Source organism: Hakea prostrata, chromosome 3 (assembly GCF_041222555.1).
Source record: "Hakea prostrata isolate BN-2017 chromosome 3, UWA_Hpros_2, whole genome shotgun sequence".
Classification (NCBI taxonomy): Eukaryota; Viridiplantae; Streptophyta; class Magnoliopsida; order Proteales; family Proteaceae; genus Hakea; species Hakea prostrata.
This window is the reverse complement of record NC_142602.1, coordinates 4,788,158-5,070,088: the sequence shown is the minus strand read 5'-3', so window position 1 is coordinate 5,070,088 and position 281,931 is coordinate 4,788,158. Positions and strand designations below refer to the sequence as shown.

At 38.5% G+C, this 281,931-nt stretch overlaps 25 protein-coding genes, 1 non-coding gene and 3 pseudogenes across 48 annotated transcripts in view; 15 read left to right on the top strand and 14 right to left on the bottom strand.

Moving 5' to 3' along the window:
• Positions 1-148, bottom strand: part of LOC149020248 (galactoside 2-alpha-L-fucosyltransferase-like) — a 4,769-nt gene extending 4,621 nt beyond the window's left edge. Inside the window, exon 1 of the mRNA XM_089148358.1 lies at positions 1-148. This exon is cut by the window's left edge and continues 382 nt beyond it. The gene's annotated coding sequence lies outside the window, so the exon portion shown is untranslated.
• Positions 149-4,022: 3,874 nt separating this feature from the next.
• Positions 4,023-10,993, top strand: LOC149020247 (ribulose-phosphate 3-epimerase, chloroplastic). 4 transcript variants are annotated; one of them, XM_089148357.1, is made up of 10 exons: positions 4,023-4,293; positions 4,777-4,891; positions 5,611-5,751; positions 5,899-6,012; positions 6,759-6,837; positions 7,862-7,971; positions 8,090-8,146; positions 8,587-8,656; positions 8,837-8,934; positions 10,675-10,993. In XM_089148357.1, exons 1-9 carry the CDS (start codon positions 4,175-4,177, stop codon positions 8,884-8,886), a joined length of 855 nt encoding a protein of 284 aa, XP_089004483.1. In that variant the 5' UTR covers positions 4,023-4,174; the 3' UTR covers positions 8,887-8,934; positions 10,675-10,993. The 4 variants fall into 4 exon arrangements, 2 of the variants coding, with proteins under 2 accessions (XP_089004483.1, XP_089004482.1); XM_089148356.1 differs by having other exon boundaries at positions 10,614-10,993; XR_016172175.1 differs by having other exon boundaries at positions 4,024-4,293; positions 8,837-8,951.
• Positions 10,994-22,831: 11,838 nt separating this feature from the next.
• LOC149020246 (cystathionine gamma-synthase 1, chloroplastic-like) lies at positions 22,832-29,938 on the top strand. The gene is made up of 11 exons (XM_089148355.1): positions 22,832-23,441; positions 24,389-24,492; positions 24,761-24,834; positions 24,934-25,102; positions 25,317-25,376; positions 25,464-25,667; positions 25,876-25,962; positions 26,128-26,235; positions 28,952-29,047; positions 29,178-29,296; positions 29,513-29,938. The coding sequence occupies exons 1-11, from the start codon at positions 22,943-22,945 to the stop codon at positions 29,634-29,636; spliced, it is 1,644 nt and encodes a 547-aa protein (XP_089004481.1). The 5' UTR covers positions 22,832-22,942; the 3' UTR covers positions 29,637-29,938.
• Positions 29,939-30,850: 912 nt separating this feature from the next.
• Positions 30,851-37,855, bottom strand: LOC149020245 (phosphate transporter PHO1 homolog 3-like). The gene is given in 14 exon segments (XM_089148354.1): positions 30,851-31,662; positions 31,817-31,953; positions 32,034-32,312; positions 32,390-32,539; positions 32,636-32,680; positions 32,773-32,877; positions 32,967-33,225; positions 33,651-33,771; positions 33,916-34,057; positions 34,325-34,396; positions 34,579-34,627; positions 34,729-34,886; positions 34,888-35,120; positions 37,252-37,855. Coding segments are annotated over 14 exon segments (2,454 nt in total). The 3' UTR covers positions 30,851-31,562.
• A 1,051-nt stretch (positions 37,856-38,906) lies between these two features.
• Positions 38,907-45,619, bottom strand: LOC149020244 (phosphate transporter PHO1 homolog 3-like). The gene is made up of 13 exons (XM_089148352.1): positions 44,704-45,619; positions 42,334-42,724; positions 42,183-42,231; positions 41,966-42,037; positions 41,577-41,706; positions 41,302-41,422; positions 40,635-40,893; positions 40,441-40,545; positions 40,304-40,348; positions 40,058-40,207; positions 39,689-39,967; positions 39,473-39,609; positions 38,907-39,314 (listed from the first exon to the last, which is right to left on the bottom strand). Exons 1-13 carry the CDS (start codon positions 45,326-45,328, stop codon positions 39,215-39,217), a joined length of 2,463 nt encoding a protein of 820 aa, XP_089004478.1. The 5' UTR covers positions 45,329-45,619; the 3' UTR covers positions 38,907-39,214.
• Positions 45,620-48,758: 3,139 nt separating this feature from the next.
• On the top strand, positions 48,759-52,658 carry LSMT-L (Rubisco methyltransferase family protein). Its single transcript, XM_089148351.1, has 6 exons — positions 48,759-49,324; positions 49,467-49,495; positions 49,726-49,937; positions 50,201-50,323; positions 50,708-51,112; positions 52,023-52,658. The coding sequence occupies exons 1-6, from the start codon at positions 48,819-48,821 to the stop codon at positions 52,230-52,232; spliced, it is 1,485 nt and encodes a 494-aa protein (XP_089004477.1). The 5' UTR covers positions 48,759-48,818; the 3' UTR covers positions 52,233-52,658.
• Positions 52,659-52,858: 200 nt separating this feature from the next.
• Positions 52,859-60,777, bottom strand: LOC149020242 (rhamnogalacturonan I rhamnosyltransferase 1-like). The gene is made up of 9 exons (XM_089148350.1): positions 60,626-60,777; positions 59,759-60,512; positions 56,380-56,447; positions 56,197-56,285; positions 55,941-56,103; positions 55,135-55,424; positions 54,371-54,575; positions 53,835-53,992; positions 52,859-53,430 (listed from the first exon to the last, which is right to left on the bottom strand). Exons 2-9 carry the CDS (start codon positions 60,156-60,158, stop codon positions 53,157-53,159), a joined length of 1,647 nt encoding a protein of 548 aa, XP_089004476.1. The 5' UTR covers positions 60,159-60,512; positions 60,626-60,777; the 3' UTR covers positions 52,859-53,156.
• Positions 60,778-63,652: 2,875 nt separating this feature from the next.
• LOC149020241 (transmembrane emp24 domain-containing protein p24delta9-like) lies at positions 63,653-66,495 on the top strand. The gene is made up of 4 exons (XM_089148349.1): positions 63,653-63,872; positions 64,009-64,218; positions 65,922-65,998; positions 66,218-66,495. Exons 1-4 carry the CDS (start codon positions 63,672-63,674, stop codon positions 66,360-66,362), a joined length of 633 nt encoding a protein of 210 aa, XP_089004475.1. The 5' UTR covers positions 63,653-63,671; the 3' UTR covers positions 66,363-66,495.
• Positions 66,483-67,925, bottom strand: LOC149020240 (Tetratricopeptide repeat (TPR)-like superfamily protein). The gene is given in 1 exon segment (XM_089148347.1): positions 66,483-67,925. A coding segment is annotated over 1 exon segment (1,443 nt).
• Positions 67,926-67,996: 71 nt separating this feature from the next.
• LOC149020239 (pentatricopeptide repeat-containing protein At5g66520 pseudogene) lies at positions 67,997-70,071 on the top strand (annotated as a pseudogene).
• Positions 70,072-70,838: 767 nt separating this feature from the next.
• LOC149020238 (glycine-rich protein) lies at positions 70,839-73,520 on the bottom strand. The gene is made up of 2 exons (XM_089148348.1): positions 72,459-73,520; positions 70,839-71,120 (listed from the first exon to the last, which is right to left on the bottom strand). Exons 1-2 carry the CDS (start codon positions 73,422-73,424, stop codon positions 71,028-71,030), a joined length of 1,059 nt encoding a protein of 352 aa, XP_089004474.1. The 5' UTR covers positions 73,425-73,520; the 3' UTR covers positions 70,839-71,027.
• A 3,610-nt stretch (positions 73,521-77,130) lies between these two features.
• Positions 77,131-88,642, bottom strand: VIK (VH1-interacting kinase). Its single transcript, XM_089148346.1, has 12 exons — positions 88,543-88,642; positions 87,806-88,466; positions 86,140-86,214; positions 84,741-84,857; positions 83,613-83,707; positions 82,985-83,105; positions 82,769-82,848; positions 81,368-81,427; positions 78,913-79,034; positions 78,733-78,818; positions 78,513-78,628; positions 77,131-77,462 (listed from the first exon to the last, which is right to left on the bottom strand). The coding sequence occupies exons 2-12, from the start codon at positions 88,109-88,111 to the stop codon at positions 77,336-77,338; spliced, it is 1,305 nt and encodes a 434-aa protein (XP_089004472.1). The 5' UTR covers positions 88,112-88,466; positions 88,543-88,642; the 3' UTR covers positions 77,131-77,335.
• Positions 88,643-91,751: 3,109 nt separating this feature from the next.
• LOC149020236 (protein NEN1-like) lies at positions 91,752-94,924 on the top strand. The gene is made up of 7 exons (XM_089148345.1): positions 91,752-92,064; positions 92,198-92,355; positions 93,090-93,136; positions 93,245-93,308; positions 93,422-93,527; positions 93,905-94,340; positions 94,445-94,924. The coding sequence occupies exons 1-7, from the start codon at positions 91,779-91,781 to the stop codon at positions 94,677-94,679; spliced, it is 1,332 nt and encodes a 443-aa protein (XP_089004471.1). The 5' UTR covers positions 91,752-91,778; the 3' UTR covers positions 94,680-94,924.
• TRNAA-UGC (transfer RNA alanine (anticodon UGC)) lies at positions 94,924-94,996 on the bottom strand. Its single transcript has one exon. It is a non-coding gene; the product is annotated as a tRNA-Ala (tRNA).
• A 1,440-nt stretch (positions 94,997-96,436) lies between these two features.
• Positions 96,437-104,376, bottom strand: LOC149020234 (vesicle transport v-SNARE 13-like). 2 transcript variants are annotated; one of them, XM_089148344.1, is made up of 6 exons: positions 104,062-104,376; positions 103,582-103,735; positions 102,038-102,096; positions 101,765-101,953; positions 101,440-101,610; positions 96,437-97,123 (listed from the first exon to the last, which is right to left on the bottom strand). In XM_089148344.1, the coding sequence occupies exons 2-6, from the start codon at positions 103,673-103,675 to the stop codon at positions 96,971-96,973; spliced, it is 666 nt and encodes a 221-aa protein (XP_089004470.1). In that variant the 5' UTR covers positions 103,676-103,735; positions 104,062-104,376; the 3' UTR covers positions 96,437-96,970. The 2 variants fall into 2 exon arrangements, with proteins under 2 accessions (XP_089004470.1, XP_089004468.1); XM_089148342.1 differs by having other exon boundaries at positions 96,440-97,123; positions 103,582-103,740.
• Positions 104,377-104,422: 46 nt separating this feature from the next.
• LOC149020233 (Pentatricopeptide repeat (PPR) superfamily protein) lies at positions 104,423-106,895 on the top strand. The gene is given in 3 exon segments (XM_089148340.1): positions 104,423-104,987; positions 104,989-105,876; positions 105,878-106,895. Coding segments are annotated over 3 exon segments (1,476 nt in total). The 5' UTR covers positions 104,423-104,579; the 3' UTR covers positions 106,058-106,895.
• Positions 106,896-109,977: 3,082 nt separating this feature from the next.
• On the top strand, positions 109,978-112,924 carry LOC149020232 (putative xyloglucan 6-xylosyltransferase 5 pseudogene; annotated as a pseudogene). The gene is made up of 2 exons (XR_016172173.1): positions 109,978-111,630; positions 111,946-112,924. The product of XR_016172173.1 is annotated as a putative xyloglucan 6-xylosyltransferase 5 pseudogene (transcript).
• Positions 112,925-113,761: 837 nt separating this feature from the next.
• Positions 113,762-116,776, bottom strand: LOC149020231 (uncharacterized). The gene is made up of 2 exons (XM_089148341.1): positions 115,905-116,776; positions 113,762-114,009 (listed from the first exon to the last, which is right to left on the bottom strand). Exons 1-2 carry the CDS (start codon positions 116,541-116,543, stop codon positions 113,923-113,925), a joined length of 726 nt encoding a protein of 241 aa, XP_089004467.1. The 5' UTR covers positions 116,544-116,776; the 3' UTR covers positions 113,762-113,922.
• Positions 116,777-119,613: 2,837 nt separating this feature from the next.
• On the top strand, positions 119,614-122,493 carry LOC149020230 (putative receptor-like protein kinase At5g61350 pseudogene; annotated as a pseudogene).
• Positions 122,494-123,965: 1,472 nt separating this feature from the next.
• On the top strand, positions 123,966-161,942 carry LOC149020229 (hyperosmolality-gated Ca2+ permeable channel 2.3-like). Of its 4 annotated transcripts, none has more exons than XR_016172172.1 (13): positions 123,966-124,372; positions 126,131-126,246; positions 126,420-126,530; positions 128,143-128,289; positions 130,557-130,620; positions 131,299-131,508; positions 133,095-133,289; positions 135,730-136,028; positions 145,213-145,489; positions 154,233-154,508; positions 158,726-158,959; positions 159,467-160,597; positions 161,809-161,942. XR_016172172.1 is itself a non-coding variant. In XM_089148339.1 (11 exons), the coding sequence occupies exons 2-11, from the start codon at positions 126,250-126,252 to the stop codon at positions 159,632-159,634; spliced, it is 2,151 nt and encodes a 716-aa protein (XP_089004465.1). In that variant the 5' UTR covers positions 123,967-124,372; positions 126,131-126,249; the 3' UTR covers positions 159,635-161,710. The 4 variants fall into 4 exon arrangements, 1 of the variants encoding a protein (XP_089004465.1); XR_016172171.1 differs by having other exon boundaries at positions 126,416-126,530; XR_016172170.1 differs by having other exon boundaries at positions 123,967-124,372; positions 126,131-126,530.
• A 3,454-nt stretch (positions 161,943-165,396) lies between these two features.
• Positions 165,397-169,908, top strand: AGO7 (Argonaute family protein). Of its 3 annotated transcripts, XM_089148338.1 has the most exons (4): positions 166,411-166,494; positions 166,615-166,738; positions 166,863-168,093; positions 168,293-169,908. In XM_089148338.1, the coding sequence occupies exons 3-4, from the start codon at positions 166,892-166,894 to the stop codon at positions 169,749-169,751; spliced, it is 2,661 nt and encodes an 886-aa protein (XP_089004464.1). In that variant the 5' UTR covers positions 166,411-166,494; positions 166,615-166,738; positions 166,863-166,891; the 3' UTR covers positions 169,752-169,908. The 3 variants fall into 3 exon arrangements, with proteins under 3 accessions (XP_089004463.1, XP_089004462.1, XP_089004464.1); XM_089148337.1 differs by lacking the exon at positions 166,615-166,738 and having other exon boundaries at positions 165,397-166,494; positions 168,296-169,908; XM_089148336.1 differs by lacking the exon at positions 166,615-166,738 and having other exon boundaries at positions 165,398-166,494.
• A 1,649-nt stretch (positions 169,909-171,557) lies between these two features.
• LOC149020227 (Prefoldin chaperone subunit family protein) lies at positions 171,558-176,424 on the bottom strand. The gene is made up of 7 exons (XM_089148335.1): positions 176,326-176,424; positions 175,574-175,672; positions 174,887-174,916; positions 174,556-174,657; positions 173,782-173,889; positions 172,344-172,398; positions 171,558-171,877 (listed from the first exon to the last, which is right to left on the bottom strand). The coding sequence occupies exons 2-7, from the start codon at positions 175,663-175,665 to the stop codon at positions 171,824-171,826; spliced, it is 441 nt and encodes a 146-aa protein (XP_089004461.1). The 5' UTR covers positions 175,666-175,672; positions 176,326-176,424; the 3' UTR covers positions 171,558-171,823.
• A 1,865-nt stretch (positions 176,425-178,289) lies between these two features.
• LOC149020226 (uncharacterized) lies at positions 178,290-182,444 on the top strand. 4 transcript variants are annotated; one of them, XR_016172169.1, is made up of 3 exons: positions 178,290-178,712; positions 178,967-180,147; positions 180,485-182,444. XR_016172169.1 is itself a non-coding variant. In XM_089148331.1 (3 exons), the coding sequence occupies exon 3, from the start codon at positions 179,753-179,755 to the stop codon at positions 181,010-181,012; it is 1,260 nt and encodes a 419-aa protein (XP_089004457.1). In that variant the 5' UTR covers positions 178,290-178,712; positions 178,967-179,274; positions 179,530-179,752; the 3' UTR covers positions 181,013-182,444. The 4 variants fall into 4 exon arrangements, 3 of the variants coding, with proteins under 3 accessions (XP_089004457.1, XP_089004459.1, XP_089004458.1); XM_089148331.1 differs by having other exon boundaries at positions 178,967-179,274; positions 179,530-182,444; XM_089148333.1 differs by having other exon boundaries at positions 178,967-180,647; positions 180,737-182,444.
• Positions 182,445-187,474: 5,030 nt separating this feature from the next.
• On the top strand, positions 187,475-188,488 carry LOC149020225 (uncharacterized). Its single transcript, XM_089146823.1, has one exon. The coding sequence runs from the start codon at positions 187,475-187,477 to the stop codon at positions 188,486-188,488; it is 1,014 nt and encodes a 337-aa protein (XP_089002949.1).
• Positions 188,489-188,812: 324 nt separating this feature from the next.
• LOC149020224 (DHHC-type zinc finger family protein) lies at positions 188,813-197,050 on the bottom strand. Of its 4 annotated transcripts, none has more exons than XM_089148327.1 (11): positions 197,017-197,050; positions 196,404-196,486; positions 196,206-196,319; positions 192,764-193,171; positions 192,132-192,200; positions 191,980-192,051; positions 191,725-191,805; positions 191,506-191,634; positions 191,239-191,319; positions 190,861-191,043; positions 188,813-190,054 (listed from the first exon to the last, which is right to left on the bottom strand). In XM_089148327.1, the coding sequence occupies exons 1-11, from the start codon at positions 197,027-197,029 to the stop codon at positions 189,257-189,259; spliced, it is 2,031 nt and encodes a 676-aa protein (XP_089004453.1). In that variant the 5' UTR covers positions 197,030-197,050; the 3' UTR covers positions 188,813-189,256. The 4 variants fall into 4 exon arrangements, with proteins under 4 accessions (XP_089004453.1, XP_089004454.1, XP_089004455.1 ...); XM_089148328.1 differs by lacking the exon at positions 197,017-197,050 and adding an exon at positions 196,630-196,977; XM_089148329.1 differs by lacking the exon at positions 197,017-197,050 and adding an exon at positions 196,889-196,974.
• Positions 197,051-200,897: 3,847 nt separating this feature from the next.
• Positions 200,898-245,919, bottom strand: LOC149020223 (formin-like protein 20). Its single transcript, XM_089148326.1, is given in 20 exon segments — positions 200,898-202,179; positions 202,417-202,711; positions 213,305-213,371; positions 213,469-213,537; positions 219,499-219,615; positions 219,706-219,777; positions 224,486-224,580; positions 232,017-232,098; positions 232,231-232,281; positions 232,359-232,439; positions 233,968-234,009; positions 234,204-234,302; positions 238,877-238,948; positions 239,143-239,275; positions 239,578-240,158; positions 240,160-240,399; positions 240,402-242,381; positions 242,467-242,688; positions 242,771-243,474; positions 245,171-245,919. Coding segments are annotated over 19 exon segments (4,932 nt in total). The 5' UTR covers positions 245,244-245,919; the 3' UTR covers positions 200,898-202,179; positions 202,417-202,559.
• Positions 245,920-253,306: 7,387 nt separating this feature from the next.
• LOC149020222 (putative RNA-binding protein C1827.05c) lies at positions 253,307-260,812 on the top strand. Its single transcript, XM_089148325.1, has 9 exons — positions 253,307-253,468; positions 253,699-253,801; positions 253,906-254,023; positions 254,479-254,534; positions 256,208-256,255; positions 256,343-256,440; positions 257,521-257,590; positions 257,732-257,842; positions 259,905-260,812. Exons 2-9 carry the CDS (start codon positions 253,703-253,705, stop codon positions 259,971-259,973), a joined length of 669 nt encoding a protein of 222 aa, XP_089004451.1. The 5' UTR covers positions 253,307-253,468; positions 253,699-253,702; the 3' UTR covers positions 259,974-260,812.
• Positions 260,813-262,758: 1,946 nt separating this feature from the next.
• LOC149020221 (uncharacterized) lies at positions 262,759-269,818 on the top strand. Of its 4 annotated transcripts, none has more exons than XM_089148322.1 (11): positions 262,759-262,845; positions 263,350-263,517; positions 265,045-265,387; positions 265,774-265,857; positions 266,531-267,028; positions 267,284-267,419; positions 267,561-267,723; positions 267,928-268,056; positions 268,338-268,532; positions 268,794-268,916; positions 269,241-269,817. In XM_089148322.1, the coding sequence occupies exons 3-11, from the start codon at positions 265,111-265,113 to the stop codon at positions 269,352-269,354; spliced, it is 1,719 nt and encodes a 572-aa protein (XP_089004448.1). In that variant the 5' UTR covers positions 262,759-262,845; positions 263,350-263,517; positions 265,045-265,110; the 3' UTR covers positions 269,355-269,817. The 4 variants fall into 4 exon arrangements, with proteins under 4 accessions (XP_089004448.1, XP_089004446.1, XP_089004449.1 ...); XM_089148320.1 differs by lacking the exon at positions 262,759-262,845 and adding an exon at positions 262,852-263,046; XM_089148323.1 differs by lacking the exons at positions 262,759-262,845; positions 263,350-263,517 and adding an exon at positions 263,544-263,839.
• Positions 269,819-271,009: 1,191 nt separating this feature from the next.
• On the bottom strand, positions 271,010-280,549 carry LOC149020220 (protein IMPAIRED IN BABA-INDUCED STERILITY 1-like). Of its 4 annotated transcripts, XM_089148317.1 has the most exons (10): positions 279,390-280,549; positions 277,812-277,921; positions 277,637-277,718; positions 276,770-277,087; positions 275,689-275,916; positions 275,310-275,407; positions 274,039-274,144; positions 273,283-273,924; positions 272,896-273,028; positions 271,010-271,084 (listed from the first exon to the last, which is right to left on the bottom strand). In XM_089148317.1, the coding sequence occupies exons 1-10, from the start codon at positions 279,747-279,749 to the stop codon at positions 271,065-271,067; spliced, it is 2,097 nt and encodes a 698-aa protein (XP_089004443.1). In that variant the 5' UTR covers positions 279,750-280,549; the 3' UTR covers positions 271,010-271,064. The 4 variants fall into 4 exon arrangements, with proteins under 4 accessions (XP_089004443.1, XP_089004442.1, XP_089004444.1 ...); XM_089148316.1 differs by having other exon boundaries at positions 277,637-277,921; XM_089148318.1 differs by lacking the exon at positions 279,390-280,549 and adding an exon at positions 278,358-279,381 and having other exon boundaries at positions 277,637-277,921.
• Between the last annotated feature and the right edge of the window lie 1,382 nt (positions 280,550-281,931).

Below are 281,931 nucleotides of genomic sequence, written 5' to 3'. Positions count from 1 at the left end.
GTCATTTAAGTGAAGGCAAAAACTAAAATTGATTAGGTAATTCTTTAACCTATAAAAATGTAGTTTGTTGAGATTCAGAAAGAAATGCAAATCTTTTACTCAAAGAAATGCTAATTAAATCACGGAAATTCATCTTAACGGTTACTATTTTTTTGCAGGTAACCCTTAAATCGTTCGAGCGTATCCAGAACTATTAACTCTTGTCGGTGGCATGGAAAAGCGGTCAATTTCACCCAAGAAAAAAATTAAAAGAATTAGAGAAGGTTTTTTTTTTTTTGGTAAAGAATTAGAGAAGGTGGTGAACACGATTTATGTCAAGTAACCACTTTATCGAGTCTTTTATTTTTATTCCAAACCGTGCCAATATGATTGGTCAATGGTTTTGCCTCCAGTGCTTTGACTCTAGTTGTTCCACCATCGATGGACCCCTTCCCATCAAAATGTGTGGAGGGAACATTATGCACCGTTTCTTCGTAAAGGAGAGGTGGAAGAAATAAATATGTGAGACCCTAATGGGGTGGAAGATTAGGGTGTCAATTGCGTATCGAAACTGTTAATCGTGACAAACTGCACTATATAATACTGTTCAAAAATCGGTTCGATACGTACTAAAACAAATTTCTTTGCTATGATTCCGGTTTTAAGTACTCATACCATCAATATATATCGAAAATCATACCAAATTAAGGGATATAAATATAATTTTACAATTGATGAGGAGAAAATAGGATTGGACCAGGTTCAACCACGGTTGGGCCGATGACCCCAAGAAAGTAACTAACACCAATATGGAATGGCCAATCATGCTAAATAAAGTAACTACCATTATCACCACAAGAATGGTAAAACCCCAGGATCAAATGACCACTAAGAAGAATCACGAACTCCAACAGTCACGGAAGAGAGTTAAATCCTATATAAATTAAAGCCTTACACCTAATAGAGGTATCTTAATCGTTTACCTCCTTATCGTTATTCAATTTAGCTCAGCAACTAGCCAGAGCTTTGTGGTGATCCATTATTGATTTAACCTTCGGAGGTGGCCCCCCGATCGGGCAGTCGGGCCACGTCTAGCCTTGTTTTGCATGCAAGTTTCCAGGAATTCGAGGGTGAACAATTTTTGGACGCATTAACAATTAAAACACTTTACCTTTACCCTATCCTTAATTCCTTATTTCAGTTTTTCATTTTATCCTTCACTTCTATTCTTAGATTTACTTGTTTGGGTAATTTTCATCTGGACCCCCTGAGGTTTGGTCCAAGTCATTTTTAGTCCAGTTTAAGTTTCCTTTTGCATATGGCTCCCCTAGGGTTTCAAGAAATGATTAAATAAGGACAAACTTACAACGGTTTAATAAATTGTGTGACATAATACCCTTGTGTCTTTGGTTTATTTTTTATTTTAATTTTAATACCTAAAATAAATCCGTAAATACATAAATTCTCGTTCCCTTTCGGTTTCGTCGGTCGTCTTCCCGCGAGGTCCGGTGCCCTTTGGGTAACCATCTGCTCCTCTGGGCCCCGAAATAGCGCTTCTTTCTCGCCCGTCTTGCCGGGTTCGCTCTTCGTTTTCTTTCTCTGTTTCGCTTGGTCGTTGCTTTTTCTGGGTGGTTTTGCTTCTCGGTCGCTCGCATCCGTTCTTTGTTGTGGGGTTTTGTACATTAATATCCCATTTTATTTTCATTTTTTCGTTTCGCTTTGTTTGTGGTCTTTTTCTTTCTTTTTTTTTTCCTTCTATTTTAGATGGTTCGGTTGAGTTCCTCTCTCGGGGTTTTTTTTTTTTGGCTTTTGACTTTCCTTTCGTTTTTGGGTGCTCTTGTTTTGTTTTTCTTGGATTGTGGATCCATCGTTTTGATTTTTTCTCGGCCGGGTGAGTGGTTGGTTGTGCGATAATCTTTCATCTCGTCGATCGTTGATTTGTTCCTCTGCTTCCATTTTGTGTTTTTAGGGTTTGGAGGTTGTGATTGTGTATTGCTAAAACTTCATCACCGGTTATCCCTATCCGCTTTCGGATGTCGGTTGTTATTGCTGGGTTTCCATTCTGCTTGTTCGTGATGGGGCGTCGTGGGCAAAAATTCCAAACGGGTTTTTTGTCCATTTAATTAATTCGTTCTTTCTTGTCCTTATTTATCATTTTTGCTACGGAGGCCTGCACTGGCTGTGCTTGGCCGCCTCGGGGGGGGGTTCCTACTTGTTTTGTCTCTGTTAATATTCATATTATATCGATTGTTTGAGTGCAATTTCATTAGGATTTTAATGAACTAATATCAAAAGTGGCATAGTTCATTCGTACAAAAATTGTAGTGCACTAAATAATGTGTTTAAACGTTTTCTCGCACCAATTTAATATCGAAATCGTATTGAACCATTTTTACAAATACTGAAACTGATCGTAACCGTATCAATTAGGTACGGTATGGTTCTGTTTTTGTATTTACAATTGATAACTGTACCGATTTACCAAAACCATACTGATTGACACCCTTAGTGGAATAACAAGAAGAAAAAAAAATGAAAAGATTTTGTGGAAAAAAGTTTGAAATGTGGGTCTCATTTTGTTTTTATAAAATCTCACATATTTAATGGGATTTTGAAAAGGGATGGAGCGAAAAAATTAGTATGTCACGTCAGCAAATAATCTTCATTAAATTAAGAAAGTTTATTTGTCAACTTTCTCACTCCAAGGAAATCAAATAAACCACACTATGGGATTTAATGAAAATTTATACTTTTTCAAACTTTTTCTTACCCCACTTTAGATTTAGCAAACAAATGGTGCCTTAGGGAATGTTATTTTCGAGTTAGTTACCCTCAGAGTTGGGATTAAGGATAGAGGACTACGTTCCCTTCACACGTTTCCATTACATATTTAACAGGGTACCCGAGGTTCACCTCTAGTCTTACTTATTAGTATTCAAGTTGATCACTCTTTCCCACTCTCCTTTTTTTTTTTTGGGGGGGGGGGGTGTTAAGAAGTAATTTATTTAAGAAAAAATTACAATTCAAAATGGCAACCTAAATTGTCTAGTGACAAGGGCCAAGTTAGAACAGGAGGATGGGTAGAATCAATCAAGAAGAAATCAGAAGAGTCTGCAACATTATTCTCTTTTATGAGAGTATGAGAGAGTTCGATAACATCAAAACAAGTAGTTAAATCTCTGTTGTCAAGAATCAACATACGAATTCTCCAGGCCAATTCTGCCATTGCATCCTTTAAGTGGTGAATAATTTCAATGTTATCACCTTCTTTGCTGCGTGAGCTTCAACCTCAATGGCAAACTTGTTTATGCAACCTTCAAATAATCTAAATAGCATTTGATGAAGATGGTCTGAAGATGGTCTTAAGGGCAAGCTAGGTATAGTAATTTCCATCAAAGTCCAACTTATTATTGGTTGGCTATGCGCTCATCTAAGATATTTTTTTAGGGTTTAGATGGCAGAAGTCCTATCTCTAAATACTAAGAGAATGAATCAAAGATATAATTTTTGTAGTTTTCATGCGAGCTCTTCGCATGACATGTAATGGAAAGATGTGAGAGAAGTACAAACTTCTTCAATTCATTTTCTTATGTCACCAGACCATGCATTACATGAGGTCTTTGCAAGTAAAGTGGAAATAAACATGCAATTCTTGTTCATTGAAACTTAATAATTTCAAAATGAATTTTTAATAATAAAAAGTTATTAGAGTAAGTTGAAATATATCTTTTCGTTTTTTGGTCAAAGAGATGTATGCGAAATCTAAATCTAAGATTCTAATCTAAAGGTGGAATAAAAGTCTATAAACCATAATTAGTAAAAATGAGAAGGTCAAAAAGGGGAATTCATTCCGTACAACGTATAATTAGAAGAATAATTCGATTTCAAGAAAAATGGCTATGGAAGTATGGAACCCTTGGAGGTTTTGAATGACGAAAATCATATAATTCGAAATTTCCCAAAAAAATATTTGTCCCAACAGGCATGGCCCAGTACAGGGTGTTGGAAGGCCAAACGCTGAAGATAAAATAAGCCGAGAATCCAGAACAGAGGTTGATCGTTTTCTTCGGCTGGTGTTTGTTTAGTAGGTGAGAGAGAGAGAAAAAAAGAAGAAGAACAAAGTATTCATCTTCTCACACACCTAACCCGTGGGAAAACATTCCAAGACTTAGAATTCGAAAGGAGAAAAAGAGAAATGGCGACAGCAGTATCGTTCTGTTCGACTGCTATTCAATCCCAAATCAATGGGTTCGGTGGAGGTCTTAAGCTCAAAAAGTCATCTCTCTCATTTCCCAATTCAGTCACCTTGACAAGGTAATTTTCTTCATTTTGTTAGTCTCTTCTGTCTTCACGGCATTTGGTTTTGTGGGTATCGACTGTTAGATTGATTGTTTGGGTAGAAGCACTGGAAATTCATGTTTTTTGTTGTCCAAGTTAGGACATTTTGATATTTTAAGTTTTTAGATGGAAGACACTGTTAATTAAAACAAACAATGATGATAACTAATGGGTATCTTTACCGTTAAACATTTTATGTATAATTAAGACGTTAGTTGTTAATTTGCACAGAAGTGCTTTCAAGTGGGATCTGGTTTTGCAAATGAGGATTCATGTATATAAAGGATCAAGCTTTTAGACCCATATTTGGATTTGGAGTTTTATGATTACCTTCAATTCGTTTCTGTTGTATATTAGGTGGTCGTGGGATCTTTCGACTCACTGGTTCATGTCATCCATGGTCTGATATTATCGTGTTAATTTTTTTTTTATTTTTTTCTTCCTGTGTTCAAATTCCAGGAGAAAGCATCAGGTGACTGTGAAGGCATCTGCCCGCGTTGATAAGTACTCTAAGAGCGACATCATTGTTTCTCCATCTATTCTGTCTGCTAACTTTTCGAAGTTGGGAGAACAGGTTTAGTTTTTGAACTTTGATTTTTATTTTATTTTTCTAAGAATATCATTTTGATATATACACCTGAATGAACAAAATTTATACTTATCTGCTTTCCGGGGTTTCCTGCAGTTGATGTATGAAAAACCTAGCATCAGTTCTACACCTTTTTGTGTTTCTAAATATGTATAATTGTCTCAAAAGCAGCCATTTTATCTTTGACAAAAGATTGTAATGGATACCTATCTACTTTCATGGAGCCATTGAAGAATTTAAGCTTAAGCATGTCTTCTGTGCACTTCAAGAAATTTCACTATTCATCTGGCAATTTCTTTTCCTTGATTGACTAGATTTCACTTGTGGTCATGGTAGGTGCCTGTATTTCTTGGATCGACTCATTTTTCATCCATTTATGCTACTCACCGTGCTAGGTTTTTCATACCTAATGCTTAAGATACTGCACATGCCCAAAAAAAGGACTTGAAAACTTAAAAAAGGAAAGGTCACCAAAATGTAACATCAGTGACATCAGTGTTTAGGAAGGAAAAAATTATTATGAGCAGTTCCTTCTGGTAAACTTCCTCCCCCCCCCCCCCGACTTATGCTACTGAGATCATTGAAATATTGATATTGGCATCTCCTTGTCTTTCTATACGTTTATGTGCTCTTTATTTATCAAAAAAAGAGGATTAAATTAAAAAATCCCACTAGTAATCCACTTTTATACTCCTTTTAATTAGGTAAAAGCAGTGGAAGTGGCAGGATGTGATTGGATTCATGTTGATGTGATGGATGGCCGCTTTGTCCCAAACATAACAATTGGCCCCCTTGTGGTTGATGCTTTGCGTCCAGTGACTGATCTTCCTTTGGATGTACATCTGGTATTCTTCTTCATCTTCTTTATCCACCTGAACTACGTGGTGATCCACTGTTTCATATTGTCAATTTTGAAAAAAGTATTACTTGCTTGCCACCTCATATATTATTAGATAAGCTTTTCTGAAATGTGAAGGACAAACTTTTTTCAGATGATTGTAGAGCCTGAGCAAAGGGTACCAGATTTTATTAAGGCTGGGGCAGACATTGTCAGTGTTCATTGTGAGCAAGCTTCTACAATACATTTGCATCGTACAGTTAATCAAGTAAGATCTCACTGGATTTCATGGTTATCCTGATTTCAAGATAGTTTTAGTTGTTGGTCAGATTTAAGGTTCCCTTATTGAAGCTGTTTTTCTCCATTATACAGACCATTTTCTTTTTAATGCTAGTCCCATATGAGTTTCATCTCTGTTCATTGTCGAGGGGTACCCATTGAGGTGGCGCCAGTACTCTTTTGAGATTGGTGAATATCAGGATAGCCTGAATATTTTAGGCCTTCTGTAGTATGCCTGTGTCGATACACTCTTGAAACTGAAATGTCTTGAAGTTGCTTGATAGGGATTATATAGATACAAACCCATGTCAGAGTATTTATCAATAGTGATTAGGCAAGATCATGTAAGTCCAATATGGATACAAACCCATGTCAGAGTATTTATCATTAGTGATTAGGCTAGATCATGATGACTTACACAATAACCATTTTTGTGTCAAACCTGTTCTTGGGCAATGGATTTAATTATAAAAAGTTTCATGCAAGTTTGAACCCATGAACTGTCACCGAACTACATGGTTCCAAGCAACCAAAAAAACAGTTTATCTGTAAAACGGTGAGGGACGGTAAGAAGTGCTGAGCAGGGATATTGTAGCCATTTCATGGCTTTAGTTTCTTGTAGCCTTGATCATCTTATTATCTAAGTATGTTGTTATCTGCTGCCCCCATCCTTTTCTTTCCTGCAACTCAGTTTGAACATTCTTTACATGCATATACCTGTTTCTTATGATTCAGATTAAAAGTCTGGGAGCTAAAGCTGGAGTTGTTCTAAACCCTGCTACCCCTCTAACTGCGATAGAATATGTACTTGAAGGTAATATTAGAATATAAATTGATGCTAAGATTTATTTAGTTCCAGTCTGGAAGTGTCTTTAAAAATTTGTAGGTGAATGGACAGTTATCTTTTTGCACAGCTTCTTCTGAGAACATTGATGTGGTCTTCTGGTTACGATTCCATTGATTTTTTGGCTCCATATTTCTTTTTTGTGCTTAGCTTGTGATAATTGCCTTCAGCCTTTTTATGGAACCACAAGTGCCTGACAATCCAGCATGCATGTTCTACAGTTCTACTAATTTCATATTTTGCTCTCTACTAGATTTCTGATGTGAAAGCAAACTGTTTGGGCAAGTTAGTATCAAGAATGAAATACATTTGTGGTAAACTGATAAAAATGAATGAGATGATAGTCAGGGACAGAACAAACATGATCAGGAATTTGGAAGCCTGAGTGGGATGAGAATGTGGAAATGATTATTCTATTGTTAGATTAAAAAAGGTGAATGCCCCTTTTCCAGCATCATTCCTAGTGACACCAAAATAGTGTCATCAAGTTGAGGAAACTAAACTTTGAAGGTAGATTGTCAAACTAGCTATAGGGCGTACCTAGTGCACGAGGGTCCTGCCACTGAGATTTTATGGCGAGGCTTATAGTGTCAAACTGGCTATTTAGGTGAATTTCCCCTTTTTTTTGGTGGTCATCATCAACTAGGGGGCCCACAGGCCCGGGGGAGGGGGAAGGTATGGTGGGGGCGGAGGTTTGAGCCCATGACCTCCTTGGACTTATTGCCTGTACATAGGAGGCTGCCACCACTTTGGCTGAAGCACTTCCATAATTTCCATGTTTTGTTGCTAAGAGTCCCCCCCCCCTCTCTCTCTTTCCAAGACTCCTCCTTAACATTAACATTGGTTTAGGTTGCAACTATTATATGTAGCTTACTGGACAATTGCTTATTTTATTATTTATTGCCAGTATGATCTTTTAAATATTTGGCTTTGTTTGGGATTTATTTAGTGAATGTGTATGGTGTTGACCACATTGTCTACTCTGCATGTGCAGTGGTTGACCTGGTCTTGATCATGTCAGTCAACCCTGGATTTGGTGGACAGAGCTTTATCGAGAGCCAAGTAAAGAAAATCTCTGATTTGAGAAGAATGTGTGTTGAGAAGGTACTAAGAGATACTAAGAGATGAATTTGCCCCGTCATGATTTCAATTTTTGAATATGGAATTCCAACACATGAACAGAAATACATTTGTCATTTTTATTATTTGCTCACTTATGCAGGGTGTTAACCCATGGATTGAAGTCGATGGTGGAGTTGGTCCTGCAAATGCTTATAAGGTATGTCACTTGTTATTTTGTCATCTTTTCTGAGTGGCAATGCACGCCCCCAAAAAAAAAAAAAGACCACCACACACACAGAGACAGAAAGATGGGTGATTGATAAAGCTTTTTAGGGAGAGGGGGGGGGGGGGGACGACCAAAATTTGTGTCAGGATACAGTGACAAAGATTTAGTGGCTTATTCCACCATATGATACAGATTTGAGAAATGGATAGAAAGAAAAGAAGCTTATATATTATACATACAAGCTGTTTTTTACCTTGTTTTTGCTCTTTTCTGGGTTGGATGGCCAACTTTTCTCCATTTACAAATCTGTTATTCTTTGTGCACGGACACATTACAAAAGAAAATTGTAGCACCATATATTACTAATTATATCAGGGATTATGTGCTTTTTGATTATAAGTTGCATGTCTGCACTGACAATCTGCTGGCAGGTCATTGAAGCTGGAGCCAATGCTTTGGTTGCTGGTTCTGCTGTCTTTGGAGCTAAAAATTATGCCGAAGGTATGGGCTCTTTATTCTTGATGAAATGTTCTTTTGTTCTTTGATATAATTATTCCTACTCTGGCTTTACTTGGATGGACCTCTTGCTTATGTGACCATTTTCATTAATATCAAATTGAAGCTTCACATCAAACTATTCATATATGAAAGTGTTTTGACATCTAATTTGACCTATTGCAGCTATAAAAGGAATAAAGACCAGCAAAAAGCCTGAGGCAGTTGCAGTGTGAAGATTGAGTAACTACAAGTAAATCTGACTCAAGTCAGTATGTAATCTGGTATTCTTTGCTTCCATGTGAGTCTCCTTGCTCATATATTCAATAATTTCAATGAATTTTGTGAAGTATGCATTCAGTTTTGCAATAAACAAAATATCTTCTTGTTCATTCCATGTAGAATAAATAGTCAAGAGTAAAAGAATAATGCCTTTTCTAGATATGCGTGGAACTTTACATTTGATGGATGTGTCAATTGTCAAGTACTCTTCCCTAGAATGAAATAAGACGGAAATAAATCACTATATTTAATGCTCCAAATTGGCCATGAATAAAATTTCTTGACTTAAATTCAATCATGTATCTACCCATGTATGTCTATGCTCCCCTGACTTGCACCCTTTCATAGTCCTGGAATATTTGTAGTTCAGTTTTCCCATCTGGCAGTCTGGCACAACTCCATTCTTATTTAAACTTAACAAGTGAATATGGGACCTTGTGAAATTTTCAGTTACATCATCCTGCCACATGAGTAAGAAGTGCACAAAGCAGAAACAATGGCCCGTTTTCTTAAAATAAATTTTGGTTAATTCTCAAAATAATGCAAATTGAGTACCCCTATGCTGAATTCTTCCTTTCAAGGTCAAGAAAGGACTAAATTTTGAAAGAAATTACCTTTTAAAAGGAAGAAGAGTGTGGGGTTGGACAAGGTTTTGAATTTCAAAAGTTATTTGCTTTATAATAGCTATGGAAAATGTATAATTTTTTTTATGATTATTACAATGTGAAGATCTGATCAGCTTTCTACCCAAAAGAGAAAAAGGAAAACAGCCAATGTTTTTTAGATACTCACCTAACAAAGATATTAGGCTAACATTATGGTTGGGCTTTTATACAAACCTGAACATCATAAAACATCCTTTTTGTGAGAGCAGGGTAACACAACCTCTTTGTGTGAGCTAGGGGTAAGGCTACTTATATTATGAATTATGATCGTCCCCAGACCCTGCAATGGTGGGAGGTTCATCCACTGGATGGACCCTTTTCTAGTTGTGAGTAAACAGCGTGATCATCTCTAGCTAACATTTCTTGAATTATTGAGGGCAAAGCCTATTGTTAGCCCTTGTCAAATTGAGATACTGCTGCACCTATCTTCTGAAACCTTGTGCATTTTCACTGACCTGTGAATGAGCCTAGGTCGTTGCTTATTTGTTCAAGAGGATGGAAGGAAAGATGGGTGGGTCAAATATATTTTTCTAAGGTTCTTCATATTGTTGTTTTTGATGTACTGAGAAACTGCTGAAGTCTTGGCACCGTGATGAGCTGTTTGGCATTTGTAAACATGTTCCTGTTACCCAATGCTTCAGCTGTCCAGTTGAATGCTCTATTGACATGTTCAACAAGTTTGAATCCAAAAGCTGGAGAACAAGAAAATCTATAAGCAAACACTATCCATTAATTTATTTGGCAAGAAAACTAGGTTTTGAAAAGTACAAGATAGAAGGTCGACTTTAGCCGTTACAAGGAGACAACTTCTTTCATCCTTCTTACATCAGTTCTGCTAATGGAAATTGCACATTTATTTTTATAAGCTTCATAAGGCTGGCTACTGTTGCATAATGCATTTGTTATTTTGCTTTCGAATCATGTGTAGGGTTTTGCTCTCATGTAAATATAAATGTTGAAGTTGTTTCATCCTTTATATTTGCTAATGGGTTGGTAGTTTTTCTTCATCTCTGCAGATGAAGATTGCTCAAGACCAAATAAGTGCTTACTTTTAGCTAATTGGCACAATCTGTACAGGTACTTCTGGTAACAATCTGCGATGACCTGTAAAATAAATATGCGAAGAAGTCTCCGATAACCACGAGTCGAATTGATGCAAGTTACTGTAGTATATCCTGTAGAGGGGACTAAGTATTTAAAAAGAAATTTTCATTACTTACCTTCTTGGCTGGTTTTTTGACCATTTGATGTCTTGGGCAGTTCCTAAAACTACATCTTTGTGTATTTATATTTTCTGTCAAATTGTGTTTTTGCAAGGTTGGTAGAATGATATGGAGTTGGTATGGATATTTTGTGTTTTCATCTATTGAATCGAAGGAATTCTATTTTTGTGAGATATCCTATATATGAACACAGCATGTGTAGTAAGAGAATGTAGATCAACAGTGAGAAATTCTCTTGTTCTAATGGATCAAACTATCAACACAGTGACACACACGTAAGTGAAAACAGTGTCTATGGGTTGGTATCTGTGGTTCGGTGGTTTTTTACTGGTAAGCGTCAAATATTTTGATGCACCAGAATCTTTCTTTCTCAAGATAGATGCTTTGAAAGTCCGACCATAATTTTTTGTTTAATTTAACTAGCATTCTAAAATGGAGGCTTTAAAGCACTAACACCCCACTTTTTGTCTGAAAAATACATAGGTCTTTTTTTGTTAGAATGGTTAGTTATATTATCGCAAAGACTATCATACCTTTCTAATAAATCATAGAAGAGAAAAAAAAAAAAAGACATTCTTCTATCTAAGAAGGTTATTTGATGAAGTCATTGTTGTCGAATTTTATTTTTTGGTAAGGATATTTTTAGAATTAAAGAAAAATAACCAGTGGATTAACTGTTTTACTAACATAATGGATTTATGTATTTAATTTATTGGGGTGTTTGTGTTTTTCAAATAAAAAGGGGTGAATGCTTTAAAGCCTCAATTTTGAGGGATTTTTGTTGGCGCTGCAGGCGTGCGTTAAAATGTGACACGTGTTTTTATGAAAATAGATGGCTGAGATTTACTTGATCATTAATAAGTTTCAAATATTACAATCATACATCCTTAAAATATTTTAAATTTCTGAAATTAACTCACATCAAAGAAAAACCTAAACTTGCACAAAACAAGCCGGTTGGAAAATCTAACGATCCATCTGAATGCTAGGAATCGATGCCGAGTTCATTGAGAAATTGCTGACAATTGCTACCTCATCCTCTTCTTCCTCTTCTCCATCATCTTCTGTCTCTACCTTTCCAACGAACCAAAATTTGGGTCAACCATAAACGATTAAGATTGAGTTTAACGTTCTCTTTCATCTTCGATAACCAGTCCCATCTTCTTTGGGTTTAACTCTTGATCGACACCTCTCTTTTAATTTTGTGTCATCTTTTCCTTCGTTTCTCAAATTTGTGTTTGGATTCCTAAGCTTGAATTTTTAACCAAAATCAGAGCATTCCCCCTCTTTTTCTTTTTCATCAGCCATTAATCTTGATTTTCTTCAGTAGTTTCTATCTTAAGTGAAGAAACAGTCAAACAGAACAAATTTAGGTAGAGCTATAAATCTTGGATGGGTTTCTTGTTTATTCTTGTTGGGTATGTATAATGAAAACATATGGCCTGTTTGGTTATATGAATCCAGAGATTTCAAATCTCTAAATTCATGAACTTGAGAATTATACCCGTTTGGTTGTAAAAATCTCTAGATTCATGAAATTTAGAGATTCATTTTTTTACTCTAAAAATGTGAATCTGTAAATTTATGGGTAAATGGTGAAATCCAAAGATTTTAAAAAAGATATACATTTGCACATTCACAAAAATCACGTCGATCAAATAATTTTTTAGGATGAATCCATAGATTTCATTCCACAACCAAACATTTAATTTTATAAATTATGACTCCATAGATTTGAAATCTCTAGATATTTGAAATCTTCAGACTCACGTAACCAAACAAGCCTTAAAGAATCTACTTGCAACTTTTTTGAGTTAGATTTGGCTTTTCGAAATGTGTAGTTTCAGCTGAAAGCAAAAATGTCCGATTAATTTAAGTTATTTTCTGTTTTGTCCCAAAATTTGGCCCTTTCACGAATTTATTTTAACCAAAGGGTGGTTGATTGTAAATTAAAAAAGTTTTTAAAAACTAAAGACATTTGAAACCACTCGATTATTTTACAACAGGCCCCCCCCCCGCGCTTGCCGCGATTCTCTGGCGCCAACAAAAATTCCATTTTGAGGTACCAGTGCAATTTGTGCTTTTGGAACGGTAATGGTGCCTCGTGCCTCTCAATTAGAGACGGTAAAACCAAACTAGATCTTTTGTTTAAATTTTTATTTTTCCATACTTTACCCTTTGCCTCTCCTCCAATCTATTGGGTCTAATGTCTGGGTCATCTAATCACGTAAAAAAATTTCAACCGAAGAACAGGAAAACTTGTATTTGACTTCGACTACGGAGTCATAAGTAAAGAAAGCCGTTTACCAAAAAAAAAAAAAATAATAAGAAAGCCACTGCTGAGGGTTTACTGGTTTAGGGTTTAACGAACGGAAGCACAAGGCCAAGCTATTGGATGTCTAAATAAGTTTGGAGGGGCTCAGCGTGAGCGACAACGACAACATTGAAGAACAACAGGAGGCCTGCAATCTTCAAATGGGAATCATGTTGTCCTCTGGTAGCAAAAGTTCAGAGAACGAAATTCCTGCGACGTCTGAATCTCCTGAAACCTCGAAAAGTCCTTCTCGTTCGGAAACCCAAACACCTGTTTCGGACCCTTCTGTGGGTGATAAAGGCCAAGAATCTGGAGTTTCAGATAATTTGAATGTCTCTGGAAGCGCAGAAGGTGAAGAGGATGAGGAAGAGGGAGAATGTGGGTTTTGTTTGTTCATGAAGGGAGGTGGATGCAAAGAGAGTTTCGTCTCTTGGGAGAAATGCGTCGAAGAAGCAGAGATTAACAAGGAAGATGTGGTCGAAAAGTGTTCTTCGATTACGGCAACTTTGCATAAGTGTATGGAATCCCACGCGAGTTACTACGAACCGATACTTCGGGCGGAGAAGGCAGCAGAAGAAGAAGTTGCCAAAGAATTGGAGCGAGAAAATGCATCGACGAAATCAGAGGAGCAACCGGAGCCAAAGGATAAACGGGAAGCGTAATGATTTTCTTCATTTTTTCCCCATTTCAGAAGAAGTTATTTAAATATAATTACGGCTGAAAACCAATTGTTATTTGGATGGGCAGCTGGGAGATCTTGAGATTTTATTCCTCAATGTCTCTGATGTCAAAGAGGATAAATAAAAGGATGATATTTTTGTTGCTTAAAAATGAGTGAAACTATGAATGCTTAAATTTAACAAATCATTAACCTCTCTGCTTTGAGTTTACTATGCATGTTATAGTCCATGAAAGTAACTATTATCATCGATTCTAGCTTGCGAAGAGTTTCTGTCATCACTTGTCTTTTTTAGGGGAAAATCTGTTATCACTTGTCAATGCTATACTTTTTATGTGGCAATTATCAATTATTATTCTAGAGAATATGTTATGTCCAATCCAAGTGGAAATTGTTACCTCCAGGACCTCAACCCTCTCTATATCTTTCTCCTCCAGTCACCTTTAAAAGGGAAAGGTAATTGCAAAACGAAGTTTGAAAATGTGTATTAATGACCTATGTCACCTTCGATATGATAAAGGGCCAATACTACAGAATCTGTTTAGGAACCAATTTGAATAGGACAGAACTAGGATTAGGGTTTCTGATTTGGGTGAAATTGGGAAATAAAGGTTTCTAATAAGAATTGGGGCTTGAGGCTTCATTCAATGTCTAGGGACTGGAGACATGTTCAACCAGAATTTTTGCTAGAAGTTGATGGTTAAAAACAAAGGCCTAAAATCTAGGGTTTAGGGAAATTTTCGGCTTGCTGAATTATAGGGTCTCAAAGAGGGATGGGGCCTATAAGGGACTGTGAGTGATTACTGTAGTAGGGGTCTTGGTCTCAAAGTATAGATGAATTTAATGATTTGAATGTCTGGAACTCTGCAGGTTTTATTGTCTTGGAGAGAATCCTGGGTTTAATGAAGGTTAGGGTTCCAGTGGTAGGTTAGGGCTGTAACTAGGATCGAGTTAGCAAACTGTGGGGTTATGCTATGGTAGGACTTATGGAGCAGCTGCTGATTAATGAATCTGGAATATCGGTTTTGAATTCCAGATGGGGGGGAATTCAAACTTAATAGGAAGGGGGAATTTCGAGGGTATACTGAAGGCATGATGGGGCTCTTCTGGTTAGAGAGTGCATCAGGGTAAGGGTTGTTGGTGATTTGGGACTGTTTCCAATGGAGGGATAGGGATCAAGGGCTTTGGGATTGGTTAGGGTTATCAGTGAGTTACAGTTCCCAATTGCAGCAGCTTGAATAAGGTTGGAACTTGGAGAAACCTCTATGGAGATGTGGATGTTCAACTTGTTAAGGGGAGCTTGGAAGAACTTCCTGGGCTTCTCACCAACTAGGAGTCAATTGGTCTGACCAATCCCAACAGCAGTTTGGAGTTAAAAACCAAGCAACGATCAGCTTAGACATGAAACACTGAGCTAGACGACACTCTCCCACTGGAGGAGGAGGTAGCAGCCAGCAGGGTTGCAAAGCAAAATTTTGATTATCAATATCAACTTTACTCTTCCCACAACATCGCCATTAAAAGGGCTTTAGTCAGCCTTAAGGTCCTAACTGAAAAAGATAAGTCAAAATATAACACAGCTTTCCAAGCAATTCACGGGAGTCTTAATTAAATGCTAATTGATTCTTCTGACCTTTTTGATGTAAAGTGAGTCCACATTGACATCAGAAACAAAGGAATATGATTTTTTTCTGTCCAATTCTGATTAAGGTAATTGCTTTGTTGTTTCCGGGTATTTTGGCGATCACTAGGGAAGGAAATGTAAACAGTCTCAGTTAGGCGTTTTACCAAGTATCTGGTAACAATCAGAATTTTTTTCTGTCCAATCCTGGTTAAGTTAATTGCTTTGTTGTTTCCGGGTATTTTGGCGATCACTAGGGAAGGAAATGTAAACAGTGTCAGGCGTTTTACCAAGTATCTGGTAACAATCAAAACCCTTTCATAATTTTAATGGGTAAAAGAACTGCTTTAGAACTTCCTTGTTTAAAGTTGTTACGAGCAGGTAAGAAGGGGCAGAAAGGGTTTGGTTTTTCACCTCTTTATGGTTTATTCTCTTTTCATCCCTTTGTAGTCTTTTCTTTAGTGAAGACCAATTTTCAAGAGGTATATCTGAGAATGTTTTCTTATACGGTTGTGCCATAATACCTTGATGGTTGAGGGTGGAATTGCCGACAAAGTGATTATTATATAAAAGGTGTGGTTATGCTTGAAATGTAAAAGGAAAGAATATGTCTATGGTGAAAATCACTTAAATTTGAGGTTTTAGTTGGTATGGTAAGTTGCTCTGCGGATCCTTGGTTTTTAAATGTTGCCTTGGATCTTGTTTGATGTAAATAAATGCTGTAAAATTCTTTTATAAACTGATGAGTTGGTCTGTGGATCCTTTGCTTTTGAATGTTTATGTGTACAGTTTCTTGTTTTCACCAGTTTATGAAGGGTTGAAATGTTCTTTCGTTGAGGGTTTATTTGTCGAGTATATTATTCTCTGTATTGATGTTCTGTTATTTTTGTAGTTAACTACTCAAGATTATAAGTTATTCTCAACTGTAAAATGTATGAAACATTGAGGAATTACTTCCATGTTTGTTACTTATCTTCTGCAAAATTATTTTGGTTGCATATCCATGGCATAATGGAGCTTACTACCGTTGCTGTTGAATGTGTGATATTGAAGAGTGAAAAATTCATTTATTATGGTTGTTACCTGGTTGCTTCCTTCTTCTCTGGGAGAGAGTGTTGCGCTTGGTGTTGGACATTCAACCATGGTTTCCCTGGTGGTTCAAAGTTGAGGAGGATTGTTGGTGCTAGATGTTTGAATACTTGTTATGATTTGATTGTGAGATAATCCTCTGAGAAGATCTGCCATACAAGTTGCTGTTTGGGAGGCTGATGCTCGGTGAGAGGAGATCTGACCTAATCCATCCCTCAGTTTCTCCTCTTTACATTTTAGTTTTTGAAAAATCCTCCTTCATAGGTATCCACCTCCGGACCTATTACACCATTGGAATTCATCCAAAATCTATCCAAAGCCTCCATTCTTCATCCCCTTCATTCGATCCTCATTGCTGCCCAAGAGTTTCATGGTCTAACATCCACACATTCTGTTTTATTCAAGTTCAAAAAAAGCTGCTGTTTTGATAACATAAAACTACATTTAGAATAACATGCACAAGGTGTTTCTTCTTAGGAATTCCACCCAACCAATTCTAACCTTCAAAAACCACTAAATTTTATTGGATGTTTTTTGCTAAACCTGTGACAGACTCAATCCAATTTTACACCCATCCTGCTAGCCCATTTTTTGAAATTTCCCCGATACCCTTCCATTTCTATTTCTACTAGGAAGTGAAACATTCAGCCATGTTCTACCATACATCAACTTGACATAATCCCCATTATTGCCCCTAACTTAACCATTAATTGAGCCCCTTTTTGGCCTATTTAATTGGCTGGGTCATACAAGATCCTGGAAGAACTGGCTCCTTATTGGTCTCCTGTCAGTCTAGTACTAAATGAGTCTAGGTTAGACAATATGTATATCATCTTAGCTGATATATCCGCATCATATTTACTATTTGTAGACCATTTTTTTATGAATTACAAGTAAGGACATGACTTAAGTAAACATATCACGATGGTATCCTAACTTAGTGCATACCAATTATACCTTTAAAAGATGGTAATACCTAGCTCATTAACTCTTTTGAGTTTGTAAAAATTCAGAATTGAGTTCCTATTGACCCTTAACATGTATATCTCATAGTATTTTTCTGAGCAAGGTTCAAGATCTCGCTCTTGAGGGCAATCTCACCCTTGAGAATTTTCCCCCAGTCCTACTTGAGTGAACTTGAGGCCCATCTCGGGGGGTTTTAAGGCTCAGGTTGTGTTAAATTTGGTATTTGGCCTATTTTAGGCCTTCTAAATATACAAGTGGCCTTAGATTTGTGAGAAAACAACCCTAAGTGTGAGTTCTAACTCGCCTAAGTTTGAAACTGAAATGCTGCTGGAATGAACATTCAAGATTATAGAACATGAAATATAGAACCATTATGACTTATAAATGAAAACAAGTGATAAGATACATCAAGTAATTTAAATACCAATAGAATTCCATCCATACAAGTACAATAGAATATCACATTTTCGACTCTTGAGAATAAAATAATAGAACCATCATCAGTTCAATATAAATCATAAGTTCATAACAGAAGTGTTGAATATGCTGAGGCATATTAATATCCCACCCCTGGCTTAATAAAGCCCCTTTGAACAAAAAAAAGAGAAAAGTGTTGAATATGGCTCATGCTTCACATTCTGTTGCCAAAAACCTTCCCCCAAAGCACACGAGGTTTGTAGAGGTGTTATATCACTTTGGGCCTTGGGATTTTCTTTGCAGTTTTGGCTTGGGCCCATGAATAGCTATTGTGGCCTAGGAAAGCTGTCAGCAACAGAAGGTGACAATCTGGCAAAAAATGAACTTGGGAAGCTGTTGGTGAGATGGGAAGCACTTGTGTTGTGGGACTTAAAAGCGTGGTTGGACCGAGATCCCAGTCGAGATTAGGTATTTCGTAAGACTCGACTAGAGTCTTGTCTTGAGCCTTCAAAGAGGCGAGATCTCACCAAGTTCTCATACCCTGGTTCTGAGTTTGTTAAATCATGAGAATTGAAGTTCTGTTACTCTCTTAGTCCATTTTCTGAAGTTCTATTCTTAATTCTGCAAAATTTAGATCATTGATATCTGAAATCCTGTTGCAGTAGGACTCCTTTGTTGAACTACCTAATCTGTTATCAATGTCAATTCAGGCTCTTGATTCTGTCCCACCAGGCCACCAGTAGAATAAACCACTTGACTGCAATACTGGGTGCTCTTATATATCTCTGAATTCTGGCTTTTTTCCCTGTCTGCGATCGTTCCTTACCATTCTCTTACTAGAGTTTTCTGGTTGGAGATTATTTTACAAAATGGTAGTTTAAACGTCAATTAAGTGGGGGAGGGGTTTAAACCTTATTCTCTAGAGACATGTTTGAGTGCCCAATTGCACTGCATGTCTGTGTTTCATCAGACCCATGTATTACCATGTCAACACGGGTAGTCCAGGGTACAAGAAGTGTTCGCAAAGCATAGTCACGGCCTTATCTAATCTCTGAACTACTTCAAAGGTCTTTGTTTCCCCTAAGAATAACCTTTGGAGCTTGCTCTCCTTAGGTCTGATCACTTGATTTTGTCTACAAAAAGGCTTATTTAGATCATTCATTTCTTTTCTGTATGCTGGCCCTGCCCGTGATCCTCATGTCTTAATCGTAGCGTCTCTGTTCAGATAATTTTTTTGTTTTGATAAATTTAATCTAGCTCTGTTGCTGTGTGCTCAAACATGCAAACCATCTTAATGGGTGAGATCCCCTGAACTGCTCAAACTGTGACTTTGACAGAATTATTGCTGAAAATGTGAAATTTATAGATTTAAACAACAATATATAATAGCTAGAATATTTTCCTGGTAGTACAGCAGGCATCTGGTTTGGTATTGGAATCTCAATTTAATGGGTTTCCTTATGCATTGCCAACATAATCAAAGGGGAAAAAAGCTTGGGTACTTGCATGAATTTAAAAAGAAAGTGATAGGATAGCTGCCATATTTTGAACATCCAACTTCAGTGATTTATTTGTTCTTCAGAGACATCAGATGTGATTCAGTGTTATCTGTCTGCATCCTCAACTGATTTCCAGGACAGGTTGTGACTTGTAACTAAAAGGACAAAAGTTTAAATAGTTTCGGTTTTAAACCGAAAAGTAGGAAGTAGTCAACGGAGCGAACGGAGCGGACAGGAAAAAGTAAAAAACCCTCATTCAATGTATACAAAGTTAGTCTATGGACTACAAGAAAGGTTTGGCACTTCAATGTCTCTGTCAAAACAGGGAATAAAAGTTTGGTAAGAATTTTTTCGCGAATGAATCCGTGAAGATTAGCTGGGGACGTCATGGGGGAATCGAATTAGTCTAGCAAGCACATGAGCACATTGAAATCTGGTATGAAAATTCATGATATAAGTCTATTTTGTCAATGTTTAAAGGTAGAGCTTTAACCAACGGGTTGGTTCAAGTGGTAAGCAATTTGGTTCGCTTAAGCAAGGTTCCGGTATTGAATCCTTGTGGATGCAAAAAATTATCGCTGGAAAACTCACCCACCACAGGTTCATAAACCGGGTTTGGCAAACCAAAAAAAAAAAAGGTAGATGGAATGTTTGGGGAGTTTATTTGGAGCCACAATTGGATAGTGTTGCCTTTTTCGAAATTATGGATTACCACATAAAATCTCTGGTCGTATTTAGATCAAGTTTATGTGATGTGAAATTGTTCGCTATGTAATGAAACGTATAAAAATGGTTTCATACCCTAAGTAGGTAGCCCAGACCTAACATACATTGCTTGTATATTTATATAACTCTAAAAGATGTTTTATGTTTAATTATTAGTATGTGATTTATTATTATGATATACAAAAATAAATGAATATAACTACAACTATGTACTTGAGTTTCCCAAATTTGTTGAGTGAAAAATCATTTTATTTTTTTGAAATAGGAAATTTTAAACAAAATCCAATGATACTCTAATAGTTTGATCAAAATATTGGTTAAGGTGAGTTCCCAAATTTGTTGCGTGGAAAATCATTTTATTTTTTTGAAATAGGAAATTTTTAACAAAATCATTTTATTTCTCATCTACCAAATAAGAAAAATACAAGTCATTAACTATTCTTTTTTGGTATAAGAAATCATTAACCATTTGAAATGAAGATTTTTTAAAGGTCCCATCGATTGTGGTATGAATTGAAATTGTTGTCTCCCTTGCCTCAAATAATGGTGAGTGAGGCTCACCTCCATTATGAACATGTCCAGATCTGGTAATGACTTTTTTTCTTCTCTTTTTTGGGTGGGGTGCTATAGATTCATTCATTCATTCCCCTTTTTCCGATATGCTAGTGGATGATCGAGGAAGCTCCATTATTGAGTCTGTTGAGAAACTGCAATGACAAGAAAACTTAGTCTGTCTTCAATTAATAATTAGTCTGGCGATGATGTGATCTGAGAATTTTTAACCGTTCATGATAAGATGAATGAGTGGTGGAAAAGCTTCAAGAGATGATAGATAGGGTTTCTTTTATTTTGAAACAGAAGATATATATTATATTATATTAAGGTAATTGAAAAAAATTATATCAAAAGTTACAATCGTTAGAAGGTCCTCCCCTAAGCCTCCTGGTTGATCAAGGCGAGGAGGGTCTCAGCGTACTGTATGTCCCCCTCTGTGGATGTTGTTTGTTTGTCCCCCTCTGTGGGTGTTGTATATTTGTTTCCTTATGTGGGTGTGGTGTGTTTGTTCTAAGGATTTTGTGAACGTGATCTATTTTGGGCTTGACCCAATCCTTATCCTGGCTGACCCTGTCTATTGCATGTATGACAGTTTGGTCTTTTTTCACTCCTTGGTTTGTTTCGAACTTTGTGTACTCATGCAGTTGTGTTTGTATTTTTTTTTATTTCCGAATGAAGTACTGTTTAAAAAAAAAAAAAAAAAAAAATGAGAGTTCTGCAACAAGAAGGCTTTGGCCATGTCACCGTCTTTCACTTTAATGCTCAAAATGCAGCATCATGTGCCATGTGGCCCATGATTCGACAAAACGTCTCTTCTCTTTCCAATTTCATATATGGAGGGAGGACCCCTCAAGAATATCATCATTCAGGAAATAATATCAATAATGGAGACAAAGAGTTCCATTGATCTCGGACTCTTGCGTGCCCTAACAGACAATCTAAGTGAAGTAGTAGAGTGAGAGGTACAGTTTTCTTACTTTTAACTTTTGATGCATTGATCATGTTGGGATCATCGACTTAGGCATGGTGGAGGCCAGTAAATAACATGAACTGTACTTAAAAAATTGAAACAGAAACAAATGCATTTATTTGCCATCTTCGTTTTGTCCTCTATGCTCCATTCCATTAACATAAGCTTTTTGAAACATTCATCAGAACAATTTTCTTTTTCATTTAAAAATAAATAAATAAATCTGGCCCTCATGAAAAATGGTGCCACGAGTTTACTTTTGAAACCAACACGGCAACACCCACTCCCAAGAAAAATAAAAATAATAAAATTGATTGCCACGCGTTACGCGTTTGCACTTGCCAGGCCACACTTGGAGATAATTTAATATAAACTTATGTCAAATTGACAATATTTCTTTTAATTCGGTTAATTAGTTAGAGAAAATAATACATATATTCTTAAGTGTGTTATTTTATATTTGATACGAAGGAAAAAATTATCAACGGCAACATTTACAAACTCACAAGAGATTAAAGGCAAAATAAGAATTATGGAATCTTCTAAGTACCATTGTGTGACTTTAAGAAATATTTTACAATGGCTCTACTAATTTGATATATTATTGGAGTGTGGAGTGTTTTGAAAAGATTTCTTCATTTTATTTTATTTTTATCTTGACTACATATTAGTGATTTTAGATTTTTAAAATAATATTTATATTTATATTATTTTTATTTACAAGAAGAGGAAAACAAATACCTTACTCACCTACCCTTGATTCGGGATGGACGAAGAGCACAAACGTCTTCCTAATTACAAAAACACAGTGAGGCTCACAAATGAAATTTTGAATTTTATTTTTTGCTTAACAAGTGTTTTTTACCACCTGTAGACCCCACTATTTTTGTAGTCGGAAAGCTGTCGGGGAATGGGAAGAGATGATCACGACACGAGGGTTGGTGAGTAAAATATTTGTTTTCCTTTTTTTTGTCCCTCCCTCCTAACCGCAGGATCTTCTCCCCGTCGGATCTTCTCCTCGGCCCCTTCCCCTCCCCACCCACGCGGCCACGAGTGTGGATGATGCTAACTGTGGTTAGGTTAATAAAACTGATCGAGTCAAATCTCCAGGTCCAAATTACCAACCCACCTTCATAAATAAATAAAAAATGTAAAAAACTATTGAACCAACAAACCCCGCGCTTTTTCGGCGTTTCTCCGAGATCCGAGTTGGACAAAAACCATTTAAAAGCGCTGATCATCCGTATTCCTTCTGCTGTTAGGGTGTGGATTTGATTAGTATAATCATGGCCGTCTCCAGTTGCGCTAGGGTTCTTCCTTCTTGTTCTTTTGATTGCCGCCCAGATCCCCATTTCTCCGGCAATCTTCGCCCTGAGATACCTTCTTTCTCTTCCGGCAAGGCTCGCTCTCTTCCTTTTCACCGTGGAACATCGCCTTCCTCTCCCTTTTATGGCTCTGGTTTGCCTTCGCTTATCCTGAGGTTTCCTCCCAACTTTGTTCGCCAGCTCAGCAATAAAGCACGGAGGAATTGCAGCAACATTGGCGTGGCCCAAGTCGTTGCGGCTTCTTGGTCGAACAACCCATCTTCTGCTGTACCTGCTTCCGCAACCGCCGTCAATCCCACTACTGCTGCTCCTCTTGACGATTTCAACGTCGTCAATGGTGCTCCGGTTGTGGTCGATGGTGAATGTTCTGATAGCACTAACACTAATGTACAGTTTAAGGGTTCGGCCGCTTTAAGGGCCTCATTTTTGCGCTCCGATGGGAGCCTTGCCATTCATGCCGGTACGCCTTTTATTCTCTTTCCAAATCTCTCACCCACAAGTGACAGAGTGACAAACTCGTCTATTTAATTGGTAGCTTTTGTTCCATTTCTGGATTTTGTATTTCGTTGTTTTCTATCTACTAGGAATATATCCATTTGAAGGTGCTACTGTGTCTTCTTCGGCAGATCAAGACTTTCGCAGTCTCTAACCATTTATTTTTCAGTACTTTTCGCGCATACATTAGAAACAAACACCGTCATTTCTTGAGTTGAGTGGCAAGAGGAGAGGTTGTGTGTTAAAGGAAGGGTCTTCCTGCCATGGTGATCCACTCGCTTAATCAGGTTCAATCGGGATTCGAGAAAGGATGGTTTCAGATATCTGTGTTGGATGCCCAATACGATGTTTGTAAACCTGGCCAATCTTCAATGGGTGGAATGGTTCCTAGTAATGGTGGATTTGTCAGAAAGTTGAAATCTTTATAAATTAAGAGTGAGAGCAAATCCAACTGTACCAGTTTCTGTACTTTTGCTCACAGCTTGGAAGATCCACTCTGGACTTCAATCCTTGCCTTCTTCGTTAATGGATGTCCCATAATTCAGCTGCTTGGGGTTTCATTTGTTATCTGATGGGTCTCCATCAGCTTCTGGACCGCGCACTCTAGAAGATGGTGTATCACTATTGTGATCTTTAATGGCATCTTTAAATGGTCTGTTTTCAATTGTTTTATGAACAACTAATACATGTTCAGGGAGTGAAATTTTACTAACGGAGGAGAATCAAAGAACCTGCCAAAATAACACATACTGTGCTTACACCCAAAAAGAGACATCTGCTATGGGATTTCTCCAGAATAAATTCTGAAACCAAATTCTGCTGAGTGTTTTATTTTATGGACTATCGCTTTATGTTCTAAAGGCATAATATATATGGTTTAGCCATAATATTTTTCCCCATTGATTTGTTCAGGTGAAAGATTAGGGCGCGGTATAGCTACTGATGCAATCACCACCCCTGTTGTCAATACTTCTGCTTACTTCTTTCAGAACTCTGATCAGCTTATTGATTTCAAGGTGTGTAAGACAAGTGCATTCTAGAGAAACTGGGCATGATCCAACTGTCATAAATGTTCTTGTGCTCCCTCTTATACTATTATTATTTAGTTTTCTGCACTGGTTTATATTTTTGAGGAAGTGACCACCTGTAGTATAGTAAGTATTTTATCACTTATGAGCGGATACTAGGGGTGATAACTACCGTGGCCATCCTTCTAAGGCACTATTTCTAGTGACTACTCTGTCAACAATTCTTTGAGCCTTATGCATTCTGATCTTCTGACAGGAGGGACGTCATAAGAGTTTTGAGTATGGGCGCTATGGAAATCCAACTACAGTGGTCGCTGAGGAAAAGCTCAGGTTTGTGCTGCCTCTTAGTATGTATTTGTACTGTCATTTGTGATATTGGATGTTAGTATTTGCATGAGTAATGAGGTTTTCGTGTTTTCAATGGAACAGTGCTCTTGAGGGGGCTGAATCAACTCAACTGATGGCATCAGGAATGTGTGCGAGTATAATTATGCTGTTCGCATTGGTTCCAGCTGGTGGTCACATCATAACAACCACAGATTGTTACAGGAAGACAAGAATATTCATTGAAACCATGCTCCCCAAAATGGGAATCACGGTATATATATCTCATATGACCTTTGTTTGCTTAGTTTTGTTCAATCTTTTACTGATATGATTCTGTGTATGCATATTTAAGTATTTTATTCTAAACTGTTTGCTGGTTTTAGTAGATATCGTCCACAATTTGTCACATTATAAACTAAAATCAGTTCTTTTATTATTTCTGAACAGAGTCTCTTAGTTTTTATTTCTCGTTCTTAATTTTGCAGGTTACCGTTATTGACCCTGCTGATATGGAGTCCCTGAAAACTACACTTGAAAAGCATGATGTCAGTGGTGAATAATGGTGTTTTGTCTGCTTTATTTAAAAGATAAGATACCCGTATGACTTCATCAAACTTTTCTCCATTTTGCAGGTTACTCTTTTCTTCACAGAATCTCCAACCAATCCATTCCTGCGATGTGTTGACATTGAGTTTGTTTCAAAGCTCTGCCATAGCCACGGTGCACTGGTCTGTGTGGATGGAACTTTTGCCACACCTATTAACCAGAAGGCTCTTGCTCTTGGTGCAGACATTGTTCTGCACTCTGCAACAAAGTACATTGGAGGTCATAATGATGTGAGTTTTGCTCGTAACTTTTTCTAGATTTACCTATTTAAAAAATAATTGCCATTGAGGTCTGGTAAAATGCAGTAAAAATATCTTGAACAGTTTTCTTGCAATGTCTGATGCATGGGAAAACAACAGTACTATAACTTGATATACAATTGTGAGGTGGATGTCCATTTAATCAATTTGCTGATTTGCTGATATGATTTCTATACAGGTTCTTGCAGGTTATGTTAGTGGTTCTGAAAAAATAATTTCTGAGATTCGTAAGATTCATCATATTTTTGGTGGTGCTCTAAACCCGGTAAGTTATTCACATTGGTAGCCCTCTTGTGGTTTGTGAGTGGTATAGTTTTTAAATTCATCTTATTAATATCTTCAAATACATGTGATCAATTTGGAAATTATGGTTTGGTTGTCATGCAAAGTAATATGACTTCTTTTTTTCTTTTTCCATCCCTTCTTTTAGAATGCCGCATATCTCCTTATCCGAGGCATGAAGACATTGCATCTTCGTGTACAGCAACACAATTCGACAGCGTTGAGGATGGCCGAGATTTTAGAGGCGCATCCTAAGGTATTTAAGAAATTCTGTAAATCTTTTTACCTTTTTCTCGTTTGATTGACTAGTTTCTCTGTGGGTCAATAACAGCGATAATTTTATCAATTTATACAATGGAGTGCATGAAGGAGTTGGGGTGGTTGATAGATATAGTGAAAGACCATATAGAAGGATAACTTGTGCTACATATAATGGATATCTGGGAGCTCTAGGCATGGAAAGGCTGTTTCTGTTTCATTGTAGAGCTTGGGTTTCCGGAGGTCAAAGTTGAAAACATAAATGAGATGGCTCATGGCTCTGAAAATCTTTGAGCTTAGGCCAATGTAAGTTGAAACATATTGGAGATGGTCCCAAGACTCCCAACAACCTTTGAATAGTCTTCTGCGTATAGGGACCTTGTTACCCAAACTGAGAAGCATTGAAAGGCTTGATATGAAATTTGTTTTCGCCTGTTTTAATCTTTTTAATCTTTGATTTGATGATGGAATTTTGAAGTCTCAGTAATGTAGCCTAAATGTAAGTAACTAGAAATTATAATGTAAACACAAATCATGGCATATACTCGTTGAGAAGAAGGGGGGAGGGGGGAAGAAAACCATGACAACATGTTAGTCTCGTTTGGGCCTGGAATATTTAACAAATATTGCTCTTCCCCTTTCCATTTTGGTAACTAACTTGTGCGACATCAGTCAGGATTATTATTTCCTCTGCCCTTAATGTTCTTCTGGTACTGGTATATCATTTATTATGTAGATTTAGATATGATCTGCCCCTACTTGGATGTCTAGGGTAGCGGGTTGGACCCCAAGTTTGAGTTCTTGAACCATGCCTATAGTATGGGTAGAGGTTAGGCATACATGATCAATTAATTATTGTCTTTATTTATTTCTTTTTCTAATTGGTGTTAGTGTTTTTTGTCAGGCTGATCTAGAAGTCCACCTGTTTTCAGTTATTTTCCTTAATTAAATCAGTTTTCTAGTCTCTTTAGGCTACATTATCCGGCAATAATTGGGGTTGGGCCTCTCCTTTTTAGTGTAGGTGTCTACTTTCGTGTATTCTATTTAAGTTTGTACTGGAGGCCAGCTTGTACACAAATTATAATTGATGAAATGCCATCTATTTTCTTTTATCTATTAATCTTTTGTGTTTGATCAAGAAACCCCTTGTGTGGGATGTGATCAATGTTTAAATTGGCGTTCAATCGAACTGAACCACCTTGTGGTGTGAGGGTCAGGTGTCTATTTCTAGTTGTTCCTCTTCCATCATCATTCATCATTAACAAGTCCACTATCTCAAATAACTGAATTCCTGTTCTAGTTGAAATTTCATATGCAAGGCTGTTCTTACATGAAGTCTGTTTACAGCATTCCAACTGTTGGATTCATTCCATGTCTTGACCTAATTTTCCGCAGTCCTAACCATAAAGTTGATTGTTTTGGTATGGTTATGATATGAAGATCTGAAATTATTTTACATTTCCTGTTTTGGCCTTTATTGCTTAAACTTGGATTCTGTTTTCAGTTTTAAGAATTCTCTTCTTTTTTTTTTTTTTTTTGGGGGGGTTGGTAAAGGTTTTCTGAATCAATTTACTGGTTTTATTGATCTGTTTTAACTAAGCTTCATACTATGTAATTAGAATTGGATACTCAACATATTTCTGTTCTTTGATTTTTTTTTGCTTTATGAAATTACAGTTATGTGCCTCTCCTCTTGTAATTAGGACTGACACCCACCCCCTCCCCTTTTTTTTGGGTTCTATTCAAACATGCTATGGCTCAGTAATTGCAATCTGAGAATCTGGGGTGTTACCTTATTTATATGCCTTCTTCTTTTCTTCATCTCACTCTTCTATCAGTTATCTGAGCACAGGTCAGATCTCATCTTTTTTTTTTTTTTTTTGGGTGGTGGGTGGTGGGGTTGGACATTTGGTTCTTTATGAATTACGTCTTCTTTTATCACTTTCAGGCATTGTTCCTTCTTTGAAGACGGCTTCTGTTATATTTCTTAGAACCAGATCAACTGTAGTATCATACCATCTTACTTCTGATCTGCTTCTCTGTTTTTATTGACTTTTATATTTGATTTTTCAGATACTTGATCAGCTAGTATCTTTGTTAACTGACTTCTACTCTAGATTCTTGTGACGTTCTGCTATAGATTTTTGCATCTTATATGAGGTTGATCCACGTTTGGGTGGGTAAACTTCTCTGTGAAGTGGGGCCAAGGTTGCCCATTAGAATGTCTTGCATGTGAGGTTGCAGTCCCGCAACTTTCCACATATCTATATTTACATTATCAGGAATAGATCATGCAATAGCAATTCATAGTTGAAAATCAAAATTTATTTTATGTTTGATTTTAGCAGAGTGTCATCTTTAATAAGATAAAATTATCAGTGATCTAGTATATTTATTTGCTGGGACTCTTTAACTCTTTTTGTGAGATCTGTATACATTCCTTTTTTCTGGTTGATGAAACTTGTATGCACGAAACAACATTGTAATAGGTAATAGTTAAAACCCCACATAAAATTAAAAGAGCTTTCTATAGCGTAATCTTCATTCCATTACATTATGGGGTTGCAACTGCAAAATGCTGAGATGTAGAGGTCTGCATCCTCGTGCTAATTTCTGTTGTTTTTGGTTTTTATTTTTATTTTTATTTTTTTATATTATTAGTATAACATGTTGGTTTCATTTTGTACTAGAATGCTGACCTGGCATAATCGCAGGTGGCACGTGTCCATTACCCTGGCTTGTCAAGTCATCCAGAACATCACATTGCCAAGCGACAAATGACTGGTTTTGGTGGTGTCGTCAGTTTTGAGGTGAGCATGTTAGGTGTATTCCTGTTGTGTGGAAGGTTTGTTCTTGTTATCTTTCCACTTGTAATTTGGTGGATACTGATTGGGCCTTCTGGTGATCGTTTGGGGAAACCTTTGTTATTTGTTGATGCAGGTTGACGGAGACTTGATGACCACTAAGAAATTCATTGACAGTTTAAATATACCTTATAACGCCCCATCCTTCGGTGGCTGTGAGAGCATTGTAGATATGCCTGCAATCATGTCCTACTGGTATTAACTTTTACTATATTTCATATAAAGTCTTGCATTATATACAATTTTTTTTTTGAATAGTTTGCTCTCACTGGACATCTGGTTGAAATATTGGCTATGTTATTTGCCCTTACAATTTCCTAAAGTTTCTACTGGGTACCTTCCATCTTACAGAAATAATAGTTTCACTTTATATGCTTAGCCATTGAACTATTATAATGTACTTTGAAACAGGGATCTGAAAGAGTCTGGTAGAGCTAAGGTTGGAATCAAGGAGAATCTGATAAGATTCAGCTTTGGAATTGAGGATTTTGAAGACTTGAAGGATGATATACTCCATGCTCTGGAGGCCATATAGGTTGTGTGTTAAACTTTCGTTATTTGTTCTGGTGGACTACATCTAAATTTTATTGTGGTTTTGTAACGTTGGTTCAAGTCATCAAGTCAAAACTGAGAATAAGAATTCTTCCATGTAATTGCCTGCCAGGGTTATGATATTTTCTTCTAGCTAAAACTGAAGCATGTGTTTTCAGATAGTGATTCTGAAACATCAATTGTTCATTTCAGAAGTTTCACATGTCATTTGGTTCATGCTCGTTTTTGTCTATGTAAAAAAGGAAGAAAGAAGAAAGGTTTGTTAGGTCTATTAGTTTATGTTTTGGAATCTGATGCATGCTTTTGAAATTTATTTCTTTCCTTCAGTTAGGTCAAAATGCTTTTTTTTTTTCAAAAATTTTGGATTAAAAAAATCACTCTTTTATCATTTAAAACGTATGTTTAAACGTTGTGTGCTTTTCATTTTTGGCTACAGAATCTCCCTAGGCAAAATTGATAAGAACTTGACTTTTGAACCAGGCGGCTGGAGACTAACCCAACCTACCGCTTGCTGCCATTTTTGAAGCTTTAGGCAGGAAAATATTTCACTACGGAATTTTAAGGAAGTCCTAAGATTGAAAAACATACTAAAGAATTCCCTATAGGTGGCGGGCTACCTAAGGAAAAATAGAATCCTAGTTCTTCTAGGCTGCGTTTGTTTGTGGGTCCCATATGTAGTGGGAGGAGGGAGAAATAAAGCGATTTTGTGAAAAAGTGATAGTAGTGGGTCTTACTTTTACTTTTTCCAACTTTCCCACAAAGTCTTCCAAAATATGTAAGGTTTAAAAATGGCTTGAGGTGTGAAAGTTGAGTTGTCACATCACCAAACAAGTTTCTTTGATTCAAAAGAAAACTTGTCTCTCACTTTGCCACCCAAACAACCAAATAATCTATCATTTTAGAATTTAAGGGAAAAGTAAAAAATCTATACTTTTTTCTAGAATTTTTCCACCCATTTTTTTTCCACCCCACCTCTATTCCAACAAACAAACATAGCCCTAGTGAATGGCTGTCGTCAGAAAAATAAAATTGAAAGTACATCGGAAATTGCTTAGGTGTCATGCAATTAATGTCATGTGCGGCACCTGCACCGAACGGTTCGATGTAGACTTTTGAATTTCTTTTTAAATTTCTTTTTAGCACCGTACTGTAGATTTAAACATTTTATGTCCATAGCCACAAAGCTATGGAAATATCCAAGATTATATTCATCGCTTATGGGAGATGTTAGGGAGTTGAGGAATTCAATAGCCTCCCAGAAGACGTTTGTTTATTGAGGACTTCCTTTCCCCTATTCTTATCCGGGTGAAAAATGTTCCCAGTTCCAATAACTTGAAGGGGAAGGTGAAGTGTGTAGAGAATAAATTATTGTTTAGAAAAATACATATCAATCCTTTTTTTCTTTTGTGTTTGAGATTCATCCGGGCCAGCTTGCGTGTGTCGATTACATCTTCAGAGGGATGTCCGCAAGGGTGGAAGCTTTCTCGGGGACTATAAAGAGAACCATTGGAAGCTTCTGTGACGAATCAGGTAAGGGTAAATTCGTCACAGAAGCTTCCAAAAGCAAAGGATTATCCACAACACCAATGGCTACTTGCATTTCATTACCGGCGGACCAGTTGGGTTGTGAAAGGCACAGAAGGATGCAAGGGAGAAATAACTGAAAGACTCTGAAAGAAATCAAGGTCATGGCCTCTCTGAGGAGAAAGACGAGGATGGGAGGGGGAGAGGGAGAGGGAGAGAAGAGTGAAAAATGCAAAAGAATATCCACAATAGTTACAAAAGAATGTTAATCAGGCAAACCTTTGTCAGATCTTTGGCTGCCTAGTTCGGTGGGTTCTTCTCAGTTCCATATCTGCTTTTACATGACTATGCATGTTCTTCTTTTATGGTGGATTGTGGTAAATCCTTATTCATCTTCTTCTTCATTCTCATCAAAATTGAAGGGGAGAGGTACTGACTTGAAGGCACGATATTTCCCAACATTGTTCAGGTGTTCATTCTCTATCCTGAAAATCAGGATTTCAGTTCCAATTCTTGTCAGTGAAGCAAATCATGATGAATTACACTTGTCTGCAGTTCAACCTCATTCTTTTCTGTTGAGTTTATATCACTTCAAAGTCAGAGCTATAATAATAAATAACAAAAAGACCTTGTGCGTACCTGAAGAAATTCCAAATGCCACGACGAATAATCTCTAGGCTTGCAACTATCGTAATCAAGGCATTTTTATGTATGGAAGATATTTGAAAGTTCAGAACAGTTTGGAGCCAGGCAAATCTCAGTAGAACATTCAAGATCTGCAAATGCATGAAGAAGTATTAGTTGCTGAATGTTAATGCAATTACAAATTCAATAATTTTTTTTCCTTCTTACTGACCATGGCTCCAAAATACACACTTTTGCGAGAGATAAGAAGCTTGTCTCTCAACCACCGGTTTTTTGAGTTACGTTGTAGAAGACCCCAGTCAAACACAACGTCCCAGTAAGTGCTAAAAATTGCTGCAATGGCTGATGTGATCGCAGCTAGCACCCGCCAAACTGGGCCGTTACTCATACTATAAGCTGTCCTCATAACAACGGCCAAAATGGTTGACAAGTATTTCAGGCCATTGTATCCTTGCATTGGATCTTTCTCTTCGAACAACCGTCGGAGGCACTGTAACATACATAACAAACTGTATTGAGAATTCACACATCCAACATGGACTTCCTAAGGATGGGGTGCAAGACTACCTGAAGTAAGCGGCACCAATAAGGAATTACAGCAATTATATAAAAGAAAATTTTGTAGACATCAGAACCATTGCAGGTGTCTCTTCTGCGTTTGTAGTCACCCCAACCATAATAGCAGATGTAGAACTCCAAGCTTCTAATGGCTTGGACCTGGGATTGAACAGTAATAACTTCCAATTAGTTCATCAAATAAAGCAAAAGGTATCTGGCATGGTGGGTAACATAACATGAGCAACAACACCAAACCTGGCTAGTTAGTTGGTCAGCAAGGAAAAAATCTGGGAGTGTAACCTGCGAGGAAAGGCAATAAATACAAATAAACAAATGTAGCCTAATATAATTTATTTATGCTTTCCAAGTGATGAGTCTGCTTCATCTTGTACCTTGTAAAGAGGGGCACTGATGCAGTGGAAAGCACATTGGAGTAGGAAGAAACGACTTGATCGGTATAAGATGTCAAATGGGCAAAATGTTATGGCAAGTACGAGCTGCAGAAGGAGAAAGTTCATTAGTCAAACAAATGCTAGTCTTTGCTCATTAGAGGAATGAAAAAGGTTGGCATGTCTAGAAATCATACACAAACTATTCCAAGAGGGACTAGTTCAGTGAACGCCTTGTAATCTTTTGTTATCGGATCCATCTCCATGTCTAGGTTTGACAGCACACTGGCAAGCGCAAGTGCTGCAAGTCCTGAGCTCAGGAGGAATATTTCTCGGTATCCCAATTCAGTTCCTTGTTTGAACCCAAAAATGAAGGGATAATTGACTCGGTAGCGCCTCCAAAAGTATATATTCATACCATACATGATCATGTGTAGGACAATGAATCCAAACAAGCTGCAAGGAAGATCAAATTGACTTGTTACTTCATACATGACTTAGTTTAAAAAGTGAAAATGTCCTGTTATTGGGAACAAAGTGAAGCCAGAACTGGGTCCTGGTACCATGCTATATCATGGCCAATACTGAGATCAGTAAAACAAAGTCCGGGTCTAGTTTCCAGTGCCATTTCCATCTGACAATTGTGTTAAGTTTTCAACAACTGCAAATGTAATGAAACTGGGGATGGACTTAATTAGACTGGTAGCTTACTTGTCCTTCCTTTTAACATAAACAGAAATGACTTGGCCAATGTTTACCTCACTGGACCAGAAGTTTAATCCCTAAGTGGGAGCAACTGCTGATAAAAAAAAGAGGCCAGCCAACCTAATATGATTCTATTGCCTGAAGATTGAGGAGCTGAAAATGCATCCATGGCTCACCTGTAGAGGGGAAACATGGTATTCATGTACGTGGTACTGCCAGCTTTGTTCAAGATATTTCTTGCACGTATAATCAAAATAAGGGCTACAAGTAAAGCTGCAGCGCAACCAGCGAAGAAGCCTGAGAAATTACCATTTACAGAATGAATTATTTCCCTTGATCTGAGGATCCAAAGGGATAACTTGTATGAATAAACATAATGTAATTAGAGAATAAAAGAAGTTGTAAAAGTTGGATTCAACTTAGTAGAGTAATATTGAAGACTCAAAACTTACCCATGGAGAAATGTTATTCTGTGCCTTTCTCTCTTTGCCTTCGGTCTCAAGTATTTAATGCCTTTACTCCGGTTTGAGTTTGAGAAGTGCTTGATGAAGGTTGCTTCCACTCTGTCCATGAGACTAGTAATCTGTGAGAACAAAACCGAAACAGATTAGTTGATGCTAAGAGAAATGATGTGTTAGGCAAGGGCACACTCAATGAGCTGATATACCCGCTTTCAATGATGGCACGGTACTAATTCATTAACCAAAGAAAGCATATAGAATCGAATAAATACTATCTTCATCAAATTGAACCAGAAGCATTAGCCAGAGATTTTGTTTTGTTTTCGCTCATTCTTTTTTGCTGGATAAAAGCATTACCCGAAGTTGCTAATTCCATAATTTGTACTAACCTCATCCGAGCTTCCAAGATAGGAATTGTCAACCATATTAAGGTAAGCCCTCGCTGCACTTCTTGAGGTGATCTGGAAAAAAATTTTTGAAGAAAAGAAGAAGAAAATGAAACATTTTCTGATTTCTACATACCTCGAAAAACAGAATCTTGATTTCAATTTCCGTAAGCAAACATGAAATTTTGTATATGTTAACCCCAAATTAAAAATGAAATTTTGTAGATTAGAGCACAATTAGAGAACTAATTACTAACCTTATCATATTTCTTCATTATCTTTGAGAACGCCAAGAGATTCAAAAAGCTGGTTCATGCAGTTTTTTAAAATGTGGATAAGACAACTTAATAATTCTCAAATTAACTCTGAAGAGAAAAAAAACCGTATAGCGTGTAGGGTTTTGTTACCTGTAGCTCTTAAGTAGTCGAAGCTTCTGATAAAATTCGATGAATGCCCGCTTGAGTTGAGCCTCAACTATCTTGAGGTCATTAAGATTGAGGTCTCTGTTCTTGGGGACCTTGAGAATGCCTTTAATGGTGGAGCGAGGAGTCTCCAATGTGTTGTTGAAGCTTTGCACGGTTGCGAATCTGTAAAGGGGCTGGTTTAAAGCCCTTGATGTAGTTTGGCTTCTCTTCGCGAACGCCATTGGGCTCATTGGCTTCTTTCTCTCCACCTGAATCGTCCGAAGAATCTCCTCTGTTACTCACCTCAAGTACTTCTTCTATTACGTCCAGGTGCCCTTCTTCTCTATTCCCTCTGTTGCTCGGTTCTACTTCTTCTATAACGCTCATGAACCCTTCTGCATTTACGTTTTCACTTTGTTTACTTTCAAACAATCATAAATGTTCTTCCCTAAGAATCAAATAGCCAATAGTGTCGTTGGTTGAGTGGTAAACATTCATCCTTTGTTTTTTGGCAATGGGCTTTCTAATAGGGACAGGGATATTAAATAAATTTATTAATATCATACCAAAATCAGATCAAATAGCAAATTCAGTGTTGTTGGTTGAATGGTAAACATTCATCTTTCTCAGCAGAGAGAGGTTGTGGATTCAACTGGTTCTCTTAATGTAAGTCTCATTTTTCTCTCAATTTCAAATTATTATTATTAATTTTTTTTTGGGTCTCTTTCCTATAACCTCTCAAAAGTTTCATTTATGATTCCTAAGAAAAGTGAATTTTTACATCCATTTCTTCCAAATTATCCCTATTTTTGTCTCTTTAATTAATTAAAATAATTTTGTTAATCAATCTTCTCTATAAGAATTCATTATTTTTATTTTCTTTTCCCTTTCATCTTTCTAGAATTTTTTTTATATTTTCATTTTTCTTTTTGATAGATTCTTTTAAAAGTGGGAGAAATTAAAACACACATCTAATCATGTTTAATGAACTCTGATAAAAGTTGAAGAAAGTTAGAAAATAAATAAATGTAATAACATTTTAATGGATTCTTAAAAAGAGAGAAAAGAAAAAATAAAAATGGTTAAAAAAATCAATATAACCAATTATCACACATAAAAATAAAGAATAATTGGGTCATTTTAAAATATCATGATAATGGTGAGTATTCTTAACCATCATGACAAAGTTTGATCCACATCAACAAGAAATTTTTTATTTTACAAACAAAATATAAAAGAAGGTAAAAGTTCATTTCTTTAGGTGACATTTGGTTACATGAGTCCGGAGTATTTCAAATTTATGAAGTCATAATTTATAAAATTAATTGTTTGGTTAACTTGAATTTGTGAAAATTTCATTAAGAAAAACTGTTTGGTTGATATGAATTTTGTGAATGTGCAAATGTTTAGTGCTTCTATAGTAGAGGGTGAAGATTTCACCCCATATGCATAAATCTAAAGATTCATGTTTTTACATTAAAAATATGAATCTAAGAATTTTCATAATCAAATAGGTATAAATCTTGCATTCATGAATTCAAAGATTTAAAATCAAGAATTCATGTAACAGTCCCTTAGTGCGTTGACCCAAAAAAAAGAAAACAGTCCCTTAGTGCTTGTTTGGTTAATTGAGTTTGAAGATTTCAAAATTTAAAGATTTCAAATCTATGGAGTCATGATTCATAAAATTAATTGTTTGATTAACTTGAATTGTTAGAATGAAATCCTATAGAGATGAAAAAGGTGAATCTCTAGATTTCACCTTATACTCATAAATCTACAAATTCACGTTTTTAGTGTAAAAAGGTGAATCTTTAGATTTCATGAATCCATAAATTCAAACAACCAAACGGGTATAAATCTCCCATTTGTGAATCCATAGATTTGAAATCTCTAGATTTATGTAACCAAACAAGCTATTAGAGAATCAGAGGTGAATACAATTAGCAATCGTGCAATTCCTTGCAATTAACCATTAGGATTATGACAGCAAAGATTTCTAAAGTTACTCTTTTTTTCCATTTTCTCTTTCTTATTTTTTCTCTAATTCAGCCATTATATTGTTATAAAAGTTTCTTGCTATGAAAAAGCAAAAAAAAAAAAAAAAAGCAAATTTAGAATTTAGGAGAGAGGAGAGATTCTCTGGATTTACTGGAGATAGTTCCTAAATATATATTTTAATTATGATTGTTAAATAAATAATTACCATCTATTACAACCTGAGTAGTTAATTACAAGGAATTTCACGATCTACAGTAGAGGATCGACGACGACCGATCTAAGTCAATGCCAACAATTTCTAAGATCCCTGATAAATAATATTATAATATATTCAATATTCGCCAATTTTCTTGAATCTTTGAGCTAATTGTTCAGATCAGAATTATTGACATGTAGTGTTGTTAATTGCTCGATGAAATGCTTCTTAGACTGATCTGAATTCTAAAGGTGGTGGTTTCACGATCAAAATTTAATTTACATGAACAAACTGGGGAATTAATTGAAGAGAGAGACTAAAATACTCACTGGTGGTTTTAGCATGGGAAGGAGTAGAAGCATTCAGTGCAGCAGTAGATGCACGAACATCCGAAGCAAGACGAATCATCTCCGCGTTACGATCGAAGTTTTCCAAGACACCCACCGCGTTGGGATTCTCGATCTTCATCCGAAACGCAATCAAAGCATTCATTTGTACGTTCAACTCTCCAGCTTCCTTCAGAACCTCATCCACCTTGTCCCCGTAAAACTTGTTTACCTTATTGAGCTCATCGTCGAGTCTCCTGAAGTATAACTGCTCAAGATCTCCTCCTTCCTCGGCCGTCATGAGAAAGCATGTCTGGTATTTGCTAAAATGATTGAAAAACGGGTCCTGATCAGTAGTATTCACCAGGATCACTTGATCTTCAATGTCTCCAGCAGTAGCTTTGGTCATGTGCCTCTGGGTTAGGCCACTGAAGGCTCTATACATTGTCAGCTTTCGCTTCAGGCCGGTTGGAGTGGTGAGCTGAGGCTGAGTTCTTCGCCTGAAGCGCATTATCTCTTTGAGAAGAGCCTTGAGATAGTTGTAATCCATGTAGGCTTCTTGCCATTCTGGCACCATTTGCGAAGCAAATTCCTTCCCGAACTTCATTTCTATGTGCGAAAGATGATTTTTTTTGTAATGGTTAATTGCAGAAGAAAGGTAGGCATGTATATATGCTTGAAAGTTGAAAGATCTTTAAGGTGACATTGATATATATAAAAAACTCAAAGAAAGCAGGCTGACAAAGGAACACGTAAAACAAGAAAGAAGCTAGGGTTGAACAAGGAGTATATGGATGAGGGGTGCTGCTTCATTCTTCCCCTTCATGGGTTAGGAAGAACGTGAAGATGGAAAGCTGGAATTTTATTTTGAGCAGCCATTGACAAGTCTGTTTTTATGGTTGGCGTTTGATTTGAAAGCAAGAACCAGTCAATTCACATTAATGGCAAAAGCTTCCATAGCATTTACATGTACTATAGTACATCAGAAACTGAATCAGGGTGCTTTATATTCTTATAATCTGGAGTTGAAGGTGGGAATCTCTCTCTTTAAAAATACCTTTCTATTTTATTACATATAATTTTTGAAACTATGAAAAAAATAAAAGAATACCTGTTTGTGAATTCTAATGAATCTGGATCCTCTCCGTCTTGTCTTGCATTTCTTCCTCTCCGTTCGAACTTTAGATGGGCATCGTGTGGATCGACTAGAAAGATTACAACCGAATCGAAGAGAAATACTAAAATGAAATCAGTTTGTTTTCAAAAGAAGTAATTATCCTTCATCCAACATATATTGCTTTTTAACAGAGTGGACTCGTTTCACTTCACTTGGTTGCAAATTTGCAATATCATAGGTGTTGTTTTTCAAGCTATATTTTAATTGATTCACTTCTATGAAAAAAGAAAGGTTAGAGAATAGTCATGGAAAAGGGTAGGAGAAGACTTGGCTTGAAAGGGACAAATCTTCTTCAGCGCAGAACATGCAAGACTTGGCTTGACAGGGACAAATCTTCTTCAGCGCAGAAAATGCAAAGATTTCTGCAAAGATTACTAACTTGTAGGAGCTTCAACCTTCACTTATTGATTAAAAACTCACGAACATTGACCGGATCAAATTAATATACAAAGTTCCAAATTCCATTAATTTGAAGGTGAAAATGAAGTTTGTAAGGAATAAATTATTCTCTAGGAAAAAAATAAAAAATCAGTCCTTCGTTATTACAAAATTGTTTAACAACGCTGAACAGATGAGAAACCAATTCTATAAAATGAAAAATGAAAAACAATTTCTACAATAGCTACGAAAAAAATAGCAAATCTCCCCTGTTGATACCCGATTAATCCCCTGCATTTTAATGTTAATCAGGCAACCGTTTGTCAGACCTTGGTCTGATTGGTTCTTCTCAGTTCCATATCTGCTCTTACATTAGCATGCTCTTTTATCAAGGTGGATTTTGATAGACCTTTATTCATCTTCTTCTTCATCCTCATCAAAATTGAAGGGGAGAGGTACTGACTTGAAGGCACGATATTTCCCAGCATTGTTCAGGTGTTCATTCTCTATCCTGAAAATCAGGATTTCAGTTCCAGTTCTTGTCAGTGAAGCAAATCATGATAAAATATACTTACTTGCAGGTTGCAGTTCAACCTGATTTTTTCTATTGAATTTATATCACTTCAAAACCAGAGCTAATAAATAAATAAACAAAAACCCTGAGCATACCTGAAGAAATTCCAAATGCCACGGCGAATAATCTCTAGGATTGCAACTATCATAATCAAGCCATTTTTATGTATGGAAGATATTTGGAAGTTCAGAACAGTTTGGAGCCAGGCAAATCTCAGTAGAACATTCAAGATCTACAAATGCATGAAGAAGTATTAGCTGCTGAATGTTAATGCAATTACAAATTATATAATTTTTTTCCTTCTTACTAACCATGGCTCCAAAATACACACTTTTGTGAGAGATAAGAAGCTTGTCTCTCAACCATCGGTTTTTTGAGTTGCGTTGTAGAAGACCCCAGTCAAATACAAGGTCCCAGTAAGTGCTAACAACTGCTGCAATGACTGATGTAATTGCAGCTAGCACTTGCCAAACTGGCCCCTTACTCATACTATAAGCTGTCCTAAAAACAACAGCCAAAATGGTTGAGAAGTATTTCAGGCCATTGTATCCTTGCATCGGATCTTTCTCTTCGAACAACCGTCGGAGGCACTGTAACATACATAACAAACTGTATTGAGAAATCACACATCAACATGGTGTTTTGAGGAAAGGGGAGGACGTGGTGCAAGATCTCACTACCTGAAGTAGGCGGCACCAGTAAGGAATTACAGCAATTATATAAAAGAAAGTTTTGTAGACATGAGAATCAATGCAGGTGTCTCTTCTATGTTTGTAGTCTCCCCAACCATAATAGCAGATGTAGAACTCCAGGCTTCTAATGGCTTGTACCTGGAATTGAACAATAATAACTTCTATGTTAGTTCATCAAACAAAGCAAAAGGTATTTGGCACAGTGGGTACACAACATGAGCAACAACACCAGACCTGGCTAGTTAGCTGGTCAGCAAGTAAAAAATCCGGGAGAACAACCTGTGAGGAAAGGCAATAAATACAAATAAATAAACGTGGCCTGATATAATTTCTTTATGCTTTCCAATTGATGAGTCTGCTTCATCTTGTACCTTGTAAAGAGGGGCACAGATGCAGCGGAAAGCACATTGGAGTAGGAAGAAACGACTTGATCGGTATAAGATGTCAAATGGGCAAAATGTTATGGCAAGTACGAGCTGCAGAAGGAGAAAGTTCATTAGTCAAACAAATGCTAGTCTTTGCTCATTAGAGGAATGAAAAAGGTTGGCATGTCTAGAAATCATACACAAACTATTCCAAGAGGGACTAGTTCAGTGAACGCCTTGTAATCTTTTGTTATGGGATCCATCTCCATGTCTAAGTTTGACAGCACACTGGCAAGTGCAAGTGTTGCAAGTCCTGAGCTCATGAGGAATATTTCTCGATATCCCAATTCAGTTCCTTGTTTGAACCCAAATATGAAGGGATAATTGACTCGGTAACGCCTCCAAAAGTATATATTCATACCATACGTCATCATGTGTAGGACAATGAATGTAAACAAGCTGCAAGGAAAATTAAATTGACTTGTTACTTCATACATAACTTAGTTTAAAAAGTGAAAATGTCCTGAAGCCAGAACTGGGTCCTGGTACTATGCCATATCATGGCCAATAGTGATGAGATCAGTAAAACAGAGCCTGGTCTAATTTCCAGTGTCATTTCCCTCTGACAATTGCATTAAGGTTTCAACAACTGCAAATATAATGAAACTGGGGATGGACTTAATTAGACTGGTAGCTACTTGTCCTATCTTTTCATATAAACAGAAATGACTTGGCCAAGGTTTACCTCATTGGGCCAGAAGTTTAACCCCCAAACAGGAGCAACTGCTGATAAAAAAAGAGGCCAGCCAACCTAATATTTTTCTATTGCCTGAAGATTGAGGAGCTGAGAGTTAATCCGTGGCTCACCTGTAGAGGGGAAACATGGTATTCATATATGCTGTACCCCCAGCTTTGTTCAAGATTTTTCTTGCGCGTATAATCAAAATAAGGGCTACAAGTAAGGCTCCAGCGCAACCAGCAAAGAAGCCTGAGGAATTACCATTTACAGAATGAATTAGTTCCCTGGATCTGAAGATCCAAATGGATAACTTGTATAATAAACATAATGTAATTAGAGAATAAAAGAAAGTTGGTAAAAGTTGGATTCAACTTAGTAGAGTAATATTGAGACCAAAACTTACCCATGGAAAATGTTATTCTGTGCCTTTCTCTCTTTGCCTTCGGTCTCAAGTATTTAATGCCTTTACTCCGATTTGAATTTGAGAAGTGCTTGATGAAGGTTGCTTCCACTCTGTCCATGAGCCTAGTGATCTGTGAGAACAAAACCAAAACAGATTAGTTGATTAGTGATCTCTGATATACCGCTTTCAATGATCGCACTGTATTCATTCAAGTACAATTACTTAACATTAGCCTTTTTATTCTTAACCAAAGAAAGCATATAGAATCGAATAAATAGTAGTTTCATCCAATTGAACCAGAAGCATTACCCAGAGACTTTGTTTTGTATTTTACATTTTTCAGGATAAAAGCATTACCCGAAGTTGCTAAGTGCATAGTTCATACTAACCTCATCCGAGCTTCCAAGATAGGAATTGTCAACCATATTTAGGTAAGCCCTCGATGCACTTCTTGAAGTGACCTGGGGGGAAAAATTGAGGAAATGAATAAGAAAAGGAAACATTTCCTGATTTTACTTGCATCAAAAAAAGAATCTTGATTTCAACTTCCGCAAGCAACCATGACATTTGGTATATGAAGTCATTATTAGAGAACTAATTACTAACCTTATCATATTTTTTCATGATCTTTGAGAACGCCAAGAGATTCAAAAAGCTGTTTCATGCAGTTTTTTAAAATGTAGGTAAATCAACTTAATAATTCTCAAATCACCTCGAAGAGAAAAATCTGTACGTATAGCATGTAGGGTTTAGTTACCTGTAGCTCTTAAGAAGTCGAAGCTTCTGATAAAATTCGATGAATGCCCGCTTGAGTTGTGCCTCAACTTTCTTGAGGTCGTTAAGATTGAGGTCTCTGTTCTTGGGGACCTTGAGAATGCCTTTAATGGTGGAGCGGGGAGTCTCCAATGTGTTGTTGAGCTTCGCACGGTTGCGAATCTGTAAAGGGGCTGGTTTAAAGCCCTTGACGTGGTTTGGCTTCTCTTCACGAACGCCATTGGATTCAATGGCTTCTTTCTCTCCACCTGAATTGTCCGAAGAATCTCCTCTGTTACTCTCCTCAAGTACTTCTTCTATTTCATCCAGGTGCCCTTTTTCTTCATTCCCTCTGTTGCTCAATTCTACTTCTTCGATAAGGCTCATGAATCCTTCTGCATTTACATTTTGACTTTGTTTAACTTCCAAGTTCCAACAATATGAAATGTTTTTCTCTTGATTGTACTAAGGGTCTTTTTGTATCAATTATCATTCTCTATTATGCCTATTTAAAATAAATAAGTACAAAAATTCTTTATGGGTCAAAAATAAAAAATGGTTTGATGAATTTTATCGAAAATAAATTATAAAATGAAAAATAAGTTTGATGTCAAAATAAAAAATTATTAGTAAATAATATTGAGCAAGTGATAAAAGAGGAAAAAAAATATGGTTTTCATAAAAAAATGTGTATTGATTATTTTACCCTCATCTTATCATAAAATTTTAAGTGAACTTGTGCATAAATGAAGAAAATGAAATTTCACCATAATTCATAATAGACAAAAAATTAATTATGAATTTTAGAAAATTTTCTATTATTTTAAATAAAAATAGAACTGATAGTAAATGTCAAACAACTTAAAATAATGAAAAAAATCTCATAATAGAAAATGAGAATTGATACCAAAAAGAGCCTAAATCGTATTATATGAAAACAAAGCAAGGGTGTTAGATTTATCCACACGGAATTGTTGTCGTTGTATCCTAACCCGTGAAGGATCTAATATGACTTGGAGCTATATTAAGCATAATCTTTCTGTTCCATCCAACCGGTAGATGGGTGATGCATGGATTGAAATAATGGCAGTCATCGGATGGGGAAGAATTGTACTTTCTGAAAATATACTGATTATGTTTGAGAAAATTACATGATTAGCTGCTTTTAGGTATCCCCTTACAAAAATAGTTACTCAATGTTTCACTTTACAAAATTAGCCAAAACTGAATTTGCATTTATAAAACCAGTCAAAATATTGATTTTTCACATTTTTGGACATTTTTTACGCTTAAAACTGATCACATCAGGTGGAAAAATCACTATTTTGTCCAAAAGGGTAAAGTCATTATTTTTTCATACTCTTTGGACATTTTCACCCCTATGCCGGTATAGTCAATTTTAGGAGTAAATGTCCAAAGAATGTGAAAAAAGCACTATTTTTGCTAATTTTATAAATGCAAGCTCAGTTTTAGCTAGATTTGTAAAGTAAAACATTGAGTGGCTATTTTTATAAAAAAAAACCTAAAAGTAGCTAATCACGTAATTTTCTCATTATGTTTCAACAATTTTCTAAGGGTCTGTTTGGTTACATGATGTGTTATTTCCATGGAGAAACACAAGCCCACCATTATCATGTATTGAGAATGTTGCATATGTTGAGTGCTAAGGCTCATAGACGTCCAACACGATGAATCAATGGATTCATGAATGCAAAATTTATACCCGTTTGATTGTGAAAATCTTTGAATATATGAAATCTAGAGATTTCACTTTTACTATAAAAGTCTAAACAGTTGCACATTCACAAAAATCAACAGTTAATTTTATGAATTATGACTCTATAGATTTGAAATCTCTAAATATTTGAAATCTTCAGACTCATGTAACCAAACAGGCCCTTAATTCACAGAGGTTCCGTTTCAACCTTGGCATCCAACGGTTGCCATTTTCCTGTTCATGGGTTGTCCATCCAATGGTTAGATGGATTGGACGGCTTGGTCAGAGAGGATCTGGTTCTAGATGATTAGACCGGACAAGAGTACCTGAACGAAGGGTCCAAAACCATCTGCCGAGCCGACGTATTAACTGGGTTAACTCGGTCGACTACGACCCCTTCGATCCAAGCCGGATCCATACCCTAAATCTCTGATGGATAATTTAATTTAATAATTGCAGTATCCGCCAAGTTGGTTGGATATCATATCTAACGCAAGTTGTTGAAATCTTAATGATCATCAACTTGGAAATTTCTGGATGAAATGCTTCTCAGGTTGAAACAAACTTCACCGATCTGAAGACTGAAGGTGGTTTCACTTTCACGATCAAAAAATTAGGAAAAACCGAAAAAGAGACTGAAACAGCTGAAATACTCACTGATAGTTCGAGCACGGGAGGGAGTAGAAGCATTCAGTGCAGCAGTAGAAGCACGGACATTCGAAGCAAGACGCATCATCTCTGCATTACGATCGAAATTCTCCAAGACGCCTTGGGCGTTGGGATTCTCGATTCTCATCCGAAAATCAATCAAAGCATCCATTTGTTTATTCAACTCTGCAGCTTCCTTAAGAACCTCATCCACCTTGTCTCCGTAAAACTTGTTTACCTTGTTGAGCTCATCGTCTAGCCTCCTGAAGTACACCAGCTCAAGCTCTCCTCCTTCCTCTTCCGTCATGAGAAAGCTCGACTGGTATTTGCTAGAATGATCGAGTGAGTCAGTACTACGAGTAGTTGTATTAACATTAATAAGTATCACTTGATCTTCAATGTCTCCTGCACCGTCGGCGTGAGGAGAACTCTTGGAGTGCCTCTGGGTTAGGCCACTGAAAGCTCTATACATTGTCATCTTTCGCTTCAGGCCTGTTGGAGTGGTGACTTGAGGCTTAGTTCTTTGCTTGAAACGCATTATCTCTTTGAGAAGAGTCTTGAGATGGTTGTAATCCATGTAGGCTTCTTGCCATTCTGGCACCATTTGAGAAGCAAACTCCTTCCCAAACTTCATTATTTCTGGCTAACAGTTATATAGCTTCCTTCAAAATCGATCTGCAATGGTTATCAGATCTTATAACAAGCACAGTGAGACTAGAAGAGGCAGCTGGATTGAACTACAAAGCAGAGATCAACTGAGATATTGTGTTAAGGCAGATTAGGTTCATATTTATAGAGGCATTCATTACATGATTGTGAAAAGAAAGGAAGAAAGATAGAGAAAATGCAGGCAGGCTGCTTTATTGACCATGGATGTTTGAAAGTTAAAAAGGAAATTTAAGGTGACATTCCTATAAAGCCCGAAAGGATCGAGTGGTAGTGCTGCTTTGCTAGCTTCTTCTTCCTGTTTTGGAATAGGAAGATAGGTTAGATAAAACCTAGACATGGTGGGCTGGAATTTTGAGCAGCCACTGACAAGTCTTGGTGGTGGGCTGACGTGGCTTCATCTCTACCGTTCGCAGCTTAGTACTGCGCATTTACTGAAGCAAAATCGCATTTAATCACCATCTACATGTATTATACATGTACTTATATCTTATTCTGATGAAGTGGATGGGAGAATCTAGCTCTAGTATAAAAATACATACCTTCCTATTTGATTCCATAACTTTGAACTTGTGAAAATTATCAAAAAAAGGCTTTGAACTTATGAAGAAGTAAAGGATATGAGATTCACATCCTAATATTTTATTTTCTTGCAAGTTGCTGCAATGCACTACTAGGATTGTATCATTTGGCATTTTCTTATCCAATGGTTGCAATTAAAACCACTTTGAGAGAAATTTTAAGAACTAGTATAGGCCTTATGGATCTTATGTTCTTTTACCTAATTTTTTGACTTGGAAATCCAGCATGGAATGATGTACCCAACCGTGTTTCTTTTTAATAGAGTGGGCCCAATTCACCTCACTAGGGTGCCAAATTATAAGTCTTGTTTGTAGAGCTATATTATAATTAATTTCTTTCTATAAAAGAGAAATATTAGAGAATAGACATGGAAAATGATAGTAGAAGACTTCTCCTATAAGGTAAAGCCGTAAAAGTACATCAAGAACATCTCTTCTGGTTAGATAATCACTGTTAAGTGACGATGTAAGCAAATTAAGTAATTCAAAAGGACAAGAACGATCTTGAATGGAAAACCCAATCTTGACTTGTTTTTTGCCGTCATTTACTGTTTGTGACTACTTTCTCTCCCAATTATAAATACTTACAAAATTTAGATGATATGTGTCGTGAATAGTGTACTTTTAAACATACATATTAGAAATTTAATTTTATGGAGCTGACTGATGAGAGAGTACTATAAAAGCACCTTATTTCCTATTTGATTACATATTTTAAAATTACAGGAAGAAAAAAAAGGTGATACAACCGTGTTTGACTCGATTCACTTCACTGGTTGCTGTATCATGGGTCTTATTTGTAGAGCTATATTTTAATTAACTCCTTTATCCCAAAGGAAATATTTCAATAATTTCCCCTTTACCAAACAAAGACAAATTGAAGATATTTCAATAACTTCCCCTTTACAAAAAAAGACAAATTGAAGAATATGCATGCATGCAAAATGGATGGAAGATGACTGGACTTGAATGTGCATGGAAAATGGGTGGAAGATGACTGGCCTTAACCTGGAAGGGGCAAATCTTACTCAGCACACAAGATTCAAAGATTACTGCCTTTTTCATTGTTCTTTCTTTTTTTTTTTTAAAGTAAATTTTTTCATTAAGATTTGAGGAAAGGGGGAAAAATAATCCAAAGATGCAAACAGAACCTACAAGCTCAGGTGGTTCAACCAATTGACTCATTGCTTAATGAACCACGAGCAATGACTGTATCAAATTAATTTACCTAAAGTAAATCAAATTTAGGCGTGTGATTTTGAATGACTTAAGCACAAATAGAAATAGTTGTCGCCTTATTTTTCAGGATATTCTTCATTTACTTTTGTCTTTCTTGTACATGCGTTATCTTTTAAAATCCTTGTAATTGTGTAAAATATATATATATATATATATATATATATATATATATATATATATAAATATAATTGGTTGGACAGGTATCATTCAATTAATCCTTTAAACACATTTAATTAAAAAGAGACCAGAATGAGGAATATAAGTAAGAATATGAAAAATAAATAGGTGGATTAGATATTTTTTCCATCATTTCGGGGTAGTGTTCAGATGCAATATTGGGGGGCCATAATGACCTTTTTATTCGTTATCTTTATACTTGAAAATTTTCTTCAGTAAGAGGGAGCCAAGTGCTGATATTTCACATATGAAAAGAAAGCCAAATGATCAAAGAACAAAAGAAAGAGGGTCAAAAAAAAGTAAAAAGAAATGGGGGGACCTTTAAGGTACCTCCTCCCTTGTTGTCATTTTTTTTTTGTGAGAAACACAAATTTATTGAGGGGCTAAACCAAGGCCGATGAGCAAAGCTCAATTGCCGTCATTTATAATGAATTTAAAAGGAAGGTTGGGCACACTGATAGGGTTACACCACGCATTTGGAGTCATTAGACTCGACGACTCTCAATCTAAGTATTTATTTATAGTGGTATTAATTATAGTATCGAATGTTAAATACTTCGCTGATATCTCAAAAACTCAAAAACTTATCAAAGGAATCGAGTTTAACTCATAATCTATTTCGTACTTTCATGGGAATTTCTTGGCAGAAAAAGCCTCTTTCGGTTTAGGTACTTCAACAGCAGCAATTAGAGAATCCGTTTTGTGAGCACATCCACTTTGTGGGACTAAGCTTGTTGCAAATTCGGACTGTAAATATGTTATTGATGCTTTTAAATGGCATTAAACATTCGCTGGCTGGACTGGATAGGATTTAGGATCTTAGATGAGCTTCTATCATTCAAGAGAGCCTTTAATTTTGTTTATTTTATTTTATTATAACTTTATTAGTAGGCCTGAAAACTGTTTTCCAAACTTAATGCTCGTGGGGCTAACTGTTTTGATTTTTCTAGGTATTGATAGAATTGTCATTACATGTATGATAGTTTGGTCACTTTTCGCTCTTTGGTTTAGTTTGAATCTTTTGTTTTCATGCAGCTGTGTATCTGTACTTTTCTTTCTTTAATGAATGAAATATTGTTTATTAAAATTAAAAAAATAAAAAAAATAACAGAATTGTCGAAATTGCTTCAGATTAGCGGGAAGGAATGGTCAAGATTTGGGTTTGAAATTTTGATCTCAACCATTGAAAAATACAACCTGAGGGAAACGGAAGCTGAGCTGGGTTTACGGATGGCAGGGTTTTGATATTTTTTTCCAGGTCTCTGAAGCCCCCAAGAAAGGTTAGAATCCATAGACTCGTCCAGTTAAGGCTAGCAATAAGGTAAGGGTAAATTCGTCATAGAAACTTCCAAAGGCAAACGCTTATCCAAAAGAATCCACAAACTCCAGAATCAACGGCTACAGGTCCTTACCTATCGATCCGTTGGGTTGTGAAATAACTGAGAGACTCTGAAAGAAATCATGGTCATGGCCTGTCTGCTCTCTCTCCCTACCTCGTCTTTCTCCTCATCTTGTTCTTCTTCATCTTTCCTTTACTCTGCTAAAGCTCAATCTTTCCCAAGAAAGAGACCGGTTTTTCATCTTACAAGGTCTCTCATTGTCAATTCACTTAGCTCGCCGGTTACTGAGACAATTCCACCAGTAGTGCAGAGCTTCTGGAAGTGGGTTCGTGACAGAGGAGTGATTTCAGGTAAATCTCCTTATGTAATGCCTGAAATTGTCCCGGAAGGGTTGGGTTTGGTTGCTCTAAAGGATCTATCCCGCAACGAAGTGGTTCTTGAAGTACCCCAAAAGTTTTGGATAAATTCTGACACTGTAGCTGCTTCTGAGATCGGGAAGGTCTGTGGTGGATTGAAACCATGGATTTCTGTAGCTTTGTTTCTTATAAGAGAGAAGGCGAGGGAGGATTCACCATGGCGTTGTTACCTCGACATCCTTCCACAGAACACTGATTCCACCATATATTGGTCAGTGTGGCTCATTTCTTGGGGTTTTCAGTGTATTTTTTCACTCCTGAAAACAAAAGTTTATTGGCTTCTCTGTAGAAAGCTTCTATTAAGACATCTTAATACTGCTGTTAATAAGTGTTGTTTGATGTCTCCAGTGCAGGTCAGAAGAGGAGCTTTCTGAAATTCAGGGTTAGTAGGCTTTCTGGTTACTACTTTCTATTTTCTCAAATGACATTTATTTGTAGTAACATATTCAACATCGTTTATTTAAAGATTTCCGTGTATGGTGAAACAACCAGCAATGGAAGTTTGCTTCCTTTAGTTTGTTGCATTGTCAAATTAAACTCTGCAATTGTTTAGATGAATCAAGTTGAATAATGGGCTCTAAATTGATGAATTCTTAACTCCTTGTTGTGCAGGGACACAACTATTGAGCACAACATCGGGTGTGAAAGAATATGTGCAAAGTGAATTTGTTAAAGTTGAGCAAGAAGTCATTCTACCTCATATGCATCTCTTCCCTACTCGTATTACAGTGGATGACTTCCTTTGGGCATTTGGGACTCTCAGATCAAGGGCATTTTCACGGCTTAGAGGCCAAAATCTTGTTCTAATTCCTGTTGCTGACTTGGTAACATCTCTGTCTCTTCTTCAAGTTGTCCTAGGGCAGAGTTCTAAATAAAGAACCAAACAGGTATTCAAGAATAAAAACATGGCTCTGTAGATTAATTTACTCAAATTTGAAAAATATGGATTAAAACTGATTTTTAATCAAAGCAACAAGAGAAATAGAATGATTTCGGAAAAACAATTTCATTAGTTTCCCCTGAGACATTTTTGTTGAATCATCTATCTTTGTTCTCTATATACTCATGCATCTGATTTCTTTCTCAGATCAACCACAGTCCAAGCATAACTACAGAAGAATATGCGTGGGAGACCAAACAAGCAGGTCTCTTCTCCAAGGATCTCCTGTTTTCTTTGCGGACACCAGTTTCTGTTAAAGCCGGTGAGCAGGTGAAATTTTTATAAAGTTGAGTAACTATAGGTGGAAAAACATTCTGATTTCATTTTACACATAATGGAATAATAGGTACAACAATATTGAGACAAGTTTATGTCTATATAACATAACAAATCAACAGAGAAATCTTAACCCTGAAGCATGCAAAGTACTTCGAAGCAGCTTGCAGATTTTCAAATGCGCCAGAAAATAAATTGAAATTCTGAAAGTTTATGATATCAATGTTAAAGTGTAACTGGATCTAAATCTATGGTGATAAACATCATGTTGGCTTCTGTTAAAGAGATGCTATTGAATAGTGAACATAATGGCTCTAAAAGTGCCATGAATAATGCCAATTACAAGTCTTGATGACAATTAGGATCGTTTTTTGACAGGTCTTGATCCAATATGATATTGGCAAAAGCAATGCTGAGTTGGCATTAGATTATGGCTTTATTGAATCAAGAGCAGAACGCAATGCATTCACCCTTACACTGGAGATTTCAGAGTCGGATCCTTTTTTTGGAGACAAACTTGACATTGCTGAGTCCAACGGTTTGGGTGAAACTGCTTACTTTGACATCCTTCTTGGCTGTTCACTCCCACCAGCAATGCTTCCATATCTACGGCTGGTGGCTCTTGGAGGAACCGATGCTTTCCTTCTTGAGTCTATATTCAGAAACAAAGTTTGGGGATTCCTCGAGTTGCCCGTTAGCCGTGCCAATGAGGAGCTTATATGTCGAGTAGTAAGAGACGCCTGCAAGTCCGCACTCTCTGGCTACCATACCTCCATCGAAGAGGTAAGAATATTTTTTTCTATCTAATTTATGATGTTCTTTGGTCATAGTACTATAGTCTCAGGGATGGGCCTTGGCACAATGTTTGGTGGATCACAGTTGTAGCCTGAGGTCAACGCACCGAAACAGTGTTCCAGCAAAAATTGTTGGGGTAAGACCATGTAGGAAAATTGCCCCCCTCCCCCCTCCCCGTGGGACTTTGCTTGTGCAAAAGCCTTTGGCACTGGGTTCACCCCCTTTTTTGTCATAGTACTATAGTCTTGAGTGAAAACCATTAGTTAGATTGAATTGTCAGGATCTACAATGACCCAGCTGGAAGGTCCAATTTCAATTGGTACAGAAGTACTACCAAGCATAGGCATTGACTCATCACTGAAAAGTAAAATTGGGTGTATATGCACAGTTATCTTGTGCGACATTATGGATAGACTCTGGAGCAGTTATTCTAGGAGATCCAAACAATTCAGAAAGTGCATGATGAACATACTTCAATTCTTTTGTACTTCTTTTAGTTGTAAACAAGACTTGAAATTCCCTTTTATCACTTACCTGAGCCAGACTCAGTGCACGAACCATTCAAACTCCTGACACCTGCATCGGTACCCCTTTTTGGAGGCAATTACCCATCAAAAGGGTGCTTATCTGACGTCTTCAATCTGTGAAATAGTCAAGAGCCTTATCAAATCAATTGAAATTTAGACATGCTTATTCATGATAAGCAAACCTGTGCTATTTTTTACTCCTTACTTGAGTTATAGGTTTTCCAAGGTCAGTTGGAAAATGTCTTTTAGAGATGGAAAGCATTTTTACATTCTTCTAGGGTTAAGATTTGTAACATAACCAACAGAAATTCAATAAAATTTTATCTCATATAAATGTTTAGTTTAATTGGATACACAAATGTGGTTTGCAGGATGAGAAGCTAAGGAACGGAGTGAAACTGGCCCCAAGGCTTGAAATAGCGGTTGGAATAAGAATGGGTGAGAAGAAAGTATTGGATCAGATTGATGGTATATTCAGGCAGAGGGAGCTAGAGTTGGATGAGTTGGAATACTACCAGGAAAGGAGGCTCAAGGATCTTGGGCTAGTTGGAGAACAGGGTGAAATCATCTTTTGGGAGTAGAGCAAGTAACTATCATAAGATCATAGTGAAAGCAAAACGAGAGGTAGGAGCAGCCTCATATGAAGTACCATTAAGATGTTAAAGAAAAGAGAGAATTGTGATGAGGCTTTTGTTTGTGTCATTTTAGTCTTGAGTGGCAAGGATTATTAGAAATTTCTTGAATCTTTAGTGTAATTATGCCTAGATCACGCATAACTGGAAATTTTATGGAAAATCCTCTCCCATTGTAGGTGTGAAAGTCAATTCACAGCTTGTGCTAGAACCTGTACAAATCTCTAGCATCAAAACTCTGGAAGTTCTGGGCAGTTTTCATCTCTCCTCAGAATGCCTACGGAAATTTATCTGTTAGAACATGCTTGGAAATGCACCCAGAAAGGAATGCAAATTGCAAGGGAAATAAGAGGGTATAGGGGGAAAATGGGATGTTCCTATGTTCTTAGTGTCTCATCGTCTGAGTGATGCTGGATTACTAGCGGACTTTAATCTGGTCAGTTCAAATGGAAAACAATTTCTCCAAATCTCCCAGTATAAGGGATTCAAAGCTCAGGTAAACAATGAAGCAACTCTGTTAGCTTAACAATTCCAAAACAGGGTGGGGCAAGAACGTTTGGAATGTGTTTCTTTGAATTTAGTTAGGATCATTAATTATGTCGAATAAAATACATTGAATTGCTTACATGAAAAATTAAATATAAAAAAAAAAAAGGAGTACTAGTGTACAACTGATATATTAACAAACAAACAGCAAGATTCTTCAGAACATCAGCTTTCCTTTCTTTCTTTCACCAACTTACATGGCTTATCGAGTAGGAAATACACATGCATTAGGGGACGGCATTTCATAAACAAGTTTATGTTACCGTCTTGTGATCTGCAGGAGAGGAGTTAAGAATTTACAACCCTCCGAGACATATTATTTGGACCTTATTGGATGACAGTTGAGTTCAGTGGATCCAATAATCCAATGCAATCTGCTTCTTCACAGAGACATTCTTGTGGGTTAGCATAGAAGTAATCTTCCTCCTTTGGCTTGTCCACAATAACTCTCCGGCGAGCAGACTGTCCTACTCTTTTCTCGTGTGCCAACCTAACTGCTATTACAAACTCATTCCATGAAAGTGTCCTATTCTGGTGCAAATCAAGCAGCTCAACAAGCCTTTTTCGATCCAACAGGATGGTCTTCTTAAACCCCAAATACCTGCACAAGAAAGAGAGTTCCAAATTTTATTCTTGCATGATCTACAGAAGAACAGACTATCGCATGTCCATGCATCCTAGAAACCAACAAATCCCCCCCCCACAAAAAATTCTTTAATTGTGCAAACTCTGCCAGGTAAGCAACATCAGATGTATATTGGTCATCTGGGTACAAGAAAACTACTATGGTGAAAAATCACTGTTGACTTTAGACTAAACTGCTATGGTCCCAGCAGCACCCATTCTCAACAGCACATCATTTGCTCTATAGTGCCATAACACTCAGGATTCAGGAACACTTTGTTCAACCCAGATATGAGGCATGGATAACTGTGGTATTTAAGTAAGCCACAAACATTATTATAACTAGTATAAGAATAAATATGAGCAAAAACATGTGAATACCTGCGGTGACCTTCAACAAGTTTTGCCATGTTTCCATCGTAAGTGGGGATAAAAATGTCACTAGCAACTGAAACCATGAAATCCAGTGCTGCCATTTGAGATGAGTGGTTCTGGAATTGTTGCAGATCCTTTGGATCCAACAGCATCTCCTTTTTCACCTGAAACCAGTAATCCAAATCAAATGCATATCAAATTTTTTTTTCTTCTTTTTTTCTGAATGAAAGCTGGAAATGCCCATTACTACACTGTATTGGTATGATTTCCTACGTACGTTTTGAAAAATGGAGCATTATATGGTCTGTAGGATCATCAGGTGGTTCACATAGTTAAGCTCCAAATATCGGAGGGTGGGGCAGCATTGGTATAAAATGGTGGTCTCAGAACATGCACGTTCCCTCACTGCCCAAGAATCATCAGCCTCATTTTACAGGCCAAAATAAAAATGAAACAAACCAGCAAATTCTACCCAAGTGAATGAGACGATAGTGTGTATACTGAAAAAATTTAAGAAATATGAAGGGTGGCAATAAACTCACAATCTGTGGAAAAGCATCTTTTAGTGCTGCAAGCCTTCGGTTACTGCCATATATCTCACCAGAAGCAATGTAAATATAAGTGTCCTTCTGGAAGCCTAATGCTTGCAAAACTAAGGCAGCTTCCTCTGGTGTAAGAGGGCACAAACCTAGGGATCTCTTCTCTGCAGATACTATCTCTTTCTCTTTCCACCAAGGATAAGCATACCTGAATGATTAACAACAACACAATACAGAATAAATGTGTGGCTTCCTTAAAATTAGTACTGGTATGATGAAAGGGCATTTCTATCCTTTGGTAATGTTGACAGGTCTCCAGGACCGCCATTGTGTACACCAGTAAGTTAAAATTTCCAGCCTAATTTAATGAACTGGAATGTCTTGTCAGGTATACTATAGGATGCATGCCTCCAAAAACTGTTACATTTCAAAACTCAAACATGTGCCATAAACCAAGAAAATGCCAGTGCCGTCATCTTATGATTTCACAAAAAATGCTCTCCAAAAGGCTTTCATGTCACTCAAATAATCAGACGGTATATTGAGTTGGACCTCAAATAACCAGGAGTTGAATTGGCATTTCCTTAGAATAAAGGTGTAGAAAGAGAACCTATACAGATGAAACTGAACATCTGTAATTCTTGCCACTGTGTCGTAGTACCAAGGACATGGACCATTTGATGGATTCCACACATATCCTCTCTTGATGGGAGAGGAGCACAATCAAAGCGAAAAATCTCTATAAAAGCATTGAGTCAGCAACAAACCTCATCCTCTTCAGCTCCTCCGCTTCTTCATTAGTGCAACCTTGAGTACAACCTGAGAAAGCTAACATGTCCATCTCATATCTCAGATGTAATGCTACAAATGGTCCTCTCTGTTGAAGAATTTGAACTAATTTGTGCCCCAAAGCCTCAATCTGAGGAGTGAATTTCAATGCCTTGAAATTAACACGGCATCTGAGCATCTGAAGGCTGATAGGAAGCCCATTATTTGCCAGACGTGAATCCGTTTTAACAAATTGAATCACTTTATACCTACTCAGAAGCGGCAAAATCTGCAAGATTGATAAGAAATCATCAGTCAAATGGAGTACTGTGAGGTTGTTTGTATTAATCATTAGGGGAATTATCAACTACAGGAACCATAGTCTGAAGCTTTAAATCGGTCAAACAATCAAACTAAAATATCAGGCTGATTCATCACTCAAACTGGATATGTCAAAAACTCAATCAAATTAAACAACATAAAACCAGTAATGCACAAGTCTAAACCAATCTTTCCATTGGATCAAAAGCCCAACATGTATGTAACTCAACCTGAGATTTATAATCTGTTAATATCAACCCCTTTCTGTGTTCTATCTGTATCACCTTTTTGAGAGTAAGAACATAGTTGAATTATCAGGGGGGACTATTTTCATTTTTCACTGAACAAGGTACAACCACAGAGATTGATGTAGATACTCAAGAGGGTGCAATCATTTCCAATAGATAAATTAAGGAGTAAAAGAAGTACAGAAAATTTTCAACTTGGAAATCTTTTTGAAGATAAAGTACAGAAAGTTGCAAACCTTCTCCAAGTAATATTTCTCACTAGACCAGCTTACAGGTGGCATCACTAAAGGTTTATATGCAGTTTTCCTACTAAGCCTCTTTGGTATTCTCCTGATGATTCGGACTTCATCTCTCAAGGAATTAATGAAGTGTTTCACATCAAATATGTCACCGAAATTGCTGCCAGTAAAAAACACAGAAGTTACAAGTTTAACAACCAAAAGCTGAAACACAACGACATTCAGTTACGGAGTTTCCAGACCAATTAAATACCTGGGGTCTGCCCAGAAAGAAGTCTTGTCAAGCTCTGGAACAACCAATGTGAGGTTCAAAAGCCGAGCAACAGTCACCATGTCACATATCTGAAATGATAGGTGGTGATTAATTAACTAATAACACTGCTTATTGCTGGAGATACCTAAACCACCAGAAGCAAAATTGATGGTGAATACAAACCCCAGCACGCATTTGATTCAAGCCTCCATTGCAAGAGACTTTAAGAAAACCATTGCTTTTATAGATTCCTGCAAAGGTGCATTGTGAAGGCATTAATTGCTGCCTAAGAAGCAAAGAAAATTTTTCCTTCTTTTCTTATCTTCTCTTTAATTTTGATTTTGTTTCATAAGCAAAGAATTATGCAATAGCTTCCAGGGCCCTGGGCATGCCAAATTGCCAATAGGATGTTTTCATGGTCGAAGTAAATAGAAATCCACATGTATACCCGCTGTATAAAATAGGTTAAGTGACTAAGATTCTTACTGCCTAAAGCTACGTGTTTTGACATTAATATACTCCACAAGAAAATATTGTAACCATCTGGTGCAGGGTTGTGAGTACAAAAGATTTGTGGTGATGAGAAAGAGAGGAAAAAAAGAGTTTTAAAGTTGCTCAAGTCTGAAAATACAGATATAGCCAGCTGACCTAGATGATCAATCAGTTAAGCATGGCCCAATATCTAAAAGAATGGTGCCAGGCCCACACACAAGGATGAACTATAGAAATGGAAACTCATACATGACGCAAAAAACAATACAAAAACAAACTACATACAAGATTCAACAAGGCCCCTACATCCACAAAGAGATGACCCAAGTTACATGAGCAATGGAGAAAGGGAAAGCTCTTTTCCTCACACCTCTCTGTGTGCACAAAGAATTACCTGAAGCCCTAACAACCTCTGTCACTAACAATTTAAAGGAAACACAAACTAATAAAGATTACAATTCTATATAACTATCCCCAAGTAAGCCCTAAAAATTTTCGAGGGGAAGAGTTCTCTGTCTGGGAGTCATCTCCCGTGTGCACATGGGGCCAATGTGAAAGTTCATGAGGCATAAAGTGAGAGTCATTTGTACCTTTCATGTGCTCCAGGTGCACAGCACATAATCTCAGACATAGTTTTTTTCCCCAGTTTTCAAACCCCATAGGTTTTAACAGCCCTTCTGTGGAAGCCCACAATACATACTCAAAATACAAGACATCAACCCTCAACATAAACCTCGACAAAAAATCGTAAGTTTTTGCCACTACCTCACAGGTAGCCGGTAGGTGACCACAGATTCAATCCATCCATCAGAAGAACACACCTCAATGCAACATGTAAGTCATTCACCCACCTTCGAAGCAGATTAAACCCTCCCACAGCAGCTAGTAAAAAATAACAAATTTTGAGGCTATGAGACACAATTTCCTCTGTGAACACCAGCAACATAATTCTCTCAACTCTGTTCACATATGAAAGGAGGTAAATTCTGTCTAATTTCCCACTAATCCATTCATTGTTACTCTGATGCATACAATTTTGAGATGAGATATGAATAACCATAATTTCATTATTTATTAGGATCTCAGGTCTCTCAAATCCCTAGGACTCTTTGGTATTAAATTTCATATGCAAAACTCTAAACTTTTCAGATTTAATGCTTCTTAGTCCTCTTGAATGAAATCCCTCCAACAAAGAGAGTTCTAACATTTAAACATCTTAAAAGGCTTATGGATAAGGCCATGTTCAATGGAGGCCTTTAAATGCCACTGTATGGAGAATTGATTTAATGCAGATAAAAGGAACTACAAGAGCTAGAGGCATACCTAAGATAGCCTTAGGAGAAGCGGTGAGAAAGAATATGCATGGCTTAGGCTTGTATGGCTTCAAATAGAGCTGATTGGAAGGCAAAGATCTATGCAGCCACCCCCATTTATTTGGGATAAGGCTTGTTGTCGTCCCTGTTGTTGTAAAAGGCTTATGGATAAGCATAACCATTTACAGGAGTACCTAGTAACTGTTTAAGAGGAAAATGAGAGATGAAGACTTGGGTGCAATTGATGATGGAAGGTCACTTGGCATTAGCTATAGATGGCTAACCAAGAAGGTATGATGATGACCTGAAAACTCATATCAGATTACACTAGCCAAGTTCCTTCTGATGGAGAGCAAAGCAAGCATCATACAACAAACTGGATGGGGACGATGATGTCAAGGAGCAATTTCACATAAGTGCATCACCAACGATGTAGTTTGTTCTATCAAGTAACTTGCACTATTGATATGGGGTTGTTGCAGTATATGTTGTAGTATGTACAATAGTTCAAAAACAAAACCTCCAACTCAGCCTTATCCCAACTAAATGTGATTAGCTACGCCCTACATGATTGTATGCCCTCCAATAGCCTATTTAGTATTCGAGGCCATATTGATACAAGCCCTAAGCTATGCATGTCTTTCCTCACCATTTCTCCTAGGGCCAATTTTGGTTTGCCCTATGCTATTTTATTTCTTTCTTTTCATCCAAATGAAATCACTTCATACTAGAGCATCCAAAAGACTCTAATGCCAACTTTCTCATAGTTTATCATGCATCATTTTCCTTAAATAGATTCACGGGGAAAAAAAACCTTGAAAGGCAATATAGCCCCAGATCCCAAACATAGAGACCAATTTAATGTTTCCATCATTTCCCCAAACACACGAAAGTTGGAAGTCCTAACTCCTCTTGGTGCTTGCATGCATGCTCTTATTCGCCCCTGCACCATGCTTCCTTTTAAGTAACCCTCTCCATATTTTTTTTCTTAGCATAGAAAATAATCCATTGCTAAAGCACTGATAGTCCAAGATAACTGTGGTGGTACTGAACACAGTAGGATTACACTGCCGCCCCCACACAAACGGAAAATCAGTCCAGCTCCGGAAATATCAGAAAGGCGTATTGAAGGCTGCAGTTATGAATAAGAATCATTTACCATTTTCTACAAGGTCTCATGTTTTGGAAGAAGTTTGAGGGGGGTGGGGGGTAGGTCAGGAAGCATTTTCATAGAAATACAGGAATGCAAGGTTTTGGAGTTTTATCCTTAGAATCCACATATAAACACCGAACTGAGCTAACAGCATTTGAACCATCAAGGCAAGAAACTCCCAAGTTGATGTCGCCCTGTAGTAGACCAATTTAGTATTTTGAGTTGGTTTCACTGGCATTAGCATCTGGTTCAACAATTCAACCAATATGTGATGTGAAGCAGTGAATGGGGTACCCATAGTTAGTAAGTTCACGTTTATACCATAAGCCACACTAATGAAAGAAGTAAATGCGCCCCCTTGTACCACTCTAAAAATATACATTTAAGAAATAACAAATAAGCATACATGCATTCAATCAAAATCACTCGCCATTCAGGGGAAAAATTCGAATGCGTTTCTTTACTTGGATTTGCATTATTTGCACGAACAGAGTTCATAACTTCATGCATTAAATTGAAGTAAATTTTAATTTTTTTAATTATATAAAAATAATATATTAAATAAAAGACGAAACTTCCCTAGGGAGTCGGAAAAAGGACTCACTTGGAGGTGGGAAATTCCGGGGAATTGCAGCGGACTCAGTTGAAGCAGGCAGCTGCCTGGGAATCGAAGCGATCTCACTTTGAGGCAGAAGCTGCAGGTGGAGAGGAGCGGTCTCACTTGGAGGCAAAAGCTGCCGCTGCATCATTGGAGTGTTAACTGGTTTAGACTCTTCCTTGTAGTGTGTGTAAGTGATCCTTGAGAGGGACAAGCCTGTGAATAACTGCGGCTGCCAAAATTCCCCAAAGACAACCAAGTGAACAAGGCAAGTCCATAGCAAAATGCTGGAACAAACCCGAATGAACCACAGTTGCAAACGAGTCTTTGGAAGCACGGAGGTTGGAAATTTATCACATAGACCTTCCGATCTAACCTCCATATCTATATTGCCCAATCCACTCATCCGACCTTTCCCCTAGCAATCGGAACACCAAGTCCACTGAACCAAACGAAACATAACGAAATGATCTCCAGAAAAACATCTAGCTAGCGACAAAAGCACGTCAATGTCGACCCATTCAGCACAAATTACCGCAGAACTCCACCAGAAAGAAACCCTACTAGTTATGTTCCACAATCCCAAGGCCAAAGCTGTGACGAAACGATCGAGGAAAAGAAGGCGTAGGAATCGAAGCAGAAAAGGAAAATATAATTGTAATCCAACAACAGTTCTGACGTATCTTCTCGAATCAATGAATGGAACCGAAAAGCAAAACTGTGAAGAGAGTCAGAGACCAACACAGTTCTAATTACATTCCTGTAAAGGCGAAAGAAAGTAGAAAGTTCAGAAATTAAGGTGGAGCAGTGGGTTGTGCGACTGAAACAAGGACCAAAAGAAGAAAGAGAAAAAAAGAGTAATTATAAACTTACCAATCTCTCTCTCTCTCTCAGAATCCTTCTCTGGTTCGCTTGCTTGCTTTGCTTCTTTCCAGGTAGTTAGTTGGTTTGTCGATGACTCAATGAGACTGAGAAGCCATTTTGAGTGTGTGTTGTTTGGAAAAGAGAGACAGACGACGCCACACCTGAACGCCAACGCTGTTGCTGACGGGAAAAATGAAATCCTCTTTAGAATCACGGATTCGATTTATCGGGCTGTATCGGATACGGTACGATACGTACAATAACCGCATCATTTTTACTAATTTACCCTTGTTTCGCCAACGGTCTACAATCAACGGTTAGGAAAGTGTGGACTGACTTAGGTAAGGGATGGATCACGCTTGACACTTGGCAGTCATTCATTCGTCAGAAAAGGTTGATAATGACATGAAGACTTGTATAACACGGTATACGGGCGAACCATTTTACTTTTCCCTTTCCTTATCTTTGAAACAAAGAAACTTAAATACTTTAATTTAGATTAATTACTGTAATCATTAATGTCGACAAGATTCTCATGGTTCCCTAGTCATTGGTCAATATTCCACCAAAAAAATAAAGTCATTGGTCAACAAAAAAGGAAAAGAAAAAAAAAAATTTCAGTTTATTTTTTAAGGAACATAACTTTGGTTGGTGACACATGAATAGAACTGGAGGGGGAAAGTAATAAAATAATTGACAAATAATTGTTATAATATTTGATTGTCAATGAAAAAATTAATAAAATCTTTTATGTTTGATTTATTATAAAAATCACCATTCTATTCAAATGATTAATTTTAGATTTCTAGAATGATAGATTTTTCATGTTATTCCTTATTTGTTGGGTTATTTACTTATAGCCTTATAGGGATGTCATCAAAGGCTCAAAGTAATGTATATTTTTGTTTTATATTTTAGTTGAGGGGTCTTTGTTAGTTTGATTGTATTTTTCATTGGTCGGTGGATGTTATTAATTGGAATTACTTTTTTTCATCATGCAAAAGGTTTTTTTTTTTAGCAAATGGCATATAAAAGACCATACTCTAATCAAATGACACGCTCTTGTATATATAAGAGAAAAGTATAATTTGGCTCATTTTATAGGCAATTTAGATTCAAACTATGCCAAGGTTTGACATTTCCTAATCCCTCTTTGTCGAGGTTTGAGTTTGTCGAGGTTTGAGAATCTTAGAGCAAGCGTAATTTATTAGGGTTCTTTTAAACTCGACCTCCCCTAATTTATCCTAACCTAGTATTGATTTGTAATCCTAAAACCAAAACAATATACATGTGTTACTAGCATTAAAGAGATTTGAACTTTCGAACCTGCGAACCTCTTAGTTATGAAAAGTTGTCGTATACCAGCTTGATCTAATCCCTTGAGAGAGTTAGTTGATTGACTAAATAATTATTTAAACTCTATTTATATAGTTCTAATTTAGCTAGGGTTGGCCTGACTAGTTATTTATAATTCAAACCCGCCTTTTAGGTTAAAAAGTTGTGTTGAACTCAGGCCATGCCTAGGGCGAACTTTGGCCACTTCAAGCTAACAAGATTTGATTGACACCCTTAGGGTTAACCTTTTCATTAATATATGAACCACATAATGGTTTTCCCACAATTTCCATCTCCTTCACTTTCATATTCCCATATGTATGACACAAAATCCTCTTAATATCCTTCCAAGGAAGTATGAACAGTTTTTTTTTTTTTTAATGATAAAAAGATTTATAATTTAAAGATTAAAATTGCAAGAGTATATATGGTAGTGGGAGAGATATTTTCCCACATGATAAATAGAAGGCTTATAATGCAAAGTTTGAAAACCATTTGAGTAAAATTTGGTTCCCCTTCTACTCCCATCATTTCAACTAAGCTAAGCAATTCTAATGCAAGATGTATAGGCCACAATCTCTTTTTGGGTGATGGTAGGAGGTTTAGGATTTGTTGTTCATTGCTCTAAAATTGGGCAATATGAACTTGGAATAGCTTAACCTTTTGTATCCCCACTTGAAAACCATGTAGGTAAGCCCTGAATAAGAATGCCCCAAGTCCATTCCATGTAATTTTTACAAGGAAATGGACTTGAGAGAATCTTGACCGATAATCTAGTTCTTTAGGTAAGCGCTGAAAAAGACCAACATCACCACATTTCCGAAGTGGACATTCTATGCAATTTATGGCATTAGATTGAAATATCGATCAAAATTTCGGATCTGACGATTCAAAATTCGGCTTGACATTGTCTTGCACATTCAATACGCAAGACTTAAGCAATTTCTAAAATGGTCCATCTTTTTTTTTTTTGGATTTGAGGTTCATCTGGGCCAACTTATGAGCACCTCCACTAATCCTCAGGGGAGCTTTATGTAATTAATATAGGCGGGGCTTGCCCCTATGCATTACGATCGACCTCCTCCGTGAAGTGTTGGTCTTGCCACCGAGCCACCCCTCGGGGTTAAAGTCAATTTGTTCGATTTTGGCGAAATGAAGCTAATATGAATCTAACCGTCAGACTTTTAGAGTCAAATATGTTTCATACCTAGTAGACTCCTGATTTTAGGAATCCGGATCTTCTCCTTGTTAGAAATATCCGGCCGTCAGACTGTCAGAGTCAAATATGTTTTTTTTTCCTTCCAAAAGTACTTTTCAGTAGACCCCTGATTATAGGACTCTGATTTTAGGCCCTCGGAGGTGTAGTTTTGCCCTCTACCCAGGAAGAGCGGCCCCGGCACAGATCGGATCTAAGTCGTACATCGTGCATGTCTTCTGCGTTTGAGATTAATAAACAACGGTCAGATCGTTGTTGGCATACGAAAGACGAGTATGAGTGACTTATACACAATAAATACTTCTGTTAACTTAGGATTGGAGATGGTCTTATCAGTCTCCGGAGTTCGGACGATCGGCGACTAAAACCAGATCTTGTAAAGGCGGAGTTGCAGAGGCGTTGAAGCTCGAAAGCTCGTAGAGAGTCTACTGGATATCGAATCCTATACTAAATCTAACCATCTTTCTGTAGAATCCAAACAATTGGTTTAGGGTTTTCGACATCATGAGCAGATTTGGGTTACTTGTTCTAGCTCTTGGGCTTCTCTCATCTGTCGTTCAATCCATCCGTTTTGAAATTCAGTCTGGTCACACCAAATGCATCTCAGAAGATATAAAGAGCAACTCTATGACAGTCGGAAAGTACAGTGTCGTTAATTTGAACGAGGGTTACCCGTTGCCCGATTCGCATAGGGTCACTGCGAGGGTAAGCATCTTAAGATGAATCACAGTAACCTGATTCTCTGACCTCATTTTCGTTCTGTATTCTTATGGTTTGTTTGCAATTCCAGAACTTAATTTCTTTTGTTATGTTTAAGAGTGATTGGTGATGGGATTATCAGGTTACCTCTCCTGCCGGCACTAGTTTCCACTCTGGAGAACACGTGGAGTCGGGACAGTTTGCTTTCACTGCCTCTGATTCTGGTGACTACATGGCTTGTTTCTGGGTTGATGACCAAAATCCACCAGTCAAGTTGACGATTGATTTCGATTGGAAGAGTGGTGTTGCCGCGAAGGACTGGTCGAACGTTGCTAAGAAAGGGCAAATCGATGTATGTAACTGGTTCTCCATTATATCCTAGACAGCTTTTATTCTTTTGGTTAGTAAATTTATTGAGATCAATGAATGGCGATACTTGTCGACTAGTTTGTGGGCAGACCTGGGTAAATACCACATTTTGATCTGAAGATTAGAAAGCAAGAAACAACTATATCAAGTCCTTGTCAAGGGAGATCAAATGTCGTTATAATGAAAGTGTCCCTTTTGGCCTCAATCATAGTTAGAACTAGTAAAAGGTTCCCCGCAATTCCTGTAGTCTTATTTTATTTAGTACCTGTTATTGGCTATAATTTTTTCCTGTACATAATTCATGTTCATACAAAAGAGAGAAGAATAAGGCACACCATGAAAGAAAGGGGGGTTGAAAAATAGGGAAGGAAGAGAAAGGGATGAGGCCGGATAGTTACTAAATGGTTGAAGAGTTCCCCCTCTCCATATTTAGCATTCTTATCTGTCATCTATTGAACCAAGCATTTCTCACTGGGACAAGACTTAATATTTCTAATTAAGGAGAAAACCATCGTAAGCATTTGCCATATGAACCTTTAAGGTTGACCAACTGATCAGTGACCACTAGGTGCTGTATACTCCTTATGTGTCAGTCATACAAAGCAGTATCCTCAATGTGTGGTAGCAAAATCTCAAGGTCCTCACTTCCTTAGGAACTACGATCTGCATAGCTGATCTCAACTAGTTGATCCAGAGATTATTCTCTGCTTTTATAGAGTGTATGTGTATTGATACTGTGGTTGTATAACGTAACTTGTCACAAAACAGGTGGAAGTTATCCTTTTTTGATTATTGAAGACCATTTATTGAATTAAGGTTGTGCTTTCTATTTTACATGTACAGTGGCATGAAATGTTCAAGAAGGATAGGTTATTTTTGGAAGTGTGTGTGCCCACTAATAACTTCGTCCCCTTGTTGCTGGCCTGATCTCCCCTTCGGATTATCTATTAGGTGCCTCTGGTTGTTGGTGTATCATATTGTCCCTGTATTCCACTTCTTCCTCAATAAATAAAAAGGAGATGTCAAAGGACTCATGATGTTACACCTCAAATAATATATTTTAATATTAGCACTTTCAGGTTCCATTGCCTATAGGTTTCTTACAGTTGATGCCTTCTGACATACATTATTGTGGCCTTTACTAATAGCTCAAGCTTTTGGGATAAATGGTTTTGACATGAGATTTAGAACGACATAGTCATGTATTAGATCCTGGTAATCGCTAGAGATTTTTGTTATGTATAGTTTTGCCTCTTCCTCTGTTGGGTGGTGTATGTGGTGATTGTTTACATGTTTTGATATATGTCGTTGTATAGTCTTAACAGTTTGAGTTTTTGGGATTACTTCTCCCAAAGGTATCTAATTTTTGACTAGCTGTTGATGATTGAATGCTATGTTTTGCGCATGTGACTGAATATGAGCTTATGAGAGAAAAAGATAGAATTGCGTTACGTTATAAGACATGATCTAGTAGCTGATATGTTTGGACGAAATGCTGAATCACTGATTAGGTTTTTAATGTTGGGAAGAATGCCTTCCCCCACTTTTTGTTTTTCAAACTAAGTGTGTTCTATATTTTGCTATAGAAGAGAGATATCTAGTTTTACTGAACATGCAGATCTTTTGAAGTAAATACTGAGAATTAAATTTGAGCATTTAATTTTTCTATTATTTGTGCTATTCCAGGTAATGGAACTGGAGCTGAAGAAGTTGTCTGACACTGTATCATCCATCCATGACGAAATGTTTTATCTCCGTGAAAGGTGAGTAAGTAGGTCAAGCTTCCATTTCATCCAAAAGCTTTTATGTGTGTGTATTTCTTTATGGGGGTGAACTTTGCTAGTGATATGGCACATGGCTGGTACCCCAAGCCATACACTGTTTGAACATGGTGTTAGCACTTCGCTGTATCATATGTTTTCATCTCTTTGGTTTCATAACAACCCAAGTCTTTTTTTCCCCTTTTCTTGTGACCATCTCAGGGAGGAAGAAATGCAAGAATTTAATAGGCAAACCAATTCTAGAATGGCCTGGTTGAGCTTTCTTTCACTGTTAATATGCTTGTCAGTGGCTGGCTTGCAGCTGTGGCATTTGAAGACATTCTTTGAGAGGAAGAAGCTTCTATAGATTTTTCTTAAGAATATTTCTTTTGCTTTTTGTAATTTTTCTTTTAGCAATGATGTATTTGAGAGAACTTACACGAACGGAACAGAGATAATAGACAGTAATCAATGTAACCAGAAGCTTTTAGTAATCTGATTTGCTGCTGTAATCTCACAATTTGGCATCTGGCATGTAGCCAGAAGCCCTTATGTTCTTGTTCATACCCTCAATAGTGGCATATATGTCCGTTCTTAAAGGATGACTTTTATCAGCGGCTACAAACTCATGAACTGTACTTCCCACTTCAATTGAGCTGCTACCAGGAGCTCGCCGTTGCATCATCTGGTCTCTTACCATCGACTTATCATTCCACATCCCTGCAGCAGCATAGATGTTAGACATAGTAACATCATCACCAGCATAGTTAGGCTCCAACTCACGCAGCCGGTGACGGATGTTTGCTGCAAGTTCAATGTTACCACGGAGGCTGCTAGCTGTTAGCAAGGTACGCCATACCACAGCACTTGCCTGGGTAGGCACGTTGGTGATAAAGCTATAAGCCTCTTCCAGAAGCCCTGCTCGGCACAAGAGATCAACCATGCAACCATAGTGAGAAATCTGAGGGGTCAAACCATAATTTTCCTGCATGGCTTTCAAATAGTGCTTCCCTTCTTCCACAAGCCCTGAGTGGCTACAAGCCATTAAGACTCCTAGGAATGTGATCTGGTTGGGGAGTACCCAAGAAGTTTTCTGATCACCATAGTTCTTGTTTTGCTTCCTGCACCTGTTAATTTCTTCCATTTTGGCGAAAAGTTGCAGAGCTTCTTCTGTTTGACCGTGCAAAGCGTGGCCAACAATCATTGATGTCCAAGTAGTGACATCCTTCTGCTTCATCTTATCAAACAATCTCCTGGCTTTTCTTATGTCTCCACATTTTGCATACATGTTTATGAGAGAATTATTAAGGCATAGGTCTGCTTCAACCCCTTGACGGCGACAAACATAGGTATGGATCCATTCACCCATGTCCAGCGCTCCAAGATCTGCACAAGCAGAGAGAGCAACAGTGACAGTCACCTGATCTGGTGCCACATTATCCACTTGCATTTGTCTGAAGACCTTGAGAGCTTTATTAGGCTTCCCGTTATTCACGTAAGCTGAAATCAAGGCAGTCCAGCAGACAACGTTTTTGGAGGGGATTTCATCAAACAGGCGGTGTGCATCATCAAGATTTCCCGTCGCCGAATACATATTCAACAGAGATGTTTGAAGGAAAATGACAGATTCAAACCCCAGGTTTATCATGATAGCATGAATCTGTTGGCCTTCTTTGACATGGGATTTCAGAGTGCATGCCTTAAGGATGAAGAGTAGGGAGAAGCTGTCAATGCAAGAAGTGCCTTTTCTCCGTAGGCTTCGAAAGAATAAGAGAGCCTTAATGGTGGAATTGGTCTTGACGTAGCCTTTAAGAATGGTATTTGCTTTTTGTGCTTTGACGTGGCTATGGAGTTGGGCTTCTCGTTGGATGGTAGAACACAACTTCGTCAAGGATGTTATGGGCGAAGGTTGCCTACTGAGGAATCTCATGATAGCGATAAGTCGTCACGAAATTGGTGGGATTGGGAATCTAAATCTTCATAGATCAAGGTGCCCTTTTTATGTGTAAAGTCAAAACAAACGGAGTTTATCACTTTTCTTATGTCTTTTGTAGACAGACTCCATTTGGTTCTGCTTTGGTACTCATGATCTTGGGTCAGATTAATCTGATCAATCTGAACCTTAGAGCAAAGCAGCAGTACCTGTTTTCCTTGTTGCAACGCTGCAAAAGAATCAAGGAGCTCACCCAGATTCATGCCCAGATAGTGGTATATGGCTTCTCGCAGAAGAATTACATTCTCGCCCAGTTGTTGTCCTTTTGCGTCACCTCTGGGAACCTCATACACGCCCAACTGGCTTTTGACCAAATCACGAATCCGAGCACCATTTTATGGAATCAGATGATAAGAGGATACGCTTTGAGCGAAACACCAAAGAGATCCTTCCAATTGTACAATGAAATGGGAGCCGCAAAAGCCAAAGCTGATAGTTTCACCTTCTTGTTCCTCCTTAATGCTTGTACAAGACCTTTCTACTTGAAGGAAGGGGAGCAACTACATGGGATAATTGTGTCCAACGGACTCAGCTCAAATGTTCATGTCCAGACAAATTTAGTTAATATGTATGTGACTGCAGGAGGGCGTACTGGCCCTCTGAAGGCACATAAGCTGTTCGACGAGATGGCCCAACGCAATTTGAGGACTTGGAATTCCTTGCTTTCTGGCTATTTTAGATGCAGAGACTTTGACACTGCTAGGGAAATATTTGATCGAATGCCAGAAAGGAATACGATATCATGGACAATCATGATTGCAGGCAATGCCAAAACCGGGAATTGCAAGCAAGCACTTGCAATTTTCTACGAGATGAGGAAAGCTCAAGTGGAAATGGACCAGGTAGTTTTGTTAGCAGCATTATCGGCTTGTGCTGAGCTAGGAGACTTAAGAACTGGAAGATGGATACACTTATACCTTGACAGTTGCACTAAAGAACCACATTCCGTCCCCTTGAAAAATGCTCTCATTCATATGTATGCAAGTTGTGGAGTTATTGAAGTAGCTTACAGAATTTTCAGAGAAATGTCGCAAAGAAGCACTATCACTTGGACGACCATGATCACAGGTTTTGCAAAGCAGGGATTTGGAGAGGAAGCTCTGGCTGTCTTCCAGTGGATGCAAAGCGTGGAAGCAGAAGGAATAAGACCTGATGAGATAACCTTCATCGGGGTGCTGTTTGCTTGCAGCCACAAGGGATGGGTTGAGAAGGGCACCACTTATCTCAAGTGCATGACTACTACTTACAACCTTGAGCCAAGGATTGAGCACTATGGGTGCATGGTTGATTTGTTTAGCCGTGCAGGGCAATTGTATGAAGCGCAGAAGCTTATTGAAACCATGCCAATGAAACCAAATACTGCTATATGGGCTGCTCTCCTCCGTGGTTGTAAGATTTATAAGAATGTGGAGCTTGCAGCCAAAATTGATAACCAGTTGGCTTTAGAGGCTAAGCCAGACCAAGCTGCTGGTTTCCTTGTGCTCTTGTCCGATGTCTATGCCGGAGCCAAAAAATGGGACAATGTTGCTATGGTTAGACGGAGGATGGTTGCAATGGGTCTGAGGAAGCCTTTAGGTTGCAGCTGGATCCAAGTGGACGGTTTCATCCATGAATTTGTTGCAGGTGACCGAAGCCACAGGCATGCAACAGCCATCTACGGGATGGTTGAAGAGATCGCAATGGTGACCAAATTGGAAGGCCAAGTGCCATGTACAGCAGAGGTCCAGCAAGTAGAATAGGAGAGGTTGGGCAGTTTCTTTACGACATTCACATTGAGAAATTGCCAATAACTTTTCCTTTGCTCTGGTTAGCATTCTAGACATGCTATACAGAACCACATGCAGGGAAGGAAAGAAGATCTGAAGTGTAGTGATTCTTGTCTCCGAGTTACCAGAATGTGCTATGACTTGGAAAATTTGTTGTAAAATTGCCAAAAAAGAATTCTATTGCCATGTACTCACAGTAGGGATGAACTACCCAAGTCCAAGCAATCCAATCAACCTAATTATGGCATTGAGATCAGACTTCTATACTGCAGCTACCTTTTTCTTGCCTTTTGAAGTCATTAGGGCAACTAACCTGATTTCTGATACATCTGCAATCCCCTCGGACAGGAAGGGAGAAGCTCATGGCATTCAGTTAGGGTATACAGAGAAGGCAGTGGTTTCTAGGTTGTGATGGAAAATGTGGATCCTCTTATTAACCGGGGGGGTGCGCCCTCCTTAGCATAGCTTCATCCACGTGAAACCACCTAGGTACCAGGATTTCCAACTCTCATAATGGGTGGGGTTGTTCTGCTCCCACCATGTTTAGGCATAGAACTTGTACCTTGCAAACAAAACAAGAACCTGTAATCTGCAGACAACAAATGAATGACTGCAATAGCTGCTGACTTAACAATCTAAACTCCCTTGGATAAGAGAGCCCCAAGAACCATTTAGATTGCACAAATTCATGTCCCAAAACCTGAGGATCTACTTGGCCTGCAATTCGTAGACTAAATTGGTTTCAATGTTTTTTGACAGAAAAATCATTTTAAGGGGCAATCGTTTCCATCATTAAAGGAAAGGAAAGTGCTTGTTTCTGCAAGAAAAATGATTAAATAAATGGTAGCTGTCCTGATTGGTCTAGCTTCCAACCCCATATGTTTTATCGGCAAGTGTCAAGTGTCAACTATTACAGTCCACTGGGTCCCTCTTTCCTTCACCAAGGGAGTCAGACCATTAGCAGTTGCTCGATCTGTAAACCTAAACTGCAATTGTGATGGGTAGTTTATATTTGTGTGTGCATGAGGAAGGGGGATTAATCATCCGACGAAACACAAGAAATCATTTGCAAGAATAAAGAAACTTTTGCAAGTAAAACCCAAAAACTTTGGGACTTTATTCAAATGGCACAACCAAGTCAAGCAAACAAGTCAAACAAAGTCTGAAGAATTCAGAAACACACAGGGCCCCAATCTTTATTCAGTAAACTGATAGAGTGGGCAAAATAAACCCTACTTTGAATGGGACCTATTCAGATACTTAAGATCCCAATTCATTCATCATCATAGTCCTTGCGGTAGTGGTGCTTGTGATGACGGTGCTTCTTCTTTTCATCATCATCATCATCATCAGATTCATCATCTCCCTGGAAATTGCAATAGTATATAATTAGAATGGAATACAACTAAACCAAACAATTAATCAGCTCTGTTGCTTCTCAGGAAAATAGATTACAACCTTATTTTATGCAAGGAGTTGCTGACAATTTACATTCATATCAAACATCTAGATGGGAATTTAACCCCAAAAAACATCCAAATGGTAATATTTGTCAGAATTTGCTTTTTAAAATGTTAATATACATGCAAAACCATTAACCCAGGATTGCATTTACTCAAAAATCAACTCAACCTGATTAGTCAAAACCCCTCGTTATCAATACTAGCAAACTCTGGGTCCTTGGATGTGTTCCAGTTAAGCTGGCATGCCTAGTATGGGGCACCCAACACTTACATGAAAGGAACAGAATAAATTATAACCCAACAAAAATTGAGTGAGGAGCGTATCAAAATTACTAAATTTAGTAAAGAGGGAAAGCAAAAATACTAAAATCTAGTAAAGAGTAATAGCTAAGATTCTCCAGTATCATCTGTATGAAAATTGACTTCTACCAGAAAATGATTAGCAAGGTTTAAACATGCCATGTATACAACTCAATTTTCGATAGTTTGAAGTGTTGTAAAATGATTAAAAACGCTCAAGTTTAAAGAATTATAAAACGATTCAAAATGATAGAGGCTTTTATCAGGGAAAATAAATTTCAATTTAAACTTTAAGACCACCTAAAATAGAAACAGCATTGTTCACAACACATGGTTAGAGAACCAAAAAAACTAAACAAGACAACATCGTACTTAGCCTCTTCTCACACTATATAGGCTTCCAGCTTTTAAAAAAGGAAATTTGATTCAAAACTAAAGGAGCAGAAACATCCTAGAATCTCAGATAAATAAGGTGAAAGGTAGCTAAACGGAAATCGATCCAAAATGACTAATAAGGCAGACACGAGTAAGAAAAAGGAGATTCGGTCCCAAAACAACTAAGGCAGCAGCAACGTGGTAGAATTTCAGACAAAGTAATAAGCAAGGTAAGTAGTTAACGTCGACAGGATTCAAAAGTGAAATATTCTTCCTTCATCCACGAGGTTTCAACCCAAACAAGAGTAAATTTCTTTTCAACAGAAAATAAAACTCGGGAGGCCAAGTCATTATGTCAGATTAAATGGATCAACGGATCAAATACCCAATTCAATACGGAAGAGAAAGAAGAAACCGAATCACCTAATCAAATAATCAAATGGAGACCAGAAGACAATCTCGCAATCTCATGACTGATGATAACCAAAACTAATAACAAGAACTGCTATCTCAGACAAACTAGTGATCAGCATAGATACTGCAAGAAGATCAAGAGATTAACTCACATGTTTCTTGCGGCCATAGGTTTCTTCTCCATAGCTGCTTTCCTGGTACCTCTTAGGCTTGTCTTCTTCATCGTAGCTGGACCTCCCATAAGCTGGCTTAGGATACTCCTCCTCTGGCTGCCCATAACTGGGTCTTCCATACGAGGGCTTGGGATATTCTTCCTCCGGCTGCCCATAACTGGGTTTCACATAGGAAGGCTTCGGATATTCTTCCTCCGACTGTTCATAGCTTGGCCTCCCATAGGAAGGCTTTGGGTAGCTCTCTTCTTCCCCATAGTTGGTCCTTCCATATGCCGGTGCCGGCTTCGTGTATTCCTCCTCCGGCTGACCATAGCTAGGCCTACCATAAGAAGGCTTGGGATACGACTCTTCTTCGTTCCTACCATAGCTTGGCCTTTCATATTCTGGTTTCTCATAAGAAGGCTTGGTATACGACTCTTCTTCGCTCCTACCATAGCTTGGCCTCTCATATTCCGGCTTCTCATAACTGGGTTTCTCAATCCTCCCACCGTAACCATACCCACCACCTTCCTGCTCCCCACCATAGCCAGGCCTGGCCGGAGGGCCACCATATCCAGATCCGTACTCCGATGCCGGCTCCTCCACTTCAGGCCTCCGACCATACCCAACCTCACTCTCACTACCACCATACCCATAACTTGGCTGTGGTTTTGGCCTTCCGCCGTATGGAACCTCGCCATGAGGTCTGGCCGTAGGGCGAGAGTAGCGGCTGTATTCGGCCTGCTTAGCCTCGTCGGAATAAGCAGAGGGTTCAGCGGAAGAGGTATACTGGGACCGATCGTAATCGAAATCGGAAGAAGATGAGGAAATTGGGTAGCAGGTTTCTTCGGAGGGTGGAAGAGGACGGCCGAAGGTGAGACCGAGATCATATCCTCCACCATAAGGAGTTGGATCGTACTCGTCGAAGTCATCCACATCATCGTCGCCTCCTCTCGCGTACGCCATTGTTTCTTCCTTTCTTTCTTTCTCAGATCTGATCTCCGAAAAATCTCTCTGCAAAAGGGAAAGAGGAGGAGAATGGATTTTATGGAGGAAGAGGAACCCCGTTTCCGAAATGGTGGAATTTGAGGAGACGAAGTAAAAGACCCTTAGATCGGCAAAGAATAACAAAACTACCCCTATGGTAGCCCTACCAGTCATGGCCACATTTTCAATAAAGATTACTCTGGATTTTCTGGATTTTGGATTGGCTGTTTTTCTTTTTCTTTTTCGTTCTTTTTTTTTTTTTGAATATTTTAGGTCGGCTAAGGACAGCGTTTGTCATTTCCACCATTATCTCCCCGTCTTCTTCGTCGCCATCATCGCCGACTAATTCGCTATCAATGGTTATTTAATTGAGAGGTAGTTTTTTCATCTATTTCTAGTTATCCTTGAAAATTAGGACAAATTGCAGATAAGACTTTCTATGTTTGTAATCAAATTACATCTTTTATTCTTGAAAAAAAATAATGATAGATTTCCATTACTGTTAACAATTTAAAACTCAGACAATTCTAGTGAAACACCAAGAGATATTTATAATTAATTATTTTCAAGGGTAATAAATAAATTGATTGCAAGCACAAGGGTCTCTACATAATTTGCCCGGAAATTTAATGTCAACCCTGAATTATTCAATTTATCAATCAGATTTTTTATGAGAAAAAATTGTGAAAAACACTTTTAAATTGGGGGAATACCTATTTAGTCATTTACGAATTGTTTATGTGTTAATATCAACTAGCTAACGGGGTTGGTCGAAGTAGTAAATGGCTTGGTCTGCTTAAGTAAGGTTCCGGTATCAAAACCTTTTGGATGCAAAAAATTCCTGTTGGGAGACTCACCCACCACAGCCAAGTGTGCGACCCGGGTCGAACACCGGATTAATCAAGGCAAAGCCTTGGAAACCGAAATTGGCAACCACAAAAGTGGGTAGAAAAAATTAAGTCTGAAAAATAATTTTTTTTCATAAAAATTTAGAATATGATTTATTTGGTTCACAAGATAGAAAAATTGATTGATAAATTTTCTTAAATTAAGAAAGTTTCTATGTATACTAATTTTCCTACCTCATGTCTTTTCTAACAAAATATATAAAAAGTATGAAAGACAACAAAGTGAAATTCACATCTAATATTTTTCTACAATCTTTTATTTTCCTTTATTTCTCCCCCATCACATTATATATAGGGTTTATATATTTATTTTTCTCCAGCACACCTTTGCAAACAAACGGTGCCAAGTTATTGCAAGAGAGGACTCTTGACGAGGTAGGTATTGATGTTTGTCTTATGAACATTGAAAATTTTTGATATATCCTGAAAAAGCACAGAAATAATATGACCCACAAGATTCGGGTATGAACGGTCGGGATTCTTACCTATTTCGATTTCAAAATTTCAAATTAAGGATCTCTATTAATAATGGGATGGTTATATAATCATATTTTCGTTCAATAGATCTATATTATAACTTTAAAAATAATCAAACATCAATTATTGAGTATAACTATTAAATGTTAGCTATTTTGATAATGATTAAATATTAAGTAATTGAAACCTGTAAATAACAATTACGAATTATACCACGAAATCAATTTTCTTTATCAACAAAACATTATTATAAACTAATTATTCATAAATAAATAAATAAATAACTTAGACCTAAAAGGGTTGTTTTTTTCTTTAATTTTTTAATTTTTACAAGTCATTTATAATATATATTTTTTTGATATAAGGTTTATTTAGGTCAGTTTATGTGCATTTCTCCTACCCTTGTAGCGTGTTTTCGCCCCTTCGAGAAGCTTGTAATGGTGGATGCGTTTTTCGCATAATTTGAGCTTATTTGTACAACTTTATTTCTAAGGTTCTATTTGGTTTTACCCAAACCTTAGCCTGGAAGATCCTGTCTATTGCATGTTTGATAGTTTAGTCACATTCCTCTCCTTGGTTCGATGTTTTTGTTTGAATTTTAGGTTTTATACATTTATATTTCTTTTTTGTTGTGTTTTTGTAAGTCTGTTAAGCTCAAAGAATGAAATTCTCTCTTCTTAATATAAAAAATTAAATTAAATAAAAAAGACTACATCCTTAAATATAATTTTTAGATCAAATTACATTAGTACCCCTAAATGAAGGCCTTAAAGCACAGATACTCCACTATATATTTGAAAAATATAGATATTTTAAAATTGAATTTTCATTGAACATACTATTATACTGTAAGCCTCTATTTTGAGGAGATTTAGATATATCAACTAAGGAAAATTCAACTTGACCTCTATGACTCAATCTTAGTATTTTAGGGTTTTAATTGTTCGTTTTCTTTTATTTTCTTCCCCTTGGCCTATCCTTTTAACATATTCGGTAAAACATTTATAGTCGGAAAGCCTCAAGATCCACCAAACTGACGTCTGCAAGTTGCGGATCACTTTAGTAGGTGGAATTCAGAGGAGAGAAACGAACGGAAGAAACAAGGTGAAGAAAATAAAATTACGAGGAATGTCAGTTGTTTGCATCTTTGCCTTTTCTTCCTCATAACTGGGTTGTTCTTCCCAAATTCACTTTAAAAATCAAGTCTGAAAATTCTGAAATTAGCAGCACATATAAGATTCTGATTGAGGAATTAGAACCCACCTCGCATTGTCTGGATGCAGGACCATCTGACATTCTCTTGCATATTTACTTCTTTTCATTTCAATCCATTTACTCGACGGAAAAATGATTTTGTTTTATGACAATTTTCCTATTGGTATGCCTTTAAGAAGAAATGTGCACTGGATTTTCTTGGATGGGCGTGAGGGAGGAGTTCCCAGAGAGTCTTCACAGCCAAGAACACACTGAAAATTTATTTTCACTGTTCGCATGGAAGCACATATTCAAGGCACATGATGTATGGCTATAAATTTGCCCATCCATCTAATCCACCCTGTGCCAAAATACGTTTCAACCAAAAATTTAAAGAAAACACCAACCAGAACTTATTTAAAGTTCATCTTTAAATTTAAACTGACAAAAAGCAGACGTAAGGAACAGATCTAATTTAAAAGTTTCTCTATGAAACAACCAAAAAATAAGCTTGATTGCTAAATAAAATCTACCGTTGAAGCCTTTGATGAAATTCCAGGAACCTCAGAAGTTCAAGGGCATGTAAAAAACACTAGAGTCTCCACGGAGACTACCAAAACCTATATAGTTTGATGGAAGGCTGCCTATTTTGGATGATCACAACATTTTTTCAGTGAACAAATTATAGTAAAAATAAAATTGACGAGTCAAAACGCATCTAAATTCATTGCAAATTTCCTATTATGATATCAGAGCCAGGTTGCTAGGACCACCTCTGGCCACGGTAGCATTTAGAGAGAAGAGAGAGCAGAGCAAAAGGCATTCTGCCCTGATGCCATAACAAGAACTTTGAAATGAATTGCACCAATTCATTGCAATGAGTACAGAGTGCCATATATGGGAAAGGATGGTAACATCTAGAAGGAAAACCAACTCATTCCCACAACGAACTATAGAATAGAAACTGCTATAGAGCAAGAAAGAATGAAAAACAGTAAACGACTAAAAAGCCCTCAGTCCTTGACTTGACTTGCTCTTGGAAGATCCACATGTTAAAAGGATGCTGAAATTTGGATTGAGATGGCGCTTACAGAAGAAAAGGGGGGGGGGGGGGGAAGGTTGAAGCAATGCAGCTATCCTTTATCAAACCATACTAGCATCCAGCAAATAAGCCATACTTTTTTTTTAAAAGACATTCAATTGGGCATCTTACATCTCAAAATCTGTACAACTAAAACAAGGAATAGAAGTGGAAAAGCTTGAACCTTGGAGAAAATTAACAAGGTTGGACCCATCTCATTGCATTAGCAGTCAAGGATTAAAGATGCTCCAGTGATGATCCGAAGAAAGAGTGTCCTTAATCTTTTCAAGTCTCTTGAGGATGTCCAAGAAAGAAGGTCTCTGGTTCATGTCAGCGGCCCAGCACTGGTCTATCAACCTAAAATATTCAATACGACTCAAATGAAAACATTGTTGAAGAAAAATATTCTGAACAGGAATTCAAAGCAATACAAAGTGCAACGATGTTAAATTTGCAGAGAACCCAAATGTGCAAGCAAAAGGCCAGTAGCTCTGGGTGGTGGCATGGTATCATGGCCTAACTCAAGATAACAAAGTTCCCATCCCCACCCATCTTTGTCACACTCAATCAGCCTACTAGGCTGAAAAATTTTACGTATGAAAATGTCCCTCCACCAGTCTGATATTTCTACCCCAAAATCATGTTCCTCACTTTTTCTTCAGTTACCCAGATACAAAAACGAAAACAGAGGTTGTAACAGACAATAATACACTGTTCCAACAATCCAAGCAACGAAGGCTCTTGAAGTAGAAGCTAATCTCAATCACAAGAATGATAATGTCAACCACAATAGATCAAGGAAATTTACTAGCCCATGTATGCATTTCTAGTTCTACATCTGTGTCTACACCTATAAAACACAAACCACTGTTTGGCCGTAACATTTTACAATCTGTTGGTCAAAGTGTGGTGTTTTTTTTAAAACTAACCTGCCGAAACCACAAGTTTGACACCCAGTTCAGTCAGTATTAAAATTTCATCGGCTTTGTTTGTGTTGGTAGTTGCCCAATCCAAACAGCAAACGAACCTAAGGCGATTATGAAGTGGATGGGAATGCCAAAGGGCGCCAGTACAACACAAAGTTTCAGTTCTCATTTGTGTAGATATCAAGGCAAATACTTTGTTGCATCCCAATACATTTCACAGAGTTCAATGTTATTAACTATCTCCCATAAAGTCTATGGCCAAATTGTGCATCAGCCAAAACTTAACAAAGCATTGACCACTGCATGGACAACCATGTGTCAAAAAGCCTTCATTGATACGAAGGGCTACAGAAATCTCAAATGCATTTTACTATTTGAGAAACCCAAGTCTCCTTCATTTGTCTTCATACAAGGGGGACCCTTAATCGAAGGTGGGACATGGTGCAGCCCATAGACAGAAATCACTAAGATGTTGACTTACTCTTTCAGTTCAGGAGTGTAACCTTTTGCACGAAAAAGGGGTCTGTGCCCTTCTGCTACATATTTAGCAGCATCATAGGGTTCATAGTGTGCCAAAGGTGGGTCTCCTTCAACCATCTGTGATAAAATTTGACCAAATCAATAAAGAAAATTCCAAAACCATATGGTAATTGCAATACCTGTAGTTCTAATGCAGAACTAAATACGAGAAGCAGAATTACCTCGTACAGTATCATTGCAAAGGAGAAAACATCAACCTTTTTATCATATCTGCGGTGCTTGAAGACTTCCGGAGCCATATAGCGGTCTTTTGTTCATTCCGTGGAAAACATTGATTGAAAGCAAGTAAGTTTATAAGCATACAATTCCATAAAAATTGAATGCAATTAAAGATAACTCACAGCTTCCTGTCTCTCCTGTCATTTTATAGACATCATGAGAATTTTGAACCTTGATGAGTTTACTCAATCCAAAGTCTCCAACCTTCAAATGGTCTGCACTTGAGTTGACCAAAAGAACATTCCTGAAACAAATAAAATTAACCAAATGCAAAATATGAAAAAAGAAAGTCAAGTTTTAACCACTTTTTTATTTTTTTGGGATGAATAATTAAATTACTGAGAGCAATAATAAGAGCACATGTACAAAGTGGGGAAAAAAAGAGGGGGACCCTATCAAGGAAGGGAGTGGAAAGAAGATGTGAGATTCCAAGAACTAACAATCAGCTTATTTCTTGGAGTGTCAGCAATAGGGGGATGGGGGAGAGAGAGAAGCCTTGAAGAAACATCAAAATAGATGGCATTCCAAATTATATCTCGAGATAGGGATTTGGAAGTCCATCTTCTCACGTGCGTCCCACCAAATATGATGGACAGTGGTGGCAAAGACAAGCTTACCCACATGGTTGCATATAGTGTCACTGGCATAGTTTCTCAGGATCCAATTCCAATCTTAGGCAAAGCCAAAAGAATGTCGCGATTGGGGCAAAATAGAAGTCAGGGCTAAGGTCCAAATAGAGCGGGGGAGCGAGCAACAAAAGAATAGATAATCAAGGTCCTCTGAACTATTCCAACAAGCTTACCACTTATTTTTGTTGATAGATAATAGAATGAACAACCTTCAAATGACATAGACCATTTTAATCGTATCAATTAACTGCATTAGGTTTGTTATGATACGAAGAACAAGGAAACCAGTTTTTGTGAAAGTGTAGAAGAAGATAAAATAAGAAAGAAAGAAAGCTTGCTTAAGGTTCCTCTAAATAACCCAACCGTGATGCTATTTGCTCAAGTCCCTAATTAGAAAAGATCATTATACGAACACCCCTACCATAAATCACAAGTAATAAACATTAGCAAAAAATCTCCTTCAAGGCGGAGTATAAGTACAACCAATGCCCAGCTTAAAACAACAATCAGAAAGGCAGAAACAATGCTGTGGTGAACATATCAGAAAATTTTCTACTGAAAAAAAAAAGAACATATCAGAAAACTGAATAAACTTATGAAAAGGAGAAGATCAATTATAGCAACAAAAAACAACAAAGTCAGCGTTATCCAAACTTAACAGAGTCAGCTACATGGATCTAGACAAAATGGGATGAGATGGGAAAACGAAGGAGAGAAACGAAAAATGAAAGTTGGGTTGGGTAAGCAAAAGAAAAATGAAAGTAGGAGGAAAGAGGTACAACCCAACACATCAAGAGAATCTCCGCTACATGGGCTCTGACACATAAATCCTTGCCCTCCAATAGGCTGTATCGAAGGTCATGCTTTTTAACCAAAAGACCTTAATTATGCAGGTCTGTCTTTACAACATCCACATTACAGCATCATGCACAAGAAGACAGTCAACTTCCATATGTTTGATGTGCCCATAAAAATGAGAGATTATCAACAAGATAGGTTTTGGCTTGTTCAACAAAACCGCATTACTTAACAAGAGATTCCAACCGCATAAATTTATCCGGAATGTGTACGACAACAACACAACAAGCCTTGTCCCAGCTAAATGGGGCCAGCTACATGGATTATTGCCTTCCAATTAGCTCTGTTTGAGGTCATGCAAGATACAAGGCCTAAGCTATGCATATCCTTTCTCACCACTTCTCTTAAGGTTATCTTAGGTCTGCCCTTAGTTCTTCTAATTCCTTCATTCTTGATTATGTCACTTCTCTATACATGGGCACTTACCGGCCTTCGTTGAACATGGCCATGCCACCTCAAATGACATTCTCATAGCTTATCACTAGCCTAGGTATGTCAAGGCCCCATATTCGGGGTCAACACTAGATCAATTGTTGTCTGTTTCTTTTGCACATTCCTAGGTAGTCCACAGTTGATCTTTGTTCATGATAAAAATCAACCAATCCAACATCAAAACAGATAAAACTATCAACGCACCAGTTACACTGATCTGTTCCTGAAAATGGACTGCTAGTAATATAGATTGTGGTTTGTTTAAGAAACCATGATACTTGAACAAGAGATTTCAACCAAATTAATTCAGCCGTAGTGTGTCATGGTCCTATATTCGGTCTCAACACTAGATCAAACTATTGTAGTTTGTTTCTTCTTCACATAACAACCTCCAACAGAAGAATACAGGTGGTTGGTGAATAGCAGCCATAAACATCAAACAAGTCAACATCAAAATAATTAAAAGTACCTAAAAACAGGATTTAAATATCAACCACATTATACTATAATGTGAAAAAACTTTACAATTTTATTTTGTGCCTTTGATTTACAAGACAATGCTGGAGATCAATGTAAATATTCTTATGAAGCGCATAAAAAGAAAAGCAAAGACATTCATAACAAGCTAAGCTTTCCAGTGGACACAAAACAAGCTCACCTTGGCTTTAGGTCTCTGTGAATTATGACATTTGGTTCATTATGGAGATAAGCCATACCCCTGCAACATATGTTCACAACAATCAGGCTGGGCATGGACAAAATATAAAGTTTAATCTGCAATGATATAATTCCAAGATAGGCAAAGGAACAGATAGAAGCCATGTGGAATAGCATAGTCCAAATTATCTGCCTTGCAGATTGTTTCAGTGCTCGTTCATCCTTATGGCTCTCCTATTTAGTCTGAACTGAATTTGAGAATCAACTCAATTGGCAAATAATTAGGCAACAAATACTAAAGTGGACACAATCTACGCCACCCCCTCTCAATCTGTTCACAGTTATAAACGCTTAGAATCTATCAAAACAACGGCATGGTATTACAGTAAATATGATACTTTAACAGGCAGTTGTGTGACAGAAGTGATACACCTGAATCAAGGTGCAAGAGAGGAATGACAAGATAGGAATGCTTCACTCCTGGATGTGTGTACATTTGCGGCATTTATAATCAAGAGTCCAATCAAAAGCAAGTTCTCAGTTCACAGAGTCTTTTATTAATTACAGACCAATAAGCAACCTTGCACAATCTTACCTTTGCTTTTTTCCTTCCCTCCTTTTACTTAATGACAAGAGGCGTGCGGGGAAAGAGGGGTGGTAGGGGAGGTTGGTTGGGTTTGGGTGTTTATTAAAAAGAAAAAGACAGCTCAAAATTTCCAGGAAAAGCCACAACTCCAAACAATGAAGGAATAATACAAGAGTGCAAATTTTAAGAAATTACTACCATCACAATTGAGGATATACATGGTTTTACTTTCCCCTCTTCCCAGTTATAATCTTCTTCGTATATCACAAGAAAACATTCAAAATTGAAAGCCTTAAACATCAAATAAGTACCATAGTTGTCATGTTGCTTAGGAAATTCAAAGCATTGGAGAGGGTAAAAAAAGCCAAGTTGACGCCAACAAGGTGGCCAAGTCAATAACTTGACAGCTATTAATGACTGAAAAGACTTTCATGGTGGCTGCAGAAAGGTTTTACTCATCAAGGATTTTGTTCCTATTAAAAATTTGAAGAGATCAAAGGAAAGGAATTGTTGGCCTTTGCAAGAAAAAGTCAAACCAGTGAACTGCTGATTGGAAAGCTGAAAATTCAACTTTTCTTTCTTAATCAAGGGGATCAATAATGACATTTTATGGATGAAATGGAGTCACATAAATGTAAAAAATTACCAGGATGAGAGTTTCAATTTTATGGCTCTGCTTCTACACATTAATATTGTCTGCCAAAGTGAATTTCATACATGCAGTGTGTAATTATCCATCCCTCAGTGAAAGGAGAATGATAATAGAAGATCCAACATTGCAAAGGTAAAAGACAGAAGGTCACAATTTCTATGTACCTAGCTATGTCTAATGCAAAGTTGACAGCTGTAGATGGACTTAGTGATCCCTTTTCCTTGAGGTACTGGTGAAGATCTCCCTGATACAGCGCATAAATGTTAAGTACAATTTAGAACACAGGTAGTTGAGCAAAAAACTTGGCTTGGTTACCTAAAAATAAGCTCAAAAGAAAACCAAAAACTGGAATATCAACTAGAATTTAGTGCTAATATTACCCCTCGTAGATACTCAGTTATCAACATCAGCGGCTTCTTATCAGTGACTGCTCCAAGGAACTGAACAATATTGGGATGACGCAGCTTCACTAGCAAATTCACCTCATGCCTGAAATCCTGGCTGAATCAACAGAGCACGGAACAAATAAGGAACTCGCACTTTAAAAGCAGAAATAGACAAACTAGGAAACATATGCCCACAACAACCATCATAACAATAGTCAATCCATTTTATCTAAAATGTGAAATATAAATTAGATTCAATTTCAATGGAAAATCATTATTCTTAGCTTTATAATAGATCCAGCATTGTTGAATTAAAACAACACATACTCTTCCGTGGTGGATAAAAAGGAGAAATTTAATAACCTCATAAATACCATTTAAAACCTGTGAATTTCATACTTTCTTGTTTAACTTAAGAGTCTATGGCAATAGCGTATGCCCAGCAAAGCCACCTCCAAGTGGCACAGCAAATTATTTCCTTCTCTTTACAAAGAAAATAATTACCAACACAAATGAAAAGAAATGACAGGCAAAACATAAACCATGGATCGACTAAGCCCTAGAGAACCAAAATACTTTTAACTTGCTCTAGGGAACGGCTGAGGTATACAGAGGATATTACATCACCAATCTATCATCTGAAAGAGAAGGAAGAATGCGTTTGACAGCTACAGGTGTTCCACGCCAAGAGGCCTTCACAATCTCACCAAAAGACCCCTAATAAAAAGAAAAAGGGGAAAATGTCAGACAAAAAAGCAAACCTCTTTTGGTACAATAATATAAGTATTTCATTCAAAAGCACACAAAGTCAATAGAGAAGCATTACTTATGGCATAAGGAAATCTATTTCTTCATCAATCTTAAGTGAGAAGAATCATTGTGCAACCATACAAGTCATGCAAGAGTCTGATTTCACAATTAAAAGTTTACCACAAAAGATCCTGCACTCCGCAACTTCATCAACAATACTAACAATCAAAGGTTACCACGCCCCTTCTTACGAAAAGAACATAATAAAATGTGGCAAAGGGCCTATGCCAAGCTCCCAATCTCTATCTCCCATCTCCTCTCTCCTCTTTTTTATTTGCATGGGGGTGGGAAAGTGTTTTGAATTCCCACAAGATGATAAACTTAAAACCCGGAGAGATTTTACCCAGGGCCTCCCCACAAGACCCAGCTGAACAAATTATTCAGGAAACATGCCAGATGATACATGATAATCTCCCATTACTTACCTCTTTTGTTAATGCACAAGTAGAACATCAGAAACTCTTGTTATAGCACTCATGAATACTAAAGCCATTAAGCATATCTAGCCTTTGTGGGATAGCCATAGACTGTAGCTCCATAATTCCATTACTCTTTAGGGCCCATGTAGTCATTCACGCCTCTCAAAAGGAGGTCTCCTCATCCTCCCATTTCTGATGGCAACAGATTCTCAAAGTAACATTCATTGATATTCAGCTTATGGTGATCAGGGAGGCCTCTCTAAACCACCCCATATTCAGAGCACAATTTTATCAGAACCATCACTACAAATACATTACTTGTTTTCAACAATGCAAGGGCCAACCAAGAAAAGCTTAAAATTTCATAAGCACCAACCACCATGTCTCAATTTTGAATTTTCCAAAAGCAATCTACATGGACCACAATCAGTAATTAATCTGCTCCATCAAAATGTAACTGATAACAGTTTTCCAGTTTCTGCTTCATGACATCAATCTCAAGCACAGAAGTAAAGAGTTACCTTTCCAATAATATTTGCACTGCTAAAGTCCAGCTCAGTAGGGTCAATTTCCCAGTCACACTTGTTTGGGAGAGGGGGTGGAACAGGCTTTTGCTCAAAATGGCTGCCAGTTTGCCCCTGCAGAAGTGATTCTCAAATATAAGGCATAGAAGTCATTCCATTCAATAAGTATTCAGTGCCACAATGCTAGCATCAAGTGCATCATACAGCAAAGGCAAATAAAAAACCAGGGGAAAAAAGGCATTGTATATGTACAAAGATACAGGAAAAAAGGCCCAATCCAGCACCAAATATTAATGTAGATATAATTTTACATTTAGTTTAAGAAAAACAAAGGTGAACATGGTGCTGAAGGCTTCTGCACAAGGAGAGTCCAGGGGTAGCTTTTGTATGCAGCCTTACCCCAGCTATTTTTGCTGACTGTCTCAATGGTGGATGGGTAAGAGGTGCATGCCCATTCTAGAATAAACAAAAATAAAGAAAAAATTAGGGGGACAATATAGTCCTTGAATATCTTAGACCAAATAATAACTAAAAAGTTAGTTCCCAATAATTTTAAAAAGCAGGAGATGTGAAGCCATTTTGAACTTTGAGGCAACTTTTAGGAGAAATCTATAAAGTTGGATGGATCCCAGAAATTTCCTACAGAAGTTTTCATGATCATAGGCAGCTCTCAAGAGGAATATCTCACAACACCAGGTTACTTCACAACATAAAAGAATGTCTACCTGATCCCGATTAGTCAGAGAAGCAGAGTTTGGGAAACCTGATTCTTCACCAAAAAAAAAATCAGTAAAGGTCACCCAACCCCCCCCCCAACTCCAACTAAAAAAGAAAAATTCCTCCGAGGTTAGTAGTGATCTCTTGGATTTCATCCTCACAGTTGTAGTTGCAGGTACAGCTATGAATATGATTGAATGTTACTCAACCTAATGCTGCTATACGCCTACACCTGCATCTCAAAACCAGTATAATGCAGTCAAACAGTACACTCAAAATTGAGGTAATTTGACAAAGATTTCAGCACATCAGGTTAAAACACTTAGTAAAATTAACAATTAGGGAAACCAGGCTGTATGGCATCTGCACCCAGACTCGGGTAGGGTAATATGACTCCCCCAAACAAAAATAAAAAATCCAGCCTTATTGAATGTCCCTGCACTGTTGCAGGACTAGCCAGTCTGGTAGCTATCCCCCTCCATTAAAAACTTTATTCTTCTGGTGACCTGAATTTCTCTAAAGTACAATCACACTAAAAAACAACTGAACCATTGATAGAGTCAGAGAACCCATCGGCAATTACAACTACAACAGTACAAAGGAAACTCAAAGACTGAAATACCAGAAACTAACAGGCTGAGTTTTATCAAAGAAGGATTGACAAAACTAATCAACTTACATAAGACAAGCCACCATATGCTTTCAGCAGCTCGATCATGCTATGCTTTTTAGCTCCCTCTGCATCTGCTAAGGGCTGTCAGGATAGGATTCTAATCAGTAAATAAATGAGCCAGATAAGATTGGAGATTATACAAGTATAGAATGGCTAAAAACTATTAAATTATATCTATTAAATTTAAAAGCTTTACAATATGAGAAGCTGAAGACAACAATCTTATCAGAATATATCAAATCTAGCAAACAAAGTTCCAGATGGTTGAAGCATTTTAGGTAAAGTGTATCACTTAATTGCTCTTGCAAAACTAGAGAAATCATGTAACTGGTAACTACAAGCTTATAAACAGAGCCTCTTTAGTGCTTACAAATAATCCAAATGAAAAATAATACATTAAGATGTTGTAGGTTTTACAATCTGGTGGATTTCTTTACTTGCAGAAGCCTGGTCAACCAAGAAGCAACTAACCAGCTGACATACTTGTTAGTTTTCTACCATCGAAACCCTTCTATTATGCTCCTAGTAGTTACCTTTAAATCAACAACCACATTTTAACAAGACCTTGCCTCTGGCTCTATATGAGATCAATGCACAGAAGAAGATAATGACCTTCTATCACAATATAGAGCTTGCGAGTGTAATCCAATCTCCTCCCTACTAATTTCGAACTAAATGAACCCAAATCAGACTGACTATTAATCTATTTATTATTAGTTTGATGCCTGTTGATTGGAATTTTGTTGGTTGAGTAGTTTATATCGATCCGCTGGTTGATAAACATACCAATTAAAACATTCCTATGCTAACCAAAAATCAAATCTGACCGATATTTCGAGCTGGGTTTTATCTGCCAATTCCACCTTGGCATTTGTTTCCGGTTCAAATTTGACACCCTTAATAGCACTTACATAACATCAGAGTAGCTTTACATTGGTCTTGCTATATTATATACTGAATTCTTTTTCTCTACCTAAAAATATGCATAAGTTCTTCATTCGTAAACTGACCTTAGTTGAAATGGGGTCCTTCAATAGAAAAGGAGGGGCTATTTCACCCATAACTATGTGGAAATGGGAGGATTCAACTATTCTACACAATTTTTGGCATTTAAAGTGGCAGAGCGATGACTGAGGACCCATGTCACTGTGCACAAATATGACATTTGATTCCTGGTAAAGAACGAGAACTACAGTTTCCCTAAAGATATTCCTAGAAAAGGAGGGGCTATTTCACCCAAAACTTTGTGGAAATGTGAGGATACAACTATTCTACCCAATTTTATAATCAATATACACCACTAAAATGGGTTCAAATTCGTCTATATCCTTCACGTTTTTGTCTCTGCATAATTCTCATTTATCAATCGTGTATAAGGATGAATCAATTATCGACTTCAGGTGGTAATAACACTAACCACTTGGTGAACACTTCCCCACATAAAACAACACATCAGAACACTGCACTAGTTGTAGGGGGTGAAGTTAACTCAACGTCTTAATTAAACCAAATAAATAACGGCAGAGAGCTCAAAATTCCGGTGACAAACACTGTAGCATTGGAATTATGTCCACTGAAGCTTCATATGGTTAAATGACTGCAACAAAATCGCATCCGATTGAAAGACAAATAGAATGGAAACAGCGAAAAGACCTTCAAGTGACAAATTTACCGTGTTCTTCCAGCGATCTTGGGCGTTGACATCGGCACCGTACTCAAGGAGGCATTTGGCAACGTCGATCCAACCATGAAGAGAAGCGACATGTAACGGAGTCCTGTTATCGTAATCCCTGGCCTGAACGAGAGAACGGTCTTCCTCAAGAAGCTTTCGTACAGCAGCAGTGTCGTTCTGGTGAGCGTGCCAGAGGATCAGAGACGTTCTACTCACCCTAGCTTTCTCCTTCTGCTTCTCCGCTGCCGCTGCAGAAGATCCCGTAGTCCCGGTTCCCTCTGAGTTTCCTTCTCCCTTTCCACTCATCTCACTCGAATCGAATTGAATTGAAAAACAAGATTCAAGATCGAGTATGATCACCTCCAGAGAGTTCAATTAAAACCGTGTTTCTGCTACAACCGCCTTATCTCTTTCCGAATTCAACCTTATAATGTTCTCACTGTGTGAATGCGTTGAGTGTGAGTTTATTTCCTGATCAATTTGAAGTGAAACAGTCGCGTGTTCGATTTGACATGAGCAATAACAGGGAAAAGGCGGCGATGTACAAACTACAAAGCGATTCCCTCCCAAAGTCAAACTGCGGTGGATATATTATTCACCTGCTACTGCTGCTTCTTCTTCTTCCACTTCTTCCACTGCTTTTCCTTGCGAAAATTCGATTCTGATTGCATTTCCAGCAGAGAGAATTCAGATTTGACAAAAATAGAATATAAAAAAGGTCGTGGAGATGCATTTACCTATTTAAGAGTAAGCGTTGTCTCTAGCCAATGAGAGGACAATTACGCCCCACGGAGCGGGAGTAGCAGCAGCAGCTTCACATTCACCTTCATCTCAAGAAGGTCTTCACGCCACGTAGTTTCAAAAGCCCGTGACCGCCTGACTGGACCCCATCGTTGCCTTTTGTCGGTGTCTCTTCATCTTCATGGAGACGCTTCATCTGAATGAGGGTATTTCAGTAAATAAACATGAAAGGATGAGTGTCGACCCTTAATTCTAGGAAGTCCCGGTCTTGGGCTCGGACATTTATGATGCTCTAACGGTAAAAGACGGCCCATTAAATGCCCAAACTCAGGGCCTGTTTTACATTTTATCCAGTTTTCCTATTTCTGTCGAGTATTTCATTCTCATCTGTCTAAGGATATGTTTGGTAGTCAAGAAAAAAACAAAAAATTTTGAGCAAAGGTATTTTATTTTACAAAATTGTTTTGAAAATTTTCCTACCTGTTCAACTCTTGAATTATTTAATTTATCAATTAGATTTTTTCTAAGAAAAAATATGTCAATGACACTTCCTATGGTAAGAAAATCAAAGATAAGTGCTTATATTATTTTAAAAAATTTAAAAGACAATAATACCCTTAACAAAAAACATTTTTCTTTATTGCCTACAATCACTTCGAACTCAAAATAGAGAGACAAGACTAGTAGTTCTAAATCAGAAGTGAATGGAAATACCCTCATTTGCACGGGCAGACATTTACCACTATATACAAGACCAAAACTCCAATGCCCATTCCGTAATCTTGCCTTAATGAGAGAGGGCTCAATTAGTGAGGACCACAATGGGGATAAATCAAGCTCTTTGGAACAGCTGTCAAACATTTCTTTATTATTTTTTTATCATCAACTAGCCATAACGATTGGGGGGCTATGGCGCAGGGGGAGTGGGGAAAGTGTGGTAGGGGTACTGGAGGTTCAAACTCATGACCCTGTTGATCTTATTGCCTCTACATAGGAGGCTGCCACAACCGCTTACTTACTGCCAGATATCTTAGTGCAAAATAGGGAAGGTGTTTGTTAGGGTTTTTTTTTATTAAAATCTATATTATTTATATATTAAGTTTCAAAATTAGTTTTTATATTTCTTTTATTTAATTATTTTGTTTGTGTGTGGGACCCATGAGGTAAGGGTGGTAATGAGACACTATGAGTAAATGAGGCCCTTCATGACCTTAGTTATGAGGCTGTTCATGACATTGGTCATGGGTCTTAAAGGTATTGATCATGGTGATGAGGTGGGCTTACTTGAATGGTTGGAATTACTCAAATTCTAACTCTTGACCTTCATTTCTCATTTCAACTTTATGACCATTCATGGCCATTACCATGAGTGGGGTTAAGGTCTTTGAATGGATTAAATCATATTCATTCCAAAAAAGTGAATATGAGAGTTACTTCCCCAAGTAGTGGGGAGGTTAGGTCAAGGGGGTTTATTCACATTAGTGGAGGAGGAACAAGCCATTGATTCTCCATTAATGGAAAATTGATTCTCCCCCTTGTGAGGAGGAGTGGTTTGGGCCTATATAAACCCAACCCTTCATTGCATATTGTGTGCAAATAGAGACACTCACTCATATTATTTGTTTTACAAAGTTCATTTATTTCTTGAGTTGTCTAAGTGTTGTGCTTTAGCTTTTGACTTCTTGAAGGGACTAGAAGAACTACCTCATCTTCTAGTTGGAGGTGGTGGTGCGAACAACCCTTGGTAGTAGGGTGCATCAATTATCTTAAAGACAACACTCAAGGTGTGACTCAACCTCATCGATCGGTGGTTCATTCGGTTGCAACTTCAAGCTTTCTGAATTTGCTAAAGACGTTCATCTCTCAATTGTATTGCAATTTCATTTTTTGTGTGTTTGAAGAATTTGTAATACAATTACCCAACAATATTGGAGGGTTGAGAGACTAATAAGACTCAAATTGAGCAAACAAAAATGCAGATTTAATGAAGGAGAGAGGCTGGCTGAGGGGTAGCATTTGCAAACACAACTAGACTGCTCATGCTCCACAAGAAATAACAACTATTAATAAATATGTCAAAGAACCAAGATACGAGATTATTGAATAGCCTTAGATATACAAAATTGCAGTGAAGACGTAATGGACCATTCAACCAGATATGCCTAACACTCAAAGAAGAGGTGAGTAATAAGCGACTCCACATGTTGCAAACAAAAATAACAAGTGGTATCATTATCACTTCAAGCCCTGAAAATGATTTTAACAAGTAAACCATTTGTTTAGCAGTCTCAAAAAAAAACATTTTAAATCGAGGAATTGAATTCAAAACTAATTCCACCATCAACGAACCAGAACTTATTTACCAAGAAATAATTTAGCAGTCGAGATCGAAATTTCAACTAAAATGCGCGACCCGATGGGATTAATATCGGCCTAAAATCTCACTAAGCCAAAGCAAAATCCTCAATATCAAAACCATCCTATCCGAATCAGAAGATGTGCCAGGACAAAGGCAAGCTGCCAGGAGATCCTTCAACCAAGGATCATAACAGAAAGAAAGAGTTGCTAAACCCAAACACCATAGAAACACAGAGTCTCAAGATCATAAGACTCAGAAACAAGACTATTCAAATTCAAGAATCTAGCTTTTCTCTAAGTTAATTATTGGGTGATAATTTATTTTATCTTTTGAGTGTTCTTTTGGATCAAAACTGTGAATGGTGTCCATGCAAATGTAATCAAGCCAACCTCTGGACGAAAAGGATCAACCATATGGCATATTCGCATCTCATTCCTACTGTAGGGATCCACGCTGTTAAAAGATTTAAACGATCGGACTAACTGTTGAGACTTTTTCCAAAGGTTATCAACATGAATGAAACTAAAGTTGAAATTTGTTTTCCCACTTTGAATCTTTAAGCACGTGAAAAAGCGAAGAAGGAATTAGTGTTCGATATTCCATGCTTCCACGTTAAAGGAATCGTAAGGTGTTGGTCACTTTGCTTGTGGGGCTTGTTGAAGCTTTGCAGGTTTCTTGCAGGATAAGGAAACATCCTTCGCCATGGATAACGTGAAGTTTATATAAATAGGAAGAAATTGAATGCAGATTGATCCTTTCATCAAAAAAAAAAAAATTCTCTCCTTTGTTGGCCTCAATTTTGATTTCTGATTCTCCCTTCTTCTTCTCGTCCTGAATTAGTTTGTATTTCAGACTCAAGAGTGGCTAATAGAGATGAGGTCGAGTAGTAGCGAAGAACGCTCAGAAATCGTGTTTTTCGATTTGGAAACCACAATTCCTTCCCAAAAGGGACAAGGTTACTCAATTTTAGAATTCGGAGCGATTCTGGTTTGCCCTCGAAAGCTGGTAGAGCTGGAAAATTATTCAACCCTGATTAAGCCGGCCAACCTTAATTCCGTCTCCGTTGCTTCCGTCCGTTGTAATGGAATTACCAGAGATGCCGTCGCCTCTGCTCCTACTTTCCTTGAAGTCTCCGATAAGATCTACGACATGCTTCATGGTCACTCCTTCTGTCCTTCTCTCCTTCTCTCCTCTCCTCTCCCTCTCCCTGTATTAATATACATGATTAATTTGGGTTGTGATCGAGATTAGTTTTGCTCAGGTTTTGATTTTGTAAGGATTTCATTTTACAGGTCGAGTTTGGGCGGGTCACAATATAGTGAAATTCGATTGCGTGAGAATTTATGAAGCATTTGCAGAGATAGGGAAGCCGGCTCCTCACCCTAAAGGAACCGTCGATTCATTGACCTTGTTGACACACACATTTGGAAGGAGAGCCGGAAACATGAAGGTGCGCTCTAATATTACAATTTCCTTATTTCCTTTCCTTTGGATTTTCGGACACGCGATGCTGATTGTGTGGGGCCCACATTTGAATATGTCAAAATAATTCAGAAATGGGACCCATACACAGATCCTCCGCGTCTGGGCAAGGCGTGCTTGCGGCCACTGACTGCCTAGCCCCGTGGTACCTGAGGAGGTGAGTCCTACACTCAGATCCTCTGCATATGGCAAGGCCTATGTCTGCGAGTCTGGCAGTTGGCTACCTTGCCCTTGGTATGGTTGGTCTTGGTACCAAGGGTAGGACATCCAATGGCCAAAGCATGGACGCACAAACATAGAAGATTTGGATCCATGGGACCCCAGTGGAAAGAATCTGGATCCGCTATCCAAATCGGTAGAGATTTATGTTTCTCTCACACTTAACATCTCTCAACAAGGGCAAAGTCCCACCTTTGGGTTCTAACAAAATGAATCAAAGATAGAATTTTATAATGAGTCTTACTCTTATTTTATAATGAAGAACGTGAGCGGAGACAAAGACCTCATGATGGATAAAGAATCTAGACTCATCGGGAAAGCATATCAGTCTGACTGCTTTTAGTTTTCAATGTGAATTTGAATTTGATTTTGGTTTGGTTTAAGATAAAACAAAATGAATCAGTTCGAAGTGAACCGGCATGGTTCAGTTTATGACTCTACGTATTTGAAAATTGAAATATTGGGCTTCTTCTATGCATGCAGATGGCAACTCTAGGAACCTATTTTGGACTAGGCCAGCAGTCTCACAGGTAATTTTTTTTGCTAGCTATAAAGAAAATTTCTGAAATTATGTCAAACTAATAGTTATTTACCAAAAAGCGAAAGAATTACTAATAGCTGAAATGATGATGTTTCAGGAGTTTGGGTGATGTCCGAATGAATCTTGAAGTTCTCAAGAACTGCGCAGCAATTCTATTCTTGGTAACAAGCCATTAAAGTTTTTTAGTTCAACTTCAACTACATTATATATTGTTCTTCCATTACTCCAGCTCAGAGACCCAGTGCAGCATAAATGAGTTCTACATTTTCTACAGGAAACAAATCTTCCAGATATATTTGCACCCTACGGTTGGATCCCTCCAAATAGTACAGTAAATCATAGCACTGGAAGAGCTTCACTACCTGAAGAAACAAACCAAAGTATGTCTTCACTCCCCACCTTCAAATCTCATCAAACTCACCTAATCCATTTTAACTGTTTAGATTTTGGTATGCCTTAGTATTTTGTGGGTTCATATATAATTAGAGTTTGATTGTAATTATAATTGAATTGTATTTTTCAGTCAATACCAATACAGAAGATAGATTTATAATTTCATATCGATTAGGGTTTTGAGTTTTTCTATAAATAACATGTGGGATACTTTTTGGGAAAAAATGTGTGAAAAAGGGTGAGGTTTTCAGAAAATAGGGAATTGACATAGGCAATTTTTTACAAACCATATTAAATTACTTGATTTTGTTTTTGCTTGCCTTCTTCTTCTTCTTCATGTTTGTTATTGATCAAATGAAAACAGGAAGTCCCCAGGAGGATGAAATAATGGAAGAGAGACTTATATTAGAGACTCCAGGGACATCTTCTGCTCCAGTATCATCTGGTTCCAGTGGAAATGCTGGGTTCTTAGCACCAGATGAAATCTCAATTCCTTTTATTAAGGCAGCTTATGTACCATTTTTCAGAGGCCAAAAGATACAACTGTTACACAAAGATGCCCCGTTTCAGCTATTTTCTTCTGGTTTGATAGTGCGTTATGGAGTAAGCTCAAAGTTTTTTGACAAAGCTGGTAGGCCAAGATTAAATATAGTGGTTGACATACCAGAAAGCTTATGTCAGGTTCTTGATGCTTGTGAGCATGTTTCACAAAAACTGATTCTGGAGTCTGGTAACAGCTCAAACTGGAGGCCTATTGTGAATAGGAAGAATACCTCATTTCCCCCAACAATCCGACTAAAGTGAGTTTTCATATCCTTAATTTGATTCTAGTTTGCTGCCTGCCCTTCTCATTCTGAAAGTCATTTTTTCTGAAAATGTTGTTGTGTTTGGAAAATTTTCACAGCATACCCATTGTGGACAATGGGGATGTGGACATCTATGAGACCGAGATATACCAGCAAGAAGCTTCAGGGAATGCCCAGAGGCTTGTGTTCAGTAAATTTGATCCAGGTGAACTAGATTCTTTATTTCTTGCAGGAACTTTGGTGGAAGCTTACTTCTCATTGGACTCATATGATTATCAACAAAATGTTGGTTTCCGATTAGTGGCTAAATCGTTGACCATCCACTCTGGATAGTAGGATTTGAAGGCACACATGATAGCTAGGAGGGGAATGCCACATGTGAAGTTGATTCTGAACACTGGGTTGAATATTTTATTTGTATTTTATTGTAAATTTCACTAACTAAATCAATGAATAAAAAGCAGTTAACTATTTCCATGAATAAAAAGCAGTTACAATTTGAAACTGATTCGGAGTCACTAATATTACCTACCATCTGCTACTAATGCAGTCTTTAAAAGAAGTACAAAAAAGTTGATGGAGATGCAGGGGATCGAACCCTGTACCTCTCGCATGCAAAGCGAGCGCTCTACCATTTGAGCTACATCCCCAAGTTGAAAGATTTCATACAAATAGATTTATAAATTAAAATTGAGAGCCTCTAACCCTCGTGCCATCATTACATAATCAAATCTACTAGTGATGGATGGTATTTATCGAGCGTTCCCCTCAAAATTCAAAATAGGGAGTAGAATTTGATTTTGGGAATGATTTTTAAGCCAACAATTGGGATTATTCATTATCAATATAGAAACTAACGACACCATCAAAAGTTAACTGATTTGGCAATGACTATTGACTAACACCTCTTGAAGAGTTAAAGCCTTAATGAAAAAGTTACTATTAAACTCTCCCTGGTGATATATATATATATATATATATATATATGATAATAGCTCACTCACATATGTAGAAGCTTTCAAGCTTTGTTACATTGATTCTAGCATTTTTCAGCTTTGTTTAGTCATTTTTACGAGTATTTGACATTTAAGATCTACAGATTTATCACATTGATATCAATTTCATTTCTAGCTTCAATTCAATCTCACGTTCATCAAATACCCATATATTAAAATGGAAATCTAAGCAAACCCGCTAGACTGCTTCAAGATTTAAATTAAAAAAACCAAAAATAGTAGTTATTAGGTTCACCTGAAAAGACCCGATCAGAAGAATCCACAGAGGATGGAGAAGGTGAGAGGAGGGTGTTTGTTTCTGCAAATTCATTTATTAAAAGAGATCTCTTCGTTGGAAGAGTAAAAAATGGGGTGGTGAGGGTTGGTGATCTTCAGTGCCAGTGATTTCTTGACTCGAGTTGCAGATGAGATAATGGTGACAAATTGCAGACTTGAGATTCTCTTGCAATGGTGGAGATGGGGTAGAGAAGAAGATTGGCAGTGGGAGGTGACATGATGGAGAAGAAAAGTTGAAGTGGGAGGAGACACGGTTGAGATGGGGTGGAGAAGATGAGTTGCAGGGGGAGGAAACATGGTAGAGATGGGTTGCAGAGGGACGAGTAACCGGTGGAGAGAGAAAGAGAGAGAGGGAGGGTGATTTGGTAATTTTACTTCTCAAGGGGCATTTGGATATTATCTCCTATTGAATGAGTTAAATGGGAGTAACAATGTCATTTCACTGCCGGAACATGGGTATTTTAAGTTTTAAATGACTTAAATAAAAGTAAGGACATTAAAGAAAGTTTACAAAGATTTAACTGTAGATAGCTTGTAATTTTTCAAACGGGTACCATGTAATTTACTATATTATTTAATAGTAGGTGATCGCTAGTTTCACCCGAATAATAATAAGTGCCATATAAAAACTCTCTTCGTTTTTTTTTGGAACAAGATTAACGCATCATCGTAAAGGTTGGTATAACTTCGGTAGGCTGTGTGCCAATCAAGTTGGGAAATTCAGGGTTATAAGGATTCGATCGGAAGCATGTTAGACTATGACAAACTTACCGAAAGAGAATCTTTGAACACATCCGAAATCATTTAGGGTGTCAATTTGGTACCAAAATCAAATAAACTGATTAGGTACAAGATGGAACGCTAAGTGCCGATTGCCTTTCAAGAGTGCATTTCATGTTACTGTGTTCAAGTTGTATGGTTATCGTGCGGGGTTTATAGATGGCAACCTAACTAGTAAAGATCTTACAAAGATTTTCCAGAATGGCAATTATAACTTATTAATTAATAAATCATGAACTGGCAAAGACCATTTTGTTCAGCTTCAAATTGTTTCATGGAACCAACTATGTTTGGGTAAAGACTAAAATCCTGATAAATATATGAAGCGTGTCAAGAAAAAAGGAATGGGATTGGTCTTGATTATTCCATTTCCAATGACAATGAATAGGCAGCGAGAGGATCTTATAAAGGTGGTAATACACCATCAAAGCATTTGTTGAGTACACACAACAGCCACACATAATAAGAAATGATCATTTTTTTTTAACATTCACACAATTAAGAAAATAGCAAGATGTCACAAATCAGCACAAAAGAACATAGCATGCCACGCTAATGAACTAGCTTGAAATACAGGATCAAGATGATTGCAACAACTAGAGATGCTATTACGGAGCCAACAATCCATTTGTTCCTGCTCATCCTTCTTGTCATGGCAGTCAAAATCTTCTTACTCTTGCCAATGTTATCATCCACCCCATGAAGCTGAAACAGGTACAGAATGTAAATGAAATTGTTTATTCATACCAACACAGACATTTGTGCATAACACTGCTCATCAAAAATACTCAGTGCAGGTGTGAACATTCAAACCCTCAAGTTGTTTGAGTCAGTCAAAGTTGCATTAAAAGAAAATGCCAACCTCACGAAACCTATCAGCATCACCGATGTTGTAAACAAAGTTTTCCTACTTCATATTCCCCCCCCCCCCCCCCCCTAAAAAAAAACAATTAACTTCTCAGATTATGCAGGGGGAATACACGAGATTCACATTGTGCAACCTCTGAAGTTATTTCAGTGGGTAGCAAAACCCATCATTAATCTTAAGTGCCTTGCCCTGTCAGTGAGATCACTGTGATTCCAATCAGGAGATGGAAGTACGAAGTTCACAATTATGTCAATCCTAACCACCTACTCTAGAGCTAAAACTCACAATGCAAATAAGATAGGGAGAATTACATCAATAACATAGCCATACTGATAAAGTAATCAACTCACAGCGCAAATAAGAGAGAGACAATCACATCAATAACATAGCCTTACTGCTAAAGTAATCATTGAACTTATCAAACTAACCACTCATTGATGTCTTCGTTTCATCAAGATCCAAGATAAATCACAATGTAATTTTCTTTTAGGATTATGCTTTACTTTGGGTAAAGATCTCCACGATTTCATTGCACATATAGGACAAATGATCCCTATACCACTGATTTTTGTTTTTCTTTTCAAATCATCTCATGTCTTCCATCAGATATTGGTGTAGTCACCATATTACCAACTAAATGGGGTTACCTATGAGGAAAGCAAAGATTTTAGTTCGAATAGAATATATAGCCCACTCAATCTTTATCTCAAGCAATGAACTCAGAAGAGAAATGGTTTTTTTTTTTTTTTTTTTTTTTTTGGGGGGGGGGGGGGGGTGCACCACTAACTGCGCCCCCTCTCTCACAGCCATTTCTTCTTACCCTCTGCCTGCCCCTTCTGCCGTAACCCCTCTCCCTCAGTCTGCTATAAGGGTTGTAAACACAGCCATTTCTTCTTAACTGCAAAGATCTGCCTGTCATTTTGTAATTTCAGAAGCTGCTTTTGATTTGTTATCCTATCCCAGTTCTCGTCACAGAATGTTGGCAATTCGGTTGTCTTTGGACTGCCTTAGTTTTCAAGTCTTCAATAGATCACGCAAATGCACGTTGTTCAATCTCCAAATCATAGCTCTTTGTAATCATTTTGATTGGGCTTCAGAACCAGAATCCCAGAGGGGAAGTCTAACTCATTTTCTCCAAGGCAGGGGATTTGAAGAGTGAAGAAGGATGCAATGACAACAGAATGTTTCAGGTTCAAATTCATGTCCCTCCCTTCTCTATTCGCCTTTTAGCATAGCAGTAATACAGACCCCTTAGATTTTTTAAAACTTGGAAATTGAAGATCTTACATCTTAATAGCAAAGCCAGTTGGGTTGTTGCAACTATTCTCTATATTGAATGCTGAAGTTGTCTCTGATGGTGACATTACACTCCAGTATCTTTTTCAGCCAGCAAGATCATGATTGTTGTCAATGCCATGATAGGTACGAGTTTTTTTGTCAGCCAGAGGTTTCGCATCAGAGTTCTGAAGATTGTAGAGAGGGTGAAGCTTTCTTTCCCTCTTTCTCATTCTTTCTGGGTTTTTTTTTTTTTTTTTTTTTGGGGGTTGTGGGGGGGGGGGGGGGGGGGGAGAGAGAGATCCCTCTTGTCATCATCATCCTGTTGGTGGCTTTAACAGCTGTGCTCATAGTATTGGTGTCATAAACATCACACACTGGTTACCCAATCTCTGCTTCCTGCATCAGAGTTACTCAAAATCGTGTGCCGACCTTTCCATGCTTGATGCTTTTCATTGTCAGCTCAATGCATGCCTCCTCATCAGAAGCTGTCGAGTTCTTACAGACAGTCTCAGTGAACTCATTAAGGCATAGGACTAGCAGATATGTAACAGCCACCACTTCTCTTGCTGCTCTCACAGCTTTCTTTCAACAACAGTTCCTAGTAAATGCACCATGGAGATAGTATTACCATCGCATCACTATCCAACAGAGTCCTCTATCTTCTGATCTCCAGTGATGCTTTCTCATCAACAATGGCCAGTAATGGGGCAGAGGCGATGATTGAACAAATGACGCAGAGGGTAAGATGAATAAAACTGTTGGAGAAAAGAGACACAGATGCAGAGGGAGAGGTACTGTTTTTAGAAGTTCTATAATCACCATTAAGTGGACAATTTTATCTTCTTCTTCTTTTTTTCCTTTTTTTTTTTTTTTTTTGGTGGGGGGGGGGGGGGGGGGGAGAACCTACTTTCAAGTAATCTTGTAATTTTATTTTATTTTTTTGGGGAAACCTACTTTCAAGTAACATATGTGTTGTGAAGACTCATTCCTGAAAGAAGCTGGAAACCTAATGTTAAAGTCAAACGCCAGTCTTGCATACATACTGGTCTACTATAGAATGGCAAATGTAAAAATGCCATGTTCTACCGAAAAAAGAACCAGAATACCATGGATAATGTCATCCAAAATGCAATTCAGTGAAAACACAAAGCTACTCCATGCCACTTCCATAAGCAGTGACAATCATATTCCATCACCAGCCCAAAGTCAAGCACATCCGACCTAGTCACTCATCAAACAATGTATTGAATTCTTTTGACATGCTGAAATTATCATGGCATGAACATTTAACCACAGAGTCAATCTTCAGATAAAGTACTTCAAATTTGATGGGATTTAGGATGCAATCTCACGATAAGGGCTAAAAGCTTCTCTAGGGATCATAACAGTTGGTCTACTCCATTTGAAGATCTTCAACAGCTCAGCAAAATAAATATCCATTGCCTGAAATTAGTGGGAAGACTATGTATACTGCTAGCCATGGCATGCATCTTTTTCCCCTCTTCCCATAAGATTTCAATTGAAAATAAAATGTACCAGACGCAATATAGGCTTTGCTGGTTGACTCAAACAAAGAATACTAGGTGTCACCGAATTCTCTATGCAGCAACTCAGTCAGCTAGCCCAAAAAATGGGACCATGTTTTTGGCTATGTCATGCTCTATTTGTTTCCAAAATTAAGCCTAAACCTAAACGTTTGGTAGGATTTACCAAATAAAAGCGCCATAACATAAAAAAATGAAGCCTTATTTCTAGGTTATATAATTGAACTGTCCCGCAGCAACTCAGCAAGCCCAAAAATTGGACCATGTTGTTGGCTATGTCATGCTCTATTTGTTTCCAAAATTAAGCCTAAACCTAAACGTTTGGTAGGATTTACCAAATCAAAGCGCTATAACATGAAAAAATGAAGCCCTATTTCTAGGTTATATAATTGAACTGTCCCGCAGCAACTCAGCAAAGCCCAAAAATTGGACCATGTTGTTGGCCATCCCATGCTCTATTTGTCTCCAAAATTAAGCTGAAACCTAAAAGTTTGGTAAGAATTACCAAATAAAAGTGCTATTACATGGGAAATGAAGCCTATTTCTAGGTTATATAATTCAACTGTCCCACAAAACTTCACAAGGGTCAAACCAGGGGGACTATGTCTAAGGGTCAAACCAGGGGGTCACCATCCATGACATTATGGAAGGAACCATAATAAGGATTGCTCAGCTGATGTCCCATGAAAAATCAAGCTCCAACGTTCAAATAAACAATGTTATCCTTTCCATTGTCCTTTCCTAGTGGATGAAAGACCATGGCCTTAAATCAACTTGGACGACTCATACATTGAAGATAGGAATAAAGAAATAACTAGACCCCATGTGAGTGTGTCTGGATCCTCCAGTCACATGGAGGGGGAAAATTTCAATCCCCATGGTTGGATCGTTGAAACGTCCAATCTGAAAACAAAATCTTCTCTTTAGGAAATTTCCAAAAATGTAGGAATCCAGATCTTCTATTTCATTTCCTAAAAAGGGGATTTTGTTGTGAGATTAAACACGCATAAGACATCCAACCATGTGGATTGGAATTTTTCCTCTCCATGTGGCTGGAGGATCCAGACACACTCACATGGGAGTAGCTCAGGTGGCAAAGATGAACCAAAACCTCCAATTCAAGAGGTCACTGGTTCAAATCTTCATGGGGCCTACCTATCAAAAAGGGAAAAAGTAATAACTAAAGCGTCAAAACTGCAAAAGCCAACCCCCACCAATGGAACAGAAGGCAGCTGGCAAAACATAGAACAAAGCAGAAAAAATGGACAGAACTCACAAAAGGACAGTAACAATGAACCACATACAGAGTCAAACATCAGGAAAGTACATACCGTGTTATGGGCATGCAGGAGAGACTGGCGTTGTTGATGCAAATCCTGAAGGATTGAGACACCAAGTTCTTCCGTCTCCATCACTGTTCTTCTACTCTCCTTAATGCGTTCACTGGAGTGATTTATTCTTTCTGTTGACATCAACAACCTGCTTCTCTGGTCAGCAGATGCCTGTAAAATCCATCCATCCATTGTTGATGCTAGTTTACCAAATAAATAGAAGGCAAAGATCCCAAAAATTAAGAGTGAAATTCTTCAATGTATGGGGCAGATATGCAGTACAGCAGGCCCAATAAGCCATTTTACTTCATATGTTCAAGCTTACCATCAGTGTATCAGCCATCCCTGACTCTAACAATTCATCTCGTGCAGCTTGATTAGCACTAGTGGATGTGATTCTCTTAACTTCGCTTTTCAGATTGTTCAGATCAGACTTGTACTCCCTTAACTTTGCGAGGAGCATAGCCTTCACACTTGGCTGCAAACTTCTTGCCTCAAGGTCCATTTTCCTGATCTGAAGAAATTCAAATCGACAAAGTTGTAGAGAACAGAAAAAACAGAAAGAAATTTACAGTTAGGAATATGATTTGAGTGGTACCAAAGCTTCAGCATCCTCTAATCCAGCTTTTATTTCTGAAACTTTTTGCTTCTTCTGCTCTGCAGCATCAAAGAGATGAAATATAAGGACCAATGACAAGAAAAATATAATAATAATAACAAACAAAAAGCTGTACAATAAAAGCGCAGCTATCCATGAAACACTGGTTAAAGGATTGAGGCCACTATGTTGAAATCCAACCTAGTCAGTCCATTTCTTATTACACAAATATTTTACTAAGAAATAATTTCTCACTATTAACCTTTACTCTAGTTGTAAAAATTATATTCAACTACAGTGTCCAATCTCCCATGCATGTAAGGTACAAAACCTTCCAATTTCTTATATGGTGTATGCTTCCTTTTGTATTATAAGTATGCAAGCAAGGTCAATATTTGGCCCCTAATGTTTGACCCCGTCCAGCACTAGACCAAACACTTGGCACCGGGTGAATGGTGATATATTCAATCCAAGAAGCTTGCAAGCCAAAGGATGAAGAATAAAGAATTCAGGTGACCTGATAGACCAAATCAGACTATATTATAAAGTAATCAGTAATTAGCCACATTACAAACTATGAATCTGGAAACATGCAAATTTAAAGTCCAAAGAGAGAATACTATGTCCATGGTTATATTTGGCCTTCCCAACAATCTGCTTTCATGTATCAAAAAGTATCTGCAGAACCAAGAGCCATATTCAAAACAAGACCACCTGACAAACAAACAAAAAACTTGAGTACAATGAACTGTTGTTTGTACTTCACATCCAAGGTATTGTAACAATAAATGTTTACGTCCGATGAGTACTCCCCCCCCCCCCCCAGAATGACTGGTCCTAAAATATCCACAAACCCAAGTCCCTATCTGTCACCAAAACAAATTATCTAAGAGACTAGCAAGTAAACTGATTTTGTCAATCGGCACCACAGCACTTGATAGAAACCAAATTCTTTCATTGTTTTCCACGACAGCTCCTTCTTAATGCCAAAAGAAAGACCTCAAGTTTATTCACTTTTCCTCAAAAAATAAATATCAAGTTTCTTGCCTAATCATACATGATCATAAGACGTACAAGAGCATAAACATAAAACAAAAACAATAATAATAATTCATGGACTCGGCAATCGGAACACTAAGAAGATGCAACATTCTAAGCATCCTCATATGTAAAAGTAACTGCAAATAAAACAGAAGAAAAATAATGGGAAACACCTAATGTTACAGATCATCCATTTTCAGTGAACAGGTTTGTGTGTGTGTGTGTGTGTTTTTTTTTTTTTTTTTTTTTTTGGGGGGGGGGGGGGGGGGGGGGTTGGGTTTGGAGGAGAGAATTCATCATTTGTCGCATATTACTATACTAGCCTTTTAGTAACGAATAATGCAATAGGAGCATCAAATGTTAAGAGCTTTTCAAAATCTAGAAAAAGAATAATGGCAACCAATGGAAACAGAATATAAGAAACTGAACTTCATACATCAAAACAAATCAAACAAAATACAAAAATTGCAGGCTTGCAGATGAATAAGGAGGCGACTTCTTACCTCCCTCGAGAACACCAGCCGAGGTACACTTTCTGGATAGATTTGCCGAAAGCTCGCAATATTGGCGCTCGTAGCCTTCAAATACCTCACTCATCTTGCCAAAAGCTCTAATTGACCCTTTTCACGAATGATTTGGGAGATCTTCAATTCCACGCTGATCTAAACATAAGGAACATAATAATCATGTTGCAATTCGCAGGTTTTGATCAACTGAATTGGTCTTCATTTGCCCTTATTTCCTAATCCGACAGTAGATTAAGTTCCTACGAATTCATCATTCAATTGCTACAATTAATTAAATCGCGGTAAACCTAGGCACGCCGATATAATCGATGTATGAAATCGAAGGGTCGCCAAATGATGCATCGATGAGAGATCGATGGAACGACTTTACTAGAAAGTTCTTCAATTTGTTGGGGGAAATTCATATAATTATTGGACAACCTAATCAACAAAAAGACAAGCTGCAAACCAACATACCTGAAGGAAATCTGAAGATCGGAACAATACTCGATAATATTGTCGGAAGTTACTCCAGATTCCGACCAACGTTCTCCTCGTGTTTCGTGGAGTAGGTTGTGCTCCGCCAACGATCTCCAAATAATAGCAGACGAGCCTGACTTTTCTAAATATTACGAAAATCCATCCACCGATACGAAATTACAATTATTACCCTCCCGGGATTACAATAGCAGGCGTGCCCCTCGTCGTCTCCTCCGCTTCTCCTCGCAGATTGTCCGATCAATCTTCTTCTTTCCGTGATCGTGATTTCTGACTCTAGCGCGTGAATTTCTTTCGCGTAAGAAAATACCTCGAGCTTTTCCGGTTCGACCGTCCCATTCCGGTCGGTTTGATTATTCTCTTAATAACAATGCCAGCAAAGCAAGGCTCGGAAGGGTTGCAACTTGCTTGCTTCACGCCATCAGATATCTTCGCATACGGTATGTGAACCGGTATCGTTTGTCACGCCATTTGTTCGACAAAATTACTCAACGAAGATGCTCTTGCAGTTGAAGCCAAAATTGTCTGGCTCTCTACACCTGATCATTCGCACATCACTATGCCAGCGTCTCGAATTATTGTTCTACTCCACTCTTCCTTCTGCTTCTCCTCTTTCACCCGATTTGCAAGAGATATGTCACATTGTGTCGAGCGGTGTTGGTGGTTTAGATGAGTTGGAGTCAAGTCTTGATCGACCGACGATTTCAATCACTCCAACCCTTGTAACCCAGGTTATAGATACCTGCAAAGCCGAAGCATCCAGCAGAAGGTTACTCAGATTCTTCACATGGTCCCGCAAAAACCTAAACTGCAAATTGGGGGACGAGGTGTTCAATCATGCAATTAGGGTGTTTGCTGAAAAGAAAGACGCCACTGCCATGGATATATTGCTTTCAGATCTAAGGAAAGGAGAAACGAATGATGGAGGCTGAAACTTTTAGTCTTGTTGCAGAGACGTTGGTGAAATTGGGGAGAGATGATGAAGCCGTAGGGCTTTTTAAGAACTTGGAGAGGTTCAAGTGCAGGAGAGATGGACTTACTGTTAATGCCATTGTCCATGCTCTTTGCGCAAAAGGGCACGCAAGGAAAGCTGAAGGTGTTGTTTGGCACCATAAGGGCAAGATATCTGGTGTAGAGCCTTGCATTTACAAGAATATTATTCATGGATGGTGTGTCCGTGAAAACGTCAAGGAAGCACGCAGGATTCTCAGTGAAATGAAATCTTTTGGAGTTAAGCCTGACTTGTTCTGCTATAACACTCTCCTCAGGTGCCTTTGCAATAGGAACCTTAAATTCAATCCATCAGCACTTGTTCCTGAAGCTAACACTTTGATGATGGAGATGAGAATTAATGGGGTGCCACCTAATGTAATCAGCTTCAACATCTTGCTCTCTTGTTTGGGTAGGACAAGAAGAGTAAAGGAAGCATGTCGAGCCCTGTACACCATGAAGAAGTCAGGTTGTCATCCTGATTGGTTTAGCTACTTTCTTGTCGTTAGGGTTCTGTATTTGACAGGAAGATTTGGAAAGGGGAATCAAATTGTGGATGAGTTGATTGAAGAAGGGTTAATCTCAGAACCAAGGTTTTTCTATGATTTGATTGGGGTTCTCTGTGGAGTTGAAAGGGTGAACCATGCTCTTGATCTTCTGAAGCGGATGAAGAAAAGCTTTGTTGGAGAATGTGGGCCAGTTTATGACCTCTTGATAACCAAACTTTGTAAGGGAGGAGAGTTTGAAAGGGCCAAGCAGCTCTGGGACGAAGCTGTGAACATGGGCATCGTTCTTCAGTGCTCGAAGTGACCTGTTGGATCCAGCTATCACTGAGGTATTTAAGAAGACAGAAAGAAGAGAGGTAGGAAACCTGAACAACAGGAAGGAACTGACAATGGATACAAAGACAAGGAGAAAATTGGGAAAGAAGAAAGACAATAGTAGTAAGAATAAGGATAAGAAGAAGAAAGCTTCTGTTACTTGATTCATACTTCATTTTGCCCACATTTGAGTTTTTCCACAGAACACTACATGGCCAGTCCCAGTGTACTATAAGAGCCATCGGCTTTAGGCTGTCTTTTTTGAACAACAGAAGATTTTGATGCCTTATTTTGCTCTGTTGCTTGGATTACAGCGTCAGGCAGACTCTGTTCTGGGCAACCGTTTGATTTCTCTTTTCTTCACAATGGGAAAAGAATAGAGCTTCTTCACTTGGTTCCATAGAAGCACCTTCAGGTGATCCATGAACCACCAAAGCTCTGGTTGCTATAAGTGATAAGATTCTCCAACTTTCTGTGAGAAGAATGCAGTTCATGCTAGAAATTATCTGCCACATACTTGCTGCCTTTCTCTAGTAAGATGTGCTTTGTAAAAACTGTCCATGTATGAAGGAAAACCAGGGAGTATATGCATAAAACTAGAAGATATGAATCCTACCAACATTTCAATTTCTGCTGTTCTTCTTGTTTACCTTGGGGGAGGTCCCAAGCCGAACAACACATTCATTTTGCCTGCCAGAATTCAACTAAATGTGTTTAGAATTTCAGGCCAGGTTCTTGAGGAGTGAAGAGGTTTCTTTGGGAAACTTTAATTACTTTTGGGTACTTGTAGGACTTACTGGCTCTCATGATTCCACTTGGCTGCATTTCTGTTGTGTTATGAACACCAGGGAAGTTAACCATGTAAATTGCTTTGGGTAATGTTAAGGACACTGTATCTGCTGATGTGTCTCCTGACTAGTACCATGAGCTGGCTGTATTTCCTTGTATTTCTTGATCATCTTGTATTTACCTATGGTTAGGTTACTTGCTGTCTTGTATAAAACTCTTATGTATAAATGAATGAATTGGTTCTCTCAGTGTTAACTGGAAGCATAAATCCTCTATTACATCTAAGTTGAGATTGTGCGAGTTGGATGAAAGCCAATGAATTTCACCTGACTAGGGTGTAAATCCTCTTTTTGGGTACAAAATGCAAGGCAGAATTTAATTTTGCTGAGATATGGTCAGATTATCTCGCCCATGGATTTGAATATCAATCCCCTGCCATCGGTTGCATTTCGGCACTCGCATCTTAAGGAAAAGGTCACGCTCCTGCATTTGGACTCTGTAATCTCTGCTTTGCCTGAATTTTTGCTCTAAGGCACTCATAAAAACACAAGCACTTACATGAAATAACATCAATGCTTCTGGTGTTCCAATTATTTTTTAAACTAGATGAATTATCACATTGACCTACAGGGTCTTTTAGATATGAAGGCATCTTCCACTTCCACAAGCGATCCAGCTTTGAAAATCCGAGTGTGGGTATTTTCATTACCTCCACCCCAAACCCAGAAAGTGTCAATGAGAATAGTTTGATGATTGCTAAGGTTAGAAATCAAAATTTCAGAAAGCACCAAGCCATTGGAGTTAGCATTGGTGTACTTTGTCTAGAGGTAGCTTGCCTGCTATGCATGTGTGTTAAAACTTGTTGAAGAATCTGTACGAACACTTGAACAGTTGTTGTAATCACAACTTGTCAGAGCTAAAACATACCAGAAGTACTTTCTTTAATAAGATATTTAAACACCCTGATTTGTGCATACGGGTTCCAAATGTGTCTTCAACCCAAGATCAGTCAGCCCAAACTGTTAAGGTTTACCTCAAAAAGGTTACTTAAGGTGTAATCAGGTTATGTTCAATGCTTAACAGAATAACGACAGTGAGAGAGAAAAAGAAAGAGAATGAAAAATTCAGTGTAAAAAATGAACTTGAAAATCAGTTTATATAGAGCCCCAAAGGCTGTGGGTGAAAGGGTAAGGTCATCTCTCTTTGTGATGGTACATATTCAGCTCAATTCCCTATAGGAAAGTACATATCCAATTGACCTCCCTAAAGGAAAGTGCCCATCTAATGGCGTCTTTCCGAACTAGGGCTCATGACAAAATGGGCTTTGAGGATCATGGCCTATGTCCCAAGTCTCAAGTCATATAAAATTATTAATATTAATTATTAATTAATAATATATATCTATATAACCATGGCTAGATCATGACAGGGTATAGGCTTAGTTTGCGTCGCACGGGGTTCGATCCTTGACCCCAAAATAATACTACATAAGTCATTACTATATATAAACGAGATAATCAACTCCTTTCAACGCGATGTGGAACTAAAGTTTCTAATTGATAGAAACCATAGGATAAACAACATGTGTATATATATAAAAATATAAAATAATATTAATTTAGTTTTAGACATATTTACAACAATGTGAGCTTGATTTGGTGTTAATTGTTAACTCTTCTCATTTATAACTGAACTTTTAGATAGTTGAAATTAGTGGATTGTTGCTCGCGGTGAGTTTTATTTCCTTTGAGGGTTTATCATATAAAAACTTGTGTCTTTGTGTTTACTATTTTTCGTTTAATTGTTGTGTGGTTGTTCTTAGGTTTTGATCCTGACACTCCCTTTTTAAATAAATGATATAAAGGTGTGAGAGAAACACAATCAAGTTTGAATTTGAGGGATCTAAAATTATGCTCTCTAAATAACAAGTAAATCCTTCTCCTACATATGTGTTGATGACGGGGAGCACAATCTTCTATCCCAATAGTTAGAAAGTCCATTCCAACTCAGCACAATCTCAGGTAGAAAATTCCAACTAACACAATCCCCTACTTCTAGGGGTAAAGGATCTAGACTCATTTTTTCTTGGAGGTAAAACTAATGACCACGTCTCCAAAATTACATGACACCACATACATAATTACTAGTTATCCATATTAAATTTTACTGTTAAATGACTAATAAAATTACTTAATTATCCTTACCCTTTTAAATGTCATTTAAGTCATTCAAAAAATAAAATTCAAATTAAGTAAATACCCTTTGGGCAAGAAAATTGCAAAAATATCCCAAGGGTCCCAAAACCACTGTCTCTCTGTAAGCTATCTTCTTCGACCAAGCCTATGTCATCAGCACCTCTATTACCTAGATCTGCAAAATCAAACAAAGTTCAGAAAATTTTATAATACCACAGGGATTAGGGAGTGGAAAATTTCGATGGTCTAAGTTCAAGAATAAAATATTGATTAAAATTATGATGTTCAGAATATTCTTGCGATTTGCTGTAGTTTTCTATGCCAACAACCAGCTGTTTGTAAAAAAAATATGTCCCAATTTTAGGGGTTGAGACAACTTCATGGATAGGAGAAGTTGGTAGCCAGTAGGGGGAAGGGTGGGGTGACTTCCGACGGCGAGGTACAGATAGAAGATGGGTCTCCTTTCACCTAGTTGGGTATGTAAGGGTATTAAATTGAGAGTATTATTATTATTTTCTTATCCCTGAGGCTACTAGGATAATTTGAAATTAAAATTTTAAATGACTTAAATAAAAATAAGGGTATTTAAGTAATTTGACTAGTTATTTAACAATATAATTTAATTGTCCTAACTTGTAAATTATGGATGTACGTGTCATGTAATTTTGGAGACAATAATAAATGATGAAGGGTTTAATCCTAAAAATAATGGATGCCGTGTAATTTTCTCTCATTATTAATTAATAAATAATGATTTTTCCACTTATATGACTTCACGCATCAACTAATCCACTAGTGTTTTGCTTATGCGTTTACCCAAAAAACAAAAAATGTTTTGCTTCTGCGGAATAATCTAAGTCTTATTTTTCCTTTATTAAATTTATTATTATTGTAAATTCCTTTTTACCACAAAAGAAAATAATAAATCACTTAACAGAAAAAATCTGAAAAGTCGCTAAGAATCCGGAGACATCAGCGAGGTGCGAACCGATCTTTGAACCGATCTTTGAATTCTTTATTGAAAACCCTAACTTTACTTTACTATATCAAATTCCCTCGTTTGTTGGGTTTAATTTAATAAAGCTGAAAATAAAAGAAAATCAAATATTATGGAATGGAAGAATCTTGGTTGGTATCGTCGGTGTTCACCGTTCAGTTGTACCGGTGTGGTTTCTTCTTCCCTGCCTCCTCATCTGTCTTCTTTCTGTTGTGTTCTCACACTCTTCAACTATGGAGCTATCAATCCATCGCTATTAGGGTTCTTCTTTGTATGTGACACTTCTAACATCTCTTCCTTTATGTGATTTGATTGGAAGAGAGAAGACGAAACAGGGTTACGTTGATAGAAAGAGATGGGTCAAGAGAGCCACACAGCTCAGAAGAGAAGTGGAGGAGCTGGTGGTTCGCTTCCCATCAGCAGCACCAGACTCAGCGGCCGGACTTCTTCAGGCTTACCTCGTGGTCGTCAGATCAAGAAGACCTTCAACAATCTCAAGGTCACCATTCTTTGTGGGTTCGTCACCATTGTTGTTCTTCGTGGCACCATTGGCGTCGGCAACCTTGCCGGAATACCAGATGCTGAGGCAGAGAATCAGAATGTCATCGAGGAAACTAATCGAATTATTGCTGAGATTCGTTCCGATAGCGATCCTATAGACCATTCTGAACCTGCTGAGCCTGATTTCAATCCCAACGTTACCTACACTCTTGGCCCCAAGATCTACGATTGGGACTTGCAGCGCAAGATCTGGCTTCAAAATAATCCCCAATTTCCCAACTATGTCAACGGCAAAGCTCGAATCTTGCTTGTTACTGGGTCTCCTCCCACCCCTTGTGACAACTCAATTGGTGATCATTACCTTCTCAAATCTATCAAGAACAAGATCGATTATTGTCGAGTTCATGGAATTGAGATCATTTACAATATGGCTCATCTTGATAAGGAGCTCGCTGGGTACTGGGCTAAGCTGCCCTTGATTCGACGGCTCATGTTGTCTCACCCTGAGGTGGAGTGGATCTGGTGGATGGATAGTGATGCTTTGTTCACGGATATGACGTTTCAGATTCCTGTCTCCAAGTACGATCAGTATAATATGGTAGTTCATGGTTACCCAGATTTGATGTTCGAGCAGAAGTCATGGATTGCCTTGAACACAGGCAGCTTTCTGTTCCGGAATTGTCAATGGTCTTTGGATTTGCTTGACGCTTGGGCTCCTATGGGTCCCAAGGGACCAGTTAGGGACGAAGCAGGGAAGATCTTGACTGCTAATTTGAAAGGGCGACCGGCCTTTGAAGCCGACGATCAGTCGGCGTTGATATACCTTCTGATCACCCAGAAGCAATGGATGGAGAAGGTTTTCCTCGAGAATTCTTATTACTTACATGGCTACTGGGCAGGTCTAGTGGACAGATATGAGGAGATGATGGACAAGTATCATCCAGGATTGGGTGATGAGAGATGGCCATTCATTACCCATTTTGTGGGATGCAAGCCCTGTGGGAGCTATGGAGATTATCCGGTGGAGAGGTGCTTGAAAAGCATGGAAAGGGCCTTCAATTTTGCAGATAATCAGGTTCTGAAATTGTATGGTTTTAGGCACAAGGGCTTGCTCAGCCCCAACATCAAGAGGATCAGGAATGAGACAGATACTCCTTTGGAGATTGCAGATCAATACGATATTCGACGACATCCTATTCATCAAGGCTCCGATCCAAAGAGTTCTTGAGTGACATTCTTCCCTGTTTCATTAATTGTAAGTTAAATGTATCTTCAGTTAATGCAGGTCTCAAACTTGACAATGTCTCTGGTTTTGTTTGTTTCTGTTTCTGGGCATAGTTGCATACGCTTTGCAAAGAAGAAAAGTAGATTCTTTTATTGTTATTCTTTTCTATTCATGATTTTTCTCCTAGACATTTCAGGAAGTAATACTTTATGGTTCATTAATTTCCCCAAAGGAACTTTGTGATTCATTTACGTTAATACTCCTTTTGGATAATCTTAACTTAATGTTATGGATGTTTCTCTGTCTGCTTCCCCCTCTCCTTAGCTTGATTTCATTCATTTGCAGAGACCAACCATTGTTTGAACAAAGAAGGAATGAGCTAAATATAGGAAAATGTCCCAATCCCCTTAAAGGGAGTATAGCACCAATGTTTCTGTTTTGAGTTTTCAGCACAATGAAACATCACACCTTTTGGGCAAAATGCTAGTTTGCCACCAGGGGAAAGATGGTGGTACATTTCTGGAGAACAGAACAGAGGATTTTCGTAACTTCTTTACATCAAATGAGCATAAGAGTTCAACATATGACTATCACTTTCACACAATTGAGGACCACAAATGCCTACATACTGGTAGCATGGAGGTTTACTAAAAAGCAACGTTAAGGAAGTTTATATGATATCATGCCCTTTATTTTATTGGATGGCATTCCAATAGAGTCACATTTGACAATTCCATGGTGTCAGCTGTGCAATCCTGCATCCATGTTTCGTCTTTGTTGTCCATAGAATGTGTCACCATTCTCTGCTAGAGTTTGATACCAGAGCTGGGTGCTCTTCTTCAGCTACTTGCTCAACTACATTTCCAAGGAAGACTAGTTCTTAGTTGCTCTGGTTGGGTTGAGCCTTATTTCTGGGGAGCTTTCAAATATGATTGTTATTGCCAATCTTCTGATACTTCTTCTTCATTTTTATTTCATAGGCCAGTCCTTGTAATCTTCTGTACTTCGATTCAATTGATAAAGAGCAGTGCCAAAGGTTCTTTTGTGTAGTCTTGTAGTTTTGGTGGTATAATTGTGAGATATGACTTTCTTTAAATTCTTGTCAATCAAGACTCCAGAAAAAGACAAAGCTGTAGTCACCATTAGCCTCAAGCCCAATTTTGGTTTCTTACTTGCGTACTTGCCATTAAACTCATTTCATTGAAACCCTATGATTGCTAAGAACTGGAGAACCAATATCTTATCCAAGATATGGCAACTCACAAAGTAGTGGGTGGGTCATGTCCTTGTTTCATTGTTTGATTAAGATCTGGGGTCTTTCAAATTTTATATTATTCTTTTTTGGATTGGGCTGGTTATAAATTATGACGGAGAAGGAAGACCAATTTCAATAACAGTAATTCTAATGCATTATTGAGGAATCTCCTGCAGGGCACCGTAAGAATATTGTATCAACCTGTCTTACTTCACAATGTTCATGAAATAAAAAGAAAAAAATATTGTATCAACCTGTCTTACTTCACAAGAAAGGATGTTCATGAAATAAAAAGAAAAAACGGCAGAATGTTTTTACTGGTTGTGACTGACTTTGTATCAATATCCTGAACATGACTCCAAGATTTAAGACTGAAACGTTTAAGACTTAAGATTTCAATCCAACGATAAGAAAAGGGTCATCCCACACTGTCATGCATGGGGCTTCAGGGGTTTTTGAGTTAGAGAAAAGGCCATGGCATATTGGCATGGCTCCTCTGCTTGTGGCATGGTTCCTCTGCTTGTAGTCCCAGTGGGGTACGCACAATGGTTAACTTGCTTGCGGAGGCAATTTTCCTGCTAACTAAGCTGGTTTTGTGGAGGCAAGTTTCCTGCTAACTAAGCTGACCAGCACTACGGCTTTCAGACTTAGAAGTGCATTGTGTGATAAAAAAAGAAAGAAATCCAGTTGAATAATTAAAAGTCAGCCTGCAATTCTTATTGAGCGAAGGAAGTAAGAAACAAAATGCAGAACTAAATAAGGATGAAGATCCACTACGACATGAGGAGCCCTAAAGAACTAGACATATGCAACCCCTTTTTTGGTGGGGATGGGGAGGTTTACATTGTAGAACTTTTTCTTAGCTCAGTTGAGCTTGAAAAATACTTAAAAAGAGAAAATTAATGCTTACATAATACCTCCCGAGAAAACTAATTTTCTTTCTCATTTTTCAACACTTACAATGAATAAGCTGATATTACCGTTGGAATTGTAGAGCTTCCAATTAAAGTGGAATGGATAATCAACACTAGAGACCCCAGTCTATTTGAGGAGTTCTGTATGACCAATCAGCCCTTCCTGTGTACAGGGACTTTATAATGTGCTATTAATAGTTGATTCATCTCGGCGATTTGTTGTGTGAGTCGAGTGATCTTCTGCAGAGTAGAACATAGATATCAATATCTGGATAACAGTAGAAAAGTAGAAACTAGCAAGACAAATTATAATTGAATGCAACATTAGTGGTAAGTTTTCCATAAAAAGACAGACAAGGAGATTGCCACCATGATTTCATAAACGTGTATCGAAGCGTTATAGATGAAAGAAAATTTTGACTTCTGTTACTCCTTTTCATTAATCTTTTAATAACATGGAAGTGTAGTTATCCTGTAGTTTTACTAATTGCAGCAGAAAATTATCAACCTATAGAGACTCATCACTTTAGAGATCACAGAGATACAAGACATCAAACGAAGTTCTTTTAATTCCATGACAAGTATCCCCTTATCTTTCTCTCAGTTGCAAGGCATAAAGCCTTACAGTTTTTATCCTTATCAAGGAATTTTATTCATGACATGTTACAGGGTATAAAAAAAAACAAAAAAAAAAAACAGGGACAGCAGAGGGGAAACAGTTTCTTGGAGTGTTTTTGCTTTAACCTGCGAGCAATGGGAACAATCAAACCATATAATCTATAGAGAGTTGATTGAGGTCTCTTTTGTTTCATTTTATGTCAACATAAAATGATCACAAGTTTCTTGGGGAAAAAGATGTAACCTATCTACTTTAAGGTTTTCATTTATGAAGTAAAAAAGGAAGATGAAAATTCTATGGCAAGACTCACTATTTATGTCCAAAACCTGTAAAATAATGTAAATATAATAAATTTCCAATATTTAATTTTACCTAGGGGCATTATGTATATAGAAACAAAAGAAACAGAAGAGGGAGAAAAATACCTTGCTCCACAAGTGAACTGCTCATTCGATGGAAGCCAACTCTGCTTAGCAATCTCGCTAAGATTTCATGAACAAGCAACCAATGGTGAGACCCAATTGTACTCAGGACCTTCACTACCTTGGGGAGGATTACACTGGTTATGTTAATGTTAAAGTCAGTTGTTCTTTAACTCTTGTTATGGTTTGGAAGCCTTTGATTTAAAATGTGAATTTGGGATGTACTCTCACTTGAGTCACTGAATTTAAGATGTTATTTATTTTAAGGGGCCGGTTTTCATACAGTAATGAATGTGAAACAAGGTTACACTTCATATCAAGTATTCACATTGGACGACTGAAGTGTCGACCCTGTTATATACATAACCATAATTTCCATATTTCACCTTCAGGACAAGACCTGGAAAAAGAAAAAATTAAAAATTTTCCCTGCTATGAAACAACAACTATGCCTTTATCCATTACTTGGCTTCAGGAGGCCTGTTCCTGTGAGGCCTTGTGCTCTTCCCTTCAATAAATGGTTTTCATACCAAAAAAATAATAATAATAAGGGTAATAATAATTATACCTTTATCCCAACTAAAAACTTCCCTGCTATAAAGTAAGAAAAGCTTTAGTTTTGATACTAAAATGCTGATGTAGAATTATCTACTCAAAGCCCCATAATAAGTACTTGCTCGCTGGAACTTATAACAGATGGGCAAAATGAAAAGGTAAAACTTACGGAGATAAATATCTTGGAACTTCCTCTATTAAATTTCAGAAAAAACCAGAACAAGTAAATTCAATTCAAGTATAAGCACAAATCAACTCAGCCTTGGGTTTGGGTGATAATATTTCGAATTGGGTTAGCTGATAACTCGTAGGAGCATTTCGACAAACATTTAACAGGCCAGAACTTAAAACAGAAAGGAACAAATTAATGAGATTGGAAATAAATTAGAAATCAACAAATTAATCATCTAAATGTCGGATTTTTAACGTGCAGAACCCAAATATATGAACAACCCACCACTAAGCGAGAATCAAAAGCAGAAGAAATTCAAGATAATTCGGACCGGCAGTATCAAATTAGTTAAGAACGTTTCACTAACCTCATCCTGCGATTGAATGAGAAGTATCACTCGGTCCAGTTTCTCCAGCTGAATTCTTCGACGCCATCGTCGCACCCCCATGTACAGCAACGACGACAAGAGCGCCGCCGCGACTCCGATGGCAGAAGAAGCAGACCAGATAGTCCCCCAACATCCCCTGTTGATCACACGAGAACGGACCGAAGAAGCAATGCAGAACAAATTAGATGACAAGAACTCTAACCAGAACCGTAATTGCTTCACGACGCCTCCCACGATTCGGAGACTGGAACCGTACAGCAGCGGTTTTGAGCCCTTCTCATCAGTATCAAATGATGATGATGATGATGTCGATGCTTCAACCTCTGATTCTGATTCTGATACCGATTCTTCTCGCCCTTGGAGATGATCAGTTTGGAAAGGAATGTGTAGTCCTTCGTGGTTGCTTGGTGGAAATATAGAGAAATCATCACTCAGTTGAGTCTCCCGCATCACCACTTCCCATCCCGTCGAAGGAGTCTCCTCTAGACCTTCCATTTCAGAGCAAGAATGGGTTTGGATTGAAGAAGGCAAAGAAAACGAAGATGATTCAAAAGGGAATGAGTGGACTTGTTCCCAATCCTTGTAAGGGAAAGAAATGGCATCTGTATCGTCTTGCATCTCTCAGTTCAGCGAATCAATTCATGACAATTAAGTGTGTTGCAGAGATCGGCGGAATAGTGGATCGATTCTCCTCTACCGAGTTACAGACTTAGTGACTTACAGTATTTTGCTTCCATTGTTTTCGGTTAACGAGACCGGTTCGATTGTCTGTAGGCTCAGCACCAGGGGTCTCTAGAAAAGCAACTACCCGTTTCATTTCAGTGCTACATTCTGGATAACGGACGCGAGATTTTTTAGCGCTCTAGATATTTTTCGTGTAATTAGACGAAACCACACAATAGAGAAAATGGGTGACCGATTTTCATATGGGAGAATATTTCAATAAATAGAAAACATGCGGTTCTATTTTTTTGGTTAATATAAAAAAAAAAATGCGGTACAAAATATGGGAATACTTTTTGGTTAATACAAAATATGAAAGTACGTGGGAGCACTTCTAGTGTATTGGGATGCAACTTTTTGTTAAACACCTAAAGTCTTGAGCACAAGGTCTTACAATCACAAATTATGTGGGGTCTACAAGTAAAAAAATAATAAAATATTAAAAAAAAAATTTCATCACCTTAATCACGTGGGGTCTCTTATAATTTGTGGTCAACACCGTCGAGGGAGACGATCCAGACTCTCACCTTTGTGAGACACGGCCTGTGGTACAAGACCATGGAGAGCATGGTGACTTGACAACTTTCCATGCTGGCTGATTTCCTTAATCGTTAGTCCCGTGTGAACCTTGGTAAGGTATAAGCAAGGTTGTGGAATTAATTTGATGGTTGTAGGGTTAGATTAGCGTTTAAGACAAACCTAGTCCATTGGCACGTCTAATTTTAAGCTTAATTGGTTAAGAGAGGGAAATTTTTAATGCCACCCCTTGAGTTACCCCTAAAGTTAATGTCATTCCATGAGTTATTCATTTTATTAGTCAAACCTCTTGACTTATAGGATGAAAATATATCAAAGTCATCTCCTGTTTCTAAGAAATCAAAGTTAAGTATTGATATAAGCAAGTTAAATATTTCAAAATAATAAGAACCTTGAATGCTTGGAACATTCTTGCTCTCCCTCCACTATTGTTGCTTGACACCCTTTGGTTTAGTTCCGAGGTCACATCCTCTGTGATGCTTTTTGTACTTGGAGAGCCATCAACCTTTGCCTCCCTAGCCTTGCTTTCCTTATCCACTGTCACTTTTTTGTTAACCCTAATTGCATCCTTCTTGGAATGACCCAAAAGATGTTGAGACCTTTCTTTCCTCTGTCATTTCTCTCGTGTTACCATCTGATCCAACACTAGACAATCCCTGGTTTCTCCTGTGATTGAGTTTGGTTATTGAGACACTTTGTTGGTTCCTCTATTTATAATAGGGTAAGGAAATTAGTGTTCAATGCCTTGATGTTGCACCTTTGGTGGGGGCAAAACTTGAAGAGATGGACTTCCAACTCTAGATATATTAACACAATTTGGAGAGCCATTTGCTTTGATGTCTTTTGTTTCCTACACCAAGTTTTGGATAACCTCAAGAGCAGGACCATTGTTAATTCTTAAGGTATTAGTTCCTTGCTGTCAATGAATTGCATATTGTAATCTCCCCCCCCCCCCAACCCCCTCCTCTCTCTATTTCTCCCCCCTTTCTCTTGTTCTCTTGTATATTATTTTCCCCTCCTCAATGGCTTTAGTTAATCAAATTGTTCATTCATCAATAGAATAATCTTGAATGGAAAACCTTACTTGAGTTGTCAGTACTTCTTCCTCTACCATCTGCAATTTCTTTATTTGCCAACAATATTTTCTCACAAAGTTTGGGAGACATGGTTTATGGATGGTAATTTAAAACTTAAGGTGTGGGATAATACTATAAATGGATAAATAAAATCTAGTTGAGACTAATGGCATTAGTATAATGTTTGACTAACAAATTGGATAACTATGGGGGTGACGTTATTATTAGGGGTATCTAAGGGGGTTGGAGTGAAAATTTCCCTAGAAATAAACTCAACATCTTTTAAAAGATTTTTCTTGGAGATGGGGGGAGAGATTGAGTTCACTCGGGCCATGTGCACCTTGTCTACATCTTGAAGAGGTACCTTTTAGGCCTGCCACAGGGAATGGAAAGAGTCTCATAGCCAAAAGTAAATAATTCTCGAATCCCCTTAGGGCCAGGGGTGAATCCCTGCCTATATTAATTGTAAAAAGTTCACCTGGGGATGTATTTGATGAGCGCATAAGTTAGTCTAGATGAACCTTAGATCCCATACACAAAAGAAAAAAAAAATGTAAATTATCCAATAGCATCCTCCTTATAGGATCTTGCTTGGGTAGTGTGTTTAACGTGGTGGTGCCCACTGTTGGATCCACAACACGTGAATTTTATTAAATCTTAGCCACTCAAAATTCGATTGAATTTAATTTTTTTTTTGTCACTTAAGTTGATTATATGTTTAAATGATATTTTGAGCTGTTAGGATTTGATAAAATCAACATGGCATGCATCCAATGATGGACATCAGATGCTACCCCACCCAGGATCCCTACTTTTTTTCTTTTTTTTGCCGTTAGGTCTGTGTATTTGACCAAATAAAAGGATACGTCAATGCAGTTTCATTGTTTGGTCAAACTAATTTACGCAGTTTCTCCCTTGGTTGCTACTAATCAAGTCATTAACGTTAAATTAAACTGATTTACCTGTCCTCACCAGCTTAATCCAGCTAATCCGTCTCACAGAAGCTGCGATCGAGAAAACCCACCAGCTCTCTCGTTTCGCGCTGGAACGAACACGTTTGAAAAAATCCCCGAAACTCGCGTAAACAAACTTCCATGCCCGATCACCCTCCCAACCCAACCCAATCCATCTCCATTACCATTCTTCATTCTTCTCTTTCCTCTCCGGGCTGAAATTTCCGCTTGCAGACATTCCTTATCGTCCAATTTCTCTGCTGCAACGGCCATGGTTCTTTTTCTTAGCCATCGCCATCGCCATCGCCACCGCTAGATCACAAGGAGAGAAAAGATATACACTACTGCTATAAACTACAACTACTCCTGCTACTGCTAAAACACTATATAAATTCGATTATGGGAGGAGAGAATTGTGTTCACATCATCTCCTCCCTTGCCCTGTTCTTGTTTCTTGTTTCCAGTCCTTACCCAAGAATTGCCAAAGGAGAATCTTCTTCTAATTCATCGCACGTAGCGAAATACACTCCCGTAGATAATTACCTGCTAGATTGTGGCTCAACCGAAGCCACCGACCTAAGCGACGGCCGAACATTCCGTTCCGACGCTCAAGCGAGTTCTTTGCTTTCCACCACAGAAGCTATACAGGTATCTGTTACATCCCTTTCTGTAACTTCCAATGATTCATCTCTGCTTTCCTTTTCATTGCCTCTATATCGAACGGCAACGGTCTTCCTTGAAGAATCGACCTTTAGCTTCTTCATTTCTCGCCCTGGCAGACATTGGGTTCGTCTCTATTTCTTCCCGATTCCTCACTCAACTTACAACCTCACGTCTGCAAAATTCTCTGTCGTCACCGATTCCGTTGTCCTCCTCCATGATTTCTCTGTCCAGGGTAACAATTCCTTAATTCTCAAAGAGTACATCGTCAATGTCACCTCCAATAGATTCTCTCTCAAATTCCAGCCCCAATCGGGTTCCCTGGCGTTCGTCAATGCCATTGAGGTTGTTTCGGCTCCTGACACGCTCCTCCTTGACACAGCCACCAGCGTCTCACCGGCGGCAAGCTTCAATGGTTTAAACAATTATGCCCTGGAGGTTTCATATCGTCTGAATGTAGGCGGCGCCGCTCTAACAGCCTATAACGACACCTTGGGAAGGACTTGGTGGTCTGATTCGTCTTTCTTGAGATCTCCTTTATTGGCAGATAACGTATCGATTAGAGCATCAAAAATCGAGTTCCCCTCGACCGGCGCTAGCGCTTTCATCGCCCCCAATCTGGTGTACGCGACGGCGAACGAGATGGCCAATGCGGGTGTCACAGATCCGAATTTTAACCTCACTTGGGAGATGAATGTCGATTCGAGCTACGATTATTTGATCAGACTTCACTTCTGCGACATTGTGAGCGAAACCCTAAACGAACTCTACTTCAATGTCTACATCAATGGGATAACGGGTGGGCCGACCATTGATCTATCTACCCTCACCGGAAGCCTCCGCACCGCTTATTTCATGGATTTTGTGCTCAACACCTCCGCCGTCGTTAATGGAAAAATAACGGTGCAAGTAGGTCCGGCTTCCAACGTTGACTCTGCAACCCCAAACGCTCTGCTAAACGGTCTCGAGGTGATGAAGATGAGCAATGAGGCCAACAGCTTGGATGGCTTGTACACCGTCAATGGGACGTATGTGGGTTCTACCATGTACGCCAGGCTTAAGATAGTTGCAGCGGTTGGACTTGCTTTGGGTTTGATTGCCATGTTGTTTGTAGCTTCGATGTTCGTTAAATGGCAAAAGAGACCTCCAGGTTGGGAGAAGCGGAACAGCTTCTCTTCATGGCTACTCCCAATTCACGCCACTGGACAAAGCTTCATGTGTAGCAAGAGCTGGTCCCGTGGCGGAGGATTAAGGTCAAAGAGTGCTAGGAGCAAACATGGCAACTCTGCAATTATCGGCCTTGGACGATTCTTCAGCCTTGCGGAATTAAAAGAAGCCACAAACAACTTCGACGAGAAGGCGATCCTCGGTGTTGGTGGGTTTGGTAAAGTGTACCTGGGTGAGACAGAAGATAAAACCAAGCTTGCCATCAAACGTGGAAACGCAAGTTCAGAACAGGGCATCAATGAATTCCAAACAGAGATTCAAATGCTCTCCAAACTTCGTCATCGTCATCTGGTTTCTTTAATTGGGTATTGCGATGAAAATGCAGAGATGATACTTGTGTATGAGTACATGGCGAATGGTCCTCTCCGTGACCATCTCTACGGCTCCAACCTCGCCCCATTATCATGGAAACAGAGACTTGAGATCTGCATCGGTGCTGCGCGAGGGCTTCATTATCTTCACACAGGCGCCGCACAAGGAATCATCCACCGTGATGTGAAGACCACCAACATTCTCCTTGACGACAATTTCGTCGCAAAGGTCTCTGATTTTGGGCTTTCCAAAACAGGACCATCGTTCAACCAAACCCATGTCAGTACTGCGGTGAAAGGTAGTTTTGGGTATCTCGATCCAGAGTACTTCAGGCGGCAACAGCTCACGGAGAAATCCGATATTTACTCTTTTGGTGTTGTGCTCTTTGAGGTACTCTGTGCGAGACCGGTCATCAATCCAGCACTGCCGAGAGAGCAGGTGAATTTAGCAGAATGGGCGATGCAGTGGCACAAGAAGGGTTTACTGGAGAAGATCATTGATTCTCATCTTCAGGGAACCATAAGCTCAGGATCGCTAAAGAAGTATGTGGAAGCTGCAGAGAAGTGTTTGGCTGAGTATGGTGTGGATAGGCCGTCGATGGGAGATGTGCTTTGGAACTTGGAGTATGCTCTGCAACTGCAAGAGGCCTCTTCGAAGATTGATCCTTCAGATGATATAAGTTCCGATCTAATTGGCTTGCAGCCGCTGGAAAAGAAAGACCAAGAAGAAGAAAATGCTTCCACACCGCCTGTTATAGCCATTGATGAAAATTCTGGAGTGATTAATGCTCCATTGTTTTCTCAGATTGGAGGGTTTCAAGGGAGGTAAGAGTTGATTCCAGATCTGGCGATTGATGGTTCGCTCCCATGATTTGGAAGATATTGGCTTCTTCCCTTGTAAGGTATTTGGAATAGAAGAGTGATAGGTGGTTCAGGATTGTTGGAGCAAGAAAAATGGCAATTGTTTTTGTTTCTTTTTTCATTTTGGAAAATTGATTTGGGCATTTTGTTTATAACAACAACACATAACATGAATAGGATTCTATGTAGGATTTCGGATTCACTTTTCAGTTTTTTATTTTATAACTTTGCCTTTCTACACACTAATTGAAGGCCTTGTGAAAGACGAAAAGATGAAAAAAGAAAAAAGGAATAGAGATATTCACTTTTGTCATCTTCCATTGTCATATAATTTTTCGGTGATAGTATCTTTGCAGCAATTTTCCAATCAATTGAAGGTTTTATTGTTTTCATGATTCATATATTGAATTAATAAGTTTTAACTCTTTTTCGAATGAGAACAGCAAAGTATTTTATAGTTTTTGGAGGTGGTGGTCTTTTTACCAATTGAGCCAACCTTTGAGGTAAGTTCCAAAGTTCTAGTTACCACCAATAAGAGTTGAATCATCACCTCTTCACTAAGAGAGGTTGATCATTACCAACTAAACCAACTCTTTGATTGTTATTATATCGTCAATTTTTTACCTATGTCGTGTGATTCATTTATTTTGTTTGTTTTTTGGACAAACATTCATTCCATGATTCATGAGGATGTAAGCTGATCATCCAACCACAGTGTGGTTTTGGCTAAGTGACACCTTTGCTAAGTGATTGACCACAACATTGACCTCCCCCATGATCTTTCTAATAGTATAAGTAAAACAATATTCTACAAAACAACCATTAGTACAAGTAAAGCAACATTCTACAAAACAACTCCTAAAGGAAATTAATGTTTAAGATCAAAGACTGGGCAACCAAAGGATCTACTCTACTTCTATTGTTGAACAATGTATCCATCTCCAAATTATTAGTCTCGACCAAAATATAATCAATACTTAGCTCATAACCTTCCTCATCCCTTCTGCGTCTGCCATGGTTTCTTCTTCAAGGTTATATATGACAAAAATGGGAATGAAATCTCATTCTTTTGTTGGTAAATATGTTCCCCCTCATAACATCAAAATCCGTTTTCTGCCTATGGCACATAATCCTTTTTATTACCCTCGTGTGGTATTAAGGTGAGGCGGCGATCATTAGGGCTAGCGGGCACAGGTAGAGGGAGGGTGCTATCCTTGTGGGTTTAGATTTTTTTTTAGAGAAATCTTCAAATGAGTGCCTAATAATTAATACGATTCAATTATATGAAATATACATATATGTTTTTTGAAGTTCGAAAGTTTTTATATGTGGGAATAGGGGGTACTGCATATGCCGTCAGCAACTATCGAACTCATTATCTCTTCACTAAGAAATTTGAGTTTTCACCATTTTTCCAATCTTTAATTGAGAATTATATGAAATATTTTAATTCATCCATTAAAATAAATCAAATGAGTGCTATTAAATTAAAATATTTACACGTGACTGAATCGCAACCGTCAGTTAGTCATTGAGAGAGACTTATGAGAGGAAGGCAAATCTCTGTCCATGTCACTTACGGCAACGGCTCAATTTTAAATGCACTTCGTTGTAAATTTGTAATATTAAAGGCGGTACTCGGACTCCTGAGTGTGCGGTGGTGAGTGTGGGACCCATGAAATCGACGTGGAAGTGTGGAACTTGGATTTTGCTCTTGTCTTGACTTTTTGGTTGTGAAAGAACCATTGGCTTGATTCTGCCTGAATCTCTGAGCCCAAGTTCTTTCCAGCAAGAAAAATCAAGTATTTCAATCGGTTTGGTTGAAAACCCAGACCGTCCCTGCTTATCAACCGAACTCGTCATTCCCCATGTCGCTTCCGTTCAAATCTCGATCTCAAGGTGACTAATTGCGGGAGTTTTCAGACTCTTCAAAGACGGGATACCAAGAAGCCTAAACTCATTTATCCCTCTCTCGTCTTCACACTTCAGACTCGTAGATAAGTTACTTCTCCAACTGTTCTGGTGTTGTCTGTCGTGAGATGTGAAATCGATGTTCCTCTTTTTGGGCATATTAGCTGCAAATCAACCGATTAATCGAGGTTTGACCTTCCCCTTCTTCTTGTTATTGGTTTTCTTCACAAGCTTTTGTAACTTTGGTATTTCATTTATTCTGATTTATCTTTTCTAATAAACACAATAACTGCTTCGGGAAATAAGAGTTAGGAATCGATTTTCCTTTGTCCAACTTGAACAAGTTAAAAGGAAGTTGTTCTTTTTTGGGTAAACGACTTTTTGCGATTAGAAACAATGGATTTTGGTGGATGAAAAGACTGCAAATTGACATGAATCGTTTGTATTGTCGTTCATTCTCAGTCAAGCTGGTGTAGAAGTCCCATCACAATCGATAGTGTTATTTTTTGCACAGATCTTAGCAACCTGTACTTAAAGTGATCTATCCAGCCTAACCTTGTATGTTGTACAGCCACTTGTACGTAATCGTACAAGTCTTGGTACGACACAGAGTTGCTAAAATTGAGTGAAGGTATCTCAGTCTTGTCTTTGTTTTTCAAATGAGGGATGCGAGTTCCTCTGCTTTGCTGTCCTCTACTCCCTGTATTTTCACCAGCCCAATCAACGTCAGGAGATAACATTCTTTTGTACTTCCTACACTCTGGGTAGTATTATAGAATTTGATGGATGATTTCATAAGATTTTAGTCTTGTATTTGATGTAGTGGGATTGATTGACTACTGTATCCTCTTTGATGGCCTTGATATGTTGGCATGGTTAGTTTGTAGCTCTTCCCACTCTTTCTTTAAGATTTCTCAAAGTTTGTTCAAGGTTGTCTCACAACTTGGTTTGGACAATGTCAATCAATCACTCAGCAATCTTGGTGGGTAGAATTTGAAACTCTGGTTGTTTGCTTTATTTATTCAAGAATTGTTGGTCAAGATTTCACATTGCTAGTGTAGCCCTGCTACTAGGAAAGTAACACACTAGATCTCTGATACCTACATTTCGTACTTGTTCTTAACATTTTCCCCTATGTAATCTGATGAAAATCTGATTGCTGTAACACTATTTTATTAATTCTGCTTGTAATCCATAAATCCGAGTTTCCTCCCTGCATGTCGGTCTTTGTTTATTAGGTAGATCCCATACTCGTGGTGCAACTCATAGATCCAAATTTAGAATGTAGAGTTCATTATTCTACATCTGGCGACAGCAAGGGCAAAAACCAAATAATAAATGAGGGAATTGTTGGAATAGACAAATTGTTATAACTTATAAGCAGTGATGTGATGGATACTGGGTCCAGCTCTGGATGTCCTCCAGGGCGGGGGGAGACTTTCGAGGTCAATTAACGCGGAACATATGTAGATGGATGCAATATGTACCAAGTATTGCATCGTGTTAATGTCTAATCAAGATTTTCATGAAGATCATGCTTTTACATGAATTTCTTGGCATTTGTTTCAGTGAATGGTTGTGGGCCATGGTAACTGGCTTATGAAGGAAGAACTATAACTCAAATGGAAGAAAAGATGGAAAAGTAACAGGATAGGAAGTTAAATAAATAAAGTTAACAAAGATTGATTTTGACAATAAAAAACATGATTTTGCTCTGCGCTAAATTAAATATTTGAACTGGAACACTTGAAGAGAAGTCCGGGGAAGCCTATGGGTAGAGACAAAGGTGGGTTTACTCTGTGATTTATGTCTTATATAAGCTCATGTCCTAAATTGTTGCTTTTTAATCACCTAGTCTATTATTGTTGAGTTATTTATTTATTTATATTTTTTATGCATTTTGGTGTTATATATAATATACATGATGGCCTGACAACTTTGTGCAGGTGTTTACATTATTGGCATTGGATTTTAGAAACTTGCAATGTTCTTCTTGTGAGATAACACCTGCCAAGGACTTTATAGGTTCTCCAATTGAAGATTCTGGGTCATCTTTGTAAAAGTAATGATTGTTTCCGCTCTTCTAACTTCTGTGGGAATAAATTTTGGCATTTGTATTTTATTTTTTACGTTATATTCTATACTGAGGAAGCAACCAGGGACCATCCATGTTTATTCCCCACGTTTGGTAGCTGAAGCAATATCTCAGCTTAGGGATCATTTCAACGTAGGTAGATTGTTGCCCTCTGCTAGTTGGTTGAGAAGGGCATGGCAGACTTCCGAAGAAGATCTCTTGTCAATGTCAGGACTGGATGCAGTGGTTCTGATGCGTGTCATAATTTTCAGGTAAATTATATCCTTCCAAAGATACTAGGTCTCGATTATCATTTATGCTGCCAAGAGTTCATAGATTATGTCCGGATTTGGTGTAATTTCTATTTCAGTGTTGAATTGATTGTATGATGTAGTCAACAAAGAGACTTTTTGTTAAAAACTTGAAGTTGTTTTGGTTGTATTAATATGAAATATTTCAAAAACAAAAAAATCCATGTGGTAATTCAATTCTGGAGAATAGACTCAGAAATTTGAACTTCAGCCCAACCAAGTGTATTTCCATCTAACAAGTAATTGGTAGCTACTGCTTTCTGCACACACCACTAGCTTAACCTTGTATGAGACCACACAGAATTTGCTTGATTAAAACCAATATTCTTTTCAACACCACCCCCCCCCCCCCAAAAAAAAAAAAAAAAAAAAAAAAAAAAAAAAAGGAAGAGAAAGAAAAGTTGTTCTGGATGAAGACATCAAAATTCCTGTCACATCACAATCACTAGACAAATGCAATGTAAGGGTGAATTTTTAACTGAGATTAGTAGTTTTAATTGGACATGATTCCTTGTTAGGCTGGAGGAAGTGTAAACTATATAGTCCATCGAATAGAATAAATAGACTTAATTAATTTCGTTTGTTATCCAATAGTGGGAATCTTCTTCTTTCTCAATCCAGATGTGCAGGACAAGAAGGTGGAGTTGGGTTTAACTGGTCATGCAGTCAATCCAAATCAATGATGCTATAAAACAGAAAATTTCTACATAAATGGGTAAAGTCTGGGAAAATGGTGCTTTACCCAGCCTGAGTCTATCTCTCCCAAGCCCAATGGATGAAGACATCAAAATTCCTGTCACATCACAATCACTAGACAAATGCAATGTAAGGGTGAATTTCTAACTGAGAACAGTAGTTTTAATTTGACATGATTCCTTGTTAGGCTGGAGGAAGTGTAAACTATATAGTCCATCGAATAGAATAAATAGACTTAATTAATTTCGTTTGTTATCCAATAGTGGGAATCTTCTTCTTTCTCTATCCAGATGTGCAGGACAAGAAGGTGGAGTTGGGTTTAACTGGTCATGCAGTCAATCCAAATCAATGATGCTATAAAACAGAAAATTGTAAAGTCTGGGAAAATGGTGCTTTACCCAGCCTGAGTCTATCTCTCCCAAGCCCAATGGATAACCCCCTGCTTTCCCCATCCCAACTCCTCCACTAGGTAGCTTCAGGGGAGCCAGTGGCATGCAAAATCCTCTGCCTGTACATACGTATGTATGATTGATACTTGGGGAGTTTGTAAAGTCTGGATGTATAGAAGATTGATGTGATTGTTCTTCAGTATAATTTGTTTATTTTGCATTTAATACTTAACTACTGGAGTTTTTCCACTCCCCTCTCTGTTCTCTTTTCCAATGCTTATCTGTTAGTCTGTATTTTCTCGATGCTTATTTTTATTCTCAATTTACCCATTGTTTTTGCAACATTAATATTTTTTTTTTTGCATACCATAATATTAACTGAGGATACCTGGTCTTTTCATATCCTTAGTTTTTTCTAGACTTGTTTCTTATGACAAGCTATCCTTTTTCTAGCCTTGTTTCTTATGACAAGCTCCTTTGTTGTGCAGTTTGAGAATATTTTCTTTTGCTGGGATTATTGGGATCTTCATTCTTCTTCCAGTGAATTATCTGGGTACTCAGCTTGATTTTTCTGATTTGCCAAGTAAATCTCTGGACATCTTCAGCATTTCAAATGTAGACAACGGATCAAAAAGGTGAGACTATATGCTGAACCCTTGATACTCTTTTTTTTTAAGGATATATTCTCTCTTTTCTCCCCCTTTTTTTTGGGTTGGGGGGTGGGTGGGGGTGGTAGGATAAATCATTGAGGACATTTTATTATTATTATTACTATTTTTTAATTTTTGGGTGAGATAATAAAATATCAATAAGCAAAACCCCAAGAAGGGGAAGAAAGAGAATGTACAAAGAGGAGGAGGGGGGGCGACAACCGGCCATCAAGAGGGAGGCTGGAGGGAGGAACCTAAACCCCAGGTAACAACAATGAGGCTGTTCCTTGGGATATCCATAATAGGGTGTGGGGGATATGCCGAAGTCTAGTAGATACATCAAAACAAATGGCTTTCCAAATCATGTCTAGGGGTCTAGATTTGGAAGTTTATCATCTAAGCACCACAAATGGTGGATAGTAGTACTGAAAACCAACTTATCAACCCACAAATAGAGGAACCTGAGAAGGCTATCAAGATCTAAGACGACTCTTGAGCAAAGCCGAAGGGGCGTTTGAAGCGGGGCCAAATGGAAGGAGTAGATTTTCCCCAAAGGGAGAGAGAGAAGGGGCAGAGAACAAGAAGTGGTCGAGGTCCTCTAAACCATTACAACAAAGGATGCAGTTAGGGTTACTAGGGATGTTATTTAGTGAGTCGTATGAAACTAAATCCACAATTGAAATTGCGGGAGATACATTATTGCATGTCATTGCTATTATCCCTTCATTAGTGTTTTTCAATAGTGAATTCAGTTATTTTCATTTGTCTCAAAAAAATGGTTCAAAAACTTGATGAAATTTGTGTGTCAGAAACAAAGTGCTAGTTTGAAAGAAAAAAAAATACTATATTCGTCAAAATTTTGATATTTCAATCCAAAATCTCAGAAATTTCATTATTTTAACTGAAATCTCAGAAAATTTATGTTGAAATCCTGGGAATAATGGTAATTGATTATGATTCCCTCTCAAAGGGACATAATGGATCCTCTTTTGTTGGTGACATCTTCTTGTACCTAACCTACCTGCCGTACGTGGTACCAACAGCATTATATGACTCGTATCATAGTGGATTTCTTCCTTGTTTGGTGAACCAAATCCTAGGATAGGTCACCTTTAGCATGTCATTGATGCAATGAACCTGTTAACAGTGGAGGGCTGACCTTGTTTCTTCTTGCAGACTATGCTGTGGTATTCGTATGTCCCAAGTTCAAAGAGTATTGCCCCTTCTCTCCATTGGACTTTTGATAGGATTGATCTTGAGCGTCGTAGTAGTTATTCTGAGTATATAATCATTACCATGAAATCATATTAGAACTTTAGGAGGGTATTGATGTGATGATGCCCTTGACAATTATGCCCTTAATCATTGTTTTCTTCATTACTTGTTTACGTTGCTTGTAATTTATGTCATTGAATACTAAAGTGATATTTAGTTGTGTGATTGTACATCAGTATTCAACTATATACTGCTACTCAAGTGCTCAAATCCAAAACAGTAATTTGGGTAATTTTTGCAATATGACCATTTATATGCATTTATATAGCTTAGAACAAGGTCTCCATGAAGCTGCAGGCTTTAGTTTGGTCTAACACCCACAGAAGCTTGGCAAAACATACCACATTTTGTAGAGGGGTCTGTGTTGTATGTTGTTGTGCACCTATGCATTGTACCCCCTATTCCCTTAGTGCCACATGACAGCTCTGCCACTACATGATGGTGTCACATGCAGAGCCATCTGTATGTGTGGGTTTGCATATACAAGGGTGATGATATAAATTTTTGTTGCCCTTAATAGCTCTAGCTTTTGGGATAAGCAGTTGTGACAGAGAAAATCCCTTAGGAGTGAGGACTAGGAATATATATTGCTCTGAATAGAGCTGATCAGAGAAAGATGATCTTTCTAGTGGACCCCGTTTAGCTGGGATAAAGCTGAATTGAATGTAACAGGGAACAATACCAGTTGGTTCTGAACTCTCCAATGGATAGGTTTCCCAAGCAACAGCTTATTTTGGATGGTTTGTACTCTAGTACTTTTTGGATGAATATTTCTACTCTAGTATTTTCCGTTCTGTAAAGATGTTTTGACATAGATTTATTTTGAAGCTTGGTTGGTTTCCTACTTTACCTGTTTTGTCCCCTTCTGCCCTTTTCTGATTATATTATTCTTCCTTTTAGGTAAGAAGACTTATCATTTTTGATGGTTAATAAATAAACCAGTGAACTGGCTCTCAGCATCAACTTTGGTTTGACAGGTTGTGGATACATTTTTGTGCTGTTTATGCATTCACTGGAGTTGTCTGCTACCTTCTTTATTATGTAAGTGAATTTTTATTTAAATTGTATAGACAGAAGTTTCCTAGCGTCCTTCTTGAAAAGAGTCTTCTTCATGGGAACACCTATTTCTACCACGTGGAGAGGATGACTTTGTAATTTTGGCTGTTGGACATCTAGGGAATGTCTAGATATACCATGTCTTTCGGATTTAAATTCAACCATGAATGGCATAGCCTCCCATATATGTCCATGCACCCTCTTAGTAGTGCAGGAATTTTCAGTGCCTATTTTCTCTGTGGTTAGGCTGAAGCTTGGAATGTGAGTAGTGGACTTTGGGATCTACTAGTCCATGTAATTTCAGTCCTATCTGTTCAGCCATGGGGCAGAGCTAGGTGCCCACCAAGAAGGTTCCTTTTTAGAGTACCACTTGAGAAATGTGGTTCTTTACTCTATGGGAGTACCTGGAGTTTCACTGTGAGATTTGACTTTTCCTGCCTGAGTGTTTAGATTCTTTGCTTCCTTTCTTTGGATCTATTTTTGTTGCTTGTAGCTTTCCATAGTCATTTGAATGTGACGGAAAAAAAGCATTTCCTGTCAATGTAATTGAAGAGTTCAGTAGGGTATAATAATTTCACAGGAATGTAAACATACCTTTTTAAGCATTTTCGTTGATGTAACTGAAAAGTTCTGTTGGGAACTGAATCAAATTTAATTTTGCAGGAATATAAGTATATCTCTTCAAAGAGGGTTTCTTATTTTTATTCCTCGAAACCTCAGCCACATCAGTTCACCCTTTTAGTTCGTGGTATCCGTTTATCTGCTGGGAATAGTTTCAGTGACAGCGTCGAGAGTTTCTTCTCCGAGTATCACTCTTCTACCTATCTGTCACATGTGATGGTTCACCGAACAAACAAGCTTCAAAAGCTTATTGTAAGCAAGTTCTTGGTTGTCAAATTTGATTTCTTCTTTAAAAAATGAATCATATTTTACTACAAATCATACCAGCTTTAGTGCAATGAAACTTGGCCACAATCTTTTGTATGATGTTTGTTAATAATGTCGATTTTTGTTAGTTATGGATGCAGTTCAGCATATTAAATTGTTGTGAACTATATGTTCCTCAAATCTAATTCCTAAGTTGTGTTTGGAAATTGGTTCAAGTAAAGTCAGTTATTGCATTAAAGAATATAATTATCTATTTAAACTCAGTGGAATTTATTTGATGTCATATTATACGCTTACAGGAAAATTGTTTAGAGAAAGCATTTTGTAATGTTTATAGAGGATTATAATTGCTAATTATTATGTACTGACTTCAGATTAAAAGACTTGTTCTAATCTTTGTTTTGATAGGATTATAATTGGTAATTACTATGTACCGACTCCATTGCATTATTCCGAATTTCCGGGAGAAGTGTTTTACAGTTTTGCTTTTCCTTGTGGCACTGGAGTCACCCCTCCTTTTTGCCTTCTCTGTGTTTTCCCATCCCCATTAATCATTCAAAGGAGCATTTGTTCTCGCATCTTCTGTGTTATCTTCTTACTTTTACATCTTAGTCTTTTGCAAATTGAGTATATGCTCTTATAACCTCTTACCATTAGAAAGCATATTTAATCTTTGGATAGAAACTAACCACCACACCTTTGTTGAAGTATTCACTAAGGTTTAACTTGCCATGATGCACTGACCAGAGGACACCTGGCATTTTAATGTAGCTGGAGACTGCAGCTAAGCTTTGAAGTGTATAAATATTCTTCAATTGATTCCTTTTGTTCATGATTTAGTCTCCTTTCTTTCAGAAGTTCTCAGCTTTCTCTGGGTTTTCTTCCTCAATTTGCCCTCTTTTTCCTGTATCTGAGGTTTCTTTCCATTTTCTTAGTTGCAATAGGCACAGGAAGTCCTAAGATTGAATAAATACTTTAGATCTAGTAAAATGATTTTGATGTACGGAGAATTATACTCAATCCATGTAGACTTTATGAGTAAAAATATGACCAACTAATCTACCAACTAAATTGCTTTTTTACAAATAATTTCTTGCTTTTTCTCTTAAACAGTACATGTTAATTAGATAATTTTGAAAGAAGTGTTTCATGGCCTGGTTCATTTGGAGTTATATCTACATAAATTAAAGCTTAGAAGGATTGATTTTGGTGAATCTGCATTGTCAGATGTCAACTTTCAGATTCTTGTCAATTGTCAGTTAGTTATGAACAACGAAAGCCCAACAAAGCAGCAATCCTTCTAGTAATTCATATTCCCTCAGGTTGCTTTTAAAATCAGTCTAAATTTAGAACCCATTCTTACAAGTTGGGTCTTCTTTTATCTTTTTTTCTTTCTTGATTTTGGGTGTTGCCTTATTTTTTTCAGGGGGGTTGGAGGAGGGGAGGCTTGTTAGTGTGGGGTTAAAGGTTGCATGTACAGTTATTTGGATGTGAATGTAGTCTTGTAGATTATTTTCTTAAATTGAATTGGAGACTTTGTTTGAGTTCTTACTAGTTCATTTCTTTTCTAGAGGGATGGGAAAATGTTGTACAAAAGGCTCATTAACCTGAAATCAAAGAATACTACTCAAAAGAAGTTTAAACGTGATGGCTTCTTGGGACTGTTTGGGAAGAATGTTGATCTTGTTGATCACTATGAGAGGAAGTTAGAAGATCTGGAAGAGAATGTCAGAAAGGAGCAGTTAGGTCTTTCATTGACTCATGAGGTACATTTCATGCTGTTCTCTGTCTTGATAAGCTGGAGTTGCTGCAAGTATCTCTCACTCTCCTTTTCTCTCTCTCTCTCTCTCTCTCCCCCCCCCCCCCCCCCATCTATCTATCAATATATAATCATATTTGATAATGTGCTTGTATGGTGAATTCTATAATAATCTCTTAATCTAGTTATTTATGGTATTTATCATTTTTTTTCCCGGATCCTGTCTCTTGTCTAAGTCATGGCACAAATGATTTTAAGTATTCTCCGCAATTTCACAGCTTGCTGTATTTGAGAATCATACTGATATCAATTCCGTCATACAGTGATACAACTAAAAGAATTATTGACTGAAAAGGTGGAAAGTTTCCTTTTACTGACAATTCTAAATTCACCTAACTCGTACATTAGTCAATGCATTGGTTCCTCTGAACTTCCTGTCAATTAGTGATGACTGATAGGATAAATTTCTGATTTTTCTTTCATGTTGGGATAAAGTGGGTTGAACTGGTTCATGTGTTAATTTTCTTTTTTCTTTGGGGGGGGGGGGGGGGAGGAAAATCTTCTCGAGTCCATCAGAATCTGACTAAACATGTGTTAGAGCATAAACGTACGCACTCATTTTGTCTTTTGGTAGTCAATTGCAGTGCTGATTTGCAGGAATTTTCCTTCTGTTTCGGTATTGCTTCCATATCTCCAAAGTTAGCCATCAGATCTGATTAATACTTTCAGCAGTGCCCCCCATCCCCAAGTGTAAATCCCTTAATCTCACTCATCTCACCTTTGCAGATGACCTTATGATCTTCTCCAAAGCCTCTTGTTCCTCCATCTCCTCCATCCTCTTGGCCCCCTCTCTCTTTGAATCCCTCTCTGGTCTTTGGGTGAACCTTGACAAATCCACCCTCTTTATCTCAGGTGTCTCTGACACTGATCAGGCTACTCTCCAGCTGCTCACCGGCTTTCAACTTGTATCCTTCCCCATCATCTATCTTGGCCTTCCTCTAAGCCTATTCCTCTAATCCCTGGTAGGCTCACCAATCATCATTTGTACTCCAATGCTTGATCATATCCGTAAGAAGCTCCCGCTTTGGAAAGGTAAATTCCTTTTCTTCGCCGGTGGAGTGGTGCTCGTCCGTTTGGTCCTCCACTCTTCCTATATTTATTGGTGTGGGATATTCTCCATTCCTAAGGCCACCATCCATGCCATGGAAGGTCTCTTTTATGCATTCCTCTGGAAAGGTCAGGAGACCTCTTGATTCCTCTACCCCATTAGTTGGTGGGATATTTGCCATCCCAAAGTGGAGGGTCACCTAGGAATCCGATGCATCTGTAATGTCAACATGGCTTGCCTTTTGAAGCTCATTTGTAAGATTGCTTCTAAGCATGACTCCATTTGGGTCAAGTGGGTCTACTTCTATTTTCTCAAATCTGATTCCATTTGGATTGCCCCCATCCCCTATAACCTTCTGTGGATTGGAAAAAATTCCTCCTCCTGAGGCTGCTAGCTATTATTGCCATGTCCACCCACATCTCTTCTGGATCTTCCACCTCTTTTTGGCTTGTTTGTGTCATTTGATGGGCATTCTCTTCACCCTTGTGGGCCCTCACATAGTGTACAAGTCCCGTATCCCTAAATCAATCCCTCTCTCTTCCTTTATCGACGATTCTTGGATCCCCTCTGTCACCCTTATCTTAAACAAGTTCTGTCCTCCCTCCCCCCCTCATGGATATCCCCAGTGATGTCACCATTTGGCTTCCTTCCTTGCCCAATACCTTTTCCACATCCTCAGCTTGGAGTTTCCTCTATCCCTCTCACCCCTTGTCCGTTGGGTCCCCTTGGTTTGGTTCGAAAGACATATCCCCATACACTCCCTTAACCTTTAGAGAGTCGTTACACTCGGCCTTCCCACCCAAAGCTCCCTCATTAGCCGTGATATCCTTGTCAACCTTAACTATATCCTTTGCTGGAATGGTTTAGAGAAAATTGACCACCTTTTCTTTGCTTGCCCTTTTGCTAGTACCTTTTGAAAGAAATCCCTTGCTTCCATCTGGGCCTGCTCTAAGTGTTCTCTTGGCTTTGCTCGAGAGTGGTCCTTGGATTTTGAGAACTTATTCCAGTTCTTCTATTCGTGATTGAGTTGGTAAGCTTGTCTTTGGCGCCACTATCCATCATCTGTGGTGGGAGCATAACCTTAGAAGATGGACTCTCAAATCTCGTTTCATGGACATGATTTGGAAGACCATCTACTTTGATGTCTCTTCTAGGCTATTAGTCTTTCCCCCAACCCCCTATTGATGACACCTCAAGGAACAAGCATTCTGTTTAATCCTTTCAATGGTGCTTAATGCTGAGATTAATTCTGTCTAATGTTTTGGCTTGATTACAATTCTAAGTTTCTAGGACTTGATATCTGATGCACCTCTTTTTTGTGTCTTATACAATATAACAGGAAATCCCTGCTGCCTTTGTGTCCTTCAAATCCCGGTATGGGGCTGCCATTGCTCTCCACATCCAACAATCAATCAATCCCACTGAATGGATCACAGAGCAAGCACCTGAGCCTCGTGATGTTTTCTGGCCTTTCTTTTCTGTTTCATTTATGCAAAGATGGGTTTCCAGGCTGGTGGTATTTGTCGCATGTTTCGTTCTTACAGTTGTATTCCTTATTCCTGTTGTATTTGTGCAAGGTCTTGCTAATCTGTCACAGTTGGAAGCCTTTTTGCCTTTCCTGAAAGGCATACTGTCTCTGTAAGATTCAACTTTCAGATAAAAAGTTTATTCATATTCAGATGTTGTGTTTCAATTCCAATTTCTCAAGTAAAAAAAATGTTACTACTTACACTCCTCTCCCCCCCGCAGGAAAAAAAAAACCAAAAAAAGAAAAAGAAAAAAGAAACACGGACACATATTGATCCTGTGGTTTCTATTCCTGAGTATTGCTTGCTCATTTTCTTTCTCCCCAAGTTGATGGAGTTGGTTGAGTAAATTATATATTATTTTGATGGAGTAGCTGTATACTTGTCTCTGACTACTCTAGTTAAGTGTTTTGACCACAGAATATTTGTTGGATGTGTATATTTTTATGATGGTAGAAAAATGCAGATCTTTGCTCCACAACCAAAATCCCAAAGTCCACTTACACATATCATTTGAGTTAGTGATAATAATCTGCAATCATTTTGTGCTGAGTCTGCCAATCACAAGCTAACAAGTGCTTGGGGCTTTAGGACCTTTGAGATGGTGAATTATTGAATAGACTTACTTTTCAGCTCTGAACTGTCACTAGCATTTGATTGATATCTGCACAGCTTTAGCATCAACAGTAAACATGTAAAGAATAAATCTAAAATCAGTTTAGTAGGTAACCCCTTTGTTCATTTTTTTCTCTATAACACGCTATATCCAGGGAAGGGAATTTGAAATGTGGAAACTGAAGCTTCTACTTTTGAAGTAATAGAAAGAAAAGCAACAATTGGACTGGGAGAGTCAGAGTTGAAAATAAGAGAATCAAATATTGGTCAGACTTAGTTTCACTTTCACCTGTAAACTGCCATCCATGCCTGCACACTCTTTAGCATCAACTGTTAACATGGAAAGAATAAACCTAAAATGTGTTAACCTTCTTCATTTCATTCTTCTTCTCTATTTCACATGATCAGGGAACTCTATTTCTGTAGCATTCTTGAAAACAGGGATCGTGGCATAAAATCTGAAAAACTCAAGAAAAGAAAGTTTTTAGTGTAGAAACGTTATTAGAATCAGATTGATAGATTTCTATTTTTCTGCCTCCATATCTGTGTACATAGATTTGAGGGTAGACCTTGGTGCAATGATAAGGTTGTTCCATTGTGACCTAGTGGCCACCCCAGTGGCCGGAGCCACGTGCACTGGTTATGCCCTTTAATCATGTACATTTATCTAAAGGTTTTTGTGAACTTTAGTTAGTGCACAACTTCTTTGTCATTGTAGAAGATTCTTTTGACTGGTGCATCAGCATGTGATTCTTACCAAATTTTCATTATACCAGCTTGAGTAAAGATGCATCCCTCTGTGTTGTTTTGGAAGAAGCATATGTGCACACCCCTCCTGGCTTCAGGTTTTCCTTAGACTAAGTGAATTGTGTCCCCTCAAGAAAGCTCTATATGGTGGTGAGCAACCTCCTACAACATGTTTTGAGAGGTTTAGGCAAATTATCTTGATTAACAGATACACCTAAAGTCAAGCTAACCATAATCAAATTTACTCGGCCAGACAATAGTAGTATCACAACCCTTATTATTCATGTGGATGATATTGTGGTGACGAGGAATGATAGGGCTGAGTTAAATTGGAGGAAGTCCTACTTGGCTAACAATTTGAAATCAAGGATCTTGGACCCCCCTTGAAATACTTCTTGGGGATTGAAGTGTCATGATTCTTGTTGAAATAAACGATTGTAGTAGAATGGCTTATTGATCCATGATCTCAAGCCCTCTATTTATAATTAAGTGGAAAGTAGACTATTACAAGGAATAGAATTTTACATGAATGCAAACTCTAATTTAACTCCTATACAAACTCTTATTAGACTCCTAATAGAATCCAACACTCCCCCTCAAGTTGAGGCATGGATATCACACATGCCCAACTTGACCAAAAGAGTATAAAACATCTGTCCTGGTAAACATCTGCAATTTGATCTTCAAACTTATAGATTACTTCTGCCTTATAGACTTCCATTTGCTTTGTCCTCATCTTTACTGCAACTTTATGTCTCCAAGGAAGAATGCCAAAAAAAAAAGGTAGAATCTTCAAATGTTGAGAAGACTAAATTTCTGCACAAATCTGAGGGAAAATATATTTTTGGGGTAACAATTGCTAGGGTAAAACAACCAAAGTGAAACTTTTGATTTGTAGCAATGTTAGATCTTTAAAGGGAAAGTTTGCCAAGGGACAATCTCCAAAGGTAGGGGAAAATTTGTCAAGATAAGTGACAATCTCCAAAGGTAATAGAGATCAAGTTCTGCAAAGGTCAAACGACAAATCTTTTGCAAGGTTAGATCTCCGAAGGAAAGATGTCAAGTTAAGGGGCAAATCGCCAGGGTTAACAGAGATCAAGTTCTGCACAGTCAAAAATATAGCTCTATAGCAATGTTAGATCTCCAAAGTAGAAGATTGTGAAGGTAAGGGACAAACTTTCAAAGGTAACAAAGATCAAATTCTACATAAGGAAGTCTACATGAAAGGCATTGAATTGTAGACATCTTCAATCTCCCCCTCACGTGTAGCTTTACACGTGGGAAAACAATAACAAAGGAAAGGAAGAAATTGTAATGGTAAGATGAAAGTATCAGGAAAACAAATCTAGAGAAAATGACAAAATTTGATAGGTGGATGATCGAGCCTACGGTGCCACTGATGAAGGTTTGATATTACCGAATGGACCGGATTAGAAGATGTAGTCAAAGCAGAAGTAGATCCTCCAATCGGCTCGAGCAAATAAAGTCCATTTACCACTACCAATCTCCTTCCCCGTGACCAGATCCGGAAGTAGCAAGGTAGGAGTTGGTAGGGGTAGTAGAGGAAGCAGTGGTCGAGGCTGTACCGGCAGTAGAAAACTGCAGAATACGTCGCAGAGTAACGAACTCCTCCTGTGAAAAACCAACATCTGAAGAGGGTGTGGTGGAAACTATCTCAGAAAGATTAGCCTGTGGTTTTCCCTTTCTTTGTGCTCGTTTTTGCTCAAAATCAGCAGGCTTCCCATGCAGTTTCCAACAATTTTCCTTGGTATGATATGGTTTGTGACAGTGCTCACACTTGACAATCTCCTTAGCCGGATCAGATTTAGTGTGAACAGACTGTAAAGCTGATTTCTCCATAATAGGAGTATGAAGCATGACTAATCGACAACTTTCCTCACACTAAACAAGAGCACTGTTCTAGTGTAGGAAAGGGAGAACGACTTAAGTCTTGCACTCTGATCTGATCGTACTCCACGTTCAAACCTGCCAAGAAGTCATATACTCGAATCTTATCAATGTACTTCTTATATGTCGCCACATCATCTGGATTAGTGGGGTGATAATCCCCATAATGATCCAACTCTTGCCAAAGAGATCGCAATTCAGCATAATAGTGGGCCACAGTTAGTTCCTTTTGGGTAGTCTCATGAAGCTTCTTTCGTAGCTCATAAACCTGTGCATCATTCCCCAACTGTCGATATGTTTCAGTAGTAGCCTTCCAGATTTGGGCTGTAGTATCAAGTAATAGGTAACCTCGGGCAATATTTGGATGCATGGAATTCAAAAGGAATGACATAATAAGAGAGTCATTTGATATCCATTTATCCTGTAAAACACCTACGGTAGTGGGTTTGATAGTGGTGCCCGTAATGTATCCAACTAGTCCTCTTCCAGCAATAGTCAGGTAAGCAGATCGAGACCAGATCAAGTAATTTTTGCCGTCAAATCTTACCGAAAGAGAATGAAGAGTGGGAAAATATTTGGATCTAGTGGGAGCAGTAGTATCATTTGTGGCTGCCATGTTGAAAGAATTGTCTGCAGTTCTTCAGTCTTCACCCCTTGAAAAAAAACTAAAACGTTGCAGAATGCAATAGCCAAACAATAATATGATCAAATCTCCTTTTTCCCTTCTTCTTCTTCTCCTTTTCTTAACAGAATCGTAGATTAGAAGAAAAAGAGAAAGAAAAAAAAAATAATATGGTTCGGTCAAAGAGAACCGAAATATGGTCTATATTTGGTTTGGGAATTTGAAAAAGAGAAAAATCTGGTTCGGCCAAAGGACTGGTTTGGTTTATTGAAGTGATGGGCTTAAAGGGATTTTATCATCGTCCCTGGCTTAAAACAGATCGCAAATCAAAGTGAGGGACTTAAAACAGATCGCAAATCAAAGAGAGGCAAAGGCGATGGTGAAAGCAAATTATGAAAAACAACTCACAGTCCCTGGAAGCTAGAAGCAGATCGATTCTTTCTCTTCCTTTCTTTTTCTCTTTTTCTTTTTCTTTGGTCGATGGCGTAAGCAACGATGAGAGCAGCACCAGTAGCAGCGATGGTGGCAGCAGGGTTCCTCTTCTCTTCTTCTTTCCTTTCCCTCCTTTTGGTTTTGGAGATCGATAAGTGCAGAAAATTTCTGAATTTGAGTTTCTGCGATAGTTGCAAAAAAAAAATCTGCGTTGGTTGTAGAAAAAATTCTGCAATTGTTGCAGAAGAAAGAATGGTTGTAGAAAAAATTCTGCAATTGTTGCAGAAGAAAGAACTCTACGACGGTATTACAGTTGCAGAAAATTCCTGCGATGGGTTTTGATCCTTTTCTATGACAGAGACAGCAAGAGAGGCGAGGAGGTAAGTTCGACACTCTTCTCTCTTTTTTTCTTCTTAATTCCCTAATCGAGATTAGGCTCTGATGCCATGTTGAAATAATCGATTGTAGTAGAATGGCTTATTGATCCATAATCTCAAGCCCTCTATTTATAATTAAGTGGAAAGTAGACTATTACAAGGAATAGAATTTTACATGAATGCAAACTCTAATTTAACTCCTATACAAACTCTTATTAGACTCCTAATAGAATCCAACAATTACAAAATGGAATAAGGAAAAAGAAAAAAAAAAATCTGTTAAAAGGAAGTGTTTTGTTAAATTGGTTAAAACAGATGGAAATGTTGGGTTGTAAACTAGTTAATTCCCCTGCTGAGCAAACTCGTAAGTTGAGAGAAGATTGTGGTCCTTCTCTTATTGATGCAGGGAAATAGCAAAGACTAGTGGGGAAGCTCATCGGGAAGCTTATCTATCTCTCTAACAGTACTCTTAATTCGACTAGGTATCACCTATGCAGTTGTGTGGTGACTAGTGAGTTAGTCATGTGGAGGAGTTAAAATAAAAACATGTTTTGACTTGGTGAAGTGCAAAATTTAGGGCTACAGCTTGTTGGGTATATGAAGTATGGTTGAGAAGGTGGTTCAAGAGTTGAGATTTGATATTGAGGCTCCTATGTGGCTTTATTAATTAGGATCATGCTACTCCTCCTTACTAGGGCATCCAGACCTTTGTAGCTCTCTTAGAGTTTGATATATATATATATATATTTGGATGAATAAATAATTAAATTGAACAAACAAGGGAAATACAAAGAGAAGGGAAAAGAGAAGGGGGGGGGGGCAGAAGCCAATTAGGAGGATGGCTTGGAGGGAAGAGGTGAGACTCTAGGAACTAACAATAAGCCTATTCTTAGGGGAGTCATCAACTGGGTGATGGGGAATAGTAAGAAATTTGGAAGAGACATCAAAACAGATGGCATTCCAAATCCTATCGAGAGGCCGAGATTTGGAAGTCCATCTCCTAAGATTGCACTCCCACCACAAATGATGGATGGTGGCTCTGAAGACTAGCTTACCAACTTGGTCGCATAAGGAGGATCCGGAAAAGTTTCTCAAACACCAGACCTAATCTCGAGCAAAGCCGTAGGAACGCCTCGGCCTAGGCCAAATGGAAGAAATGGCTTTCTCCCAAAGAGAACGGGAGAAAGGACATAAGAAGAAGAGGTGATCGAGGTCCTCTGAACCATTCCAACAAAGGGTACAATTAGGGATAACTAGGATTTGGCGACTAATGAGGAAGGATTGAGTGGGGAGTGCAAGGTTGATGGCTCTGCAAAGAGTGAGGGAATGGCGGGAGATGTGGGCTTTGAACCAAACCAAAGGGGCCCAAGGGATAAGGGGAGAGGGGGTCTGAAGCAGGTGGTAAAGGATTTGGAGGTAGAGGGGAGCTAGATGGTACTGTCACAAGCTAAGGCCTCAAGGGGGGGGGGGGGAGGGAGTTCCAGACTTGCGTGAGACTCGGGTGGGGGGGGGGACCAAGAACCATTGGTGATGGAGGAGGAAAGGGGGCCGGTTTTGGGGATGCGGGTTTCGTAGGCAAAGTAGGGACGAGGAGAGTGAGTAGGATATCCATCGGATGCCACAGATCAAGCCAGAAAGATGTGGAGGGACCAGAGTAGATTTGGACAAAGATAGCAAAAAGAGCTCGAGGATGAAGGAGTAAGAGCTTCCTCCAAACCCAGGAAGGGTTGGAGGGGATAGGAGTAATCAAGATAGAATCCGATTTGAGAATGTGAGAGTAAAACCCAAGAAACCCAAATGAAATTATGCTTGGAGGCAATCTTCTTGATAAGTTTCAGGAGGCAAGCCATATTGACATCAAGGATGCAACGAATTCCCAAACCCCTCCTCTGACTTAGGACAACAGATAGCAAACCAACTAATGGGGTGGAGGAAACAAGAGGATTCTTGACCTTTCCAGAGAAAGGCGCAAAAGAGGGATTCAATGGCACAGATAGAAGATTTGGGGATGGGAAAGATACCACACCAATAAAGATAGGAAGATTAAGGACATAATGGATGAGCACCACTCTGCCAGCAAAGGAACTAGGCCTTTTCTGAATGTGGTCAAGCATCGGGGAGCAATGGTGGCAAGTAAGTCTACTAGGAATAAGGGGGAGACCGAGATAGGTGATAGGAAAGGAACTAGGCTTAAACCTAGTGAGCTGCAGGAGAGAAGTTTGACAGAATTGGAGACACCTAAAAGGAAGAGGGAAGATTTATCTAGGTTAACCTGGAAGACCGAAAGGGACTCAAAATTGGAGAGAGCTGCAAGAATGGATGATATAGAAGAGTGATCGGCTTTGGAGAAAATTATGAGATCATCTGCGAAGGCAAGGTGAGTGAGCTTGAGGGATTTACATTTGGGGATGGGGGAGATAAGGCGTTGATCAATTTTGGCTTGGAGGAGACGAGAGAGAACGTCCAGAGCCAAGGAGAAGAGGTAGGGGAGAGAGGACAACCTTGACGGATACCAACCTGAGAAGTGAAGTAACCACCAGGGGAACCGTTAGTGATGAGGGAAAAGTGAGGGGTGGAGATGCAGATTTCGATGCAATGAACAAAGGAGGGAGGGAAGTCCATGGCAGAGAGAACCTCACTGATGAAATCCCAACAAATGGAATCAAAAATTTTGTGGAGTTCCACCTTCATAAGGGCAGCCAAAGTGTGGGCGGCTCTGTCAAACCCTTTAACAATCTCCACACAAAGGAGGATATTATATGAAATACTTCGGCTGGAGATGAACACAGATTGGTTTGCACTCACAAGTGAGGGAATGACTAGCTTAATCCGGTTCACAAGGACCTTAAAGATGAACTTTATAGATGAGGTTATAGAGGAAAATAGGAAGAAAATCGGAAAGAGAGGAGGCCCTAGGTCTTTTGGGGATGAGGGAGAGGAAGGTTTGGTTAATGGAGGAGAGCTGAGAAGGATTGAAGAAGAAACTACGAATAGCACGGACAAGGCCATCCTCAATGAAATCCCAGGCAGCCAAGAAGAAACCCATACTAAAGCCATCAGGGCCAGGGGCTCCCATGTTTTTATATTTAATGTGTTCATCCCTTACCATATCCTTCCTAGTTTTTCAAGGCATCCATCTTAACATCCTCATCTACACACAACTTCTTAGATTGACACTTCTTAATTGCCAATATTCTACCCTATTCATCAATAGCTGATTGTTTATAATGTCCTATAGAGCTTTCCTTTAAGCTTTAGAGGAATATGTTGATTACACAAGCCTCTAGATACACTTCTCCACTTTAATTCTCTGAACATCATTCTCTTTGTCCACTTCTTTATTTATGATTGACTCCAGAAATTTAAAATATTCACTTTGCTATAACTCTCTTTACTTAGTTCATACTATTTCAGTCATAGCAACAACAACAACAACAATAAGCCTTGTCCCAAGTAAATGGGGTCGGCTACATGCTAAAATAACACATACTCCATTTTCATTCTATTAATCCTAAAGCCTGTTGTTTCAAAGGTTGATCTCCATAATTCTAACTTGGAGTTGGTCCAATGCACCAAAACATCATTGGCAAAGAGCATACACCATAGGAATTTGTCTTCAGTGCTCATAAAGTTGTAGAAGGGAGAAACAAGATAAGAGAGAGACATTGAAGATTGTTGCCCAGAAATCCACCTATGAGTTGAAGGAATTTGCCTTGAGAAAAGGATGTGTTTTGTGACAGCTTTTATGGTGGCCGCTGCTATTCTACAGGTTTTTTTGTCAGGGTTTTCACTTTTGTAAAGTTGGTGTGGTTCAAAATTTAGACCGAAATGTTAACTTGAATGGCTGAAACTTTGTATTGCAGCTATTGTTGCAGACATTTGGCAAAACAAGAACCTTCCATATAGAACACAGATTTGACTCATTTCTTAAAATTTTGAGTCCTTGCTCATTTTGATTGAGAGAATCCTTCATTTAGCAGCTGCCGGATTAAAGGCTTGGTGGTTGACTGTGGAGTATCCACTTCAAGATTTGGGTGAATTTGAGCAATATTTAGGCAAATTCTGAATTTGAAAGTATGCTTCTTTTCTAGAATGATTCTTTACAAGAAAATAAGGTAAATATATATTGGTTGGTGTTCAAATTTTTGAATGTTACACATCATAAGCCAATCCACAACCTAAATGGTTGAAGACTTGAAGCCATATCACCACTTGAGTGGCAGAGCCTTTTTTTTGGGCCCCCCCTCAAGTTAAATGATTCAAACATGTACAATGGTGAAATAGGAAGTTCCTGAAGTTTCAGGGCATAATTCCACTAGTCAGCCTGTTAACTAGTAAGACAAAAGATTATTAAGGCCCAACCTCTGCCTATCTTATTTTAAAGGCCCAAATTTTATCTGTGTCTGTGTTATTCTGCTTGATCCTGTTCCTATGAATCTATGATACCCCTCCAAAGGGTAAGTGCTACTATTTTCTTTTCTACAATATGGTAATTTTTAGGAAAAATTGCATTCTTGCATGTATTAATTTATTGTGTTTTGCAGCAAGCAGATCAACTTTATTGTCAGATAACCATTTCATTCCCTAATGTGCAGAACATTTGTCAGTCAAGTTATCACAGGCTATCTTCCCAGCCTCATTCTTCAGTTGTTTCTGAAAACGGTGCCTCCCATCATGAAGATCCTTTCTTCTATTCAAGGGTCTGTCTCCAATAGTGAAATAGAAATAAGTGCATGTAAAAAAGTACTTTGGTTTACCATATGGAATATTTTCTTTGCAAATGTACTGTCTGGCTCAGCATTCTATCAGTTCTCTATTATTCTTGAGCCCAGAATGATCCCACAAAAGCTGGCTATAGCTGTTCCAGCACAGGTGAGGACATATTCCCTCTTTCTCCTCTCAACTTCCAAAGAAGTGGTTAGCAGACAACAATTTTTATTTAAGTCGACAACCATTTGAGATAAAATGCATTGCTTTAGTGTTCTTTTCTTTCATTCATGATTACTTCTTGCCATTGTGATCTGATCATATTTTAGGATTTCCTTGGTCAATTGCATATGTTGAAGTATACTTAAATTGGAGTTTTACTGTTCATGTTACTGTTCACGCGAACAGTGTTTTTACTGTTCACGTGAACAGTAAAAACCAACTTTCACTGTTCACGTGAACAGTATTTTGCTGTTGTTTTGATTATATTTTCTATTTCTAATGTGGGAATCTTGCTACATAAGTTTTGGGAGTGTTTTAGAAAGCATAGTTTCTATTTTGGTGGTAGTTTCTATTTTCAAAACTTTCTATTTTAGGAGTTAGGAAGTTACTAAAGCTGTAATATTTTGTTTCCTTCTTCTGAGGACAATTACTTGTCTCTCGTTGTATTAGATTCATTAGAAGCTATAATAAGTGCTCTGTGATTCTAGACTCTTTAGCTAAGAATCAGTCTTTTCTATTAGTTCCATCTCTCTTCTCTTCTTCTTCTTCTCTCTTTTCTTTGTTCAAGTTCAACTGCTATTTTGATTGTTTAAAGCTTGTTTTCTAACATGGCATCAGAGTTTTTTTGAATCAAAATAGTGTTGTTCTCAATATTCTCTTCTGAAATTTTTTTTCTTTTTCTGTTTCCTTGGTGTGCGCCACCTAATGCTGTATATTATGGACTGTTAGATCGATATTCATGTGACTGATCTTCTCTACCTATTACCTTACTCTTACCGTTCCGAACTTGGATACCTTTGTTACCTCTCTCTTTTTTTTTTCCTATTCTGTCCTAGGTTGCAGAATTTTTTTCCCGCTCATTCTACTTCAAGTTTTGGAAACCGATTTGGTGCTATCTACCTCGGTTTAATGTCTTCACTTATACGTGACTCAATCGTGAGTACGGCTGAATCAAAAGGATCTCAAGGAGATCATGTAACGTTCAAATTACATCTATCAAGCTCAAGGTAGTTCTAATTACTTCTTGTGGTCCAAGTGGTTCGGGTGTACATACTTGCAAAGGTAAGCTTAAGTTCATTGAGGATGAACCTCCGCCAGGCTCGACAAATCATATTTTAGTTGGATCCAAGATGATGCAATCATCAAAATTTGGATGTGGAATAGTATGGCACCTGATATTGCGCGAATGTTATGTTCCATAAGGCTGCAATGGAATATGGGATGATTTGCAAGAGACTTATTCCCAGCTAAAAATATGACTCGGATTTTTAGTATTTATGAAGCTATTTCAATTTCAGCAAGTTGACAAGTCTCTGCAGGATTATTACAACTCCTTTAAAGGCATGATGGAGGAATTGAATGTCTTTCAACCTCTCACCACCGATATGAGAGCTAAAGGCCCAACAAATGAATTTTTGTGTCTAAGTTTCTTGCGATTGAACCCCGACTGAAATCCAAGGACATCTTCTTGCTGGTGAGCATGTCCCTAATCTTAGTGAAGCATATTCTAGACTTCACGTATTGCCTTGCTCAAGGGAGTTCTCCAAACAAAAGTTCTAGGAAAATTCAGCCTTCACTACCTCTTTGGAAGGGGCGTGGTCGTGGTTCGGGGGAGTTAGTGGTCTTTTGGAGGTCGTGGTGTTCATGTCTGATAAGACATCTCGACTTTGTACTCATTGCGGTAACGACACTTGTGGAGCTTGTTGGGCCTCATGGAAACCGAGTGGGCGGACCTTGCCAATCATGTCGTTTCGATGGTGGTCTAATCCGTAGCAAACAACGATGTGGTTCGGATCTTCTTCGGGGACTTGTCTAAGACTCTAAGAGATGATGTGCCAAATCCTTCGCCGATTGCAAAATATTCCGGCGCTTCCACTCCACTAGTACTTCGCTGCCACACTTTCTCATACACTACACGCTTCTCACTTCTACTCCCACCCCTTGGATCATCGATTCAAGGGCCTCTTCCCATATGACTAGTAAGTCACCACTTTTTAGCTCTTTTTCTAAATCTACCACTAAAAATTCTGTTGTCATAGCTAATGGGACTTCCACACCTATTCTAGGCTTTGAAAGTGTTTCTCCTACACCTTCTCTTACTTTATCATCCGTACTTCATGTTGCTAACTTTCCTTTTAACTTATTATCTGTTAGTCAACTAACTAAAGCACTAAACTGCTCTGTAACTTTTACTCCCACTTATTGTGTTTTCCAGGACCTTCACACGAGGAAGACGATTGGTGGAGGGTGTGAAAGGAACGGACTCTACTATCTGGACTATGCTACCCCTATTGCGGCTCTTTCTGATGATTGTGTAGATGCTCTCCGGTGGGCACCGTCATTTAGGCCATCTGTCTTTACCTAGATTAAAAATTTTATTTCCTTCTTTTAAATCAGTGTCTAGATTAAATTGTGAAGCGTGTGAGTTAGGGAAGCATCATCGTGCCACCTATCCTCCACGCTCTATCTCTTGTAGTGAGTCCTTATTTTCTCTTGTTCATTCCAATATTTGGGGCCCTTGTAGAATTAGTAATAGGCATGGTTTTCGATATTTTGTTACTTTTATGGACGATTTCTCCCGTCTTACATGGTTGTTTCTTTTAAAGGATCGGACAGAGTTCTTAACTACATTTAAAAGTTTTATTCATGAAATTCGGACTCAATTTTCTCTTCCTATTAAAATTTTTCGGTCTGATAATGCTTTAGAATATGTGCAACATGATGATGATATATCTAACTTGTGTGATTCTCTTGGAATGATTCATCAAACCAGTTGTTCATTCACTCCCCAACAAAATGGAGTGGCTGAATGCAAAAATCGTCACCTCTTGGAGGTTGCACGCGCTATTTTGATTCAGATGAATGTTCCAAAGAGTTACTGGTGTGATCCAATTTTGACTGCTGGTCATTTAATTAACTGCATGCCTATGCCTTTGCTTTTTGAAAAATCTCCTTTTTCAATTGTTTTTCCCAATAGAGAACCGTTTTCGGCTCCACCCAAAATTTTTGGTTGTGTGTGTTTTGTGCACATACCACATCCTTTGGATAAACTTTCCCCCCGTTCTATTAAGTGTATTTTTCTTGGGTACTCACGCACTCAAAAAGGTTTTCGCTGTTATGATCCGGTTCTTCGCAAACAATTTACAAGTGCGGATGTGACCTTTTTGAAGACACTCCTTATTATCTAAGTCAATCCGTGTCTCCGTTGAAAATGTTTTGGATGATACTCCTCCTATTCCCTCTTTAGTTCCTTCCACCGGCAATGTTCCTCTACGGGTGTTTATCGGCGAAGACATAAGTTGCCAGAACATATTGTGGATAGTAGAGTTCCTCCTAACAATATTAGCGGCTCTCCTTTAGTGGAGCCTGAAGCTGGCCCTACGGATGTTCCTTCTTCATCCTCTCCACCGGCGGATTCTTCTAGTGGAGATCCCACTCTGCCTTCGATGACTTACCAATTGCTTTAAGGAAAGGTACTCGTACTTGCACTTTACACTCTAACATTGTTTATCCCGTTTCCAATTTTGTTTCTACCTATCATCTCCCTCCTAGCTTTCGTTGCCTTGCTTTGTCTGCATGTCGCCGTTCATATTCCAACCCATCATACCGAAGCTCTTAAAATTCCCCGGCTGGAAAGCCGCATGGATGTGGAAATGGATGCTTTACATTCTCGTCATACATGGTCTTTAGTCAACTTACCTCCTGGGAAAGATGTGGTCCGCTGTCGGTGGGTGTATACAATTAAGTACCATTCTGATGGTACGGTTGAAAGGCTTAAGGCCCGCTTGGTGGCTAAGGGCTATACACAAACATATGGTGTAGATTATTTTGAGACTTTTTCTCCTGTGGCAAGACTTAATTCTGTCCGTGTCTTGATATCTTTGGCTATGAATTATGATTGGACTTTTTTCAGTTTGACATAAAAATGCATTCTTATATGGTGATCTTCATGAAGAAGTTTACATGGAGCAACCTCCGGGGTATGTTGCTCGGGGGGAGGACGTGTTCGTGTTTCAGGCTTCATAAAGCGATTTATGGACTCAAACAGTCTCCACGGGCTTGGTTCGAGAAATTTAGCGAGCCGTGGAGTCTTTTGGTTTTGTCGGTGTTATTCGATCACTCTATGTTTGTTGCGGCGGGTGATTGTGTTGTCATTATGGCGGTTTATGTTGATGATATTGTCCTTCGGGCAATGATGATGCAATCCATACGTTAAGGCACACTTACAAAAATCTTTCCAAACCAAAGATTTAGGTGATCTACAATATTTCTTGGGGATTGAAATGATCCGCAGAAAAAAGGAGTAAGTTTGTCACAAAGAAAGTATGTGTTAGATCTTTTGCCGAGACCGCATGCTTGCTTCTAAACCTAGCGACATTCCCATGGATCCTCAATTGAAGTTAGGCGTGATGATGGTGACTTGTTAGATGATGTCCATCGTTACAAAGATTTAGGTGATCTACAATATTTCTTGGGGATTGAAGTGATCTCGAAGGGTAAGTTTGTCACAAAGAAAGTATGTGTTAGATCTTTGACCGAGCCGGCATGCTTGCTTCTAAACCTAGCGACATTCCCATGGATCCTCGCTGAGTTGGCGTGATGATGGTGACTTGTTAGATGATGTCCATCATTACAAGAGTCTTATTGGGAAACTTATTTATCTTCCTGTTACTCGTCCTAATATTTCTTATTCCGTTGGTGTGTTGAGTCGCTTTATGCGTCTCCTAGGAAGGCTCATTGGGATGCGCGATAAGGTGCTTCGGTACCTCAAGAGTGCGCCGAAAAGGGCTCATCTATCGACCAAATTGGAGTATGGACTTGGTTGCCTTTTCGTGCGATTGGCTGGATCCGCATTGATCGCCGGTCAACCACAGGTTATTGTACTTTTCTTGGTGGAAATCTTGTGACTTGGAAGAGTAAGAACAGTCCACCATTGCTCGATCTAGTGCTGAGCTAGTATAGGGCTATGGCCCACACCGCTGCTGAATTGATGTGGCTTCGTTCATTGTTAGAGGAAATAGGATTTCCGTTCGCCCCTATGAAAATGTTTTGTGATAATCAGGCAGCCACTTACATTGCTAGTAATCCGTGTTCCATTAGAGAACAAAGCATATAGAGGTAGTTGTCACTTTGTGCGTGATGCGTGAAGAAGAACCTTATAGCAACTCCTTTTGTGAGCTCTATGCCAACTAGCTGATTTGTTCACCAAAGCTCGTTCGACCAAGTTTTAGTCTATCCGTTGCAAGCTGGCTGGGAGATTTGTATGCTCCAGCTGAGGGGGAGTGTTGAAGTATACATAAATTGGAGTTTTATTGTTTCGTTCGTTCCGTGAACGTAAAACAGCTTTCGTTCCGTGAACAGTATTTTGCTGTTGTTTTGATTATATTTTCTATTTCTAATGTGGGAATCTTGCTACATAAGTTTTGGGAGTGTTTTAGAAAGCATAGTTTCTATTTTGGTGGTAGTTTCTATTTTCAAAATTTTCTATTTTAGGAGTTAGGAAGTTACTAAAGCTGTAATATTTTGTTTCCTTCTTCTAGAGGACAATTACTTGTCTCTCAAGTTGTATTAGATTCATTAGAAGCTATAAATAAAAGTGCTCTGTGATTCTAGACTCTTTAGCTAAGAATCACAGGTCTTTTCTACTAGTTCTTCATCTCTCTTCTCTTCTTCTTCTTCTCTCTTTTCTTTGTTCAAGTTCAACTGCTATTTTGATTGTTTAAAGCTTGTTTTCTAACAGCATATATTTCCAGTAAGTAGCATCAGCCATATATGTGTGGAGCTGAATCTCATCAAAGCATATGATGTCACATATAATACTATATCTCACCATTAACATATATTCTAGAAAAGCTATTGGGGGGGGGGGGCTCTATGGCCGTACACTCTTTCAATAGAAACATAAAAGTGTTCACATTAGGAAAGAAGTATACTAACTGTTGTAAATTTGGGAGGAAATCTCCCTTGAGATAGCTAAGTAGGCATTCTGAGACTTCCTTTCTTAAGAAACAGCATAATGTAGAAGACCCTATTCGAATAGTTATAGGTGTCCCACAAGACAGAAAACTCTAGTCTAGAAATCCCATTAGGAATAAGCTCCTCTGGGTACCCACCGAGAAAGGTCTCTTCACTAGTGCTTTGTCTTGGCACCAAATCTGCTCCTCTCCTAAGATTCCTTAGTTTATCCTTATTTGGTTCAAAAGCCATGTGCCTTGGCAAGCTTCTAACTGAAGATACCTTTCCTATTGCCCTCCACCCAATCCCTCTCATAAACTGTCCAATCCAAGTTTGCACCTTCTGCATCTACTGCTATGAAGACAAAAATATCACTCAAAACCTATTTGGCTGCTAGCTGTTACCTCCATTTGGTCCCAATCTAGACCTCCACAGCCCTTTGACCTTGAATGCCACTTTATGGATTATTCGATAGCTGATTCTGGAAGCTTATGTTTGGTGCCTGCATCTCCTAGATTTGGACTGAATGTTACTTGGAAAGCCATCTGCGAGGATGTTAGGTCTAAGCTTTCTCTTCTTCCCCTAAAACCACTTGTAGATTCCCTAGGAAACAGGCTTATTGTTGTTAGTTAAGGTGTTGATACTACTTTATTGTTTCCTCCTAGGCTAGCTTGTAAGATTTCTAATCAGACAAGACCTAATCCATCATCCCAATTAAGGGTGGTCATCATCCTACAGTCACTTGAAATGAACTACAGTGATCTTGTTTTGAATGTGGCAAAGTAGGCCATTGGAAAAATGCATGCATGGTCTCAGATGCTCTCCTGGAGAATGAATAAGTGCTTCCTTGGACCAAAGACCAACATACATAAAACTTATTAAGTAACAAACTAAAAATGGAGGAGTGAGAAGTGTTATGGATCAAGGTGCAAGTAGAAATAGGATGGTAGGGAGCAAGTCTAACCAAAAAGGAAGCTAAATTTCACAATATAACCCCAGCTTGTGCTCTCTCAGGTTTAGCTCTTTTTTTCCCTTGTCACCCTTTACAAACATAACCCAACCAAGGTTTGTTTTTCCACTACAATAAGCCCAATTCTGTATTTTACATTTTGCTGCATCCAGATTCCAATTTTCAGCATCTAAGCAGTCAACAAGTTACAGTAGATGGCCTATGATAGGTTACACCAAAGCTTTATGAGTCATATCTGGGAATTGTCCCACCAAGTAGTGATCAAAACATAACCCAACCATGGTTTGTTTTTCCATTAAAATAAGCCCAATTCTGTGTTTTACATTTTTCTGCATCCAGATTCCATATTCAGCATCCATGCAGCCAACAAGTAACAGTATATGGCCTATGATAGGTTACACCAAAGCCTCATGAATCATATTTGGGAATTGTCCCACCAAGTAGTGATCAAAACATATCACTGGAGCCCATTTATTGCTGGACCATTTGTATGCACCGGGCAATGGAAGGACCAAGTCCAATAGCTGACTCTTCTTTGTTGCTTTCATCCTTCTTTCTCCTCCATCTGTAGCACCCATCCTCCCACCAGGGGAAGATGACTATTAACTTACTGTTTTGGATTTTTCATGGCTCCATTAAAAATTGATAATGAAGTGGAACATTTTGTTGTATTTTATGTTGCATGGGCTTGTGTCATAGCAGTTATGACGTCTCATGAGAACTATGGATTTGGTACAAACACATGTTGAGTTGTCCTGATTCCAAATTCCAATTTGGGTAAATAAAGTATCATTACTGAAAATCCTAGCGACAAAGAAAGAATGTACATGGAGGAAGAGAGGTGAGGGGGGAGCAGCCTTTATCTAGTAGGCGAGGAGGAGGAAGTAGGACCCCAGCTAACAAAAATAAGGTTGTTCCTTGGGGTGTTTACAGCAGGGGGCAGGGGGGAGTAAGTGGAATCTAGAAGGCACATCAAAGTGAGAATGAGATGCGGTGACGAAACCTGATAAAGATTGCAGAGTCATCTGATTTTCTGTCATTATGTCATTATTCCTTTTTCTAACTCTTTCAGCTCTTAAGGTATACCTACTTAGAAGGCCAAGGTTTTCTTATGGTTTCTACATGTTTAAGGATTTTATAATTTTTGTTTTTTGTTAAATACTTTACTATTTTATTGATAAGAAAACAATACAAGCTAGTGATTCAGCAAGAACAAGAACAAATAGTCAATCTAGAATCCACACAGAGTTCATAGCATATAACAGATATGGAAGTATGTCTTCCACAGAACATAATCTTGGACAAATATGTAAAAGGGATAGCCTACCAATGCACTTTTAGATGACGTGCACAATATAATGCTGCAAGTAAACATTTGTTTTTTATGAGGATCAAGTGTTTCAACTCATTTCTCGTATAATGTACATATCTTACCTTTTCAAACTAAATATTTGTTAACAAACCACAAATTTGGAGATGGTACCTTAAAAAAAAAAAAATGAAAAGTTGGAGGAGATTATGTTTATGTTTCTGGGAGAGTTGAAAGGTTAAAAAATGAGCGGATTATTAATTTCCAGTGTTGGTTGCCATCATGACTGATAAATGGTGTATATGATTTGATTTCTAGATGTTGCATTTTTCTTGACCATATTCCAAAATCATGATTTTTAGATGGCATCTGTGACTTTAATTAGAATATGATAACTGATTTGCAGTATCTTAAGATTTGAGGCTAAACTATTGTTCCTTAATTTGGTGTAGGCATCCTTTTTCATTGCCTACGTGGTCACATCTGGATGGACCAGTGTATCGTCAGAACTTTTCCGTGTGATTCCTCTTCTTTGTTATAATTTACAGAGCTGTTGTTCGAGTAGTACTGATGATGACTTTGATGTTCCGGCTTTTCGCTTCCACAGTGAAATTCCAAAACTTCTTTTTTTTGGGCTTCTTGGAATTACGTACTTCTTTCTAGCTCCACTGATTCTGCCCTTCCTCTTGGCTTACTACTGTCTTGGATATATTATCTACCGTAACCAGGTTTGTCAAAGCATCTCTGCCTTGCTTGTGCATTTCATAGATAATTCATTCTTGTTTTATCATTCGAAGAAAATATCATTGGTGACCTTGACAACTCTTATGTTACTTTATCTAGAGCTATGGATAATGATGCTAAACTGTCAGGAAAAGGTCGGATGGATCGGTAATATACTGGTTTGTAGCACATGTATCATATGTTCAGCAGTCCCTATCATCCATCAATTGCTTGTGCTTTGGACTTAAATGTGGTGCAGTTTAACTCAGTGTATATTCCATGCATAGTTTTTCACTACATGGGATTTTTCGAAACCTCGTTTGGATGGTTAAGTTTGAGCAAATTTGAGGCTTATTTAGTGTCCAATCAAGTTGGTGGGCTGGCACTGTGATGATAGATTTGAGTGCCCATTTGAAGCATTTCCTGTCGGGATAATGCCCAGAATTTGGTTAGATTCTCAAACAAGGTATGCTTCTATTAGTTGTGAATCCAATTAACAGAGGCGAAACCAAGATTCAACATGGTTGGATAATGAGAATCCGGATCACCTACGCCTTTTCACCACACATTGTGTGGGCCCATATGGGGCCCTTTGAGAATCCCACCTCTGAATTAATTTATCACATTCGAACGTGGCTCACCCATTAAAAATATAGGTAGATTATTGATAATGACATTTTTACCTTACAAAATATAGGTAAATTAAAGCATGAGGATCACTAACAAGAGTTGCAATATAAAATCAAACGAATTATGATAGTTAGTTACCCTACAATTATAGATATTCCAATTCACAATATAGAATCAAATAAAAAGAATTAAAATATGAGAGAGAGAATAATTGTGGAGAAGATTTAGGAATGAACTCCTAAGATTGAGCTTTTCCAAGTTTACCCTAGGTGTGTGTGAAGAGAGAGGAGAGAATAAATAGGAAAGAAAGTGAGAGAATAAATAAAGAGGAATTTTAGGGATTGAGGAGTTAGTTTCTAATAGGAATTTAACTGCTTTTTCCTTAAATATATGGTTTTAATCGTAACCCTTGGATAATTATTGAGAATGACATACCCGTTTTCTTTACCTTAAAAAACCATTTCCACTTTTTATTGAGAATTTTTTTTGGGGGGGAGGGGGGGGGGGGGGAATTAACATCTTGGGTGACTTGAAGCAGTTTCTTAGTATGGTTGGACCAGATCAATCCACTTTGGAGATCCAAGCCAAGAAGCAACTGGCCCAACCTGATTTTCTGGCCTCTCAAGTGGGCTTGTAGAGTACATGAGAGTAATCTTTTATTTTATAGCATACCCAGTGCACAATGTACTCAGCCTTATTCTCACGTTATGGAGAGAGGCTGTTTCCTTATTTGAACCTGTGATCACTAGGTCCCAATGGAGCAAACTTACAATGGTGTTGAGGCCCGCTTTCCTAATGATCTTATATTTGGATAGATTACGTGATGCAGTAGGTAATATAACATAATTGGTGAGAATTAGATTGGGGCTGGTTTATGACTTATGATTAGAAGTTCTGTGGCCTGCCCCTCTTTTTTCCTGCAACTTGGGACCTCCCTCTCAGTGTTTGGATAACCCAAATAGGGTTTTCAACCAAGGGATGGCACCAGTTGGTGGTCTGATGTATAACGTGGTGGTGGTGATCATTCTTGGGCATGAAATGGATCCTTACACATGGAGTTTGTAGGCTTTCCTGACTGGATGGATCCCTTCCCTGAATCTGTCATTTTGTCACTAGAAGCCTAGAGTGACATACTCATGGTCTGAAGGGTGATGTTGGCTAGCATTTCTTCCTTCTGGGAGTTGAACTGTAAATAACTTCACTATTGGGCACCATAATGTAGGGTAGGGATGAGGAAATTTGACCCCATTGCCCAAATTACTGATGTAGTTGATTTGGCATGGTTGGACCGGAGGGTGCAACTGGAGACCTAGGTCAAGATGCATATGGCCCAACTTAGTTTTCTGGACTAAAGGTTCTGAGAAACTACATAGTGTGGAAAGCTAATGTAGGTATTATATTGTGGACCACTGTTGTATCCTGAGGTCAAAGCTTCGAAACAGCCTCTCAGCATAAGTTGCTGGTAAGGTTGAGTAGGAAATAGCACCTCAGACTCTACATCTGTGGAAGCTTTTGGCATGGGGTTCACCCATAGTTGTGGAGGAATTACCTTGATTTTGTCCTCTCTGCAACCACTTTTGTCCCTGGATCACCTTGTCAATGTGAACTAGGATACAATGTTCTGATTCAAGTTTATACTAATTTCGTAGTAGAATAGGTTTCTATTTTGAGATGTCTTGTTTTCATATTCTCATGTATACGATGTAGAATTCTTCAGGATTGAGTGAAATAAGAGCGAGCATGTTTATTGTTACCAGTATTGTGCCAGTGCTGGCCGAGTAGACAAAACTAAACCACTTATTAGTGTTTGGGTGGTTTAGTGAGTAGTGACCACATCCAATACCTTTGGAATCCTGAATCAACAATGGTCCTTATGTCCTGAACTAGAATTCTCAATCTCTTGCTGTTTAGGGGCTAGAAAATTAGACCAAAAGAGTTTGAAGTTACAGGTCATTCCTACTACTGGAAAGTTGTACCAGATAGATAATAAATAAATTAAAAAAAAGGGCAAACTGGTCCTGGAGGCTTCTGCACAAGCAGGGTTTTTTTATTTTTATTTTTATTTTTTATTATTTATTAAGTGAAAGAAAACATTCAGTAAAACTGTAAAGAGTTATTCTGTAAGATGTCTTTTTGTAAGCAATTCTCATGCTTTAATTTACCTATATTTTATAGGGGTAAAAATGTCATTATTAGTAATATACCTATATTTTAATATGTGTGGGCCCACATCTAAATAGTACAACAACAACAATAAGCCTTGTCCCAAGTAAATATGACAAAAAAAAAAAAAAAAAAAGAGGTGAGACCCCAGTGGGTCCCACATGGGTCATACAATATGTGTGGTGAAAAAATGTTAGTGTTCCCCCGATGGAAAGGTGATCTGGACTCTCATTATTTGTCCCCTCCCCCCCCCCCACAAATGTTGAATCTTGGCTCCACCCCTAGCTAGGAGGCTGTTTTGATGCCTTGACCTCAGCTTACAACCGTGATCCACTAACTAGTGAGCAAACAGCCACCCCTTACAAAAAGTCTAGCCAGATATTAGACATTAAATGTAGAGGGGATCTGATTTTTGATTCCTAGAAGAAAACTTCTTGTTTTGACAATCACAAACCTTACCGTTTCCAAACGATCCTTTTAGGAATCCACATAGTTAACAATGAAACTCAAATATGTTGTTGACCAAAAAAAAAAAAACTCAAATATGTTGATGTTTGATTCTTTTTTTTTTTTTTGGGATGAATGAATAATTAATATTAAAGCAGCAAAGAAAAAAACAAACAAAGGAGGGGAAGAGGGGGGGGGCAGCACAGGGCTTTAAGGGGGGGGGGAGGATACAGAGAAGAGCTGAGACCCCAAGAGCTAACAATTAACCTATTTCTAGGGTTGTCAGTAACTGAGGGATGGGGGAAAGAGAGCACTCTAGAAGAAACATCAAAATAGATGGCTTTCCAAATCAAGTCTAAGGATCGAGCTTTGGAGGTCCATCTTTTGAGGTTGCGCTCCTTCCAAATGTTTGATTCTTGTTTTGGCATTTCTAAAGCTTTTATAGTATGGATTATTGCTAATAGTCACACTGCATTTCAACTGTTGTTGTACTTGATTCTTGATTCATCTTAGTTGGGCTAGGAACTAAATGGGATGCTGGTTTTTAGGAATTTGGATCTAATTAAATGGAACATTTTTAGTTTCTCCAGATCTTGCAAATTCATTGTCTGAAAAGTACTTGCAAATTGCTGGGAACATAGCTTAGGTGACTACCTCAGCATCTTGGTGACTTGACAACTAGTGTCAACTTGGTCAACTAGGTAGGTGTTTGGTTGGCTCGGCCAACTTGTCTTCAGACCCTTTCCAATGCCTTGGGTTGCCTTGGTGCCATGACAACTATGTTTTGGAGCAACTTTCTTGTAATCTTCCTGTTTACTAGTGTATGCCTTTATTCTCCGTAGATGTGATTATTTTATTTTTTTAATTTTATTTTATGCACCTCATTGGATTCGTGTAATACATATTCTAATAAAAGTTTTCTGTATCATTTGGAAGCAGTTATATGTAGTTTGCACTAATGCTGAGGGAGTTGATTGTGCAGTTAATGAATGTGTATGAGCCCAAGTTCGATACCTGTGGGAAGTTCTGGCCTATTGTGCACGACTCAACTATATTTTCACTGATCCTGATGCACATCCTTGCTGTTGGCTTATTTGGGCTGAAGAAGCTTCCTTTAGCATCTAGCTTATGTATCCCTCTTCCAGTTCTTACTCTCCTTTTCAACGAGTACTGTCGTAAACGGTTCTTGCCCATCTTTGCAGCATATCCTGCTGAGGTAGGTTTAATTGTCTTGAGTCTAGTATAGTCATCTCATTTCACTCTCCTACGTTGGATTGACTAAAATTATTCTGAAACACAATAAGTGCTGCCTTTTATTATATTACTCTTTCTGGATCAGATTCTTTTTATAATTGCATTTCATTACTTCAGCATCCAAACGGACATGGTCCCCACTTCCCCCCCCAACCCCACCCAAAAAAGAAAAAAAAAGAGATAGAAGAAGATAAAAAGAAAAAAATGCAGCTGTGTTGAATTCTTGAAAGCAATCAACATTTAATTTTCCCTATTATATCTGATCAATGCAGACAGAAATGGGGCTGGTCTGTCTGGGCAATGTCCAGCTAATAGGAGTTCAAATATTTTCAACTGATCTTTTTTTTCTTTTAATTCTTATGCTGCCTTCCTTCAGTTCTATTTATGATTTCTTATGTTTCTCTTCTGGTTCTCTAGCCCTAAGGGTTTTGGGTCCTTCAAATGACCTGATTCATTTCTCTTGGTCCAGTGTTTGATAAAGAAGGACAGAGAAGACCATAATAATACTGCAATGACTGATTTTCTCGACAAACTGGTCACTGCTTATCGAGACCCATCTCTGATGCCAATGGAGCGTTCCAGTGATGTTGAGGATTACAACACTCCCCTCCTCCATTCTAGAGAAGTGTTAAGGTAGTGAAACGGGCCTTGCTACCTTATGGGAGATGGCAATGATGGTTTTGGTGCATGGTGATAAAAGAAGGGATGGCCTGAGGTTTGTGTCCGCTGCATGCATAATATCCTCATTTAGATTTTTTGGTTCCATATGCTCTATTGTTTTTTTATTCTTATTTTTTGTCATTTGTTGATGTGAAATTATTATTTGTAAAAAATATCATAAGATGAGTGTAAAGTAAGCAAGATGACTTCGTGTGCTGACTTGAAGATCTAAGTTTTGACTTGTATCCGTGATCTGAAAAACCACACTGGGGATTACTGAATTTAAATCTGAATATGAATCTTCAACTCTCTTTTTTTGGGTACAATGGAGGGTTTTTTTTTTTTTAATTAATTTTTAATTTATTATGTTTTTAATATACAGGGGATGGGATATTATATATACAGGAAGAGCCAGATCCATGACCTCTTCACTAAGTATTGGTCATTACCTAGCAAATCTTCAACTTTGATTCAAACAGAATCGTTGGTCTATCATGTTTGAAGATTTTGTTGATTATTTCATCGTTGAGAGCATCAGCCCAACTCCTGATTCTACTCTCCCTCGGATGCTTGTTCTCCAGATTGTTTTCTAGGGATTTGGTAGGTCTTATGGGAGTCCCGGAACCAGAGAATGGTTTTAACTTCCAAGAATGTCTAGAATTGAAGTTGGGCGACCACTGCATTCAACTCAAAAAATTTCATTTGCAGCAAAAACTGCGAAGGACATTGGAGAATTGATACATCCATTCGTGTGAGATGGGAGAAAGTGATCAGCCATGAGAGCTTGTTTGATGGTAACCGATCTAGATCCTTTCCAAACAATTGGATATGTGAACTAAAAACATATAGATAAGGTCAGGTTTCTGTTCAAGCTCCTTCTCACACACGTATGATGTGAAGTAACAAGGAAAGACAGAAGAAGAAGAAGGAAAAACAGCAGGTATAACGTGGTTCATCTCATCTAGTTGCTGCTGAGGGTTTTTGACTATTTTTAAATAACCTATACAGGTTTGGAGATAATTCATACTAGTCTAGGATTTGTTTGCTTGAACGACTATCTTTACAATAACTTCTCTGATCAGAATCACATACATTAACTGGGTTCTCCACTGAGGCATTAAACATCCTGCGATAAATCACAATGGCTAATGACAGAAAGAAAAAAAACCAGTCGTCTGTTTTCTTGTTTTTTAGGAGTGAAAGAATTAACATTTTTCTTATTTTTCAGAAGAACAATGGATGGAGAAACAAAAGCGTGAGATTTCAGGTAGAAAGTCTGACCCAAAAACGTTTTCTCTGGCTAGTCTTGGACTGACTCGGTAGGTTAAGCCAAATTTGCACTCGTGTAGCGTAGAAAAAGGCTAAGCAAAAGGTAAAGAGTGATAATGGTAGGGTTGCTTTGGACCCAGTTTCTGACATCTCCTCAACGATTGAATCAATCAAATGGGAGAGATGGGTTGTTTTAAGATATCTAAAACCTAAACCTAGAGACTCTATGCGATTGTTCTCTTCCAGCTTGGTTTCTCTCCTTTTGTCCTATGCGATGAAAAGGCTATACAGCTTTTTCTCCAAACCTTATCTTGTAATTTTTTTTCTGCTGATGTTTGATGTTTGATGTTTGTTGGTGATGACACAGATGGTAATGGTGATTCGATTGTAGATGGTTTTAGAATACCATCTTGCCTGTTTAAAACCCAACAAATCTTTTCTTTCTAATCTTTTTGGGGTTAGAAGAAACCCTTCATAGTAAACCTAATTTTGTTCCCAAAACTTTATTACTCAAGATGCAGAGAGAAGAGATGCTGGGCTAGCAGACAAATACCAGAGTGTTCCACAAGCAACAAAGCAACTTTTATCTTCTTTGCATCAGCGTTTTATCTCTTGAAAACAAAATATTGAATTGTATCAGCAAGTTTTGTCTGTATACTAGACTTGATTAGATGCCTTTACCAATCATACTAATGAGTTTGATCAATTTATATGGATTCAAAGCAACACAGGTTCATTTTCAGGCCCACCTTAACTGTTCAATGGGAGTAATATTCAATTGTTATGTGTTGAAAAATGATTGAGATGTTGATAATTCAAGAGTGAAAAAAACATGATGATCTGTGAAAACTTTTGCTAATGTGTTCTTTGTGATCTCTGTAGTGAAGATGAGATGGGTTTTGGAATTCCAGTTCGATCTCACATACAAATTAAGAGCATGCGCGAAAGAAGTGATTGACAACATCTCTTTGTCCTCTCTGCTTAAGCCTTAAGCAGTGCTGGATGTGGAATGAAAAATGCATTCTATATAGCTGAGATTATATAAGAACATAACTCTCTTAAGGTAATTTCCTCTTATCTCTTCCCCTGTTATTGGGTGGCATTCTGGCAAAGGGAACACAGACTTCAGGTAGACTGAAACCCTAGAAACCATATGAGAATATATTAATTCGACTTACCTTGTTCTGCTTTGGACGATATGACTTTTTGATATCATATCTTGCAGGTGACACATTGATTACCCTTGCATGACGATTCCCAACCCAAAGCCTCGAAATCCTCCTTGAACAACGCGATGTGCCACAACTCAGTCCTACCATGCTTCATGATTGAAATGCCTAACATTGAACAAGGTTCTTTTTTTTTATATTTGTTGGCTTCAGCTGACCATCCCCTGTATTCAAAATATAATTTTTTTTTCTCCGCCAGAAGATCATTTTATTTAACAAAAAGTGAGAAAAAAGGGGAAAGAAGAGAATACAAAACTTCACATATCAGCAACTATCCCTACTCTGCAGCATATAACTGCTGCCAAATTCCCAAAAAAGAAAAAAACCATGCCCAGAAACCTGCACTTAATCCCAACAGAAACTAAACTTGAAGCAATTGATATGTTTGACTGAGCCATTTTGTAAAGAAGTTAGGAATTCTGCTCTGTATTCAATGTAGCTGATGTGTCTTTTGATTCGTGGGCAATGGTGGTCAATATATAAAGGAGAAGCTTTAATTTGCTCCCCATTAATATAGCATACATCAAATCCCTCCCCTCTTTCTGATTGTCATTGTTGGTTCTGGATGTCTTGGATTCTGGGAATCGCGAATGAGATTGGAATTTATTCTATTCTCATGAGTTACGTCTGAAGAAACTGATACCAATGCTATCTAACACATCAACGCCCAATTCAAACTTCTCTGTCCCCTTAAAGGGTTACACCCTTTATTTAAATCACCTCAAGTCAGAATAAACCCAAGTAACCAAAGATAAGGATAGGCAAATGTGACTAGATGATCCAGACCCGTGTTGTCTGTGTGATAAGGAATCTCTATGTTAAGTTAATGAGAACAGGGGAGGACCTGCAACATGGTAAGGATTGATTTCCTAAAGTTAAGGTTATACGATCATTTTCATGGAAATTGGATATGGGTTTGAGCCAAAGTCAACACAAAAGCCCCACAGAAGATGATGAAATGCTAAAAAGAAGTAAAGATCTGAGATAATTATTAAATGAGGTAAAGGTCTATGATCGGATACCCTTCAGTGCCAACTTTAGTGGCTTGGATTTGTGTGCTTTTGGTGGAGTCGTGAAGCTTTGGTAAATCTCTTCATTGGCAACAACTAAAGCAGGATTATCAGACTTTGAAGACTCTTTGGAAGTTATCACTAAGTCAACCTAAACCATCAGAAGGGGAAATATCTTCTGTAGGAGCTAAAAAGAGGCAGATAACAGCAGATATAGAAGTATTAGCCCTTCTGTTCATTGTCTCATTGCTTATAAACTTGAAACACTTAGTCCAATAAGAGCTTGGGATAGCCAGGGCAGAGCAGCGCAGGCTTGAAAGGGTGGGATTGGTTGAGCTCTTCAGAATTAATAGATGAGATGAGCGTCCCATCACAATATTCCATTCATCTGATCCAGTCTCTTTTCCTCCCAGGAATAAATAAAATAACAAAACTGGAGAAGAATTGAAGGAGAAGCAAAGAAGCATAGAGATGTGATGGAATTGAAGCACCCAGATCATTGACCGGCGGAGAGGGATGGGCACTTGGCTTTAGCACTAGAGGATGGTAAGCATGATGAAGATGTGGGCAAAAGAAGGGGCAAAAGCTATGGTTGAAAGTTGTATGAAATCAACAAATCAAGCCTTTTTGAGATTTTGAATAGTTATCATATCTAAAGTTGCCATTCTTATATTCATATTTACATAAGAGGAGGAATTGTTTACATTTGCGTTGTTTGGGGAGGATTTCTAGGCTTTGGGCTAGTCTGCTTGCTCACCTCATCCTATTTTAATTGTTATCTTTTTCTGATTTTAGTTGTCTTGCAACCACTCCCCCACTTCTACCAAACCTCATTATATACCTTATGGACCTTTGCTCTGGTTTTTAAACTTGAAATAGCCAACTCTCAAATTAGTATATAATCCTAATTCTCAATTGGGTGTTAGGACTAAGGTTTGAGCAGAAGGCTGCTTAAAGCATTGCACCCTAAATATCTAGTTCGGAATACTTAAATCGTTGCTTGTAACTAATACTTATAAATAACTCTAAGTTCTGGTTAATGAACTCTTTTATAAGGCTCATTGATTGTTAGATCATAACTAATTCGGTGTTCTATATTAGAACATAAGGTGGATATGATTCAAATATCTCAATCTTGCAAAGAAACAAATGAGATAAATTCAATACTTCTTGTTAAAAGGCATACGTGGTGGCCAAGCTTCTGCCAAACTGCAAGTTTGAAGAAAGTAAGCACGGCATGATCAATAAGACATGGGAAAACTGAAAGAAGAGAAAATATACGTTTGTCCTCAGCTGTTACACCTTCAGGTAGTGTTTTTTTAATAAGTAAGAGGACAAAATGGCATTCATAAACAATGAGATTATAATAAAGACTGAAGTGGACAAGATAAAAGTTGCTTTAAATGTGGATTCCTCCTGTGGGAGTGGGAGGGAGAATTCCCATGAGATGGACAGCGTGGAACACCGTGTGATTGCTTGTCTGATAGCTCTGTTTTATTAACCATAAAGGGTTGAAAGAAGAAAATTATCTTTATATTGAAATGTAGGCTTTGGAGCCGGCAAAGTTGTATTCCAAAACCATTTTACTATCCAATTGCTATTATCATCTCCATCTTCACTAACAACATCTGCATAGTGAAGTAAATAAATAGAAACGGCGGGGAAAAAGAGACAAAAGGGAGAAGACAAAAGGAGATCAAGACATGCCTAATTTGTCTTGGAGGTTACATGTGTAAACTTAAATTTGATGAGTATTGATATCTGTTTAATGGGTTTGAATCAGATTAATTATCACATTCATTTTCTGGACATCTTAATTCAGTTAATCCTTGCTAAAAAAAGGTAATAAAATCAGTGTTTGATCCATTTACATTCTCTGTGTCAATGATAAATTCTTGGAGAACAGAGCTAGTAGTGATCTGTGGGATGACGGATGAGATGTCCTTGTATGGGCCAGTTCTAACTAAACATGCTTTAAATGGTAGCCATAAAAGGGTGATGTTAGGTTTAATTGTTTTCCATATCTGGGTTCCTGACTCACCTAACAAGTGACAACCATTTCAATCACTTTCTTCATCTTCCCTTCGTCTGTCTTCTGTAATACTGTAAAACTATAATTTCTTATTTTCCTTTTGTTCTTGCTAACATTATTGAAACTGGGTTAGAAATTCATTACTGTAACTAATGCAAAATTAATTTTCTCTTAATTTTCATATATAGGTAGGATCTATTCTGGTTGAAACACAGCCGTGTGGGCTCGGCCAGGTTTATGGGCTGGCCTGGAATTTGACACCCCTACTTCAATCTACTGGCACCAAATGCAGAATGGAGAGCTCAGGATCAGATCCTCTTAAATGCAGTAGTTAATTAACACTGATGATGCTGCCAATCACGAGAAAAGAAATGGCTTATGAGAGGTGAAGACTTTAGCTAGCTGCTTTTTTGGGTTCAGGCCCTACTGTCCAACCAATAAGGTCAAGAGGGGGGGCGAAGAGAAGAGAAAAGAAGAGCAGAGCAGAGAAAAGCAGAGAAAAGCAGAGCAGAGCAGAAGAAACCCTGTAACCGTAGTAATGCTACTAGTGCCATAGTTCCCTAGTCCTAAATTCCTAGCTAGGCCTGTAAAGAGAATCCTATTGATATCCTCTTCTCTTAATAAAATCTGCAACACTCTCAAGTCCTAACTCTTTGTCCTTCCATCTGTTCTTTTCACACTTTTATCTTTCTGGTATTCAGTAGACAATCACTACTGGGTTTAGGTCATTTCTTCAACTCTCTTTTCAAAAGCAAAATGGTGAACTACACCTTTGTTTAAAATTTTATTGCCAACATCATCATCACCAGTGTATCTGTATCATCTCTCTCTCACACACGCACACACACACTTGTAACTTAAGAGACAATAGTGTTCAAGGCTAGAAAATTCAGAGAACCCAGTTCAGTCGTTCTTTCGTTTTTATGGTGGTGGTTTTGTTTCTGGGCCAACCAAATTATGGAAGAAAGGGAAGACTCTAAATCTGGCAAGACTTGCACTTCTGAGCAGCCTTGGAGTTGCAGAGGGAGGAACCAGTCTCACCAGCGTCGGAATCAACTTCCCCTGCTTCCTCATTCATTTCACAATGTATTGGGGTATCATGACCCTTACCAGAACTCTCCAGCCCTTCTTCCTTTGCCTCCTCTCATACCTCTGCAACTACCAAGAGTTTCACCGCCAACTCAAACCCAGAAGTTCAGATCAAAAACCCATACGCCAAGAAACGCATGGAAGCAGAAACAACCCATCCGCACTAGCTCCTCCGATACCCAGGTTTCAGCTTCTACTGTTTCGCTAGGTAAATATCCATCTTCTATTCTACCCTTCTTCTTTACTTCTTCTGTTGTTCAATATTTTGAATTCCTTTTGACTGTTCATCTCAAAATACTGGTGTGAGTTTATACATTAACGGATACAGGACAAGAACTCTTTTTCAAGGAAAAAACACATGCCGGAATCTTCTGATGTTGGCCCAAGAACTTACTGAAACAGAGATGGAGGTCTCTTTTCTTCTAAGTCATCTTTTGCTAAAGGGACCTAGAGTGAGACGGTTATGCTGCTTCTAGGAATAACAAACTGTTTTTTTAGTTCCTTGTGTTCTACATCCATGATAGGATCGATTCTCTCTGTAACTTTTCCTTTTCTTTCTTCTTGGCTGGTATGCAGAGCAAGAGGGTCTTCGAGAGAAACAAATAATGACAATCAGAGGAGAAGATAAAAAGGGAGAAACTGCTACTACCCAGCAGGCGCCTGTAGCACCGAGAAGACCAGATTCTGGTGGTGTAGAAGGTTCTTTGATACCCCTCCTTGCTAATCATTTTCTTGTCCAATTTGATTCCACTCAGAAGATTTTCCATTATGATGTTGAGATTTCTCCACAACCTTCCAAAGAAGTAGCAAGGATGATCAAGCAGAAACTTATACAGGATAACTCAGCCGCATTCTCCAATTTTCAAACAGCCTTTGATGCCAGGAAGAATATCTATAGCCCTGTGGAACTCCAGAACGACAACCTTGAATTCTACATTAGCCTCCCAATACCCGTGGCCAAATCCATTTGGCCATCGCGTGAAACCAGTGATATTACACAGAAACACCATGAAAAGCTTTTCCGAGTAAACATCAGGCTTGTTTCAAAGTTGGATGGGAATGAACTAAGCCGCTACCTTAGCAAGGACGGTGAAGATTGGGTTCCTCTTCCACAGGAATATCTCCATGCATTGGATATTGTTCTCCGGCAGGGCCCAGTTGAGAAATGCATACCAGTTGGTAGGTCCCTGTATTCAAGTTCAATGGGTGGAACTAAAGATATTGGAGGAGGAGCTGTTGGATTGAGAGGATTCTTCCAGAGCCTCAGACCAACTCAACAAGGTCTGGCCCTTAATGTGGATTTCTCTGTGACAGCATTTCATGAGAGTATTGGCATAATCCAGTATTTGCAGAAGCGGCTTGAGTCCCTAAAGGATCTTTCTCAGAGGAAAAGTAGAGGTTTAGTTGGGGAAGAGAAAAAAGAAGTGGAGAAGGCCTTGAAGAACATTAGAGTGTTTGTATGCCATAGAGAAACTAATCAGAAGTACAGAGTGCATAGCTTAACAAACGAAGCAACTGAGGACCTCTGGTTTAAGGACAGGGATGGAAAAGATCTTCGATTGGTTGATTACTTCAAAGATTACTACAACCTCGATATACAGTTCAGGAACTTGCCATGCTTGCAGATAAGCAAAAGCAAACCATGTTATCTGCCTATGGAGCTATGTGTGGTATGTGAAGGTCAAAAATATCTTGGGAAGCTCTCTGATGATCAAACAGCAAGAATCCTTAAGATGGGATGCCAGAAGCCAAGGGAACGAAAAGCCATCATTGACAGGGTAATGAGTGGAACGTTTGGACCAACAAGGTAACTATAGAAGTTTCTTAACTGGGTTTTACTAAATTAGGAAATATTTTCCATTGAGCTTGGTTCTGATCTCCTTTTTTGCTCAAATATTCCTTGACTGTTATTGAATTATCCGTCCCCAACTATAAAAAGATTCTATATATATAATTATGATCTGCTGAGTTTCTTATAAGTAACATGCTTTCTTTTACATTGACAGCAGTGAGCATGGAAGAGAATTCAAGCTCCATGTTTCGAGAGAAATGACCAGACTGAATGGCAGAGTACTTCAACCACCCATGCTGAAGCTTGGTGACAATGGCCATATCACTAATCTAGTTCCTTCCCGCCAGGACAGGCAGTGGAATCTTCTTGATAGCCATGTCGTTGAAGGTAGTCGAATAGAAAGGTGGGCATTAGTAAGTTTCGGTGGCAGTCCTGATCAGAGGTCAAATGTTCCAAGGTTCATGGACCAACTATCCCAGAGATGTGAGCAGTTGGGTATCTATCTTAATAAGAATACCTTAATTAGGCCCCAGTTTGAACCAATCCAAGTTCTCAACAATGTAACTTTGTTGGAATCCAAGCTCAAAAAGATCCATAGAGCTTCCTCAAGAAACCTTCAATTACTAATTTGTGTAATGGAGAGAAAGCACAAAGGGTATGCAGATTTAAAACGAATTGCAGAGACTGAGGTTGGAGTTGTGACTCAATGTTGCTTGTATCCAAATCTTGCTAAGCTGGGCTCACAATTTCTAGCAAATTTAGCTCTCAAAATCAATGCCAAGGTTGGAGGCTGTACAGTGGCTTTATACAATTCATTACCTTCTCAAGTACCAAGGTTGTTTGAACTTGATGATCCTGCTATCTTCATGGGTGCTGATGTCACACACCCCCACCCACTTGATGATTCCAGCCCTTCCATTGCAGCAGTTGTTGGCAGCATGAACTGGCCAGCGGCAAACAAGTACATATCAAGGATGAGATCACAAACCCATAGACAAGAAATTATCCAGGACCTTGGTGAAATGGTGGCGGAATTACTGGAGGATTTCTATCAAGAAGTAAACAAACTACCCAAGAGAATTATCTTCTTCAGAGATGGTGTGAGTGAGACCCAGTTTTACAAGGTTCTTCATGAGGAATTGAAGGCCATAAGAGTGGGTTGTTCTAGGTTCCCTGATTACAAGCCTTCCATTACTTTCATGGTTGTTCAGAAGAGGCACCACACAAGACTATTCCCATACAGAAGTGAACCATGCTTAACAGGTGGTGGTGTCTTGGATGAGAACATACCACCAGGAACTGTAGTGGATACTGTGATTACACACCCAACGGAGTTTGATTTCTATCTTTGTAGCCACTGGGGTGTGAAGGGTACAAGTAGGCCAATCCATTACCATGTCCTATGGGATGAGAGTCGATTCACCTCTGATGAACTACAAAAACTAGTACATAATCTCTGTTATACTTTCGTGAGGTGCACCAAGCCAGTTTCTTTGGTCCCTCCAGCTTATTATGCCCACCTTGCTGCATACAGGGGTAGGCTATACCTTGAGAGGTCAGACTCGTCATCTTTTGCTAGAAGCACTGCTATACTCTCCAGATCAGCCCCTCCCAAGGCGACACCATTGCCCAAACTAAATGATAACGTTAGAAAGCTCATGTTCTACTGCTGATCATATTTATACTTAAGATCCCATTATTCTGAAAGTGGTTTTTTGTTTTTCACTAGAAGTTTACAGACAAGATCAATATAGAAAGCTAGTTCAGTGTCTTTCTTTTTTAAAGTTTATCTTTTGTATATATGTATGGAAAATAACAGTTGTGTTTGAAATCTTAAACATGCACCTGTATGATTGCATGGAGAAAATTCCCAAGTAAAACACGAGAAAGCACTGCGGCTTTTTATATTACTTGGGGTTGGGGAGAAAAGAAAAGCGTTAAAACTCAGGTTCCTGACGTAACTTTTAGTAACACTGTGCTGGGTTACTGGGGAAGGAAAAAGATCTTGCAAGCAAGTATCACAATGGGAGTTGTGCAATATTATCAGAGCCATTTGGAGAACATAAATCGATGCAGGAAGATCTTTTAATCCGTAGACTAGGATCTGTTCGTTCATATCGCTGTTCATATATGCTTTTCACTGTGCAAGTAATACTGCCTGCCCAGCTAGTTAGGTCTAGGGTTACCCTTCCCTTCCCTTCCTTTCCTCTTCATTCATGCATGAAGGCAACATAGGGTGCACGGCAATATAGCAAAGATAGGTCAGGCCAGGCATTCTATAAGGCTAACTTTGCAGTATCCAAAAGCCTATCAGTGGTAGCAACTAGGCCATCAGTACAACATATAGAGCGTGCAGAGGCAATAAACCAATTCAATGTTGCAGCCTTTAAGCCTGCCCACCCATGCAAGAGAATGGATGGGGATTAGAAGAAACAAAACTAAAAACCAAAAACTGATTCTGAGCTTTGTACTGTTTCTCTCTCTCTCTCTCTCTCTCTCTCTCTCTCTCTCTCTCTCTCCTTTCCAGTCACCACCGGTCCACCACCACCACAACTCCACATAGTAAAAGGTTGCAGATCACTTAGCATGCAGCATTAAAATACAGAATCTGTAGCAGGGGTCCAAAGTACAGATGGGTCATTGATTTGGGACCATCGATCTGTTCCAAAACGATGACAAACATGCAAATCATGAAGAATCAAAATAAAATGGTTAGCTAACTTAGCCCTTCTTCTCCTCTTACATGGGACCCCATCCATGTGATCCTTACATTTTATTCTTTCAAGGACACTCTCTGCATGGTTACCCAAAAAAAAATAAGAAAAAGGACACTGCCTGTAGTCAGCATATGTAGACCATGGATGCTCCAAAAGACACTTCATTAATGCAAGCATTTACTCCTCTCTCTCTCTCTCTGCAAAAGTAACGAGACAGAAAAACTGGGAAAAACCAACCATTGGAAGAAGGGCCTGCCTTTATATCCCTCTCTTGAGATTTCTATCAGTCATTTTGTCTTCATCTTACTTCCATCTGTTTTGTCCGCCACTCATCAGTCTTTTTCTACTCGCTACAGTTTGGCCAGAGGCCGAGTCAGCCCAGAAATCGTCAGGGTTTGGTCAGGCTTTTTGGCCCGTGGATTGGGTTAGCTAGCTTTTGAACGCGAGTTAAGGTTGTGCAATGCTTCCTTTGCTCGCTCTCTTAAGTGCTCTCTGTATTAGTATATCTGAGTAGTTCCGTTACGATACGATGGCAGCAAATCTTGAGATTAACTTACATCAGTTTTCAGCAAATTGAAGAGAAATCTTTTTAATTCTCTTTATTTATTTGAAACGAGTTAATTTTCCACTCGATGAAGGAAAAGATCCCAAGTTGATTGATTAAAAATTCCTCAAAAAGCACAAATTTTGATTCATTTTACCTTTTAAAAATCTTCAAACAGGGTCGATGGAATCTGAACCGGCCGATCCCATGCTCAATAGCTCATGCTTAGAACCTGATCTAAAGCTGCCTGTGTTCAACTCGTTCAATTTTAGTATATAGATAGCAAATCGTTTACTTTTCACTTCCAATTACAGGTGGGTAAGTAATTTTAGGTTTAACAGATCCACACCATCAAAGGTATAATTGGAGTGTTACTCTTACTGGACAAATGTTATCAACATAATGTTAAGTTAGCTAATATATACATCAATGTGGCGTTCCTCCTAAAAGGTCCAAATTTTTTTCAGAAATACGAATGACAATATCATCGAGATCTATCGTCTGAAAGTTGAAGTATCTCCCGAATACCTTCATGGACCTGCAATATCAACATGACAATTGATTCAAAATGTAGCGAGAACAGTTTTCCAAGCTATCATGGGCATGTGATACAGGTAAAGCTTGTAGCTCAGTAGCTCTTAAACACTGGCCCTACGTTGAAGCCATGAACTCATGCATTGAGCAGAAGCTCAATTAATAGGCAATAGCGTTATTACTGGTAGTTAATGGCCCCAATCTCAACAAGGGGATGGAGACTTCACAAAAATACTGACATTAGGTCAAACCCTCTGATGAAAACCCAAACTGCCCAATTTTAATTTCCTGGGACGCAAGGATAATTAAAGCAATCCTATATAGCTTCCTAGTTCAACAAGAAACCTCACAACTATGTTTCTAACACTTCTCACAGATCTTAGGCAGAAGCATCTAAACTGGATCATGATACTAAGCATATCACATGAAATAAGCAACAATATCCACACATTATTGATTCTAAGCATTACCAGTTTGATTTGCGCTTTGATAGATGCAATTAGTTGTGTGTACTCCTCGATCTGCCTGCATAATACAAGTGAAGACAATTTTCAGCAGCAAAGAAATGTCAGATAAATTAGTAATGCCTGCCAAAGGGAGGGAAGGAGGAGTAACATTTTCTATATGCAGACAAGGAATTCCGGAAGGGGTCATTAATGTAGTATTTTTTTTCTTTTTCAAATGAATACAAATTTTGCTAACCAAAATGACTCCAGAGTATCCAAGATGAAAATTCTGAAGCCCAATCAAACACAGCAGCCTCCCGGAGGCTTCCCCTTACAATTAAGAACCCCACCTCTTCCCTTACAATCTAAATCTCTTTGGTTACAGGGAAACATCCTCTGTTGATTGCCCAGTCTTCCCCTCAATCAGAAATAGATAGCTTCTGAAATTCTCTCATAATGTGGTATCCTTAGTTTGTTCTAAAATATTAGTCTAGGTTAGAGTCAAACTATCGACATCAGAACGCTGCACAAGATGTCCACTCAAGCAACCGAAAGAAATAGCAACTCTAACTAGTGACAAATTATGAAGGATCCTAATTTAAAAAAATGGTAGTGGGAAGCAGAAAAGTTTACTGTTCTTATCAGCTTATATATAGCAGATAACTTGCTCTTGTGCGCATAAGCACTTTGAGAAACTCAGCAGTAATTCTCAATCTGGTTTGGATTCTTTTCTTCACAGAAATTTGGTTTTGGTTCTGGAGTTCAAACGAAATGTTAGGAGAAAATAAATCAAGAAGTTGATAATATCCTACAGTTTTATATCCATTCCTTCTTATTCTCCTGATCTTTCCACTAGTCAATAGGTATGACCAAACACGACCATCAATAAATAGCACGTTAAAACTTTTTATTATATTATCCTCTTTATTTCCAATTTCTCCTAATTAAGCTTTGCCTTTTCTTTGCCACAAGGTTCCACTATTCTGAGTGGGACTTCTTTTAAGGCATGGATGGGAAAAAATTATTGCCACCTCAGTAGACGAGTTTCTTAATTTATGGAAGTTCTGTCATCCCACTTAACAAAACAACTCACGTTTTGGTATTTTTGGAAAAGACACTTATTCCACCTTTTTTACTTTTTGCCATTTCTCCATCAAACAAACACTCTTTTAACTGTTTCCCATAAATGAATCTCACTTATATCGGCAATTAATACTTGCTACTTCATACATATTTCATTTTGGGCCACCCTCAAAACCAGAGCAAAATCCTGAAACTTATTGAAATTTAAAATCTTGGATTTATCTCAAGATCTAAAACGTGAAAGGTAGACTTCAACCACTGTCATTATCTTCTTTCCTTCTGCAATTTCTAGCATTTCCATGTTATCCATATAAAAGTTTAACATTTTCTTTGGGTAATAATAAAGCATTTTACAAAACTAAAAAGGAAATGTGCATACCTGTCTAATCTTTCTTCTTTCCTTGATATGAATTCCAAAGCTTCAGACCAGGTAAACTCCACGTGAAAGCCCAGTCCAATGTCCACAAATATGTGCCGTGTATCTGGCCTGCAGCAATGCATGAAGACAAGATAATACGTATTAGAGGATACGTTCACTACCTAAAATCACTTAAAACCACAAGTCACACTGCAAAAAGCCTCTCCTCAATGAAAAATACACCCAGCAAATAAACTGTAAAAGGTCAGTTGCCATGAATAAGACTTGTTAACCAAACAACACCATGTAGTCGTTTTGACAGACATTACAGACAAGCTTCCTTTTTTTTCAGTGTGTGAGAGAGAGAGAGAGAGGGAGTGGGTCAATGAGTTCTTGTGCATGCATCACGCACACAAGCATACATGTACAGTCATTTGCATTCTTTATTTAAACCTATATTTTGATCAATACCACCTAAAGATAACAGAAGTGCAATCTAGTAATACATCAAAAACAACAAGACTGCAGGAAGAGGTATGGCATGATTACGTGATTGAAATCCCACAACATTAAGACCTACCTACATCTGAACTGAACTATGGAGAGATTTCATCTCGAAAACAGAAAAATATGTGAACTATACACATTGTGTGTGCAGGTTCTCTTTTTTCTTTTCTTTTTCTTGAGGGGAAGGGGAATAGATTAATAATATCAGCATGGCACTATGGAATAACTGCATGGATACACAAGTGTACAGCAGAAAAATGATCAAAGGTAGGAGTTTTAAAGACATACACATCAGCTTGCATGTACACTTCTGAACCAAGGTTGACCAAAGTTCGGAGGCTAGTCACACCATTCTTCTCCAGATTCTCTATATTCCTTCTCAAGTCCAAGCTAGTAGAGTTGAATTAAGTCTTAAACAACACATATGCAAATAGATATCCATTATTACGAAACAACTCCACCATGAGAAACAGGAATCAGCAAAGATTTCACTACACGTAAAGAACCATTTAAGACCACAAGCACTGCAGCACTTAGTTGATTAACAAGTAACATAAGACATTCTGTCCATGTTCCAGATCTGAAGAGAACAAACACAATAAATTATTTAAAAGGATACAAAACTTTCTGTTGTTCAAAAACCTTGTCCCTGCAAAATAAGACCAGTCTGTTAGTCTTAATCAGTTGATCAACACCTTCATTAACATTACAGAAAATAAGATTGGTAAGTTCATAAATTACATTAAGGGGCGGGGGCAGGGGCGGGCGCAGGCGGGGCGGGGGGGGGGATTATTCATGTCATGAGGGATCTCATTCACTCAAATTATAAGAGGTTGCTCAGAAGATGATAGTTTCCTCCTTGATAGTGGAAGATGGCCATTCCTAAGAAGAGATCCATAAAGTTTTCCAGACCTTGTTCCCTCCCAGGGCACAGACCAGATGTCATAACGTTGTCTTTGAATTAGAAGCTACTATCAGTCAAGCCTGGTGAAAATAAACTAGAGAATTCCACTTTTATGCGTTTTGTACAACTCAAGATTAACTTATCAAAACCTTGAAGCAACTAAAATCTTCCCAGCATTTATTCCATTGGCCATTCATTAGTTCATCCTACATTCAGAAATTAAGATCATCTTATGTGTCTAACATTCAGTTCTATGCCATCACAAGATCACCAGACATTAAATATCAGATAAGGTGGCTACATATAACACAGAACTCAAAAGAGTGCATATAGCCAATAAGAACCTCATTTCAAGCGGTTAAAAGAAGTCTAGAAAAAGAGAAATATATGAAAATAATATACCGTTCACCAATGGCACGGACAAGATCTGGCTTCAAACGGCAATCGATGAATTCCTCAAATCTCTGCACCTTGTTCTCCCGCATCTTATCCATCTAGATACTTTAGTGCGGTAAAAATTCAATTAGAGCCCAACCTCAAAACTCAACGCCTCATATGTAGTACATAAAAGAACTTTATGTCATGGTTTACATCTGCTAGATAACAATATCCATTAAGTATCTATCACCTAGTTTCCTTTAACTTATCAGTTATGAGTTATATAAACAGGGCATAGTTTAGTTTCCCTGAACACTCAGTACACTCAATTCCAAATACTTGAAAGTGGAAAAAAAGTTTGCGAAATATTATGTTTTCAGATAATAATTCAGATTTTGCAGTATGGAACTAATTTTTCTTAGGTAAAATCTAGTGAACCAGATTCAACTGAAAGCCTAGTCTCATTGAACAACAAAACTAACATCAATCAATGCTACAGAATATGAAATCATTTAGAGACAGATTGCACAAAAAAATACTTGCCCGAACAATAAAAAAAATCCAAATAAGAAATCTATGCCCATAGGAGAACACGAACATAATTAGGAAAAATTATCAGAGAACCAACCCCACCGCCCTTTCTTCCATCTCACATTTCCTAAGTTCAAACACAAATTTCAGAAACAAATTAAGAATATGAAAATCAAACAGGATTAAAAATGGGGTCTATGAAAAAGATATAAGAACTTTTTGCTTATTTTTTGCATTAAACTTACCCTTATGCAGCGAGACTGAGTGAACAAGAGCGAGAAAGAGACGAACTGAGAGTGAGCGAAAAAGCGATTTTTATTTGCGGGAGAGCCCTTCTGCCTGCAACCAATGACTAAGATTCCGCCACGTACACAATAAGAGATCCAACAGTTGTAAATATAAACGCAGGGACTTAAGTGTAAATAAATATTTTTATTTTACTTCTTTAAACTTGTTATATATCAAATTTACAAGAAACAGTTTCATTCAAACAGATAATTACTATGCGGAAATTCCTGAGCATGAAGAATCACTTTGAAGAAAGACAAAAAAACCTGAAAAGAATCGAAGTAACATTTACCGAAGAAGTGAGTCAGTGTGAGTTCCGTCGGAGTGAGGAGAAGCTAATGCCGGGGCGTCATTTGAAGAGGACGATGTGCTAGAGACCACCATGGGAGCAGAGGGTTTTGCTCGTTTGTTCGTACAGTTTTGAATTCTTCTCAATTTCGGGCGAAGAAATAAACAATATGCGCTAGTGGCGCGCGCCTTGTCTACCTGCTGTGCTCTTTACCCAGTTTTGTTGGTAATAATATTTTGAGCAAATTTCGCTAGCACTAAAAAAAGGAGACCTTAAAGGACCCATTTTATGTTTGAAAAACATATAGGTTCTATTCTGTTAGAGTGTTTGGTTATATTATCGCAAAGACTATTATACATTTCTCTATCAAACTTATTCTCTAATAAATCTTATTTTCATTTATCAAAAATAAAAAAAAATTTCATTAAATAATAAAATGACAAAAATATCCTTATATTTAGAGCATTTAAAATATTCACCCAACCAAAGGTGGGTGAAGGGCACCCATCTTCTTCCCATCCCACACTGGAAAATAGTCACCGCCACTAAAAATCGACCACCGCTGGCAACGATCAGATCCCTTCCCCATCGGCGACCACAACCCGCCCCTATTTCTCTTATTGTGTGTTCGATCCACGCTCACTGCACTAGTAGACCTCTGGTTGAGTGGATTGATTCTTGGGAGATGATCTCAAGGATTAAGTACTTGGGTACCATGCTATTTCTGCATAATTTTGAGCAAGCGGTTAAGTGGTTTTTAACGATCAGTCGAACTATTAGATCATTCCTTTCGGTTCTAACACAACCAATGTTGGGCCTCTCGCTGAGCTTTTGGGTTTCCTTATTCCCATCTGGAGTATATGTCTTAACGTAGTAACAAGCTTCTGTTCAGATTTTTGGGTTGCAATTAGTTCTTCTTGCAGCTTAGTTGTGGAACTAGTGGAGATCTTATTGAGCCCAGTGCAGTTCATCCTCTCTTTAATATGGAGCATTGATTCCTCCATTCTGTACCCTGACAGAGATTAGACAGATCAAAGCAACATGAGATCAATTCGTAGATTTGGAGAAACATGAATTTACTTGAATGAGATCTTGAGAACTAGTAGTGTTGCCAAGTTTGCAAGTGAAAACTTCGTCAATAGCACACTGGACCTGTCATCCTCTCCGTGGCCGTTGGACCCTAACACCAATGGGATAGTGAGGGGTAGAGGTAGAAGGTGGGTGAAGGGAGAATTTTTCTAAGGTTTTTTGGTAATTTTACATGTTTATTTAGATTTTTTTTCTTCATATTTTAGTAAGGGTATTTTTGGAATTAAAGAAAAACAAACAAGGTCTAACGGTTTCACTAACATAATGGACTAGTGTGTTTAATGAATAGGGGTGTTTGTGTTTTTTAAACATAAAGTGGGGTGTCAATACTTAAAAGCCTCCATTTTGGGGTGTCATTGTAATTTGTTCTAATATTTTTCTAAATCTTCTTGGAGGGAAAGAAATAAGGAAATTTCTAAATTAGAAAACTTTTGAATATTAAAACAAAATTTGATTTATATTTATATAATCGCAGCCGTTCAATTCTAGGTTTTTGTTTCTAGAAAATTTATTCACACTTCAAGAGTTCTTCAAATTCTTGAATAAGCTTGGATGTTGATTTTGAAGCTGAGCCAATGTCTTTTACAAATTCTGAATGTTAGTTTGTAAATGAAAAGGTTGAAAGTTGAAACAATGAAAAGAAAAGGATTGAGATTAACCAAAATCTGCAAAAAATAAAAGAGTTGCATTTTTTTGTTTTTCTGCGTGAGTTTCTTTTTAGGGCATCGCATTCCGGCCATATTGTGATTGGGGTGTCCTTCTCTGTTTAATTTCATCCCTTAACTCGAGTGGTGTGTGTCCGTATGTCTCCGGGTTCAGGGTTTCCAAAAAAGAATGGAAAGGTTTTGTTGAGGGAAAATTTGAAAATCATAACTAGACGCCGCTGTTGGCGGTTCTTCTTCACTGGATTCATTTGTGATTCGATTAAAGAAAGAAAGAGAGATTGAACCCTTGATCCAATGGAAGGTGGATAATTTTTTTCCGTTTTCTTTTCCTGCTTACTGTCCATTTCAGTTTCTTTCTACCCTCGCTGTTTGCATTCTCTCATTATTGTTACGAAATTTAGGGTTGTATGATCTCGACAATTATTTTGTTAACAGTAAATGCTGTTTGGGTGCTCGAATTGTACCAAGTTTTTTACGATTTGATTTTCCCCTTTCTTAGTGAAACACTAACATTGGATCTGGATTGAAATTGTTTTTTTCCCTCTTTTTTCGTAGAAGGTCCATTGGTAAGAGGCTGAGAGCTCAAGTGCATCATATGAGATCTCAGGGGCGGGCCTCCTCTCAATCCTGAATTGGTGACCTTAGCCGTTAACTAGTATCTGACTCCATTCGAAGAGAGAAGATTGGACGAGTAAGCTCTGATCGAGGTTGTTCAGGTTTCGGGATTCCGCGTCATCTTGTTCTATTGGGCATTCTATTCTAGTCTTTCAGTTCAGTTCAGTTCATTCTGCAATTATCATTTTCCTGTTAGATCGATGTCCAGAGGGGATCGAAAGAAGACACTTACGGGGCCTCAAGTTTAAGTAAGTTTCTCTGGATGTGGTGTCTGCGATGCCTCTTTGGATTATTTCACAACTTTCTACCATAACTCCAACGGTTTGGAAGAATGTGGGGGAGGGAGATGTTCCTCAGAGTGCTGTAAAAACACACCAAAGAGAGAGTCAGTAAAAGTTTACAACTTAGAATGATCCGTAGGTAGCTATTTCGATTGTCTTCTGTGTACATTTATATCCTTCATTTTCTCACCTCATCGTATTGGATTGATTCTTGATTCTCAGAGGGAGAGGAAGAGGAAGAGGAATTGGACGAGGAAGAGGAAGGAGAGGAAGAGGAGTCGGTGATGTCTTCTCCTTGGAACGTTGTAGCAGCGATGATGTTCTTGTAGAGATTCTTGCTCGTTTGCCCCTAAAATCAATTTTTAGATTCAAATGCGTGTCAAAGAGATGGCACCAACTTATCTCAAAAGATTATTTCCGTGCTAAAATAATCGAGAGAAACAAAATGGATCCTGGCCCCGTATACTTGTTCAAAACCCCACTGAACAACTACAACCACTACTACCACTACTACGGTAACCGTATCCGGACCTATGGGAGAAAGACTTGGTCTATCTTGGCAGAGGTTAAGAGTAGTGTAAGGAATTGTAGTTTTCCTCTTCCTCTTCCTCATCTTCCAGGAAGTAATAATATTAAGTTTGGAAAGGGAGTCTCTGATGTCATCAATAGAGGAATTGGAACTGTTGGTGATGATGAGTTTAGATACTTCATCCCTTCTTCAAATGGCCTTTTACTCTGTTTTGTCAGCCATTGGAATAAGTCACTGCTTCCCCTTCCCTGGACGTGCCCCTGCGAGGATCCCCATAGCAGGTGTCGGTTCTTCTACCAACATGTCACCAGGTACTACATCTACAATCCCCTCACCAAGCTTGGTTACTTGCTTCCTTATTCCCCTAGTCAAAGCCGCCGACAATTTAACTCTCATGCTAAAACGGAGTCCTGCCCGGGGATTGGGAGAGACTGCGTAGCTCTGGTTGTTGGATCCAGTAGTGATGATAATTATGATGATGAAGGATACAAAGTTGTGCGTCTGCAGGCTTCTCGGTCCAATGATAATATCATTGAGTTGGAGACTTTCTCCTCTCACACCGGGGAATGGCGGTTATCCACTGTGACTGTAAGTGTTGATACTCATAAGTGTTTCTCATTCTATTCTATATACACTTGGCATACCCAGGTGATAAAAGGAGCTATTTACTGGATGGCTGGTACTTGTAAACTTCAATACATCATTATGTGTAATGATACAAAGGAGGAGGAGGAGGAGCATAATCCTGCTGTCATAGAGATGATTCGCGTTCCATGCGACGACCAGATCTTCTCGTTTGATGCTGCCATGGGTGAGTCTGTCGACGGTTTACTCCAACTGGTAGAGTTGAATTATTGTTACAGAAGAAATTCTTTGAAGATATGGGTTTATCATCCACAGGATTGCAGATGGTTTCTGAGACATCGATTGCCAATATCATCCTCTCTTTTGTCTCCTCGTTCATCAGAGTTTATTCCAATTTCCTTTCATCCACTAAATCCAAACATTCTGCTTATCTATTCCTCTGGTTGGATCCATGCTTTTCACCTCAACACTACTCCAGTGTTAAGGGAACCATTATTTAGGTTTACTGTTTTGACTTTAGCTACTATACACCCGTATTTGCCCCCAGCATGGCCCATTTCTCCTTTCCCAGCTGCTGCCCAGAAAAAATAGAAGTCCATTCACCATGGTATGGTATGATCCTCATACGTTTGGAGTTTATGGCAATACTGCAGGCACTTATGATGCGATGGGCAGGTAAGAAGCCATTTTCTATGGCCTTCATTATATTCTTTTTTCCTGAAAATAATGCAGAACATAACTTTTTTTCCCCATTTCCTGTTTGTTTTTTCAAAGTTTGTATTGCATGCTACATGGGTTTCTTTTGGCTGTCATACTTAAAAGACTTTGCCTCTTCTAAGAGAACAGAAAGAAATCACAGAAGATGTCACAAAAGAATCTCATATGTACAGCATATTTTGTTGTCAATCTAATCATATTTAGAGTACCCTAACCTTACGTAATTTGCTTTTAGTATAATGAAACTTTATGCAAAACTTGAATTTAAATTAGCTGTAAGTGTTATCTACCAACATGTTAAACAGGTTTAAACATTGTAATTCCACCATGCATTCTGAGACTTCATCTTGTAGAGAGTGATACAGCACAGCCCTCGCCGCCAAGAACTCACATCATGAGAGCTGTAGTCATTGCCATGGGCTCTGTTACTGCAAAGCATTTGAGACTGGCATTTGAGACTCTTATGATAAAACCAATACAGCCTGTGGGAGAGTCATTTGGAAGTGCTGCATCATCTTTGTTAAGTTTGAAGAGCACTGCTACTGGAGGATGGATGCCGTCTTTGAGGGCTCTGGTTTGCTGTAAAGCCTGGTGGATCCTTAAACCCTTTCCTTCTTGCTTCCAAGAATTCTCCACAAGACTGGTGTGCTCTATGAATGACCTCTTCAGCTGTAATGGAGACCTTCTACCAAAACATACTTCATTCCGAGCCAGCCATACTACCAACAAACAAAAGAGAAGAGGGTGATAGTTTCATCACTTCACTAATACTCTTAGATGCAAAATTCATACTGCTCCAAAATGCGAGTTAACTTAGGGGCCTCTCCTAATGGGACTGAATGGGTGAGGTTGTGGTCTCTAAAAGGCACCCACTCCTCGTGTAACTTGGATCAGCAGGGATGTTTCTTTTGATCATATTCTACCCAGTGGCCATTCCCTGAGAACATGTTCTCCATCAAAAGAGGGAAGAGATTGTATCCATTTGCCAGATGTCCATTGAACCCATCTAACAGAACCTTCCTACATATCATCAGCAAACGTCTCCAGGCTCCAGAGGGTTTATTCCCATTTTTATGGAATTACAGTTTGAGAGGGAGAGGTTAATTTCGAAGAAATTATCTAATTCATATTTTAGATAAAAAAAGAATCATTTAAATTCAAAGAGGGAGCCTTAAGGTAACATTAAGTTTTCTTATTTTCTTGGTAAATAGTTAGGGACTTTTGCAAATGGAAATCATAGTATTGTTGGTGTCTTGTTGAACAACTTTCACTGTTTTGAATTAGTTCTATAGATGCCTCTAAAATGTTCTAATTATATTTTTCATTAGAAAAAGACAATTTGCCAACGTAGGATTATTTAGTTGGTAAGACCATTACCTTGTAGTGAAGACCTCATGGGTTTGACTTTTGCTGATGGCATATGTAATATCCCTATCCCTTTTATAGAGAAAAATGCCTTTGTACCAAGAGGTAATTGTTTTAACTTCTCTAATCTACTCTGCCCTATAGTAGGCAAGTTCACCGCAGGACTTACACCAAAATGCTACTCTGATATTGCATCCACAATTCAAATCCTGTCATTTACCACTCTCATCTTCAACATTATTGAGATAGATATTTTACTTCATTCCCTTCTAGTATGGCAAATAATAATAATAATAATAATAATAATAATATATAAAAAAATACTGCCTAATGGAAGTGGAACTGCCTGTTAGTTTTTGCTGAATTGCTGCATTGCCAAACTGTAATATACTAATATCCCCACTAGTGAGGGAGAAAGGGGAGTATTTTCACTTACAAACTTCTGCGCTACAAAAAGGGGACCAATATCCAATCCATTACCTCGTCAAAAATGGACCATTCATTTCCTTGTAGATGTATAACATGTGTCCCAACATCTTATCAAATGGTTTAAATCCATTTATAAGTCACATAAAAGAGTTGTGATTAAATTATATATTTTTAAATGATGTGACTTGTAAATGGACCTCAACCTTTTGATGTGATGTTGGGACACATGTCACACATGTAAAAGGAAATGGTTGATCCATTTCTGACGAGGAAATGGACTGAATATTGGTCCAGAGTGAGTGGTGTATGGAAAAAGCGCATTAATGAGATGGGCTTATTTGGGTCCCCATCTAGGAACTCTCAGGCCCAATGGGCTCCTCAAATCCTTGAAATTAGATGCTTCAAGGGATCCAAGAATTGGAAAGGTTGGGCTGGGCTTTATTAACCAAGACTCTAATGGACTCCCCCTTGGTCAAGTCTTTTGTTGATACTGAGGTGGGTGAGGCCCTAGCATGGACTCCCCCTTGGTCAAGTCTTTTGTTGATACTGAGGTGGGTGAGGCCCTAGCAATTCGCCAAGGTTTGCTAGAAGTAGTGGGGTAAGGTTGGGATTACTTGCTAGTGGAGAGCGATAGTGCATTTGTAGTGAAGGCTAGGGGCGGAGTTAGGATTTAACATTGGGTGGCTGAATACTGAAACCATGGAAAGAAGTGTTGGAATTTCACACATGGAAAGAAGTCCAAAAGAATCTTTCTAGAGAAATTTCAAAAAATCGGGGTAGATAGGGGGCCAAGTGCTGATATTTCACATATGGAAAGAGGGCCAAGAGAATTTCTCTTGGCAAATTTCCAACCAAAGAAAAACAAAAACCGAGGGAGAGGGGGAGGCCATGGCCTCCCTTGGCCTTGGGGTAGCTCCACCCCTAGCGAAGGCTATTAACAACTACAAAGGTGCTACCCCTCCAAATTGCATAGTGTTGTAACATTTGTCATCTATCCCCTATCTCATTGTCTTGGTAAATTTTTCCTTTATTCTTAAAGAAGAGGCCAATTTGGTGGCCTACCCTCTAAGTAGGGAGAGCTTTGTCTTCTCAATGTATGACAGGGTGGCAAAAGTCCACTCAATTGTTGAAGGACCCTACTTTTAGAGCTCCTTGCTCTATTTCATGAACCTATGTGCAGGAATCAATGGTTGAAATCGAGATATCAGTTGAAATCTCAACCAGATCTCCATCCAACGGTAAAAAGGGGGGGGGGAAAGGGGGAAAAAAATTTTATAAAGGGGGGGGGTTAACACCCCCCTTTTTATAAAAGGGGGGAATTAATCACCTTGGTGCCTTTTTTTGTGGTGTGTATGCCCCCCTGGAATATCATGGTACTAAGCAAGAGCTCTGAAAACCATCTTCTTCTCCATATTCCTAGTTCTACGGCTTATATCTTGTCTTAAACTGTGTGTTAAAATAATCTACATTCACATTATTGTTGGTTTTAAAGAATGGAGCTTCACAGAATAATATATTATGAGAGGTAAAGAAAAACAGCAAAATCTCATTTGCAAGCTTAAATCTGGGTTCTGTAGATCTGACCTGAACTGCTAAGTTGTTGGGCTTTCCTAGTCCAGTTTCCTCTTACATTAATATACTAAATGGATTTGGATTTGTTCTTAAAAACAATGTTAATAAATATTCTCTTGATGAGGATCTAAATTCCATATTCAAAGTTCAAAGTGAAGACTCAGACTGGGTCAGGCTACAACACCATGAGAACAATAGGCAGGTCAAGAAATGTTAATTAGACAAAATTGACACTCAACCAAACCAAATCAAAGCAAGGCATTGACATTCCTTGAAGCTGAAGCCCAAATAATCAACAGCAATACAACAGAAGCTTCTTCTCATGCCCATTCAATTCCCTCAGAAAGCTTAAATATCTCACTCATGTTAAGGACCCAGCAACTTCCATAATCAAAAAGCCTCCAACTCATGGTCTCTATCATATCATATCATACAATCAAAATGAGAAAAGAAAATTATAGCACACCAAAACTGTGCTCCACAGCCTCCACTTGGCTAAACTGGGTTTGTCCTCATTAATTAATGGATCTAATCTTCCTACCCAGATGTTAATGAATTTTTTTAATATTATTGGGATAAAACTGCATAAGAGCCTGTTTGGTTATCAAAATCTAGCAATTTCAAATCTCTGAGTACATGAATCAAGATTTATATCTATTTGGTTGTAAAACATCATGGATTCATGAAATCTAGGGTTTTTTTTTGTCTAAAAACGTGAATTAAGTCATTCTTGGGTATTGGGTGAACTCCATAAATTCCACTAGGACCACTCTACGAACTTTGATAGATTTGAAGCTAATCAAATAGTTAATTTTTTAAACTATGACTCCATAGATTTAAAATCTCATTTCATTTCAAATTCCTAGATTCATATAACCAAACAAGCCCTAAGAGAATTATCCCTTAGATTCAACTTGTGCGAAAGCTTTTAGAACTGAGGTCACCCTGTTTTTCCTACCCAGATGTTAAGGAATCTTGTTAATATTGTATTACATTTGCCATGTGGCATGTTAAATGATGTTAAATTTTCATGTACATGTTAACCCTAAGATCATGTACTTATATATTAAATTTTAAGGTAATCTACAACCAAACAATTTTTCAACAAAAATTGTTGGAGTACATCACCCTCCTGAACCCTACCTATGTGGCATTTTTGGCACCAAGTTCATCTTTTTTGTTTTTTAAACTAAGATATGATTTGTTGAATAACAAAATATTATTATATATTTTGTAGGAAGATGCATGGAGATACATTGGAATTGACGTTATGCGATCAAATCAAATCATTTTCATGATAACTAATTGTCAAATTTGTGATAAGCGTATTCAGGAAAACAACTTTTCTTTAATTAGTTGCGTAGATCACTTAAATTAATTTAATCAATTAATTATAATAGGACTGTCACATCATATACCTATCCAATAATGTCCAAAACAAAACATCACACTTTAAAAATTGGAATAGAATTTATTTAATTCAAATGAGAATTGGCATAAGTTGAATTGAAAAAGAGGGCAAGAATTAGTCAGCCCAAGTTATGAAATGGGTTGATCGATCTTTAGTCTATATTGTATTGTAGTGCTTAAAAGTGAATCTTGTTCCTAAATATGTAATGGAGAGATGGAAATACAGTATTATTTTCTATGCTCACGATAAAAGTCCCTAAAGGCCTGTTTTGGTTACATGAGTCTGAAGATTTCAAATATTTAGAGATTTCAAATCTATGGAGTTATAATTTATAAAATTAGATGTTTAGTTGTGGAATGAAATCTGTAGATTCATCCTAAAAGACTATTTGATCGACGTGATTTTTGTGAATGTGCAAATGTATAGCTTTTTTGAAATCTTTGGATTTCACCCCTTACCCATTAATCTATTATCTCCTGAAATACCGTATTTATTTGTGCCTATTATCGCATTTGATCTTTAGTAACTTTGGACCCACCAATAATTACATTTATTAAAGTGATTTCAAAATTAATCATTAGTTGTACCCTTCAAAAGGTAGAGTAAAGATCAATTCCATCTACATCAATAGAATATGGGCTAGTATATTAGGGCAAATAAACCCTTTTTTTTTTTTTTTCTTTCACTTAGGGTTTCTATATAATTTTATCTTGCAAGCCAAGCATTACCCACACAGTATCATTCAATTTGGAGTGATTGGAATGGTTGAAGTATAGCAAAAGTTATTCAAAGCAGAGCCCCTTTGACATCATCAGAAAAAAATAGTCTTCAACACAATATAGGTAGCTTTGCCTTCAAAAAACAAAAATGAAAAAGTTAGGTAATCTGTAACAAACTATGAAGGCTATAAGGTTGTTAATCTGAATCAGAAGCATTACTAAATGGTTTTTTATTACATTCTCTAATTGGGTTTCAATATTTATTTAGCTTTTGACTAAATCAATCAAGAATCTCTTCATTCAGCAAATTTAACTAAAAAAATACCCCACAGATCTCTGAACCCATCCAAGTAATTTCATCTACTAAGCATTCATGTGTTGTTGCATCTAGTCCAAGGGATATAATTTTTTATTTTATTCCACAAGCTATTTTTTAAAATCATTTTATAATTGCACGAGTCTTCTGAGACAACAAAGAAAAGAAAAGTCAGATTCTCATGCTTTTCATTCTGTTCAACTGCAAGTTCTCAAAATTAAATAGAGATCACCTAAGCAATTCCCCTTCTTGAACCCAAACAAATACACCTTTGCAGTTGTGCAGTTGTGTCAGTTTAGTTGTTGGCCAATCTATTCAGCTATAACACTAAACCCCAAACAAACCCTCCCAAACCACCACAATCACCTCTTTTGAGAAAGAAAAGAGAGTAGATTATCCATTGAAGAACTTCATTTTTTTTAAACTGAAGGGACGAAGGATACAAATAGAGAGCTTCTCTTGTTTTATATACAGGGTATCCATTTGAGCTTCTGAGTCATCATTCTATTCAAATCTCAATCTCAATGGAAGACATGCCATCATCAGTTCCCATGGAGAACACCAGAAAGATCATCAGCAGATCAATCTTCACCTTCCTCAAGAACTACCAGTACTTCACCTCAACAGCTGCAATTCTAGCATTTCCTGCTTCTGCTTCAATTCTTCTCTCTGAGTCACTTGTACCATCTTTGTTACCTTTCCTTTCAGTGATTCATGTTCGTTTTCAAATACTCTTTGATGCAGCTGGGTTTCCATCCTCATCACAATTCTTTTCCTTTCTCAATCTGAAATTATCTCAAACTATAACTTCCTCAATTCTATCAATCCCCTTCACCCTCTCTTTTCTTCTACTAGCAAAAGCTTGTGTTATTCATGCTCTTCAACACCGCAAAGTATCTCTTCAACAACCTTCCTTTTCTTCATTTGTATCCCTTTACAATCCCCTCCTCATCACCCACCTCTGCAACTCCTTTGTTATCCTGTCAGCAAACGCAGCCACCTTCTCACTGCTCTTCCTTGTCTTCAACATCCTTGATGTCTCTGGCTTCTTTTCACCCACTATTGTTCTTATTGTCTCAGCTGCTGCTGCCATTCTCTACTCTGTCATTCTTGCCAATACTCTTATTGTCTGCAACTTAGCCTTGGTTATAGCAGGAACGGAGAATTGCAGTGGGTTTCTAGCAATCCTCAGGGCATGTGTGCTGATCAGAGGCAAGGCCTCAGTTGCCCTTTCTCTGGCTCTGCCTGTCAATCTGGGGCTGGCCTTAGTGGAAGCCTTGTTTCAGTACAGGATCATAAGAGCTTTTAGTCATTCTGGAATTCTCAGCCCCTCCCAAGTCTTGGAAGGGATGTTTATTGCATATTTATACTCACTCGTCCTTCTTCTTGACACCACTGCAAGCTGCATATTATTCAAGAGTTTGAAGTCAAGCTCTTTAACGGATCCTGAGAACAGATTCCTTTACCTTGAACAGAATATGGGGAAAGCAGACCTTGACACCTATACATACTCGAAGAATATGCAAGAACTTCCCTGAAGCTGATGGAGATTCGTCATGGGATTTGTACAGAAATTGATTCAAATAAGCTTAGGAGTTCATGCTCAGATTCAGCATCAAATTCTTGGTGGTTTAATTCAAATAACCGGAAAGGCATTTTTCTGCTTCAACGAGTTACAATATCAATTTGGTTCGTTTTCTTGTATATTGACACGTTTGTTTACAGTTTCAATCTTCATTTGCAAAGCTTTTTTCATTTTATTTCTTTGGTTTTCACGTCCTGTGTATGAAAGACATTCCAGTAGCTAGTCCACCACCGAAGAGAAAGAGTTCCATTACTGTAAAAAGGGCAAGAACGCCCGATGCCAGATGAATGAAATATCATTATTTATGTTACTGGGCACTAGTAGATATTTGAATGATGATGACTATTGAGTAATTCATACAGATCCAGAATTGAAGATGATCATATCTATTGAGTAAATCCTTTTCAAACAGAAACCCACTCAAAAGAGTGTAGTTGTGACATGGGGGCACCAAGTTTCTCTTCTAGTCTTAAATGGCAAGAACCTGGTAGCAGATGCACAACTAGGTTCCAGGAGCTCAAGCCACTCTCCACAAATGCAGAGTACTCATACTCATTGTCCCCGTACCTTCACTTCTCCCCATGATTAAAGGAGACAAGTTAACCCCAACATTCATTTGTAGCAGCCAGAGCTGAGACTAGTAATTGTTCCCAGACAAATTGAACACTTGATCATGAATAAAAGAATGTCAAGCCAAAAAGACGACATGATTCTGTTAGTTTCAAAGATTTCTGCTGTTTGCCTGACTTGATGAATATGATTCTTTCAATTTAAGTGCCCTCTCATCATGCCTGGAGCTGAAGAAGAGATTACTCCAGTTTGTTGACCTTTGGGTCACTCTAGAAGGAACCCGATCACTATCTTCACCACCTGATGCTTCATAGCCATCGCTAGTAGACCTAGATAATGGAATTCCTCTGAGAGCAGATGAGAAAGTGGGTGGATTGGCTGTCAGCCCTCTTCCCTCTTCTGCTCCCGATGAAGAAACACGAAATTGGTGAACATCTGGGGAATCCAGACTGCTCTCAGGAGAAGAAGCAATAACTCCAGACAAGGCTGACATGGCTCGGCTTGTGCGAAATGCACTTCGTGCCTCCTGCTGCAAAGGAGCCAAACTAGTGGATGCGTCTACCATTGGATCAATAAGATTGCTGTTCACACCCTGAGCAGCAATCTTGCTGAGTGGCTCAAGAGGAAGGTCAGCTGGGAGTCGAACTCGCTTACTTGTTCGCCTCCGATTCTCAGGCCTTTGGAACATCCGGCCACTGTTGCTGCCAAAGCTTCTGTCTGTTTCCAAACCTAGTGGGGCATCCCTTCTCACCACAGGCTGCAAGATTCTGGACTTCTTCCTCGCTTGCGCTGCAACCTTCGAGACTTCTTCTGGATTCAACCGCGCCAATGTCCAAGGACTCAACCTAACCACACCAGCATTTTTTTTCCTGATTGATTCATCTGCCACTGCCATCCTCTTACCTGATGAGCTAACAGACATGGCAGTGTCCGCAGGGACAACATCAAACTGGAAAACCAAAAAACATCAACATCAGCCCACCCCTTCAGGAAAAGGAACAACCAAACAATTTGAGCTTCTTGATTACAGAAATTTATATTAAACTCACTATCATGGTTTCTTTTGCTTTATACTATTTAGATTTTATGCTTAATTAGGATATGTTATGTTGTAAATGCTGGCTGGTACGCTATGAGTCTATGTCACAGCTCTTTAATTCCATCGTTCACTTTCCCTTCTTCCTGAATCTCTCTCTACTCTTTACCACAGTTTTTGGGAATGTTGACAGAAAAACAAATATAGCCTCTGCAATTTAACATTATCAATCAGAAAGTTCAGAAAAACCGGACAAGTTAACATTTTTTGAGTACCAATAACATGCCACATCTCAGACATTCAACATATAGGGAGCTATGCGAGCAGACGCTATCACAAGGATTATAGAGTAGAAATAACCATGAAACAGATTGGTCTTAACCATTTGTCACAAGCGTCACTTCTTCAAACTAGAAAGTTGTCACTTCAAAATTTTAGGGACTAAATCTCGAAGTCTTCTGAGCATTTAAATGAAATATCAAGAAAGGACACATTCTAATAGTAATCATGAATTTTGGCCCACCTCATCTGTTAGAAGGGGTCACCCATCATTGGGTCCTGATCTTCTCTAAATTGCATGTCTCAAGTTATTAGGGCCTAAGGCCAGTAGAATGGTCCAAGTACCCACTAAAACTGGCTATCTTGCCAACTATGGAAACATGGATTTGTATGCTCGTGTAACTCAGGTTACCATGAGGAAAGTGATTTTCTTAACCAACCTGATCTTCAAGAAATAAGCGTGGGGGAGTGCACCATGCACCGCGGTGGAAGGTGTTGAAAGAGCTTGCACTGCTAAGTCCAGTAAGGGAGCTGACAGTAGACATCTGCGGGCTCTGCTGACCTCCAATTCCCTGTTGATCTTGCTCCCTCAAGGCAACGATATAGTCATAGGTGCTTATTCCCTGTGACACAAGTATAAAAATACATGCAACAAGCAAATTATTGACAGCTTGAAACGTGTAACGGAAATGAAAGAAAGGGGGTGGGTGGCAGGGGAGAGAGGAGACACAGGCACCCATACCAGGCGGTTTAGGGTATCATCTTTAGTTAAAAATACCAAATTCATAACAGATACAGGCTGGTTATTTGGCACTAACCTTTTTTATAAGAAGCACGTGAAAAAAGAAAAGCTGAGCAAGTGGTAGAGTTGCAAGCATTGCTAAAATGGTGCATGAAGCCTGTTCCAAGCAAGTTTACATTTATCAGCCAAAGTAAGAGTTAATTGACAACATTGAAACTCTGCGTACACAACTGTCATCATTTGCAGTGATAAAAAATAATTAACTCATCACCAAGAGACTCAACAGAATATCAGGAATGACAAAATAGTGAGTAGAGAAACTGCAGGCAAATAAAACACTCACCACCACCACAACAAAGGGAACCAAAGAGAAGCTGCTCCCCAACTTGGTGTTGATCTCCACAGAAAATCGGTTGTGCTCAAGAAAACAGCAGATCATCACAAGTATTCCTATCGACCATTGTAGAATAAGCTGCAATCTCAAGCCCAAGGTGCACAAACCACGTATATACCTGTCAATAATCAACCAAAATGAAAAAAGACCTGAAAGTAAATTGCTTACTCTTTGATTCAGGACATCTCCGGGCTCTTGTGTGTGACCTTCGGGTAACAACAGTCTCTTAGAGGCCAAAGAGAGTTGAAACTGGGATAGGATGAGACCTAGTAATTAGGAAGTGGAGGAAAGACGGAATGTCAAGGTTGTGAAGAGAGCTGGACTGGATGCACCAAGGGATCACACAAGCACAGGCAGTTTGGGGTATTCAGGTTTAATGTTTACTATGATTCTAAACAAGGCAAAACAAGAGGCTGTGCTTACCAAGAGAATAGCAGAAACCATGAGGGTGAAAAACTGCCGGTAATTCTTTTGGCCTATACAGTTGTTCAGCCACTACAAAAAAAGGATGAAGAAGTCATTAAAGGTCTTTCCAGGAATAAGGAGAACTCCCAGCAAATCGAGAGTCTGTATACCCTGCAGTGGTGATCAAAACGGTCAACGCACTTGTCACAAACTCTACAATGCTTACTGTACTTGAAAACCTGCAGTACAGATCAAGCAAATGAGAATACTTCTAATATCAAATCCATAATGTGATACTAGAACTAATTTAGTAGCAATTATAGAGACAGCAAAAGATAGGAAACCAAATAGCCAAACAATCAAAGATTCTCACTTATAATTAAAAACAAAAATAATAATAATGAGTCAGCGAAAATACTAGATGGTTAACATAGAAGGTTCAAGTTAAGGACAACTTTTAGGATGGAAACAACGAACAATAAGCAGTCTAGCTTTACAGGACAAGATTTAATTGGAAGAATACAGAGAAAACTGATAATACTGATCATTTGAAATTTCCATTCCATGGAACAGATAGAATCATTCATGTAGTCTAATTGATATTGTTTGATATCTACTTTGTGAAACCTATAATATAGCAGATTTCAAACCTCTATTTGTCATTTGCACACAGGGAAATACTTAACAACCATAAAGATCTATAATAATACTACAATAGATTTTTCACCCAAAAAAAAATCTTATAATAGATCTCCTTCAAAGAATATTATAAACATTGTTGGTACCAAATGCTTCAACATACCTCCACCTCACACAAACTGCAGAAGAACATGCCCTCTTCACTCATTTCTTTTTCAGAAAATTTCTCCCGTTGATTGCAGGAGTTACACATAAAAGCGCATGTACAGAATCCTAATAAAACCATACAACAAGATTGCTCATGAGAGGATAAATTCTTTTCATTTTCAATAGTGGTGTCCTCCCCAATAGATTCCATGCCCGTCACACTCTCAGCCAAGTGCTTCTCTCCAGTTATTGCAGTATTAGCTTTGTGTGTAGAAGAAGTTGATCCACATCCTAATTTAGATTCCTTATGCTGACTATGCTTTCCACAGTGTGCAGTACCAACATACTTCTTGGACTTGAAGACTCCAGGGTCCGCAGGATCAGCAGCCGCACACCAAATATACAGACCAAAGACGCACGTAATCTGGCAATAGATGTAATAACAATACGAATCAAAGAAAGAAAGAAAGGGGATGATGACCAAAACAGTGCATTTTCCAAGTGAACCCAAATTGGACTACATAAAAAAATTTAAAGGACCAGACAATACCTAATACATGGGATGCAGTCAAAAGCAGATGATACTAAAATTCAGAATACATTTGAAACAAGTTTAGGCATGACAGAATTCTCAGCAATGAATTCAAAGTTTCAAACCCCAGAGTCACAAGATTAAATCCCTATTTCAACCAATCTTTTGAATGATATGGCAAAAACAGAGTCAATTCCCTTTGCCATGCTAGTTGCTGATATTCAATCTTCTAATTTTAAATTACCTTGGAAGCAAGAGCTTTTCTCCTTTGGTTTGTGTACATATGTGCATTCATTCTTTCCTATTTTCATTTTTTGTGTGTCGCGGCGGGGGAAGGAACTGGGGCAACTTAGGTTCTTATACCAAACACCCACATGGAGATCGGATGATCCTTGCTGCAACATCCAAGATCCCCACTTAAAAAGCATGCAGAACTGGAGAGCATAAAATAGATCAACTATCATTACTTGCACTTGTTTAAGCCCCATTAACAGTGCCCACCTAATAATTAGCAACCTTAAACATTAACTGACTATGAATCAGGACTTGTGGACTTTCCATAAATTTAAAAACCCTATATGGGTTCCTGAAGTTTTCAAAGCAAGATGGAGAGAATTCTCATATACGAGTAAGTGAAACATGTATGGGTATTCACAACCGCCTCTGCCTGGAACCTCCTTAGGTCCCCTTTTCCCCCTGTCCCTCAGGCTCCTATAATTTGGTTTTTAGGCCACATCCCCCACCACTCCCTCAACCTATGGAGAACCCTTAACTTGGCCCTACCAACCCAAGCTTTCCTCATCAGTCCCCACATCCCCGCCAACCCCAATTGTATCCTCTGTTGGAACGGTGTTGAGGACCTTGATCACCTTTTTCTTCACCTATCCCTTCTCCCACTCCATCTGGAGCTTAGCCCTTGCTTCTATTTGGCCTAAATCGAGACACTCTTTTGGTTTTGCTCAAAATTGGAATTGGATCCTGAGTACATTCTCTGGCTCCACGATTTCCGACCAAGTGGGTAAGCTTGTCTCTCTGCCACTTGTTCATCATTTATGGTGGGAGCATAACATGAGAAGATGGACTTCCAAATCCCGATCCCGAATCTTGATTTAGAATGCCATCTATTTTGATGTTTTTTCTAGGCTCAAGTTCCTTACCCCACCCCCGTTGTTGACTCCCCAAGGAATAGGCTGATTGTTAGTTCCTGGAGTCTTAACTCCTCCCTCCAATTGACTTCTTGACTAGCCGCTGCTCCCCCCCAAATTTTCCCCTTGTATTTCTCTTTGGCTCCATGTTTTTAATATATTATTTATTCATCCCAAAAAAAAAAAAAAAACATGTATGGGTAACAAGAATCAGGATTTGTGGACTTTCCATAAATTTGAAAAAACTATATGGATTCCTGAAGTTTTCAAAGCAAGATGGAGAGAATTCTCATATATGAATAAGTGCAAGACATATGGGTAACAGGCAAACTATGTCAAACCCAAACAGCATCCAACACATGATAATAGCAAGTATAGAAATGCTAACTGGTTGCCAATGCAAAGCTGCTCTAGTAGTGAAACCAACACTTAGTGAAGAGGTCATGGGTTCGACTCTTGCTAAGGCATATAATATCCCTATCCCCCGGCTTAACAAGCCCCTTTGTACCAAAAAAAAAAAAAAAACGCTAACTGGCTTTAAGATTTCTTTTGGTAAGAAGCATTTCACAAATTTATTTAATATAAACTACATAACAATTGAGCCAAATAAAAATGCTATATGCAAGAAAGAATTACACACATGCCATCTTCCACTGAGTTTGTCATAAAAAGATATGTCCTGACCATGCTTATTAAAAGAAACCTGCAAGCTTCAGTCCCAACCTGTGTTCAACTGAAGCTCGTCTCAGTATAGTTATCTCTTTGCCATCTACAACCTCACTGTCAGAAGACAAACCTAACTCCAATGATGACAAACCCAATTCAATGTCAAAAGATGACTTGAATTACTCTTTCTCAGCCATAAAATAAAGTAATCAGCACTTAAACGACTCATTTTTGCAACTGCTAGGAAGATCCAAGATGACCAAAATATCCAAGGGACTGTGAAGCCAGTTCCTAGGACCAAAAAGGATGTAAAGCATTCTGACCAGCACTGAGTTTTTCTTGACTCATGATCAATGCCTTAATGAAGGGTTTTAGATGGTCCCATAGGTATCAAGCAACAGCAGACGGCATTTTCGAATCCCCCCCCCCCCCCACAAAAAAAAAAGGAGAGAGAGAGAGAGAGAGAGAGGACGGGACTGGCAGAGAATCAGCCACATTCCAGTCATATAAGCTCCAAAGACACCCATGAAAATGTTCTGAATGAAGCCTCGTATGCCAGCCATTAAGTGGAAAGTGATACCAAGGAGAAACCCTATAAAGGATTGACTAATTCATCCAAACCTGGGACAGGAATCCTAAAACAATTAATGGTCAACACCACACAGCACTGTAGTAGGTTTAACAATTCTTTTGATAATAGTGGTAGGATTCAACATTCACATGAGATAGATAGTGCTTGTGGCTTCACTAGATGAGCTAGATCTCTCTAAAAGATCCAACAAATGGCTTAATAGACAGGCAAACCTTAACATTCGAAATTCACCAAAGTTCATGCGGAACCTCAAGGATCGATCAATAAACACAAATAGGCCACAAGTTCAAGAGAGATTGGGATAGGTTAGGTAGAGTAAACGAGGTAAAAAGGGAAAAACGCCGATGAATAATCTGTTTAAGAGACTGGTCATAGGATCAGGACTAGCTTGTGAATCTGATATGAACTTATCAAAAACCAAATCAAGCAGATCTCAAGCCATGAATGATGAAAAAAAAGTGAAGAAAATAACTTATACATTTATAACGAAAATATATAAGGGAAAGGATTCGAAATGACTAACCAAGGGAGTGTAAAGCCCCATCACAATGTACTGATACACTTTCCTCCCTACGAACGGAACAAAGAAAACATAAAACGCAAACCCCAGTGCCAGAAACACAGCCACTGCAACCACCTACAGAAAGAAGGTAGAATGAGCATGGAGAAGAGGAATTGCAAGAAGAAAAGAACAAAAAACAAAAGTAACGGTTACGAATACCTGAAGAGGATGGTAGGGAAGCTGCCATCCATGCTTCCTCATTTTCTGCTGAGATGTTGCAGACAAAATGCAAAATCGGAAAACTACAAAACCCCAGAAGGAAACCAGAGTATAAGACCAAAATGGGAAAAAAAAATTACTGCTAAGGAGATAGATGTGATGTGGGTTTTAGATTTTTTTTTTTTTTTTTAACCCTTCCTTCCAGTTCTACTGCTACTGCAACTACCGCTTAGAGACAGATGTGATGCACTAACAGCAAGCAAAAGGATTGCATGTCTACTTTCCACCGTTCTAATCAAGAGCTGTGAAAAATAAAGGGCAAAGAAAAGAACGAAAGGTGGGAAGAGATGATGATTGGCCTTGGGATGGGGGTGAGGAAGCAATGGGCAGTGAAGAAAGCTAGTCTGTTAACTTCATCATTTCTCCTCTCCAAGCAATAGATATCATAAAAGAAATGCAAGTAGGGTTGTTTCTTCCATGTGAACCTTTTTCTTTTACATGAAGCTTTAACTGCAAAAATCTCTTCCAAGTCTCTGAGAAAAACACAGAGAGAGAGGGAGAGAATCGAGAGATACTGAGACAACTGTTTTGCCCTTGTAAAGCTAATAATTACCGTTCCAAATCATCAACTTTCTTTTTCTTGTTTCTCGTGAACATCTTTTTCTATGAACAAATCATCTCTGTCTGGTCACTCATCGGTCGAGTTCAGTACAAATACATATATAATTGTTTGGTTTTATCTACTTGTACTTTCTGATAAACCCATTTTTAAAACTTAAAAAAACCCTTCCTCTTCTCTCTGTGATCGGGTCAAACTAAATCAATAAACTCAATTAAAGATGCATTAATATGCGGCTAATTAATTTAGTTTATGCTGGTGGGGCCTTATATGAGATGGGTTTTTCCTAACCCTTGGATTGGTGCAAGATTTTATCAAAACAAGTTATGAGTTTAGGAATTCAAAGATTGATTTTTTTTTCTTCCTTTTTTGTCTAAAGATTGATTCCTATTAGACCTTCAGATGACTCCAATTCCTCATCAATGCCTTCAGTCCATTGTCTCTCCTTGTTCCTTACTTTATTACAGGAAAAAAAGGACAAGAGGAGAGAGAGAGAAGATGGTCCCTCTTCCATTATAGAATCTGGGACCTTTCGGACGGAGTAAATAACCTTTTTCACTTGTCCAAATGGGATTGTTGAGGTTTTTTTCCTGGTAAAAATGGGATTGTTTAGGTTTACAAGAAGACATTTGGATCTAGTGATCCTTGCAACTTTGTGTTAACTTATTACTAAACAAAATTTCCCTTTGGAACCTTTAGAGATGGCTAAGTTCTAATGCCAGCATTGAGTCATGGTCGAACTAGTCCTGTTTTCATCTAGGACATCTACCTGATTAGCTGAAAGCAGTGCTTCCCAAATAGGCAAGGTAGCTCTTGGTTTGCATCTTTGCCTACATTAACACAGAGCCACTGAGAAGAAGAGTAAAAGGTGGGAATTTTCATCTAATCAAAGATGTGTTGTCATTTTATGCTTCCAAAGGGGAGAGGAGAGCTCTGTACAAAACCAATGAGGGCAGGGCTTGACCCATGGTGTGGGTTCTGCAAGTTTCCAAATTGCATCAACTGAGAAGGGTTCTTCCCTTCTACCAGAAGAAAGGAGAAGAAAGACAGAGAAAGACAGACGACACGCAAGAGAGAGAGATGAATAAACCATTTGGTCTGTGTTTTGAATTTTTGTGGCTAACTAGCATCTTTACTACTGTACGAGTCTGAGTCTGAGATCATCATCACCTGTATGGGGGTGGGGCCGAATGTGGTGGTCTGAGCAGAACCAAACAAAATAAGCTAGTACCATCTGATCATGACAAGTGAGAGAGTCACTCACTCACTAATCAGCAGCGGCGCTACTGGGTTTGGTGGCGGTTTCCGGCTACCCAGGTCTTGGGGTTGGTTGGACTATTGAGGAGCCCAAAGGAAAGGACAGGTTATGGAGAATATTAGATTAGAGAGACTGAGAGGAGAGGAAAGCTGTTCTTGTCCCATATTCCATTTTGATGCCGTTTTGGCGTTATATGGTTGGCACCAGTTGAAATTAGGGAACTGTGAAATAGGCCTTTTTAATTGGATTTTCACATGTCTTTCTTTATAAACTCCAATTCTATCACTCTTCTTCCTTTTTTTTTGTTTTTTTGGAAAAATTCTATCACTCTTCTTCCTTGAACAACGACACATGGTACCTAAGATCCTAAGATCCCATAGCCTAGAGTTTGGAGCAATGGGTTCTCTTCAACGCAAGGGACAAGTTTGGTGACTACCTCACCTCAGATCTCCTGTAGTTCTCTACAATCACGTGGCAATTTTCTGTCTTATCCAATTCATGTCAGTGTCAAAGCGAATTGTGGTTCCACTGTTTATCAGGTTAGAAATCTACTCTTCTTATACAGTTATACCCACCACAGATTTTTATTTTTTTCTCGCAATTAATACACAACCCTGAATTGCCTACGGTCTAGAATTAAAGTGGTGATTTGATCTCGAGCACTCGTTTTATTTCCTTTTTTTTAGTCCCAGTGGTGTAGTTAAAAAAAAACCAAAACGGACAATCTCGACCACCAAAATTGATCATCACCAATAGCAGTTCAATATTGCACATTAATTATGCATCACTTAAGCAAAATCCTTGCAACACATCATAAATAAAAGAATAAAATTTACTAAGATGGTATCTCCCATTCATTTTGTTAGTACTTAAAATATGTACTCAACTCCTATTATATAATATCGTAAAAAAATATAAAGGAAACATAATTCATTTCTTTGACAAGTAGAAGATCCAGACTCCTCAAAGCATTATAGGTAGAACATGTGTGAGCTTCTTCCTTTTCTTTTTAAATGAGTCACTTATCCTTCCAGGAAAGATATCCTATATAGAATGTCATTTGTTGCTCAAAAAACAAGTCTCTGCAATGTTTTCTTACGCCTAAAACTAGTAAATTCTTATTATTGCAGTTGATTCTTGTGTATGTTGCACCAGAATTTACCCAAAAAAAAAAAAAACCATGTTGAGGCAAAGTCACGGTATAAACAGTGACCCACTTGGAAAGATAACTAGAATTTGTTTGGTGCATGAATCATGACCCAAGAAAAGTGAGTTAAAGAATCCACCTCCAGAAGCACAGCCTCACAAGAACGTTTTATAGATTACTTTCAAGTCTCTACAACCTAAGCGACATTCTTAAGCAAAGTAGCACTTGCTTTTTCTTTTAGAACCACCTTAAAAAAGTTTAGAAGAATCCACTTTCTAGCTATTTGGATTCTTACATCTTTCTTTGAAGGGGAAAAAAATATTTTTAAAAAACAACCATAACTAATCTACATCTTATTTTACTTTCTCCCCTGATAGATGATAGATCCTAGATCCACCCACTTATAAAGAATGGTGGGTTGTGGATAGATTCCTGATGTTGCACACATGGAAGCTCATAGGACCCATTTTTGTAGTAGTTTTCCAGGTTGAGGGGCTTTACTTCAACTGAAAGCTTACTTGCAGAGGGAAACTAGTAAGGAAGATACATAAAAATCTAATATTTTCGCTCAAAACAAAGATGATTGTGACCAGCATGTCTATCTTTTCAATCGCATTCACTTTAAAAGTGGAGCAAAGGGCATCAACTCCACTCGTAGCTTCTGATAGATAGCGTAAAGGGGAAGATGACAAACTCACGGACCATGAATCTGGACGAAAACGATCTTAAGATGCTGAGAAAATATAATTTTGTACATCTTTAATGAATATAATTTGATTATCATAGAATAATTCCTGGTCTTTATAGAAAAAAAATTACTGACTCTATTGTCAGTATAATGCCAAAACCACATCTATGATGCCTCAATGAAATTGACTCCAAAGAATTGTAAATAAGCTTCAAAAGTTCCCAATCAATTTTCTCAAAGTCCTGATTAATATTTTGAAAACTTTCCTGCATAGGAATTCGCTCTAAACCTCTCTGTAAATGATTTTGAATCGGATCCGAGATATGCCATGGCCATGCATGATGACTTGCATTCATCGCTTTTCCTATTTGTGTGAAGTGACACCATATCTTACCAAAAAAAATAAGAAGTGACACCATAACCCTTTTATCTCCAAATCCAGTAAGATTGTCGCTCTGGGCCCCCAAATCAGATCTCTACTTTCCAAATATTATCTTTTTTAAGAGTAGAAATCCAGTAACAATCTTTACCAAAAAAAAAAAAAGAAAGAGAAATCCAGTAACAATTGTCGCTCAGGCCCCCCAAATCAGATCTCTATGGATTAATATCTTCATCTGTTCCAAATTTCACAACCCTAATAATCTCCTCCACAATAGTCGTCGGCCTCAATTCTTCTCTCTTTCGGGTTAAGGGCAGTTCCAAATAAACACAACCCAAATAACCCCCACATATCTCTCACAGGAGTCTAAGGGGAGTTAAAAAAAAAAAACAAAAAAACACATATTTCACAGGAGTCTAGGGTCTATTGTGAACATCGTTCAAACAAAAAAATTTCAACTGATTTAAGAGTATTAAGTATAAAGGTAAGTAACAATAATCATTGCTCTACAGATAAAGAAGATGCAATGGAAATCAGCACTAAAATAATAAAAATAAAAAAAATGAGAACCTGTGCAGAGCCCAAAAGGTGGTGTAGTTCAAATATAAATAGGAGCATTACAGTCTACTGCCTAAACAAAGTTTTATTTAGAATTACAACCACCATTAATAGTCGAACAAAACTGGTTTCACAGAATAAGCCACATATATTATCATGTAATTTTGCAACTACGCAAACCAGTTTGTAGATAAGATTCAGTATGGTTCAAGCACATTTGCTTCTGAGCAAGCCCTTGGTTCAAGACCCAGTATGTAATTAGTTAAGTACACAGGTCAGCCATATCTGTCGCAAGAGGCTTAATTCACAAAATAACAAATTATCAGGTACCTTGACTCACTTAAATGTTTGCAGTTGGCCCAAGTTTCACAGCATGAGTCTTTACTAAATGTAAAATCCATTGGGAATGGCTCTGTTTGTATTATAAAATGCAGTTTGGAAGAAGTATATGTAGAGCAATTCCACATAATTGTGAAGAGCTCCCCCTACACCCCTCACACAAATACAATAATACAAAATACTAGCAGGATTTATGGCATATTTTGCATTCTAGTATGCACACAACTAGGATTTTCCAAGAAGAATTTACTTTGATTTCACAACTAGTAAATTTTAAAAACACTATAAAACAGTTAATGCACTCCTACTAGAATAAGATCTGTATCAACATTGAAACACATAAACACATTACTTCCACCTTAAACAATAGTAGTTCGGCACTCTGCAATTCATTCAAATACAACACCAGATAGACTCACTTGAGACATATATATGTATATATATATTTCCTTCTGTGAAATGAGAAATGTTCTAACAAATGGTGAGTGAAACAACAACAACCAAAAAAAAAGGGTTCTCAACTCACAACCTACATCTGACTATATTACACTTACAGTAAGAATTGCCTGCCTGCTCAATTTTTTCCTTTAATTTCTCAACTTCTATACAAAATCTTCATGACGTTGCTCCTGTCTAACCAAAAAAAAAAAAAAAAACAAACTACCTTTTATATTACATGAAAAAAGAATCAATTGTTAGTAGGGTTAGAGCTATGTACACAGTTCATAGATGCATCCCAGGCTTGTACTTTACAATGCAAGGACATCTGCACTGGTTCCCCAATATACCTGCCAAACAAGGAGAAAATACAACTCAAACCATGCATAAGATTGATTCAGCCTTATACTGAGTACTAACAGGACTGTGACTAGTGAGGCCAGAACTTCAACTGATGGATTCCACTATGGGAATCGCCCTTCAGGGAGAAATATGCTGTCGCAAAAGCTTGACCACACTCTCACATGCCTGCAGGAAAAAAAAGGGGGGGGGGGGGAAGAATTTGTATATCCTTTTAGAAAGCTTACCAATGGCAAGATTCCTGAAAATGTGCACTAGGCCGAGCTTGAAGCAGTTTAACTTTGCTGTCGTATGTTTCTATTCACATCCCCCGACAGCTGCATGGTGGAACTGAGGTTCCTGTGTGGAGCTATGGAGAAAGTACTTGGAGCTAACTCGCAGTTTTTTTAGTCAGATTAACACCCTTTGCCTTCTCCATTTCTGCCTCCTTCTGGGCTTTCTTCTTCTCCAGCTCAGCTTGCTTACAGTTCTCATCATGAGCTTTCCGGAACATCCTCACAAAATTTAAAAGAGTTGCGGTCACTGCAAATTTCAGTTCCCACATTAGCAATGCAAATGGAGGCTAAATTTATCTTCATTATAAGGGTAAACAATCACCCTATTCTAGTTTTAACTAAAATTTAGTAAAGGTGTCAATAGAACCCTGTTGACCTGAACTGGCCTGGCCCAAACCTGCCCTAAGCCCAGCCCTATTCCAACCCGAAGGACAGACTTGGGTTACAAAATAATGAGCTTTGACAGGGTTGGGTCAGGTTTGGGTTTAGCCCTCAGGCCAACTCGGCCCAGCCTGACCCTACCCTATCTTAGTATAATTTAATTAAAGTTATACTTAAAATTATTTGGTACCACAATTAAATACTAATGTAGCGTTGCTTAGCTGGTAAAACCAAGAACTTTCATCAAATAGGTCATGGGTTCAATTTTACTTGGTGGCACAATATTATTATCAATTTTGTTTCCCACTAAAAATTAGGGTCAGGGTTAATCAGGGTGGGCCCAAGTTAGATCGGGCCTTGTCAAGGTCGGGTTAGGGTTGGGGATTTCTAAACCCTGACAGGGTTGGGTTGGGCTTGGGTATCAATTTCAGTCTCTAGGGTAGGTAAGGGTTCAAGGTTAGCCTGGCCCAACCCGACCTGTTGACACACCTAAAATTTAGCCTACAAGAAATTAATAAATGTTGAAATACAAACCAAACCCATCTGTCCAAAAACAAAGCAAGGAATGCCTAAATTAGCTCATAATAGAAGTCAAAAAAGGGGGGGGGGTGTTAACTCTGGGCCAAGCTGTCGTCCAATCACCAGCTGATTAAAAATCCAATTAACTAGAACTCAGAGAGATTTTATGGCATTAGTGCCTTCAAGTTCAGGAGAAGTTTCATGGTCTAAAGTTAACTGATGGACCAAAGAAGCACATTACTAACATATGTGACATTTTGGATGGCTAAACAAACATCAATCTGGTCTAAAACTTCCATAAATGAAATCTGATGTAGAACAGTTACCACTGTGGGAAACAAGACACAGAAAGATTCACCATTCAAATGTCACATTCGCATGTTGAATATCTTACACCTTTTTCTTTTTTTCGGATGAATAAATAAATTCATTACCAAAGAAGAGAAATACAAGACCACAAAGGGCTAAGTCCGAGCGACTGGAGCCACAGGACTCAAGAGTTAGCTACCAAAGAAGCACCAAAATTCACAGCTATCTAAAGAGCAATAAAACACACACAAGCCATACAAGCGATCCTTATTTTTTGGATATTTTCTTTTTGGGATAATTACTGTTACCCCCTGTACTTTGGTTTTATTACTAGTCAAATCTCATTCTTTACAAAATTACTGCTGCCCCCCTCCCTTCTAACAGTGTTTAAGTACCCGCTAAGTTTGGATATGTAATGTCTATTTTGCTCTTCATTACAATTAAGAAATCAAAAGACGATACTACCCTCATTTATAAAAACCAAAGTAAAAATACCCATTTAAACCTTATTTTCAAACTCCATTCATTTTGACCCCCCCCCCCAAAAAAAAAAAAAAAAAACCACACCATTCATACTTCTCTCTCCCCGCCCATTGACGACGATGAATCAGGGCCACAAACCTTGCTCCCCGCTAAACCTCAAATCTTCTCCCAAAAAGTTCCTATCCTTCTTCTTCTTCTTCTTCTTCTTCTTCTTAATGGCCACGCTAGCTCCTGTTAAGTGACTCCAGCACCAGAAAATTTGACAATGATGAATCACAACCAAAAAACTGTTATAGTGCAGAAACCTCAAATCCTTACAGCTAGGGTTTTTTTCCTCCTCCTTTCCACCTACTTTAGATTTGCTTTCCTGATAACACATCTGTTATTCGATTCTATTTTAGAATATTCTTCCTCCTTGCCATCTTCTTCTGCAACTTTCTCTGTAAAACTTCCCCATAGAAGAAGGAATCAGTTAACAAAAATAAGTATTCATCATCTTCCAAGGAACTAGATCATTTTCTTTCTTCCCCTTTACCTATTATGCTATTCAAAAGCAGTCTTTCCACTTCTTCAATGTCAATTTCAGTAATTCTGTGGTCTTGATTTTGAAACCCAAATCAAATTGTGCAATTGTCTGTATAAGAAATATAAGAAAATGGATTTATTTCCCTCATCTTTAGTTTTTATTTTGAGTTTTATTAAATCACTTCTTTCTTTTATTCGACCGTTACTCTTTCTAGAAGAAAATGGATTTATGGCTAATTATTTCCATAGTTAATTAAGGTTAGTACCATAACTTGACAAAAAGATAAATAAGTAAAGAGGAAACTCAAGGTTATTTTGGGGTTTTTGAGAAAATATAAAGATGCCACATCGTTAATGAACTAAGGGAGCTTAACATTAGGGGGCATTAGTAATTGTAGACAAAGTTAAAGGTTGGATTAGTACTTTTAAAAGGTACAAGGGATAAAGTAGTAATAAAACCAAAGTATAGGGGGGCAACAGTAATTATCCCTTTCTTTTTCTTCTTATTTTGCGGCAACGTAAAATCGACAATGAAATCTACCCCAAGTTGGTGATGCCCTTTATTGGCTCAGTTACTTCATGTGCACCACTCAGATAGGGACCGACAAGGGGTTAGGGGCGGCGATCTCAGTTTGGCCAGAAGGAGGGATAGAGGATAGTGGAGTGAGCTGAAGAGAAGAGCGAATGGGGGAGTTGGGTACTAGCTGACGGAGAAGTGGGAATAGGGACCAGAGGAGAAATGGGCCCAAATGAATGGGCAAGCAAGGGGGTTGGGGTTAACAGAGGGATTAAGCCAAAAGGGCCCAGAAGGGGTTGGGGATACAAGCATGGGCTGGGAAAGAAGCTCACATCTAGGGGGGCTCAGCAAAGGAGGGGATGGGTTGGGCCCATCCGAGGAGGAAACTAAGGAGTGGCGAGTGAGATTTGGCATGAGCGGGTTAAATGGGCTGATGTAAAGGGCTCATTGGGGGTTAAAAGAAATGACGGGGTGGGGGAGAGCAAGGGACCGGACTAGAGAGGGAGCATCGGGGTAGGGGATATAGCAACAACGACAGTGGTAGAGATGGCAAGCGAGCCAGCGGGAATCCTGGCCTGAGGAGCAACGGCGTCAACAACCAAAGCAAGCATAGAATCAGGAGTATCAGATCGAACCAAACTGCAATTCACCAAAGCACTCGCCAGAGAAGTGGACGCTTACCGCTGTCAATAGTGGTAGACTGTGGGAGCATATCCAGTGATGGTGGGGGCTATAAAGTTGTTCACTTCAACAATGGAAGCTTCAATCGGAGTTTTCACTAGGGAGGTAAGAGCAGCGTTGCTGTAGGAAACGGCCACCGAGACCTTCTCAAGAGTGTTGGTGGTGGTTGCGATGGTTGTAGCAAAGCTTAGCATTGGCGGTGGTTGAGGCAGGGGGCAACCTTGTGGCCGGGGGGGTTCAATGGGGCCATTTACCAGGGATGGCTTCAACAGAGCAGCAATCATTGTATTGGTTCTTCTTCTTCTTCTTCCTTCCCCTCCTTTCATCCAAAGGTCTGAGGTGCTACGACTTCTCTCAGTTGATGCCAATATAGTATAAGTTAAGAATGTGGAAATCTATCTCAAACACTCTTCTTTTGAAGGTAACCGGGGTTCATGAGGAATCTTTTTTTCCCAAGGACATGGTTACATAATAGGGCAACGTGATGGAACAAATTTATTTTGTTTTTCATCTACTTTTGTCTTCAATAAATAGAATAAACTGTTTTGAAAGATACAACTCTACTAATCTCATAACCTACGGTATATCTTTTTGCCATAAAACCAGAATGAGAGAGATTTCCTCAAAAGCTAGTAATGATCTAGAATGTTCAATTAGGTGAGCATTCTTCCAGGGTGTTTCAGCATTAGGACATCCATTTGCTTCGTAGAGACAACCGTCCTATTCCGGATAAACTAATCTAGGGAGGAAAATGCCTTTAATCAAAACAAAAGGTGTTCAAGCTGCAGAGGGAACTACAATATATATTAGACTTGAAAACACTCAAGAGTTTCTATACATCCTCCAATATCTCATAATCTGGATTGGCTAGCATGCATTGGTCAAAGTAAATCTTAACAGGAAGAGATAAGCGGACCACCAATACATGATGGTTGAAAGATAGCAACCTGGTCTACTAAGCAACTCCAGCTCTGTCCAGAGACAGGTGGACCAGCAGGTCCCAAAATGCCTCCAGAATAACTGCCAAAAATGCTTCTCATAGGTGTGGAGCTCAAGTGGGTTTAGAAAAGCCAGAGGTATTATTTTCTTCTTCTTCTTCTTCTTCTTCTTCTTCTTCTTCTTCTTCTTCTTTTTTTGGCGTTGGGGGTTGGGGGGAAGCACTGGGCTGTTTAGAGTGAAAATGGGTAAAATGCTTTGAACCATCTCCTGTAAGCTTTTAAAGGATCTCAAAGAAGAACTTATGTGTTTACCAGTTTTGGAGGTAAATCTGATGACTTTCTCTCCTGCCTTTAGTATCCACTCAGAAGAAAAATCATAGAGAAGAAATACAAGCAGTATGCAGGAAAGTCATTTTCTTTTTTTCTTTTTTTTTTTAGTGGTTTTTGTGGTTTTTGGGGGAGGGACTGTTCCCTTTTTATTTAATATATACGAGAAAAAGCAGCAGAGAGGATAATCAGGTAGTAGCTTCTCCCACTAGGGAAAGCTGGTCCACTAGAGGTTAAGCTTTTTGGGTTTCTAATGTAACCCTAGGTTTTGGGTTAGGTTCCAGCACTTAACTAAGGGCTCTGGAGGCTTCGGATGATGGGTTTGGCGATCTAAGAACATGCTGGAACAGGTAAACAGAACAAAATTTTGTTGTATTTCAAGTTTCAAATTTGAAATTTGAATTTTAGGATTTCGGCTAGGGTTGGAAAGCGGCTAGGGTTGCTGTTCCTGCAATTCAGAATTAAGAATACTACTAATCTGCAATTCAGGAACTGTTTCAGAGAAAGAGGAGTTAAGGTTGGAAGGGATTAAGGTTTTCTGGAATTTAAAAATTCTGCAACTCTTCTCAAGGAAGAAGACTAAGTGCAGAAATTCTGAGCACCAGAATTAGGGCTGCTTTGGGGATTTTAAGGTTAGGACTGGGTTCTACAGGCTTAGGTGATTCTAGGGAGGGTAGAATAAGGGGGTTTTGGGGCTGGGGTTGAGGGAATCCTAGAGGGACTAGGACTAGGTATCATTGGAAAGAAGGAGAGGGGGAAAGAGGCTACGGTGGTTAGGGGTTGGGGTGGGGAATCGCTGCAACCAAAGGGGATGGGGTTGGGTGTCTTGACTTACTTGAATTGTGATAGGCTTGCTGGAAATTCTGCAGATGAGCTTGAAGATGATGAAGGAATCTCAAAACTGGAAGCCAGAGCACTCTATCCCAGCCACATGGTCCCAAGGGGAGTCCCACGACTTCTCAAGCCAAATTTCAAACTCAAATCAATTCCTTAATCAAGACCCTCAAAATTACATGAATAACTAGGCTATTTATAGCCTCCACTGATCATTTTAGACTCAACTAATGAATCCCTACCAAATTCAGATCCAATTACCCACTAAATAGGAACTTAACTAAAATAAATTCCATTTAAGATAAGGTTCCAAAAATTAGGAACCCTATCCTTACCTACTAACTCTCCAACTGGCAACCAAAGACCAACACTAACTCGGCAACTAGCACTCCCAAATAGGAAATAAAAACACAATTATTTTCTAAAATAAAACTGGACTTGGTCAACCAATATAACCCGATCCAGGGGGTAGGAAAATGACCATTCAACCCCTAGACAGATTCGGCCCCTTTTTTATGGGCTTTGGCTCACAGATGGACTTGGGCCCTTGTTGGGGGCTGACTAAGGCTGGTTACATCAGCTTCCTCTTGAAGTGGCCCAGCTCTCAATCCTGATTTCTAAGCTCTAAGCCTACTTATCTCCTGCTTCCCATTGGGCTTTTAATTCCACCTATCAATAGATAGGCGGTTTCTTAATGCTTTGTTCCAAGTATGTGCTATGGACTAACTTCATAACAGGCACAGTATGCAAAGGTACTGATAGTCCAATAAAGCCAGCAGAAATAGCTTGTGAGTTAAGCTGCTGTTCTCTGATCTTGGTTCAAGGTACCATAACACATTGCCCATATTGGTTTTGCAACATGGCAATACCGATACTATGCTGATAACATATTGGTTGCACAGTATGGACAAGGTTAACAAAGTCCAAAAGTTCATTTTTGAAGACTATTAAGGGCAAATCTGTATGATACCACAAACACCAGATGCAATACCATGTCACTTTCCATGTTAGTGTCACCCGTCTGAAACTGTGCATTCAAATCATGTATGTGATGACCATATCGTCAACGCTTTCTGCCTTTCACCACATTTCACTTACTTTGGCTTTCCAGTCTTCATTTTGAAGACTCTAACCCGTTGTTTATTCCGGAAAAAAATGTTAACAATCAAGCAAACTAACCATGTTAGAGCCATCAGTCAACCAAGCAGCTAATGAAGTGATGAAACCGCAGATCTAGGGTTAGGGGTAAAACTGTAATTTTCCTAGAATGTGGCTGCCCAGGAAATTCCAGCAAAGGATAGAGGAGTTTTTCTAAGGTTTTTCCCAACAATTCCAAGCCTGATGAGAATGATTCTCAGATCTGAACTGTATTTGAAGTTGAATTCAGATTGAAAATTCAAATTCTAGGGCAACTAGGGTTTTGGTTAGGGTTGGAAGAAGGGATAGGTTTGCTGGTTCTGCAGATCGGAATTGTTTTATATTGTTGTTCCCTCAGCTAGAATAGGATGTAACTGGTTCAACCGTAACTCCTGTAACAGCAGGTGTTGTTCCTCGGGTTCATGCGATCCTAAGGGGGCTGAAAAGGGGTTGAAAGGGGCTGGGATTGATGGTTTTGTAGATGGGGTAGGATATTGTAGTGCAGGAAAGAAGAAGGGGATGGAGGAGGCTGCAACTGCTAGGAAAAGGGCTAGGGTTGGGAGGGAACTGTTGGGGAAGGAAAAGGGGGTAATTGCAATGGGGTTGGGGGTGTCCCTAGGGCTAGGCAAGAGGGAAGGGGGCTGGGAATGTTACGGTTGATGGGGGAGGCTTCTAGGGTCTTACGCAAGGGAGGGGAAGGGTGGGAAGACTGCTGTACTCACTGGGGAAGTGGGAATGCCTACTAGGATGGTTGCTTGGATGCTTGAAGATCTCTTGAGAGCTGCTGAACTGAAGAAAACAAAAAGAACTTGAAAGCTTCTTACCCGCTAGGGCCTACCCATATACGAGACCCTAAACCTCAAACACTGAAATCATTAATTCATACAAGACTGAAATTTACAATATAGAAAGAGGCTATTTATAGCTTAAAATTAAAGACTCTTAACTCAAACTAAGATCTCCTTAACTGATGAGATCCACTAACAGCTCAAACTAGACTCTTATCAACACTTAAGAAAAGGAATCAAACTACTACACGATTACAACCCTTAGATCGTGCTATGGCACAAGTAACATGCGAGATGGTATGGATAAAACAATTACTCCAAGAATTAGGAATTATTGATGACACACCAATGAAGTTATGGTGTGATAATCAAGCTGCGGTTCATATAGCAAGTGTAACCAAAGAGGATGATGGAACAAAAGAAGAAAATATACCTGTAGCTCCGGTCATATGATCAGAAGCTCCTGAATCAATGATCCATAGGTGAGATGTGGTTGAAAGGCAAGCAATAGCATTACCTGTCTGAACAAGGGTGGCAGTGGCTGATTGTGGTTGAGTGGCCTGAAACTGAGTGAAACGAATATAATCTTCCTCAGTCATCTTTACAGTCTTACCCTCAGGATGAACTTTAGTAGTTGTAGACGCTGATTCAGAAGTGATAATTGCATTTGCCATGTGTGGGGGCTTCCCATGAAGCTTCCAACAGTATCGTTGAATATGTCCTGGACGACCACAATGATGACAAGTCTTAACTTGTCCTTGGCTGTCAGTAGAGTTGTGTGAACCTAGATATTTTCCAGTATTATTTCCTCGAGTTCGTCCTATATTCTGTCCACCATAAGTGCCTCGAGAAACTGTTGCCAAAGCTGAATTTTCTGTAGAGTTATTGGTACTCTCCCTTGCAACACGATGAACTCTTGAAAATGTGTCAGCTAACGTGGGTACATGATCACTACCAAGAATCTGTGCTCTAACTGCCTTAAACTCTTTTCCAAGACCTCCCAAGAAACCCATAACAGCTAATTGTTCTCTTTGATTTTGCATAGTTTTGACATCACAGGAGATAGGTAGAATAGAGTTTAGTTCTTCATACATTCTTTTAAAATCTGCAAAATATTGGGTAATATCTCTGCCTTTTCTATCTACTCGATAAAATTCCTGGGACAATTCGTAGATTCTAGCCAGATTATTCTGACCAGAATACAACACATTCAAATACTCCCATAATTCCTTCACAATTTGTAAGTGAGTACCCAAATCTATAATATTATCGGCCAATGAATTAAACATCTACCCAAGTATTCATGCATCAACAATTGCCCAAGTATCATCATCTATGGGTACAGTCTTAGTCAAATGATCTATCTGTCCCCGTCCAGTAAGAACAATTTTAACTATAGCCCTCCATTGGTGGAAATTTGATCCACCCTCCAATTTCTTCTCAGTTAACCGGTGAGAGGATGAAGAAATAATTTCAGTCATAGTATTTTTACTTGAAGTTTCTCCCATATTCAAACAATTTTAAAATCAAATCCCAAAAATTAGAATCAGAAATTAGAAACCAGAAACCAGAATCAAAATATTCTCATAAACATAACTAAACCAGTTGGACCACTTTGAACCAACTTAAAGTCAAACCAAACCAGTAAACCGAGTCATAAAAAAAAATCGATCCCTGCTCTTCTATCAATCGCTGCTCTCGATCTCTGAGAGAAGTCGTTGTTCTCTCTCGATCGATCTCTCTCACTCTCTCTTTCTGAACTTCAACCCACAGCAAGAACCCAAGTCATAAAAGATTGATCGCTGCTCTCAGACGGTCGCTGCTCTCTCTCGAGTCGATCTCTCTCACTCTCTCTTTCTGAACTTCAACCGACAGCAAGACTGCGATTGATTTCTCTCACTCAATCAATCTCTCTCACTTTCTCTTTCTAAGACAATCGATCGCAGGTAGGATCGATTTTTCTTACTCGATCGATCTCTCTCACTCTCTCTTTCTGAACTTCAACTTGTTTCCCACCCACAGCAAGAACAAGCAGATCCGACAGACATTCTCAGCCTCAAATCATAAAACTAAAAGATCTCAGTAAATCAAAGTTTATTCGTACCTGAAAAATGCAAATTTGACATCAATTGTGGACAAGATCTTCAACGAAAACAAGCTGCAAGTGGAGCGTAAGGTGCTGCATCCCTTTAATTGCTGGAAACGATCCTCACACCAGGTACAGTTTCTTTCCTTTCTATAGAATCAACTGTTAGCCCTGATACCATGTTAATTTGAGAAAGAATAGGGTGAGGAATGAGAGAGAGGAGAAGATGGAAGCCACGACTTAGTTGTGGAGGCTCTGATATTTCTTATGAGCACTCCTCAAAGTAACTTTACTATTTATAGGTTAATTTACAAGTCTATTCTATATAGGAAAACATAAACCAATTTCAATTGGTATAAAACTCTTCATTCCTACCACTATTTCCTATCGAGAGTTAGCGCAAAGCACTAACTCTCAATGGATCAATCCTTTCCTAAATTGCCCTTTTCTAACAGGCTCCAAGAGCTTCTTTCAGATTTAAGCATTGAGCTGCCTATGTGCCTATAATATCGGTGAATCAATAATTAGCATCACGCATAGCCATTTCAACATGATCGCCATCACGCTAGCACGTCGAGATCAATAATCATTTCATCAAGGAGAAGCTGCAGCAAGGAACGCAAGCTCCAATTATTCAATCCAGCAACCAATTAGCTGATATTTTCACCAAAGGGTTGAGTAGTGAAGTGTTATTTCTATTGTTAAGAAGTCAGCTGTGTTTGACATTTATTCACCAACATGAGGAGGAGCATTGTAAAGGTGGGTTGATGACGAAAGACGTAAGCCATTATTCTACATGTTCAATAACATTAAAAAATCCATTCTTCCACTTCCCCCACTTATAAGTCAACCCTCGTACCAGTATCTTTATACAACTTCATTATGTTCTTCCATAGGTTTACACCAGAATTATATAATCGTAGTGCCCTCAAATTATGTTTCCAACCTACAACATTTTCCAAAATGCCACAAAACTCACAAACAGAAACTCCAAACATTCTGCACATAATAGCACCCTTAATCAACTGAAATAGCTTAATTAGCAGATCTCAAGTCATTTAGGCAAAAAATCCAGCACCATCAAACAATGTAATAAATCTTCCTCCCCGCTTTAATCACTAAGCCCAGTACCTCCAAAATCTATATTTCTCCAAATTAGAAAATGCATTTGAACTGAAGTCTATAAAAGGATACACGAAAACGAGTGACAACATAATATTGGCTTTCTTCAGAGACACCTTAAGTCGACTTAAAACCATGAGCTTGGCCAGATTAAGAACACAAAGAACAGAAAATTTGTGATATTTGTGCATACCTTGTTCAAATGGGCACCGGGCAGGGTCTTCACCAAAATAAAGGGCAAGTGCATCTGCATTTCTACCCTGCCAACCACCAAACATGTTCAAATAAAACCACAAAAAAAAGTAGGCATTACTAAACATATCATCAAACAAAATGGTTAGATGTTCACTGGCATACCACCGAGGCATAAAATGATGTTAAGGACACCACTTCAACTTCAGCAGCTCCAACGAATTCCTTCAATGTCTAATCAACAAATACTTTGTCAAGACAGCAAACCAAACAATTCCAATATCAAGGGAAAAAGACTAAAAAATAATAATAATAAAGCATGAAGAATAAGCAAACAATGCAGAATCTTTTACTTCTAACAAATCAAACATTGACAGATTGACCTAATACTTTAATCCAATAGACACTGAGATTTCCAATGAATAATGATTGTTAGAAGTTACTATTGCATTAACAAAACGTTTAGCTGTTTCCAGGGCACCTAATCAAGTGTTTCAGAGAATCTCAGGCAGAAAGAGACCAAGAGTACACGAGAAAGGGAAATACATGAAAGAAGACTTTTCTTTTAAGGTGACTAAAAAGAGTACAAACCGCTTAAAAGAGAGAAGCACTAGGAGGGAAGCTGGGGGGAGGGGGATCCAACTAGTTAGCGGTTCCTAGGAGAAGAAAGCAAAGAGACATCTAGTCCCCAGGTAGCAACAATAAGCCTATTTGATGTAGGACCCATGGCCACCCTAGGAAGACCCAAGGAATGCCTAGGGAGGCAGCCCAGCACCCTACGGCTTTGCCAGAAGCCTAGGAAATTTCTGCCAGCATGAAGGGTATTTTTGGAAATCTGGGCAGTGCTAAGCAGGCCCAGTTAGTTATAATTGCAATCAGAATTTTATTTGGAGTCCACTGTGCTTTTGTTTTGATACTTGAGTCAGCCTATGACAAGTGAGAGTCTGTTAGGGCTCTAGGATGACACCATGTGGAGTAGAGAGAGTATTAGGGTTAGTTGAGGGGTAATAAATAGAGGGGAAATTGAATAGAGAGGGATCAAATGTTATGTGTGTGAGTTTTGGGCAGCTGTAGGTTGAGGGGCACCGTTAGGTGTTGGGGGTGACTGACACCATTAAAACCAGCTTTATCCTTATTATTTCTTGTATTTTGGAATTGATTTTTAGAGTGATCAGTAGGTTCTTAACTTCTTATCAACGGGATCGAATATTATGCGTGTGAGTTTTGGGCAGCCATAGGCTGAGAGGCACCGTTAGGTGTTGGACGTGACTGGCACCATTAAAACCAGCTTTATCCTCGTTATTTCTTGTATTTTCATATTGATTTTTAGAGTAATTAGTAAGTTCTTATCCACTGCTACCAGAGCATTCACAATCCCAGCAAGGTGATGGCACTGCCTTCGCTTTCTGGTGAAGGAGAAGTTCAAAGATGGATTCTAGAGGTTCTTTTGTTCTGCTGGGAGAACTAGATCGAGGAAGAGCAGTGGTTGGGGGTGGCGATCCAACATTTGGAAGGAGAGGCACTCGACTAGATCTATTGCAAGAACTGGATGGAATTTACTTGGACGAGCTTCAAGGATGCTTTGCAACTAGACTTTGGTGATGGGAAGACAATTGGGCGCAATACTGAACTTCTAATACCAGAAGAGGTTGCAGAACAAAAATGATTGATCGCAAGATTTAGTGTGGGTAGGATCCCAACAGGCATTAGGCAGAATGAAGCTTTAAACGGAGGAAATATTGCAGCGGAGTTAGAGGAGAGAAGGTTACCGAAGCACGATCTTGTAAAGACTAAATACCGAGTTCCTAAAAGAAATGTTGAGGTGAGGCATGATGCAGAGGAAGAAGGTAAAATCGATAGGATTGGAGGGGTGACGCAAGCTCCGGCGAAGCTTCCTTGGCTGTGAGAGGAAGCGGCAGTCGAAGGAGTCATTAGGTTCCCGATTTAACAACGGCGGAAGCCTTGTGCGATATGGCTGCGAGATTCTGTTATCTGATTAGATTTTCTAGCTGAATCTAAGGCGTACTCATTGAGGTTTTCCACAGCTCGAGTGGCGGAAGAAGAATCACAATCGGCAGCAAAAACAGAAGGAAGAAGAAGGAATGGAAAATGAGGGTTTTGGTCGCAGCTCTTGTTTGGGACAAAACGGTTTAAAATTGGGTTTGGGATGGACTGGCGGTTCCGATCCAAGTGTGGGTCAAATACATGAGGTCCTAGGGCTGGTTAGAGACTTTGTTCCAATATATTAAAATGATGGAATGAGCTTTAAAAGACCCAACTAAAGCCCAAAATTTGAAGACGTTGGATCTGAGTCATGAAAGTGAGGCTTGCAGATGGGCTCTACAATGGATTAATTGGCCCGGCCTAGGAATGGCCCAGAAATTAAACAACTTGAATGCAATGCCTAAGGGCCAGAGGTATTTCCAGAAGGCTACTGTTCATCTTTCTTCAACCTCCAACCCCACGATTGAGCGGCGAGAATCCAAACCACTACGAACGGCAGGGAGCATCTGCCAGAGAAGGCCACAGTTGGGTGCTACCACGACGATTCCTTCCTGCTTCCGATGACAAGCGCAGAGGCGTGACTCGTTGCAGCATCAAATCAAGTGGATTTTGGCCACCGACGTGATGCAGATGTGAGCATTGGTGGGGTCTTTCGTTGTACTGCAGGCATAGTTTGATCGATTCGGTGAAAATAAGGTCTTCTACAATTCCTTTTGCAACTTCTGATTATTGAATTTGGTTCTGGTCTTGCCTTAAGTGGAAATCAAACATTACTTGCGGCGGTTGAGTGGAACTCAGATTTCGAACCTATAAAGAAGATTGGGGTGATCACATCACCTCGTCTGCTGAAAATCCTTGACTCCTATCTTAATGTGAAACTCAGTGCAGCAGGTGTTGTGTTCTCTATGGATGCTCACGTTATTGGTTTCCATCTGAAAAACTAGTTTCAGTGGTTACTCTTAGTGAATTTTGGGCAGCCATAGGCTGAAGATTTCAAGGCTTTCCTTCATACTGCTTGGACTTCTATGGTCACTACATCAATTGGATTACAAGGAGGTTTATTCTTAAAGATACTCAGCTGGTAAGGTTATGTGGCAAACATGTATAGACTAAGCTTCAATTTTTCCTTCACCTTGAGGACAAGGTGAATTTTGAGGGGCCGGCAGTGTTAGGACCCTAGGATGAAGCCATGTGCAAGAGAGAGAGAGTACTAGGGTTAGTTGAGGGGTAATAAATAGAGGGGAAATTGATTAGTCGAATGTTATGTGTGTGAGTTTTGGGCAACCGTAGGCTGAGGGGCACCGTTAGGTGTTGGGTTGACTGGCACCATTAAAACCAGTTTTATCCTTATTATTTCTTGTATTTTCATATTGATTTTTAGAGTGATTAATAGGTTCTCATCAGAGTCCTAGTCTAGTTAGGAGTTCTATCTAAAACAGAATTCCTTTAGTTGCTATCCTAACTTCATTAGGAGTCTAGTCCCTACTTTTATTTTGTAATTCAAGCCAGTCTAGGTTGGATAAGTAAGAGCCCTAATTGGAGTAGAAGTCCCAATAAAAGTAGAAGTTCTTCTTTGTTCTCGTTTCAAAGTTGAGTCCTTCAATGCAAGCTATATAAATACAGCCTTACACACGCATTCAAGAAAGTTTTATGTTGAATAAAAATTGATTGAAGGAGAATTGCAGCAGAGAGGATATTTTGGAGTGGAATTAGGCAGTTTCCAAGTGCAGGAAACCCTGCAGCAGCATTGATTTGGAAATATCATTTCAGCAAATTCCCGCATGCCTAGGAGTAAGTTTTCAATCCTAGCAGCCAGATTTTTATCAGCTAAGTTGTGAAACGTTCAAGTTCCATCAAGTGCACTGTCAGATGATGGACATGCGTCATATTCTAACCCTAAGGTTAGCATTTTTCAACCCTTAACCATGGATTCATTCCTCTAACCCTATTCTCTCTCTCTCTCTCTCTCTCTCTCTCTCTCAAGCACTCTTGTCTCCTCTGCTTTCTCCCTCTTTGGCTCCAGCAGCACCAGCCTCACCACCAAAATATGCTCCATGGGTTGGAGAATACAGTGTACTGTGAGTTGCTTTGCCTGCGAATAAAATTTGAAGGGGCGAAGCTTCTCCGAGACATCCACTGTTGCTACAATCCATTTAATCCAAATCTTCTTCACTCAACCCACTGCTACATAACTGTAACAACCCACAAACAAAGTATTGCTTCCTCATTGGCTCCATACAACCTCACCAAACTCAAGGTTTTGGTACTCAGACTAAGACAAGAAACTAGATACAGTGGCAGAGACTCCAGATAATATCTTTCATCTTTGAGTGACTCGACACTAGAGTTTCTTCTCCAGAAAACCAACAGAGGGTGCCATCAGAGTTCTTGTAGATTGGATAGAATGAAACTGACTTCCACATCCACCAGGGGATTTTCTGCTGTTTTGACTCTGGATCAGACTGGTGGAACACCATTTCCAGGAAGGGAAATGGTTCAAGATTCTTGCTTTCTTGATTCAATTGCAGAAAAAGGGTTTTGATGAAACCAACGTTGGTATTCAGGGAAGAGATTTGGTGAGGCCAATGCTGCCAGAGCCGAAGAGGGAGAAGGCAGAGGAGACGAGAGTGAGAGAGGAGAAGGCATAGATGAGAGGGATGAAACCATGGTTAAGGGTTGACAAAATGCTAACCTTAGGATTAGAATATGACACATGTACATTATCTGACAGTGCACTTGATGGAACTTGAGCTGATAAAATTCCCTAGCAGCCCCCAATCCCTACCCAATCACATCTCTCAATTCCCCCCTCTTTCTCTCTTGCAGCATCCTTTCTTCTTCCCCATAACCCCTAAACCCTGGATCTCTCCATCCTCTCACCTAAACCCCGCCCTTTTTGGATTCCTCACCCCCTTCCCCTCCTTAGCCTTTGATCCTACCGCCACCCTAATTACCCACGTGAAACCCTAAAACATGAAGTCCATTTCCTACCCCCCCCCTGCCCCCCAAAGAAACCCTAGTTTCTAGATCTCCCAATTCCCTCCACCAAAATCCCTCCCCTTTAAGTAGTCTCTCCCTCCCTTTCCATTGCACTTGATCCAAATAGTAACCCTAATTACCTCTAGAAACCCTAGAAAATCAAAGTCCTAATTTCCTAAATCCCTAGACCTTTAAAATTTGAATTTGAAACCAAAACTTCAAGATTTAGATTTAGGTTTTCATCAGCCCAAAGCCTCTATAACATAACCAAACCCTAGAACCTGAATTCCCTCTCCTTCCCATCCCCCCCCCCAACAAAAAAATAGCCATAATTACCGCTAGAAACCCTAGAAATTAAAGTCCTAGTTTCCTAAATCCGAAGACCTTTGAAATTTGAATTTGAAACCAAAGCTTAAGGTTCAGATTTAGGTTTCATCAACCCTAAGCCTCTATAACATAACCGAACCCTAAAACCTGAAGTCCCTTCCCCCCCCCCCCCCCAATCCCCCTCCAACAAAATACCTCCCCTTAGGAGTATCTTCCCCTCCCTTCCCCTTGCACTTGATCCCAAGTAGTAACCCTTATTACCTCTAGAAACCCTAGAGAATTACAGCCCTAATTTCCTATAGCCATAGACCTTTGAAATTTGAATTTGAAACCAAAGCTTCAAGTTTCAGATATAGGTTTCCTCAGCCCTAAGCCTCTATACCATAACTGAACCCCATTTACCCCCTTCTCAAACCTTAAAACCCCAAACAGTCCCTACATCCTGAGAAACCCTAATTTACTTGCTGAAATCAACTCACTGATCCTGTAACTGGCCCTCAATCTTAAGGCTACATCACTATTCCTTGGGAGCCTATAAGTGGCTTGGGTACAAGAAGAGAGAGCTCAAAGCTGACATCCCACAAAGCAAAGAAGACTATTATTCTTCTAAGAGAATGTATAAAATACCAAATAGGCATATAACACTAATTCTTGACAAGTAACACACATGGGATATTGGGATCACATCAGTACTAGGATCTTACTTGTGTAGTAAGGGAAATATCAACACTAAGTGACTAATAAATGAGTTGAACATAAGTCAACTGCAGACACAGAACTAGTAAACTAGATGTCAACTGGGTGCTGATGATATAACATGAATGTTATGAAAATTCATAATCCTTCAGATAATCAGCAATACAATAACAATAGATGACACAATACCTTGCGAAAAACTTCCGACACAGGACCATCATTTTCAGATGCAGCTAGCTCTTGCCTGACCTTTTCTAATCCTTTGATTATGGCTTGCATTTCTTCCGCTAAGGACTTCAATTGTATCTGAATAGAAAAAAAGGAGTCCTGATGTTATAATATGCCAGCAAATGTCACAGAGGAAACTGAAGATCAGGAAAAAGGGAAGGATAGAACCTTCGATGCAGATTCCAGACTAACCAGGTCCTTGTGAAAATCTAGAAGTTCTGGTGCCTTGGAGGCTAGCACCTGAGAACATCAATACCGAACAATCAGACAATACAATATACGTATGATAACAATAAGTTACAACCAAACAGATGAACACAATAGAAGAGCAACCCAATGCATGAGGCTCCCACCACTGATAGAATAAATATATACCTGCATGAAGATATTTGTGTATTCCTATTTCCTACCATATAGTTAAGTTGACTAAGTGAGAAGCATAAATTTTGAGCAGAGCAAAACCTCAGAAAGGGGGGTGAAGAGGAGAAGGAAAGAGAAGAATGAGGAAAAACAAATATTAATGGTAAACACCCTGCCAATCTAATCCACACATCAACAGCAATCAAGAACTAAAATTCCAGGGCTAACTCGTTCCCTAAATAAACCAGCAAAATCTCTGCAAGTGTTTTTTTTTTCCCCCACTCAAATGTCCACTTCAAGGGGTATATGATGGCTATTGGGGCTTAAACTTGCTCTCCAGGCTATTTTAGGCCTTTTCAATACAGTGGTGCCCTCAGATTTATGAGAAGAAAAAAAGTCTAAATGAGATTCCTGTTTTGGAACACAAGTGGTAACAGCTATGATAAGTAAAAGGCTGAAATGCCCTATTATAAGCATAATATATTGAAACAAGGTAATCAACTTATACATTCGTGTTCAAGCAAGTCTATGATAACACAAATATTTCCAACAAGGGACAAATGAAATGTGTCTGACCAAGAATCGAGCAAAAAAATCAATGAAAGCTGAAGAATGGAGCTTCCAGCTAAGAATTAGGCAAAGTGTGTACAACTTGGCAATATCTAGTAGGCATAGCTTGGTGAGATCAAGTTGAGACATCTTGATCAAATTGAGATGGGAATCTCTTCTGGTTTAAAACCTGGTCAAACCAACATATCAGTTCGAATGGCAGATTTCAATGATGAAGAGAAAAGGCTAGTTCTCTTTTCATTTGAAAGAGGAATGGATGTCTTATTGAGAGTGATTACGGAAGAACCTTTTCATAAGAGGAGAGCGATAGGCCAGTTTGAAGAGCCAGCTTGAAAATGGAGAGGTCATTCATTCATAGCAGAAAAAGCGCCCACTCACTCGTATCTGAAAACACAGGCGGGGGCTCTCTATCCAACTAGTTTAGTTGATTCTTATCGAGTTGAGACATATTGATCAAATTGAGATGGGAATCTCTTCTGGTTTAAAACCTGGTCGAACCAACACATCAGTTCGAGATCTCAACTCCATTGAGACTTTGATGAGTAATTTCATTATCCTGATTTGACCATAATCCCCGTTTTGCCTTCCTAAAAATGCGAGATATCTCATGACTCCTTGATCTATGATCAACAGTAAAGTCTACTTTCCATGAGCATTATGAAACCCCCTCTCTAGAACGGAGGGCTGGGGGAGAGGAACATGCAGCCAGACATTCTGACATATGCCATTATTTGTATGCATTTCTTGATTCATTCTCTCAATACGAAGATTTCTAAATCTAAATTTGTTTCCTATATTGAAAATCTATAATTTTAGTCTAACTTTGTATTCAACGTACAAATTCCTATGTACCTTGCGGAAACTAATGCAGTTTCATAGAAGAAATAACTTTGAATATCAGACTAACCAACTGATGCCAACACCATCTAGGATCTATTTGATATCATAAAGGAGGAAGATGGAGGATGACATCAATGTTAACTAAATCAATATAGATAAAATGCTTGGGACGAAGAAGAGAGACAAATGGAGGATGACATCAATATTAACTACACCAATCTATTTTTTCAACCCTAAAACTCATAAATTCATTACACTCCTATTTATAGAATCAGATCAACTGACTTCAGGACTCAAAACTAAATGAATAACCATTCTTTCAAGTTACCTATAAACAAAACAACAACGTCCCATCAACCTCCCCCCCCCCCCCAAAAAAAAAAAACCCTCCCCAAAAAAAATCATTACCCCAACTAAATGGGTTGGCTAGATGGATAACCACATGGGACCCACACAATATTATACAGGTACATCTGTATAAAGAATTAAGATCTAAAATATGGGCTTAAAAGACAGGCCCACTACATTGCCCAAAATAGAAAGAACAGGTCCATAGATGTCAACAATGGGCCAAAATAAAGCATTCTGCGACCCAATTGGACAATTTTAACAGCATCAAATGCCTTCCAAGAGTTGGGACAAAATATAATAGGTGCCTCTAGGAGAACCCACAAAAATTTGGACACCATATCTAGGTGACCACCTTCCAACTATAACCACCGCCAAGGTGATGTAGTCAAGAATATGTTCAGAACAGGCAGTCCAAATGGATAAAATGGATATTAGGTCAAAAAATAACAGTTAAAGATATGAATGATTGGTTTATGTCAATTGGGTGTTGGCTAAGTAATGATGAAAGTCTGATAAAATTTTGGATCTTCTTGTGACTGCAACCGTGAAAGCATCTGTCGCTGTTCTTTTCCAATTGAATCAAGTTACCAATGCTGCTATGAGGAAAACTTGAAGGTTGTCACAGATTCTTCAAGCCATTCACTGCTGGATGTTTTTTAGCTGATTCTCTCAATAGAGTTGGCCCTGTGACTGCTGCGTGGGTTCACTACTCGATGCAGCTTTCTAATTCTTTACCACTACACCCATTCAAAAATTTGCTGGATTATTAAGACTGCCATTGCCTTCAACCTTCATTAGATCCACCTGTTCACTCCATCCACCTGCTTTACTTAGGTGACTTTCTATTTTCTCTCCACCTTCATATTCACCATTCCAGCCTTCAGAAGTTGTTTTGTTCTCCATCAGTCAACATTGCTCGAACAGAACTTGAATCAATTTCAATGGTTGGTTTCATATCTTCTCACAAGGTTACTAATTCTGGTTTGCTTTTATTTTGGTGTTGTGCCTGAGTTTTTCTTACTGAATTATAGGAGCTTAACAGCATAATTGGTGCCACAACCCTTGAGTATGCAGTTTATATTACAAAAGACCAACCAATGAAAAAAGAAAAGACAAAGAGGAAGCAGAAACTCTTCGAAGAAATATTTCCTCTAACATTAGCTCCAGCCCAAGATTTAATTATTTTCAGAGCATCAATGCATAGAATCATGGCCGAACAGAGACAGAGCTTCACTTTGAAGCATTGAAAAAAGAGCAAAGTACATATAGACACCCTGGATTTGTAATCAATTACATCTATTACCCCTGGGGAAAAAATAAATTACAAATGCCCCCTTACTGTTAAGGATTGAAGTTCTTTGATTAAAAGACAAGGGAAGGAAGGGAAAAAAAAACTGTTAAGGATTGAATTTAAATGATATTGTCATCACTAAATAAAGATCCCAAATACTGATTATGCCCTTCTCTATTCACGTGTTTTTTTAAATGCCAATTTTACCCTCATCCCTCTATTCTATTCTCTCTTCTCTCTCTACTCTTCTTCTGCCTTCTCCTTCCTTGGTTCCGGCATCACTGACCTCACCAAGAGCAAAGCCAGGCCAGCCAGCCACTCTATTATCTCCCAACACCAAGCAACCAAAGCACTCTTGTTTGTCTCCAATTATCTCTGTTTCTACGATCTTCCCTTCACAACCCAAAAACAGAAGATTCTTCCTTGCTTGTCAAGCTCCAGATTCAAGGTAAGACCTTGTGCCTGCATTGACTGATGGGTTCGTCTTAGTTTGCTAATCTATGATAGTCTGTTCATTGAGTAATGGGTTTTGCAGGTTTTTTATTCAATCTTTTGAATTATTTCTTATTTGACATTAAAGAGGATTTATTGAGGAGGCATGCCCAATGATTTCAAATCTGGGAACTCTCATGTATGTGGGATTGTCAGTGGATCCTTGCATGTGGGAAATGGAATAAATTCAGTTCTCCTAATGTGCAAAATATATCCGAGATCGCCGTGGGTGAAGAATTCGCCTGCATGGTACTCAAATCTGGGCAAATCAAGTGTCACCGAGCAAACACGAATGTTGTCAGAAAGTAGCCAAAGGGGAATTATAACTCAATCGAAAGCCTGTGCCATTTCAATGGATGTACCAAGGAGAATTGCTGGGGTCGAATTGCCAGAATCTTTACTGGGAATTTCATTTCATTGGGCTTGGGAGACAACCGTGGCTGTGCTATTCAACAAAATGATAAAGTTACTTGATGGGGAGAACACCATTTTGGGCTGATGGAAAGCCTGCAAAATGTCTTTTCTACCAATTACACGGCAGAATCATGTTTTCTGTGGGTCCTTTTTTTGCAGAATTATTCGTTAATTTGTTGGGCTGCCTCGTCGACTAGATTTGGGGTTCCCATCCTTTACTTCGTTGATGGCTCGACACCGTACTTGGCCACGATCACCACTCTTCCCCAGTAACATCAGTCTTGCAACTGCAAGGCCCGAGAGTATCTGATGGTCGGGGGTGAGGCCGGTGCTGTCCCAAGCCAAGTAACAAGAGGAGAGAGAGGAGAGAGAACAGAATAAGGGACGAGGGTAAAATTAGAATTTAAAAGAATACTTGGATAAAAAAGGTAAAACCGATATTTCAGATATTTGTCTTGTGACGACATCATCATTTAACTTCAATCCTTGAGAGTAAGGGAGCAGTTGTAATTGATTTCTTTCCAAGGGGTAATCAATGTAATTAATTGCAAACTCGGGCTCTATATGTAATTTGCTCTCTAAAAAATAAAAATCCATGAAATGAAATGAAAAATCATGAAGTATCAATACCTTACACAGGTAATGCATTAAAGTCATCTTGCTGTTAGAAGCACGTGTGTCGGTAAGTTTTAGAAGGCTGTCCAACTTGAATCCGATCGCAGAACCTGTACACACTCAGATAAATTAATCAGCAGCTCACCACATGGAAAGAAGAGAAAAAGGGGGGGGGGAATAAAAATAAAAAACCAATATGGCTATGTTTATGGAAAACCACCAGGACCAGATTTAAATCTGATTGTTCTCCACTTCTCCTTTCTTCTCTTTTTCTTACATTGTGCGTCAACTTACCAGTTGCCACTTGAGTAGGGATAGCCCTGGGCACTTGCTATGGTTGTAAATGGTTTTCTTGATTCTTCAGTTAAGGGATACCAAGGGGCAGTTGGGTGATGTTTATCAGTAAGTTGTGTTTTGTCTTTCCATTCCCTGAGATCCTTGCATGTAATATTTCCTACTTTTCTTCCCTTAAGGAACCTTTTCCTTCTTGCTCACCAAAAAAATGAGAAAAAAAAACTCCTCAGTTAAAACTGCAAGATCCCCATCAGCACTTCTATTTTTAGACCTCAGAATTAGATGGCCCCCAAACCCCTCCCCCCCCCCCCCCTCCCACCCCACCAAAAAAAAAGGGAAACATAGTTATAGGTATGGATGTAAATGATAACTGAAATTCACCTCTGAATCTGCATTCATATCCATTTAAGGTATCCCAAATCTGTCTGAAAACTAATAGGATGCAGATATTGTAATATCTCTTTCCAACAATTACTATTTGATCAATTAATTATCCGATTATGTCACCGTGTTGGATTTTTCTTGATATTTTTATAAATTTTTATCTAACATGATGTGATTATTTTCTAAATTTTCTAGTAAAGTAGATACAAAAGAAAATCAATGGTAAAAAATGTAAGAAAATCAAAGACTCAGGAGAGTAGAAGATTAGAAAATTGTTAAATTTTCAAGTCTAAAGTCTCAACCCTAAACCTCATCAATCATTGAAAAAGTCAATGGGAAGTCAAAATTCATATTCAACCTGTGTACACACCTATCAAGAGAATCTATATTAAAAAAATATCCAAATACCATCCGAGTCCGACTGAATCCATCTGAAAAAAGATCAATATTATCCAAATCTGTCCTAATACAATAGGATGCGTATATGGTATTGCCCCCGGTGCCTAACTCTCCAAGGAATAGGTAAATCGTTAGTTCCTAGAGTCTCACTTCCCCCATTCAGCCCCACTCCTGAAGGGATGTCGCTCCCCCTTTTTCTCTTTGTATTTGCTTTTGCCTTTTAATATAATTCTTTATTCACCCAAAAAAAAACTATCTGGTCTGAATTCGATCTGTTACATCCCTAGACTTACAAGGATGTAACTAAGAATATATTTTGATCCTCCAAAACTCTGGAATTTCCTTTTCTAGATAGTCCATCACACCACTGCTGAGGAGATTTAGTAGTCGTATCCCTTCCACCCCAACCAAGGATTCCTCCACTAAGAGAATCAAATGATGCATGTCTCTCATCCTTGAGCAAACCTGTTCGTATTTGATAGGTGATGGGTTGCATCAACTAGATGAAAATATCATATAAGGGACAACCAAACAACGGGTAATCACCAATTCCATTCCCTCTCACATAACATGCATCTTTGGATTTACGATCCTCCAGATCTCAAGTTGTCCACATTAAGAACTGTTGAGAAAAACATTTGACTTTGCTTGGAACCCTCCCTTCCAAAAATATTTTTGGAAAAAAAAAAAAAAGTAGTACCCAGTGCACAAGGCTCCACCAAAGGGGCTGTTGAAGATCACAATACGCAGCCATACCCCTGCTTCCGCAGAGAGGCTGCTTGCAGATCCTCTTAACTAAAGGAGGTTTTCTGACTTATCAAAGTTTTTACCGTATAGACCATAGACAAAACTGAGAAGAAACCATCTCAAAACAACCCTTGATCATAGTTGTCAAGGCATCACCTAGATGTCCAGGGCCCTTCTAAGGGTCTGGACATCCAGGTGTCACCTAGTCACCTAGGCTATGCCTTGTTGCCTTGCTGTCGCCTTGGTTTCCTTCACCCCATCACGAACCCTTGTCGCGTTGGCACTTGGCACTTGGCACCTTGACAACTATGTCCTCAATGTTTTTTTTTATGAATAAATAATCAATTAAAAGATGGAAAACCAAAATACAGAGAAAGATCCCAAGAGACAAGATCAAGGAGGAGGATGAAGATGGGAGTTGAGCCCCCAGGAAACAACAATGAGCATGTTCCTTGGGGTGTCAACAACCGGGGGGATGGGGCTAGCAGAAATTTTAGAGGATACATCAAAGTAAATAGCATTCCAAATAGTGTCAATAGAGCGGGATTTGGAAGTCCAGCAACGGAGATTTCGCTCCCACCAAAGATGGTGGACTGTGGCACCAAAGACAAGCTTGTCAATGTGATCACAAATAAAGGAACCTAAAAAGTTACTCAATACCCAAGACCAATCCCGACTAAACCCAAAGAAACAACGGGAGCGGGGCCAAATGAAGTTAAGGGCTTTTCTCCAAAGGGAATCAGAGAAAGGGCAAGAAAAAAACAAATGTTCAGTGTCCTTGGTACCATTCCAGCAAAGGATACAGTTTGGATTCACAAGGATGTGGCAGGACATGAGGAATGACTGGGTTGGAAGAGCTATGTTTAGGGCTCTCCAAAGGGTAAGAGAATGGCAAGGAATGTGACTTTTGAACCAAACCAAGGGGGGCCAGGGAGGGGAAGGGGAGGGAGTGCGAACCAAGTTCCAAGCTGAAGAAGTGGTAAATGATTTAGTGGAAGAGGGAAGCCAGATAACTAAGTTGTGGGAAAGAGAAAATATGGGGGGAGAGAATTTCAGACTTGCGTGAGACTCAGGTGAAAAGAAGGGACCTAGGAACCACTAGAGATGAAGTGGGAGAGGGGGGTAGATTTGGGAATACGGGTCTCATAAGCAGTGCGGGGGGTGAATAGGTTGAGAAGGATCCCCATCGGATGCCATGGATCAAGCCAGAAGGAAGTAGAGGAACCAAAAGAGATGTGGATGGTAATTACAGGAAGAGCCCGAGGTCTAAGAAGAAGAAGCTTCCTCCAGGTCCAAGAAGGATTAAGAGGGATAGGGGCAGTCCAGAAAGAGTCAAATTTGAGAAGGTGAGAGTGGACCCATTTGACCCAGATGGAGTCATGATTTGTGACAATTTTCCAAATGAGTTTTGAGCAAGGCGGCGGAATTGACTTCTTGGATTCTACAAATTCCTAGGCCCCCCTCAGATTTGGGCTGACAAATGTTGGACCAACTAATGGGGTGGAGGAATCGCGTAGATTCCTGACCCTTCCAAAGAAAAGCACAGAAGAGAGATTCCATCACCGATGAAATGGCTTTGGGGATTGGGAAATTGCCACACCAATAAAGGTAGGAAGATTGGAGAACAGATCGAATGAGTTCCACCCTACCGGCGAATGAGAGAAGCCAGCTTTTCCAAAGCTAGAGACTCTTACAAATATGGTCCAACATGGGGGAACAATGATGGCGAGAGAGCCTACCCAGGATAAGAGGGAGACCAAGGTAGACAACAAGGAAGGAGCCAGGCTTGAAACCTGAGAGATTTAGGAGATTAGAACGCAGGGGCTCAGACACTTCAAAAAGGAAGAGAGTAGATTTGTCAAGATTGACCCTAAGGCCAAAGATGGATTCAAAAAAGGAGAGGGCCGAAATGATGGAGATGGAGCTATGATTTGCTTTGGCAAAAATCATGAGATCATCAGCAAAAGCGAGATGGGTGAGATTGAGGGCTTTACATTTGGGGATGGGAGAAATCAGGAGCTGATCCGTCTTGGTTTGAAGGATACGAGAGAGCACCTCCAAAGCCAAAGAGAAGAGGTAGGGAGATAGGGGGCAACCTTGGTGAATACCGACATGGGAGGGAAAGAAGGCTGCCGGTGAGCCATTGGTTAAAACAGAGAAGTAGGGAGTGGAGATGCAGATCTCAATCCAGTGGATGAAGGAAGGAGGAAATCCCATCGCCGAGAGAACATCACTGATAAAATCCCAGTGGATGGAGTCGAAAGCTTTGTGGAGATCAACCTTGAGGAGAGCTGCAGGGGAGTGAGAGGATCTTTCAAACCCCCTGACAATTTCTACACAAAGGAGAATATTATACGCAATACTTCGACCCGAGATGAAGGTTGTTTGGTTTGCACTAACCAGGTTTGGCATAACCATTTTGAGCCGATTTGCAAGGATTTTGGAAATGAATTTATAAAGGAGATTGCAAAGAGAGATGGGGCGAAAATCCAAGACAGAAGAGGCCCCAACCTTCTTGGGGATAAGACAGAGGAAGGTTTGATTGATAGAAGAGAGTTGGGAAGGATTGAGAAAGAAATTGCGAATAGCTTGGATCAGATCAGCCTCAATGAGATCCCCAGCACAAGAGAAGAAACACATACTAAATCCATCAGGGCCAGGGGCTCAATTAGACTTGTGGGAGCGGATGGCTGAATGATCTCATCATGGGAAGGAATAGAGAAAGGGAGGGGAAAGATTGGGGGTTTACAAATTTGTTGAGAAGACCAGGGGGAAGAGGGGGGCTGGGTGAGAGGGAAGAAGGAGAGAGACGATTTAAGAAGTAAGAGACCACCTCGGCTTTGATTTCCGAGGGGTCAAAAATCCAAGATTCTGTGCTAGAAAGAAGAGCAAGAATGGAGTTATGATTATTGCGAGCTTTAAGAGAGCGATGAAAGAAAGCAGTATTGGAGTCTCCAAGCTGAAGCCATTTGATTCTAGCTTTTCGCCGGAGGAAGCTCTCTTCAAGGGAGACGAGAAGATAATTCCGAGGAAACATCTCTTTCATTTTCCGCAAGCAGAGGAGAAAGAGGCATGGGAATCCGGGAAGGCAGAGAGCCAGTGATGGTTGACAAGGAAGCGGTCAAGTTTTGAGGCAATTCTATCTTCACCAATACGACAGTTGTGCCAAGAGAGAGAGTGGCTCGAGCAACAAAGATCAATGAAGCTAGAGTCCTCGAGACAAGAATTAAAATCATCTACCGCATTCGGATTAGGAGAGCGCCCACCCACCCTCTCATGGGAGAAGTGAACAATATTAAAATCCCCCCCCCAACACCCAAGGGGATCACAAGGGAAGAGGACAAAGATCGAATGGAGTCCCAAAGAGGGGCACGCTCGGAGGCCCAATTAAAACCATAGACAATGTGAGAAAAAAGGGGGAAGTGGCATTGGAAGGGAAAATGGATAGTTGCATGAATTGGGGAGAAGAATCGATGAGGGAGATATTAAGGGAGGAAGGATCCCAAATGACCCAGATTCGACCACTTGGACAATGGGAATAATTGGAAAGAAAAGACCATGATGGGGCTAAGAATCTAGCAATCCGATGGAATTTTCAGATTGGACATGAGTCTCAAGGATGGCACAGAAGGTAGCTTTAGAATCCAAAAGGAATTTCTTGACATCTACCTGCTTTGCAACAGCATTAAGACCTCTAACATTCCACACAAAAAGATCTGACTTATAAAAAAGGGGGGGATTAGCGATTAAAATTGGGGTCAAGAGAGGCAATATGGTGGGGCAAGTGGGGAGAAAAAGGCTCACGCAAGGGGAATGCCAAGGGGAAGGGGTTTCAAATATGTTTGGGTCAATGGAGGAAACTGAATTTGGAGTTGAAGGTTCAGTTGAGAGTTCAGATGAAGGGATTGGGTGTTGGGAAGAGGTAGAAAATTTTTCAGGGTGGAGGTTTGAGGTGATGGGGTTCGGTTGGGCAAAGGACAAGGAAAGTCAGGTGGGCTCAAATCCTTAGAACTGGAAATAACCGAGGACAACGTGGGCTGATTGCCATTTGGAGAAATAGGACCAGAAATTATTAAAGACCGATTGGGCCGAGACCCATTAATCTTTAAAGGCCCAAGGGAAGAAGAGCTGTGTTTCAGGATGGGCTTGGGCCCAGAAGTGTAAGGCAGTAAGTTGAGGGAAAGAGGGAGCTTGTGTCGGGACTGAGTACAAAAGGTGGGGCCCAGCTGAAGGAGAGAGGGTGTTGGTAAAAGGGGTTTTGAGGTAACGTGAGGGGAGAGGTTTGGGGATATCGGGATAGGATTTGGGAAGTTGCAGGAGTCGCTGGACGAGGCTTTAGGAGTTTTGACAGTCAAGCTATCACCCTTTGGGAAAGGCAGGGGCATGAAGTCTTTGGGATGAGAACCAGGTACCTCTGTAGACCTTGCAGGAGCTCTAGCGGCAGCAGCAAAATCTTGAACAGGAGTAGAAATCTCAGAAGCTTCGCCGCCTTCATCCGCAGAGTAGTAGACAGGTATCGCAGACTTCGTCGATAGGTCACCATTAGTAGGGTTGATGAAGATCGAGACAGGGGTCAGCAGATCAAGGTCTGGAGCAGCTTTTTTCTTTCTTCTTCTTCTACGGTACTGGTTGGTGACCGGAGATACACTTCCGGCGACTTTCAGTGAACAATCAGAGGTAGATTTTGCAGCGTTGGTTGGAGCAGAAGTTGCAGCAGTAGTTGGAACAGAGATTATTTCAAGAGCATCAATAGTTTTCATTTTTAACAGAGAATCTGGTGTCTTCAGCAGGAGCACTTGTGGGAGCACTTGCGGCAGCAGCACGATCGGCGGCAGGGGCTATATGCTTTGCTTGTTGGAGAGGAGCAAAGGAACAGCCAGAGGAGTCATGACCAAAAGACAAACAAAGGTCACAGCAAGGAGGAATCCAATCGTAAGCAATAAATTGGTTATACTTGAGGCCAAGATCGTCAACGATAGTAACACAAGAAGGGAGATCTTTTGAGGCAGAGAAGTCGACACATATCCTCGCATAAGATAGGCGAGACATTTTCAGAGTTTTTGCATCAGTACGGAGAGGTTTGCCAATGGCAGATCCAATTCTACTCAGGCAATCAGAGTTCCAAATTTTGAGAGGGAGACCTGGCAAGTTGGTCCACAGGGGAAGAGAACTGAAGTCGACCTTGCATAGAGGAAGTGAGGGGGTCCAAAGTTTGAGGAATAGAGGGGTTTTCCCCACAAACCAGGGAGATCCTTCAAAAGCACGAGAGCAGCAGTCAGGGGAGTCGAATTTGAACAGGAAATACCAGTGTCAATGAGATGGATGTCCAGGAGGCCATAAGCCTTCCATTGCTTGGTAAGAGAAGATTTTAGGATGCCAAAAGGGGGTGGGGGGCCAAGAAACTGGCCGAGAATTGCAGAGGTCCATCGCTGGATACCAACAGCAGTAGAGTCAGAAGGGCAATGAGCAGTTGGGATGGAGTCGTTGGTGGTGGAAGGGATGAAGGTAAGGTCAAGAACCCTAACTTGCATTTTATGGTCCATGATAGCTTGTCTATATTTATTGTCACTTTCTAATGAACCACAATCTTAGCACGAGTACAAAATATAAATATGTAAATGACAATAGTAATGATGTAGTTTCTTAAGTCACATATACAACCAAGCAACTGGGAAAATTTTAAGCAGTAGATAGCTTCAGAGCATTTCAGAAAGTAATATACCCCTTGCAGTTCCTTGGTTTAATGTATTTCCAAGATATAGAATTCTCTTCAGAATTTCCTTCAATTTGACTGAACTTCGTACCTGATTAAACATTCCAAAAACATTAAGTATGAAGGTCACAATTAATTTTAGAGGATGAATGCAATTTAAGTATGAAGGTCACAATTAATTTTAGAGGATGAATGTAAAATGTCAAGACCATAAATAGATTACCTCATCACATGCAGAATTTACGCAATTCAAACTGTGTCTAAATTCCGTAGTCTGCAGAAAAGTTCAAGAATCAGGCAACAAGTAAACTTTCCAAACATGCAGAAAAATATTAGAGGGCAGCACTGGACCTGAGTGACAAACTGAATCTTGAAGGAAAACACTCGTAATTTCGATTCTACCCGTGGCACCTTCATCAGCTCCAAAAAGAACTAATACATAAAAAAAATAAACTATCAATTTCCAATATAACCAAGACATCAAGAAAAAATAACATAACATCATAAACGTAATAATATAAAGACTACAACATAGCTTCCCACAAACACAAGAGTAAGAGGGAGGGGTGGTCAAATTCAATAATCTGCAACATCAGCATCCAGACTGAAGGATCAGTTACCCATCAGAATCCCAAGGAAAGGTCTCAGGCATGTAATATCAAGGCAAAGAGATAGTGCTAGTCCTCTCATCAAGAGGCAAATAGAAGCGAACGTATAGTAAGTCCAAGTGATATATAAGATATAACGTATTACAATACAAATCACAAAAAGGGGGAAAGGAGACATCATGAACCAAATTATCTTAACTACCAACTAACGGAGTAACTTGCATGCCATTTGTCCATGTATCTGATAACCTTTCCAAAATTGTGGCTAGGCATCCGATAAAATATTATGGCTACTTCATCCGCTTGGAATCTCCTCCGCTCCCCCCCTGTCCCTTGGTCCCACTTGGTTTGGTTCAAAGGTCACATTCCCAGTCATTCCCTCACCCTTTGGAGAGCCTTCAACAATGCCCTCCCTACCCAATCCTTCCTCATCAGCCGCCACATCCCTGCCAACCCTAGATGCATCCTTTGCTGGAATGGTTCTGAGGACATTGACCACCTATTTTTCTCCTGTCCCTTCTCCCGTCACCTTTGGGATAGAGCCCTTGCTTCCATTTGGCCCCACTCGAGGCGCTCACATGGGTTCGATTGTGATTGGCTTTGGATTTCAAGGAATTATGCCGGTCTCTCCATCTACGACCGCCTTGGCAAGCTAGTCTTTTGTGCCGCCATCCATCACATTTGGTGGGAGCGCAAACTTAGAAGATGGACCACCAAATCGCGATCCCTAGATCTGATTTGGAAAACCATCTTCTTTGATGTTTCATCTAGATTGCTCTCCCTCCCCCATCCCCCAATTGCTGACAGCCCCAGAAATAGGTTGATTGTTAGCTTCTGGGGCCTCAGCTGCTCCTTCATCTCCCCCTCTTGAGTTCCCTCCTCCCCCCTTCTTTCTTCTTTCTTGTTTGCCCTTTATTTTTCTGTTGTGCTGTTGTTGTTTTTTAATATATTATTCATTCACCCAAAAAAAAAATATTATGGATATAAACTGTTCAGGTTACAGTCTGTCAAACTGGTACTCTATTCATTGGACAGCAGGGACTGATTGTGGGGCCACTAATCAACATATCAAGCAGTGAAGTCTCCACATCCTTCATTGGGAGCCAATTAGCCAAATGCCCATACCATCCAGGAAAACATCCTTCAATGGGAGCCAATTAGCCGAATGCCCATACCATCCAGGAAAACCTCTCAAAGCAACTTTACAGCAATATAGCAAAGCCAACACTATACATTTAGAAAATTTTACCAATATTCTGCTACATATGGGAATTAAAAATGTCAGCTCAAAATGCGAAATATACCACTAAAAAATAAGACATAATTTGGACAAGGAAACAGACTTCACACACCTGTTCACACTTCCCAAGAATTTCTTTATTGCCACTGTAGTTCTGCATAAAAGCAAAGGGAGGAATACCAGATCAAATATTTAAAGCACATTACAAGCAAGAGATAACTTATGCATGTAAAAGAATCATGGAATGTCCAGAAATCAACAGAAGAAACTTATTTTAACAGGCAGCAAAAAGAAAAATTCATCAGAATTTAGAAGCTCAAAAAAAGTGGATTGACTATATATCTTCACCTTCAGTTGTTCCATCTCTTCTTTCGTAGGACAGAACTTTATAAGATTCTCCACCGTATCAACATCTAAAATTGAATCATCCAATGCTAATGCTGCACTCTGCAAACATCTACATGGTCAGCTAACAGGATTATTAAAGAGGACAAGGTATCTAGTTAAGCTTAAAGCATCATACAGCATGTGGAACATAAAGACATGGAGGGGATGGGAAGATAAGTATTAAATGTATTGGCATTCATTATATAACTTGAGCAAGCTAGTAAGCTCACTAAGAACCAAATTGTAAAACAAGGTAACTGGGGGTTGGGAGATAAGCGTTAAATGTATTGACATTAATTATATGCCTTGAGCAAGCAAGTGACATTACTAAAAAATCAAATTGTAAAATAAGGTAATTGGTACAAGACGGAAACCATATCTGTAAATGATACAACTACCATAAAGTAACTAAAATCTTTGGGGATTTAAAAAGTTTGCAGGATATGTTCCTTTCTACGGATCAAGAAGACAAAAGGGAGGGGGTGGAACTTGTTTTTAACGGCAGTTTCACTTCCAAACCTTGCTTTGTTAGGATCGGCAACACTCTCAAGGCCTGTTTCTTCTATGATTTTCTGTGAATAACTCATCATCCTTCCAATGCAATGCTCTTGGATGAAAAATGGCTAAACAGAGAGTTATGAGTTTAAGTGCGTACTCATATGATAGGTGAGGATGGATGACTAATCTCATCCTAAACCTATCTTTCATGTAAGAATATTGGGATGGAACATCTGTACTTTGTCAAGGTTTCCCATAGGTGTTCTAAAAGTTTAGATTCTCCCTAATATGTAGGGCAGCTGGTTTAGTTCTGGCAACTTGCCACATGGAACCAGAGGTATCTGCCTGTAGAGAATCACACAATTGTCTATTTTGTGGCATTTTTGTGATCAGAGGAATTTCAGACAACCCAGATAGATTCACATTGATAAGGAAGAATATGCAGAAAATCTTAGGGAGGGTGTTTCGTTAAGCAATGTTTGATTGGTCACAAAGATTTTTCATCAATTTACTGTTCCAGAAAGTGGAAAAGTGTACTTTCACAATCTACCTGTAGAGAGGATAGTGGAGTTGAATATCATATTCTGAGGATTTCATGGAACTTAATTTTAATTGACACTCATGGCAGACTTAATCTAATAGGGGTACTTCGCTATTAGTTTGTTTATTTTACCTCCCTAGTTATGTTAGTATTGAAGAGGTATTGATGCAATTCCAAACATTATAAGCAAGATAGTGGAATATAGCAAAAGAAACTGATTCTCTCCCCAAGCAGTCCATGCTTCGTCTCCTCTCCTCACATCTTACTTTTTTCTGATTGGCATTATCACTTTTAACCATGGTGGGAGATCTCGGCGAGATCTCACGAGATATCTCGTTTTTTCAGCTTGGCAAGACGAGATGGAGGGCGAGAGCAGCGAGTTGGGATATCTCGCTCCAGATCTCGCCATATCTCGCCCTGGATCTCACTGGAACTCTCAATTTTCACCTTTTTTTGTGGATGTTGGCTGAATTTTCACTTGCAACTACTCTTAGCACATCTACAAGAAGGAAGATCAATCATTCTTTACTTGTCTTATGAATTTATGATTTAATGACTTATATAGAACTTCTAATGGTTGTATAATTATTTTATTCTTGAAAATTGAGATTTTGATACTCATATGGATGGAATTTTGATAACATTTAAGTTAGTTGATGAATTTGATATACTTGCTTTTCATTTATATGCCTTAAAGGTTCTATACTACATGTTGTATAACATTGCATTCCCTAATCCTACTACATTTCGGTTTCACACTATGGATAGACTAAGAAATCATACATAGGGTTGTTTCTAACAAATCAAAGGCCACCAACGTGTTCAAAAGGCCTTAAATAAACTAAATACCAAGTTTCAACCCAATTGGGACCCTAACCCACCGAGATGGGCCACCGAGTTGACGCCAAAAAGTTGTATATCTCGACCGAGATCTCACTGAGATGGTCGAGATCTCTCTTTTTCAAGGTGGCGAGATCTCTCTCGAGAGCGAGATCTTCTACCATGCTTTTAACTAGGTATCAGATCAAGGTTTGACAATCTACCAGCAACTTCTCTCTATCCATTGTGCATCATTTTCAGAACCCTAGAAGAGTAGAGGACTCAAACAGAGACTGCAACAAGTACAAAGAGTTGTACAAGTTGTTCATTTATCAACCAAAGACATTAATGGAGTCTTAAAGCTGTGAGGAAAAACAGAACTAAGGTTACATTTTCTCTTTAATCAGGGATTTTTTCTGGTGGGCCAGGCCCATTGAGGTCACCAAAAGCTATCTATCAAACCCCCATTTCTCCTTTCCGAATAGAAGTCTCTGTTGGTGCAGAATGTCCTTCTGTTGCAACTCATTTCTTTGTCAACCCACTGTACCATAAGGTTCTCGTATTTCTTCATCTCGAATGTTGAGCTAAAGGCACGCCAGTTCTTCACAACTCATTTCTTTGATCTCTTCAATGTAGACCTCTTCAGTAGTTTCTTCTACATAATATCTTTGAAGTTTCAAGCTCCATCTTATCTTTGTCATCACAGATCACTGAGATCACTTCAGCTTTATCTTCAACTGGTACTCTTTCAATTTCCTTTGGCAATTTAAAGTTGCATTCAGCCTTCAATGTAACATTATTGATTTCAGATTTCCAAGAGTCAACTTGTGAATCTCATTGATAGATGCTACAAGATGTCTTCAGCTTTGAAGGCCTTTTGGTGGTTATCTTATTGAAGGGAATTTAATTGACCTTGTTGTCGAGCTCTAACTGCCCAAGGTAGTTTACTCAAAGGGTCCTTCATCTGTCCAATTGATGTGAGTTGCCTTCATACTCAAGATCTCTTTCAGTAGTTCACCATTGACAGACTGGCCCCACTAGATTGTCACAAGCTAATCTCATCTTCCTAGACTCAGGCAAATCATATCATACCACTCAAAAATAATCATCCAAAGCTGTTAACCAATCATAAAATACCCGTGGAAATTCCTTCAACTCGATATCATACCACTCAAAAATAATCATCCAAAGCTGTTAACCAATCATAAAATACCCGTGGAAATTCCTTCAACTCAAACACCTCTAGTGGTGTGGGTTGTTCCCTTGGCCTTAATTATCTGCACCTAAGATTGCTGTGATGAACTTGAGACTGCACTTGGTATTTGTCATCTTCCAGTGGTCATCCCTTACTATAACAGGAACAACCTTCAACACAGACCAATTAATCATGAAGAATTCTCTGTTCAGCCCATGATTCTTTATATATGGTCCACTGTTCAGCTGTAATTTCTATAACGTCTCCATCATTGAGGCCAATGAATCAAGAACCATTGGTATACGACACCCATAATCATCAATGGATTTGATACCACTTGATGTCGTTCAAGATTGGCAGGAGACCCAACAGAAGCCAAAATTTAGTATCTGCTATGAACAGGCAAGAACAGGGTCAGGGTCATGGTTTGATGGGATGAATAGGTTAAGTTGATGTTGAGAAGCCTTCTAGTGAAGGTTACACTAGAAGGATAAAAAAAATACTACACTAAAAAGGGAAGGCCTAACCCAATCCTCAAGTTTTAGGTAACTTAGGCTAACTAGAAACTGAAATAGACTCAAAAAAATGTCCTTAAATTGAACCATTGGTTAATGGTTCAATTTAAATACACAGAAAATACTAAGTATTAAACTCAAATATATAATCACATATGCAACTTAAATATCTGTATTTTAGGCCCATAAATGTGGCCATAACGAAGAAAATCCATGGGATAATAGGCCTACCATAGAATCCAATCCTAGGTTTATTCCGGGAAACTGCATTAAATAAAATAATCACAAGTTTAGTTCCTCAACTGCTTTTAACAAACAAAAAATTGAGCGCACGCAGTAGCTAAGTTTACCCAATAACCCAAATCCTAATTACATGGATCAATACCAAAATGCACTATTTTCTATTAGGGGCACAAATATCACAATGTGGGATTCTGGGTATGAGTGTATGACAGAAAAGAACATAAGAAGTTTGGAATGACACCAATGCACCACCAAATGGGTCCAATTTTCGAATAATAAAAGAAAATGAAGTGCATCATCTACTGATTAAAATTGGACCCCAAAAGGTAATCCTATAGGTGCTAAATCAAAATTATGAATGCCGCTCAGCTCCCAATACCCAATTTTACATAATTAAACAAGGTTCTATGAAAACTCCCTGCTTCTATAATAAGAATACACCTATAGTAATCTGAACTCCTCATCATGTAAAACTACACACCTTATTTGGAAGTATAAGCAACTTCGTTGGTATTGAAGATTCTGATTAAGCACAGGTTGTATCATTCATTTGTTAAAATAGTGAATTATTTATCTAATGCAAACTGACAAAACTAGAAAAGCCTTGAAGCTTTAGTGTTGATACCAAATATCCTGTTGAGTGGCTTTTGAGGCTTAGGGCGTTTGCTGATGTAAGAAATACCAGTAGACATCAAATTGTTGATAATAACTCCATAAAGGAGATAAGAAACAAACATTTCCACGAAAACATTTTTCAAATCACATGTCTCAAGAAATGCAAATCATTGATGTATGAATGACCTTGAAAGCAAATGTAGCTTACCATCATATCAGGAAGTGGCATCTTAACTTTTGTGAGCATAATTTCAACATTATAAGCTCGCCTTAAATCAATCTACGAAGGGCAGAAAAAAACTTTATGAGCATAAATAGTGTAATGAGACAAAGATGTTCAAAGTCTTCAGACACAAGGACCACAAAATATGACAGCTAGGCATCTCAGATAGAAAGAATTCAGTGCCTGCTAAAAAACACCCATGTTAAGAGACCTGGAACTTTCAATTAACAGTATTCATTTGCATTAATTACCAGTTGCACTTTTTCTGTTTTTGCCCCGACTGACTTGCGTCGCCCTCCAGATTTACCCCCTGAGCTATCAGCTGGCTTTGGAACAGTTGCGGAGAACAGAGTTTCAAGTTCTGAAAAGTCAAATTCGGGAGCACTAGCACAAAAGAAATTAACAACATTAATGGTGTGAAAATAAAAGGAGATATTTAATACCAATCACACTGCCATAAATAGAATTCAAAAAAATAAGTTTGAAGGTAAATATGATGAGATTGAAAAAAAACACACACACATTCCATTCCATGCAAGCCTTGAAACATTTCAGAGAACTAATTTTTCAGAAACAGAGAAAACTTAGGCTAGAAGATCCACCGGGAAATAATCATAGACAAGAAAATCCACAAAGAACACCAAAACAAGTTCAGCAAAGTATATTGGCAAAGAAAGTAGCAGTACTTTGCAGGTTCCCCATGTCTCTGTAATTCTGCCCACAAGCTTCCTTGCACTGCTCTTGTTACCTTCACCCAATGAAGAGGCTTTAGTGATGACCTTCGAGGCGAAGCACCAGAGAGAGCACCTCCCGGGCGTATTAGACCCCGCCCCCTCCCGGCTGCTAAACCTCTTGCATCAGCTGGTGGAGGTGGAGCTCCTCCTTTACTTCCAAAGGGTGGGGGTGGAGGAGGCCCACCACCTGGAGGCCTAGGAGGGGGAGGAGCTCCGGGAGGTGGCGGTGGACGTGGCATCCCACCTGGAAGGGGTGGTGGTGGCGGAGCTCCTCCTCGCATTGGAGGTGGAGGTGGAGGTGGCGCCCCACCTGGAGGGGGGGGTGGTGGCGGAGCTCCTCCTCGCATAGGAGGTGGCGGTGGAGGTGGCACCCCACCTGGAGGGGGCGGCGGTGGTGGAGCTCCTCGCATTGGAGGTGGTGGTGGTGGGGAGGTGGCGCCCCCCCTGGAGGGGGGCGGCGGTAGCGGAACTCCTCTCATTGGAGGTGGTAGTGGTGGTGATGGCACACCTCCTGGAGGGGGTGGGGGTGGGGGGTGGCGGAGCTCCTCGCAGTGGAGGTGGAGGAGGTGGTGGACTATACATAAGGGGAGGTGGTGGAGGTGGAGGTGGAGTTGCACGTATCGGAGGAGGCGGTGGTGGCGGAGGCAGTGAAGATCCATTAGGAGGCAGAGGAGGAGGGGGAGGTGGAGGTGCAGTCAAACGTATTGGAGGTGGTGGCGGTGGTGGTGGTGATGGTAGAGGCAGTGAAGCTCCACTAGGTGGTGGAGGGGGGGTTGGTGGTGGCGGAGGCAAAAAAGCTCCACTGGGAGGTGGAGGGGGGGTGGTGGAGGTGGAGGGGGTGGAACTCCACGTGTAGGAGGTGGTGGAGGTGGAGGTGGAGGTGGAGCTCTATGCGTAAGAAATGGTTGCGAAGGAGGAGGTGGTGGTGGTGGAGAGGGTTTAGGTGAAACTTCACGCATAAGAGGAGAGTGAACTCTATTAATAGGAGGTGGTGGTGGAGGTGGGGGTGGGGGACATCGGATTTCAATGGACTTCGTTGCATTGGAAAACAGTGATGGAGGTGGAGGAGGAGGCATAATTGAACCACCTCCATCTTTCATGGGAAGAGTATCTTGATAACTCACCTGCATCCTCATAAATGGAGGAGGTGGGGGTGGAGGAGGAGGAGATGAAGAGGATGATGTTTTTTCATGCATAGGTACAGGTGGTGGTGGTGGTGGCGGAGGAGGAGGAGGTGAAGGGGATGTTGTTCTTTCATTTATGGGTAGAAGTGGTGGTGGGGGAGGAGGAGGAGGTGAAGAGGATATTGTTCTTTTATGTATAGGTAGAGGTGGTGGTAATGGTGGAGGAGGAGGTGAAGGGGATGTTGTTCTATCATATATAAGTAGACGTGGCGGTTGTGGTGGAGGAGGAGGTGAAGGGGATGTTGTTCTTTCATGTATAGGTAGAGATGGTGGTGGTGGTGGTGGTGGAGGTGGAGGTGATCTTGGGGTCAGAGAAGGCAGTAAAGTGCCAGAGGAAGGAACTGGTGGGGATGGGACAGAAGGCAAAGGAGGAGGTACAGGTGGTGATGGTGGATGTAATGGCAACGGATCGCAAGCCAATGCATCCTCAGATTTCGAAGGCACCACTCGGTCAATTTTGTGTTCTTCAGTTGGTTCAGGTAGATGGTCAGATGGAACCACACCTTCAGAGTCGGATGAATCTAAGGTAATGGCAAGAAAAGGTGGTGCACTGTTATACCTTGATGGAGGATGAGATGGCATATTTACAGAATTACCGAAAGGACCTTTGTTTGGTGGAATCCATCGAGGCACAGTCTTTGGTTTTGATGGTTTTGCAGAGACTACTTCAGATTCTTGCTTTTTATTCTTTAATTTAGCTAGAGCTGGGTCAGAAGATATTTTTGCATTGGAAATTGGCTGCTTCTTAGATGTTGGTGGAAGCAACTTCTCAAATTTTGGAATCAAAGTATCTGTGTCCAGCTTTCTCTGCACAACCTTCGCATCCTCCTTATTCTGAGTATCAATATTCTGCACCTTCATTTTATTTCCCACCTCAACCAGTTTTCTGTGCATGGTAGAAATTACTGTTTTACTTTCCAATTCACAGTGCGCACCAGTAATCGATAATTTTGGATCAAGTCTTCCATGTGTATCTGCATCTGTTTCCAACTTATGATTTTCATTGTCAGAAGTTCTCTCTAGATTTATTTGCAAATCAGAATTCTCCCCCAAATCCTGTTTCTGATTCTCTTCAGACATCTTATTAACTGCAAAGAGATCAACGCCTTCTTTGCTCCTCTCTTTGGAACTCTTGCTAAAAGTCACCAACTCGTTTTCCATCTCACGCTGCACATTAGTAACCAGGGACATCATTTCTAATTTTATGCCTACATCCTCATCTGTTGCCAATCTACGCTTTCCATCATCAAAAGTCTTGCTTTCATTTGACTGTAAATCTAAGTCCAGCTTTCTATCTAGTTTCTGATTCACTTCATCCATTTCAATCCCTTTGCTTGTTTGGAGATCAACAACCTCCGTCCTTTCTGGCTTGGGATTCACATCAAAGAACATGCTTTCTGAAACTTCATGTATATCAGGATCCCCTTTTGCACTTTGCGCATCAACATTGCTGAAGATCTCCTCTGCCTCATAAAACTCCTCTGTCGAGCCCCCTTCTGTCTCATCTCCATCTTCAGTCGCCACTTCTGACGAGATGTTAGAACCAGCACTATCAAAGTCTGAAAATATAACCTGGTTCAAACAAAAGGGATCAATAAATCTCACATGGTATGGAACCAGCAGGAGAGAATATTATGGAAGAAAAACAATCACAAACCTCTGCTTTGAAGTCTCTAGGAAACTGGTCCTTCGAGTCCCACAAAATATCAACCTCGTCACGGTTGACTGTCAATACATTTGAACGGGTAAATGATGTGTTAAACATAACCCGGAACATCATTTCCTCACGCACCAGATCTTCATCCAAATGGATGCACTCAATAACCACATCACCTTGAACACGGCAACGGATATCTATTTTCACAACTGTAGACTCTCCCTGCATTTACAGATCAAAATTCTTGAGTACCAATGAGTTTCATCTTTAGGTTTCAGATGTGGGACTGGGTACTCAGGATTACCTGCCGGTAGTGTCGAACATATTTCTTTGTTTTTCCACTTGAAAAGAGAATCTTTGAACTCCTATTACTCAAAGTTGAGGGGTCCTGACCATAAACACGAACAACTGGCCTGCAACCCCTTTCTCCATCAAACATGGGAATTACTCTGAGAACAAGACAATCCAAATTCAAAGGTGAATCAACTGGTGGCCAATCAGAACCAAGATTCCTTCTTGAGATGTACTGGAGATATCTCACTTGGGAAGGTTGGGGGTTCAAAGGAGACAGGAGATGAAGGAGCTCCCTAGGAGCTTGCTTGTAAATCATATCAAGAGTCTTCTGCTCCCCGGTATACTGTTTTCTATATAGCAGAAGACCTGCAAGCATAAAGGCAAGCACAGGCCATCCTCCTCTCTCACAGTGCATCAGCAACACATTCTGTTGTCCTTCCAGTGACAACCAGCTCTCACTTGACCGCAGGAAGTGATAGATCATCTCCAATGGTAACAAAGGACACCCCTCATATTGCCTAGGGTAGTCCATGACAGTCATGTCATACTGTGTCAATATATCCGATATTTGGCTTCTCCTTTCTCCCTCTCTAAAGTTGAACACCATGAAAGAAGCATCAGGATAATGGTCTTGTAGCTGCGCCACAATCCCCCCCAAGTAAACTCTGTACTCATCCTCTCCCAAAACATCCGTGGAGAAGCAACAGTCAAAAACTGCACCAAAATTAATGACAATTAGAATTTTGGAAATGCTAAATCATGATCCATTACAATTAATTATGATTTATGCATATAAATAATCAAATGGAATGGCAATCTACAACAGAAATTGGTTAATATATTGTGAGGGAAGAAATGGAAAAAGCCTGATCCCTAGGAGTCTGAAATGCAGAAATGCCTAATTCCAAGATGAAGATTATGGTTTTCCTTCTGTGGTAAGTGATTTTGTTCTTCTACTGAAACACATTCTGGTAAACACAAATAACTAGCACCTATTGAAGGGGTAGTTCGGAGAGTCACCCACCGAACTAAAGTTTTGCTAAAAGCTATTGCCTAATCTTGAGACTGGTGGTAATAATTCCTGGTGAAATGGAAAAAGATATCCACACAAAAAAAAGGAAATTATAAAAGTGGCATTCAACCAAGGACCAAGTTTAACTTCACACATAGTGAAGAGATTATATATCTTTATTCAAGGTTGGACTGAACTCCAAAGCCAGAGGGATTAGATTAGTGAACCTCGATTCTTTTCACCATTGGAGAAGAGAAGATTCATCCTTATCCTAGATTTCAGAAGTTTTCCTAATCTAAAGAGATTCAATTATCCTAAAAAATTTAAGAGAAGGCCTGACTATAAGTAGTTCAGCCATTCATCTCCTCCTGGTAAATCACGACCGCCCTATACTTTTCAAACAAACCCCTACTAACTGCCACATTTTGAGAGAGACAGACAGACGGAGGGTAAACAGTTGCCAGATTCTAACACAGTGAAGAAAACAAGAATGTCACTAACTGCTACATTTTGAGAGAGACAGACAGAGAGCAGGAGAGCTTCAGTTTCTTCTGACACAACAATGCAGAAGAACAGAATAATAGCCTCCAGGGGTTGACCACGAAGGCTAATTTACTTAGCTACAAAATAACTTTGCATCCATTCTACATATACCATAGATTGAAGCATTCAGCAACCATGCAGAAAAATCATCAAAATAAGCTAGAGGTGAACAGCAGATATTGTCAAGAGAGACGTGCAGCATCGACAATGCAGCAAGAAAATTCACTGAAATCACCGAAGCTTCACTTTGAGGATAGTATGGGCTTCATCACAGTATGAACAGAACCCTTCCAAATACCATGACAGCTCTCAGAACCAAATTACACAACAACAGCACACGCAAGGACGAAGGGGTAGAATACTTCAATTCTTCTGATGCCCTTGCTAGCATACTCCAAATAAATGGAGAATTCCCCGAACCTCTTCAAATTTGCAAGTAAACATGGATATCAGGAGAGAGAGTAGGATGAGGCATGACCGAATACAAAGAAATATCTGATTCTTCCCCAAATTATTAATAACAAATCAAGCCGCAGGGGGGGGGGGGGGAATAGTTCCGTTGAAAAACAATTTGCATCTCCTTATCACGGGACAACACAAATTTCAACAAGTTAAATTTATTAGGAGGGGGAAATTCGGGATTAGTAATGGTACAGGTAATATACAATGGAATTAGAGGCAATGTGGAAAGGGATTATCTACTTGTTAAGAGTGTAAATCAAGGAGTTCTTAATTTAGCAGAAACTACTAACAAATTCCCTCTGAAATGCAACATAATTCTCCCCAGCTGATAAGATTTCCAGATCGTACTAACAGGAATAAGCGGGGGGAAAAAAAAGAGGGAGGAAAACATACCGTAAACCCTCTCGGAGATCTCCAGAAGCCGATCTGGCGGCTTCCGATAGAACAACCTTCTGAACAGCGCCATCGTTCGGCGCTGCCACTTCCTTGATCGGATCCAAAACTAAGTCTCCCGAATTCACCTCGTAGATCAGACGAATTCGGAACGAGAAGGATCTCAATAAACAACGGTCGAATTTTGAAACCCTCGATCAGAATTATAGAAGGAAGACGAAGCCAGGGCCAGAAGGTTTCGTAAAAATTGAGAAACGATAATCGAACAGTAGAACAGCAGTGGAAGATCAAGTAGCAGTCGAGATCGTCGTCGTTCCGATTTATGAGATTTGTCGTGATTGAATAAACATGTAACAGATAGATCATTGCTTTCTTTTACCTTTCACATGGGGAAAGATATGAAAGAGAATGGACGAAGTGGACTGAAAAGGAGAAGCTCTTAGACCTGCAACTTGGTTGCTCGATCCATGGACAATAGCATACACGTGGCAAATCACAAAATAAAATTTTGGGGGAAATGCGAGTTTTCTACTGCAAATCCGGACAATAGGGATGTGGAGGGAACCTGGGAATTGTGATCCCCCCTTTAGGCATTGGAGAGACGGAGAGAATTAAAAATATAAGAAATAAAAAATAAAAGTGCTGCCAAAAAAGGTAAATAGGGAGCAAGTTCCTGTTTTAATTAATCATTTCTATCTCGCTGCGTTGTGTTTGAGCGTTCTCATCAGAGAGAGAGAGAAGAGAAGAGAAATCGAACTCTACGTCTCTACCTCAATTTATGTCACCAGCCAGCCATAAAAGTTTCTCTCCCTCGTGCTTCGTGAATTCCTGCACATCACTCGGGAGCCGGGATTTCTCCGATACCGAAATCACCGCTGCGGCTGGTCCGCTCACTTTCTCGGTAGTGACATGTCAAGCGTCAGCAAATCCAACGATACGCTAAAACGTTTACCTTGTCTTTTTTTTTTCTTTTTTGGTCAAATCTCAAAATAACATTTTTTATTCCAACTTTTAATTAATCCTCTTATTCTCTAATTTATGTTTCCTTTTTTTTTCTTTTTTTTTTTAACCGAAGTGGTGTTTAGGGCCTTAGGCTTTAATTTTCAATTCGGATAATAAATTAAGTAGTTTTTAGGGCCGGACTGGGTTAGAGTTGAGCCACAAACGGTCAAGCCCAACCCGACTAGACCTATTCAACCTGAAATTTTAGCTATGAGTTTCATTATGTTCAACTGTAATGAAATTATCAAATTTTCAAAATAAAAGCTTTGATTTTTATTTAATGGTACATAGAAATATATAAAAAATGCACATGAAAAAAAAATCAATTAAGCTAAGTTCAAACGTAATACAATTATTATTATTTTTATTTTTTTGTAACGAACACACAATTCAATAGTTGACAAAGACGAATATCTCATAATATAAAATTAATAATTTAATATATTTGTGATAAAAAAAAAAACAATTATAAAATTATCCTATGAAGATGTAGTCGATTTGTACGTAAGTTAGTATGAATTTTAGTTTAAAAAGAAAAAAGCCTATTGTTTTTCTTTTTTTTATTATAACATAATTTAATATTAGGGCATTATTGAATCCATATTTTGTATTGAGCTAATGAATGCTCAAATTGAACTTCTTTGCAGTAACATTTAGTTTTACTCGTACTTTGTAATTGAGCATTAATACTTAAATTTTTATTATTTTGAGGGTCACCCGCACGTCACCCACTTTTTTATGCGGCCTCCGAGTCAATATTTTGAATATGTGTAATAAATAAATAAATAAATATATATAAAAAATCAATTACTTGAGTCTAAGATGCGCCAGCAGTGGATCTTTGACTAGATGAGGCGAAGTTTTCTAAGCTCAATAGAGACGATCCTCGAACGGTGAAGATCAGGACACAATCCTAATAAATTCACGTTTGCATGTTGAGAACCGTTAGATCCAACCATGGCCCACTAAGATGAAGTGTGCTTTTAAGCATAAAGTCATGATCGCGAAATCCAATGTTGATGGAGGGATGTAGCGTATTTTAGCAGACTTTATTGTAATGTAGTGATTCGTCCGTATTTGCGCCTGGTCAGGCTCAACCGTTCAACATCATGAAGTCCAACCATGACTACTACCAAAAAAAAAAAAAAAATCCAACCATGACAATAAAATGGAAAAGCTGTTACGCAGAATGCTGCATTTTAATTAATACGCTACGAGTAGATATACTAATTGGTGGTTTTTTTTTTTTTTTTTTTTTTTTTGTAAACGGCGTTGTTGGAACTTGAAAAAGCCTACAAATGCGTGACGTTTTGACTTTAACATGGGGCATATGACTTTAAGTTCCAAGCGATACGAATGATTTAGAGCCATCTATAAAATATCGGATCCAAACCATTGGAGCAATGGAACGGAACTTCCGAGAATGATTTCCAATCATTCTCGGAAGATCCAAACCATTTTCCTGTCTAGTCATGTTAAAAGAATACTTTTTTTTTTTTTTTTTTTTTTTCCTCTCTCTCTTAATGGTTTAAACTTTTCGTCCAATGCTTCAAGTGCTGGATTGGGAATTACCATCAGGAACTTGAAGGATGGATGTCCTTAAATTGGCAGAGTCGCATCTGTTTTCCTTTGGTCCATTAACGCAAGGCACTATTATGGAATGAGAAAAGTAAAATGTCATGTAAGTAAATAAGGCTTCTTAAATCAATGAATTTGTCTATTAATTTTGTTTATTCCATGAAATTAAATAAACCATGTTTTGAAATTTTGTGAAACTTTTTTTTTTTTTACAAACAATACCAATAAGATTTTTTTTTTTTTTTTTTTTTGGAAGGGGGAGGGTGGTTAATAGAATAATGTTCCTTCATGATGCATTCAAAGTTGTTTGACTTGATGCATCAAATGGTGGACCAAAAATTAGCATTAGGAAATCTAGGGGTGCCCCTCAGTTGGTAGTGTTGCATTCTAAGCATTTTTCTTTTGTCCTTTACACTTGCAGCTATATTAGGTTTAATGTATTAGGATTAATTCGGATGGAAAATGATAGCATGCAGGTGTCCCAAGTGGTGCAAAACCTGTCTATTTCTACCCCATATGAGGTAGTTCCGATTATTTAGAGTATCAAAGATCTGTTGACAATGTTTCATTCATGCTACTTTGAGTATGTTAAAAGGAAGCAAAATTACTAGTAGACTCCATCTCAATGAAGGCAAGAGCTTTGGCACGTGAGACCTCTTGGTTACTTTCCAGTCAATAGTTGTTGGATTTATGTATTTCAAATGGTTCTTATAAGATACATAGTCCTTTAGGAAAAACATCTTCTACTATGCACATCAATGCACCACCACGAAGCGACACGTGTAATATACCGAATAAAATGCTAAAATTAAAAAATTAATTTCAAGTAGAAAAAAACTCAAATTTGAGACTCATTTACCATATACCTGTCCATTTTTTAAAAACCCAATCCAAAAACTTCTCAACACCTCCCACTGATTCTCAAGTCAACACTTTCACTTGGGTTTTTTGTTTAGTTTAGATGTATGGGTTTTTTGTTTCATTTATATTTCTCAAAAGGAATACGGATTATCTCTATTTTTTATATTGAGTTTCAAGTTTTAAATTACTGTTGTTGAATTTCAATACCAACATGATCTACTCTTACTTGTTTCGTAAGATTAGGTGATGTTGTACCCAACCCTTGGACTTTAAAACAGTGGCCCTGAAAAAATGTCGTCGCTAAGATCTAAGATGTCTCAGCAGAGATCATGGAAGAAGCCGCTAATGGGAGGGAAAATGAGGGTTTTATTTTTTATACCATATGAATCAATTAGTTGTTTTTTTTTTTTTTTTACAATTTTATGTTGTTGAGCTTCGGAAGCAGGGGACTTTTCCCAGTGAAGTAGATGGCAAAGATAGCTAGCCGAAGGGCATGAGAGGAGTCGTTGGTGATTATTGTGGGTGGTGCAATGTCCTTTGTCGGAGAATGACCAACAATCTTCATCGTCCGCGACGGATGATTTCGATCTCAAAACTTTGATGTCGGATGGGTTTCTTGATCGGACTAGAAACAGATGACTGTTGGTGAAATCGTGGGCACCACAGGTGGAAGTGTTGACTCAAGAATCAATGGGAGGAGTTGAGGAGTCTTTGGACTGGGTTTTTTAAAAATGGACGGGTATATGGTAAATGAGTCTCAAATCTGAGTTTTTCCCACTTGAAATCAATCTTTTAATATTAGCCTTCTATTCGGTATATTATACGTGTCACTTCGTGGTAGTACACTACGTGCACAGCAGATGATGTTTTTCCATCATTTAAGTATTGTTATTTTGCATTTTTTTGAGTAAAAATAATTTCTTAAAACAAAAATTCAAGTTAGTTATCTTAAATTTAGGCCACATTGGAAACAAACGAGTATCCTCAATCATAATTATGACATACACATGACTAAAAGTTAATTTGATTTATTATTTGGTGAATCATAGCTTCAAATAAAAACATCAATGAGCAACCAATTTTAATGGTTCTCTACGGTTTACATATAAAGCTATAAATGTCTATTAAGAGAAAGTATCACTATAAATTATAACAAGAAAAATATCAGTTAAACCACTAATAAAAAATATCAATAAAATATATATTTGCAAAATGTAAAGCACACAAATTTATGGGCTCAACTCTAGTGCAGGACAATTAATGAACAACATTGAGTTGCTGCCAATGCAGGGTTGGTTGAGCGGTAAACATCCATACTTCTCAATGGAGAGGTCTTGGGTTCGACCCTTGCGGATGACATTACATTTTCAGTATTAAAAAGCTGAGGAGTTTAAAATCAATGGTGGCTTAGTAGAGCGGTTAAAAGCGCTAATTCCCATTGAGTTTTTTTTTTTTCTTTTTCTTTGCTCGGTGTGTTCAACCAGCGTAGCTAAAGATAAAATAAAAATAATCGAGATCAACGCAAGATTTCATTCTCACCATCCTAAAAATAAGGCACGATTACAAATTTATACCCTGACGAATAAAAGATCCTTCTTTAATTGATCACATGCCCACTGTTTGGATGACCTTCGGATTAATATAAAGGTCAAACAAAATGAGACAATCTCAGCGCAGATAGTGAATTTTTTTTCTTTTACACCAATTATGAGAAAAGGGCTTTTATAAATGGAATCCTCTCGATGCCCCCACTTACTTGGTACTCGTGAGTAAATGAGAATAAATCAATGTATAATTCAAGGGCCCAAATGGGAAAAGTAAGTGTAAATTCACTATTTCAGCTGGCAACCAAACGGAGTATTAAAGTATGGAAAACATTAAGTAAGTTCTACCCAAAAAAAAACACAAAAACATTAATTAAGTGGTCCCCACGGATTCGTACCGCGAGTAGTAAAACCTACTAGATATGAGACAAATGGGTAGATCTAATGGGCCCATTGTTAGGACTAAAAGGAAAAAGTTTGATTGCTCAATCTTAGCCGTACAGGTGAGCAGACTTATCAAGCACTATGGTATGCTTTCCGGTTGATAATTTTGTTTTGTTTTGTTTTGTTTTGGTAATCTGGTTTGTATTTTACTATCACGCGCATTCTTAACAAAAATATGAAATCCGGAAACCATGTGCATTTCACGTGGATGGTAGGGAAACCAGAAGATGCTCAAGAACCAAACGCATCGTCACTTTCTAACCTAATATCTGCCATGTCGCATTTGCCCCTCGAGTATTAAAGCAAGCTTCAAGGTCTAGGTTTTCAATTCCGGTTATGGTGGTTGGCAAAATTAACTCAAAGGTAGAAGAACTGAATACAACTTAGTCATTTTATAGCTTCATTTGATCTTTTAGAGACAATGAGTATAGAATCGAGTGTGGATTAATTTCTTGACGGGAGTACTCTATACTTCGACTGCATTACAATTACATATTATGTGGGACCTACAAGTAAAAAATAATAAAATATTAAAAAAATTTCTATCACTCCTAACCCTGTGGGCTTCTTATAATTCATTGCAATAGTCGTTGGAGAAGCACAAAGTGCTCATCGGTTAGAGACACGATTCGGACTAAAATGACATTATACAAAAAAAATGCCATGAAAACCAATGGAATACTTCCACCAGTTTATAACCTTTAATTAGTCGTTTATAATAACTAAATTTTTTGAATAACACTCATGTTTAACTGACATTAGCTAATATCGAAAAACTGACATCCAAACACGTTTAGGCCTTGAAGCTAATTGAAATATTTTGCATTGTGAAAATAAGTTTTCACCACAACATTTGTCACATCTTGTCTCATTTGGATCGAGTTGAAGTTGAACCCAATATTTAAAACTTTGAATTCAATTTGAAATCAACAAAAGATAGTTGTTAGTCATATATTTTGAATGTCAACACAAACTGAGCCTAGTGAATATTTCCCAAATTTGTACATACATACATCAAATCTTTCCATATATAGATAGCTAAGAATGCCATATCCAATCAAGGATCTTCAGATAACATGGTTTGTTGCCTTGTTGGTTAGCTTTTTCATATTCTTTGTGATTTTCATCCAAGGAACCATAAAGCCTATGCTTAAAAATAATTTCTCTCTAGGCAAGATTAAAGAGGGTTGGTTGGAAATCATGTGGAATGATAGTTTATTTTGTTACCTAAATGATGGGATATGTATGCATGGATAAGTGTGACAGATTTCCCACCAGAATGTAATTTAGATATTCAAAAAGTGAATGAAGGGTTCCATGATGGACCTTGGTGTAATAATTGAACTACTTTTTTCCGGTAATGTGGTCCATTATTCCCTTTTCTCAATCACTTTATGTTTGTGTTGTACATCTGATAAAGAGCCTTAGAATTTAACAGGACTGCAAGGTGGGCTAGTCATGCCTGTTTGGCTAACTCAGTTTTGGTCCGACATAGACCAAAAAAAAAAAAAAAAAAAAAAAAAAAAGGTTTTGGTCCGACTTGGTCTGAATTCAAACCGGTCGATCTGAAGAATCTTAAAATAAAATCTCAATGTTGAACTTTCTCTGGTTGGTGAAAGGCATTGGAATCTCATTTATGAGAATTGAATATATAAGTAATTTGTGTCCAAACAAACGACTTGAAAAAAACTAAAACACAAAAATACAAGAACGTCACTTAAACAGTAAGCAGCACATCAACGCCAAGATTAGGTTCCCAATTGTTGGTAGTAACAGTGTGATAGCAACCCGATTGATCGGTGATTGATCGGTGCTGCTGGTGAGTGGTGTCTGGTGTCAATTTTTGGCCGGGAGCAAAAAAAGGGAAATTATTATTTTAGGATATATGGGCTTCTTGTGTCATGGCCCAAGCATGCGATGGGCTTTTAAACATGAGGAAATTTCATATCTCTTGTGATATTGCCCCCAACACGGTTGGGCTTGGGCCTGTCACGGGCTTCAAATTTACAAAAGCCCACTTTTGAAAAAACTTCTACTTCAACAAATAGTTTTGAATTTTGATGCTTGTGCCATGTTTAAGTAAAAACAATTTAGAGAAGGACATTCGTGGAATTTGGCATTCTAAACATAAGAACTCTGTTTCTGGTGTTTTTGAACTAGAAACACTTAATAGATCATCAAATGGATCCCTCGCTTTGGCTTCTACTGAGTTATTTGAGTTTTAGATCATCAAAAGTTGGTTCAAATTTGATTTTTAAAGAAATATGAGGTTAATCTGGGCATCTCATGCGCACCTTGATCACATCCTCAGGTTACATAATCAATATAGGCAGGGCTGCGCACTTAACTTAGATGGTTCAAATTATTGTTTCTTACATAAAAACATTGGTCTTTTGCCAATGATTAAAAAAAAAAAATCACTATTTTAGTTAGTTTTGTAAATTCAAATTAAGTTTTAGTAAGTTTTATTGAGTGAAACATTGAGAGGTTAGTTTTTGTAAAGGAAAGAAAAAAAAAAAAAAAAAAAAAAGAGGCTAATCACGTAATTTTTCTTAAAATGATTCGACTAAAAACCTATATTCGATCCTAGCCGTTGGATAAGGATACGCGTGTCGCGTTATTGTGCATGCGCGGGAGTTACCGCGCGTCTGCAAACAAAATCCGAATCCCTAACTCTTGAAACGATTTGTTTAATTGTTCGGTCGATCAAAATTCCGAAGGCGGTTTGGTTTCTAGCGCCTTTTCCTTCTCAACTCTTGAAACGATTATCTTTTCCGTTGCCTGCTAAGTGCTAACTCGTTTGTTGGAACTTGGAACTGTAGAAGAACTTATAGTGAAGAAGAAGAGAGACGTTAATAGGAAAAGAAAGGTAAGTGCATATTCTCATATATTTGAGTTCGTTTGCTTATCGTGTTTTTTCTATGCCCTCCTCTACTTCCTGTGCCGATGGTTGGTTTCTATTGTAGGTTTTGATTATATCACTCATGAAAATTGTATCCCCTACTTTCCTCCTAAATCTTAATGTTCTTTTTGCTGTATCCCGCGAGTAACTTCACGTCAAAGACTGTAAAGCTCGTTTCACTTGTAAATTGGTTGCAGGAAGATGCGTGCCAAAATAAAGAAGGATATGGTGAAGAAATTAAAGAAGGTTTCTTCTAAGCTACAAGTTTCTAGTCACAAAATTGAAGATGCTGATTTCTTGGTATGCGGGTTTTATTCCATATTGGAGAAATTTTCTGTTTTGTTTCGTTGATTCTAAACTACTACTATTATTATTGTTGATTTTTCTCCATTTAAAATATGAAGCCATTAGAAGGTGGTCCTGGGCGGAAATTGCCTGTTCAGGAAGTACCTGCTGATAATAATGCCAAGGTCTTATATATTGGTCGGATACCTCATGGGTTCTATGAGAAGGAAATGGAAGGTACAGTTCTGTTTCTTTCTTTATTTGATTTAGCACTATGTTGCGTCTTATGCTGTCTGATAAGACCGAGATGAGCAAATTACTGGAATTTCACCGATTCATCTGTGTGTGTGTCTCCTTTCTATTGCTTGGCCAGTTCTAGGTGCAGGAGGCCAATGTGACTGAAAAATGAGCGGAATACTGAAGTAACCAAAAAATTGACTGAACAGTGAATTTTTTTCACACAGAGTTGAGCAAGTTTCCGAAACGAACTGACCTAAATTTAAAATTTCAATTGAAAGACTGTCTTTGTTGGGTTTCACTGATTCATATGATGTTTCAGTTAAGGGGGTTGGCAATTGCAGAAATGTTTAATGTTTTGTTGAAATATTGCAAGTCTTGGAGCTTTGATTTTATGTGGTGTGCTTGATGTCTGTTGTTTCTATTGCTTCCTGACTTGATAATTATTTTTGCAGGATTTTTTAAGCAGTTCGGTACGATCAAGAGGTTAAGGATTGCACGGAATAAGAAGGTTCTATATCTCTTCAAAATTGTCATCCCTAACGTTATCCTTTAATTATCTGTTGAACAATTGGTACATTTTAATGGTAGAAATCTTACATGATTTATGGCTTGTGTTGTTATGTGGATATGCAATTCCATTGATATCATGTGGTTTGATAATTTTCTATTACCAAAATTGGGTATAAGAAAATGTCTGCCAATCTGCCCATCTTCATTTGATAAAAACTTTTGTAGGTATGAGGGAATGCTTATATGACTGTTTGTGTTAGGTGGTGCATCATTTTTAATTATCTCGTGTCATATCTATTAGGCTATGTGGTAGAAAATTGTAGATATTTTTTGTATCCAAATGTTCATATACTGTGAAAGAATCTGTTCAGTTTGTGAGTATTGACAATAAAGCTACTATGAGATGCTTCATTTTTAAGGACTTTTTAACATCTAAGAAAGGCCTCAGGAAACAACACTAATGTATGCAATTGTACTTTCAATCACATCACGTGTTAAAGATGACTAAGAAAAATTGAGAAAATTCACAAGCGCTGTAAAAACAAAATTTTATATCTTTAAGCTGTTAGGCTACTTTAGTTCGGGGGTGATGCCTATTCTTCACTGTACAAGGTTAAAATTTGATTCCAAAGATATTGACATGTGTTCTAGGCTTCAGTATGATACTAAGCTATATGTTTTTTAAAAATTTTCTGCATTCAACAGGGAATACATTTCCCCAACTGTGGGGGGAATTCCTAAAGGATTGGCTTAGTTGGCAAAGGCAAACGGCTCATAAGTAAGAGGTTATAAATTCATGTGTCCCCCAATCCCCAACCCACCAAACCCTCTCCCCCCTCCCCAAAAAAAAGTGCTGGCCCGGGAAGGGGGGGGGTGCAAGAAAGCCAAACCCACAAAAAAGAAGCCTTATTGGGGTTTTAGGAGTCTGCCGACTCTGCCTATCCTGTAGTTTCCTATTACGATACAAAGTTCCACTGTCAAAAGTAAGGGGCAAGAAAGGATTAAGAGAAAGAATAAAAGTGGAGGATTGTAGGATTTTCAACTCTGTACAAGGATCAACAGAATTTAATTTTCAAGATAATGCAAGTAAAACAATGGAATGAGGGTCTCCGTCTATCTAAATTTCTGCTGAAGATATGCTGGAATGCTTAAGTCTCCGCTATTAATGTTTGAGTAGATTGTTCACTCTAACCAAGATATTAATTTAAAGGTGAACTCATGAATGCTTCTTGTTAAATATGAGTAACATTGGAAGGCTGTCAGAGAGAGGGGAAACCATACTCAGAGTTGATCAGTTGAAACAGTTATAGGGCGAGGAAATCCACTACTTAGGATCAGATGTATTTTTGCAAATTTAAAGTTGAAGGAAAAAAAATGTAGTACCTTGCCTGTTTTATGAGAAGACAAGAACATGCAGGATGTTTTCTTTGTTCTTTATTTATTTATTATTATTTTTATAATTTATATAAATTATAATGTACCATAAGAAAGAGGTTAAGTTGGTTTTTTCACATTCATGCAACCTAAGACACCCGCAAAGATGTTTCTTTCTTACAAATGATGCGTAAACATATGACATTACCAGCGCAGGTTCACTATTTCAAATTCTCATGCTTCCAATTTTTTGTTTGTTATAGAATATTGACTTTCTTTTGGTTTGGCATTCGACAGACAGGAAAATCAAAGCACTTTGGGTTCATTGAATTTGAGTCTCCTGAGGTTTTACTTAATTCAACTATTTTTGTTATTCTTTGTTTTCCCTAGTATTTATTGTCATTGTTGTAATATTCCTGATATTACCTGCAGGTGGCCAAAATTGTGGCTGAAAGTATGCATAACTACCTAATGTTTGAACACCTGTTGCAAGTGGACCTTGTTCCTCCAGAGCGTGTTCATCCGAAGTTGTAAGGAGTTCATTTTGTTTTTTTGGCTTCGATATTTCCAGTGTTGTCCTCTTGTTAAACTTATCACTTATCACTTATTCTCCCTGACATTGTATTCATCCATAAATCATAAGAGGTTCTGATGAAGTAATTGCAGAACTGCCACTGCTTCTTTATTTCTGGAACTTCGTCTCTTTTTTGGGCCCATGGCAAAACCTAAAACCAGGTTTTAGCACCCAGGGTTTAGTACATGGAAAGTTTGCCGCCTTCATTGTTTTTCCATTTCTTCTGATGGTACAGGAATTATCTGTATTTGATAAGTAATCAAGTTTAAGTTCAGTATGGATTAATCTACATAATGTAAGCTTTGAACATTGTGGTTACGGGTTATATGTAGCCCTGGACTGAAGGGATCGACCAGGGCCAAATCTGCCAAGATCTAAGTAAAAATCTGAACCAACTAGGGTTTCAGGTGTCAAAGTAAAAGGTGCCTTTTTAGGGTGCACAATGATGAGATGGGGATGGAGCTTTAAGGAAATGCTGTACAGGTCTGGCCATCTGGGGGGAAGGTCCAGTGTGAGTTGTAATGAATTCTATGACCAGATGTGAGTTCCTAAAAGTTAAGGTAGTTGAGGGAATGCTGCGATGGCCTGCAATGGGGTTTGAGAGGGAGTTTGGGGTCAAGCTTTAGGTTGAGAGTAGGCACTGTAAGGGGGAAGGTTTCCTTAAAAAGACAAAGGATTCTGATAGTTAAAACCTAAGGAAACAGTAGTAGCCGTTTCAGGGTTGGTTAGGGTTTAATTGAGAACTTGGGTTTTACTGGTTTAATGGGTCTGTAACAGGGATCAGTGGAGGGGAATTATGAGTGAGTTCTAGGGTTTGATTAGGGCTAGAATGGATGGCTGGCTCTGCAGGTTTACAGGTACAAATGGGCAGGGGTTCCTGGAAAACAACTTATAAAAAACTCAATTTTTAAAAATTTCATTCTGTTTTAGCAAACTTGTTGGAAACCACTAGTAACCTTACAAATATTAAATTGCTCGATTATACATATGGTCGCTTTGATGGTCAGGTATCTGATTCTGTTGTCATCTTTTGCAGGTGGAATGGAGCTAATCGCATATATAAGCCATTAAACTGGGTGCAGATTGAGCGAAAGCATCATAACAAGGTACGTAGCCATGAATACCACAATGTGCTTTATTTAAGGTTACGTATTGTTCCTGTGCTAATGTTATTTTTGTATCTGTTCAGGAAAGAACATTGGAAGGACTATTGTTCCTGTGCTAATGATATTTTTATATATGTTCAGGAAAGAACACTGGAAGAACATAAAAAGTTGGTCGAAAGGATCCTGAAACAAAGCCAGAAGCGGAGAAAAAGGATAGAGGCTGCTGGAATTGAATATGAATGCCCAGATATCGTAAGAATCCCTTTTTATATTATCATGAACTGCCCTTGTATGAGATATAAATAAATACACAAAAATATTACCATCCATTACATCTTTGCTTGGTGCTAAAATTTACTTGGTAATTTAGAAAACCTGAAAAAATAACATAAACCTCCAATTTAGCTAGACTCTCAGGATAGGAACAAAACAAATAGAGAAATAATATAGCTGAGTGTAGACCTGTAATGATTGGAGTCCGCTTGGATACACCACTATCCAAATTCGAATCCGACAAGCAAATTTAGTATCAGAATACAATCCAATATCTGACTGACATTTATAGAAGATTTCCGAATTCGAATCCGAAAATTTTATGGATATCTGATAATTATCCGATCCGGTAAAGTATTCGGTTTCTAATTGTTGATTTCAATTTCTGATTTATGATTACCGGAATTGGACTCTGGTGATGTCGAGTGGAAGTCGATATAAGAGAACCCTAGAAATTCAAAATTCAAGACACATAATTGACAATAGAGAATTATAGAAACAAAATAAAGAACCTTAGAATTTCAAAATTAAAGAATCAAGTGACAATAGAGAACTAAGAAATGAAATGTGAGAGGGAAAAAAAGAAGAAATAAGAGAAAGCCCCAAAAATTCAAAACTCAAGGAACCCAAATCACAGAAGAGAAAGTGAGTGAAATTCAAAATTGAAGAAACCCAAATGATAATAGAGAACTATAGAATTGAAATGATAAATGAGAAAGGAAAAATAAGAGAATACCCTGCAAATCCAAAACTCAAGAAACCCAATTCACAAAAGAGGAAATGAGAAAGGAGGAAGAAGAAGAAGAAATAAAAGAAAACTAACCTGCTAGATATAGACCTTTTGTTAGTCCGATTTGCGTTTAGTGGATGATATCATTCTTGAAGAATCTTACCAGCCGGATACCTTTTTTTAGGAGTAGAAGAAATATTGGGAGAAAAAATGATTCACATGATACAAAGGCTTGGTCTTCTCAACGTTTATATACATTACTTGGCTTGTTTCTTGCAACGAGCAGGCACGGGTTGAAGCTAAGAAGAGGGAGAAGATGAAGTAGAAAGATGCTGGTTGCCGCTTGTTGAAGGGGGAAGAGAACTCGGGTTTGGCCGTTTGGGTTTCCCCAAGCTCGAAGAATGAGTGAACGAGTGTTTGGTAATTTGGTTGAAGGATTTAGAGTTTGAGTGAATTAACTGGTTACAATAATAGGTATTTACCAATTTAGCCTTTAGGGGAGTTCAAGTGTTCAACATTAGGGTTAACTGGTTTATGCAAGTCATATTATATATATATTTTTCTTAAAAAACCTTTCAGTCTAACCGGATAAAAGTTTTGGATTTGGAGACCCTTAAACGAATACGAATTCAGTGGCGGATTTCGTCTATCCATTTACAGGTCTAGCTGACTCCTTGTCTTCCTACAAACCCTCCTTTGAAAAATACAAACTCAAAAAAGAGGAGCCGTGGTTAGCTTTTCCAGTGTAGTGCTCCCACCATTCTGGGCCCCAATCTACGTCATACGCTGACATCCCCGCTTTTCTATTTTTATTTCCCCCCTTTGTTGCTAGCTGTTGCCTTTCCCTTGGTGTTTAAGCTTGAGGTCCCTAGTCTCAATTTGGCTCCGGCTATCTGTTTCACAGTTCACTCCAGGGGAATTTTCTTGTATCAGCAAGATTGTGTGACCTGGATTTAAGTTTCCATTGGTTGAACAAGGTCCAAGACCTTAATTTTGTTAGGTTGCATAGGTTCAATATGTTTTAAATCCATCTGTCGTTTATGAGTCTGAAATTTGCCCGTTCTCTTATCTCTTATGGATAAAAAAGAGAAAAGTGAACTTATCCTAGTCACAACCTAGATGGTCTGCAGACATTGTAATCAACAGTCAAAGTCATCCAGATGCTGACTGTCTGATCGGTGATGGTACAGAAATAAATGCTTTGAGAGGTTTTGGTTGATTGTGTAGCACTATTAAGCTTATTTTAACTCTTAGAATTTCAGTGATTCCAAAGTATTTCTGCCTGATTACATGCTGTCAATTATTACACAGGTGGGCAACATTCAGTGTGCTCCAAAGAAGATCAAGTTTGATAATGAGGGCAATGAGGATATTGAATAGACCTCCATGGCACCATAAGAACATTACAGAACTTGTACCTTTTCTTTCTATTCATCCTTCAACTGAATACATCCTAAGGGATCTGTTAGATACAGATATAGATCACCTTCACCCTTCAAATCTTCTTTTTGTTCAGTTGATTTTGGAGCCATTTCTGTTGAGCCATTTCTGTCAACAGAAATGGGAAGAAAAGGGCAACTATGTCTGCAACATCCAGCTGTTTCAATCTCCAGTGTTATGGAGGATTTATCCATGGAGAAGCCCAGATAGTGAACTTCATAGAATCATGGAAATGATATTGTCGTACGTTTATCTCATCTTGAAAATTGATGGTTGTGGGAACTCATCTTAATTAATTAGCATTATTAGCATTTTTTCTCCTATGGGATTCAGTTGGGAGTCATGAATGACGATGTGTTTGGCTTGCTATTTTTAATATTTTATTTTCATTGGGGGGTGGGGTGGGGGGAGTTATTTTGCTGCCAATCCCAACGTATGGCATTTGAGTCTGTCATGTAATCTCCTCCTTGTTAGGTTTTGCATGCATCTTTCCTGATTTTGCTGAAGTGGTAATCAATACTACAATAAGAGGAAGAACTCTTCTAAAGTTCTATTGAAAAAACAACAAGAAGTCAACAACAATAAGTTTTTTCTAACTAAATTGGGTCGACTATGTGGATTCTTGTTTTTCAATCAATTCTGATTGAATCATGCTAGATATAAAGCCTAAGACTTCTCTTAAGATTATTTTAAAATAATAATTAATGTATAAATTTTATTACTCAGAAAAGTGTGAATTTGAAGGTTCACCTCGACTGTATTGCATTTTCTTGTTTCTTTCACCCAGAGCATCAGCATCACCTCTTCCAAGGTAAACTGCAATTATCATTAAACTGAGCTTTTCTGGGAGAGGGCATAGTACAAATAATTAGAAGAACATTAATTGCATGTACAATTGAAATAGCAAATCTTAGTATCATAATCCATTGAATCATTAAATGCTTTTATTTCAACTTGAAAATTTGAAATATTAAATAGTATAAATCAACTTTTATTTTTAATTAATTTGTTCATTCAAATGTGGAATGGTTCTCAAATCATTAATAAGATGTTTTCAGAGACCAAGAAGGATTGCAGATTCTTGCCTTAATTCTGGCGTGAATATTTAACGCAGTGTTGATGCATGAATCAAAACCGCGTTGGTATGGAAGACTTCTACAAATTTTATTAGCTTGCCTTGGTCATCCAACATTTTTCTTCTTTTTTAACAAGTTTCATTAAAGCTTGCTTTTAAGATCGGTAATGTGGATCAAGATATAATAAGATAATATATATATATATATATAAAATTTCGATAGTTGTTTTATAATTTATCTCACTTCTTTCATCTTTCCCAATAGAAGAATTGAATTATAAATTAATGACTGCGTTTCTGTGTATTAAGTTCTCTTAATGATTTAACTTAATAATGATTAAGACTCACTACATAGAGTCCATGCAAAGCTCTCTCTTTCTTTCTTGTGTTTTGAAATGTTTGGTTTTTGAAGAGCAATCAACCGTAGAAGCTGCTCTGTTTTTTTTAATGCTATAACCCTACTGTAAGATAGAATAATATTTTTAATTAAAAAAATAGACCAATATTTTTGCTTTAATTAAAGTATCATCAAAGGCCATACAAAAAAAGTTTTGAAAAGTAGAAAGTGTTTTTTTAATAAACAATTCTCTTAATTTATGATAATAAATTTGATTATCATTCATCAATTTTGATTGGAAATATAAAATCAAATACCAAGAGGTGAGAATGATGTTAAACCTTATGAGACTATTGGTTTGATGAAATAAAATAAGGTGCGTAAAAAGGGACAAGACAATTGTATTATTTCTAATGAAATTTTGAGAGCTGAGTTTGTGTGGTTCATTGGGTAGGAGAATGAACAAACAAACTTTATTAAATTAGCGTCTCACTATTGATGTGGTACCCAATTTTTCCGTCTCGAGAAGTCTCATAATTTTGGACGATATTTTGTTCAAAAAAATATAAAATTAACTTGTGAGATCTACATATTCTATTTTTTTTTCTTCTATTTTTTGGTTGCTTCACCCTATTTCAATCCGGTTACACATTTTTAACTATTCTATCCCTTTTTCTACTGCAAAAGTGACTTGTGAATTCTAACATGAATAGAAAAAATAAGATATATGCTAAATCTTAGTAAATCACCCATATAATCCCCAGAAAGATATCAAAATCTCATTTTTTTTCTTCTCTCATAAGTAAATATTAAAATCTAATTAATTTGGACTACAAGTATGGTAGGGTTGCATAAGGACCCCACTTAAGGTCACTTTCCCTCATTAATTAATGTCAATAAAGCAATGCTGTCGGATGTTAATGGCATACCTACAAAAAAATACTAATGAAAGGCCAAATGGGTTTGGTATTGGTTTCCCTCTTTGTGACCTACAGTTGTAGGGTCTCTCTACACCCATGATTGATTGGATCACTTTTGTACTAATAATCTATCTGATTATAAATCCAAACACCAACTAATCCATCTTAATTAGTATGATTTAATCAAAAAATAAAATTGTATTATGGTTTCACATTGAGTTGGTTCGATGGTTTTAATCAAGAAAGCGAAATTAGACTGGTTTGAGAAATCCAAATTTGTGTTTTGGTTCAGCCGGTTGGTCTTTAAGGACAAGGAAGTTATATCGATCATGGAAAACTATTAAAAATGACACGTGGAAGGAAGAAAAGTCTCGTAAACGCTCGCGAAATATCGGGGAAAATAAGGGGAGAAGAAAATTAAAGATCACATCAGAAAATGTGTTTAAAAGGTAGAGATGGAAAGTCACTCCGACGTCGACGGTTCGGTTCTTTGTAATCTGTTTCGATTTTGATTATCGTTGTTATTGCCTTTGTTTGTTGCTCCTTCTCCACATTCTTTGTTGTTGTTGTTGCAGAAGATCGGAAACTACAATTTCCGTCCGATCTCTTCTGCAACAACGCCCTTTTCTTTCTACTTTTCGTCAATGCAATACTACAACGCATCTCTTTATTCAGTTTCAGGTCTGTTTCTTTCTTATATTTTATCTTTGATCCGTTATAAATTCATTAATGGAAAATTCAGAGTTTGTTTCTATTGGTAATCTCGTCGCTTTTTATCTGTTTCGTTTTTTCGTGTGTTTTGTTGCCAACCTTCAGGTGTTCTTCGTTTATCTGATTATTTTAACGTGCATTTTCTCTCCATTCGTCGTTTGTTCTTCCCCTGGTTCTGTCTATTTCTATGCTTGTCCTTCCGATCAAATTTTAGTTACATTTTCAAATTCAAGCATTTGACCTGTATTGTGTTAATATTTTCCTTACTTGCAGGTTGAAATGCAGAGCAACGATTCAGGACTTCCCCCACCAGATATTTCGTTTGAGGAAACTAGAGTTTTCCCACTACTATATTCCAGGAATGAATATTGGGTCGTGCACGCTTGGAATTTAATCTGAAATTGCCAACTGTCTCCTCTGAGATTATTCCGTTGACCGCCGGTAAAATTTAAAATCCAATCTTAAATTATGTTTCCCCCCGCCCCACTTTCATCTGGCTGTTAGGATTTAATTTGAGATATATTTATGACTTAGAAATTGGTTGTAAGATGATTTATTGATTAACAAAGACAACTACACATGTTGGCAGCTATTAAAGTAAAAAAATAAATTACTAAACATGCAGGCTCGAAGAACAGTATTTAGATTTAAGGATCGGGTGTGTTTGATTCCCGCTGTGCCAGGCTACCACGCCCCGGGTTTGCTTTACTGTTAGATTTTGTTGATCTGAAAGGATCCCACTTCGTTATTTTTATGCTTTAAGGTACAAGTCTTGGGCTTTCCGCAAAGCATTTTTTTCCCCATCCCCTGTTTTTCCTTTGGATTGTGGTGTGGTCGTTTGTGTTGAACTTGAAGAGTAGTTGGCGATCATCCTTCTTAAAATCCGCTTTTTTCTTGGTTTGTTCGCCACCACGTCAATAAGCAACTCATCGATCATAGCCCCTGGGGCCGTTTCTCTGTGTTTCACCAATACGCGAACCTGTTTTTCGTCTTAGGCACCCAATATTTTCATACACTGGCTTCCTTATGGGAAATCTGAACCACTGAGGAATGGCCATAGCTATAAAGGGCAAGAATTTCAGAAATCTCATTATGTACATTTGTTGGCTTGACAATTCAGGACAAATGTTAAGGTTTCAAAATCCATGCAAACCAAGTTTTACTGAGAAAGGAAGTTTTTGCCTTGTCCAGTATATACCTAACAGGCAATGACTGCAGTGTTATGGTATTGTAACGCTTAACATTGATGATTAATTATTTATCCTGTTAAATTCGATGCTATTCACTTTTCTGCCTTTATACTACTGTCAATCAAACTGTTTCTGTTGATTTGGAAGACCTTTAACTTAGCTTTGTCAGTTTTGATTCGCTAATTTTCTTCGGAAACTGCTTGAATTCTTCTGATCACGTAAGGACCCTGATGCCTTCCTAACTCTACTGGTAGAGAAAATTATGGTTCTCATCACCTGTAAAATGGATATTAGCCCATACTTGGAGCAAATAACAGGAATGGGGACTTATGTCCTACCTATTAGCTTGGAATTTTAATCATCAGACATTTTGAGGGCACTGATCTACAACACATTTTTCTGCCTGATTAAGGATTAATATTAATATATGGTCCACCAAATGTGTTAAGTTGGATTTTGTGCTTGGTTAAATTTTGCCTCCTAGCATCATCCCCGTCGGGGGGGGGGGGGGAATAGTGCCTTTTTGATTAGTTATTTGGTTAGGGATGTCAGCACAACTGAGTAAGTGGCTACCATTGTATAGGACTACCAACTTGTCCAGTCTGGCTTGATTGCTGCAATTACCTTCCTAAGAAATTTTGGTTTTCTTGCATTGTGGCAGATTGAATGCTTCTTTATTTTGGCATTTACAAGATTTTGATTTTGATCTTCTATGTTCTTATCTTGTGTAATAAATGGAAGGTCCCTTGTTTTTCTTATTTTGTGTTCTCCATCTCAGACCTTTTAAGACAAGTTGGCATCTCATGAAGGTTACGTCACTCATTATTTGAACTAAGAATTCATAATGGGTGGCTGTGTATCTGTACCAAATAAAAGAATTAGACCCAGGGGGAGGTACCGCCATAGATCCTGCAAATACCGAGGAAAGATTTCTGCTTGTGCAGATTTACCCAATAAAAGGAATAGTGATGGAGGAGATCATGTGAGAGATTTTTCTGTCAGAGAATTTGTTCATGTGGGTTTTGACAAGGGTGCAACAACCACATGTAGGAGATCTGAGGTTTCCAACTTGACATTCCATCACACCCAAGTGCAGTGGCATCAAAGTCTTGATGGGAACGGTAATTTTCTGATCTTTTGGTACATCGTACTTATCCATGATTTGAAAAAGTCTCTCTTTTTCTAATAGTTCCAATGGTTATTTATATTTAGGAGGGATTATATTGTGCTGATTTAAATCTTTAGATTGCTAGCCTTTATCTCAACCATCCTGTGCTTAGGAAATGAAGATGTGGCTCTCTGCTTCATGTGTTTGTTTGTATTTCCTTGTCTACTGATAATGAATGTAAAATTTATACTATTTGTTTCCACACTAGAGTAGTTAAATTTTCATGCTCATGCTTCTAGTTTCATAACATGCCACTGAGGGGGGGAGGTTATTATGTTCTCCCAGCTCAAAGTGGTGCCTTTGATGTGTAGGACTCATTTTAGGAGTATGTGTTTGCAGTAATATGCCAAGAAGATGCATGGTATGATTCTGTCAGTATTCTTGAATCAGACTCTGATGATGACTTCATTAGTGTACATGAAGGTAAGAGAATTACTCTCTCTCTCTCTCTCTCTCTCTTTCTCTTTCTGTCATTTCAAGTTTACCAGAACAAAATCATAGATACCTGTTGCTGAAGACTATTAAGGATCATCAATCTATGTCAAAACCATACACACCCTCAATGCTCCGTGTTGGATACCTTATGATATAATAAAAGTTCCATTGGATGTTCCTATTATCTTAACACTTTGTATCTTGCATGTTGTGAACTTTCAGAAAATATGCAAATTGGTTCACATACAGTAAAACATATCTTGTACAGTTGGATTGGCAACAGGGGGCAGGCTTTGCCAACTACTGTACCTTACCCTCTTAATATTGCTCAGTCCTAACTGAACTGCCTCATGAACATGCATGGGGCTTTATTGATATTATGAGATAATGAGGGCATGGCTTCACAATTTTTCAGAACTGACATCTGGATCTAGCCTGGTGAGGTCATATCATAACCTAACCATAGGGGGCAAGACTGGGCAGTGCTACGGTCTAATCCACCGCATTGCCATTCCTAGTTTTGGATGTCATTTTGTTTGTGAGGTGTTCACTGCTATCCTCCTGCCCGTTGCTGTCCATCATGCTACTGATACTAAGCTAAATTCTAGCTCTCTCTTTATAACTAAAATAAATGATTTTATTGTTCTTTCTTTCTCAACAGATTGTTTCCCTCCAGTGGGAAACACAGTTGGGAATATCTCAAATGCCCAAGTGCTTCAGTATGAGGCTGCATCATGTTATGTTGATACTGGGTGTAAATATGAGGGATTCTACGAACGTTACCTGAAAATAGATGCAGCTAAAACTGTGAGCAAAGAGGAATACAATGAAGCAGATCGATTTGCAGTTGTAAGTACCCAAGGTTATGAGCTTTCTTACTTAGGGAAGGCCAATGGTGTCTGTACAAAGAGAAATATAGTACTAGGTGATCCTTGTGTAAGTTTTAATGGTCTCAAGGAGGATAAACAAGATTATGAAGAAAAAATTCAAGAAGGCGCGTTGAAGTCTCGTCTACCTCTGTTGATTACCAGTGTCAGCTTCAATAACAAGAATCAACCTCCATTAAGTCCAGGCCCACAATCTCAAAGGAAGAAGTCGGCAGTTGTCAAGCTTTCATTTAAGAGGAGATCCTATGATGGAGATGAGATGAGTAAATTCTGTAAGTACTATCAAAGTCTTACAAACTGTCTAAACGTAAAAGGCTTCTATATTTTTTCTACATAGAAATATGAATATGAAGGCAAACTATTAAAAGAAATGAAAATGAGAAAACCAATCTCTTGAAATCTGCTTTTAATTGGAACTGCTATGCTTGTAAGTTTAATGTCAAAGTTTGATCTTCTCAAATTTTAAGAATACTAGACGTTTAATTTATTATTTTTTAATGATATTGGAAAGCATTTGTTATTTGCAGGTTCCTCAAAGAGACTCTTGTATCGTCCCAGAGCAGGCCTTTTGGTTCCATGTTCAATGGGAGAGAAGCCAATGCCAGGATGCTGGTCTTCTATCTCACCTTCAGTCTTTAAGCTTCGTGGAGAAAACTATTTCAAGTATGTTTTTTGATATGCTTCATTTATCTACATCTCAAGCATCAAAACGGTTGCAATTAAGTACTGGTGGTTCTGTTTGGTTATGGTTCCCTACTTGCAGAAGGACATAACCTTCTGAACCTTTGACATTATGTGATGCAGAGATAAACGGAAATCCCCAGCTTCTGACGTTAGTCCTTATATCCCAATTGGTGTTGATTTATTTGTGTGCTCAAGAAAGATAAATCACATTGCCCAGCATCTTGAGCTCCCCTTAGTGAAAGCACATGAGAAAGTACCGTCACTCCTTATCATTAATATTCAGGTACCATGTAGTTGTCATTATATTGTTACTCTCTCATGTCATCATCACTATACATTTATTGGGGGTGAACACATAGTTAGCATTCAATTTTTTCAATAACCTTACCTTATCTGTTTGGGGATGCTAGCAATCTGGACGCACATTCAACATGGAATGTCCTACATCCTGATTGTTTCTTATGATATATTCTTCTTTTTTGGACAGATACCTACTTATCCTGCTGCCATGTTTCTTGGCGATAGTGATGGAGAAGGGATGAGCCTTGTGTTATATTTTAAAGTTTCAGAGAACTTTGACAAAGAAATTTCACCTCATTTTCAGAATTGCATCAAGGTAACATTTCTTGTTCTTTGCAGTTTTGCTCTACTGGAATTGTACATTCTGCTGTTGAAACCAATCTGTCTCACTCAGAGAGTAACTTAAATTCAAATGGAAATTCCCTGAGATTACATAATTTGTTTGGATTGAGTTATTAACTGTAATCACAACTTTGAAGTGGAAAAGAAAACTACTATTGCCTATCTGGGATTTCCATTCAGCCTTTTTGGATATCCTTACTGCTTTGTTTCAGTTAATATCATTTTATCTAATTGATAATATCTGTTTTGCTACAGAGATTTGTCGATGATGAAATGGAAAAGGTTAAAGGGTTCCACAAGGAATCTACAGTTCCTTTTAGAGAAAGACTAAAAATCATGGCTGGATTGGTTAACCCAGAGGACCTTCACTTAGGTTCTACTGAGAGGAAGCTCTTACAGGCTTACAATGAAAAGCCGGTCTTGTCTCGTCCTCAACACGATTTCTACAGGGTATATAGTAAACTCTGTTTTTCTCCTCGTGCTAATATCAAGATGATAAATATTCTAGAAAAACTGAAAGATGAATGAATAAATGAATAGAAGTGTTGTTGACAATCTGAATGGGGTAAGTGATACACGGTTTATTTCCTCAATCTCTACCACATAATAATATGCTAGTATGTCATTATGTAACCTTCTCACTCATGTCCTTAGTGTGGAGTGTGGTTGACTAGTAAAATTAGTTCTGAACCTGCACCTATCTTGATGCAGGGTTCCAATTACTTCGAGGTAGACCTGGATATACACCGATTCAGCTACATATCAAGGAAAGGTCTTGAAGCATTTAGAGAACGTTTGAAGGAAGGGGTAGTTGACCTGGGTTTAACTATTCAGGTACAGTTTCTACATTCTGAAGTTTGTTCATTGTTGAGCAATTTACGCTTGAATTGAAGTACTTGGATTCCAAAATGAAGCTGAATGAGGTGTTGGTTAATTTATTTTCTTCCTCATTTGTTCTTTCGAGTTTTCCTCCAACTTTTTCCTGTTGATTTTTGAGAGTTCTAATATTTTCCTTCCCCTGTTCATATATCTTATATTTTCCTGTTAATATTTTTGGTCTAGTTTCAGCTTAATCCAAGTCGAGCAATCTTCTTACTTTCCAGTACTTTTAAGTAGATTTGCTGACTCTGTTTAACACTAACCCAATTACACTGACAGGCCCAGAAACCTGAGGAACTGCCGGAGCAAGCCCTGTGCTGTGTTAGATTAAACAAAATTGACTTTGTAAATCATGGACAGATACCTACCATTATGACAGTTGAAGACGACTAATTTTGGAGGGTGAGATGCTGGGGCGCGCATTAGAAGCCATAGGATAGTGTTGAAGAAAGACCACCTCGGCAAACATTTGCACTTGTACTTCCAGCCTACTAGAATTGGGAGGATATAAAAACATGTGGGTTGGAGAGTGAGGGTGAACAGGAGGAAGAAAGAAAAAGAAATTATTGATGAACTGAGGAGATGAGTTTGTTTGTTTATAATCTTGTATCAATTAATTTTTCCTTAATAATCTTGAAGTAATTGTTGTTGTTGTTAACATCTACTTGAATTATTGTGATTGTGATTCCCTACTACTTTATAATAAACCTACCTATTTATGTATGTTCCTATACTTGAGAGGAAGAATACCCAAGTGGAGAGAGCTGAGAATGCTGTAGAGTATCTCTTCTGACTCTTCCCCCTGCTTAACTGCATACTTTTGATATCAGATGCTAAAAAGAAAATCCATACAGGCTTTTAGTTGGACCTGGGTTTATTCTCCTGACCATTCAAGCAAACCTAGCGTATGAGTGTAAGTGTAACTCAGAACAATTAATCCATTCAAGCTAACCTAGCGTATCAGTTTTTGCTTACATGATTTCTGAACGTTTTACCCCTTCAGGTTTGCTGCAAACCCCATGTTTGGTTTTAACGAAGTTTATCCAAGTAATGATTCCCACGTTTGTTTCAAAGAATAATCAACATTTTAGTCGTAGGAAGATATTTCAATATTTATTTTATATGAAAAATCAAAGATTTCCAACAAATCAAATTTTAATTAGAAACAAACATATGCAGTTGTGAAAACGCCAGCTTTCAAGATCTCCTTGCTGTCCCATAAATCAAATTATAAATTACCCAATAAACAGATTTATTCTTGTTACCTTATAATTTGCTATGGCTGGTAACAAATGACGGATCTGTGTGCCAAAAAACCCAAAAGAGCAACCAGTTTATTTGGCAAAACAATGAAATCATTTGTATCAGAAGACTCAAAGATATTATAGTCTGCTCAAATATGATCTTTAACTGGTTAAGAAATTTGAAGACGTTAGGGTTTGTGGGTCCTGGAATAGAGCAAAGTTGTGAGATAGGGTACCAAGGAGAAGGACCTGCAAAACCTAATCTACTGATTGGGTTTCTTCTAACATTGAGAATTAATACTACAGTTTCAGACCTGGATTCCACGGCATCCGACCTAATATGGAAATCAGATTTTGAGCCTTTAGATGATCATTATAAGCATAACAGAACATGGTATCATATATTCATTCGATTGAATTGAAATTATCCTCAAAATTATACAGTGTACTGGGATGAGGTTACTTGCAAGGCTTATACATTTTACATAAACCAGAATCCCTCCCATTCCAAGTATAAACTTGACCTGACCCTTTCTGGAAAACAAAATAGAAAATTCACATTGGCCAAGATATGTTACTTTCTGACCACTGCCTCATCCTCTACTTAAAACTCTGATTTCGGACATGGTTATGAGTCATCTTCACTGCATTTGAGCACCCCCCCTGTGGGCGAGAAGTTATGTGATTACCTGTTTCCTTGGGTCTGATCCCCTGAAACTGATGGTTTCACAATCGAGCTTGTTGATGATGAGCAGCCCACTTAAAACTGGAGGCGTCACGGTATCAGCATTCTTTTTTCCTCAGTTTTATATTACATTATTCTGGCTTCTTGCAGAACGCTTCGAATAATACTCACAAGCTACTTTCCATGTTTTTTCCCTGCCATTGGAAACTCATTAGTATAAGCACCCAAACTAAGGCATTGACAAATTTTGAAGTTGAGAATCTTCAACTTGTAAAGCCCCAAAGAATGGTAGATGTTTATAGAGCTATATCAAAAAAGAAAGGTGCTCTTTTGGAGAAATCGTCACTCCCTAAACAGAACAAAGTAGGTTTTGCTGAAAAAACAGTGCCAAAATCATGGATTCCCTTTTTTTTGGCAATATATTGATCAAAGTAATGCTAACCACAGGCACCTAAAGGGTTAAGCACCTGATTTATGGCAGTGTAGTCTTCCACCTTTCACACACAAACACCAGCCTCTTGTGCACACAAATTAGGACTCTTGGAATTAAAGAATAACTTCAGCTAAACAGAGTAGTACACCAATTTCAGAACTTGAAGGGAAACACTGATATGGCTACAAGAGCCCAGTACTCTCCCTGCAAGTTTCCTTGCCCAAACCCAATACAACTCTAAGGTATCCCCCTCTCCCTTTTCCTTTCTACATAACAAACAACAAACTTAACTAACTGATGACTGACGATGCAAATGACTGACTCCCTAACTTGCACCTCCACTGCTTCACACGTTTGCTGCAAGCCCAGCTTCATTGACTGGTCCCCTGCCCCTGTTTTGGGTCCTTTCTGGTATAGACTCACTGGTCCCACCACTTCATTTGGATGTGGTCTAGTATAAAGTGGCATTGTTCGAAATCAACCACAAACAGGGATGTGGCTGAGATGGGTTGACACCAGGGATTTTTGGAATAAATGCAATATGTGACGGGCTGGTCAAAACTGGTAGAAATCATCTAAGTTGGTTGAGAATACTGAAATTGAGATGGTTGACAATGGTTAAAATTAGGGGTGTAAATGGATAACCGAAATCCGCTTCCGAATTCGCATCCGCATTCGTTTAGGGGTATCCGAATCCATCCGATTATTAATAGGATGCAGATATGGTATACCCCTTTCTTACCGATTATTATCCGTCCGATAAAATTATCCGATTTAAGTTACTTATTTAGATTTATTATTCTTATTTTTATAAATTTTACCTATGATATGTGACTATTTTTCTAGATTTTCTACTAAAATAGCTACAAAAAGTTGTTAAATTCTTAAATTTCAAACCTAGCCCTCACAAATAAAAAGGTAAAGATGCAAACAAGTGGCTGAAAACTTGTATTCAATCTATATGCATGCCCATTTAGAAGAATCTACTTAAGAAAATAACTATCCGATTATCATCCGAATCCGACAGAATCCGTCCGAAATCCGATAGGATATTATCCGAATCCATCCGAATATAATAGGATGCGGATATGGATATACCACTATCCGATCCAAATCCAGTCCGTTTACACCCCCCTAGTTAAAATTGAACATGACTTAGTATTTATTAGTCAAAACTACCGAAAATTTTGAATTATTGTTGAAACTTGTCAAAACCACATTTTATCGAGTATAAAACAATCCTGTCGTGGCTTCTTGAGAAACCAAGATATTTCCCAAATTTAGACTCCACAGACAATTTTTCTATTCTTAGAAGACATGGACTGTACAGGCTCATGCGATTAGCACTAATTAGCATGCTAAAGAGAAAAATGCTGTCTAGATGATACTCAAAACTGGTATCAAGGACCTGAAGTTTGCAAATCAACTGATCAACTCTAGGATGAATGTACGTGGTAGATCTGTGGGGCCCAAGGACCAGAGAAGGAAAAAGCTGGACTTTAGAGCCTAAGGCTTGTACATGTATCAGCATACACCAGAAAAGTTAGAACTTTATATTGAAGTTATCTTTACCTCTTTGGAACCATGACCTGCGGACTGCTTGGCGGATTTGGCGCTCATGTCGTTCTAAGAGTTCTTCAACTCTATGCGATTGAGACAACAAGGGTCCAGAGAACTCAATCCTGTCACCTTGATCCTGAATGCCCTGAAATTTTAGATAAGAAAAGTAAGGAAAATAAAGAATCAAACATTTAAACTTAGACTTCAGAAGTTTTTCAACATCGTAGTATGATTGAAACATTTGAAACTTATTCATTTATAGTTACAAGACCTGGAAGAACCACTAATGAATTTATCTACATGCAGAACCTGACTAACCTAACCGAGCTGATTGACCAAGTTCAAGTGGATTTTTGCGTAATTCAACATTGATTTGCAAAGTTGGAATGTTAGGCTTACCAGATTCTTTTTCTTATTGGGCAATTCTTTCTTTTGATAAAGTGCAGCTGATAGTTCCTGAGAATGGTAATCATATGCATCAAAAGAATCTGGACGCTCAAACTGGCTCCACTGTTTCCGCAATGCATGTATGTTCATATCGTGTGAATCATGACCTTTAGAATCTGTGCCATCGCCATACGATACATCTCCATTCCCTTGCCTTCTTGAGTCTGGAGTGTTTTTCAGGCCACTTGATGGTTCTAATGCACTTGCAACTTGACTTTTTGAACTAGACCTACTGTGAGATTTTGTTGACATGGCATCCTCCTTCCGTCTTTTTGCCCATGCAAAGCCACTCGATCCAGTCACATTTATTGCACCCAAGAAAGTAACATCTCCTTGAGATGCATTCTTTACGTGGGAGGGCTCTTGTGCCATATTTATTGATGGTCTTGAAGGGTCTGCACATAATCTAGTATCTTTGTGTAGTGGGCCCGAGAAAGGAACATCCCCTTGAGATGCATTCTTAATATGGGAAGGCTCTTGTAAAGAACATATTGGGAGTTTTGCAGGATCTGCACTAGCAACTTTATCTTGCTTAGGCATACGTGCAACATCTCCATTAATTTTATCAGCACCTAGAGTATTTTCTTGCAGCACCTGTGAAAGATAGGAGTCAGGCTTATGAATAAGAAAGAAAATCATAAGAAAGAAAATCATGTATAGTTTCTCCCAAGGGGTAGAGAAGGGAGAGAGAGAGAGAGAGAGAGCGACCTGTGCAGCTGCCAACTTATTTACATTTGTTTCTTGCAAAGCTTTGCACGCTTTTCCTGATCTTCTTGTTGCTTCACATCCACGTCCTCTTCCACCAGCCTTTTTCCTGAAAAAAAAGCTAGTAACTCAATACTACAGATTTTTTTTGACTGAATAACTAGAACATATAGAAAACGATTTTGCATCCAACAAAACAGTCAGATGATAATGATGGGCTTAAAATTAATTAGGATTGAATGACAACTTGAGTTTTCATCATTCCTTTTTGCCCGGAAAACATGTTCATAAACAGGTCTCCTGATTCAAGCATAACATGTACATTATTTGGAAAAGAATTTAGTGCTTAATAGCCCATATAGAGAAAACAATGAAGCAATACAGTGAATCAAATAGAAAAGAGGCCTTGCCACTAGTACAAGCAACAGCATTGAATGCCAGGTCCACAATTTAACAAATTTCATGCTTGATTTATATTCATGATTTGCTGATTGGGTAAAATAACCTTAGGAGAAGTGGTGAGAAAAGACATGCATGACAGTATGACCTCGAATAGAGCTGATTGGAAGGCAAGGATCCAAATACCTGACTCCATTAATTCAGATAGGGCTGAGTTGTTGTATTTGCTGACTGGGTAGAGGCTTCAGTCACCTAAATTAATTCCACGATATTTGTGAAGTTTGAAAGGTCAAATTTGGTTCACAAGGCAATTTATTAAATTCATTAAATTGGTCAGGACATGCGACTTGTGGATTTAATTAAATTACTGTGTCCATTTTATTCATGATAAAGATAAAGAGTAGCACTAGCTCCTTGTATGGCTAGTACACTTAGGTTCAGTACCACAAAAAATAATAAAAATAACTGATATGATTGGCTTGATTCACCCCAGCTTGTGAATTTCATTCCAATGAATCTGGAATTTGAGGCGAGCCAATCTCTAGTAAATAGATAGGTGCGGTGAATTGGTTGACAATAACATGACTTGATGAGTCTAACATGCCATAAGAATTAAAAACACTTCGATTACAAGTTTGACAAAATGTACATAATGTGAACTTCTGATGTCACCTGAGGAAAACCAGTCTTGATTTAATGTAGAACCTAACCTTGAGAATGGACTCATACCACTGAAACTGAGTCAATCTAGAATGGGTACAGCTTGACTGACTTTTAAGTTTTAATATGGTTATTCAACCTTGGGATGAATCATAATTGAGCAGAATCCAAATAATTACAAAAGGAAAACTGAAACATAGAGAAAAGCAATGTACCTTCGTGCCTCCTCACGAATTTTGGCATCAATCTCTTTGTTCGGTGGATATTTTGGCAAGCTTGAAGGGTCACACGCATAAGGCTTTGTTGTGAAATACTGAGGACGATTACAAAAAGATGTCTAATCAGAAAAGCAATCTCTCAAGTGGCAGACTAGGTCTTCACATCAGGATACATTTTGAAGGCTAAAAGGAGGACGGTGACATCAAGAGAGTGGTCACAATTCCATACACCAAAAGTTACATTCACAAAATTGTTTTATAATGATGCAACGTATGGTTCAGTCTCACAAGTTCTTAGAATGTTCTATCACTAAATGGAAGACTGCAACTCAGAAAACCACAGAATAGTATATAAACAGCTATCAGTTTTTGTTACCTCGGATGCAAGAGCAGAGGAGGCAGTACCCCGCTTATATGGTTCAACAGAAAGAAGAGTTTCTATCAGATTAAAAGCAGTTGTGGGAAATTCTTTAAGGGTCTCCCAGAGACAGCTTTCATAAGGATGCTGGGGTTTAAATATGGTTGCATGGGGAAGTTTAGACTTTTTCCAATACTCATCAGGTGGAGAACCACAGAGCTTGAATATTTTGTGCAATTGTTCAACCTGGACACGAAAAACGAATCCATTATAAATGCAACAACACCAGAGAAAAACAAAAAAATGATTTGAAAAATGTAAAAATCATTTTCTTTTCTGATGACTGAAGTTATATGAAAATGGCATTATATTGCATTATACTTCTAATCTGAAGGTAAGGATGCCTTTCCCTCCAAACAGACATTACATGCGCATTCTTTCTCAAAATTAAAATGAAAAAAAGATGTTCACACTACAATGCAGTTCCAAAAATATCCACTGCCCTTTCCTCACTCTATATAAGGATAAAGTATAAGAAAAGTGTAAAGTCATTTTACCAGTCTGTTATCTTAAACTGAAAGGTCTAATTAGAAATCATAGAATCCAATGAAACAAGTTATCTTTTGAGTGATTTTCTTCTTAAATCAAACAATATTGCAACTTGTAAATTATTGTCAGTCGTCACATCAGTGGATAACCTTAATATGACCTGATATGCCTACTAAACTAAATGAAGAGTCACGTTCCTACAGGACAGCAAGATAACTTCACAAGTTCCATATTGAAGCAATCCAATTCCTCAAAGCACCATAATGACAATTAAACAGATCACACTGAGACCCAGAAGATCAAAGATTAACCGGATCAGGCACATCTTACAGTGACCTTAGATTGTCAGTTCTAAGTTACATCTCTTCATGAAAATCCCTTCTGTGGAAGAACCAATTTGCCAATGGATCAATTTTTTAAAAAAAAAACTATATTTAATTGCTTTGTTCTTAGCCCATTTCTGTCTCCATCCACTTAAAATGACTGAACACAGCAATATTGTTGAAAACAAGTCATATATGAAAATTTTATACAATAACAACATGCTCACCTCAGTCCTTCCCTGAAGGATAGGCCTCCCAAAAAGAAGTTCTGCAAACACACAACCGACACTCCATAGATCCACAGATGCTCCATAATCAGTGGATCCAAGCAAAAGTTCTGGAGGACGGTACCACAGTGTCACAACTCGGCTGGTTAGCGGTTGATTGTGTCCTGAGTTACAGAAGTTTGCAAGGCCAAAATCGGCTATCTTCACAATTCCTTCATTATTGACAAGAATATTGGACCCCTTTATATCCCGATGCATTATCCCACGTGAGTGGCAGTGCTCCAGTCCTGATAATAACTGCTGCATATAGCACTTCACCTAGAGAATATAAACAAATCAATTTTTAATGAAAACGAATATAGAAAAGCTAAATGAGACATGTTATGTACACTATATTATTAAATACCAATTCCAAATTCTACACAGCATAGTTGTCACGGCGGCTAGGCAACAAGGCATCCCGGGGGAGGGCCAGTGTAAAGAATCAAGGCAACACTCAACAAGGCGCTTAGGGGTCACCTAGGTGACACTAGAATACATAGAACCACCACAACACCAGGATGCCTAGGCGACACCTAGACAATTATGATACACAACACTCAACGGTCCCACAACTATCCAACAAGGTATGACCTCAGGGTAATGCCATGAAAACGTTGGCATCAATGATAATTGCTGCAGAATCAGCATGATGCTTTATCTGACAGTGGCCTATTGGTTCAAGGATTAATACATGTGAGTGTGTAAGAAAACTGGCCCTTAGAAACCAAAGAGCTAAACATCCTGATCCTAAGCAACCATACTATTCTGAGACCTAATAAATATAAATAGAAATGGTGCTACTGCACAGAAACAGTACCAACAAACCTGGGGTTCGCTGAACTTGATATCAGAACAAGAAGAAAGTCCTGCCAGATCATGCTCCATATACTCAAATACTAGGAATATACTGCAAGATAATCTGGATGTGATTAACCCTTCCAATTTCACAATGTTTGGATGGTCCAGTCTGCGAAGAATCAATATTTCTCGTGCCATAAACCTTACACTCTCAGGCTCAAAATTGTCAAATCGCACCTTCTTCAGAGCAACTATCTTCCCCGTGTTCAGGTCACGTGCTCGGAAAACACTACTGTATGTTCCTTGCCCGATCTACAAATGCAAGATGTTCAGAATAGTTACTTAGAATGTAGAAGACATTTTTAATATGTTTATTTAAGTAACGGACATTTTTTCTCCTGTAGAAATACGAAAGGAAATATTGTGCAGAAATAAAAAAGAATACAGAATAGGGAAAATTCACACAACAGCATCTCTGGTAAAAATATTTGGGTGAGCAGCTGAAGCTTTTATGCAGAATGCATCTTGTTTTCACCAGGTAGGTGAATTAAGAATTTGTAATCTTACATCGTTCAGCCTCTTGTCTTATCCTCAAAAGTTCTTCAATAGAAGGTAACACAATCATTTTCTATGGACATTGCCAAGTTTTAAATGATATAATGATAAGCCACCTTCAACTTATTTTGAAAACCCTTTTTGAAGATAAGACAACCAAGACAAGCAAGGTAAACATCTTCTCGTAACCAACCTTGCAACAAGGTTTTTCAATATATAGGAGAAAAAAAACTGTGTCTGGAGTTGTGGCCTACAGTGACACTTTGCTGTGTTTATCTTTCTTCTCCTGAAATGAAGGGGCAGAGATGTCTTTTTGTATAGGGAAGAGATAGATAAACTCATGGAGCTAGCATAGGCCACACACCCTGTTAGGAAAAAGGAACACAGTATTACTCTAGCGCTTATAATGATGACGTCCAAAACCAAAATACTTATTCCATATAATTACTAAAAAGCTAACGGATAAAGACAATCTCCCAAATGTCCAAGGATTTTACTCAACTTCTGATTATCTTTAAGGTACTAGATTTACTTACCTCATGACAGCTTACCAACGCTCTGTTTCTTCATTAAATTGGGAAATTCACTTAAAGAAGTAAGAGAACAACTAAACCAAAAAAATAACTCCAGTTTTTGTTATAGGCTCATAAACAGAGGATGCAATGTAATATCAATTAAACCAAAAACAATTGTACAAAGATAAAAGCTGGTAGAGTGAGAAGCAAATACCATCCATTGAGCAGCTGTATTGTTACATTAGCTTTAACAAGAGTTGGTGAGTAGTAAGTTACACTATTGAATACACAGTTGAAATAATCTGAATCCCATAATGTCCAATAACTGCTATGTGAAGGCTGAACCTCTAAAATCTTATCTCCAGATAATAAGCATGTCTATCATCATTATATGATAGATCGCACTACAGAAAGGTATTGGACATGCAACCTGTTAAAAATTCACTCCCAAAGAGAAAATGACAAGCAAAACTTCATTCTGTATGACCGAGATACATAAAATGACATATTCATGGACTTCTTCAAGAAAAATCTATTAAAAAAAAGAAGAAAGAAAGAGATGAATCGCAGAAACCTGTAAGATTATTTATCTTAATCTTGCTCCAGGAAGTATTATCTTTTAAAAATCTCTAAAAATCCAATACATCCTCAGAAACATCTACCTGCATTCCCTTAATTAGGTGTAGAGAGAGTAACGAAAATGAATTTACCTTCTCCAACTTCTCGAAAGAATCACCACTAAGGGGTACCCATCCTTGAATGGCTTCACCAGCAACGGCGCTAAGCCAAGCAGGCCAACCAGCTGCAACTTGTTCTCCTTCCACATACTTCTGCAAGTTCCCCAACCTCAAGCTGAAGGAAGATTCCCCACCTATGGAGCTTCCTCTCCTCGACTCGCCTAACTCACCAACGCTACCATCCCTAGAGTCAACCTTCTTCTTCTCGAACTCTAATCCGCCTCGGTTGCGCTGAGAAGAACCCAATTTCCCAGACGCATTATCTCTTAACGCCCCAGAGTAATCGAAAGCAGGCGTAACCGAGACTGCCTGCTTCGACTTAACGCACCCCATCAATGAGGCACACTATGGAACACTCGACCGAAATGGGTCATTGGAGAGGGTTCTTACCTCAAACTAACCCAAATGGAAGTTGCAGAACCAGACGACGATATTAGGGGGAAAAGAGAAAAGCGGCTTAAACCCTAAGTACAAGTGGAAAAAGAAGGAATTTCCTTTTACTTTTTGCTTCGGAGAACAGCCTCGCTGTCGATTTTCTATTCTTCCACTTTCTCTCCTGTATCTTTCTCTTTCTAAGCTCTCTTGTTAGCGGAATTCGCGGAAGATTGGAATGCAAAGAAGCCTAATGATCATAACAAACAGAGCGAAATCAACGCCAGTGGAAGTCGTGGGACCGAATCGCTCAACCCTGTAAAGACCCCGCAAGGAAACGAACGAAAAGAGAAGAGACTGTAAATGTAGCCGTTGTGACTGATGATTTATTGCGCAAATTTGCATATTAAATGTAGCCGTTGTGACTGATGATTTCTTGCGCAAATTTGCATATAAATCATATTTCGAAAGAAAGAAGAAGAATGTGTCTGATTGACAATTGACAATTGGGTTCAGTTCTGAATCAAAATAAGAATCTTTGGTTCCCAATGAGCTAACAAAAATATTAACCAACAGTATGGGTGTTAGAGAGATGACGAAGACTGAAAATGGTAAAAGAAACAGTGATTGACTGAAAAAGAGGAAGAGAGAGAAAGAGAAAGCACAAGTCAAAAAAGAAAAGGTGGAGTTATTAAAGAAAACTGGCAAAGAGACAAAGTGGGAACAGAGTAATCGAATTGGAAGGAAAGCCATCAAAGTGCAGTTCAGCTTTCCACGCCTCTCTTCCTTTGGCATCACATATTGCCCTTCTGGCCTTGTCTAGCTTAGGACCCATTCATCATTCATCCCTCCTCTCTCCCCCTTTTTTTTTTCCCTGGCTTCTCCATATAATTACAGTTTTCCACATCTCACTTACATTTATTTTCCATGTAAATCCATTTTTTCTGATACAAAATTTTATATTGAGACATGATTGAGAAAACAGAAACATGGGTAGCAGCCAAATTTGATCCTCTTTTCATGTCTATAGCAGCACCAGCAAGTTTTACCTCTCTCTATCTACTTCTCTCAATATCTTCTTTGTGTAAAAAACAGATATTTTCCTGTATCTAATTTCATTTTTTTAGTAAACCAAACCCATGATGCAGTTTCAGTAGAAGTTATTTTAGTATTTGAGAAGATACCCACGTTCATATAAAATACAAATCTGGTTATGGATTTGAATGGTCAAAAGAATCAGATCTTGATCCCGTACCATCTGATGCCAATCACTCAAATGGTGTCATATCTTAAAATATAATCCAGTTGTCACTGATTTACATGAGAAGTTAGTGTAATGCTTCTATTTTACAGTAAACCATCTGTGAATAGAGAAGATAAGACTTTTCCTTTTTTTTGGTATAGAAGATAAGACTCTTTTTTCCAACCAAATCCAATAATGCCACCTAATGGATTCACATTATAAATATATCATTTCTCTATTAAAAAGTGCTGGGGGGAGAAGATAAAGAAGAGAGGGGTCAACAAAACAATCAAAGGAGTGGGCAGCAATGATTGTCCTCCCAACAACTTCAATATAAGCAGCACTAAAAAGGCTTGCAGATATCTTTATTAAAAAGTGATAAAAGAAGAAAGCTTGATCAATCGAGTTTAGCGAAGGAACAGAGCATATTTTACTGTGGATGAGAAAACGACAATCAAACAACCCATCTTTGGTTCACGGGCAAGAATCCCAAAGGGAATGGAGCTCTTCAAATCCTTGACATGAGCTACCACTATAGAAGCATAGGTTTTGTCTTTAAGAAAACAATAGTTTAAGGATTAGTGAGAGTGAAGTAGTTAATTAACTGTAGAAAGATTGATTAACATAAGATTAAACATGGAACCTCCACCGTTACTTTTTCCATGGTTGGGTTTGGTCTATGAAGTTACCCTTTTCTTGGGCTTGAACCAGGAAATAAGGAAAAGAAGACAAGACTAACTTGTCTCTCAAGTCTGAAGCTAATCAAAAGAAGAAGAATTCTTTTTGTCATTAGTGAGGGGCTCTAGAGGTCTCTTTCAGATTTTATGGAGCAATCAAAGCACAATTCCTGGATGTTGAGACAAACTGGACACACCCACTCCGGCCTCTGATTTTGCTTGG

What these genes read in the sequence shown, in the direction of transcription:
- LOC149020247 (XM_089148357.1), top strand. Translation starts at nt 4,175, where the DNA reads ATGGCGACAGCAGTATCGTTCTGTTCGACTGCTATTCAATCCCAAATC. An exon ending in AATTCAGTCACCTTGACAAG is followed by an intron (nt 4,294 to 4,776) that starts GTAATTTTCTTC and finishes TTCAAATTCCAG; the next exon opens with GAGAAAGCATCAGGTGACTG. An exon ending in GAAGAATGTGTGTTGAGAAG is followed by an intron (nt 7,972 to 8,089) that starts GTACTAAGAGAT and finishes TCACTTATGCAG; the next exon opens with GGTGTTAACCCATGGATTGA.
- LOC149020246 (XM_089148355.1), top strand. Translation starts at nt 22,943, where the DNA reads ATGGCCGTCTCCAGTTGCGCTAGGGTTCTTCCTTCTTGTTCTTTTGAT. An exon ending in ATCAGCTTATTGATTTCAAG is followed by an intron (nt 24,493 to 24,760) that starts GTGTGTAAGACA and finishes ATCTTCTGACAG; the next exon opens with GAGGGACGTCATAAGAGTTT. An exon ending in CTACACTTGAAAAGCATGAT is followed by an intron (nt 25,377 to 25,463) that starts GTCAGTGGTGAA and finishes TCCATTTTGCAG; the next exon opens with GTTACTCTTTTCTTCACAGA.
- LOC149020244 (XM_089148352.1), bottom strand. Translation starts at nt 45,328, where the DNA reads ATGAAGTTTGGGAAGGAGTTTGCTTCTCAAATGGTGCCAGAATGGCAA. An exon ending in CTCCCGTGCTCGAACTATCA is followed by an intron (nt 42,725 to 44,703) that starts GTGAGTATTTCA and finishes ATGTAAATGCAG; the next exon opens with AAGGATTCATGAGCCTTATC. An exon ending in TCATGAAAAAATATGATAAG is followed by an intron (nt 42,038 to 42,182) that starts GTTAGTAATTAG and finishes TTTTCCCCCCAG; the next exon opens with GTCACTTCAAGAAGTGCATC.
- LSMT-L (XM_089148351.1), top strand. Translation starts at nt 48,819, where the DNA reads ATGGTCATGGCCTGTCTGCTCTCTCTCCCTACCTCGTCTTTCTCCTCA. An exon ending in GGAGCTTTCTGAAATTCAGG is followed by an intron (nt 49,496 to 49,725) that starts GTTAGTAGGCTT and finishes CTTGTTGTGCAG; the next exon opens with GGACACAACTATTGAGCACA. An exon ending in ACCATACCTCCATCGAAGAG is followed by an intron (nt 51,113 to 52,022) that starts GTAAGAATATTT and finishes TGTGGTTTGCAG; the next exon opens with GATGAGAAGCTAAGGAACGG.
- LOC149020242 (XM_089148350.1), bottom strand. Translation starts at nt 60,158, where the DNA reads ATGAGTGGATTGGGCAATATAGATATGGAGGTTAGATCGGAAGGTCTA. An exon ending in CCGGAATTTCCCACCTCCAA is followed by an intron (nt 56,448 to 59,758) that starts GTGAGTCCTTTT and finishes GCACCTTTGCAG; the next exon opens with GAATCTATAAAAGCAATGGT. An exon ending in GAGGAGCTGAAGAGGATGAG is followed by an intron (nt 54,576 to 55,134) that starts GTTTGTTGCTGA and finishes TTAATCATTCAG; the next exon opens with GTATGCTTATCCTTGGTGGA.
- LOC149020241 (XM_089148349.1), top strand. Translation starts at nt 63,672, where the DNA reads ATGAGCAGATTTGGGTTACTTGTTCTAGCTCTTGGGCTTCTCTCATCT. An exon ending in CGCATAGGGTCACTGCGAGG is followed by an intron (nt 63,873 to 64,008) that starts GTAAGCATCTTA and finishes TGGGATTATCAG; the next exon opens with GTTACCTCTCCTGCCGGCAC. An exon ending in CTAAGAAAGGGCAAATCGAT is followed by an intron (nt 64,219 to 65,921) that starts GTATGTAACTGG and finishes GTGCTATTCCAG; the next exon opens with GTAATGGAACTGGAGCTGAA.
- LOC149020238 (XM_089148348.1), bottom strand. Translation starts at nt 73,424, where the DNA reads ATGGCGTACGCGAGAGGAGGCGACGATGATGTGGATGACTTCGACGAG. An exon ending in CCTATGGCCGCAAGAAACAT is followed by an intron (nt 71,121 to 72,458) that starts GTGAGTTAATCT and finishes TGCAATTTCCAG; the next exon opens with GGAGATGATGAATCTGATGA.
- VIK (XM_089148346.1), bottom strand. Translation starts at nt 88,111, where the DNA reads ATGAGTGGAAAGGGAGAAGGAAACTCAGAGGGAACCGGGACTACGGGA. An exon ending in CATATGGTGGCTTGTCTTAT is followed by an intron (nt 84,858 to 86,139) that starts GTAAGTTGATTA and finishes TCACTTCTGCAG; the next exon opens with GGGCAAACTGGCAGCCATTT. An exon ending in TCAGATGATAGATTGGTGAT is followed by an intron (nt 83,106 to 83,612) that starts GTAATATCCTCT and finishes CTGTTGATTCAG; the next exon opens with CCAGGATTTCAGGCATGAGG.
- LOC149020236 (XM_089148345.1), top strand. Translation starts at nt 91,779, where the DNA reads ATGAGGTCGAGTAGTAGCGAAGAACGCTCAGAAATCGTGTTTTTCGAT. An exon ending in GCGCAGCAATTCTATTCTTG is followed by an intron (nt 93,309 to 93,421) that starts GTAACAAGCCAT and finishes CATTTTCTACAG; the next exon opens with GAAACAAATCTTCCAGATAT. An exon ending in ACCTGAAGAAACAAACCAAA is followed by an intron (nt 93,528 to 93,904) that starts GTATGTCTTCAC and finishes AAATGAAAACAG; the next exon opens with GAAGTCCCCAGGAGGATGAA.
- LOC149020234 (XM_089148344.1), bottom strand. Translation starts at nt 103,675, where the DNA reads ATGAGTGAGGTATTTGAAGGCTACGAGCGCCAATATTGCGAGCTTTCG. An exon ending in GGCTGGTGTTCTCGAGGGAG is followed by an intron (nt 102,097 to 103,581) that starts GTAAGAAGTCGC and finishes TTGATGCTGCAG; the next exon opens with AGCAGAAGAAGCAAAAAGTT. An exon ending in TAGAGGATGCTGAAGCTTTG is followed by an intron (nt 101,954 to 102,037) that starts GTACCACTCAAA and finishes GAATTTCTTCAG; the next exon opens with ATCAGGAAAATGGACCTTGA.
- LOC149020231 (XM_089148341.1), bottom strand. Translation starts at nt 116,543, where the DNA reads ATGCAAGACGATACAGATGCCATTTCTTTCCCTTACAAGGATTGGGAA. An exon ending in TCATTCAATCGCAGGATGAG is followed by an intron (nt 114,010 to 115,904) that starts GTTAGTGAAACG and finishes TCTACTCTGCAG; the next exon opens with AAGATCACTCGACTCACACA.
- LOC149020229 (XM_089148339.1), top strand. Translation starts at nt 126,250, where the DNA reads ATGATTGTTTCCGCTCTTCTAACTTCTGTGGGAATAAATTTTGGCATT. An exon ending in GTCTTTCATTGACTCATGAG is followed by an intron (nt 133,290 to 135,729) that starts GTACATTTCATG and finishes ACAATATAACAG; the next exon opens with GAAATCCCTGCTGCCTTTGT. An exon ending in CTGAAAGGCATACTGTCTCT is followed by an intron (nt 136,029 to 145,212) that starts GTAAGATTCAAC and finishes CCTAATGTGCAG; the next exon opens with AACATTTGTCAGTCAAGTTA.
- AGO7 (XM_089148336.1), top strand. Translation starts at nt 166,155, where the DNA reads ATGGAAGAAAGGGAAGACTCTAAATCTGGCAAGACTTGCACTTCTGAG. An exon ending in AGCTTCTACTGTTTCGCTAG is followed by an intron (nt 166,495 to 166,862) that starts GTAAATATCCAT and finishes GCTGGTATGCAG; the next exon opens with AGCAAGAGGGTCTTCGAGAG. An exon ending in GGAACGTTTGGACCAACAAG is followed by an intron (nt 168,094 to 168,292) that starts GTAACTATAGAA and finishes TTACATTGACAG; the next exon opens with CAGTGAGCATGGAAGAGAAT.
- LOC149020227 (XM_089148335.1), bottom strand. Translation starts at nt 175,665, where the DNA reads ATGGATAAGATGCGGGAGAACAAGGTGCAGAGATTTGAGGAATTCATC. An exon ending in AAAGAAGAAAGATTAGACAG is followed by an intron (nt 172,399 to 173,781) that starts GTATGCACATTT and finishes TGTATTATGCAG; the next exon opens with GCAGATCGAGGAGTACACAC. An exon ending in TCAAAGCGCAAATCAAACTG is followed by an intron (nt 171,878 to 172,343) that starts GTAATGCTTAGA and finishes TTGATATTGCAG; the next exon opens with GTCCATGAAGGTATTCGGGA.
- LOC149020226 (XM_089148332.1), top strand. Translation starts at nt 179,753, where the DNA reads ATGGATCCTGGCCCCGTATACTTGTTCAAAACCCCACTGAACAACTAC.
- LOC149020225 (XM_089146823.1), top strand. Translation starts at nt 187,475, where the DNA reads ATGGAAGACATGCCATCATCAGTTCCCATGGAGAACACCAGAAAGATC.
- LOC149020224 (XM_089148327.1), bottom strand. An exon ending in GCAGTTTGTGTGAGGTGGAG is followed by an intron (nt 192,201 to 192,763) that starts GTATGTTGAAGC and finishes TCTGTACTGCAG; the next exon opens with GTTTTCAAGTACAGTAAGCA. An exon ending in ACGTGCTTCTTATAAAAAAG is followed by an intron (nt 191,044 to 191,238) that starts GTTAGTGCCAAA and finishes CTTGTGTCACAG; the next exon opens with GGAATAAGCACCTATGACTA.
- LOC149020222 (XM_089148325.1), top strand. Translation starts at nt 253,703, where the DNA reads ATGCGTGCCAAAATAAAGAAGGATATGGTGAAGAAATTAAAGAAGGTT. An exon ending in TTGAATTTGAGTCTCCTGAG is followed by an intron (nt 256,256 to 256,342) that starts GTTTTACTTAAT and finishes TATTACCTGCAG; the next exon opens with GTGGCCAAAATTGTGGCTGA. An exon ending in AGCGAAAGCATCATAACAAG is followed by an intron (nt 257,591 to 257,731) that starts GTACGTAGCCAT and finishes ATATATGTTCAG; the next exon opens with GAAAGAACACTGGAAGAACA.
- LOC149020221 (XM_089148324.1), top strand. Translation starts at nt 265,111, where the DNA reads ATGGGTGGCTGTGTATCTGTACCAAATAAAAGAATTAGACCCAGGGGG. An exon ending in AGATGAGATGAGTAAATTCT is followed by an intron (nt 267,029 to 267,283) that starts GTAAGTACTATC and finishes TGTTATTTGCAG; the next exon opens with GTTCCTCAAAGAGACTCTTG. An exon ending in ATTTTCAGAATTGCATCAAG is followed by an intron (nt 268,057 to 268,337) that starts GTAACATTTCTT and finishes GTTTTGCTACAG; the next exon opens with AGATTTGTCGATGATGAAAT.
- LOC149020220 (XM_089148316.1), bottom strand. Translation starts at nt 279,749, where the DNA reads ATGGGGTGCGTTAAGTCGAAGCAGGCAGTCTCGGTTACGCCTGCTTTC. An exon ending in TCAAGTTCAGCGAACCCCAG is followed by an intron (nt 277,088 to 277,636) that starts GTTTGTTGGTAC and finishes TATATTCTCTAG; the next exon opens with GTGAAGTGCTATATGCAGCA. An exon ending in CAGGTCATGGTTCCAAAGAG is followed by an intron (nt 271,085 to 272,895) that starts GTAAAGATAACT and finishes TTCCAATGGCAG; the next exon opens with GGAAAAAACATGGAAAGTAG.